General features: G+C 39.9%; 6 protein-coding genes and 1 long non-coding RNA gene across 17 annotated transcripts; 3 read left to right on the top strand and 4 right to left on the bottom strand.

Annotated features, from left to right (window-relative positions):
- Positions 1-13,049: 13,049 nt before the first annotated feature.
- On the bottom strand, positions 13,050-42,541 carry FGF9 (fibroblast growth factor 9). 3 transcript variants are annotated; one of them, XM_059838735.1, is made up of 4 exons: positions 41,443-42,541; positions 34,828-34,931; positions 26,821-26,937; positions 13,050-16,519 (listed from the first exon to the last, which is right to left on the bottom strand). In XM_059838735.1, exons 1-4 carry the CDS (start codon positions 41,717-41,719, stop codon positions 16,274-16,276), a joined length of 744 nt encoding a protein of 247 aa, XP_059694718.1. In that variant the 5' UTR covers positions 41,720-42,541; the 3' UTR covers positions 13,050-16,273. The 3 variants fall into 3 exon arrangements, with proteins under 3 accessions (XP_059694718.1, XP_059694720.1, XP_059694719.1); XM_059838737.1 differs by lacking the exon at positions 41,443-42,541 and adding an exon at positions 39,177-39,731; XM_059838736.1 differs by lacking the exon at positions 26,821-26,937 and having other exon boundaries at positions 41,443-42,529.
- A 13,061-nt stretch (positions 42,542-55,602) lies between these two features.
- Positions 55,603-66,681, bottom strand: LOC132323482 (uncharacterized). Its single transcript, XR_009485354.1, has 3 exons — positions 66,560-66,681; positions 64,066-64,322; positions 55,603-58,443 (listed from the first exon to the last, which is right to left on the bottom strand). It is a non-coding gene; the product is annotated as an uncharacterized LOC132323482 (long non-coding RNA).
- A 4-nt stretch (positions 66,682-66,685) lies between these two features.
- Positions 66,686-200,227, top strand: MICU2 (mitochondrial calcium uptake 2). Its single transcript, XM_059838727.1, has 12 exons — positions 66,686-66,927; positions 137,068-137,215; positions 161,912-161,943; positions 162,056-162,131; positions 166,771-166,818; positions 170,684-170,766; positions 176,836-176,898; positions 185,395-185,492; positions 193,425-193,596; positions 193,871-193,979; positions 196,696-196,853; positions 197,135-200,227. Exons 1-12 carry the CDS (start codon positions 66,691-66,693, stop codon positions 197,237-197,239), a joined length of 1,329 nt encoding a protein of 442 aa, XP_059694710.1. The 5' UTR covers positions 66,686-66,690; the 3' UTR covers positions 197,240-200,227.
- A 5,913-nt stretch (positions 200,228-206,140) lies between these two features.
- ZDHHC20 (zinc finger DHHC-type palmitoyltransferase 20) lies at positions 206,141-255,360 on the top strand. Its single transcript, XM_059838729.1, has 13 exons — positions 206,141-206,329; positions 224,020-224,046; positions 228,908-229,002; positions 233,009-233,129; positions 234,467-234,536; positions 235,651-235,683; positions 236,466-236,586; positions 242,821-242,953; positions 244,550-244,676; positions 245,920-246,009; positions 247,112-247,212; positions 247,606-247,683; positions 249,824-255,360. The coding sequence occupies exons 1-12, from the start codon at positions 206,212-206,214 to the stop codon at positions 247,641-247,643; spliced, it is 1,074 nt and encodes a 357-aa protein (XP_059694712.1). The 5' UTR covers positions 206,141-206,211; the 3' UTR covers positions 247,644-247,683; positions 249,824-255,360.
- Positions 255,361-256,117: 757 nt separating this feature from the next.
- Positions 256,118-257,709, bottom strand: MRPL57 (mitochondrial ribosomal protein L57). Of its 4 annotated transcripts, none has more exons than XM_059838731.1 (2): positions 257,605-257,709; positions 256,118-256,583 (listed from the first exon to the last, which is right to left on the bottom strand). In XM_059838731.1, the coding sequence occupies exon 2, from the start codon at positions 256,576-256,578 to the stop codon at positions 256,267-256,269; it is 312 nt and encodes a 103-aa protein (XP_059694714.1). In that variant the 5' UTR covers positions 256,579-256,583; positions 257,605-257,709; the 3' UTR covers positions 256,118-256,266. The 4 variants fall into 4 exon arrangements, with proteins under 4 accessions (XP_059694714.1, XP_059694715.1, XP_059694716.1 ...); XM_059838732.1 differs by lacking the exon at positions 257,605-257,709 and adding an exon at positions 257,493-257,517; XM_059838733.1 differs by lacking the exon at positions 257,605-257,709 and adding an exon at positions 257,046-257,069.
- An 8-nt stretch (positions 257,710-257,717) lies between these two features.
- Positions 257,718-268,495, top strand: SKA3 (spindle and kinetochore associated complex subunit 3). 6 transcript variants are annotated; one of them, XM_059838724.1, is made up of 9 exons: positions 257,718-257,938; positions 259,494-259,558; positions 260,413-260,578; positions 262,486-262,906; positions 264,502-264,605; positions 265,320-265,510; positions 265,710-265,925; positions 266,062-266,180; positions 266,982-268,495. In XM_059838724.1, the coding sequence occupies exons 1-9, from the start codon at positions 257,836-257,838 to the stop codon at positions 267,013-267,015; spliced, it is 1,419 nt and encodes a 472-aa protein (XP_059694707.1). In that variant the 5' UTR covers positions 257,718-257,835; the 3' UTR covers positions 267,016-268,495. The 6 variants fall into 6 exon arrangements, with proteins under 6 accessions (XP_059694707.1, XP_059694709.1, XP_059694705.1 ...); XM_059838726.1 differs by having other exon boundaries at positions 262,483-262,906; positions 264,502-264,587; XM_059838722.1 differs by having other exon boundaries at positions 262,483-262,906; positions 265,323-265,510.
- A 7,349-nt stretch (positions 268,496-275,844) lies between these two features.
- Positions 275,845-279,000, bottom strand: SAP18 (Sin3A associated protein 18). The gene is made up of 4 exons (XM_059838730.1): positions 278,846-279,000; positions 278,493-278,602; positions 276,952-277,074; positions 275,845-276,323 (listed from the first exon to the last, which is right to left on the bottom strand). Exons 1-4 carry the CDS (start codon positions 278,957-278,959, stop codon positions 276,167-276,169), a joined length of 504 nt encoding a protein of 167 aa, XP_059694713.1. The 5' UTR covers positions 278,960-279,000; the 3' UTR covers positions 275,845-276,166.
- Between the last annotated feature and the right edge of the window lie 9,358 nt (positions 279,001-288,358).

The raw sequence follows: 288,358 nt of genomic DNA, 5'->3' as shown, positions 1-288,358 counted from the left end.
ATGAATATCCCCTTTCCCTCCACTGTTCCTTAATACCCACACTTTTTGCAACTTGAGTAAGTAACCAAATTTCAGTGTCCTACATGTTCTCTCAATTGGGAAGAAAATGACGCAAACAAGAATTTCTTTTCTTTTTTGCTGCAGTCCTATTTATTTAGAGACTTTACATAAGGTCTTTCTGCCCTGAACCCAGCAGAATTCAAACCTCAGGAGATGGTTTCTTTGCTCACTGACACAGTGATTATCCAATCCCCCAAGGCCCCCTAAAGTGAGCCCCCCCCCCAAAGTGTGCCTTGCCCCACTCCCTTAAAGGCTTCTCCACTCACCCACAGACTGATCCCTTCCCCACTAACTCCCCTCCCGTTTCCATTCTTTGTCCCATACAGGCAGCTGCCACCACAAAGGTTTTCCCACACAGTCTTCCTGGAAGGCCCCTTCCCACCAGTCCAACTGGGATGTCAAGCTTCTTTAAAGGCCCCAGTGTTTTGAAAATCTGTAAAGCAAAAGCTACTTCAATCTCACATTAAGCTTGAATTATATCAACCAGGAGCAATTAGGTATCTCCCAGGTTATCAATTTAAAAAAATATTCTCTGTATTTTACCGCTCACCTCTGTGTCTTCATTGGATCTGTGGTGAAGATCTCAGCACCTCAGTACTGATGGCAAAGGGGACAGCGTTACCATGGCTGGGTACAGCCCAACCTGCTGGATGCTGTGTCAGCTCCCCTGGAGTCAATCTGACATTTTTAAGGCAATGAAAGAAGCTTGTACTAGGCAAGCTGTGCACAATGAGCAGGAACCTTTTCTTCAATAATCACCTCTAACAAATGGGAATTGAAAAAACCATTGCCAAGATGTTCTTTTGAAGGTGGAAAATGCTGCCTCCTAAAATTTAATTGCACAAAGCTGGACAAAGAAAGATAGCAAACTGCGTGCCAGACAAACTGCCACTCAGCTAATACCTTACTTTCTAAATATAAAAACAACCTACTGCTTACACTGACAGTTCAGCACATAAGCAAGAAGGCAATGATGTATAACACCATACTGAGCTGAGCCTGCAGAAGAACACACTCAAATTAGTTACCCCTCTGTAATTATTTATGAAAGGGTGCTGGGGAGATAGGGGAAAATATGTCCAAAGAAGAGCACCAGCAGCACAGAGGTTGCTCAGCTGAGCCACTTTTGTCCACAGGGGTCGTCTAAACTCACAGCTGTGAGTGGCCACCGCCAGCAGCCAAGAGACTCCTACCCCTTGCCTTCTCAAGACAATTTGTTGCTCTGTTCCTTTATGCAGCTGCTTAGAAACACTGCTTTAAAAATGTCTGCAAGACAATGCAATAGCTTCTGATATGATTGGCCACAAAGGCTCTCCCAAAATTTTTCCTGAAACCCGTTTCTGGAAAGAAGCAAGATAGAAAATGTTCATCTTTTCTTACCCTTACCATCCCCCTCAGTTCATTCAGCACTGCACAGAGCCTTCTTCAGTCTTAACCAATGTTTGGTATTAGGACACCCTGCAGATTTACAGGTTTCTTATTTTATTCCATGTCTCATGCAGGCAAAGAGACAGCAAGAAAAAGGAAGAAGCAGATAGTCTTCTTACTCCTAGTTCTGTACCCTTTAGTTTCTCAATTGGCCAGCACCACCAGCTCACCACTGCTGCACTGGACTTCCCTTTCCTTTTTAAATTACAACAAAATCAATTCACTTGTGTATGAAGTTTTTTAGATCTAGTTTTAAAAAAATGCATTTGTAGAAGTTCTTTGTAGCTACATTTTGTAAAAAAACATCTTTCACAAACACTGTGATTCATAATATCTTAGCTCACACACAAAATTCTATTGATTACCTAGAAGTTTACAGAATTTCATGCACTATTACTTGAATTTTAAAGCAAAAACTCAAATCTTGGGAAACTCTAAGATCTCAGTTTTATGCTAATACAAAATCCTTTTCGTTAAAGGGGTGAAATGGATTCTCTTTAGCCAGCAGTTAATGAACTGATTGATTTTACCCTCATGCCACTCCAGCATCATCGTACTTTCTCATCCTTCAGGTCTTAATAAATCCTGAAAGCTACACCCTGAAACTCTGAGCACTAGAGGCATCATGATCAATCATCAGCTCCAGTATCTGCTGTGGCAGCTAAAATTGGGTTAAACTGGGAATTGGAGCTGAGAGCATGAAGTGAGCTGAGACTAGTACTACTTTTAAGTGTATGCCCTTAACAAAGGAAGGTAATACATGAGAGTATATTTCACTTGGTGCTGAAGTTTAACCTTACAAAAACTGACAGTTTCCAAAACTGTAATTACAAACGTTCCTAATTGTCCTGTTTTGTGTCCCTATGCCAGCTGAACCCAAAAACACAGGTTACCATGAACATGAAGGAAGCCAAACATGAAAGCTCTGACCATACCTGCGCTTCAGTGACCATTTGCACAGACAGGTTCTGCCAGCAGCAGGGTCACAGTGAGGCCACATGGGTTTGGAGGGGGAAGAAACACAGCAGTTTTCTGAATATTCATCTCTAAATTCCAGGGAATTGTTGACGTTTGACACAATGTAACATGGCAAATATGTTGAGAAGTTATTTTGATTAATTAGGTTTCTCCTGCATTTTGTGTCTTGGCATTTCATGACCCCTTTCTGGGCTAGAAATATTTTAGTATATCAAGGCAGGTAATTTCAGGATCAGTTCTGTCAGAGCAGAAAAGGAAAACCTGCAGCACTGACTTTCTAGAATCTTTTCTAGTGAACTAACCTGAAAAACCCAAGTCTGGTTTCACAGTTCCTTTCAGCTGGATCCCCTGCCAGTATGAATTTCAAAAGCCTGCATCATGATTTGAGCATGTTCCTATGCCAAGTGGTTTCCACTAAGTTAACAAACAGAGGTACTCAGCCCAGTGCTGCAAATCTTTTCACATTCCAGAGGACTTGAGTAAATGGGCACCGGGTGGTCATTCGCATACTCTGTCTAGCAAAACAATGTTCCCAACTTACTTACACAGAGCAGAAGTGTTCTAGGAATTTGCAAGTGTGGTGTTCTTAGAAACAGTGACCTGCAGCCACTTCTCCTGAAACCATAAGCCTTGCTGGTGGTTTGGGGACAGATACGCATTTGCACTGGAAAGGTCAAACAAGTTTGGGGTGAACGGATTCAGGAGATTAATTGTGCTGCTCTTCCCCTAGGGGATGGTTCAGTGTTGTTGACATGGCTCACATTCTGGATGCAGGGTTGTCTATATGAGGATATCCCCAGATGTCCATCTTTTTGTCCGTCTAGGTGGAGGCTGTAGGTGAACAGGGGTAAAACCTAAAGATCCCATGAATAAATACCTTTAGTATCTATAAAGATACCTCTAGTATCTATAGGAACACTAAGAAGATACTGTCAAATGGAAAATACGAGAAACCAGACTCCATATGGAGCTGGCAGGAATGAACTGTTTGTGGCACTGAGCCCTTAGTGTAACTCACACTACAGATATGTGAGTATCAGCTCCCTGCACTCCCATTTTTGCAAATCACATCATAGTAGGACACATCAGATACACTGCAGCCTCATTCCAGATATTTCCACCTTTACCTTTACCACCATTTCCTCCACCTGTTCAGTCTGTGAGGAGGAAATGCCACGTCCTGTTTCCTTCAGTTTTAAAGTAACGTCACATCAGACAATACTCACAGATTTGCTCTTTCTGGTCTGTCATAACAAGAATAACAAAGCAATTCAACGTTGTGTGACTCAGTCCCTTAGACCTCCTTGTGGCTTGCAGGAACTTCCAAAATCCCCTTTTGGGTTTCCCCATCTTATAATTCCCTCATAGAAGAAAAAGGTATGAAAAACAAAACTTGCATGCATGACCTTCCATGAGCTCAGTCTTCTCTTACTGAAAATGTCTAACTTAAATATTGTCTAAATTTTACATATCAAAAATATATTTTTCAGATAAGACTTTCCTCTTGAAATGTGTAGCTGAGCTGAAGTTTTCTCACTGAAGATTTTGATTACTATTGTTCTTCCACTGACAGCAAGTGAGGACTCCTGTGCTTCTGAGATGGCATTTTTTCATTTCAGAGGGTTTAAAATATTAAAAAATCCAGCAAGAAGTAATCCTAGTTGTTACACAGTGTCCTTAGAAGTATTTCATTGGGAATTTTTTATATCTGCAGTTGATGATTTTGGATATAGAGTGTCTAGTTAAAAAAAAGTTCACATCACTTTGAGATAACCACCTTTGTATATATTTATAATTAAACTAGCTTGTAGAGTGACTTCTATAGCTTCCCCAGCCTCTCTTTAGATACAAAAGAAGAGAAACTCAGACCTTGCTGAAGCCAACAAGAAGACTCTGATTGGCACAAATGGCACCAGGTGCTCACCCGTAATCTATATCATAAAACCATAATTGGCCATCTCCTTCAGGACTAAACTAAGAGGAATGTTGAAGGTCGGACGAAGGTGTATTTGCAGCCTGCATAGTTTCTGTACACATTAATAGTCCTTCATGGGTATTATGTTCACATTTTTCAGAATGTATTTGTGGTATTTTATTTGCTAAAGCCTGGTCGGGTGGTCGCTGCTGTCTGAGACAGACCATTATGGCAGTCCCAGCTGTACCTAATCAACAAAACTAAACAGAGTCTGAGCTTGCCCAGGAAAGCTGTACCTGGTCAGGTGCACTGCTGCTCATTGTGTATCCTTCTCTGTCTTAATAAGGACACCAGGAAAGAGAGAAAAGAAAAATCTCTTCAGGCAGGGTGACAAATGCTGAAAGAACATGGTATCTACAGCAGCAGAACTGTACAGTTTCCTTAACTTGCCTTCTTTTCTGTCCCAGCAGAAGAGGAAGATGAGTTTACAGAATGGCAACTACCCTAGCCACAGGGAATTTGCTGAGCTGAATCCTGACTCATGCTGCTCATCTTTCCTGGAGTTAGGAGCTCTGTTTTTGCTTATTCACTGCAGCAACAAAGAAAATCAAAGCTGCCACATTAGACAAGACCCGGTGTTATGCCTGGCAGCTGTTGTAATGTTTGACTTTTGGGATCAAACCTTCAGCCTAGGTAGGTATTTTTTGGTGGCTAAAAGAAAGGCAAGCAATGGGTGCCCTAAGCAGAAGTTGAGCTAAAGTCTATGTCCAAGCCCACAGGACCCTCTCCGGTGTCCCTGAGGTGCCCCAGCTCCTGGGGCACTGCTGAAGCTACTGGCTCTGCCTCTGACTCTGAGAGCAGCAGCCTTGACCTTGTTGGGCTGCAGCACTGCTCACCTCAGTGCCACAGGCCAAGGCTCACAGCTACTGCCTCCCCACTGCCTGCAAAGTGAAGTGAGCAAGTTTCTGTAGCACTAAAGCAGTAAAAGTCACATGAAGGGAAATTATATTTTGGCCTATTTCTCTGTACTTTGCCTTTTAGGCACATTTTCATGCAATGCACACAGGTCAGTTCAAACTCTGGCAGCTCAGAAGCTCCAGTAAAGCCAAGGCATGTGAAACAAAATAGGAACATTTCCCCTAAAATTTCCCTGGTCCAGTTTCCACAGTAAGAATGGACCCTTTTTCAACTGCTTCTTCTCAAATACGTGTTGTCATGAACACAAATTAAAATGAAGCCTGCTGGCTGCAGAATAATTAGCATACTAAATGGGTTTTTGCTTTCAGAGAGAGGATTTTGTTTCTGAAGGTCACTTTCTTCTGAAGGAGCCAACACACTCTGCTGCAACACATTCTGCTGCAACACACTCTGCAGCAAATGCAGAGATTTAGTCCTGTCAACTAAGCACTTCTAGCAGATCTTCTCTTCCTTTAGATGTGCTTAAATAATTGGACACGATCCTCTGATACTTTAAAGCAGGGACAAGGAAGAGGATGAGGGTTCAATAATTGCATCTCATAGTATGAAAGGAACTTTGCTCATTGGAACCCCCCCTTATTTTTATAAAGGAGATGGGGCAAGTCTGCAGTGTGTAAAAAATGGGAAATGCTGTGCCCAGTTTTGCACCACACACCATTCAAGAGGGAAGCATGAAATTGAGAAGGTTTAACCTAGAGAATTACCAAGATATTCACAACAAATGACCTGCAAGGGCATATGAAGATCCTACTGCTGACTATAAGACAGGGATGATGAGACCTGAGTCAAAACAGGAGCAGAAAATAAATCAAGGGGAAGCCAATGGAATTCCAAGACTATGTAAATAAATAACTAGTTAGTGAGCTGAAGTGGGAGGGTCCAATGGACAGAGCCACCACCATTCTGCTTCTGCTCACTACCAAGTAGCTGTTCATTTTATTGGTTGTTGTTGAAGTCATTTTCCCAATTATTTAGAGACTTCAGAAGCAAAAGAGTTGGGGCTTTTGTGTCCAAAAATTACAACATGAATTCAAGTATTGGCTCATCTACTACTGTTCTAGTTCCCTTGCAATGATAAGCTTTGTGCAGCTTAATTTCCTAAATTGCTCTGTAACACCCTCCTATCCATATCTTCCCAGAACCAATGACCTCCTCAAGGAGGGAAAAAGTGGGTAATTGCCTTTGGTTTTTACTTGGAAGTATAAAATACAAAGAAAAGAGAAAAAATCTCATTGATCTGTGGACTTGCCTGATAGCTTGCCTGAAAAAATAACAGTAAGATATAAATTTTCCCATTTATCTTGATCAAATAATACCTCTAGGAGAAAGCCTCCTATTTAAACCAGATGTTCATTCTGAAATTCAGGGAGCTTTGTGAGAGAGAGAGGTCAGGGATGGATGCCAGCATTGGAATGGCTTTGGTCCTGCCCACCAGTGCCACTGTTTGAGTGCATGGAGGCTGGGAGGGCTGGTCTTTCCTTGCTCCTCTGAGCCAGTGGGCCACCACATCCCTCCTGTACCAGCTCTTACCCCCAAAATCCTAGGAGGGGCAAGTCAAGGGCAGGGAGATTCCCCCATCAGGTACTGGGCACCCTGCCTGCAGCTGCCCACTGGTCCCAGCAACAACAACAGCAGTGGTGGAAGAAGCCCCAGGTTATGAAGTCATCCTACTTGAGATGTTTGACTTTTGGTTCAGGCCAATCTAGAAGTAAACATATCTTATTTTCTTGTTATTTTCATTCTTTATGGTGTTCACAATGTTTTTTTCATCCTACTTATTTCTTCAGAAGGCTATAGCTCCAATAATACATCCTAACTGTCTATTGGAGACAAAGCAGTGAAAAAGCATGACCTTAGCAAGAGGAGCACCTCGACAAAAATTATTGATTCATGTCTGTGACAAGGAGAACTGTGGAAGAGAGGAAAACTTCAAGGCTATCCTACCTCCTCTCACTGTTAAGCCTGCATCAGTTGTACTGATCATGCAGATATTGATTTTCTCCAAGCCAGGGCTTAGCCTTAAACTCTCTTACAGAAAGACCAGTTAGGAACAAATTGCCTGTATCTGAAGTAGCTGCCTGTGGTCAACTGGGAATTTTGCAAAGAAGAAGCACAGACACCTCCTGGTGCCAGACATGGCCCTTGCTCAGCAGACACCTTTGTTGTGAGCACCACAACCCAGCACACACCTCGGCAGACCAGGCTCTGCAGCACCCACTCATCTCAACAGTGAGGCTGTTCAGCCCTCAGGGTATGGAGAAGGAGTTTCCCAGCCCCAAAACAGACCTTCTTCTCTAGTCTGAGCCTTTTTAGCCCCACTTACATTATGGAACTGACCCTTCAGATGGATCACTCATTACAGGTCTGCAACACATGATCTTCTAAAGCTGCTAAGAAGCATCAGTTAGCTGGAAAGGGGAGAGAGTGTGCTTGGGGGAAAAGGGGTAGCACACAGGCAAAGCAGGGAGAAGAAACAGAAACACTTGTGTTTCTGTTTTATTACATTTCAGGCTGTTCTAACTTCCCCTGGCAAGCCCAGGAACTTCCTTGCTCCCCTGCTTAGATGAGCCCTGTTTTTGACACATCTCTTTGCTGCCTCTCCCTCCTCTCCACAGGGACATGGCTTCCCTGTTTCAGAGAGACTCCCGGCAGTGCAGACAAGTTCCTCAGCCTGTCTGAGTGAGCACTTTGCCTTGATGGAAGTTAACCCTGGAGCTGGGTGGCAGCAGCTGAGGGGAGGTTTGAGAGGCATCTGCAGCAGGTGGGGAGGTAAGCACTTCTGCTGGGCATCAGAGGCCTGGCATACCCGTGTAAAAGCTGAATGTGGTCTCCAAGACTACATCTCTGTGAAAAAAATCACATTTTCCATTAAGAAAGAAATGAATGCTCAGCTGCACACAACTTCATGAGCCGTGGAACACTTACCTACTATCACAACTGAAAAAATGGCTACAAGTAACACGGCTTTGACTCCAAAATTTCAACTCAGGAATATCTTGGCTAATTTTTAATTGTTTATTTAAGCACTACAAGAGAGGAAGTGGCAATAAACAGGTTCACATGTACTGTCAAGCCTGTTGTTCATCTTGTTCCTGGTGGGGGGGGGGGGTGGTTAAGATGTCACAGCCACCAAATTTATATAGCAAAGATAGTTATTGACAACTGAGATCAGAACTTTTCTTGTTTTCCATGATGCTGCTACAGAAGAGTAGAGATACACCCAGGACCCCACCTTAATCTAATCAAGCAGGCCTGTTTGTTCTAAAGAGAAGGAAGGCTATGAGATATTTCTAGCAGAGTACCTGTGTGTATGTAACAACTCACAGGGAGTACAGAAGGAAAACACCAGTCTACTCAGAGCAGCCTTCAGGCATACACCAACAGTGCATTTTTCAGATAGATAAGGCCATAAAAATAGAAACATTAATTAGGTGCATGGAATATGGGCTGAGGTGGGAAAGATAAGAGGTGCAAATTCTACTGAAGCCAAGCATGACCTCCTTCATGTGGTCCTGGAACAAGGAAGGTAGTCTCTTGCTGAGGCAACTGCTTGTGCAGTACAATAAACCAGAGGACAGCAGCTTCCTTTCTACACCAAGCAGCAGCCTGGCAGGCACATTGTTACTGAGGCTGGAACAAGCAGGGACATTCCACTTGGAAGAGAGCAGGCTGATCTCAAGCAACAGGAAATGTCAGTGACTATGGCAGTGTGTAACAGCATCCCCTTTGCAGAGCATTTGTGGAGTTCACTGTACATCAACTTCACAGACATTGACAAAAGCTTTTGCTAAGATGACGGATAATATCAATTGGAAAGTAACGGGATATTACAGAATCCCAGAAAGACAGTTAAGAGTATGGAACTCTGTTGAGAGGGATCATAGCATGAGCAAGTTCACATTTGCCTCCTTCAAACCACTAGAGATAAGGGGTAACATGCAGTTTTCTTTTTCTTTACTGTTCCTTCCAAATTTTTTTACTGGGTAAAGACTGACTTGATTGGTAATGAGATTACACTGGACTCAATCACAACTACAAAATACAGGTTTCATTGATAGCATCAGCCTAAATACCCAAATACCACAAAACTATATTAGGAAGGTTGAGGTTGATAGGAAGAAGCGCCTTAAAAAATACTGGAAGGGAGTGGGTTTGATTAGAAGGAGGAGAGCTAATACAGGAGAGCACATAATACAGCAGGCTATTTGGGAGTGATTCCCATGCACTTTGAAGAGGACAAAAGAACTGCTTTCCTCCAAAGGACAGTGGGGTGGACTGGAGCCAGTGAGGAAAACATCCTTAATGGAACTGGGGATGTGAACCTGATTTAATTCTTCAGAGAACAGTTCAGGTCTTACAACAAAAGGGATTCACAACCAAATTGTGCATCTTTAAGATGTATGTCAAGTACTTATAATTCAATGAGTTGCCAACATGAGTAATTCAACGTGGCTGATCAAGAGATTTCAAGTTAATAAGGTGAGGTATGCAATGTAGCTTAGGTGTTAAATTATCTTAATGGACAATAAACAAAGGCTTGCACAGAACACTTCGTGAAAGGAGAAATGGAATGGATACACCATATCCAAATAAACTGACATTATATATTGAACACCTTTCTAATGGTCACACTAGGGACACAGCATGATGAAGACCCAAACCATCCTGAACAGGAAGATGTAAGCACTGATTTCTTCTGGAGCCAAACCACACAACATATCAAAGATGAAAATGCGCAGAGAACTGTTTACCAGCAAGTCTTCTGCTTTCTGGGAATGAAGATAACATGGACCTACCATGCAGGTTCTTTGTAAAGGTTTGTGAAATTAACTATAGTCCAAGAGTAAAAAGGATGGATTGCAGCAGAAAGAAGAGAAAAGGAAAAATGAGAGTCCTGCCTGAGAATTTACAGCCTTGCCAGCCAAAACATCAGAGATTTAGAAAACTGGCTTAACCAAAGAAGTCAGAGATAGATAATTTGACTGCAACTGCTTCTGTGTGTGGACATTCATAACAAGCATCAAGGTTTCTAAAAAGCAATAGAAATTATACTACATAAGAAATACAAAAGAAAGAAGTATGCATTCAAGAGCACAGCTGTGAGGGAGTATTTCAAGACACTGTTTCAATGTTTACATCTACTCTCTCAACAAGGGTAGAAATAACAATAATAATTTTAACTAAAGCTACTCTCTGCGGGGGCAGGGGGAGCTTGTCAATAAAATGAATGAGTTCCAACATTACAGAAATGCTCTTTTCACCTAGACTGACTGCCTCCAACTGTAAGATATACATAAATCCAGACCCTCTGGACATGGAAAAAAATATCTACAGGGCATATTTTGCATATCACCATAATTTGATGGCCTGTGATTTCTCAAGAAAACAGAAATGTGAGAAGCATTTTGACAGTTCAGTCTAATTCCAGAATTCTTTTGACTATGTAGTTGCTATTTATGACTGGTGTACATAAAAATAATTTCCCTCAACCTAAAGAAAAAGGGGGTTGGGTTTTTGTGGGGTTTGGAGGGTTTGGGGAGGGGGGGGAGGGGGCAGTGTTTTTATTTTTTTATTGTTGCTGGGTTTTGGTGGGATTTTTTGGGTTTTTTTGTCTGTTTGGGTTTTTTATTTTTTTTGCAATTAAGTGAAATCCCTTTTGCATCACTAAACAATATAGACCTAAAATTTATTTTACACACAGCTCTCTGCAACAGGATATTTGTGAGAGCTTGTTCAAGCAACAGATGTGGGTTTAATAAAGCTGGCATGACTTGAGGATCATTTGGAAAGATTTCTCCCATGATAACAACAATATACAAAGTATTAAAGTACCATTACTGTTGTTGCCCTCCATGTAATAGATATGGTAAGAAAAGGTCATCCTATGGACTGTTAACAACCAGTCTGAGCACAAGAGCAGCATCTTTCCAAGGCATGTGATCCTCTGTCCTAACCCAAAATCACATGGCAATTTTCCTGCCCCAGTGTTCAGACCAGAATAACTCTGAAAAATTATAAAAAAGCAGCTGGACTTCAGAAATCATGAATGAAAAAATAAAAGAATCATTTTTACTACCATTGGGTAGAAAAAAACACACACACACAAGATATTAAAGGTAGAAAATCAATAGGGGAAAAAAGCAAAAAGACTGGTTTTATAAATTACTTTGCAGGTGGAACTTGGTTGTTATTCTCACTTAAAATTTCCAGAACACCATTAAATATTTTCTGCTTTCAAACTTCTGGCATCTGACCTGGCCAGACACCTTCACAACAGCATTTTTTGTTTCTAATCACTAATTGTCTTTTGAGACCTAGGTTTAAGGTGCCAATTATCCATGACCTGCATACTTCAATGCCAAAGAGTTCAGCAACAAACTCTAGGTCAGGCTGTTCCAGCTTCTTGACAAGAGGAGTTGAGTTTTTACTACTGGAACTTACTTGGGGGCCAGCTGGGAAAACCCCCTTGTAGTGTTATGAAAAGGTGAAAGATAACAAAAAGGCAGGACAGAACTGACTTGTGAACAACCCATGGAGAGTTCTAACAGTTTAAAAACAGAGATAAAATTCTGGAAAACAGGAGCCTTCTGGTTTTATTCTCAGATCAGTAAACAATGGGCCATGTGGAATAAAATAGTGAGGATTACATGGTTGTCTACTTCTTTCCCCAGTTTGCCTACAAATACAGCTGCCTGCACAAACACTGCTGAATGAGTAGAGGTCTGAGTTTCCAAGATTTTCAACAAAATTCCAAAGAATCTGGAACCTCTCAATTTCTGCAAAGCAAACTGCAGTTTCAAGGAGCCTGGTCACATCTCAAGGTTTCCCCGTGTACCTCATGGGGACCTTGTGAGAATTCCCTGGGTGGGACAGGAGTTCATACAGAAAGGTTTTCAGCGTGGCTCACAGCCCATGCACTTCTACTCCTATAACCATGAGTAACAGAGCTGAGCCTTAGAGACACTTCCTTACTTGGTACAAGAGGCAGAGCAGAGCATAAGCTAGGACTGTGAAAGGCATGCTGCAGAAACATCTTCTCTTACCTCTTGCAATATTCTGTATACAAAGAAACTGCCTCAGAAGCATCTTTTAACTCTCTCCTATTTGCATATTTATTAAACTCACATTTATCTTATTTCCAAGGGGACAACAGAAGAGCTTCATTTTTTAGGCCAGAGTCTCATCTCCAGCCTTCACATCTTATACCTTGTCATTTTTAAAGACACCCTTTTTTTTCCCCCATCCAGCTGGCAGGCAGTTTGCTCCTGCACTGATTGGTAGAAACTTAAAGCAAATTTCCTAGGATTTTTCTCTTTCCACTCTGCACTGCCAGCTCTGCCAGGATTCACCCCACCAACATTTGGGAGTGCTGCCTTACACATTGCCAAATGCAGCTCTATACCAGCACATACTATAACACTGGTCTGGATCTCCATCATCTTTTGGGCCATACTGCTTGCCCAGACAGATCTGCTTCAGGTGAAATGCTAACACAATTCTTGCCAAAAAGACATCTCCCTGCTTTTTTCCAAATTAGCAAAAAGGCATAGAAAATATTGATGATTTTTGTCTTCCTGGAATATTCACTCTTTCTAGGAATAAGCAAAGGCATCTCTTTGCCATCCCACTATTACACATGTGCACAGTTATAAGAAAATGCTCTGGAGGGACATCAAGCAAATAATACCAATTTTCAAAATTCTATAGCAATATATTTATACAAATTACAGAACTCTGTATGTATTTACACACCATTACAGAATACCAAGTAAAAATAACACCAATCGTTCTTTTCTTTTTCCCTCAGATTTTTCTTCAAGTCAATTTTAGAGCTCGAGAAAGGTGCCAGATGGGCAGCACTAGAAGGTGGAGACTTCTGTTGGTCCACAGCACAGGAGGAGAGGCACTGCAAGCCTCCCTGCTTTGCCGTGTCAGCTCTGTGCAGCCCTGTTTTAGCAGGATCACAGCAGGAGCAGGAGGGCGTCCGTACCCCTTCACACCTTCCTGGCAAAGGAGCTGAGCATCACCCAGGTGACCAAGGGTTTGCCCATCCCCCACCCAAAACCAAACAGAAATAGCTCATTTTACACAAGGGACTGAACAGAATCTGTTGTTCGCTACCCGAAACAGGCCAAATTTGACCCAGTGAACCTGCAGGGAGTGGCAAACTGCCAGCTCCTGGGCCTTCCAGTCTTGCGATAATGCCTAAGTTAAATTACACGTTTCTATATTTACATAAAGTCAGTATTTACACACCATTACGGGTTATTCGAGTAAATCGGTTACAGTTTATTTAGAAGGACTGCCATAAACTCATAACATTTTTCTCGAGTTTAATCCTTTCTGTAGAAAAATACAAAAAAAAAATAAATTAAATAAAACATGTTAACTAGTAGTAATGATTAGCCTATGACTAAAAAAATCCAAGTCAATTTAACATTAAGACTTTAACTGTGGCCTAGTATTGCGGCCTCGACTCAGAGTCATTTTAACCTTTGCAAATAATTTCCTGGTGTATGTTAGATTTACTGAAACAGCAGAGAGTCGCAACCTCCCTTCCTCATGGTGGGCTTGGTGCATTTAGCACAGAGCAGTGAGCCCTGGTCCTGCCCAGGAGTGCCTTTTCTTCTCCTAGGTTCTCTGCATCGCCCACACCAATGATCTGGCACCCAACCAACGCACAGCAGCCGAACCATCCCAGCCCCAAAGGCTGGGACACAAACGCCTGGGCTGCAGCTGAAGGCTGTAAATTCCCAGGCAATAACAGTCCCTAGACAGGTACCCTACAAATCAACTAATGTAATTTACGTCTCTTTATCATCCGTGAGCAATCACAACAAAACGCCACGTTGCGTTTGCCATCACTGATATCGCCGGTTGAGACGTGGCTCCTCCCACCTGCTTCTGCACGGAAAGGGAACGTTTGTTCAGCACACCCAGCCAGAGGTCATTCCAGAACAGAAATAAGTTTCAAATCATATAAATCAGATGGACAAGGGTGCTGTAGAGCAAAAATTTCTAAATTACAAGTAGGCTACAACCTTTTACATCACTCCTCCAAAGGAGCCCCCGTGCGTATGCAGACAGCCAGGGCGTCAGGACCAGCCCTGCTCCCAACATATCCAATGGTGAAGGCTACACTCAACTTAATGGCACTGGATTGAAATCCTAAGGGGTAGAACAACTACAAAATGCATTTGTCATATAGATCTTAACAAGGTGTTTTTCTCTTTTTTTTTTTTTTTCCCCTTTTCTTCAGCATATTAGGGAAAAAAATGCCTCTTTGTGAAAGTTGATTTCCAAATGGTAACTGCTAATCAATGTGTTTGTGTGCTTATCTTAAAATGCTACATACCCTTAAATATTATATACTGTTTCCTCACCTAGGGTTCATGAATATTTGAGCATACTTTAGGAAAAACAATAAAAATAAGTCTAATACTGTCCCCCTCATTGTCATTATTGATAGAGATTTATTAGTTTCATTTTGCAAGTTTTACTTTAGGAAGGGTGCTAATATCATGTATTATGACAGTTCACACTGAAAGCAATTTTCCATAAAAGGTATTACAATGACCCCTATGGAACTTGTATAATTTCATAGTAGATAGTCAAGTGCACAAATAAACATGTTTACAAGAGTGATCCTGTTAACCTGGTTCTTGCCCTCTGAAATATTTATGTGTTCTTTGTGGAATCTTAAAATTAGTATAATTGTTGTTGGTATTACTTATGCTGTTTCTGGCATTCTCTTTAGGAAAAAAAAAATAGCATATTTATCATTTAGCTTTGGTATAATCTGCAATAGGTTTTAACATGTAGAATATATTCCAACCCCTATATTTTCCACAGCTGTGAAATTTACAATGATGTAAGAAGTCACTTTATCAGAGAGGAAATATTACAGACACATAAAAAAAAGTTGCAGACCCAGTTTTCTCTTTAATCCTCTGGGGTAAGCTATGAAACAAGCAGTCAGAAGAGTGAGGACTCAGTGTCATGAGTGGTGTGCATACTTGTACAATAATACGGGCACAAAAGAGATTGTCGCCTTTAGTACATGAGGGTCACTAGAATTTATTATTATTACCTTTTTATTGTTGGCTTTTTTTTTTTTATCCATGCACCTTTATATTTACTTGCATGAATTTACCACAGGTTCATAGTGGCCTTTGCCATTTCAATGCTTACAGAGCCTAAAGCTTCCAAAATGCCTATCTGGCCTGTACATATTTCATTAAAAATAAACTCTATATAATAAATAAATATATAAAATAAATAAAATGTTGCCTTTGGAATTTCTATAAATAAATTTAACTTTTTATTTTTCTTTTTTTTACTAAGAGGTCTTTGCTTTAAACTCAGTGGGGTGAGACCCAGAGAGCGATTAACTGAAAAGTCTCTTGTTTAAGTAAGACTGCACCCTCCATGCCTTTGTAAATGCAGCGTACACTTGAGCAGGCCACCAGCCAAAAATCCTGATGAATCGAAGTATGGCAGCTATGCTGATATATGACGAAGTACAACTGATCAAAAATTTAAAAGCGTGTCTATTCCCCAGCATGCATCAGGCCTTCCTCCTCCTCCTCACCCTCCTCCTCCCCTCGGGTCCTCTCTCTCGCGCTCTCACTCCCATTCATCCTCTCCCTTTCTCTCTCTCTCGCACTCACTCTCTCGCGCTCCCTCTCGTACTAAATCAAGCGAGTGGGCATAGGCTCTCCTCCAGGAGGACAAACCTTTAAGTGCAGAACAAAATCAGCATGTTCCATCCAAGCCTCCATCATACATTATGCATGCGACAAAGTTTGGCAACAGTGGAGCTGATGTGATGACACAGCTAATCAATAAGAACCCACCGCATGAAACCTTTATAGTGGTTACTTTTTAAGGGCTCAAGTGAAGGAATTGTCTTTGTCAACTTTGGCTTAAAATATCCTTATATAGTTCTGGTACTTTCTCAGGGTCCACTGGTCTAGGTAAAAAATGTGTAAATTTTTGATGCCGTTTAGTCCTAGTCCCTTCTCTTGGAGTCCCATCTTTATTTAACGCAACGTAGTATCGTCTTCCAGTGTCCACATGTTTATATAGATTTGATGAATATGTGTTATACCAGTTTTCTTCAAATTGCTCTCTGAATACACACTCCTGGGTTAATTTTTCCTGCGGAAAGAAAAGAAAGAGCGGTAAGGAGACAGCCACTAAAATAAGCTACTTGTTAAAGAATCACTGTTTTAATGGCTTGAAACTGGTATCTCCTCAGTAAATTGCAGAATAAACTATTTCAATTCTCCCAGTTTTAGCTATGAAGATCTGTATTGCTGGGTGTTTCAGGAGGAGGTCAGAAGGGTGGATAACTCTATGTGAAGCAAAAATTACTCTCAAAGCCTCATTGCCCAAATCAATAACGTAACAACAAGGATGAAAACAGGTATTTTTATCTCTGATAGTTCCCAAGCAGCTCACAAGACCATACTGGACTTCCGTAACAAATTGTTTCAACGGTGAGTGCAGGCACTCAAACAAACAGATATAAATAAAGGAAACTAGAACCAGTTTGCAGGGCTGTTATAAAATTTACAGTCTTAAAATCTCTATGTCATTTCAACTCGATGTATTTCATTAATTTAAAGACATGCAATTTGCTATCTATCATTTGATTTATTATTTGTATCACAAAGCCACAACCCAACAGAGCTTCAAACAGGAACGTGGACCCTGTGTGCTGAGATGCAGCAGGCAAGGAAAAACCCTCCAGGTTTGCATTGTCAGGGTTGTCCTTGTGTCCCATCCTACTGAGGACATCAACCATTCATCAGATCCCCCTGCCACCACAGAATCCCAGTCCTTCCAATTGACCCACTTCTTTAGTCTGTGTGTTGCCTTCTACATCCTTAAGATTGCTTGAATTTGCTTTTAAAAAAATTGCTTAATAGAGTGTTTAAAATGCAGCCACCTGATAACCAGATTCATTTTAGGAAGGACTCACACAAATTACTGGGAAAAAAGGTGGTGAGCATGGGAGAGCTGATGGAAAGCTGGGAAAAATAAGCCTGAAAATAGTCTTTTCACCAGGCACAAGAAAAAAAATGGTGATAATTCAATGTATTTTTTGCAACAAGTTCTCATTTCAATACCACTCACATCAACCACCCCCAGCTTCCAGCTGAGGATCAATTTCTAATTATTACAAAGCTCTATACAAAGCATTTGTTTCACACACATTAAATCTTAAAACAATCCTTTTAGATGGGAGCACAGAGATGGGAAAACAGAGACCAAGTCCCAGATGCAGCAAGGCATGTGTGGCACCTAAGCCATAAACTTGTGCCTGCACACAACTAAGGAGCCACAGCTCAAGCCCCCTAAGAAACCACCTCCCATGATTTTACCAAGGAGCTTCCCAAGGTGTACCATCACCAAAGCCTGCAGCTTCCCTGAAGCTGCAGGTGCCTTTGGGGCCACCTCTGCTGCTTGAGACTCAGCTCACAAGCCTTGGCCAAACCAATGTGCTTCGGCCCCGATGTTTCACTGCTGCTTTGTGTGGCAAGCACTCTGCTCCCAGGGCAGCCCACCTGGGCTGGGGACAAGAGAGGTCCAAGGGGCCCTATACACCTTACAGAAGCCACCCAGGAACTATCCCATGTGGGGGAACAACCCTATGCAAATGGGGAAAGGAAACTAACACACCTCTGCACCTGTACAAACTAGGTATCGAGCTGCAAAGACAGAGTCCTCCTCAGGCCTTCCCAAACACCTACAGGTTTGGGATCTGGAGGGTTCTTCTAAATTAAATTTGTGGCAACTCCAGCAGGCAAGAAAGGCAGCAAGTCAGCTGCTCCTGACTTCCCCTTTAATGGGTACCTCATTACCACTCAGGAAGTAGAAATCCCAGACAGGACCGAGTTTCACATGTTCAAGACCTGAAAATCCACTGTGGCAGTGACCATATCCCTTTGTGGATGTGACATTTTTTAGAGTAATTTCTTACTATGACATTTTTAGTTCAAAGTTCTTCAAACAGAGCAGTAGTCTACACTGGTTGTAGGCAAAAGAAGCCCAAATCTGTTCACATCAAACCCTGATCTGTAGGCCATACCCTGCACCCTCCTATTGATAATTGCCTCTATGTCCTTTGCCAGCTTGAAACCGCAGCCGCATTGAGCATCACCAGACCAGCAGCAGCTGCCAGTTACACCCATTGCAGTATACCCCTCGCACAGCCTCAAAAGTACAATTATAAAAGGTGATCTGCTGCAGAGAAGATTATCTTTAAGTATAGATTTCATTCGTGTTTTATTTTGCATGAGGTTTAAAATCATCTGTGTTTGTCCTAAGGCAGATTCAGATGCTAAGGGGTATTATATACTGGACTTATATAAGTCCATGGGGAAAGAAAAACTAATTCAAATTGTTTTCCTGCTCTCAGAAGGCAATAGGATCACATGACAAGCACTGCAGAAGAACTCCCTGCTAAAAATAGCAGCATTTTAGAAAGATATTTCAGTCCTGTCGTGAATTCATTAATTATTCACTTCATCTGCGGTTTTTTTTAGCATCATCATAAATTTCTATCTTTGCAAGAACTATTTCCCCATGCCCTGAAGGAGAAATTTTAAAATAGACTCTCTTTATCTGGCAGGTTTGATGGATCAAGACAGTGCTGTGGTACACGTAACTATCAGACCCTGAATCAGGGGGTTTGCATTGTACTACTGCACTCTGGATGAGTTAAATGGATTTCAAGCTCACAGATTCAATCTTCATTTTACAAGCTTATCCAATTTTAACTTTCTATTCACTTACAAGAGAGCTACATCTCTTTTGTCCTCCTTCAAAATTCTCAGAAATTCAGGTACAAACATGAGGCAAATACTTCAACATGAGCATGACAGAGCAATCAGGATGTGGGATCAGATAGGTAGGGACATTAACAATTACCCTTTAAAAGAAATTACATAACTTCTTTATACAGTCAAGCCTTTTCCTTCTAGGACACTTAGAAATTCTGGTTGTGGTCAGACACCATTGGAGTAAATCAGTGTTGACGACTTAGGATCAGATCCTGTAAATAATGTGGGACACTAAAATCCCATAATATACTTCTTCCCATGCCCTGGGAGAGTCTTACAATGATGTCTCATCTAGTAACAAGAGAGACAGAAATCAACATCCATCAGAACAGTCATTTGTGCAGAATCACAGAATCCTTTGGGCTGGAAAAGACCTTTAAGATCCCGGAGTCCAAGCATTAAGCTAACCCTGACAAGCCCACCCCTAAACCATGTACCACCACAGCCCTACATAACATTAATACTTTATGCTCACATTTTAAGTGTGCATGTTTTTATTCCAGCCAGAAATGAGCATAACACAGAGGTGAGGCTGGTCCATCCTGCCAACACCACCCTCTTGTCTCACCATCTTAGGAAGGGAAAGTCTTGCTGAAAACCGACTCTCCCAGTAGGAAAGGATATGGTGTTTCCTGATCACATTTCTCCTTCTGGCTATAACTTTTAGAAAGTCTCTCTATGCACATTTGAAGAGCAAGATTTAGCCCTACAATACAGCAATTTTTGCATACTTTTATTCCAGCAACTGACATCTCTATCAATTTTCCAGAGCAAATATTTCCTTGCACCATACTTAAAGTTGCTGGACATCTTTGTCGAAAGCTGACACAAATACCAAACATACCCAAGTGGAACAGCTATGGAAAGTAACCTGCATTCCTGTGAAAGGGTAGGCTGCCTGCCTTGCTCAAATCATTTAATTCAGGGCCAAATAAGGAGGTGACCTCAAAATTATATAAATCAGATGTTGCACCACATTCCACATGTTTTCTGTGAGAGCTGTTCATAGAATATTCAACTACAAAGTGATTGATTTTCATTTTGCTACATTTCCACGCTTCACCTGTTTGGTTTTTTAACCTGTTACTTAACTCAGAATGTGCAAATAATTGCATTGTACAAAGGTGCACATATCACACAGACAAAACCCCAAGAGAGATTTAATTCAGAAAACTGCTAATGGCTGGTCAGTGTTAGCAAGCTCAGGACCCCTTTCCCTTTCCACATTCTCCACCACCTAACAAGGGAAGAAAATAATTATGTTATCCTATTTCCAGGCAGATTGATTAAAAGTCAGATACTAAAGTGATAAAGTACATGGTTACAGGCATCAAAATGAAAGTTCTGCCAGCTTGTTTTAAAATAGATATCCATGTGAAGTAGTTAATTGCAAATAAGTAGAAACACGTAAAACACATGTACACTGCTCAGAGAATGGTTTCATTACTCTAAAGAATGTAAGACATTCAGGCTGCTTGGTACTTGAAAGAACAGTACAGGGTCCTGTATAAAACACATCAATTTTCCTTTTCTTTCTTTCTTTCTTGCTTTCTCTCTCTCTTTCTTTCTTTCTCTCTTTCTTTTTCTTTCTTATAACCCAATGGAGCTAAAACTTCAATTTATTTTGCAACCTGACAAAAGAAAGCCTCTTCAGACCATCATCCCTAAAATCACAGCAAGTACCCTTCATGCCAAGCAAACTACTCTGTTCTATGCCATGTGTAGTTTTCCCTTTAGCAAACTGCTACACTGATTCAGTAGAGACAAGAAAACACCTAATCCAGAAGTTCAAACAACTGTTAACAAGAAATACATCTGATGTAGTCAACACTTCCTGTATACCTGCTGCACACTAACCCCTTGTTAATCCACCCTGTCTTAATAAAAGTGATGTTTATATGTATAATCTCCTGAGTACTTTCATACAAATCCCTCATTATGGCTACATGGCATGAAAACTGCACATGTATTGAAGGAAAACACAGAATAGCCCTATTCTCCTCTGAAGCAGTTTGCTTTGCTGTTCTGCCTACCAACACACACATTTTACATGCCATTGGCCCTTCCCATGCTGTAATGCAAACAGCCTCTAGAACACACTGTGTTCAGCTAATAATTAACACTCATCCAGAGCTGTCATAAATAAAGGTCTGGCTTAGCATTTGCTGTGGCATTTTCTGTACTCTCATGCTCAGCCTGTTCGTTTCTGGCTGGGTGAACCACCTCCAGCCACAATGAGAAGCCAAATGCCAGTGTCCAAGCAGCACCACTTTCTTTTCCAAATTAGACCACAGTGTGAGTCAAGCCCTGCACACTGTGTGTCTGACTTGGTGAGCGTCACAGAGCTTTCTTTGATGAGTTTCTCCAAGCAGCCTCTTTTCAGAATGCTTTGTTTGATAATTTGACACAACATGAAAAAAATGGGGAAAAAAATAGTCTGCCAAGAGGACTAGCTGACTGATTTCTGTGTTTGTGTCAGTAGCTCTCCAAAAGCCTTTTAGACAGACAGCAGGAAAGCCTTCAGGGCCAGAGGAGAGACAAGCAGTCAGGCATCAATGCTGCCACTGCTATACATTTCATATTCCATGGCATGTTAAATAAGATGAGGGAAATCAGGCAAGGTGTCCCTGGCAAAACCACAGTTAGGCAACTGCATTCTCCCTACCTGAGGTCACCTTGTACTCTCAGAGTACATCCAGTATCCATCTTACTTTCTTCTCCTAAACCTCTTAGTTAATTTATATAGTTTTTACTATACATCAATCCCCACTTAAAAAATAAAAATCAGGTGTGACTGTTCTGTGCTGCTGCCATGCAGAAGTAATGACGGTGCTTAAAGATTAGCATCTTTCATACAAAAATCTTGTAAAGATCCCAAGATCCAGCAGAAATTGAACCCCTTGGGGTCATGATTGCCAAAAGCCACAACACCTACACAAATGCAGACACTGTGGTACTTCCACACCCTGATGTAGACAACAGAAAAGCAGCGCTTCCTGAACACAGTAAGCAGGCTCCAGTGCCAACAGTAAAATCCCAGGACACTGTCAGTGCAGGAGGGATTTCAGTGCTTCACCCCTTTGTCCTGTTGCTGCTCTTCTCCCGCTCCATTGCTCTCCACTCTATCAAGACCCTTCTCTGGAGAGACCAGGCTGGCACAGAGCACTGTGCTCCCCCAGGGCTGTTTACAGAGCTCTTCTGACGTGAGCTGCAGGAAGATGAGATGCCAATTAGGCCTCCATCCATTTTTGCCACTGCCAGCTCCTCAGCTCTTGGTTTTACTGATATCCTCTCCTTTGAGATTTCAAGCTTGCAGCATCTGTCAAGCTTTAAGCACGCCCTCTCAGGACATGAAATCATTATGGGACGAGCAGCCCCACTGTGCCTGAGGACAGGCAGCCCATGCCAGCCATGCTTCAAGTTCACAAAGGCTGGGTTTATATCTGCTCAGCCAAGCGCACGAGATGGAAACTCATTTTCACCTAAACACCCAAGATCTGCTCAGGACGCTGTTGGAAGTCTTGACAAAACTCCAGGGGCATATCTCAGGCTACATAAGCTGTCACAGTGTCTTTTCTCTGGAAGCTGACCAGCTTCCTTCTCCACACCACAACGGAACAGGACCAGGACAAAGTCGACTCTTAGAAAACAAATAAACCAGCAGGTCTATTCCCCTCCCTTCCACAGCAGCAGGACTGGGCCCACACTGTGTCATTTACTAGTCACACTTTTCTAACCTCTATTTTATTTTTGATTCCCTTGGCACAATAAAGAACTGCAGTCATCAATGTTATCTAAGCATCTAATTCATAATGCTTGGCTGAACCCTTCCAAGAATCAGGAAGCAAGGTGGTATGCAATCTGATACAGGGGCCAGAGCCAATTTTTAAAGAAGATGGGAGAAGGGTTCCCGTCAGCTTAAATGGAACATGGATCAGCCTTGCAATGATAAAAAGGCAACAAATATTTTAAGACATTAAAAGAACCATTTCAGGCATGCTCAGATTTACTGAAAGCTGTAACTTGACCTTCCCCAGCTCCCCACTCCACAAATTCTCTTCTATCAAAAGACAACCTGTATGTCAAAGCAGGGTTGCCACCCTACAGCTCCACACAGTCTTTAGCCTGAATACCAGTTAAGGTTTTACCCAGACAGAGATCTGTAAATAAAACATGCTTTCCTTAAATCCAACTGAGATGGAACAAAGTGTTTTGTCAGTATTTTTTGCCTTGTTCTGCAGTTCTCTAAGCACAGAACACAGCCTTAAAGGACAGACAGACCTTATTCAGCAGAAAGTGCTGCTTAAGTGAGCTAAACTCACATGCTGAAAAACATTGTAAAGTGAGGGATAAAAAGTACTTAATCTCATGAGCCTCTATATTCAGTGAGTACCCCACAACATGGATTTATCCACCATTAAAGAAGCATTCCATCTCTCAGCTACCAGGTACCACCATAAAAAGAGCAGAATGCTCAGGACCCTTCAGGAAACACTTTGCCACAGGGACAAAATAATTATTATAGTGATATAAATGTACATTATAAAAGAAATTCATGTTTTATTCCTTCAGCAAGTTGATTTGGTGAGGGACTGATGAACAAAAGCCTGTCTCTATATTTTGCTACTAATTCTATGCAAAGCTACCAGCTAGGTGCTAGCTCAGAGGACAAGGACATTACTGATCACATTGTCATTCTGGATGGGGGTCATCAAACAAACACAGCATCACAAGCTATCACATTTTGGAAAGATCCTCACTGAAATGCCACATATCCACTGGGGTCTTCAAAACCAACAAGCTTCACAGAGAAATTTTAAAAACTGGGCACTTTGGTAGGCACAACAGCAAAGGACTGGCACACTGTGATCTTTACCTAGCAGGGCTCAATTGCTTATTCAGTTTAAATTGTTTAAAAATGAGGCCTTTTGATTTCCCACCTTGTTTGGACAGGAAGGAAGGCCAGCATTTCAAATAGTTGCTGCTGAAGAAAAGATGTCACACTTCCCTTTTCAGACAGCAGTGCCCCCTCCTTTGGCAAACACTTCTCATAAACAGTCTCTCCAGGGGTGACTTTTTGGACACTTCCCCCCATTCCTTTTCCCAGGGACAATCTCGCCACAAAGACTTCTATTTAGTTAGACAATTTTAGTATCTTGCTTTCTGAGTAGAATAAAGAGTATTTCCTTCAAAATCTCTCAGGAAATCCATACATCTTTCGTGCTGCTATGCCATGGCTTATGTTGTCAGTGATACAGGTGACCAAGCCTTTGGGAAACACTGCTCTGCTCCTTCACGAGACCCCTACTCCTCACATGCACACCAGAGGCCTGTCTTTCAATGGGTAAAACCTCAGTCACACAGTTAATTTCAGCTTTGATGAAAGAAGTTGTCATTCTGTCTGAAAAAACTCAAATGATACATAGTAACAGCTTCAACAGAACTAGTGACTGAAGAGCTCAAAGACCAGGTTGTTGGTCTTCCACATACCTGCAAACATGGATCTTCCAAAGAAATCAGGTTTTTAAAGTAAAAAAGGGGAAAAAACTGCTACTTTGTTTAAACTTTACAATATTTGTATATTCTAAAATAAATTAAAATATTTTGCTGGAGCCTTCTCCAATAACTTTCCTCCTCTGAGTTCATATTATACACTATAGGATGTCTTAACAAAGGCATCAGTGGGACAAAATCCCCCTTGTCATGAAAAAGTAAGATTATATGTTAAAAGATTGCAGACTCTCATAGGCAGGAACCCTGCCTAGATTTAGGTTTTTAAAATGATGAATACAATACAGCTCTTATCTTGATTGGGATCTGCTGACACAACCATAAAACTAATTGGTGGTTTTACAGGAGCAGGTCCAATCCTGATTCCATTGAAGGCAATGGTAGTTCAGCCATAATAGAATCAAGTCAAAATTTCTCTTGAGTCACAATTGCCTCTATAATTGTGTTAAATTTGAAGAGCAAAGTTTAGCAGATTAAAGATGCACAGCCTGGGCCAGACCTCAAAAGTATGCAGCATCCACACTAGAACACAAGTTTTACCTTAGCAGCAGCAGTCTGTGGAACACAAATATAAAATCTTATCCTCAAATCAGATATCTGCCAGTATAAAAGGAATGAAAAAGAAACAAAAGGTCCTTATAGAAGGGGAAAATATGGATTTACACTATAACAAGCTTTATTTCTCAAGCTTTTCAAAAGTGACACAAATGAACCACATTGCTGCACATCACCAAATCAGCCTAAGCACATTCAAACTGCAAAGCAAATCTCAACCTAGTCAAAATCCCTCATGAAGTCCCCACAGGGCAGACTTTTTCTACTCTCTCTTTGAAAATTATGAATGGCAAAGTGGGAGAGAGTACCACATTCACATACCACTGGCTCCTGAATCAGAAACAGAGCACATCAGATCTTTATCTGATGCAGTGAATAATCCCCAAGCACATCTCAGTGTGTCACTGCTGCTGATGCTTTTAGCATGTCACTTCAACACAGTATTCTCAGATCAACCAAAGGCTGAACCTTTTCACACCCCTGTATCATTACACAGCCAGCTCCAGAAAGGCTCAGGGCTGCAGTGACAGGGAACTACACAACCGCAAAGAAAATAATCTGAAGACGTCCCACTCTTGCTTGCTGGGTATGATCTGGGTTTGCAACGCAGTTATGGCACTTTAACAACTCCCTGCTGTTGAAAGCATGGTGCTCAACCCATCAACCATCCCACACTGCACCTGATTCTCCCACTGAGCCCTAGTGCTCGCCCGAACAGGCAGCAAGCCAGTTCAGGAAGCTGAACATTTTCCTGTGGCTTTATATCCCTCAACTGATCTCCTGACAGGACAGATGAGTGCCAGTGTTGGAGCAGGGAAGAAAGCAGAAGCATGCAGCACTAGCAGGGAATCAGAACTGCCCTTTCTGGAAGGGGCTTCCTGCAAGGTCACATTAACACCTCTAGCCTCCTGTTTTCATGAGAACACAAAATTTCAGACACCTTTAGTTAAGGGAAAGCAAATCATTAAAGTAGGGTTTGAGTAGGATCTTACTTTACCAAAGCTTAGCTTTTATATTTACACACACACATAAACATATGCACATATATATATATAAAAATACATATATATATATATATATATATATATATATATATACATACATATATATACATACACACACATAATTTATATAGAAGTTACTCATACTGTCCTGTCCCAGGCATGTAGTGAGAATCCAAGATCAACATAGAATTGCAGACCAAGGCAAGGAGATCACTGAGGGTTTTCTCCCAGAAAAAATTATTTTCAGACCTAGTTAGCATTTGAAGTTAAGTCCTCTGCAGAAGACCATGGACTTGGGGAAAATTGTAGTATCTGTCTCACAGAACACTACTAGTAAGTGTCCCTCTTTGGTGACAGTGTTACAGTCTATGAAACTCTGATTTTAAAAAGACTGAAGCTGTAGTTTAAAAACAACCACAAAAGTTGCAGTTTCTCACAAAGCTTTCTCCTTTCTCAGTGTCAAGTGTACTGACCTATTATTTGTTCCTACACCAGCAGGCACATCCCCAAAGACCTTTTTGTTCTAGAGAGACCTTCATACCTTGCTGAGGGGGTTGCAGTTCCAGCCCCATTCCCCATGCTGGTGCTTGTGGGAAACACCATCTAACAGCACCCAGCTTTCAGCAAAACTGCCCATCCAAATCCTAAGATGGGTTACCTGCAAGGGTGAAGTAGATGAGGTAACTCAAGTATATGGACTTTTCTCAGATCTATAGCCTCCACAAAGGAAATTTCCACAGTCACAAAGATGTTCCTACTGGACAGTGCAGAGAAAGCATTTATGTCTCATCTACACCTCCCTGCAAAAATCCCTCTGGACAGCTCAAAAACCCATTTCCTCACAGCCCAAATCTTCCTCACTATGCAGCCTAAGCTTTCTTGTGGCCCATTCAAACCAATTCATTCTTGTACTCTATTTCAAGGACTTTTTATTCCTCCCTAGTGTTACACCTCAAAGTACTTACAGAGAGCAAGAGCATATCCTCTCAGTTTTCATTCTGCAGGCTAAATAAGTCAAGATCTTTAGAGTATATCATTTGATAATCTTTTCATCCCTCTGATCATCCCAGCATGCCCTTTCTGTACCTGTTTTGGTTTCAATTTATCTTCTTTAACACAGTGACCAACTGCATTTTGCATTTAGACTGGATCCTCCCAGTGTTGTACGGAGTGGCATTGATAGAGCTCTCCTCACATGTAAATATTTTAGGCACTTTAGGTTACCAAGGCCCTTCTGTGAGGTTGCCTCCTGTGCTGAAAATACTTCCCAGCTTTGCAAAAATTTCTATAACACACCACTAGCTTTTTATGACAAGATGTTTAATGTCCCTAATAAAACCAGGGTATAAAATCAGTCCAGGGACCAATCCATAAAAACTCCACTAATAGCTTCACTCCAGTCTAATGCTTTTCAGCACTCCCCATTGCTGTCTTCTCCTCAGAGTTTTCACCATCTATCATACAATTCTTCTAATAACATTCATTCTACCCACTGTAACAAACACTCTCTTCTGTAGGTTCATACCTAACCCAGCCCTGAAGATGAGCATGATTTTCCAGTTCTAGAAAAAGATATTCCTACCAAAATTAAAATACTATGCATGCCCGAAACTATTCATCCTGCTTCGGTAAACTCATCACGGATGTACTTCCTCTACTCTTCCATTTAAAAAGATGTTCCTAATGTCCCAAGCACATCCCAAACCAGAGTGGTAGCCCTGCAGCCAAACACAAACCACACAGCCCCAGGCACACACACGCTGGAGGCTGGAAATTGCCTCAGAGGGAAGCAGATACTCCCTCACCCAGGACTTGCTCCCACCTTTGTGCTGCACCTTCCAGTGACCTGGGAGGGAACCACTGTGGCTGAAGCCCTTTTGCTTGGCCAGATTTGTTTTCCAGTTTCGTGCTTCAATTCCCCAGGCAGCAAAGAAACACTTGTGCCAGCAAAAGAGAGGGAATGGATGGCTGGAGGGAAAATAGCCACTTCTTTCAGTAGCAGTATTGGCTGCCCCTGCTGCCTTTGTTCATCCCACAGCAGGGAACTCCCCAGACACGTTACCACCCAAAGGATTCTATCAGAAACAGGGCTAGCCCAGTTAGCATCCACATTCAAACTGTATTGCATTTACACTCCCTCCTGAATGCACCATGTTGGTAAAGACTTCTGTTCCCTTTCCAGGTATATAGCTTAAAAACTTTTCACCTTATAAAAGTTTAAGTACACATTTCAGGGCCCAAATCACCTTTATTGCACCAATTTCCATTTCATGCCCATGCTTCTACATCTCTAAGACACAATCTTTTCTTCAACCTGCGATTCTCCCATTCTCTGCAGAACCTCTGCCAAACACTCACAATCTTCAAATCCTTACATGCAGTTTCACCTTTGCTGGAATACCACTTCCACAGGATTTCTGCATGTCTGAAAAAGTGTCAGGTTTCCTTAACATTCAGAGCTATAATCACCTTTTTGAACTGGGCCTCTTCAGAGTTTGCTCATCAAATTAACTACAGGCCAGCTTCTTGCAGTCTCCTGCTTAAAGCAGATTTACCCGGGGAGACACGAGTGGCTGTCGTCAGTAAAAGACACCATCGGGTTTTTGATCATGGGAGTGACAGGTTTTCCTGAGCAAAGCTGCTCCTGCAGAAAGCCTGACCACTCCTTACAAGCCAGGTGCCATAGGAATCACCTTCTGTCTCTCCATTTATACCATTTACCAGAAGCCACTTTATTATTGTAAATGATAATACTAACTCAAGCAGAAGTTAAACCAGGTGCTGCAGCCATTATCCCTCCTGGGATTTGACCACTTTCAGCCTAGAAGCCTCTGCCTTCACTCAAGGAAATTGCTTTTAATTCTCCTTCCAAAAATTGTGCACTGAGACTCTTCTGTTTCCAGGCTCACCTCAACCGTGGTACCTGGACACTGAGAACAGATAATCCAGATTATTATTAAAAAATATCAATCTGAAACATATGGAATCATTTTTAGATCAGAGGTATTTAAAAGTGTGATGGTGCTGGAGGGTAATTTATTTATTTATCCAGTTCTTAAATACCTGTAGTAATTATATACTTGGTACAAATGCTGTTACCAACATGCACTTTCAACCTGCTTTTTTCTTCATGTAGTTTCCGTGCACCTTGACCTACCATTTGAAGGGCTGAACAATTCCCTTCCTTTATTCACACAGGAACATACAAGATATTTTTAGAATGCAGCCAAAGAAATCCTTGCCTACACCAAGCAATTTTCAGTAAACTATTACAAATTGTCCCTTTTTTGTCAGAAAAATTTCTGTTCACCAGTCTTTGTAGCTTCATAGCCCTTCCAGGACTGTGGGGACCCAAACAAAAGCATAAAACACTGCAGGTGCAGCCCTGCTGGGACAATAAAGAGGCATATCGTCACCTCCCTGCACACTTACTGGGAAAACATGTTTCTTCAAGGACAGTACTCTCTCTCTCCTCCTCCACCCTCTCCCCAGTGTTTCAGGAGCAAAAGGCAAGTTTAGTCTCCCAGATCAAGCTTTCAGTTCACTTTTTGAAGGACAGCAATTTATGACCCTGTTAAAAGCGTTCCTACATCTCACCTTGCAGCACACACCCTGCAAGTCTGCAGCCCAGAGGTGTGGAGCTTCCCTCCCTGGCTCCTGATCTGAGCTCTTCAGCTCTGTCCCAGCTGCCCTGTGAGTAAAGGAAGCTTCTCTCTCTATGCTTCCCTGAGCTCTCCTTCCAAGCACTCTTTTCCCCCTTCCTCAACAACTCCTCCATCTCCACTCCTGTCCTCCTCTCCCCACCTGCACAGCTTTCCTGGTAGCTGCTCCAGATCTTGCAACCATCAATATTCCTCCTGAACACCCAAGCTTAGCTGTCTTTTGCCACCTGCCAAGGGCACAAGGAGCAGTGGAGGCACCAGCATTTCACAGACTGGTTTTAGTTGAAAAGGACTTTTAAATCTCATTTAGTCCAACCCCCCTGCAATGCACATCTTCAACTACATCAGGTTGCTCAGAGCCTGGTCGAACCTGACTTTGAATGTTTTCAGCAATGGGACATCTACAGGGTCTCTTGGCAACCTGTTCCTCACTACACCTACCACCAAAAAATTTTTCTTTATATCCAGTCTGAGGAGAGGAATGGGGCAGGTGCATGTCTATGGGAAATCAGTGAGGTGGGCATGCCAGCAGTCAGAAGCAGCACAGCTCGCTGCTGCAGAAAAGCCCAGGACAGCCAGGGCAGCTGAGGCAAGGGTGTCCCATGTTCCTGCTTGGTCTGTGCTTGAGGTAGCACAGAATTCCCTCAGAGGACAGTGGGAATGATGGGCACCCCATGGTGTGGGGACACATCACAGCCTGCCACATGGGTGGCTATTCCCAAGGGCAGCATGGCTACAAAAGCATGAAGGTTGTGGGACTGATCAGAAAGACCTCCCTCCCTTCATGGCACGGCCCTGAGGAACACAGCTAAGACACATTTACTAATGTCCTTGCCAGACATGTTGGCAAAAGCTGTTTGGCACTTGGGAAGGAAAAGGTATTCATGTCTTGTCTTAACCCCCTTTGGGTCCTATCTGTAGTTTGCATTTTTCCTCCTTCCCAGTGACAAGCACAGTAGCTGCTGTGAAACATGATGAGTCATAGCTGCAGGCTGCCAGGGAAAGGCAAGGTAAAGGGAAAGCAGGGACAGATGAGGCAGGAGGGAAAGCTGCTGTCACTAACCAGGCTCTGAGTCATTGTTAGGTATCTACCAATGCTTTCTCTGCAGCACCATGTGCACGTATTTTCAGCTTCCCCTGGCTAAATCCATGGCATGAGGAGGAATTTGAGAGCAGCCACCTTATGTTACACACCTGCCTGAAAGCAGCGTGAGAGGCACTGTGCTCTTCTGACCAGAAAATGCAGCAGGAATTGCCCCCTGTGAGAATGGGGAGATGGGAAGAGCTTGTCAGGCAGCTAATCTATGAGGAAAGCAGAACTTTGAGAAGGCCAAGAGGGATGTGACTGGATCAAGATATGCTGAAACTGCCTTTACTGATGTCTTTCATGAAAACTGGCAGCAATCACCCATCCTGGCTGCTCTGCTTTGCCATATGTCCCATCTCCAGTGGCACCACAATTATGCTGGGGAAAAAATCTTCCTGTGTCAAATGTTTCAAATACAAATATAGAAGGATAGAGGTCTTGTAGGTCACTGATTTGGTTCATGCCTAATGTATTTTTCATGCAGTAACTAGAATATAAATATGAGAGTGTCAGACACAGGGCATGTATTCCAATAGTGTCAAGTACTGAATGCCTCATAAGCTGTGAATCTAAGCACCTACTTAGATCCCCAGTGCTGATGTAGAGCAAGACCAAGCATTTTTGAGGCTGCTACACAGTTGTGTGTGGGTTTCCCATCTTAGGAAACACAGCCACAGTGTCCTAAGCATACCTGCTCCATGACAAAGCTGATGCTGTTCACAGCCCTTAGAGAATAAACCAAGACAGAGGGATACACCTCACAGCACAGCAGCACAAGGGCAACTTACTGGTGCTACAGAACAGTTCAGCTGAAGAGATTGGTCTGCTTAATGCAGGTGAAAAACTGATTTAAGTTTTTCACAGTCTACCACACATAAGTCTCAAAACTAATCTCTTTTAACTTCTACTTTGTCAGAGAGATAATTCTGTACTGGATTGTGCCTTGCTTCTGATTCAAGCAGGAAATTCATTCCCATCAAAGAACTTCATTTTCAATTAATTGCATTTTTTTACCAAAAGCAAAACACTGTCACTTAAAAATGTCCATCCAATTCTACACAAAAATCTGCTCTGAGGACTGCTTATCTCAGTGTTTCTAAGGGAGCTGACAGTTGCTGAAATATAGGCACTAGGATTGGTAGTGTTGACAAGGCTTTAAAGCATCATCACACTGAGTAGCCATTAGAGGTTATATTTCATTGGAAGTAATGTAATTCAATTACCATCACTCTTTAGTATGTCCCATCTCTGGAGGCTGACAATAAGCCCTATCATCCATCAGATTTTAACCTGAACTTTGCATTCTAGCCTCAGAGATTGCCAGCTCTCCATTATGAATGGCTTCATATTTTTAGTGTCATTTCTTAGGAAAAAGAGGTTATCCAATTATACTGTACATCCATTTGCCTGCTTGTCTCTCCTTAGCTTGTCATCTAGTTTCAATTAGGAGGCAAAGGTCTTCAAGAAAATTAAGTTCCTATCAGTTTTGCAACTAATCAGAGCCAGGGTAAAGAAGAGAAATTATTTGCATATCCCACTTGGGAGTGGTGAGCTATGTAATCCCTGCAAACTGACAGTCTGGTGAGCATGGACAGCTAACACGGTCCCTTTTTCCACACAAGAAACACAAAAAGCTAGGGAATTTGTGCTACTGCAGGGACAGAATGTCAGAGAGACCCATGCCTGGTACTGTGAGACACAACTCCTTAGGAAAGCAGACTCCTTTAGAACTGTTGTTCATGGAACAACTATTTTATAAATGCAGTAAGCTTACTAATTTACAAAGAATTTCTTGTGCATATTTCTACAGCAAAGATTGTCTTGACTAATTCACTCAGACAGCCAAACATATTGCAAATACAAAACATAAATTGCACAGGAAAGTGATGTAACATTTGCTTTCCCAAGCCTATGCATTTAAGCTCTATCAATAACCACATTTCCTGCCTCAGAATATCTGAAATGCAGAGTAACTGATTCACTATGTTTATATGTTGAAACGATTGCTCTTTCTGATGATTATCAACGTTACTGATTCACATTACTGTTGTTGTTCTGCCTTTCTGCTGCCTAACTGAACCTGAGGTACTCATGTACTTTGCCAGTTCTTTATCACATTCATCGGCTGCACAAGGATTATGACTTATAACAACTTGCTCCTCACAGGCAACTGGTTTACATCTGTAATTGCATCAATTCCTTTTCTCACTCCCTCTCCATCCTGCCAAACTTTACCTGCTCCATATTGACATTTATGATAAATTCAGTTTCTTTGGCCTCTCCTGCTCACTGGCTCTCACCACCTCTGCATCTTCCCTTCTCCCATGGCCACTCATCCTCCATCCCAGCCTTGCCCCTCATTTTACCATGTCTCCCACATACACTGTCACTGTCTGCATCTTTGGACTTCCTCACCTAGCTTGCTCTTTGTTCAGAAGATAATCTTCTTCATCTCTCTCACACAAAATTTTGCTAGAAAGAGATCAGTGAACCTGGACACCCTTATGGAAATACTTCTGCTGGACTTTCCTAGTTTCACTTGTTCACACTTCTACATGGATAATATACATGGAAGCTGGACTTCCCTCTTATCCCTCTGTTTTCACCTGCACACCCACAACCATCATCTCATGTTTTCTCCTATTCTCACTGCCATCCCCACCCTTTTCCCTGCTACTGCTACTCTCCTGTGACACAGGTGTCTCCAATTACATTCAAAGCCCTTCTCTATCACTTTAAGTTCTTTTTGAGTGTTTCTCTTCAACATTTACACTACCAATGGATCATTGCAGCCTTCTCCTCTGCTTCTAATAAACCCCTGTGAATGCACAGCTTCACTTTGCTTCAGATATTCGCTTTCGCTTCAGATATTGGCTTACCCTTCAATCCTGCCATCCTTTTCCTCAAATACAACTGTTTCTCTTGTCCTTGTAAACTTTGGAGGTTGATATTTTACTGCTAGAAGAGCTTGCTTTCTACCATCTGGAGAATGGTAGATGAACCTGCCAAATTTCAGATGAACCTGCTCACAATCTACCCAGGCTATGAAGCCAGTTGTACATCAGATGCCTCCAATAATCCCAGGTAAGAGCCACGTCATACAGACACATGCACACATACACACACTCTCTCTCTCTGCTCTGCTGGAAGACAGCCCATGTTGTCAAGAACAGTCACCCATCAACTGCAGGTAGGCTGGCAAACTCCCACATCCGAAATACAAGTTTTACTCCTCCTCACACCCGTTACTCACTCCTGCTGCCATCCCTCAGGGAGCACCAGCGAAACTTTCAGGACAAGACCACCAAGCCTCTTGCCTTCATTCCTATACTTTTTATAACTTCTGTCATACTCTTGTTTCTCATTCTCTCATCCACATATGCCACCCTTTCCCTCCCCCTCTACCTTATTTTGTCAATTCCTAGAAAGCTCTCTGCCTACACACAAAAGGAATCACTTTGTCTGGATTTAGGTTTGCACTGACAGGAGACATTTACAAATCTTATAGTACATCCTTTAGTCTTCAGCGACCAGCTCTGGCCATCAGTCTCTATTGTTTGTATCTAAATTGCCATTCATCTGCATTATTACTCATTCCTGATTTTGTCACCTTTTCCCTCTCCCACATTCATTATGTCACCCACAGGGTCTTGTTCTGAATAAGACTGCAAGATATTCAGAGCAGAAAGAGTGCTCATACAGCACACACACACAGTGCAATGGGAGCTTGTAGGAGCCAGCAAGTGTTTCCCCCACAGGATGTAAGGACCATAACTGCCCAAGGCCAGCAGGGACTCACCGAGCCATACAGTTCTCCTTTCTCATTCATTCCAAGGTAAAGTCCACTGTCGACTCCTCGGATGCTGACCAAGCCCACTGCTATACTGATAAATTCCAGTATACCTAGGAAATGAAGGAAAAAACAAACAATGTACGTATTGTTTCTACTGAAAGATATTTTTTTTTCCCCAGATATGACTTATCCCTGAGTGTCAAGCAGCTATTTTCAAGGCTTTTTCCCATTTTCTGAGTTGTTTGAAGAAGGTGAGGACAAAATTAATATACAATACTTCAGGTACTTTGGGTCTTTGTTAGAATGATGCAGTGCAGACAGCATTCATATATCAAATTAAGAGATTGCTCCCAATCTTTCTCATCATTCCTAAACACATATCTTAAGCTCAGTTATTCCGATTTGCACAACAGATAATACATTCAGAGAATAAAAAAGTTTTTAGATTGCCAAAATTAGCAGGAATGAGGAACCTATGAACTTGTCTTGCAAAATAAATTCTGAAAAAATACATTTTAATTGGAATTGTGAAATAAAGCAATGTTACACATGGAACCAAAAGATCACCTTTCAGACATCAATGGATCAAAAATACAGGGAAAGATTTACTCACAGTATGATCTTCCAGAGGCTTGAGAAATGAAAATCCTTAGTATAGTCCAGTGTCATGCATTTCTGTTTAGATAGTAACCATTCTCTCTGGTGTGTTATTATTTACTCATCTCAAATTCAAATATTAAAACATCTTACACCTAAGTGTAATAGTGTGTACATGATTAAGTTTTCCCATGCAAATAACAGCAAGCTTACACAGATATTTGTTCACTCAGAAATAAGAATACTTTGCAGAGAAGCACTGCTTTTGCAAATCTCCAAGGTTCAGCACCCATGTGCACAGTACAAGGATCTGTATCAAGTATTGGCTCATCTGGTTCTGAGGGTTTGGGGATTTTCTGGCAGCCTTCCCTGCAAATTGCTTACCTCTTCAATGGGGATGCTACTGGTGAAATCTGGCACAAGACTAGGAATCTTGTGTTAAAAAATGGAAATTTCTTCCTATTTGGGAGTGCTCATCTAAGACTGTAATGATCTCACAGGAAGTTATCCAGCAACATTCAGAAGCATGCTGCTGTGTTATGCCACTTTCTGAGTCACAAAATAAGGTGTGTCCTGCACAGAGTAGCATTTTCAATATATTATATGAATTTTCATGTCTAAGTACACTGTATCACTATTTCTTAAAGCTTATTGGAAATTATATGTATATGAAATAATGAAATAACAGTATAGTGTGTGTTGAGCCTCATGTGGCCAATAAAAAAGCACTTTCATGGCTTTTTTTAACAATTAATTTGGCATCTCTCTCAAAATAGTTTTGTACTAATCAATAGCAGGCATGAATTGCAGAAATCTAACATAGCACAAGTTGAAGCCAATAGGGAAAATTTATAGCCAAGCTAATGTAAAGATGAAAAGTATTCCCTGTAAGGGAGTATTGATCATTACCTTATATATTATTCAGCACTACAAACACCACAGTAATATTGTTTTGATAACCCTTTTTTAAGGCCTGGTCATTTTAAATTATTCTCTACATATGCACAAATAAAAAATACTGGGAGGAAATATTTTGCCACTATGTAATTATTTAAGAAATATAAAGTGGCAGCACGCCTTTTGTCTGGTATATGTAGAGTCTCAGATACAATTGATCCATTGAAACAATTTTAAAATTCCCATTATATCTGGACATGCAATACTTTCAGATTTCTTACTAAGGCTTTTTCTCTAAAGCTTTTACCAAAATATCATATTACTTGATACGTGTTACCAAGCAATTTTAACTGAGTTTAAATCTTACATTAAGTGTGTATTAGACACTACTATAGCTAAGTTAGTGAGTCTGGCATTTTTCATATCAGTCCAAATGTAGTCTTTAATTGCTGTCATCATTTCAAATATTTGGATGCATGCTGCTTACTGAATCAAAAGAACAAAAAAGGCACTGTCACGTCCTATCGTAAGTGCAGAAAATTAATTTAAGGTACTTGGCAAAGAGCATGCACATATTTGAGATCAGAATAGAGACTTCTTCATTTGAAATACTCAAAAGCCTACTCACAGCAAGTTTTATGTGCCATATTAAGTCCTTCAAGAGATTATCTGGGGCCAAGCATCCAGTCTTACAGAAGTCTTGTCAGCTAAAGCATTGCATTTGTCCCACAGTTCTGTGCATATTTTCACTGTATAGCGTCTATAATATACAGATAATACTTAGGAACTGAACTAGATATTTAAATAGACAACCCTCTTCAAAATGAGGCTGTATCAAATGAAAATCAGGACAGCTCCAAACTTTGAAAGCTAGGGCCCTATTTATAGCTAAAAAATGTGGAAGGGAAGAGAAGTAGAGAGGAAATAACTCAGTACATGGGGCACTGAATTTCTTCTCACTGCACTGAACTGGTTTTATTAAGGAAATGCTCAAAGGCTTCCTTCACAAGGATAGGAAGAAAGTTTCAGGGAAGCTGTTCATTTCCTATATGCCCACATCAGCCCTTGACACACCTTCTTCTACATGATCCAGCTCAGACCATGCTGAATGGTGCAGGACACCAGCCTGACATAAATGCTGGTCCTGCTCTCCTGACACTCTCACAGGTGAGACGAGGTGTGTTGTTCACTAAAGTAAAATTTTAATTTTCATCTGTCTTAGCTCTAGTGAAAAGCAGGCCTACAGAAGCATTTTCCTTAGCTTTTAGGCAATGAACACCTCTGTAACCACACAGTTTTATGTTGTTGCCGGTTTGCCCTTTTCCCATTTTTGTCTCTGTCTACACGTTGTCTTTCTTTGTATCAATGGAGTGGAGCAGTTTAGCTTTCCCTTAGCCCTGCAACAGACCATCTATGACAAGGAAGACGGTGAGCAAGTATCTCTGCCAGCCACTCTTTGCAGGGCTTCCAGGGGAAGGGGAGCGCAGGGGGAGCGCTGGGGGACCCTCCGGACTGTCCTCTCCCCGGGCTGCCGCGGAGAGCAGCGGGGCGAGGGAAGCGAAACCCTTCGCGTCTCAGAAGCCCCGGGAGGTCAGCACAGTGACGGGGCGAGGGAAGGAGCTTCCCCTGCGCCCCCTGCCCCCGGCGCCTCCCTCTCAACCTCCCGCCCGCCGGCCGAGGCTGCTGTGCGGGGCTGCGCGGAGACACGCGGGGCTGAGCGCTCCGCCGGGATGCGTCCCGCCTGTCGCAGCTGTCACCACCCCGCCCGCTCCCCCACATGATGCCAATTAAAAGACGGGAGCGCAGACAGACACGGCACCCCCAGGCAGAAGGGCCCTGCTTCAATTTCACAATTTCAGGCTCTCGCAGCGCCCTTGCCCGCCACCCCCCCCCCCCCCACCCTATCCCCTCCCCTCTGCAACGCTCAATAGCGGAGGAGACTGTCGGGCCTGCTCGGCGCCTTTCCCTCCGCCTAAAACCTGGCCCACGATTGCCAGTCCCGGGGGCCAGCGCCTTCCCCGCATGCATCACCTTCCCCCCGCCCCGCCCCGGCCTGCTGGCTCTCCCCAGAGACAGCGCGGGGCGGGGAGCAGGCCCGCCCACCCGCATCCAGCAGCAGAGGGGCGGGCAGCCGCAGGGACCCCCGTCCGGAGCCGCCCCCGCGCCCTCCCGGCGCTGAGCCCGCCCCGCCAGCCCAGCGCCGGAGCTGGCAGGGCGGGCCGGGGAGGCGGAGGGCGGGCGGCTGCGCGGCTCCCGCAGATGATGAACGCAGCGGTTCCTTGTAGCAGCAGGTCCCGGGGAGCGGAGGTCACCTGCTGACAAGCTTTTTTTTTTTTCCTTTTCCTGCATGCTCCTATTTTTTTAATGCTGTGCACGCAGTACTTGTGCTGACGCACAGAGACACGCCTCTCCGCTGTTAAAGAGTTCCTGAATTTACAATGACTCTACTGTCTAGCCAATGCCCTACACTAAAGGAGACTGCATCAAAAAAATTTCTTTTGTGACCCGGGAGAGATAAGGCTTTGATCACCTGAGATCATATTACGGGGGGGACCCAGTCGGGTTCTCCCGGGGAGCTTTTCTTTTAGAGATGGACATCTTGCTGCAGGAATTGCGAAATGCCAGGGCTCCCAGAACCGGGCGAGTATAGACACACAATATGGCTCGGTTCATTGTACGCAATAGGCACACATCCAACATAGCATCACAAAAGAATTACTCTTATCTGATGTCTCTCCAGAGGTGTGTGCGGGGAGGGGGATTCCCACAGGGCAGAGCCCAGAGAGGAGTTTACGCGCAGCCCCCGGGGTTTTCTCTTTGTCCTCCTTATTCCTGGAGAAAAACTTCCTTCTGACGCGTACCTCCGCATCCACACACGCGCACGCAGGTTTCCCGCACACGCTCGCAGGAGACCATGTGAGTCCGCTCTCCCCAGGGCAGCTCCCGAGATGGGATGCAGATCTCCCCAGGATCATCAGAAGACTTCAAAATCACCAAAACTCAAATAGCACCAGCTATTCGGTGACCTTCCGGCAAACACAACAGCAATGTCACGGCACTGTTACAAAAGTACCTTCCCGCAAAGAAGCCGGGAGCCCCTAGGCATCCCACGGGTTTGCCGTGCCCGGTCTTCCCAATCCCGGAGCGAGGAGGGGCATCACCAGCGCGCTGCACGGGAAAAAGAGTTACCACCGAGGCGCGTCCCGGTGCGGGAAAGAGGGAGATCAAACCGACAAGGACAAAAAAAAATATATCTATTTAAAGCCAAGGCGCTGCAAGGGGTGGAAGAACTGCCCCTCGGAATTGTCAGCTTTCTACAACTGCGGCTGGAAAGCCATTTTTAAAAATAGACGCCACGAATAATGTGGTCACCGCCGCCTTGCGAAGGGAACAGCTGGCGGCCCTCCTCCGGGGGCGGCGGGGCCCCGCGGGCGGCCGGCCCCCCGCCGCCCCGGCTGCCGGTGCGCGCAGCGCCCTACACCTGCTGCGGCCCCGTTCCGCGCCTGCCCCGCCGGCCCCGCCAGCGCCGCGCCCGCCGCCCTGCGCCCGCACCGCAGCGGGCAAGGGGAACCTGCGGCGGCGGCTCGGCAGCTACGCGCGGCGCCTGCCCGTGCCAAGGAAAACGCCTAGCTGCAACACACCCCCACCCCCCCCCGCCCCCGCCCCATTCCCCTCACTACGCCTCTGCCTTAAACACTTTCCGCACTTTTTCTCGCCAGGAAGCGTGGATGTTGCGCCCCCGGGAGAGCCGCGACGCTGCCCCCACCCCGCACACAGCCCCGGAGACCGCGGGTGGGCGGCGTGGGAGGGAGGAAGAGCCTGTAGGCAGCGTGAGAGTGTCAGGGAGCAGCGGATGGAGGGGGATGGAGGATGAACCTGCGACCATGCGAGAGCCTCAGTCCTCTCCTCCCCCGTCCCTCCCTCTCCGCTTCCCTTATGAGCCCTTTGGAGATCATCTCCTACAACACCGGCATTATCTAAATAGCTTCACAAAGCAATAAAATGCAGCTTAGATATCGTTCAACATCTGGCATTAAAATACAAAGAGAGAAAAAAAAATCAACACAGGACTTTGTTTTTACGACCGAATTTAAGTGTTGTCAGGTTGGTTCACTCGCAAGTTAACTCCTTCCAACAGCTGGGAGCGTGGCGAGCTAACCTGGCATATTTTCCGCACCCCTCCTTAAAAAAAACCCCAAAGTATCAGCTCAGCCAGGTTGTTTTAGTCACTTTCATACATTCAATCTGCCGGGCCTTTCACAGACTCCCTGTTAGGCAGCCGAAAAGCTCCAGGCCCACTGGACTCGCGTGTGCATGTGCATGTGTGCGTGCACAGGCTCTCCGGAGTGGCCGGGGCCAGCAGCCCTCCAGCCCTCGCTGCTGAGTCACAAACAGTGTTCCCTGGAAAGGAAACCCAGGGAATGCTATTTTCAAATTCGCTGTGACACGCCATACAGCTCGAGAAAGGCAGGTTTTGGCGCAGGATTCCCGGCTGGCTCCGGACCCCACCTGCGCTCCCTCTTTCCCGGGGCGCCTGTCACCGGCACTGCCGCACGGCTGCGGGTGCGGGCTCGGGCGGGCGGAGAGCCTGGCTGCGGGTCGGCGTGCGCTGCCGCTAAATCCTCGCCGAGCAGCGAACCAGACAGGGTGTGCAATTCGGGCAGTTACTAGGGCAGGTAATCGGCAGAGAAAACGAAAGAAAAGCCCTCGTCAATTTGCGTATAGGACGAGAGCCACTCCCTCCAGGAAACTCGGTGAATTTTAAATTGTGGTGGTTAATGATTAAAAACCCTTTAAACTCGCGAAATCAAATCATTCGGCAGAAACGTCCCGAGCAAAAATTCCACCACCGCCACCGCCACCTCCCAGTACGCGTCTGCTCTTAAGCAGAACTTGGAGCTACACAAACATCGCTACCGAACACCCGGCAAGGGCTCCTGCTCCGCCGCCGTGGTGCCGCTGGTGTACATCTGCACCCCCGGACACATTAATTTCTCCCCTCGGCGGATCGACCATCAATACAAACCCCCCTTCCCGCCCGCCTCGCACCCCCCACCGTCCCCCCGCCCGCAGTTCTGCCCCATTATTTCATCACATGACCACTAAAGGGTTAAGGAAAATACCTACCAAATCTGCTGTGGTCTTGCCTTGTTCCCTGGATAGTACCATTGGGGAAGATTTCTAAATGAAATCCAGTCCTGCAGTATAGCTGCCTCCGCCTGAGGATCCCCTTTAAATGGTCCAAGTCCGTGACCGCAGGCCCCCTGGGTAGCCCACCTGCCTCAGACTGACCCAGGTGGTCACTTAACAAAACCGGACTATCCACCGGCAAAACGGGCACATTCCCAAAGGGTACTGCATCCTGCACACCGAAATAGTTCCCAACTTCACCTAAGGGAGCCATCAGAAGATTCTGCTTTTAGAGAATGAGAATAAACAATAATGATGGTGCCAAACCCAGGAGATATAAGATTAGGTATATTCCACTCCTCTCCCCTCCCTAGCGCAGTTACAGAGAAAATGTTCTTTCTTCAATCCATTAAATGCATAAATAAAAGTAATATTCTGTTTTGACTGGTACAGGTTCAAGGTCAAACCAGTTAGTCTAAGAAACCACCACTTTATACTCACACACTGACATATTTATAAACATATAGATGTGTATATCTATATAAATGCATATATCCCCAGCTCTTAGCAAGCAATACGGTCTTCAGCCCATCCAACTGTAATAAAGAAAAAAATCCGTAGTTTCTCCATTTGGTTTAAGATAAGAATGACCATAGCAACTTAAATACCTAGGCGTTATAGGGATTTTTTTTTTTTTAAGATGCACAGGCTACGTCAGGATTTATGGATTCTGACTCCAGAAAGGCATGCGCTGTTTTTACTCTATAACAGACTGCATACATCAGCATGAATCCTGCAAAGGGGGAGGGGGGAAATCTCACGTTGTTGGCTGAGATAAATCCAAAAAAAAAAAAGGAAAAAAGAAAAAGGAAAAAAAAAACTTTTGACGTCCAAATCTATTATCCAGAATTCTCAGGAGGCTCAGCAGATGTCCACTGGTTTAGGATTATTGACGATCCACAAGCAAAGCAGCAACATACAAGTGCTTGTGTCTTTCTTGGCTGGCTCGAAACAGGTGTTGCTTCTGCAGGGCTCCCTGTGAAATGTTGTACTCCAGCACTGAGCTGCAGCTCTTGACTGTGGATCTCCATCCAGCACGCAGAGTGGCGCAGGAAGAGGCATTGGGCTGGGTTTAAGGTAGTCCTGATTGCTGCTGGAAGGATTCTCCGAGGTCCTAGCGCTCAGCCCTACCTGCTGCAATACCGAGCCGCTTCCAGCGCTCGGCACGGCGCGGAGCGGCTCTTGCTGCTCTGCGGCAGCGCGGCGCTCGCCGGCAAATAAATAAATAAGTGGGCGAAACTTTGGGGGAGGAATAAAGCGACGCGATGCTAAATATACCGCGCCCGCCCGCTGCGGGAAGCGGGCTCCTCGGGAGATGCCCGCATAGCCCGAGTCCCCGCTGACATTGGCGGGGGGAGCGGGGCGGGCAGCGCCCTGCCCGCCCAGCCCGAGCTCGGCCCGGGGCCCGGCCCCGCCGCAGGGGAGGCGGAGGCGAGCCCGCCCCGCACCGCTCCGCAGCCCGGCCCCGGCCCGCTCTGCCGCAGGTAACCGGGCTGCCGCTGTCCCAAGCAGGGTTCAAACTCAGCTCCGGCGGGCAAACCGGCGGGGCGCGGGAAGTTCGGGAGCTGGGGCGGGTGGTGGGGGTCGGTATTGCCCACGCCGCAGTTTTTGCGTTCTCCCGTCTGGCCCCCCTCCCCAGCAGTCCGCAGCCTTCCCGCTCTGCCCCTGCGCTGCCGGGGGCAGTTTCGGGGATGCCGCTGCCGCTGCGGGGAGCGCCGGGGCCCTGCCGCCGCCCGGGACGCCCCGCGAGCCACCCGTGGCTCCTAGCTCGGCCCCAGTTTGTAAGAACGCGGTGGAGGGAAGGGAGAAGAGAGTAGGAGGTGGTATGGGGGGAGATAGGGGTGCAGTGTGAAATACGTGTTCTCTTTGCCCCAACACCCCTCCCCCCCGCCCCCCAAAATGAAGTTATTTAAAACTGTCGGGAGAGACTCGGCGAGTGGAGAGAGGGTTTCTGTTTCTTCTTACGATGCCCAGAATTGGTGTTACTGTGGTTTTGCCCTTCCAAAAGAGCTGTGTGAATCAGCAAAGGGCCAGAAGGTCTCCTACATTTGCAACAGCGTTCTTGAGCAGAGCTCAAGGACTGGGCATGATGCGGAGCCTTGCACGAGGGAGATGACACTCTGGCAAACCCTTGAATTGAGCACAAAACCTAAAGACAGGCTCATTTGGTAATGGTGGGGGGAGAGAGAGGCAGGGAGAAAAGGAGGAGAAATATAATATCTTGGGGGCTGGGGGAAGAGATTGCATGGTGTGAATGATGATGTGCACTGCTGAGGTAGCGGGGTCCGGGAAGGTCATTGGTGGAGCCTGGAAAGAGAACTCTAGAGAAGGAGAATTTTGCAAGGAGGTTAATTAAAAATAATCGACTCTGCATGTCCTCCTGCTCGATGGACATGCGGTAGAGGGGGTGGCTCTCCTTGCCTTCCCGACCACAAAAGCCAGCAGTCCAGCTCTGCTAGTGCAGCTTTCCTGCATCCCCCCGCTTGCCAATGTGACTAAACACAAGAGGAGGGAGAAAGATTAGTTTCCATGTCTAGCGGGGAAACTGCAGCAGGGAAAAGCTGTGTCCTGAATCCACACGGACCTTTAGGGAACTGACTCACACCAGCGGTGCAGGAGCCACCCCCCCTTTTATTTGACTTTAACAGTCTTTATTGCAATTTGAAGGACAGGATGCAGAGGCTTCAGAGCAGGGTCACATCATTCTAGTTCTGTACAAACCTACAAAAAGAAAGAGTTGCTGCATGTCAGCCCATGCATTTCAATACGCAGGAACAGAAAAAAAAACCCAACACCAAAGCAGTAAAGTCCTTGCTCTCTAACAAATAGTTCTGAAGCATTTATCCTTTTATTTTTATTTTTTTTAAGGATTTAAAGACACTGCTCTCACACACTGGTTATATCAGCGTGAACAACTGCAGAATGACTTGGGAAAAACTGCTGAACTCACCATGTCAAAAATCATCATTCTTTATCAAGTGGATCGTGGCAGTACCCAGAGGCCCCATTCAGGGTTCACAGTTCCATTGTGTCGGATACTGTAGACACATGTAATAAGAGAGATGGTCCATGCCCAAAGAGCTTATGATCTTAACCCATGATGAAAGACAACAGGTGTATAGTACAAACCCATGGGGGAAGGATAAGGGAAAAACAGCCTTGAGAATAAAAAGCAACAGGCCCAGCCGGTGACAAGTGTTTGGTGTCAGAAGGAAGTTTTAAGGAGATTTGAAGGAGAACAATAAAGGAGCTTTACGGTTATTAATGGGGAGATTTTTCCATGCATAATGGCTAACTTGGAAGAGAACATAAAATTGCTTGTTAAAAAATTTGCACTGCAGAAAAGCGAAGGTTTGTGCCACTGGCAAAGCAGAGGGCAATATTGTCGAGTGACCATAAGGGCCTGGTATCTGGTGTGCTCTCAGGAAAGAGGTTCCCAGCTCCTTTCCAGTGCTTTAAATTTACATTTCTAGTCCCAGTGAAGAGTATTATAAGGATTTTTTTTCTTTACTTCAGGCTTCAGTATTTTCTATCTTGTACTTCACACCAGCTTACCTTACGAAAAATATTTTAAGGTAAAGAAGAAAGTATTGGAATAGATGCCTTTTTTTTTTTTTAAGGGACTTAAATGAAAGCCTACAGGTTATTTGCTATAGGAAGTTTAGTGTTATAAAAGTGTTATCTAAGTTGAGGCTTTGATGTCTGAATTACTCATAAGTATCAAAGCCACACATGAATTATGCAGGACATCCCCAAAATTATACCCATCTGTGAGTAGGTGGTATTCCAACCTTGCTTCACATAAAATCTATGTGTGATGTGTAATGTCAAACTTACCCCTTACAGAAGTTTGGCACTGCTGATAGCTGGGGCTGTATTAAAAACCTACACTTTTATCCCCAATACACTGAGGCAGGAACATCCCTAGCTCCCCTCTACTCGAGATTCACACCCACTTCCCTTATACCCTCCTGGAATTAAAGACTGCATCTGCCACAGTGAGTCATCAAGAGCTTACTCATCAGCTTTATGCAGGATTTTAACTCCTGAGAGCAGAACTGGTCAGAAGGATCCTGCATTTCTTGAGGAGTTCCTGGCACACGTTCTCCTCACATGTACCACACTCATGTGACACTTCAGGTTTTAGATATTATGACACTTTTAAAAGAAAACTATTTCACCTGTACTCAGCCACCTAGTTTAGTTTTAAAAGATCTTTTCACATATCATTTTTTGAGTGTCATATAAAAAATAATTCAGCCTGCCAAAACAGCTTTTTCTTGGTTTTTGGCTTTTTTTTTAACTCCCCCCATATTGTATAATTTCACCAAGTGCAGGTTCTTATTCTGGACCTTTAATGTATCTAACTCATTTATTTTCCATCCTTGCAGACAGAGAACTGAAAGATTTAGTTATTAAAAAGAGAGGTGTTATGACTTTCCCATGAAACACATGGCATTTGCCATTTTTACTAAAATGTCTTGAGGCAGAAAACTTTTAAAAGCTTTTTTATATATATAAATTGAGAATAATATAAAAAGTAATGCTATTTTCAGCTTTCTTGACAAATAAGAATTTTTAGGGTATTTCAAAGCATGACATAAACCTGGATATAAGACTATTAATTAATCATCTCACTTGAGGCTGCTAGAATTGAAACATCAAGATATAAATGACTTGTTCTTTAACACAGAGAAATAGGAGCAATTTTAGGGCACAAATCATCTGACCTATTCTAGGCATCTACTTTAGGATAACATGACTCATGTGTTAAAGATGCTTAATTCTTCCTCGTGTATGGAGGGAGCCTATATTAGATGTAGACTTCTACATGACAGAGGTCTAGATAGGACTGCATGGATCCCACCTGCTGCCTCATACATTGAGCACTTCCCCAGAATGGCTGGTGAGGGCACTAAACTATTAATACAGCTACAGAAATTAACACTCCAAAGAAAACTTATGTGATCTCAGCAATGAAAAATGACTGAAAGTCGTGATTATCAAACATTAGATTGACTCGAAATAAAGAAAACATTTGTGAAAACAAAACAAAACAAAAAGCCATAGGATTCAGGTTAATTGGATTAATAAAAGAAATGTCTACAGATTCAGAAAATTTAAACTGGAGGAATGTATTTGCCTTCTCATTTTAGAGACTGTAGAAAAAAATAGCAGTATTTATGACCAAAAAGATTCCTATAAAAATTCCAGAATTGAGCAGGAAAAGACCAATTCATCAAAATTTCACACTAGAGTACTGTAAAACGTGCAGTTTAGATGGAAAACCCCAAGAAAACACACCAGTGTCGGTGTCACCATGGGATACACAGCAACAGTGGCATATCTGACATGGACGTTTCATGGTGTTATGTGGTGGCACTTTGCAGTGTACAGGAATCAATGAATCACATAAATAAATAGTGACAGAATATGATCTTTGTGATCATCCTAGGGAGGGAGTTATTAGGATAAAGTCACCTGCATTGACACAGGTGTCAACACAGTCTTTTTGAATGGACGTCCTTGTTGGTGATACTTGAAGATAAAACAGGGTGATGTAAGTATGAAAGCTGCCAAATATGTTTGAAATTTCTGTGATGTGTTTATTTGTACACAGCTTGTATCTGCTTATTTTAGTAATGAATTGATTGTCCACTGTGTTGCAAGTCCCTCCAGCTCAAGAGCCAAAGTGCCACTGATTGAAAGGAGAAAAAGGGAGGAAATCAGGGTTGCCATGTGTGCAGGTCACCGCAGAAGCCTCCACATGGCAAGCAATTTGTGTGGCAAGGCTCACAGAACTGCTCATTGTAGAACTTCTTTGCCATCTCCAGTGCTTTACTTTGTGCACCTTCTCTGCCCAAGCAAGTGCCTCGTCAGAGGCTTCTGCCTTCTTCAGGCTCCCACACTGTCGGTGCTCAGTTATAGCTGCAGTCTCGGTAGGGTTCGCTAGCAGGCTGCAGGGCATCCCAGAGGCTCCTTCTTTGGCTGATATTCTTTCCCTGTAGATAGTTCACTGCCTGAAAGATGAGGCGGCCTTCGTACACCAACCAAGACACATAGCTTGACCATCAGCTGGATGCTACTTACCAGTGCTACACTGGAGCTTCAGACAGCAGCCAGGCCCTCGCCACCTTGCCGGGCAGGGAGAAGGTGCCCCTCGGCACCTGCCCAGCTCGGCAGGAGCTGGGTGCGTGCCCCACTTACCGCTCCATGTGCGCTGCGGCAGGCGCGGCAGCAGCCCGCTGTGCCGTCCCCCGACGGAATTGGTCCATGCCAGCTCCATGATGGCTCTGTGCCCGCTTTCTGGAACGGCCAAGGGCCTTGAGAGCTTTCCCGATGGAAGGGATTACCTCTCCCTCCACGGCACCGTGGCCAGCCAGCACATTTCATGCCGAATGGCCCCGAGCCCAGGCCTGCAGCGGCCACCCGGGGCTGCTCCCTACGGGGCCGCGCCGCCGACCCCGCCGGGGCAGGGGGGGCCGGGCGCGGCGGGCCGGGGGCTGCGGGGCAGGGGCAGCCGCGCTTGTGCGGGGCTCTCTTGCCCTCTAGCGGGCGAAGCCAGCGGGGCGGCCCCGCCGTGCCCCCGGCCAGCGCTGCCATGCCAGGCCGGAGCCCCGCAGGGACAGCCCCGCCACTCGGCTCCGGCGGCGCGGGCGGACGGGCCGGGACCGTGCCCTGGGGCCGGGCTGTGCTGCGGGAGCCGGGCTGGGCAGCGCGGCGGGAGCAGCGCTCCGAGCAGAGCGCCTGTCCAGCATGCCGCCAGCACCGCTCAGCCAGCTGCGGGGAGAGCGACCCGGCAACACGGCCTCAGTCAGCAGCACGAAGAGCTGACGAACAAGACCGTAATGGGGCAGTCAGAGACACCATTCGTCTTTGCGATTCCGGTGGCTGACCATGACCCCGTAGCTGCGACCACAGCTACGGATGGGGAGCCAAAAGGGAGCATGGGGCCGTGCATCCCAGCTGCTGGGCAAGCATCGTGTGCCCGCTGCTGCTGAAGAAGGGAGCAGTCACTGCGGACAAGGGAGTGCTGGGCACGGGCCACGCAGAGACCTGGAAGCCTCTCTGAATCACCCCACAGCTGAGTGGGGTGGAAGTGGAGGCCGTGTTTGGGAAAGGGAGGACATATGCGCTCATGTGGGGTGTTCTGACACACCATAATTTCAGTTCTTTAAAGTTGAATAGCCTGTGTTTACTAAGAATTCTCTTTTTCTGCTAATGGTTTAGAAAATATTTCAGTATCGCCATTTCCATCATCTTCTTCCTTCCTGGTTCCAAATCAATTAAAACATAGTCCTTTCCTACATTATTTTAAGCATATTATCTCCATCTAACAGAAGTTCACACATTATCACTAGGAATGCTTGCTTTACAAATGTAAAAAAACCTGACAGTTCAACTTTAAAAAACTGGCACTGACTGACTTTCTTCTTGTAGACTTCAGCTTGACTTTATCACTTATCCCATTTTGCAAATAAATTTTATACTTTTTCTCCCTCCTCAATTTAAAAATTATTCTCAGTATTATATATTGCATTTTTACTCTGACTGTTTTTGTAACCACTGAACCACAACAGGCCTAAAAGTTATCCTTTTCATGAAATATACCTTGTTAGCCATCTAACAGAATTTTTCTTCCTCTCTAAAGCTTTCCTACTCTCACTTATAATTTCCCATTTTTGGGTAATCACTGATACCTCTGGGGTCACCATCCCCTCTCATGAGTCCTTGAGAGTAGGGCAGTGATGAGAAAGTCCTCTGTTTGCTGGTAGTAAATATAGTTGGGTCACTTGGAATGCAGTCACTTGGAAACCTCCACTCTCAGCTACAGTTATTATAATCCTTTGCATGCCTGTGTCTGCTTCATTTGCTTAAATGCTATCCAATTACTTTGTTGATAACTAACATATTTTGCATGGTTTTGCCTGGTGATTTTCTTAATCATTCTGTTGCTATTTCACCAATAACTCAACAGTATGTAACTGCACTCTGATTCAGTAATGTGAAGGAACAGAATATAACAATTTGCTTTAATAACTATCCTGGATATATACTAATGCTTTCCTTTTGGTTGGGCAAGACAAAAGTATCTCTGATTAGAATCTTGCTTGTTTCTCCTGAACTTAGTGCTTTGACAGCAAGACTGGAGACCCTTCCCCCTTGTACAGGGAGGAGAGGGGGAGAAGCTCTGAAGAAGTCAACAGCTGTGGGAAGCCGAGCTGCAAGATTCCTAAGCCATTCCCCACAGAGGACTGCCATCTTCTGTTTAAGCCATTTCTGTTTGCCCAGCCTAAGTTTATAAAAAAACTGGGCAAAAGGTGAAGGGGGAAGAGAAGGGATGACACTCTACAAAGTGCTATCAGCGTAATCTTTTCATATGCTGTTGTGAGCTACCAAAAATATTCTATATAGTGTCCTATTTGCTGGTGAAGAACTGGAAATGTCTGTGATGTGTATCTAAGGTATTTCAGATAAGGAGTTTTTGTACTCCAGATCTTTGCCATGAACAGCTACAATTCATGTTTGCTGTTACACAGGGAGTTAATAGTAATAGCTGCCTCTTCTAGGCACTTAAAATAAGTGAATTCAGGCTTATCAGAGAAGGATAAAGAAATTAACAGTAGTTCTCGGCTACTACACAGCCCTCAATGTGACTCTCTCTGCCTCTCTCTGGATGTCAAGGCACTGCTTTTATGAGGGTCACCAAAACACTTCTGAGTACCAGGCTGTATCTTTATCCATTGCCGGAATATCTCCTCCCTGCGGAGGAGCAGAACAGAAAAGAGTCTTCATTCCTTTGCCCCCACTCCTCAAAATTCATACTGATTTCCACATCCTACCCTACTTTTCTCAGAAAAAAATTTGCCAAGGAGATGAAAAGCTCTCTGCTAACAAGAATTTGCCTCTCTGCCTTCATGGCTGCTCTTGACAAAAAACAGCTTTCCCACCCTTTTTCCACCCTTAGATTTCATCAAAGTTTGCAAACCTGAAATCTACCATAGGAATTTTAGTCCCCTCCCAGAAGCTGTTATTCCAAGAGAGCTTAGAAATTCATCAGAGGATCTGAAAAACACATCAGCACTGGGAATCCACAACTAGGATTTCATGCCAGAAATAGGTGCCGCCTGAACTACTTTGCTTTTTCTAGGCATTGCAGTGAAATCACTGACAGGGAATGGGGAAATAAACTGTTCAGGAGGTTCCTGTGATTCCTCTGCTTTAAATATTGCTCTAGGTTTGAGGAGGAGAATGATAATTACTGTCAGGCATTCTCAGAGACTGACTTTATCACACAACTAAGCATTGAGAACTCACTTCTGCAGATACGAACAAATTGGCTGTGACTACTTTGCTGTTACTGCAGTAGCACTGCAGCCAACAGAACTAAGCATGCAAATGTTGAGACATCAGACAGACATCTAGTATTAAGCATCCTGCTTTTTTTAATGGGGCATAGGCTTGTGAAGAAACACATGGCAAAACTGAAGGAAAATTATCTTGCCAAGCATCATGTTATGCTGTTTGTATAAATCTTGATATGAACAAGCAGAAGGAATTTGCTTGAACTTTCTGAAATTCATACCTTGTGTTCTTGTCATCATTTGAGTGTTCCAGCTCTGCATGTGGGAACCTGGTTCTGCTGCCCTGCTAGGGGCTGCTAAAGAGAGCTCTGATATACCAAGCTTGTAAGCTTGCTCCCCTCTCTAGACTAGATGTTCTCTGGTTGTGTCTTCCAGTGGAGGAGTGATGGTGATGACACTGTAAACCCTACTTTAAAAAAAAAAAAAAAAAAAAAAAAAGGAGCAAACTCCCACCTTAGGTAAGCTACCATGGCACCACTCTATTGCTGGAGCGTTAACAATTGATACAAATGCAAAACAAGCAAATCTGAGTATTTTATTCCCTCAGGTAAAAAATCCTTTTCTAGTTCATCACTGCAAACACTCAGAATTTGTGGGCCATTCTCAGTCATAGCTTACATAATTAGGAAACTGTGGAAGTCATCATAGGACAGATGAAAGCAAAATCCAGGTACACCAAGAACAGGGAGATGAGTCAAAGATCCAAGAACTGCTTAAACATTTGCAGAGTCACGCAGTGAATTTCTGGAAAGACTGTTTGCAGTCCAGGTGCTCAAAATACGTGACTCTCAACTGTAAAAGTGTGAGGACTGAGGGCTTAGTAAAGGTTCTTGAATAGTCCTCTCTGTAGATTTGATTGCCACTATATTTTTCCTGCATGCAGATTTTGGTCCAGTAGTCCTCATATTTTATTTATAATTTAGGTCATATGCTGCTTTCATAATTTTTTGTCTAGTCATTTAAAGCATCTTTGCACAGTATTCAAACAAGAGAAAATGTTGGGGGTTATTATTATTATTGTATTTTCCATTTTTCTTGGGTTGAAGCAAAGTCTTTATAGTGCAGAGTCTATGAAACACTTCAAATTCACTTTGAAACTTTACTTCAATGCTACTCAAAAGTTTGAGGCATTAGAGTTGTCTATGAACAGTGAGAATGAAGCTCATTTGTTAACATTTCTGAAAGGTAAAAACAAATCTGTAAGCCTTTTAAGCAATTTTAAAGCAAATTTTTAAGTGATCTCAAACACTTGTTCATAACACACACAAATGTCATACTCAAAAAAGAACTGTACTGGTAACAAGCTTTAAAAAAGTCAGCATTTTAATAAGGATGTTTTACAAGTGGGGTCTCTCTTCAAGAACAGAGAATCAAAAAACTTCCATTAATCAAAAAACTTTAAATGATGCATTTATAAGAGCAAATATTCAAAAATTAGAGCCTCAATTAAGACTGAAAGGCTGAGATTCTCAGAACTGTTCATTGGTGTCTCTTTTTGGCCAATTACATTCAAAACCTCTGAAGATACCTTACATGAGTGCTCAGTAAGTGAAGTGCAGGACACACTTGGAGAAAATTAGGTTCATTAAGATCTCTTCATTAAATGAATACAATTGTTTAGATTGGAAAAGAACCCTAAGATGATTGAATCCAACCATTAACCCAGCACTGTCTGCCGCCACTAAACCATGTCCCTAAGCGCCACATATACAATACTTTGAAATACCTCCAGGGATGATGACTCCACAACTTCTTGGGCAACCCTTTCCAAGAAGAAATTTTTTCTGATATCCAGTCTAAACCTACTCTGGAACAACTTGAGGCCACTCTCTTTCACCCTCTGACTTGTTACCTGGGAGGAGAGACTGACCTCCACCTGGCTACAGCCTCCTTTCAGGCAGTTGTAGAGATGGATAAGGTTGCCCCTGAGCCTCATTTTCTCCAGGTGAAAAAACCCCAGTTACTCCTCACAGGACTTGTGCTCCAGACCCTTCCCCAGCTCCGTTGCCCTTCCCTGGACACGCTCCAGCCCCTCAATGTCTCTCTTGCAGTGAGGGGCCCAGAACTGAGCACAGGATTGGAGCTGTGGCCTCAGCAGTGCTGAGCACAGGGGGACGGTCACTGCCCTGCTCCTGCTGGCCACACCCTGGCTGATCCAGGCCAGGATGCCATCGGCCTTCTGGGCCACCTGAGCACACGCTGGATGTTCAGCTGCTGCTGACCAGCACCCTCAGGTCCTTTTCCACCAGGCAGCTTTTCACGCACTCTGCCCCAAGTCTATAGTGTTGCATGAGGTTATTGTGACTCCTCAATGTCTTTAACTATTTAATTACTTATGTCCTAAGTAAGAATAAGGATTTCAGTGCCTGAGGATAAGCTCCCATTCCTTAAAATTCCTGGCCTCATCTTTTTTAGTGAGATCACACTTCCATTAATATATGGCACCTTTTTCATATGAAAATTTACTCTATACCACTTCATACTTCCTCAGCCTGTCTGAAAATTATGTCAACCCAGACTAACCACTACAGGTTTCCTATTTCATAGGATACACAGACATCACTAAAGATTTCCTGTTTCATACAGCTGTGATCTTTGCTCTAGAGTATTTGGGAAATCCTACCACATTATGGAGAACGGACATGAGCTGCCAAGAAGGCCAATCAGCATACTACTTTCTAATTCATGGTACCTTTTTATTCACATGATTCTTAAGCAAACTGAGAAGAAAAGCTGGCACAAGCAACATGACAGCACGCAATATACACCATGAGACAAAGCTCAATACTAAATTCTGCCTGTAACTGGCCTTCCCAGCAATTCCTTTCAAGAGTAGTCCTTATATAAGCTATTCCCGAGTAGAACGTAAAATTAGATAATTTTTACATCTTTAAACAGCATTTAAGAATGGAGATCACAGTCTTTACTTCTTTTCCCATTAAACACAGAGTGGTCTGACTCCTCCCCTACACTTTTTAGGTGGGCAGCACAGGCATACAGCTCACAGTTATTGTGTGTTCAGGGACTTAGGGGTAACAGTGGCTGCTTTGACCCTCAAGACTTCAGCCACCCTTGAGACGCTGCTATGCCAATCCTACCTCTGTCCACAGGGCAAAAATTTTCAGCACCAACCTCAAAGCTCCTGAGGCAAGATTCACACAAGTGGCTCAAGTTTCAGTTTCTTGATGGTATAGAACTGCATGAACTTAAGCAGAGTTTCTCCAAGGGGGAAGATAAACAGCTCAACTCGAGGTCAGTTATGCCGAGAACATTACAAAGCATTAATTCACACTGAGCTGGAGAGGAAAAGCTCCCAACATTGTACTCCTTCTTGAATATATTCACGAACGCAGGCACCCTTGCTCCTCCTAAAGCTGATATTAAAAATACATGTAACTGCTAAAAATGAATATCCATTAGGCTGAATTTACAAAAAAAAAAAAAGACTGTTCCATCTTCACTGAGAACCAAACTGGGTGTCTACAGACACTAATGAAGAAAAAGGCAAAATTCCTATCTCATGAAAGATACAGGTCCACCAAACAAACCAGCAGTTTAGACTGACAGACAAGGATTTCTCACACTGCAGAATGCTGTCTCATGCTCTTTGGAGGACGTCTGTTCCCAGTCACGACAGCCTAGCTGGTTCCCATCAGTTTCAGCATTTCAATAGTACTGACTGCCTCTGCATGGCAAGTACTGTTGAGTCTGCAGAAACTCATCCAATCTCTTTTTGCTGACAGCATAAGCTATGAGATTACGGTGTCATGTGAGCTGTTTTTACATCTTGTCTTCTAGGGTTTGTTTTCTCCCTCTGATTGCTTATAACTATTGAAAGGTTCTTACCCTTCCCTGCTTCTTTTCTTTTTAAGCAAGGTGCAATCACCTCAATTCAACCATCTTTGATCTCATCTCCAGTTCTGCTTTCAGTATGGAGCTATCTCATCATCTCCGCATTTCACTGCTGCCTTGCCTTTCTTCTTAGTCATGCTTTAATGTGGCTGTTTGATGACTAAGGCAAGAAATACTTACTCATGCACTTTGTCCTCAAGCTCTGAATCACTGAGCATTTAGCACAAAATTCTAGCATTTTGCTCTTAAGAATAATACTCAGAGACTTTGCAGTGGGTTCATGACATTTCATCATGTTCCTACCTTTCTACTAAAAGTTCATTTAGTAGTTCTTCTGTAACAGTAAGATCTTCTTCAACTTTTTTTACTAAATTTGCCATCTTCAAACCATGAGACTCCTCAAAGAACTATGTCTGTAAAACAGAGACTAAAAGAATATGGAATTCTAGAGCAAGACCTTGTATCTTCATACCAGCTATGGCCCTTGTGCCATAACCTCTTGGTCAAACCTACCTTGAGCAACAAGGACTCTGCATCATAGTACAGAAATCTTCTGAATTAGCCAAGGGCTAATCTCCTCCTCGCACTTGCAACATGAGCCTTCTCAGCTGTGGAGGGTTAGAACTACAGCAGAGCCAGATGAACAGCTGACTTACTGTGTCCTGCCAATGGTGTACCACATCCACACAGAGAAAATCCCCTTTGCACAAAGTGGTCACTCGAAATGCTGAACCCTCAAGCTCTTCTTTAATTAAGCTTTTCAATATTAAGCAAAATTTCAGTCATTTTTTTAAACTGTCTTTCTTTGTATTTGTGTGACCATTATTCCCAGTGATTTCTAAGTGGCAATGTACCTCCAGGAGAGGAATACTCCATGATATATTGGTTCTCTGGAACACTTCTTTTTTATTCTTGTTTAACTCTTTTGCCCATTTTAGCACAGCCAGCAGTCTTTAACAGATAACAAACCATAAAGAAACATAATTCAGATTTTAAATATCTAAGAGTCTGTAGAAGTCCTTGGGAAAAACAAAAACTCTGCTTCAGTTTAAATTGCATAGACAAAGACAAAAGGCAGCACCTTTGGGAATCAGAAATCTCCACAATACAAATGCAACTAATATAATCCCAAAATAAGAGGCTGTCTTAACATATATCAATAAATAAAACACAATCTGTGCCATAAACTTGGTTAAGAGGACTGGGGGACCAAGACTCAGAGGAGAATAACACGAGCTACAAGAAAAGACCTCATTTTTCGTGTTTCTGTTGGATTGGTTTTGAACAGGCCTTTCACTCAGCACTTCCTGACATGAAACCTTGATCCAGAAGCCTTCCAAGCACAAATCTCATCCAGAATTCAGCAGAAATGTGATGGATGCAGAATTCACAGGATTACATCTGGTACGTCATGTACAGTGGCAAGTGCTCATACAAGCACACAAACAGCATGTCCTTTCTAACAGAAATTTAGAGATTTGTAGGCAGAGTTGCAGGACCATGTTTTAAAGGCACACCCTAAGTCACTGGAAAATCTAAAAAGAAAACACTCTTTCCCCTAAATTGAAGCTTTGGCCTGGGGTTCTGACCTTCATTCCAGTTTGCAACATGTAAAAGCTACAGATAAACAGAACTCCTCTTCCTCCTCTCATCATCATAACACCCTGGATCACAATATTTTTAGATATTTTTCAGGCTGCTAATTCAATGCCCACCGGCAATTCTGTTCTTTCCTCTACAAGCACATTTTTAATGTTATCCCATCTGAAATTCAAGTCTGGTAAATATAATAAATTTGATTATAACTTAGATTCCCTAGTGATTAAATTAGCTTATTTTCAGAAACCATGCTGAATCTAAAGGAGAAAAAGCAGCAAATTATACCTGACAGCTTTAATGCATTTATAACTATATGAATAAAAGATGTGATTCATCATAGATAATAAGTCTTGCAGAAACTTTGGGTGAGCTGAGAAAATAATGCTAACAGCTTTGCAAAACTACTTATAATTTAAAATCATTTGAGTGGTGAGGAAAATGTGGCAGATTCTAAGGACTACAAAGTGGTCGAAATGCCATTAAATTTGCTCTTGCAGAATTTCTCTTTTTGTGTAAAACCACAGCAGTAATTTTTACTTTCATAACTGCAGATGTAAGATCAAGTATGGAGAAACGAGATGAGACATCTTTTGTGATTAAAAATTTTAGCATTCTCTGATTTGCTAGAGGACAGCATAAACCCTCACTTTGTACCCACAAGTCTAACACACAGTATTATTTATTACCTCTATGACAATAGAGTTGTGTTTTGTACGGTATCAGTACTGCAACTCCAGGATGCACAGGAAAAGCCAGGACAGATGACTTTAATGTCTAAACCTATTTTTGTAGAACATTCACTATTTGTTCTGGCTAAGCTGTTTCTAAGGATAGGGGATGAAGATGATGAATAAGGCAGATTAAGTTTTAGGCCATCAAGTGTAAGTAGAAGTACAAAAGATAAGTTCTGGACTGAAGACTGGAATAGTTTTGCTAGTTTCTTCAAGCATCTTAAAATCTTAGTGATTGTCTCAGTCTTAGGAAATGTATGGGATTTTCAACTTGTATCACTATATACAAAGGAATTAGAATGAGGTGCACTAAATAAGGTATAAATTTAATGGTAATGGTTCCCACCATGCTTTAGACATTTTTCTTACATCTTCTTGTTACTTGCTTTTATTGGACCTATTTCTTCAGAATGTGAGTTACAACAATTTAGAATCAGTAGAGTTATAGCTAGGAAAATTTAAAAACTACATGTAAGGTGGATGTAAGAAAGTGATGAGTAGTAGCATCAGACTGACAGACATCCTTGCATTTAAAATCAAATGTGGACACCAAAAGTTTGGTAATGAGAAATTCTTATTTTATTTTTTGAAATTTGCAAAATTTGGACCAAACCATGTCCAAATAAAGTAATATTTGCAGAAAATATGTTACAAATAGCACCTGCCTCTGGGGATTATTTCCAGCTCTGTTACTGCCATGTTTTAAGATTTTAGACAAGTCATTCCAGCCTAATGTGTTCCATGGTACAAAAAAAGAAGGATAATCAACCTCTAGTGACCCTACACAGATGCTGTAAGACCTAGGTCTTGATAAGGTACCCTGACCTTTCAGAGCAGCAGAGTCCCCTGCTGCTCTCCCTGCAGAGATTCTGGTATGATCCCAACTACCAGTGGCAGTTGAGTTTCTGGCAATCAGCAAGTAAATCTAGCTGCTGAATTTACCAGTATTACATATAATAAAAGAGAGATTATATAAAAAAAGATTGAGGAGGAGAGTACACTAAAAGGAGAAGAAAAAAGAGATTCCATGGGTGTTAAGTAATTTAGATCCTACTTAATCTGCAAGAAAAACGGCTGCCTACTATTTATTCAATATAATAATGCAATACTTATTCCTCAAACTTGCCTTCCACTTCATCCATCCAGGTCTGACAAGAGCAGTGGGCTCTCTGGGTGCTGAGATGTTACTAGCACTGACAGACCACTGTTATGGGTAGATTTGGGGTACGACACCACAGATAGTTCCTGGCTTCCAGCAGGTTACCCACAGACTCTTCTGGTCCTCAGTGCTTCACTGGTGTCAGCTTCCTGGAGCTTCTCAGGGCTTTTGGAGTGGGAGGCTCCTGACTGACCTTAGGTCCTCTGAGAGAAAATGGCAGTTTCCCTTGCTGCTGTGAAGAACAATAAATAACTTGCTGTCATCAGTCACCTTCCCCCTTCCAACAGAACCCCACCCACCTCAACTCATGGGCAATCCAGCATGGTATGCTAAACACTCCTAAATGCCTTCAACTACCACAGGGAGGTAGGCCGGCATCCTTTGGAACACTGGATAATCTACCTTTGTGAGCTCTCTACAAATTCTCTCTGAAGCAAATGATAGCAGTAATGCTTGAACTGTCAGAGGATATATATATTTTTTTCAAGTAAGTCATGACACAAAAAAGACATAAATTCCAGTGCTCCCAAATACAGATGTTCATAAGCATAATAGCAAGTTAGTACACAGGGAGGGAATGAGGATATCACAACTTCTCCCATGCAACATTCTCAGTTACACCTTGAAGTAACACATCCCTGCTTTCATCTGTCATCAGGGTGGCACCCCATAATCAAACTCTGTCTGACTATCTCATTTGTTGCCAACTCTGACAGCATATGTGCCCAGCAAGTTTGATATCCAGATCTGCAAGAGTTCCTCTCCAAAAATCTCTGCAGCAACAAGACACAGTAAAGAAAAGCAGTTTAAAGTGTAGACATTTACAGCTGCACAAAAATAATCCCTGCTCCCCTTACAGTCAGAGAGACTGATAAAGATATTTCTTTGCTTGAGATTCAATGAGCCACTTCAGTAATTATCTTGGGATGAGACAACTCATGCCAAAGAAGGATACTTACCCCATTAACAAGAGCATGAGGTGATAAATTCAGATACAGACACCTATATGTAGACATTTCTTTTTAGTGGGATGAACCTTATCCATGTCTTATATACCTCTGCCCTTTTACACAAACCTCTTGTGCATGCTTTAGTCCCACCAGTCTCTTCTGTTCCTCAGAAATTAGGTTATGGCTGATTTGCTGTGGATCCTCTGGACTACTTCAACTAAATCTCTCCATTATAGACCAGCCACAGAGAGTCTACACCTAAGCAGCAGGAACATGAGACCCATAAGCAATATAAATGCCATGTGAGCAGGAGATTCCCTAAGCCTTGTGAACACGAGACAGTCTGTGTATCTCAACTTTTTGCTCTTGGTATAGCTTATGCCTTCTTGGACATACGCAATTCAGATATTCCAGAATACCAACTCCTTCAAGTTCCCTCAAGACCTTTCTAGAAAAAGACTTCTAGAAAACTAGAAGTCTTTTTAAAGTCTTCTTAAACTAGTCTAGACTCCTAAACTTCTCTAGAAAAAAGTTATGCAATGGCTTGGAAATCCTCTCTGGTTGTACTCAGCAAAACAGCTCCTGCCTGACTACTGCCAAATGGGGACTGTCAACTTTATCCATAGCTTTGTCAGGGATTTTTATTAGCGCCATTATTACTGTGCTTTTGTGAGTGGATCCAACAGCAGCTTTGATGCAGCTACAGACTGAGGATCCCTCACCAGCAAATGTATCAAGACTGCCCTCAATATTCACACAAATAGTAAAGCTGTTTTTCAGCTCTGTGAGTGCCAAATGCAGACACCTATGAAAAAAGATTCTGCTGACTACAATGAACTTCACAGTAGGACTTCCAACTTTTTAATGAAAGGATCACAGAATCTTCCATAGTGAAGCTATGTGTTTGCCACACACTCGTTCTATTAGGTTAGATAATACTAAACTAAACATGTACATGGAAAATAATCATGCCTCCCCCCTGCTTATATATAAATAGGTGCTATTACAAAAATAGGTGCAATCACGGCTCATAAATAGTATGGTGAGCAAAAGAAGAAAACACCATTTGAAATAATGGAATACATTACAGAAAACAGTAATTTAGAGTTTTATTATTCCTTTCTTTTTCACAGAAATAATTATATATACTTCACCATCTTCAGTAGTATTAAGGATGTGATAATTAAAGTAACTTTCTTTAATAAATCACAGTAGCAGTGCAACATGTTATTAATAGTTGCTTTAGACTGCAGTCTGGAAAAGAAACAAGAAATAAATATACGATGCTGCTTCTACTTCAACGTTTCCAGAAAACACATATTTTAAAAATATTTTACAGGTTACAATCCTGATAATTCTATAATTGTTTCTTTGGTAATACTGTGAAGTAATGCCTTGCCATCTTTATAGTATTTTTGAACTACATAATAATAGTTATTTTAAATTATATCAGTCTCAGTCACATTGCATTTAAAAATATAAAGTCAGAGTCCCTAATAAATCCTTCTGGTTTTTCAGGTAACACAGATAAAATTAACTTTGCTAATCTTGACATGTTTTATTGTATCCTTATGTACAATTTCTATCCCTCTCTCTTTTTAAGTACAGAATCTATACGACAGAAAGTGTTAGGCAATCTTAACTAATAGTTATTACTGCCAACTCTTCCTATAAAACTCAGGGTGAAATACTGGTATAATTAAAATTGATTGCAATGCTCACAATGATTTCAGAGAATGAAAGAAAAGAGAAGAAACACCCCCTGAAATAGAGCAAGGTCCCAGCAACACCATTCTATATTTACATAGGAAGCACTGGTAATAAGATTTTGGGAAATCTTGTGATTAATATATTATAGTCAAAATACATATATAAATGTGCATATATTTGTATGTATATAAAAATACAGGTTAAAGGTCAAAATGACAGGATCTCAGATACAGGTCTCTCTTTTTAATCAGGCCTAGCAGCACTTCAGAAGAATGTTTGCAGGGGAAGAAAAATGAAGGATAACTTATTCAGGTGAAAACATGAGGAAAATATAACTGCTAAAACACATAATGTAATTCCATAACTTAAAACGTTTTCAGAGGACCTCTATTATTGTTGTAAAAGTGCTATGGGACCTTATAATTAAAAGATAAAACAATAGTTGAACTACAGTTCTCATCTAATAGCAAGAAAGTCTCCAATCTTCAGAGATTTATGTATACAGTTAATTTTATTCAGTCGAAGTAGTCTTGCTTCAGACCACAGAATTTTTCAAAGTGCTTAAAATTAGGTATAATATATGAAACTTGTCACACAACTGAGACCTATAGCCTTACATGGAAAGTAATAGCAAATAAACATTTCAAATTTAAAAATGGATATTCCTTCATAAAAGACTATCAGTTTTGATCTGCCTTTTGTATTCGCATTAGTGTTTAAACAGTCTGTGTACCATTTCTTTAATAAATCAAATATTTATCACAAAAAGGTCACTGCCAAATTAGAAATTACATTTTAAAATCTTTCCAATTCCATTACTGTTATCTTCCATTCTCAAATTAACTTTTTAAAGTAAGAATTTAGCTTTTAACTTTTTTCCTCTGATTTTCAACTTCACTTAAAAAAAGTAATTCTGAAGCTTGACAGAACTTGTTACATACACCAGCAACGTTTTTCAGCTAACTACATACAAAGAGTGTGGGAAGACAGTGTGTTAGAAAGGTCAGTATAAATGAATGCTATGAGAGGTATTTGGGGACACATATCTTAGATAAATTTAATTCTTTTCCTTTTAAATGGACTCTATCACGATAAGCTTTCAAGTAACTTTAGCAAGTTGAAAATATTTAAAGATAAGCTATATTTATAGTGTAGCTCCTAACTGAAAAGATTGCTGTGAACTCTTATTTATGAGCTGAATAGTGTTATCTAGCCACAAAATGCTCACATTTCTTTCCAGATCTACTAGTGGATGAATGTTGACTGTCTAGTAATTAGTTCCATTTCCATCATATCCAAAGCATACAAAACAACTGGATTTTTTGTAGACTAACAGCTTAAAAGATTTTTCATTGGAGAAAGGTAATTCACATTCCTTGAAAGTAATCTTTATTTGTTGTTTGTTTTTTTTTCTTTTTTTCTTGTGGAAGAGGGATGGATAGAAATTATGAAAATGGTCAAAGTTGAACAGGGCTCTGAGCAACCTGACCTAGCTGAAGATGTTTCTGCTCATTGGAGGGAGGTGGACTAGATGACCTTGAAAGGCTCTAACTATTCTATGAATAACAGTCATACAAAGCAGCTTTGGAGTTCCCTGAAGTCAATGTCCAGCCTTCACCATAAAGACCTTGGTACAGGACTTTTGAACCTCTGGATAGAGACCAAGGTATATCATCTTTAATGACTGACAGTTCTGTCAGTTCTTTAATGACTGTCCTGTTCTGTCAATTACCCTGTACTTTTCTAAGTGTGCTAAGAACATTTTGTTATCACTTTTCGGAAACTTGTCTTCCCTGTGCTTACATCCTTACCTGCTTCAGAGTGTTTGCCTTGTACTCATAGGCAAACAGACTGTTCTCATATTTGCTAAAGTAAAACAGAAGTGATATTCTTAAGAGACCATATAAGTTTCAATAGGCTAAAGAAGGTCTGGCTTTGTGAGACCTTCCATTTCAATCTTCTGTCTGACATTGGACAAAATATAATCTTACAATCCAGTTCTTGACTTATAAAACCAAGCAGTGATATTTGTTGTCTTTTGATTAGCTTGTCTGTTCAGCTCTGCCAGGAAAGTATCAAAATACTGTTAGCACACTGTACAGCCTACTAAAATCTCACATTTGGTTGGAGCTTACTGTCATATGTATTTATGTTAAATAAGTCAGACCAACCCCCACGCTATTTCTTGTGATATGGGGACATGTATACAAAAGATGGCTTGCCAGCTTCCCTCCTCAACTCAGAAACAGCTGATCACTGCCATCCCCAATCCAGTTTATGCAGCATTTTAAGTCCAGGAAGACAGACAAGCATCATGGGTGGCCTCCAGACTAACCCACTGAATCCAGCTCTCCACTCTTACTCTGTAAGAAAGGGTTTAGATAGAATGTAACAGGAGGTTCCAAGAGTAAATGAATGCTGGCACTAAGCCTAATGCTCTTGACGAGATTGGAGCTCTAGTAGAGAGTGAATCCCTCTTGGAACTTGGCCTAACGCTCTTAAAAGTCACTGAGATGTGGAAGTGGACCTTCAGGCATGAGGAGATGTATGTTTACTTGGCTTTTCTTTTTTTTTTTTTAAACTTTGTAATAAAACTTAAAAGGAATAAGTTTCTGCCAAACATGATTTCCTAAGAATGACAGGACTCACAAGGGTTTTGTTTCACAGTGGTATGTTCTTTGTCTTTTGATGTGACTTTATATTATATTCATTGTGCCTAATGAAAGACTAAGAAAAGACTGCATTTAAGCATTGTTACATAACTATTCAGTGGGACATTGGATCTTAAAGAAAAATTACATTTTAAATGTTTCAGAAAACTTTTTATTAGTATTTTCATTTGCTTTTTCAAATTTTTTAGCAATGCAAATATCTCTAGTACAAAGTGTGATGTCACCACACAGAAAGCATTTTTTAAAAAAGCAGGTATGACATCTTGCTAAATGTAATGATTTCTGCTCACAAGAGCATGGAAGAGCAAACTGAGCAGGACAGCAAAGGGAGGTAACATTTTAGTGCTGCAGCATATAGTAGCTGATGACATTTGTCACCACGTAACTCATTTTGTCTGGTGAAACTTTTACGATATTTACCAGACTATCAGCATCATTTCTACAGACCACAGAGATCTTTGCTTTCTGTCATAAACCACCCTGCAGTGATACTGCATGGAGTGCAACAGGACTCTGACTCACCAGGAGTTTTCTAGCTGTTTAAGGCACGTGTTCTAGCACTCACAACTGTAGCAGCACAGTGACAGCAGCACAGCTGTGAGAAACAGGAGCAGCAGCTTCGTATTCCTGGAGCCTGCACCCACGAGGTGAATTTACTGCAGGAGACAAGGGGTGGCTGAGGACACTTAACTCGCCCATCAGCATTGCGTGCTCTCAGCCATGTGAGGATAGCTCTCCATTCACACTGCAGCTGTATCTGTTCCAGGCAGGAATGTCATCTGAGGAAAGACAAATGACCTACTTATTTGTTTTTACTTAAAGAAAAACTGAAAATGCCTGTCACAACAACGAGTTATACCTCCTTGCCTGTATTGTGGTCGTGTATTCAACATCAAGGGATCTGGCATTCAGAAATCAAATCTCTCACCCATCCTTTACAAGATGTTTCTAAGATGTTGCCAGCACTCACGAAGTGCTTGCTATTGGCTTACACAGAAAGTAAAGTCCTTTTAAGGTGTTTGTAAAAATACTATGTGTCAAACTGTAAGATTGGGATGGAAAATATTTTGTCTGTCTAGAGGGAAACAGAAATAGGCAACAGGAATTTCCTGCAAGTTTTACAAAAGAAGTGGGATTTTCCAGTGTGTTTATCAATTGACAGATTTTGCTCTGATGTTTTATATTGAGATTAAAAAGGCTTTTCCCATACAAGTTAGTTTCTAGGTCTCCGGGAATAGGAAAAAGCTTTTGCAATGTACATTAGCATGTAGAGATGGAAACCATTCATCCTGGATGTTGCACTCCTGGGTGATTTTGCAAAGAGCAGTCATTTGTGTTCCCCAGAAGAAGGTGTTTTTGAAGGTTTGTATCCTGCTAAGGACTTGAGTCCTGAATTTCTTGAAGACGTCTCAAACACTTCACAGAATGACACTCAGTGAACAACATATGCTAAAAGAAAACTGGATAAATTCTGAAATGCCATTAGTTAAATGACTGAAACAATGCTCTGTGAAACTGAATTCATGACTCTGAATTCAGGTCAGGGAAGGAGAGTGAACTAAAATTACCGTGATGGCAGTGATGGATGATCACCTTTTGTCAGTGGATAGAGGGCAAAAAAGCATTTCCATGTTTCAGAGCCCATAAGAGAACATTTGTAATGTGGACAACACAGCATTGGCTGTCTTATCAGAAAGAGGTGGAAGATAAAGTTTGCTAAAACAGACTGAGTACCTTCTGAAGGCCCTCAACCAAAGACCAAAGTAATAGCAAATTGCACGCAGCTGTTCTCCCAGCAGTCTTTCTCCACATTCACATGGATTCACTAGGTGAACTACTCTCATAACACGGATACTGCCAACATACAAATGACATTTAACTTACTCTCTGCTTTACTTCATATGACCTTATCATTAATTCTCAGATGGCCCACTTTTTGAATGTGATCAACTAACTAATATTTGAATGTAACCAACCAAGACCTACAGAGCTTTGTTAAAACTATGGCAGAGATAAAAAAAAAAAGCACTCTGAAGCATTCATGGTGAGTAGTAGTCTTTTGGCACAAGTGTTACTGTCAACCAAGTCATTCTGTAACGCTTCTCAAGTAACACTTCTGCCACGACAATTTCTGTAAACTCAACTTCTGTCATCTGTATTTGATGAGAAACTCTACTCTGCCCTTGAGAAGGATATTCTAAACTTGCTTATGCTTTTGTTGTTTCTTATCTGGATCACACACTGAGCAACACATCCATATGGGCCATCAACGCCTAGGAAATCATCAGCACCGGGTCAGCCCTGCTTGTGGAAGCTCACCTAACCTACCTTGCTCAGTACCCCGGGATTCCCGCAGTATCTCCAACCCCGCTCTTGACCCATTGCTCCTCATGCTCTCAGCAGTGGGAATCTGCTCTGGCAGAAGAGTCACATCAGGGAACGAGGCGAAGCTGAGCTCCGTGACAGACACATGGGGTGGCCGGGGCACCCCTGGGGCCGCAGGACCGCTGCAAAAGCGTCTCCACATTTCACTCCCTACCGCAGCACAGGCCAGGCCTCCCCTGCCTTCTCTCCTGACACAACTAAGCACCTGGTCCCTGCCCTGCCCGCCTCCCCTCCCCACCAGGAACCCGCCTGGAAGCGGGCCCTGCCGCCTGCCCTCACCTGGGGGGCTCCCCGGCCCGGGACAGAGCGCACTCCGCCTGCGTTACGGAAACAGGGAATGAATTAGGTTGGAGAAGACTTCTGGGATCATCGAATCCAACCTGTGGCCCAACACTGCCATGTCAACCAGCCCATGGCACTAAGTGCCACGTCTAGTCTTTTCTTAAACACCACCACCACATCCCTGGGCAGCCCATTCCAACACCTAACCACCCGTGCTGTGAAGAAATTCCTCCTAATGCCCAACCTAAACCTCCTCTGGCGCAGCCTGAGACCATATCCTCTCGTGCTCTCCTTTGTTGCCTGGGAGAAGAGCCAACCCCCGCCTGGCTACACCCTCCTTTCAGGTTACCTCTCTGCCAGCTCCGTCCCCTCCGGTTGTGCGGGTGGCGTCGCTCCCGCTGGCGGAGCGGGGCCCGCGCTCTCCCGGCGGGACCGGGCCGGAGCTGCCCCCGCCCCGCGGCCTCGGGCCCGGCACTGGGCATGCGCGGCGCGGCCGCCGCGGCGCTTTCCGGGAAGATGTCGGCGGCGTGGAGAGCGGCGGTGGTGGCGGCCGCCCGAGCCCCGCTGCGGGGGCGGCTCGCAGGGATGCGGTCCCCGCGCAGCCAGCGCCGCCCGTCCGCATGGGGGGCCGCCGCCGCCGCTGCTCTGGTCGGGGGAGGCTGCCTGGCGGCGTGTTACAGCGGGCGGCCGCGCGTGTTCCCGACGGTGCTGGCTCAGGTAAGGCAGCAGCATCCCCGCTCCCGGCGGCGGGCAGGGCTGGGCGGGCGCGCCGGGAGCCGGGGCGCGGGGGCGGCTGTCGGCGGCCCGCGGACGGGACGGGGTCCGCGGTGGTCAGACCCCGTCGTGAGGCGGGACTGAGGGCTCCCGCAGCCCTCCTGGCCCCGGTGGTGTGGCAGGCAGTGCGCGTCCCCGGCCCCCTTGGCATCACAGCGTGTCACTTAACGCGGAGCTGCCTCCCTCCGCGGCGGGGACTCCGCCGTTCTGCGCAGCGGGAGAAGGCAGGGTTTGCCTTAGCATGGGGCGTTTCTCCTCTCCCCTTGACAGCCCTGGTCGTGCTGAACGATGGACCTGTGTGCTTTGCACAGACCCACGGCCTGTAGTGAGCTCCGAGTTTTGCTGCTAACTTTCAGGGAAAACTTCCACGATGCCCGGTCTGTATGTCAGGTGCTGTTAGACAGTCATGCACGTTTTTGTCTCTTAAAGAAATATACATATTGTTTCACGGAAGTAGTACTTTTGTAGTTGATACTTTGTCTGAAATGCATTACGCAGACTTATTTCCTCTTACTGTGTCCAAAATGTGTGCCCTGGATGCTAAAATGTGGTTTGCCTTGGAGCATCAGGACACTCTCAGAAGGGTGCTGAAGGACAGATCATTACTGTTTATAAAATAATCATTGTACACGATTTCCCAACTTTATCCTTTTTATGGAGGCAGTGAGCTTTTTCCTGTTCTTCCTTCAGATAAGTTACTGTCAATTAGAGTTGGTTTGTTATTTCAAAGCTGGAAGACCTAAATGCTTTGTAGGCCAGAGGGTTTAGGTGCGATGGGTGAAGAGGTCAGTCTATGCTTGCAGTGCCATTCATCTACTTATATCTAAGAATTTTTGGAAGTATTCAACACTTTGTATGCTTTGATGTCTTATCTCTTAAGAGTGATTAAACAGGCTGAACTACAAACAGATAAATAGCAACCTTTATTCTTGAGGATGATGTTTATTTCTGAGTCAAGAACAAATGATTACTTTTTAAATTCTTTTTTTTAATATTGTATCCCTAATTGTGGAAAATACTTAAGCTATATATTCTTAGAAAACTCAATTTTTATTAGATAAGAATTTTTCTAAATAGATTATCTAGTAGTCCTAGTCCTTGGACCAGGACATGTTAAAACTTTGGACAGCAAATGTTAAAGCTTTAATTTTCTATATCCATCTCCTAGCAAGGAAAGCATCCATTAGTCACCAGATAGTCTACTGAAAATGTATTTCCTTGTTGTTCTTACATTTAGTTATGTGAGGCATTTAAGCATCCTTGCATTATTTTTTAAAAGTCCTGTCATTGAGACCAATTTAATTAATGCATGGAACTCTTGCTTAAGTAGATGTGTATGTAGGTATATATAAAAAGTGTTAGATGCGGGAAGTAATCACTTTTAAAGGGTGTTGAGTGAAGGGGTCTCAGTCTGGTTTTGATGTGTTCTTGGGGAGTAGCTTTCATGTGATGCATGGACAGTCCTATGAGTACACTTAATAATTCTCAAGAGGCAGTCCAAAAGTCTAGGTCTTACTTAACTGATTTGGTTTTGGAGATGGTAAATTGGTGGATTCTTCAAATGCTTATTAGATTCAAACTTTTCAGTTTTCTCGTAAAATGATTATTGGAGAAGCTAATTCTCCATATGTGTTGTACTCCATATTGCTGCAGGTAGTGTACTGAGCTTTTTAAAACTATCTAAGAAATTACTCTGCAGAGCATAATGCTGCAAGTGGATTGTGAAAGCTATGAGCAACAGTGATAGAGCCACACTGCAAGTCTTTTAAGCAGTTTAGATGCTACTTGTGACTTCTGATTGATAGCAAATAGCCCAAAGTGAAACAGTTTTGAAACAAGTAGTCACCTTTATTACATATTTTGAAGCCGTCTTTTTCTCAGTTCAGAGATTGTGGAATCATGAGATAGGAAAATTCTTTACACATTCTCATAGTGGATAACCTTATTTTCTGTTATTATTCCTTTTCATTGTAACTAATCTTAACCAGCCTTGCTTGAGCTTGTGCTGACAAATAATATGTCTTCCTGTTTGCTGACAAAAATATTTGTTCCTGTTGTAGTATGCTATCTAGTGGGAATGTTGGCAGCATGGTGTGCGAAATATTATGGGTTAAGGCAAGTATTTGAAGTTAAACAGCATAATTTTCATTATCTTTGTTATAAAGGAATATGTCATGGAAATGTTTATACTTCTGTATCATCAACAAGGCTTACTGGTTGCTCTTGAGAGTGCAGTGGGATTATGGTACAGTGCTTCCCAGTTTTCCTTGGTAATATAGTCTTGTCTGTTTAATTGCTGCAAAATAGATCATAATTATTTGACAAAATAAAGCTGACAAAGTGACAAGGTATCTCCCTGCGGTAAAGAACCAATACAATAAGATTTTATGCTTTTCAGCAGCATTACATTATGTTTAAAAAGTTCTGTCATTAAGACCAATGTCAGGTCTGTGTGTGACTGGTCTAAGCATAATTGAGGCACTGAATAATTTTCATTCTTGTCCTGTTACCATTAGTAACTTCTTTACACAAAGACTTCATTGGAAATACTTCCTGTCTGTTTAGGTTAAATAGTTGAAGTTGATAACTCTATTTAGATTTTCAGGTTTTCTCACTAAAACTAATCTCTGTCAAAGTAGTCAGACGTTTTTCAGTTTTTCTTTGTTCCAGGCAATTTCAGACATACAATTTCTAGTGAAGCTGGCAAACAGCATGCCAAAGGTACAAAATCTATAAATTAGTACTTAATCTTTTTTTTTTATTTCTTTTTTCTAAAGCTTTTGAATATCCTAAAATCAAAGACTGATACGTTTGGTACCTAGTTTCTTAAATCTATTTTTAATTCCTGTCCTTTCTTCCTGCTGGAATGGGTTTACTCCTGCTCATATTGATTAGGGGCACTTCTGACTTCTGCTCAGATTAAATGAAATCCAGCCTGACACGGCATAATACTGTATTAGTCTTTGCAGAATCAAAGGTCTTTCAGGGTCAGATAATCCATTTTCTTTTTTTTTGAGTTGTATGGATAGTTTCTGTTTTATTTTGTAGTGGCATGTCTCTGGTTACTATATTTTAATAGAATTGTTTATTCTGACAATGACTTTTTAGTTTAGGGCTTTTTTTTTAAATTTTGGCCCAGGTTTTTTGTCAACATTTTCACTAACACTTACCTCTTCTTACAATGTACTTTAAGTGGTTAACATCCCAGTAATAAAATGTTCTATATTTAATGTAATAATACCTCAGATATAATCTTTCATCATTTATGAAGTTGTTTTCATTCTCTATATTCATTTGCTGACCTACTGTTTAGAAACATATAACTAATAATATGTTGGAGTAAGTCCTTAGTTTTGATTGTAAAACTCTACAAAGATTATTATAGCAAAATGGACACAATATTTTTGAAACTTTTTTTTTATAGATACCAAGTTTTGGTTCCATCTACACTTGTTATTTACCTGTGAAGCTACACTGACAATACCCAAACCAGATAATAGCCTTTATTGCAAAAAAACTAGATCAATTTTCATTTTTTAATATAATGAGCTAATTAGCTGGTATCAAGAGAAGAAAAAAAGAAGGGAGGTTGGGGGGGTAAGGGCCTTTTTTCTGCCAGTGTAACTTGGAATGGAGATTTCTGTTGAATTCACTAAAAGTGTTCCTTCTATTATCCTAACCAACACAGCCAGGTCAAAAATGTTCACACTGCTCTGCACACTGCATTGATATTATACAGGCTGCTTTTCTTTTTTAGTAGTGGAATTCAAATGGCACAATGGTGTATGGTTTATAAACACGATCAGACTTGGAGTTTTGTCTCCTGTGCCTTTTTTCTCTCCGAGCATGCAGTTTGCAATACTAACATGGCCCACTCCAACTAAATTTGGAACCTTCCAATGGACTGCAGGTTCGATCTTGGGTGTGCACAAACTGCAAATGATAAGAAAATTCTGAGAAGCAGCAGGCTGCCAGAGGCAGTATATCCTGCCCCTTCTGAGTTTTTTATGGCCATGTTTAGCTCACTAGCTTCAGAAAGAATATGATTTGATTTGCCCTAGAAAAGTTGTGATTCCTGCAGCGTGTCACAATTTGCACTGAGTCCAAGTCGCTGTTTTCCAAACGAGACTAACTAGAGTTGTACTAGCGCATAAATGAAGCTTTATGTGTGCAAAGTCTTGTCTGCTGATAAACATTACCATGTTTCAGCACTCTGGTTTGTAGGGCTGTGGGAGCATTAGCTGGTACTTAAATATTTCATACTGCTTACCTGAGGTAAAATCATAACTTACTAACAGAAATTTTTGGGGTCTGTTCTTGTTTATATGCTCTGTTACATGGTCATAGTCTAATTGGTTTTCTTTTTCTTAACTTTTCTGCTACTGCTGTCTTGCATCAGCAATCCTCTTCAATTATTCCAGATCAGAGGAGACTCAGTTTGTGTCTTGGAGGTCTTAAATATGTATGTTGTATTTGATCATACTGAAAATATTAAGATAGTGCTTATAGCAATTAACAAACAATTTGTGATAATTTGTAAAATAGTTGAAGTGTCCAAAAATCTAATTTTATTTAAAATGCATTTATTGAAGCAATTCTATTTTGGACTGCAATAATTTTAATATCTCAGTTTAAACTGCATTGAATGTTTCGTAATTTTTTGAGTGTCAATGATTCTTAAGAGAAGCAAAGATGGGCATGGTAACTTTGTATGTTACACTGTCTGCACACTACATGGGAGTGGTGACTCCCATGGCACACACATGGGAGTGACAACTTTTTATGTCACAATATGAAAACTATTATTCTGAGCAACCAAGAGTAGAAAACTTTGAGTGATTAAAACTGGAGATTAGATTTGTTTACCAGGTCTATATGTGTACCCACCATGAAAATATATTTTGCAGCTATTGCCTTACACTTTTTAAAGAAATCAGAATACTGTAAAAGAGTCTCCAAATACTAGCTCATTCAGGGGACACTCCCTTGGTTCTGCCGCTGTGGAAAGGTAAAATAGTATATAAACAAATCCTAGGGCTATGCAGAACAAAGTTCCACAGCTCATAGGATAATCTAGGGAGAGTGCATATATTAAATATAACTTATCTTTCTCAGGGGTTTAGTAGAAATCTCTGGACTCTCTGACTTGGAAGTTGTTAAAAAAAGAATTTAAAAGTTTTATAATCCTACCTGTGTTTTTTGGTGACACTTTGAGATGTGCGCTGTGTCTCCAAAGAGATTGAGTGCTGAAACATAGTTGGTTTAGGCAAATTCCAGTATTTTGTGCATGGTTTTTTTCTCAGGCAAAATTTCCAACCCAGATCAATAGAAAATTTTCAAAATAATGTCTGCTATAAGCATGTTACCTTTCTGGTGTATATTTACTTGATTGGTAACTTCTGGCAAAAACGTTTAAACTAAATGTGCTTCCAAAACAATTGTAATCAGTTGCATGCAGGTCAAAACAGCATTTTATTTAAATCGTCTAAATTATTTTCTACAGAGCAGTGGAAGGAAGAAGTGCATAGCTCTGGGTTTTTGATTGGTTTTTCACATATCCTTAGTAACCAGGATCACTTATTGACTTAAGTTATGCTTACACTGCTTGTAGGCCACACTTTCTCACTTGCTATATTTAAGATTTTTAGTTTGGTTGGTTCAGGGTTTTTTTTTTTGTTTGTTTTATTTTGTAATACATGGTGTTATTTAGGAAGGTGTGCATGATAAGTGCATGTGAAGGATTATTGGCCAGATAAAAGTATACATGTGGTGTTTAAATTCAGTCACCAAATAGCAAAAAAGAGTGTATTTCTTATACATTAATAATGCTTCCTACAAAGTAACGCAGCAGTGCTTTGAACTGTGAGACACTGATGCATCATGTTAGAATGGGAGTTTTTGTGAGGGTATCTTTGCCTGGTTCATGCTGGGGAAAGAACATTGCTGTTAAGATGAGGTGTCTTGATAAATATAGAACCTGGGATAAAATTGCATAAGGATTTGTAATGATGTATAGAATCGCCTGGAGGGAGGAATGTGGTTCTAAAATAAAACCAGAAGGGATATGTACAGTCTAATCTAAGAAACATACAAGAAGATTCCTGTGTTTACTCTGTCATCAAAAGAAAAAGGTTGCCTGCTTCTGTTGGAGCAAAAATCCCTGGACAGATTCTTTTCTCCTAAGTAATATTTTGAAATGTTTATCTTCAAGTCTTTATTCTATTAGAATTTAATTGAGAATGCAGAGGCACATAGATGATTACTGGGGTGCTCACTAAGCAAAATTAAGCATGTATAAATGAGTCTGCATCATAATTTTAACATGCTTTTGAAACTTAATGTCAATGTTTGTAATCCACATCAAACAAGCTGCTCAGTGATGGCTCGCAGGCCTCAGAGAAGCCTCACAGTGGAATTCAGTTTGTGTGAACCTGATCACATGGTTGCATTAGTAATCCTTAAAATCTATGTAGTAAAACAATGCCATGTAAAAATAATGAAAATTACCATTACTTTTGTGGGTTGGAGCATCTTTAAGCAAAGATTATTTGGTTATTTATTTGGGTTTTTAAATCTCCTTCTTCACAGCTTCCTTAAAGGAAGGGACAGCTTCCTCAAAATGTTGTCCTTCTGTCTTTTTGCATCTTACGTTGCTGCTGGTTATTGTTGTCCTTGCTGTCTTGCACTGTTCTGAGTGGCAGTACGCAGCACACAGCCTGGCAGTGGTTCTCTGCACAGCCTCACATTTCTGTTCTGCTTCTAGCATGGTTGGAAAGGTCTTCTTACTGCATCTTCAGGTTGTGTTCTTGAACCATCTACAAGATGGTGCCTTTAAATCTTCCTGATGAAGGTTATGCAAGACTTGCAGCCTGTGGAGGAGGCTCCAGTTGGATTCAAGGTGCTTTGAACCCCTGGTGTTCCTTTCCAGCAGTGCCTGCCCAGCCCTGGAAGGACTCCTTATTCAGCTGTGGCAAGCTGCAGGCAGTGCTCTTGCTGGCATGTGGTAGCATCCATCCCTCTGCCAGCTTTATGGTTTATTTTCCACTGTATCTTTACTGCTATATTTACTATCTCAATAAATAGTACTAAAGAAAAAGTTGTCATAGATCATGACAAGGCAGTCAACTCAGTAGGTAAATGCATTCAATACTGCCTGTTGCTGAACAGGAGATGGGTAGTAATTTTTTTATTAAATTATTCACATACCTGTAGTCTGTGGCTATGAAAGAGATAGTTTAACATAATTTATGCATGTGCCTCCTAACTCAGGTATTTAATGCGAATATATTCCTATTAATTTTTTCCCTCCGCTGTGCTTCTTGAAGAAGGTGAAGTACTACAATTGGTTTGGTTCTGAGTTTAAATGACTTGTAACATTCTTGACTCCAAATTCATCTTCAATGAATGAGTTTTGGGTACTGGTCTCAAAATATTCTGAAAATAGTGTGTGCTCAAAAACTTTTTTGAGCATTGATAAATATGCAATTAAATTGCTAGCTCAGCCTATCCCAATCTTTTTTCTTTTCCTTAAATATGCTTCGGGGTTTCTGAAACTGTTCCTTTGTGCAGTCAGTGAGGGTAACCTTAGCTACCTCTTGTTTTATTCTGTATTTCACTGTGTTATGGAAATACTGTATGTATCAGGTATCCATCAAGTAGTCTAAATCAATAACTGGGATATTAAATATATCACAAGCATCATTCTCAGCATTAGTGACATAACATTGTCATGTTATGTGCCTAAAATAGAATGTGGTATAGAGAGTGTGGAATCTCTAGGACCATGATGTTATAATTAATTATACCCTTAAATATTACTTATGTATGGGCATTTGTTTTACAATTTTAAATATACTGTATTCTTTTCATCTTTTTGAATGTGAAATATTTCTATACTTAAGTTTCTGGCTTTCAAAATATTTACATTTATTCCCTTTGTGCACAGACTCTTTGTGCAGATGTCTTCATTGACACCAAAGCAACATGATGTAAAATGTAATCTTAGAGGTCAAGGTTAAAATTTAACTATCTTTCATCTGATCTGTCACCTTTTCCTTGAATTCACTCTTGCTGTATGACTTCAGTGATTAAATAAAATCTAACATTCCTTCTAGGCACTTTGATACATGTGGACAGGTGGGGTGAGTTAAGCTGCATGGTTTTGTGCTTTTAGCTGATGTAGTAAAAGGTTAGTGCTTGAGAATTTTTGGCTGTTTATGTTAATGGACAAACATAAACAGATAAGAAAATAGCTTGCCTGAAAACAAAAAAATAGATTGATTAAAAAGAATTGCACAAAATAATATTCTGATTTTTAACAAAGAACACCAAGAACAAACTAGCATTTATTTACTGGTGACACAAGGCTTTTTCTCCAGTAAATACAGTAGATGGTTTCAACATAGATACTACAAAGTTTCTTTTTTATTTCTTAGATGGAAGCTCTGTTTGCCTTTTTTTTTGCGAGAAACTTTGAGCTTATTGATAATTGCCCTTTTTTTTTCCTTTTCTTTTAGTAAAAAGTGCTCTGATCTATGCAAGCAGTAGCGACTGTTTTCCCATTGCTGCTGTTTTGTACTGTTTTCCTAATGTATTTGCTGGGTTTGCATTAGAGCTCTGTATTGCACTTACTTGTAGACTTTTGTGTAACATTGTGGCTGACTGAATATGGTTATTCCTAGCAAATGGCTCAGCGTTTTGGAAACATAATCTAGCCAGAAAGAACAAATAACTCAGAATCTAGTTTAAATAATCATCCAAAATAAATGACAGATGGAACTATGTGAAATGCTCATTCAGAATGTGTAGTAGGCTACAGCTTCTTACTGCTACTCACTGAGCTTTTCATTACACGTACAGCTGAAAGACAAGAGAAGGGAGTCTCATCAGCTTCAAACACCAGACATCATTTCAAGTAATTCCTCAAGGTTTGTGTCCCCTTCAGGGTAGGAGAAATTTCAAGGATGACTGTCTCGCACTCATGTAGTCTATGAAAAGCATTTACAGCAGATGTACCTAATAAATATTATAGGTACTGGAGCCCTGCTCCTTTGCCACATCATCAGAGAAACTCCTTCATCCCTCTCCAAAAACTGCACAAACTCTAACACAGATAGAAAAGTTACATGAAATGAAGAAAATTGGTGCTTCCAAATACTTGTTTTTAAATCGTTCTTTTTTTTTAAAGTAGGCATTTTCTTTGATAATGCCTTTTATTGGCAATACTGCCATATTACAATAATCTATTAAGAAATAATGCTGTAATGTTAAATCAACATATACCGAGCTGTGTATAAAGCTATGTGCATATCTATATGTAATGTAAATTTATACTTTGTATATATTAGTAAGGCTATGTATGCATATGTATAAAATATACTTAAAATACACACTGTGTGACTACAATAACAAAAAATAAACATAAGAATGTGCTAATGGAGAAATGATGGGATTTATTTTGAAAGTTTCTAGTCTAAATGGCCATATTTGCTCAGCATTTAAAGGACAAAATCTGCCTGAAGTTTTACCAAAAGCTTCTTTAGGTGACCCTGTAAGAGGCAGAGGTCTGTGTGCTGCCAGATCAGGCTGGGCTTTGAACTTGACTGCATGGGCTTGATGATGTGAGATCTTGCCAAGGAGAAAAGCACGAAGTTCTGTCATGTTGTATTGCACACTGTGGTGAAATGGACTTTGTAATTACATTTTATGATCTCACAAATTTGCCAAAATGAACTTTATTTTTCAGTAGAGAAAAGTCTTAATGGTTACGTATTGACCACATTATCTGACAATCTGCTTCTCCTTTTATAAAACTTTGAAAATTAGAAGATAACAAACCTTAATAGCATAGCTGACAGAATAATTGGTTTGGAAATATAGTACAGCTTCTGTACCAGTCCTCTCTAGGCTTCTTTTTGAAGCAACTGTGGACTTGTCTAGTAATTTGGTGTTTTTTAATGGCAATGCAAAATCAAAATTATACTTGGCATGGAGACTAAGAAAGTCCTCTTTACTTTATAGCCTTATATTGTTTAAATGGATAGAGACAGTGGCCTAAGTACCCCGGGATTGTCACAATGAAATGTTTTCCTTTGCTCATTGCACTCTAATGACTTTTCCTCGGGTTATAGTTAAAGCTGATGGATAAAACATCTGGCACCTTTTTTACTGAAAAATACGCTTGATGGTCTTAGGCATCAGGGAATATAGTGGTATCACTGCTGTCTTTGGGAATAAGCAAACAATTATAGGCTTCTGCTGAAGATGGGAAACAGCAGGAATAAACATTGTAATCTCCAAAAGATGAAAAGCACAATACGCAATATGCATCAATTTAAAACCAGCATTTCCCAGATCAATTTAGATTATTTTATCCACTGTTAAGTATTAGTATTAAATCTGTACTGTTTAATACAGAACAAATGAGGAGATTTGATGCTTGACTTAGTTGTTCATCTTATAGAATAAGCTCACTTGAAAGGGACTCTGAAGGATCATCAAATCCAACTCCTGGGCCTGCACAGGACCATCCCCAAGAGTCACACCATGTGCATGAAAGTACAGTCCAAACACTTCTTGAACTCATTCAGGCTTGGTAGTGTGGTTCTTGGATGTTCTTCATGAGACCCATCTCCGCTTAAGAGAAGCTTTTCTGCTTTTTGTTGTCATGGTTTATCCCCGTTGGCAATTACGCATGTCGGAGCCTCTCATTCCCTCTTTCCTTGAGGGAGAGAGTCAGAAGAGTAAAGAGGAGAGAACCTTTAGGTTAGAATACAGACAGTGCAATGTGTAGATGCTGTTTCTGCACTTTGACTTGTTTTGTCTACTGTTACCTTCTTCTAACCCTCCACCAGACTATCTGCAGTGCATGCTGCTATTTTTTCTTTACTTAAGTGAGAACTGTTTGAGCTCTGTGAACTCTTTTTTATTTGAAGTGGATGTAGCCAGACATTCCCATATGGAAACTTCTCAGCAAAATCTTAAAATATGTTTGGATTAATTTATAATAGTGAAACATGCTCTATTTTGACATACACAGTTAAAATGTGTATTGTAATTTGCCATTGCAATTAAATCAACTTCTGTATTATATCAGAGCTGGAGTTTGTTTTTATAGCTTGGTTGTTATTGTATGTGTGTGTTACTGTTGCACTATTTCTCCTTCTGGGAAAAAAAACAATTGTTAATTTTTTCACATAGAGCTGTAGTTAGCACTTCTGTAAAAAAATTTGTGCTTGTCTTTTTGAGCTCTTGCCAGGAAATTTCTTGAATAAGAGTGCTAAAGTTCTAAAAAGTCATAAGCAGCAGCATTTAGGCTGTGACCTATGGAAAGGACTCATTGTGGACAACAAAAATGGCAAAAGCTAAAGAAAGTCTTCTGTTTCTGGATTTAAAGAAAAATCCATCAAAACTTTAGATTTTAATTTAGCTGCAGAACCATCATGAATGATAGACAGTGTAAAGGGTATAAAATTACTTTTCCTAGAACACAGTATTTTTTCTGAATTTACCAATTGTATGTAATGTTCTTACTCAGTCTTTCAGAAAACTACATTGGGAAATTGCTGACATACTTTTTTCCTAACTGCTGTTAAATTTGGAAAACTAGCAGTGTCATATTACCAAATGGTGTTGCATTGTTATTCTTTAAGATTTGTGTTGTTGTTTCTCTTCAGCCTCAAAAATAAAAAAATAAAGAAAAATCTAAGTATTTAGGTACACCAGAAGTGTTGGATGTGTTAATTGAGCAGACATGGTGTAGCCATAAATACTGTATCATTTATACTAACAGCCCTATCAAAAGTAACACACTTGCACTGATAATACACTGTTTGTTTACCGAATGTTTTTCATGGGTGCCTCACTTTATTATCTGCAGTGCTGAGACCCTCAACAGTACTGCTGGTTGAAATGACAGCAGTGCAATCAAGATGCATTGTCAGAAATCATGGAATCATAGCCAGATTTCTTGGTGTAAAACTTTTAAAGGACTATATGGTGTTCCAGTACAGATGGATTTTTCCTTGCAGTGTACACTTATTCTCTCTGGCAGTGGTAGGAGGTACCACTTCCAGTATCGAAGGGTTCTGGTACTGACAGCAAACAAGGAGTGATTATTCTCGGAGTCATCACATGGCTGAGTCCTTTGTGGGTAGGATTTGTGAGACTGTAGCTGTGGGAGTAATGGGCATCTTTATTCCTTCTTCATCCCCTGTAACCTGTGGGTTAGGTCACCCTCCCTCCATAACTTCCAGGAGCAGCAGACTCCATGTGAGAGGCTGCTCTGCCAGCAGGAAGCAAGACTGCTTCCATTGCTGAAGCAAATGGGCTCATCTGGGCTCGGCTTTGAATGCAGAGTTAGAAGGTGATGAGTAATGGAAAGCAAACACAGTGGCTCTGGGCCAGGCTGCATGGGGATTAAATTCTGGATGTGGTATTAATAGGATGGAATGAGACTCTTCCATACGGTTTAGTAGTGTGTGTGTGTGTGTGTGTGTGTGTGTGTGTGTGTGTGTGTGTCTGCGTATCACCTTGATGAATTCATGTTACATACATCTGGTTCTGGCCATTGGAAATGTCCAGCTGATCTGACTAGACCACTGTAAGTTGCTTGCAGTTCTTCAAAGTGTATAAAACTTCATGCATACAGTGTTCCCTGCCATTCTGGAGGTCACAACCGAGCTGTTACCCTGCTGTGTCAGACCTGGAGATTGTAAGTTTAATCACTGCGTGCTCGTGGGGTGTTTGTGGCCCATTGAGTGTCCCTGTTCGTGTTTGGTGAAACAAAGTTGGACCCAACATCCTTTATTTGAGCAGCTTCTGTAACTGGGAAGATTGCACAAGCTTTTGATCACCACACCAAGCAGTAGAACGTGTATTTTCTGTTGGTAAACTTTGAATAGGTAGATAATGAGTTGCTGATGGGGATCAGGTTATGTTGACATAGCCATGAGACAATAAATGATGCACTTTTTATTGTGGATTGGGTTTTGGTCCTTCAGGCCATAATTTGCAAAGAGCAGAAACCATTAATGGTTTTCATAAGAATTTGAAGGTAACACAGCAACACTATGCATAGCATGCCTATGCATCAGTTGAATATTTTATATTGAGATATTTTGCTGAAATATTTTCCTGTTTGAAACTTCTCCTATGGGCAATTCATAAAAGCAGTTGTTCTGCTTTTGCAGCAAAAATTTATTTTATTCCTTTATAGTACTGGTCCTGCAATATTCCTATTTAATATAATACTTTTATAGTAGAGGAAGCAGGGAATGAGAAAATTCATCTTTTGTCCAGGGGCTTCTCTACTGTATTTTTGGAACCTATGTATCCATAAGGCACTGAGGAAAGCACCCTGTGTTGTTGCAGTTGTCTCAAAAAATATTATTTTATGCAATAAATGCATAAAATAATATTTTTATTGCCATGGGCAGGGACACCTCTTGCTTGACCAGGTTGCTCAAGGCCTTGTCCAACCTGGCCTTGAACACTACCAGGGATGGGGCATCCACAACTTCTCTGGGCAACCGATTCCAGTATCTCACCACCCTCACATTAAAGAATTTCTTCCTAATATCCAGGCTAAATTTCCTCTCACTCTGTGCCCATTACTCCTTGTGCTATCACAGCAGTTCCTGAGAGGGAATCCCTCTCCAGCTTCCCTGTGTGCCCCCTTCAGACCCTAGAAAGTTGCTACAAGATCTCCACACAACCTTCTCTTCTGTGGGCTCAGCAGCCCCAACTTTCTCAGCCTGTCTCCATAGGACAGGTGCTCCAGTCTCCTGTCAACTGCCTGGCCTCCTCTGGACTTACTCCATCAATTCCTTGTCCTTCCTATGCTGGGGACACCAGAACTGTGCTGGTCTCACCAGAACAGAGCAGAGCAGAGGGGCAGACTCCCCTCCCTTGTCCTTCTGGCCATACTGCTTTGGATGCCGGATGCAGTTGGCTTCTTGGGATGCTCAATGGCAACTCATGTTGAGTTTTTCATCAACTGTACCTCAAGTCCTTCTCCACAGGGCTGTTTTTAATTATGCCCTTTAACACTCCATTGATACTTTGCTGGTATTCATGATGAAACTAAATGGAAGTATTGGTGTATAAATACACTTTACATCAGTGTTTAGACTTTAGAGCCAAGTGTAGGAAGAGCCTTGATGAGTTCTTTGGTGGCATTTGTTGCATTAAAAGGGGAGAAACTTCACTGAAGTGCCAAGGTGCACTTCTTAAATGTGAAAAAAAAGTCTGTAGTAATGGAAGAAAGTGTGTAAAAATTTACAACTGCTGTAATCCTGTAGAATTCTTAGCTGGCTATCCATTTAATATCCTGCTCCTTTTCTAATAGTATGGGTTTGCTCCATGTGACTTATTTTCTTGATTTGCTGAGGGCTTGTGACCTTCAGAGAGAACAGGGAAGAGGATCACTTCCCGCACAGAAGCAGCTTGAGAAGATCTTTAGTTTGAAAAAAAAAAAGTGAGAGGGAATTTTTGTTACATGGAAATAGTTTAGATATATAAACTTAGTTTGTCTTTATGTCAGTTGGTTTTGTAGTGTCTTGTATGTTGAAGTAATTGTTAATAATGGGGTTCTCATGTTCCTCAGCAAAACATATGATACCTGACCTGTGAATCTATGAATTGAGATTTTGCTCTCGGAGTAAAAGCTCCCCCTTGTTTGTTTTTTTTTTTTTTGTGGTGGTATGGGAGTGTAGTGTTGCAATTCGTTTTTTTCCTAATTCTTCTCCTTATTAGCATTGGAATGAACAGCTGTGTTCATAATGCCAGGCTTGGCATGGAGTTTTAGTGGCCTTGTTAAAAGCAACAAGGCTGCACCTCAGCATAATGATAACTGTGCTAGTAAGTCCTGGGCATCTGCATTTCTGTACAGAAAGCCTCAGATTCTTCTGTAGTAGTAAGTTTACTGCAGAATGGGCAGGAGTTTTTTTTCAGCTAGTTTTTTTCCCATTGAAAAAAAAACAGGTAGTTGTAGTTTACAAAGTAGGAATACGGTTGTTTTGACAATATTAACAAGATTTCCACTGCATACAACAGGAATTGAGAGGAGAAGTAATTTTTCAGAATATAGAGTCTGAAAGTTGGGATATTAACTATTTAGTCTCAAATCCATGATCTAGTACAACAAAATATAAGATTCAGTCTGCATCTTTCAGATCAGAAAAGCATGTTATCAACCAACTTACTGTGTACTTATTTATTTTTAAAAAGAAAAAAAAACACTTTCTGGAGAGTTGTCTATTTTTTCCCCAAGTAAAAATATTTAGGTTCTTGTGGTACTGTTATTCTGGGATAGAAATATGATTCTTTGGGGGCCAGAGTAAAAGAGAGACACGGAATTTCAAAGGTACACTATTTCTCCAGATTTGGGTACAACTGGGTACAGCAATACCCACAACTGAAGAAAAAGCAAATCAGTTTTGAAAGGAAATGTATCATTATCTTTTCTCTGTCCCCTGTTTACTAAGAACTTCTTGAGAAGGACTATTTTTTTCCTGAGATGGTCAAAATAAGTATTTTTTGGGTCAGAAAGAATTGTTTTAGGGATATTTAGAGGATTCTTGTGCAGATAACTTGATATTCAAAGTACAGGTAATTCACTGTAACTCATGTAAGCATCTGTGTGAACTGTATTGTTAGTTTAATTTGCTATTTTTAAAACAGTATTACATTAGCATTGGGAGGATAGCACAATAATTTACCAAGTGCTAAATGGGCTTAAAATCCTCCCTAATGGTATAGCCTAAAGTATGCATCTCAGTTGTGTTTAAGATACTAAAGTAAAAATAAAGAGGAGGAGGAAAGGCATATCTCTGGTGTCAGAGAGGCATGTGGTAAGCTGTTGTATAAAGGGAGGGTAAAGGATCTGCTTGGATTCCAGCCAGTGATGCTGGACACCAGCATTCTGCTGAGGCACATTCCAGGGCATTGAGAGCAGTCCCTGAGTGTGCTTTCCCCATGGTCCGCTCTGCCAGGGGCCAGGCACTCAGTGGAGGTAACTTCAGTACCAGTGCAGCTTGTTGGTAGTCACTTCTTCAGTTCAGGGCAGTGTTTGTCTTCCGAACGCTTGGACATGGCTGGAGAGCTCCATTTGAGACTCCTGTGCAGGCACCATTTTTCATGTTGCTGTTGCTTTGAATGGGGTGTTGGATGTTGTCTCTGCTCCCAGTTTCTGGCTCTAAGCAAGGCATGTTAAGAAGATGGCTTTTCAGTTAATGTTTTGAAAGCGCTATTAGGGTTAGGTGCAAAATTAAGTGGTGATGGGATTATCTTTTAACCTTTCTGTCATGTTACCAACTTACTCTGATACATGTATGATGCCTTTTTCTGAACACAAAGAGGAAGAACAGAAGGAAAAAGGCATTATCCATCTGTGCAAGGCACCTGTATATTTTAACAAGTAATGAAGCACTACAGTAAAACTCACACCCTAAAGGTGTCCACAATGGGAGTTTGCATCCTCCAACCTTTGAGACATACCATTCCCATTTTCTCCACCAACCTAGTTTTCCACCTTTTCCCATTTTCTTGGCCAGTTAAAAGCAAGATGAATTGGCCAAAAAACTTTGTGTTATGTCTCCTAAAGTATAAACTTTAAAAACACTGAGAAAGTTTTGCAGAGCTGGCCTCTGTCTCCTTCCTATGCTCATATCTCCCAATTACAAGCATACATCATTTTGTGAAGTTAATTCTTCCAAGGTTGTCTTTCACTATGGGGATTATTTGGCCATTTGTTTTATGGAATGATCAGAGAGAGCCTGAAAGTATAGACTTTGTATGTTTGATTGTATGCAACCTCTTTATAAAAAAGGTATGTTATGAAAGCATCTTACAAAATGTAAATATTTATGTTACTGGTTTTCATTTCAACTTTTCATGCTCACAGCTATGATTACTTTTCATTGTTATCGAAAAGTTCTTTTGTAACAAGACCTTTCAGATAAATATTTTATGTCAAGCTGGGTTGAGATTATCAAAATATATCATTATGCCCAAGGTAACTGTGACCTACACTTTGTTGAGGTGACATGCCTTGAAAATATAAAATGACCTGCATTTCCAGCATGAGTATTTATATTCAGTTTTTAAAAGCTTAGTGACCAAAATCTATTTTAAAAATAACTTGTTTTTCTGATGTGTTGATAGCAATTAATCCTTATTCAAAGATGCACTCTAATAAGTTAAGCTTCTTAAGTTAAACTGATCTGCCTTTCACCTCTCCTGCCTTCTTAGAAAATCTTCCTACTTTGAGTGCTACACAATATTGTTTATAATTGTGGATGCAAAGAGCTAGAAATACTGGACAGTGGAAAGTATAAAGGAAGGGATGGCACTTTCCTTCTCTAGCACTGGGAGCATAGTACACTGATGTCTGGCCTCTTCCACTCCCACAGCCTTTCTTAAAAAGAAGCCAAGGTTCAAAAAACTTGTGTTTAATTTGATGCTGTCATTTAAATTCTCTGTGGTTCTGGAACAAAGCTATTTGTGCTGGGACCTAAATAGTCATTCACAGCTGCTGCCAGCTTATACCCTGGTGATCTTTATAGCTCCTCATCCTCACACTGGAAAGACTTCTTTTAGATAGAATATTTGAAGAGCACTGTGTTTCTTGGTTAGAGCCCTTGTCCAACCCTGTTCATGTTTCACACATTTAGGAGAATTGGCATTAAGACCATCTGTGTTAAATATAGGGAGCCATAAGCACTTAAGAAGACTTAAAGAGTCTTTAGGAACAACTAGATGTAATTGAGCAATAGTGTGACATGCTATCAAATAGGCCTTAGAATAGATAGTCTGTTGTGCCAACAGGACAGTTGTGCTTCATTTTTGGCAAATTTCTCTGATTTTAAAAAGAAGCATTTCTTAAAATTGTGATTGAACTGTTTTGTCTAAGCTGTGTCTTTTTTAGTAAATTTTACTGAGCTTTCCCAAGCATTAAGTGTGTTAGGTGTCTAAAGAGAAATTAATATGAAGCTCAACCAAAGGCAGTAGCGTTTACATTGAAACAAAAAAAAATTGTAACACTGAGAAATAGCTTATCATCTCTTTCTCAACTCTGTTATCTGTTCGTTCAAAATCCTATCAAGCTGAAGATAAGAAAATTAATATCCACATCTTATGTTGATGCTGTTGTGTAGAGTAGCATGGGAAACTGGCCCACTGGTACTTCTGACCCACTGTTGGACAACCTTCTCAGGCACATGGTGCGACTCCTGGGGATGGTGCTGTGCAGGGCCACGAGCTGGAGGTGGTGAGTCTTGAGGGTCCCTTCCAACTGAGCTTATTCTGGGATTATGTCTTCCCAGGTAAGAATTTTCTGATTCTTTCTTCAGTTTGCTTTTATGTCGCCTTCCTCTTGCTTCTAAAGGGTAATCTCAGCCACCTTGTTCCCACTTTGAACTTCCAGTTTCTCTTGGTGCATTTTGAATTACACAAGCATCTGTTTGAGGAAGAATAGAGATCTGTATCCTGTTTTGAAACTAAAAAATATCTGTGAAAAATGAGTTAGAGACAATGGAATAATTTTCTTTCTGCAGTAAGTAGTATAGCTTAAAGAGCCAAAATATATGCTTCAAGGTGTCCATACGTAACTAATTAAAGCAATCAACTTTTTAAAAATTCTTCCACCTAGTTTGTACAGATACCAACCAGAATGTAGTATTATGTGATTTACATAGTAAAATATACAGATCCCTAAGCTTCAAATTTCTTTTATGTTACAATGAATAGTGAGCACATATGTCTTAGCAGATAGGTGCAAAATGTTAAATGTAAGTAATGAAAAGACACACAAAATATCATTTGGAAAGGAATGTTATTTTTTAACACTGTAAGTAGTTACATACATTCTATTTAGTTGCCTTCTGTAATTCATTAGGGTTTTTAAGCTACTGAACTTGGACTTCCCTCAGTAGAAGTTTTAATAACTAGCTGGAAGCCATTTTCTTTCAAGGAATTAATATTTTGACACAACATTAGCTATGGGGGTAATTAACAGGTTTAGAATAATTAATAAAATTTCAAGGACTGTAAGTTGCGTTCCCTAATATCAACTGTTAAGGCTTCTTTAAAGGTTTTCTCTGATTAAAATGCTAAATTGATTTTATTTTATGAACAGGATATGGAAAAAAATTGCTGTAATTTCTTTGTAGGCTCCATTAGACTTGACTCTTCATTGAAATCAATCCTGGATTAACTAAGCAGACACACTAGACACTCAAAAATCTCATTTGCTATTGCTTATTTTAAAACCTCAGAAATTTCATTTTATTATTAGATTTGCCTGGTTTTATAAGAAATAAATACTTTATAATGTGTACTGGTGGAGAGAAGAGGAAGGAGAGAGAGATGGACTTTTGAGTTCAGTTTTGTGCCAAAACCAGTTCCTCAAATGTGGAAAAAGGCTCTTTAACTGAGACACAACATATTTCATGATTGCCTCTTTGTTGGCACACTTCATTGATGTTCCAGTTGATCTAAGTTGATAACATTGATATCTGAGAAAAACTAGAAGCACAACACATATTATAACAATGCTAGTTGTACTGAACTTGTTGTTTGGTATTCCTCCTAAATTCATTATTGTTTTTAGGAAGTTCCCTTCAGGTCTTCCAAATCATTATTAGAAATGGACATTGCTAGCTGATGTGGGAGTGGCATCCCAAAGCTTCTGATCTTTGAAGTGAAAAAAATAATAGCTTAGAAAAACTTGATTGAAGGTTACTTGAAGAAAAATTGATTTAATATGTGGTTGCTAAATTGACATGTGACCTATGAAATTAAGAGATGTCAGACAGCAGCACTACAGTGAAAGAACTAGGCAATGCTTTATTTAAATAATGCTTTCAGATGCTATCATACATACAGATTGTAATCAAAATGACTATTTTACCTAAAGCCCAGGTAGAAACCATAGGAATCTGTATTTTTTCAGTAAATTGCTGTGGTTATTGCTCAGCCCAGCTAATTACCTTCCTTTCTGTACTTTCTTCTAATCAGAGAGGAAACAAAACTATGACCCAGTGATGGCCAACATTGTGTAGTTGTAGGAGCTGTCACACACTGGTGTTTCACCAGAGAAGTAAATTTTGTGCTACATGTCTGAACGATGGCCTTTGGTTGTGAGGTGTGAATAATATTGGGGAATAAAGAGGGGTCCCTTTGTTTGGGTCCCCTCTTTCCCAGCCCTAAAGATGTATTGATCATTTGGAGTTGCTTCATTTGCAGAATATTTTTAATTTCTATGTATAAATGTAATAAATTACAAGGGTTTTTTTAAAATCTTTTAAGGATTGTCTTGCTTCTAAAAAAAGGGTGAGCTTTTACTATATCATGTGTGGTTTTACTTCAGGAATAAAATGAAACTTCTTGCTTTTCTTGAATTACTGCATCCATATGTGTCCATACTTGATGCCTGCATCTTAAATAGGATAAGGCTTGATGATGACTCACATTTTATTAGCATTGTTATGTGATGTGATGGCATGTAGCAGTTGTGAGAGAAGATACTGTTCTCTGACATGCTAATCCTGTGTTATGCTGGGCCATTCACAGACCATTCACATAGTCTTCCTTACTTATCATTAATCTTCTGTGTCAGATCTTCTGCCTGTGATCATTCTTTACTTTAAATCCATATTTAAATATACAGAATGTGGAATTTGTGAGTAATGTGATGCCCAGGAAGGATTAACACAGCAGTTTTGGTTCTTCTTGATCTGGGTTTTCATCTTAGTAATTGATTCACTTTTTAGACCTGACTGTCAAATTCTGTTTCCTAGTTTTTCACATGAATTCACTAACAATTTCAGATTTCCCTGACATCACCTCTAAAATTATGCACCAAAGTGTAGTGGTTCTTACCAGGTTTGTGTGTATTTAAAAATTCTCAAACCTATGTTGTTTTCACAATCATTTGTTCTGCTTCACTCTCCTAGCAACAGTCAGTGAATTTAACTAGAATTTGTATAGTGCTTTGTAATAAATATCTGTCCTCTTACTGTGTTAGAAGACAAGAAACTATTTTCTTTGTAATAATTCATTTATGAAAAGATGAGTTTTCATTGTAGCACATGGCTCTTTCAGTACCTTTCAATAACTGTGTAGATTGTTTTCTTAAGCAGTTAGCAACTTACGTAATTTAAATAAAAGATTAACGTGTAGGTGCTTTTATTTTAACTGTGAGTAAAATTACAGTGCTTTTAACTGGTCCGTCAGAAAGATGGCCAAAATTGGTGTGGCATGTCATTCCAGAAAACAAGCAGAAACATTGATCTGTCATGTTGTGCTGTGTGTGCTTGGGGAACAAAGATCTTGGGCAAGATCTTTCTTATGATGAGCATAGAAAATTAAAGGGGGGTTGTACTTGTGTTCTGGAATTTGAGTGGAGGATGTGTTAGTGTTTGTGTGGTGTGTCAGTTGGGTTTCTTCTACTTTGTTTTTTTTAATGTAGTGCCTTTTGGTTTTTTTTCCTCTTAGGAAGCAGTTCTAGTCATTCATATCTTTTCTTATTGACAAGAAAGTCCTACATTTGATACGTAAATGTAAAAGTTAGATGTGGAGATTTCAGATTGCTTGTTACCAAAGGCATATTTAAGTAAACTAGCAATATTGTTAGGTATTTATAAATTTAGCAGATGTAATATTATACATAGATAATTAAAATACAAATATTTCCTGTTGTATAAATGTAGAAACTGTTATTGATAAGGTACCAATGGTAAGTATTGTTGATTAGTAAGTTTAAATAAAGCTGTGAAGCAGACCGAAAAGTAAGTGGTATAGATAGTAAAATAATAGCAGACTTAAGGTCTGTAATTCTTTCATGGATTAGATACATGATATTTTGCTGGCATTAAGTTCAAAAACCCGTTCCTTTACTATTTGTAATTTGACTTCAGTCACGCATAGACTTGCTGACAGCTATTTACTAAAGTCTGCCTTTGCAAGAGACTGGTACCTTGCAGTGTAGCAATAAAGATATCGACATACCAGCTGCAAGAACTATTTTTCAGATGTATTAATATATAAGCAGTAGAAAATGTGAAAGACTTGCACTTTGAGCTGAAGTGTGCAAATGTACTTAATTTCTTGTAGTTACTTGGCTGCCTGCTGATGCTGTTTTCATTAGAATTGTAATTTTTCCTTGTATATCGTTATTACATATCAGTATTCAAATGACTTTTTTCAGGTTATCTGTATTAGAAAATAGTCCTGCTTAACAGTCACCTGTTGTGTGTTAAACTTTCTTGTCAATAACTTGAAAAGAAACATTCTACAGTTTTGTCGTTCTTGGAGGTCTTCTTCCACATAACAAACGATAGATAGAACAAGGGGAAATGGCCTCAAGTTGCAGCAAGAGAAGTTCAGGTGTTATATCAGGACAAATTTATTCACTGAAAGATTGGTTAAGCACTGGAGAGGCTGTCCAGGAAAGTAGTGATGTCACTGTCTCTGGAAGTGTTCAAAGAACAAGTAGAGGTGGCACTTCATTAAATGGTTGGTTTAGTGGGCATAGTGGTATTGGTAAAAGATTGGACTTGATGGTCTTGGAGGTCTTGACCAACCAATGATTCTATGATTCTATTTTGTGATCATGTGTAATTTGTTTTTCTATGTGCTTTCTTTTTCACTTACATCAAATTTTATCCTGCAGTCATTTATACCTTTTGATCAGATTTGATTTTGGCCATGCCAAATAATTTTGACATGAGCCTTTTGACTTTTTTTTTTTAAACTGGCTTTCTAGACTTCAGATATGCTGAATCACACTAGTTCTAGGAGCTCTGCTGGCAAAATCTCTAATATGAAAAATGCTTTATTTTCACTCTTGCTTGCAATTGTTTTAACTAGTTATTTAGTTCTGTTAGGATCATCCCTTTCATCTTGTGTTAGCACAGTTTGTTTGGGAGGTTTCTTACCTTATGTTAAATAGCTTGTCCAAACTTCTTGAAAATTGAAATATGTCCTGATACTGAAATCACACTTAGCTGCTTATCAGTTCTTCAGCTGCCACTAGTAGCAATGACTTCCCACTGCAAAAGCTGCTGGGTGTTCCCATTTATTTATCCATGTCCTTAGTCTTGCTGGTTTAAATTGTTTCCTTTGGTGTAGGCCTGGCTTACCTATACCAAACTAACCTTGCTGCTCTCAGGAAGCTAATTTTTTTATCTAAATGGTAGGCTGTTTGAGTATCATTGCAGTCTTACAGAGCACTTTTAGGAAATAAATTTCACACCAGTCATTAGATCAACTGTTCAATGTTTTACTTAGTCTGGAAATTATGGGTGAATACGGTCTGATCTTGATAACTTGTTAATGGTTTTGTCTAGATTAACTTATGCTGATTGCATAAAAAGCTGTCTCTTTTAGCCCTCTGGAGAAAGATTGTTGTGGCAAATTCCATCTGCTCTTCTATGGTGAGCATCAGGGAGAAAAAAAATCAACTTTGTTTTTTTTTAGGGTTTTTGTTTGAGTTCTCCTTTCATGTTTCGATTTCATATTTGTCTTACTGATTCTTTCTTATCTTTGTGCTTGTTCTTGAAACAGTTGGTTTTGATGTGAATTGAGAAAGTTATTAGAAAGTTGGTTTTAAAGCTTATTTTGCTTTCCTTTTTTACAATTTCTAGTTAACGTTTATGTTTAGGGGAAATCCTGTTCTCATTGTTAAGGAGCAAAATCTGTTTTAAAAAGACACTTTTCTACCTAAAATAACATTCTGCAATGTTGGTTTTAATCAAGCTGGTTTTTCCAGGGCTTTTTTTGTTATTCTTGCTTGCTTGTTTTTAATAAGTGGTGTATGTTTAACCATATTGGTGGTTTTGATGGATGATCCCTCTCATGTGCTCGCATTTACACTTTGAGGCACTTCTTTTAAACTGCCTCTTCATTTTTATGTAGCTTTCTTTGGTGAAATTTAACTTTATAACAAATTTTATTCCAAAGAGGTATAATATGAGTGTATTACAGTTATGATTAGTGGCTCTTTGATTCAGGATGTAACTGACATTGTGAACTGTGTGTTCCTGCATCAAAAGAGGTTTCTAATTTTTATAACACCTTACAGAAGGAATAATTTTGCTGTCTAAAATGGGTTGTATCAGTAGTATATTGAAGGAAGAAATAGGCATTTGGCCTTGGCATTGCTTAGACATATGTAGTCTAAGATAGTTCCAGTCTTAAGACTCCCAAGTACAAGAAAAGTATTGACAAACTGGTCTGAGTTCAGTAGAAAGCCACCAAGGTGGTTGGGGGCTGAAACACTTGCTGAGTAAAGAAAGATTGAGGTGTCTGCACTTGTTAAGCCTGGAGAAGTTTCAAGAGGACCGAATAGCATCCTTCCAGTGTGAAGAAGAAGGTCATCAAGAAGATGACCAGATCCTTCACAGTGGTGAATGGTGGAGATGATAAGACACAATGGGTATGAATTGAAATAAAAAGGATCTAAATGGATTTAAAAAGAAGTTTGGTGGAGGTGCACAGTAGGGTTTTCATGGCCCTTGAATTAATGTTGAATTTTTGGCCTCTTTAACTTTGAACTCATTGACATGGTAATTCTAACATTCTTTTAACACTGTGTTTCCTAAATAAAAGGAACGGGTACTGGGGAAAGTTAGGAGTGTTTTGGGCTGTTGCTATTCCAGTTAGATGGTATTTGCATTCCACGGAAGTTGAGTGAGAATGTTGTTCATGATGTACATTCTAATAGTGTTGTTGGACTGTATCTGGCTCTGTGGTTTTTGGGTTTGGTTTTTGCAACTTACCTGTCTTGATTGAAAAGAATAGCCTTTAGGATTATGGAATCCACAGGTAGTCATTATTTCAGTCTTAATGGTCCAGCTATTCATGAAGCAGATTTATAAAGAGCGCTATGAATACAGACATGAAAACAATTTAACAGAAAATATGTATACGTAAAAATAGTTCCTTTCAGGCACTTCCAGACTTGCAAAAGTGTAAGCACAGCTGGAGAGGTGGAAAATATCATTAAATCTCAGTAAGTAGCTTGGAGACGTCAAATACATAGAGGCCCTACCTTTGTTTATTGTGGAAAATCACATAATATTTAGTCCTTTATTTAATATAGAAACTTTATTCAGACTGTTAGTGAAACTTGCTGTTGTCTGAAATGTCTTGACTTGTACAAGTCATATTATTTCCTCTGTTGTCCTCACACATATTTTTTTCAGTTGGATTTCAGTACTGTATGATTGAGCCTCGTGAGGAAGCTTTCTTAACCTGTGATGATAGTTGTACGAGATTATAGCTCATGTTTACTGAACTTGGAATTAAAAAGCTGGGTTTCACTCTTACTCTTGCTTGCCTTACGAAAAGTATATCACCTGATATTCTCTGTAAGACATTTTTAAAATTAATTTTAAGAAAGTGACTCATGTAGCTCAAGGTTTTGTAGTTTGTGCTCGGCTAACTCTGCTGACTGCTCCCTCGTATTTCTCATTTCATGGTTGAGAAGTGATTTTTTTTCTCAGAAAAACATAAGAACAGCCATCCAGGTTCAGCCAAGGAAGAGTTGAGAAACTGGGCAAGTGTATATGGCAATTTTGTAGTGTGCTGGCCATTTGAGGTTGGACAGTCTAAGGAGGAGCTGTCTTTTACTCAGGATTTACTGGCTTTCAGGGTTTTGGGGTTTTTTTTTTTCCTTTTCAGTGAACATTTCCAGATTTCACTTGAACGCAAAAGGTTTTAGTGCCTGGAGCATAGAATGCCAGCATCTAACAGCTGATCATGCCATGAATCATCTCGTTTTGGTTTTGAGTATTTGGTGTCCAACACAGCTGTCTCTTTTTTATGTTTCACATAGCTAGAAATGAACTGTAATGTTTTATCAAAGTCTCTAATGTGCAGTTGAATACAGTGCAAAATATCTCAACTGTATAATTAACAGGTATAAAGTTAAATTAAAAGCTTCTTTTTAGCAAGAATGTTCTCGTTCATAATGAATCCTATTTGTAAGAAATAATAAAATTGTTAATACAGAAATGTTCCAGAAGTCTAGCACATCTGATTCTAGAAATATGCAGCAGGAGACACTTATGCAGCATTCCTTTCTGCTTGTGAATATACTTGTTCCATCCAGGTTAGATGAACATAATGATGTGCTTAGTCATTTCTTCATCCTGTCTCAGAAGTTCTCCTAGAGCAAGAAATAACACAAATTGCCTTCACGAGATAAGGACAATATGTTCTTTAAACATCATAGAGAAAATTAGGGATTTCCTGAGGTTGGTCTACATTGTGATCCCAAAGGTGTAAACTAATCAAGAGATGCAGGAGTGGTACTTTATCTGGCCTGCTGGTGGCCCAGAACCAGTAGCTTGTTTATCACCACAGCTTGACTGCTTTGTCCTGCTGAAAACTTCCAGCAGAAGATAAACTTGGGGAAAGTCTGAATTGTCTTTAATTGCATTTATCAAATGAAGAAACATCTGCACTGGAGTTAGGGAGTACTGTATGCTGTGCTGAAACCTTTTTTTCCTCTTTCTTTTTATGGTTTAGAACTTCCTTTGTTCATCTGTAAGCTTCAGGCAGCAGTTGCCAATTCTGGATCCAGCCATAAATATCAAAAGTGCAATAGCCAACATGTTACCTTTTTAAAAGCAGGCAATAGTTTAAGTTTGGCTTTACCTAATCAGCACTGTAGTAGGTTCTATGAGCATAAGTATTGTGCTTAATTTCTGTTGCAATTTCAACAGAAATCCTCAATTAATTGTTAAATTTGCTAGAGATTTCAAAGCCAGGAAGGATTGCAGTTACCTTCAGAACAGCTCATTTTGCATAGTCCTTTGTTAAAGTCAGCTGAACCAAACCTGACCAGTAAACTTTCTCAGCTAAAGAGAAAGTTTCTAAGCTAAAGCCTTGCTAATACATCTGCATCTATAAGGGAAGCAAAAAATATCATTCCTCTGTTGTCAGATGAACAAGGATATATTATAAATTCTAATCCTATTTAGAAAGCGTATGTGGCGCAGGATTTGGTGCCTTACTGCCTCTAGGGGATCCTTAGGAAAAGGAGCAGCAGTGAGCATGCTGCAGTGAGTGTTGTGATTCAGTCTGCCAAACTGTGCTGCGCTTTAGGTTATATGTTCTTAAGAATGTCTTAGAATTTGAGCTTTCTCTGTTGGATATAATATTCTTAAGTTGGTAATGTCTGCCAGTTCTTATGTCAGTAATGGATTTATGTTGTTGAATAAATGGCCTTTCTCTGTAAGTTCTTGTGAGCAATATTCTCTATTAAAAAATCAATGTTCTTTAAAGTTAAAAGTGATATTCTGCTGGTAGGAGTTCCCCTTGTTCCTATTTTGTAACCATCTACATTTAAAAACCCAGTGTCATAGGGGCTAGGGTCACCGGTATGCTAGAAAACTCTGATACTAATGAAAAAATGTCCCTAGCTTTAAACAGTTTTTCTGCTTAAATAAGTTATTTGTCATTGTTTATAGACTCATGTATAAATTTACCTGCCCTTACTTCAATACCCAGCATTAGTACTTCTGCAGAATACTTTTATTTTTAGCCCATGCATAATTTCTTTCATTTTGTAAAGTATCTATTTTGTGTTCAGAGGGATGTTTTGTACACTGCTCGGTTTCCCCTTTGAATGGCATTCCTTGGTCTGGCATTTGCTGATTATCAGTTACTTTCCAAGGCATTACTTGTGAAGTGAAGGAAATATGCTCAAACTTACCACTCTAGGACTATGCATGATTCTGTACAATTTCTTCTTCCCTTTAATTTGACTGGATTTTTTTCTATTGTCAGTGGTATTTAAAGGCAGGCCATTGCTTGCACTGTTTTGTTGAATATCAAAGTCATGTGGCTGCTGCTATGCTACAGATTGTTGGCGAATAAAACTTGAAACTCTTCAATACCAGATATGTCTTGGAATGAGATTGTTTTGTTGCAACCAGGAGATGTTTTGTCAGCTCTTGAAGTCTGCTTGGCTGGGCTGCAGTAGTCGTAGTTAGTTTGAGAATTGTGTGCCTTGTGGATCCTGATTCATTGGCAGTGTACAACTTAAATAATGTATCACTTTTTATTCTTTATTATTTTTATTCTTTAGTAAAAGAATTGCATTTTCTACCTGTCCTTGGGTACATTGTTTAGTAATTTGTATTATTTGTAATGTTTAGTGCATATTCTCTTTCTTCTTTCACATCAATTAGCAATTCCTTTCCTTTGCTAATTTTTATGTATTTCTGTCTGGTTTTATGCATTATGTCCCTCTATGCTTCTTCATTAATTTACATTCAGCTTATGTACATTGAATTTCAGCTATTACAAACAAGTTTTTTTGCACAATGTTCAATTAGCTCTGCCTTGTAGGAGCATTAAAAAAACTGTTTCTCAAATTCCCTTGTCCTTACTGCTGTCTACTGTGGAGCGCATTTTTTTGCCAAAACTATCTGAGTTGAACAGCCTGGCTGAACTTTAACATTGCTGTTAAGTGTTATGACCTGGGAAATGTCAGCCACTTATATCTCAGGTCACATTTTTTAACCATGACTGTCACCCACTTTATTCTCATATTCTGATATCCTTCTTGTGCCATAAAATGTTTTGTTGTAGTTGTGGTTTCTATTTATCATATTGAATTTCTGTTTAACATTTTTATGGGAAAAAATGTATATTCATGTTCACACATTTCTCTGCTAGTTTTCTACCTGTATAGAATCTTACTATTCACTTATTCCTATTACTTGCATTACTTTAGATGTCTAATGAATTAATTTCCTCCTTTAATTTCCCTCTGAAACTGTCCTAACATTTCAGAAGATCTGTTCTCATATTTTGTTTCTGAATTACTTATATTTTTTCCAGTTGTCTTCCCTTTTTAATATTGTCTGATTTACTGCCTTTCTTTATAGTTTTTGGAACAGAAACTGCTGCTGTTAATTCTGTGTTTCAGCAGTTCTCTCTCAACAATGACAACGGTTTAATTAAATGAGAATGGGTAAGTTTAATGGGAGGTGCACACCCATTGTTAGAAATCAAAGGATGTAGAACATCTTCGTGTCTTCATTTAATATTTTATTCTTAACTACATTTAGTTTGTCATTCTACCTGTGGTTGTTTCCCAGACCCTCATCAGCTGAGAGCAAATGACTCAACGAAAGTAATGTCTTTTCTTGTGCATTTACTCTTTTTAGTGTATATATCTTTGGAGAAAACGACATGTAAATCTCTTTAGGATGCAAGGTTATAGCAGTTTTGTAGCAGTTGAAATCACAAGAGTTTTGTTCTTGTGGCCCAGCCTGCTTAGTGGCTTTAGGGGAAGGTTGTTTGATTTACTCCAGGCAGTGTGAGGGACAAACAGCAGAATTCTCAGGAGGTTCAATAACAAATGTTTACCTGCAAGATTTAGGGCATTAAGGTAGAATAAGGTACTTGACAAAATTTAAAATATAGCTGTTTGGGTTACTGTTATCTGTAGAAATGCAACAATACAGCCTCCAGTGGTGGGTGTGCACCCCTTCTGCACCTGGGCTGCTACTTTGGGTGTTGTCAGCAAAGCACCCTCCGCTTTTGGAAGTGCTTGATTGTCTGAGCCATTAGCTTGCAGTCTCTCACCGTTGCCTGGTCCTACAGTGAAGTGGAGAACACAGTACAGATAAATTCTATAAGCAGATCCCCAGGTTAGTGGCTTCTGTGGGTTTGTGTGTTTGATGCTGCTTGTAGATACGTTGCTGCTCTAAGTTTGAAGTATTCTGAAACACAGATTGTCTGAGAGTAAGAAATTGCTGGCTTGCTTGAAAAAATTTATGCAATTCACCTGTCTATGTATGTCAAAGCAATATATGTAGAACCCACTTTAAAGTCTAATACTGTTTTGCCAAATGTTATAAAGACATAGTATCAATATGACCTCTAAAGTTTCTGAACTTTATTCTAGAGTTTTTATTTCTAATAAAATTTTACTGCTCTGTTTCAAGGATAATTAAAAAGCAGGTATATATTTTTTAAGATCAGGATTTTAAATTTTCAATAATATTGAGAAAAAAAGCATGCACAAAAATATTTAATACTGTGTATTTCATAAGTTGTTTATACCAGTGCCATTATTTTCTAGTTAATAGGATGCTGAGAACAGCTGTTAATATATAGCTGTTTGGGGTTTTGTGCATGTACACACAAAGACACAGAGTGTCTGACTGTATTTAAGTCCTCAAAAATAAGATAACTGTGATTTTTATCACAAAAAAAGCATCTCTTGTGCACTGTATGTGAGAGGGAGAGAGGCATGCTTCCAGGTAAGGTAGTTCATGGCTTAAGGCAGCTGCCTGGTGTGGTTCCAGCTGTGTGTGGACATGTGTGGCAGGGGGCTCATGTGCATGAAACTAGATGCTCCCAGCCCTGGGCAGATAGTGTACATTAGCCTTTAGATTTATAGGAATTTTAGTACTTCAACCAGTTGCAGTGATAGTCTTTTCTAGTGCTACCTGTCTTAAATTATTTTTACAAGGCATGAAAGAGCAAGGTATATATTTCCATCTTAAACACTCTAGTTGTTTTTTCACTGGCTTGTTGTATGGCTTAAGAAAGCCATCTTCATTGCTATTCTGATATTATCAGTTCACCACTTTACTGTTGTTGTTTATGCTCCCTTCCCGATCTGAAACATGCATCTTCTTGTTGTTTAATCGTGTTAGGACTGTAGATTATATACATCAAAACAAAGAAACTTTAATATTTTTTCTAGGTAAGAACAGCACTAAAAGGAATTGCTCTCAGCTCTAGTTGTGTTTTACAAGATTGAATCATTATTGTGTCTCATCTTTGAACCTTATCTACTGCCTTGTCTGTTTTGTCTTAATGAGTTCTAAAATTAGGCTTAAGTATTTGTGGTGTCATGAGCTCATGTGGGAAGGCAACATGATACCCATACTGTAGGATTTTTCTTGTTTAATTCCCAATGACAGAACTATTAAATTTATAATATTTAGCAAAATGCCTATAATAATCCCTGAATCAAAATGTCAGCTCCTGGCCAATAAATTTTCAAAGTGCAACATGAAGAAGTTAATGGATCTAAAACTTCAAATCATAAAGGGATAGGATTTTTGCAGAATGAGAATCATACATGTGGATGGAAGCTGAAAGAAAAGCATTGTGCTGTGTAAGTCTCTGAGTTGCCTTTTGTGGCAACACATGACATTGCCAATTTTCTGCTGAAGTGTTGAAGCAACTTAGTGCAAGTTGTGGACAATGGTTAGAGCCAGGTGTTGATGTTCTGGTGACTTTCCATCCTACATCTTGGAGAAGGAAGGTCAAGATGCAGCATAATCAGGAAGTCAATGGTGATAGTGATGGACATTTGGGCTCTTCAGTTACTGGAAAGCAGCTGAAAAAAGATGGCAGTGATGTATCCCAGCTAAATGTCTGAGACAAACTGCTTCTGGATTCTGGGACAGAAAATCCAATATAAAGTATATAAACTAAGAGCAAGGAAGAAGAGAAAATTTTGGAATTATGACATAGAAGTTTCTTTGTCTGGTATTTTTACCATGGAGCAAAAAGTTAATCAGATGAGAATATATCTGTAAAGGAGGAGATGGCAGAAAGCAGTAAGTAGGTGAGATTTACTTTATGGACAGAGTTTCTCTCCTGTACTAAGTTTGCCACCTCTGTTATTTTTTTCACCATCGTGACGAGCTGCTGCTTGCCCTGCAGCCGAGTTGTGTGAGCATTCCCCATCCAGCTTCATGCAAAATTGACTAATCCTGGAATCATTTCCCCAATTATTAACCAGCAAACAAATGCTAATAATAGTGGCAAAGCTTGTGTATTCCTGGGTGTGGCAGCAGCCATGTTTTTTCACAGTGTAGCTGTGTGCGTTCAAAAGAATATCCTGCTTGTAGACTAAATTTTCTTTAGTGAGGATGTTGTAAAAGCTTGGCTAATGGTATTTATATGTAAAAATAAATTTGAATGTAAAACAATAATAAAATTTAAAAATGCATAGGAGTTTTGGTTTGATTTAGTTTCAGATTCAAGCACAAACTTTGAAAAATTAAATAATGCAGTGATTTAAGAGCATGGGATCTCAGTTATTAAGCATAGAAAATAATTGGAGTTTCAAACTAAAAAGAGAAACTGCCCAGGAAGGCTGATAGAGCCTTTTACAGGCTTATAAGAGTACTGGGAGCAAACATTTTTAGCAGGGCCTGTAGCAACAGGCTTATGGTTTTAAACATGACAAGGGTTGAATTATTTTATATATAAGAAGTTATTTACAATGAGAGTGTTTAAACACTGGAACAGGTTGCCCAGAGAGGTCTGAAGATGGCCCATCTCTGGAAACATTAAATCAAGGTGAGTTTGGGTGGGGCTCTGAGCAACCTGATGTAGTTAAAGATGTCCCTGCTCATGGCAGGGGAGGTGGACTTGGAGGTGACCTGTAAAAGATCCCTTCCAGCTCAAACTATTCTGACTCTAAACATAAAGGAAAAATAAGCACCTCAAAATGGAAGTGAAATTTTTTGTCTCAATTTTAGATTAGGAAAGTACAATAAGACAGAATATAAAAGGTAGAAAGTTTCTGTATGTGTGAATATCTTCAAAGTCGAAGCCAAGTTCAGCTATTGATATGCTCCCACCAGACTTGTGTGTATCCCAATGCCCTTAGTATGTGACTTCAGTCTGCTGGTGCTGGAACTGAAGTGGGAAAAGTGGTGCAGGTGGTTGTAATCCCATTGGATTTACCTTACCAGTTTATGATTTCCAGAAGATACTTAAGTGAAAAAAAAAATTGCTCATAATATAGGTGCAGGTGAGATGCATGACAAAAAATAAGGAGATTACCCAATTTAGATGACTTCAAATTATGCAGTATTTTTGCAGTGGTTTTCTTGAGGGTGTGGAGGCAAATAGACTGCTTCTTGGAAAAGTTCTGGCTTCCAAGTTGCCTTTCTTGAGATTTTTTTTTTTCCAGTTGGTGTCTATATAGGAAATATGAGAAGGAAGGGTAAACCTGTATCCTCTAACTCATCTGGGGACAGTGCTGCCAACATTTGCTATTTGCATTAACAGATCACCTCCTAAGCTATCTTATAGCAGCCTTATCTCTGAAATATGGTGCAGGGTGGATTAAATACTGGAGGACTGGGAAGGATAAATGTAACAGTTGTCAAAGTGGGGAGAGGAGTCAAGGAGGGAGGGTTCAGCTATCCTAATACTGATGTTCTAAAAAAAACCATTTGTTAAACCATTTTTATTTATGTGCAAGATAATGAAGAGATGAACAATTGCTAGCATGGGTTTACAAAGAATAAATAATCTTAAATTAGTTTAATCTTTCTGTATGATCAAACAGTTGAACTTGTCAATAGAAACAAAGCAGTAGCTTTGTTTCTATTTTTTATCATTTATTTTAACTTCATTTAAAGCCCTAAGTTTAAAGACATAAATCTGTCTTTTGTAACATTTTTATAACTAATGCAGAAATATGTGATATAGGAGAAATTAGTGTACAGTAAGTGCAAAATTTATTGGACTCATATTTCTGTTAATTATTGTCAATGGATTGCTCTCAAAATGAAAAGGTGTATTGAGCAGTTTTCCACAGACCTGCCTGGCTGGTCTGTGGAAGGCTGATTCCCTTTCAGATTTTTTGCCTGATGTACTTAATGCTAGCTGGAATCACTCTTCAGATGACACAAAACTTGAGAAAGACTGGAGAACAAGACCGTATTTCAGAAAGATCTTGCAAAACTGAAAAAATAATCTGCACATGAGTAGGTGAAATCCAGTGAAGATGAGAAGATGTGACACTTACCCATGAATAAAATCATAGCAGTCCTTCAGAAAAGGATTTGATAAGACTTTCCATTTGATAGCACTATACTACAGGGGATAATCCTGTCACTGGGATGTATGGGTAGAAGTTCAGCCAATTAAGCAAAGTTAAACCTTTATTGAAGTCTCTGCTGGAACACTGTTTTCTTCTTCGGGATAGATGTTGCAAAGCAAACTTGAACCACTTTGAGGCTGAACAGAGGCATCACAGGTGAACAGAAGATAGGAGGAATCCCTTAGAGGATGCTTCATTTGTTTAGCCTGTGGAAGCAAAAAACAGTGGAGAAAAGTGTGGTTTTCTAGTGGGTAAGAGACTGTTGCAGAAGAAAAAAAGAAATAGTTGCTTGTGTTGATGGTAGCCTTTGATAAGTAACAGCAGTTGAAACTATCAAGAAGAACTCAAAGGAGACGTTAGGGAAACCTTTCGGAATTAATGAAATAATTAAGTAGATTGCATTAGAAGGATTTGAATTTTTGTCCTTGCTAGGCTTTGAAGAGCTGTTTAAAGATACATAACTATAGATTTCTCCACTTATGAGAGTAAGGTGGATTTTTTTTTTAACATTGTTTCTGTAACCTGTATTTTTCGAGAAATTTCTGACTGAATGACTGCCCCGAACAGAAGTATACAAGTTGAAGTGAGATAACATCAGCAGTTACATTTGCACTATACCCTACTTGAATTCACCTTTGAGAAGGAAAGTGAGGAAACCTTTTCTAAATTGTAATGGGGAGAAGGGGGAAGGAATAAAAATAACATTAAAAGATTGCTCTAGACTAGCGATCTTATTCATATTGGACAGTTAAAGTGATAAACTCTTCTCTTGATTCAAATATAATATATTTGATTCAAGAGATATTTATTTTGAAATATCCCTTTAATCCTTGAGCAGGAATTTGAATCCTAGCAGTCATTCTCTTCAGATGAGTTTTAAACAATATATTTATGTTTGTATAATCATAGCTTTCATCTGTCCTTCATATTTCTCTGACTTTAATTTGAGAGGTATCTCTTCAGCATGACTGTCGAAACTATTTTTTGCAGTGGAGCTGTGTAAAAAATTAAAAACATGTAAAAACATATAGCCTTTTAGACAAACTTAACTTTCTCCTTTTCTTCAAGGATGGTCATCTGTGTGGGGTTTTTTGCTGTAATCTCTATAGAGAAGAAGACCTATATAGCTTAATTAAAAATTCATTGCCATTTTATGTTTGACAAAAAGCTAAACAATGCATTAGACTAAATTGTCCATTACACTTTTATGCAAGACAGTGTAATTACATGAAAAAAAACCTTAACAGTAAGAATAAAATTTATCATAGGATAGTGCTAATGCATTTATTTGCAATGAGAGTCAGTTTAATTATAGTACATTTAAGATTGGTATGCCAAGGGCAATAAACTTTATAACATACAAAAGTTTAATAAGCATGAAACATCATAAGAACAATGTAGACTAAACCTTCCTTGCATCCGAAAAGCTGAAATGCAAAGAAGTTTTTATTTATTGCCTCAGGTAAAAAAGTCTGTAGAAACAGATAAGTGATGACAAAGCTTTGATGTTAATAAACCCAAATGGAAGTAAAAATCAAAGTGTGTAAATGGCTAGGTTATAAAAAGAAAGATGACAGAGTTATACCCTGTAATTAGGCGTAATTTGTGCTTTTGGCACACTATTTGTCCTGCATGAATGAGAGGTTGTCTTATGTTTTCTTGTCCCTGTATAATAGAATTGCAGTATGGGCACATCCCACTTAAAACCTCCCTGGGGTTTTTTTTCAGTAAGTATTTGATTGCGCTGTACATACTGATCCCCTTCTGGAAGCACTGTAGCCAGTTTGCCTTTCCTAGTACTTGAAAATAATCATAAACTGAGTATTTATTAAACACTTCCAGCTAGAAACAAAGTAATAATTTTAGAAAAAATGGAAGCAAACAACAAAATTAATTTCTACCTTGAGTATAAATCATAGACTTATGTGTCATACAAGTAAATGACACCAAAAGTAGAAGATAATTAATCCAGTTAAATTATTTAATGAGTTGTTCTGTTTAGCAGCTGGTTGTCTCATCCATAATTTAAATGGTTGTAGAACAAATTGCTTTTAATTAAATAATTTAATTTAATTGATTCCTGTCTTTGTTTTATGGTGTCTCTACACAAGACATCAAATTTTCAGTGCTGAAACCTCTTTTACAATCATCTCTTGCTGCCATGTACTGTGAATATTTATAACAAATCCTTCTTTCGACTTTCTAGGTTGCAAAGAAACAGAAAAAGTCTTGTTTCAGGGAGAGAACAACAGATTTTACCAAAGACTATATTTCTGTACAGGTATCAGGTTTTAAACTTTCCAGTTTAGAAATAATTACTGTATTTTTAGACCTACTGCATTCTCTGTGTCTTTATGAAATTACTGCAAGGTTTGATAGTGATGTGTAATTTTGATCTCTGATGTGAAGTTCACAGCTCTGATTTGATGGGATGTGAAATACCCTCACAGAGTACCTTTCACTGAGCTGCATTACATGTCTAATGTTGAGAGTCCATGAAATACAGTGCAAGAATTGGCTGTTCCTGCACTGTAAAGCCACCTGGTGAAGCTTGTTGTTCTCTTATACATAAAGATGCATGAAACAAAATGAAAAAAATTAGTATGATTCCTTTTTATCTTGACCTAAATAAATATTTTCTTTTGTTTTTCATCTTCTTTTTCATCTGAAAGTTGAGTCTGACATTCAGAAGTTCTCAAATGATTTCTGTAAATGCTGCAGCATGGTTCCATGGCAGTGTTTGCTGGTGGCATGAGGTGGCCCTCTGCCTCTTGTGGGTATCCTTCTGAATTCTGAAGGGACATTTGCTTGTCCTGCAGTGCAGAAATCTACCACTTTTTTAAAAATTGTCTTCCAGTTCATGAAGTCTTTTTCATTAATTCTGCCCTCAAGGACAAACTCCCTTGTGGGAGGACTCTCTGATGATTCAGACATTTCCTTTCTGTTTGGGCTGGAGGGGCTGCAAATTCTCTTTCTAGGGGTCTGTGCTAATTCAAGGCTGAGGGATTCCCTTCTCCCACACCAGTGTCACTCCTGACCTCTTATATGCCCTTCTTCACACTGATGTCATGCCTTGCTCTAGAACTGCTCTAGCTATATTGGGGATTTGGCAAGTCTGTAGTTTCTTCTGCTATTAAAGGAATAATCTCATTGTTATAAAACCAGTTATGTAAGTGTTTCATTTCAGAGGTCACATTTTGGTAAGCTAAAAAGGTTGGCTAAAATTTCTGAACGCCTACATGGAATATTATTTAAATAAAATTTTAAAACTGCAAATCCTCAAAGAGTGTTTCAAGTTCTGCCCATGCTGCCAAATACTTTAAAATATCTTCAGAAGAGTTAAGTGAAAAGTCGTAGTATAGAAACAAGATGCTACTGAAGTAACTCCATCTTTTCTGTCAAGAAGTGCAATTCAGTAGAATTTCAAACCCCTGTGGGCTGTGATGAGAGTAAAACTTATGACAGAAATTGAATAACAGTCCTGTGATTTAGTAGTTATAAAAGTAGATGCCTGTAGGTTTTAAACTAATTTTTCCCAGCACCGTAGGATTGCTGCAGCCTTAAAACTTCAGGAAAAGATTAGAAGACCTTGCATACTGTGTATGTTCGACAAGTGCCTAAGGCGCACATTTTTCTACCTGGAAAACCAGTCTTTCTCTTGAATATGTACTGATCATTACTTGGTTTTTATTTTCAAGTAAATGTGATGTTATTCGTGACACATGAATGAATATTTCTCTTACAGTCTCAGAAGTGAGGAAATGCTGATCTCTGGAAGGGCTCTCTTAAGTATGGTTCATGCTGATCATTTACTTAAAGACTTTTTGTTTCCCTCCTTTCCACACCTATGAGATCCACCTTTGAATTTTATGTGTAGCTTTTAAGTGGCATTTTCCAACTGCAGTGGAATGAAAAGATGTGGCCTGTTCTTCTCTCATAAGTGGTAGAGCCATGCTTCAAATGGCTCAATGCATTGTCTTTTCTCCAGCTAACATTGTGAGTTAAGCTCTCTTGGACAGACTGATTTTAATCTGTTTCTTGGGCCCAGATATCTGCTCAAAATCACTGCCATCCTTAAGTGCTGGTGCTTGCTGAAAATTATCACCATTTCAGTCCCACTGGCAGTTTTCACTCCTAACCAGATGACAATTGATGTTTTCTTAAGCCCACAGTCTGTAGCCATAAAATTATACCCTTGCTTAAGCTCAGTATTTCCGTTTCTGTTTCTGATGTTTATTTGCATTCCTCTTTTGCTTACCATTTTCCCCAGTTAATTCTAAACTTTTCATGACTCTCATGTGAGAATGGAGGTTCTTGCTCTCTCTGACATTCTAAGCCAGGTTCAGTTTTCACCTGAAGCATCTCCCTCACCACCCAACAGAGGTGGGAATATGAGGCACAGTTCCTGGACCTCCTCTGGGGCTGAGCAAAGCCATGACCCTTCCAACTGTGGCAGTTGCCACCTTTTTGCTGAGATGGTGTGATTTGCAGGAGAGAAGTGCACAGAGTGTGGCTTCCTAGCCAGACACCATACTGCTGCAATTCTTCAACTCAGACTCAGCAAGGAGTGCTTTGGATAAATGGTTAATAATTGATTTGGGTCTTCCAAGTAGTCTTGCTGTAGAGAATTTGATTTGAAATCACTATGTTGTGGGAAAAAAATCTGAAAATTCTTTTTTCTGAGTTTTTAGTCTGAGGTGAATGAGCTTGTGGGATTTCTTTTTAATTCCAGTATGTAAACCAGAGCTTTTTTCTTGGTTTTGAGCGGAGCCATTTCAAATTAAAGCATAGTTAATTCTTGATAGAGACTGTGGAGTAGAAATTGAGAAGTATACTTTAATAAGATTTCCGGTGTTTGGAAGAAATGCTATCCTGTAAATCTGAAGTGTTTGACAGCCATGAAATTTTTGTATGGTTTCTTCCTAAATTGGTTTATATGGTATGGTATTAATGTTCTCTCTTAAAACTGATTATTTCCATTGTCCTTTGACTCTGTTGAGGTGCTGCTATTTGTTAATAACTGGGAAGCTGCCTTGAGGTGAAGGAAGAATTGGAATTCCTGTGTGCAGAATTGTCACTTTGCTTAAAGACTTAATTTTTAATAATTGTAACACTAATCTAGATGTGTTTACAAAGATTTTTTAATAATAATTGGAAGAAGTGTATGTAGGCTAGAACTAGAATAGTGCAATAAGTTACATTTTTTTCAAATATTTAACTGCAGATATGTCAGATTTATAGATGGGAGAAGTTTTCCTTCTACTTACTCTCTCTCTCTTGGAGCCTATACTAGTTCTGGAGTTCTTTGCCTCTTTTTGTTAGTGTGGTTTTTGAGTCATTAATTTGATGGATGTCAAAGCCCTGTGTTTGTTTAAAGTGTAATAACATCTTTATTTGAGATGGGGATGTTTTCATCTGGAAATGACAGAATATTTGTGTTCTCTAAAGCACTTTTGCTTCAATTAATGACTTTTGTTCTAACTGGTACTTTGAGAGTATGGTTAGGCCAGTGGCTGCAGTTGTAGTAAATCAGTTCCCTCCAAAAGATAATGATTGCTCTAAATCAGACTAGCTTATAACATCATATCAGCTGGATGAAGACTGCTGCAGTCCTTGGACCAGTGGAAGGAATGAAGTTATTCTTTGCCAGGGAAACCTTAATTGTTTTAAGCCCAAGAACAGAAAGTGTGTACTTATGGGACTAGCAGGAGCTGAAGTGTGGCTTACTTACCAATTGTGACTTAGTAGTAATCCATTTCTATTGCTTCAGAGAGCTGTGGATTTGATGAGTAAAATTACATGTATACTAATTCAAATCTTGTGCTTTTTCTTTTTACTGTATTTTCTGTAATGATGCATGTGTATTTGCATTACAGATGCAGATGAATAGTAGAGAAAGTGCAATAAAAGTTGATTTGAGTTAGGATTTGTTTGATCCTCTTAAAGTTCTAGGTATGAAGTTTTACAGTTGATCTATAGTTTGGTTTCTCTTGAGTGTACTGATTTTTAAAAAGGTCAAAATACTTGTTCTAGAGCAGATAAACACGTAAGTTGAAACTATCTAGAATATACAATGGAGAATTTTGGGTTATGTGAAGAATTCCTCTAAAATGTGTCACAGTTTTAAATTTTTTTAATTCCCTTAAAGATTTGAAATGAAATTGTGCAAAACCACAATGTGATTTATTTCAAAACATTCATATGGTGAAGTGTTAGAGTACTATATAGATAATCCAGCAAAATTTAAAAAGTTGAATATATGTACAATCTATTGTTGGCACTTTCACACTGGAATATGCTGAGAAAAAAGACAGGAAATTTCCCATGGCTCTTGTGCATTGTTCCAGTAATATGCATGCCATGGAGGAGACACCTAACTAATTATGGGTGAGTTGGTGTGGTTGTCTCACCTGCTCTCTCTGCCTTTCCTGTTGAGATCATTAAGAAAAGGGTTAGGTTTTCTTTGTTTAAATTAAAATCCTGTCCTGTTCTAGAAGCATAAGCTTTTGTAAGAAAATTGCTCTGTGATTTTTCCAGTAGGCTCTAGCTTGGCTTTCTCATGCTTTGATGTCAGTGTTTTGTTTTCAGACTGTGGTTCTAGATACTGTAAAAATGTACTGATAATAGTCTTCTCAGAGTATCTTTTACTTGTTTTGGTTATGAGAAGATGTTTTTCATTGTTCCAGAAAGAAAGCACCAATATTCAACTCTGTAATTTCAACTCTTCTGTAATTCCCTTATTTACATTTGATAGTGTCTTTGGATAGAATCCTGGTGAATTCTTACGACTTTTTTACATCTGGACTTAAATATTTAGGTCTTTTAAAAATCAGCTTTCAGAATTCTCATTTTACTCAGTTACTTGTACCTGCAAGTTTTAAATCAGGTGTAAGTATTCTATTTTGCTTTTTGAAACAATAACAAATTTGTCCCATTAAATGGAAGCGGGAACAGCATTATATAATTGCTGGTTTTAACTCAAATTCTCAGACTGTACCACAAATAAAATCCTAGCTTTTCTGTGCCCTTTGAAAGCATCAAGCAAAACTTAACAACCTTGATGATTTATGACAAACAAATGAGGGTTACTTATGGCAAGCCAGCATTGTTGAATTAGAAGCTATATTCCAAGGCTGCTTGTAAGTCTTCACAAATCCTATCACGATGGAATCCATGGAGTAACAAAAATATTGTGAAACAGATGCCTCCTGGGTGGCTAATTATTGGCATTCTTTGCTTTTTTCCTCAAAGAGAAGCTCTGTATCTTCCCTGTAAAATGCTGTCTGACTCAACAGCAGGAGTGTTTTGGGGTGGGAAGCTGAAATCTCTTCAGTGGTTTATTTGTGAGGGTTTCTTGTTTATGCTTTTATTTTATTTTAAAAAATAGTTCTTAAAAGGAAATTAATGAAATCTTTGCTGTCATAAAAGACTTAATACCTTGGCTTCCTCTATTACAAATATCATGTAAACAATTATTGCATTGTTTGTGCCATTTCATGGATGTTGTTCCATTTTGAAGTAAATGTTGAATTGGAAAGAACAGTTAATACACATTCTTAATTTCACATATTTTGTTTAGATGAACTGATGGAGTAAGAGGGCTTTTGATTTATTCTGCTTTCCCGTTAAGTGAATGCCAAAGCTTTTCTTCTGATTTGAAGTAGAACTTATGATCATATTGCTGTTTCTCATGTGCTGTTTATTTCCCTTCTGTGAGCATTCCTGTATCAGCTTGATTATTAAAAGTTTTAGACACCATAATGCTAATTAGAAAATAATAATAATAATAATAATAATAATAATAATAATAATAATAATAATAATAATAATAATAATAATAATAATAATAATAATAATGTAATTGTATTCTCCTCATCATGGAAAAGTGGCAGTTCTAAGTGAAGGAAGGAATAAAAGTCCAATATATGCTTTCTGATGTCTGTCTTTAGGTGGTTCAAATTATAGAAGCGTTTCAAAAAAGGGTATAAAAAATTACAGCCCTTAAGTTGAGAAGAAATTAGAAATATAGAAGATAAGCTCTTTCTAGGAAATGTAAATATGAAAGAAATAAAATAAATTTCCCTAAATTATGCTTTTACATTGGTCTTGCAAGTCACTAGATCCTTTCTCACTCAGATATTTCTAATAGGCCATTGCTAGTGTTCCATTAGCTTATGGTCTTTACAGAATCTGGGGAAAGATCACTGTAAGTGTGAACAGTCACCATCTCTGGTGATACCTTGATGGCTTGACTTTCTATTTTTGGCTTTCTTCAGTTGTGTTGTACTTCCTTAGGAGATTAGAAATTCATTATTGTATATCTGTTCTTCCTTCCTTGTGGAAGCTGTCTGTCCAATATTTGGATTAAGGTTATGATTTGGAGGAAGACATTATTTATTGTTAGGGGGGAGGGAATCTATTCTCTTCTGACCATGCTGCCAGCATCTTTTGTTACAGCATTTTCCTATCACGATTTTTTCAACCCCCCTGGAGATCTAAAACAAAAAGACAGTGATCTGGCATTTCTGAGATTAGAGATATGAAGTCTTTCTGTGTTACACATGGCTTTGGTACATGTCTGGGCATTCAGGGAGTTTTTCATTGTGTTACTTTTCTTAGTCCTAGGATAGTGAAGGATTGAAGTGTTTTACTGCATGGTAACAAGTGTTTTTCTTGTTCCAGGAATGTGCAATACTTGTCCTAAATCTGTTTCAAAGAACAACAACAAAAAACAAAACAAAACAAAAAAATAGAAGAAAACCCTCATGTATTTTATAGGAAAAGCTTAGTGACACAAGTGTGATCACATCACTGGCTTGTTCAAAACTGCACCAGAGGAAGAGGATTTAGTTGTAATTTCACAGAGTAAAATAGCTGCCTCAGCAGAAAGCTGTCATAGAGTGACAAAAAACTATGTCTTGCAGCTATGAAAAATCTTTAAATTCTTACTTACATATTTTTGACATTAATGAGAAACAGGTTTGTAATTCAGAATGGTAATTCATTAATGTAATTGTAGAATATGTAAGTCAAAACCCTTTCTTTGAATCAGATAGTGGTTTACAGTATTTCTTTTAAAATTCTCAATCCGTTTACCATGTGTTCAGTTTTTAAGAATATTAGGACTAGTTTTCTGTTTTCTGTACCTATGTGTGTATGTATATATATTTAAAAATTAAAGCATTGCTGCTTGTCCAAATGTGTATGTTGTAGCTAAGACTGGTGCTTAGTAGTCTCAGAGCACTACTTCAAAATCATCCAGGCTTGTAGTTTTTTAATACATTAATAAAAATTAAATATGTTCTATGATCTATAACCAGGATAAATCCACTGACTTTATCTGAGTTTTCAGAATTATACTAGCTTCACCTGGTTTACAGAAGAGAAAAAATTAGCAGAGACTAGCTAGCAGTGGGACAAAATTTACATGTTCTACAGCTGCTTTGAAGATCAAATATAAAAAAAGCAGAAAGCCCAATCAGGAAGCCATGCTCCCTGACCTAACTTAGGAATTCAGAATATGAGAAAAATGCAAAATTGGCCTAGGAATTTCTTCTGTGCTATGTCATTGAGAGAGACCGGTCTGTGTGCATATGCAGCACATAATTATTATACTTAATTTTCAAATGCGTTGAAACAACTCAGCTAAGAAAGCATGCAAAAGACTTTTTTGAAAAAGAGATCCTCAAATTATGCTTAATCCCAGTCAGCTTAAACTCTGGTTAAACTAAATGAGCATAAGTGTGTCTGTAGGGCTGAGCACAGACTTAAGTGTTTTGTCAAATAGAAAGAGACTTAAACAAGTCTTACATGTGTTTAAATGTTCTGATCTGCATGATCTACTGAGTACCTGTATACTGAGTCTAGTAAAAACCCGTCTGTTAGGTTGGAGATGCAGGGTCAAAGGTGTTTGGCTTTAAGTTCTTGTGTTCTCTGCACATTCTGTAGGAATAGGTTGCCTTTGCAGTATTAAAAAGCAGAAATGGAATCCTGGCAAAGTGTGTGGTATTCCTATAAACTGCTGCCCTCAAGACTTCTCAACTGAAATGTCATCAAACATCAATATTTACAAAGATAAGTACAAAATAAGTTAATGAGTGAAAATAGAAGAATTTAAAATACATTTTCAGCCTCTTTGACATTTAAATACTTTTCTTAAATTTAGGGAGCTGTGATTGCACACAAGCATTAGAATAGTTGGTGAAGCTCAATGTAAACAAACAGTCCTGCTGAATTGCTTGGAAAAATGGGGTGAAGGGTTGCCATGGAGTTGAGACCACATTCACAAGAAACATGAAAAATTATAATAATTTGATAAGTAATTGTACTATTCCTTTAAATATTAAAGGGGTAAAATGATACCCTGTATTGAATGTTCCTGCTGTGTGTTTGTGTGTATGTACATACATAAAATGCAGCTCACACGGAGTCGAGGGTGAGTGTGTGTATGTGTTTGTGTACACACACACATATATATGAAAATCCCCAACTGGGTGTTTGAGGTGTTTTCTTCCAAGTTAAAATTCACCCATCTGAGCACATTTCTTCTCCTCCTTGTCCTCCCACAGTCCTCCCCCGATATTTTCTTGCTTCCATGTTGCCAAATGAAATGTATCTATTCCAAGAAAGGAGCAGTATCAAACCCAATGATGATCGCTTTGCAGAAGTAACATACCTTCAATGACTATTAATAGTTTAATGAATACATGACTATTCATTTACTCTGAAAGTAAGAAATTGTGGTTACTCTGAAGAAAGATTTCCTATTATTTTTGATGGTAACAATTTCCAGACTAAATAGGCACAAAAGTTGAGTTAGGAGCAAGACATTTTATTTAGAAGGATATTTTATTTAGAAGTAACTGGTTCAAGTGCCTAGCTATTGTGAAGTGTAGTCATTTTACTTCCCCCAGACCTGCTTGTAGCTGCTGTTGGTCATTAAAATTTATAACAAATTTCCCAGCTGCTGATGCTGTTAACCAAAGTAATAGCCTCTGTTAAGCTGTAATTGGACTCTCCCTGCATCCTCCCTTACAACATTTTGAATTCTGTTAAACTTTATTAAACTTGTGACACCCTGTGGCAGTGGTGAGCCATTGCGTATTGTGTACACGGCAAAAGAGGTATTTTGGACACCCTTTTGTGGTGTAGCCTTCACTTAAAAGTGACTTTTGGTCTCCCAGAAGAGACACTCCCCTCAGAGGCAGGAGTAGAAGTCATGCTTATATTCAGCATACTGCATTTTACAAGTAAATGTATTTGCTGGACCAAGCTGACACACTGTGTTTTGACAGTTTCAGTTTGAAACTGCCTCTTTATCACTGATGTTTCTGAAACAGCCATATGTCTGTCTGTGTGCACAGCAGCAGTCCCAAGAAGCACCAAGGGGAACAGCAAGGACACGAAAATATTTCTGAAAAGCGTGATCTTCACTGAGCTTTGTTTTGTCATGAACCCTTAAACTGTTAGCAATACTTTTACTGTCAACTAATTGAGTAAGGTAGCTAAGACAGGCATGGACAGGTATGGACTTTCAGATCATTGTATTTACAGTGCTCTTCAGGGATTTGTGAAGGAGATGGTTACAACCACTTGGTTGTGTATTGACAGGGTCCTTGTGAGCAACTCTTAACACATCCTGAAATATTCACCATAATGTTTGAACCTCTCCACTATAAAGAAAAGTTTGCCTCCCTAAACTATGTTTAGCTGAAGCACGTTGGTTTGTGCAAGCACTGTATTATCATCTACCAATAACTATTTACTGGCGTTTTAATGATTTTGTGAACACTGTTAACTGGTATCTTACTTTTTTCATCTGTCAAATTGGATTTGTGCTTATGGTTTTAGATTAAGTACTGATTTTTTTGTTGAAATAATTTTTTAAATAGCTGATAGAGTTGAGTTTTTCTGCAGCTTTATGTGAGTGTCTAAAGATTATTAATCACAGAATTTTTTTAAATGGTTAGCTGTCTTATTTCTAGCATGGTTTCTTTTGCAGATGGCTTTTGAAAGCTCTCTGTATTTAAAACCCTAGCATGGATTTACAGTGGCTTTGAAAAATTTTTTAAGGTGGCAGGATAGAAAGAGTGTGACTTGACTACTTAATCTCTAGCTGGGGCCAAGGGTTCCTTTTACATAATCCCATCATTCTTACACTATGTTAATGCAGTGGAGGGAGTAAGTGACCAATGGTTGCAAAAAAAAAATTATGATTAACCAATTCCTCATAAATTGGACTGTAGTATACAAGAAGTTGTTTTTGAAGAGCTTTGTTATTGGCAAATTTAAATGCACTTCTCCTTTTTTTTTCAATTATTGTCTACTTTTTTTGGTTACAGATGACAATTAGCTGAACATTATTGTAAAGGTGAAATAAATAAATAGTGTTCATTTTCCTTCCACTAATTTTTGCAACCTGGTAGCAGAAACTGAACCATCCACATACTGTAAAATCACAATAAATAGTACTTTAAATAGTATGTTGCTTTTACTCTTCCACCATAAACAAAAAAAGAGGACTTTTTTCTAGTGTAATTGTAACTGGAAGCTGAAATGTAAAATTTATTAAAGTTAGTTCTGCTAGATCATTACTGTGAATCTCTCATGATCAATACGTTGAAAATTGTCTAAAGAAAAGAAATCCACATGAACCTGGAAAATCAGTTCTACAAAGATGATTGAGTATTTGCTTTTTCTTTAAAGGTCAAACTTCCTCTAATAATTCCCATATAATCCCTGTGTAGTTAAATAGCACAGTAGTCATAACATGCTTGAAATGTATGCAAGGCACCAGCCCAAAAGTTTTAACTCTTAATAACAGAAGGATCAAGGGACTTCACTGACACAATTTTATTTTAAAATAAAACATGATACAGACATAAATGTTAGTATAAGTAAAAGGCTTTTTTACCATACATTTTAGATATTTAATGTTGTAGATTAAAATCAATTCTCCTTGTTTTAGCCAGAGAAAGAAGTCTTGCACACCTTCATAGTCCCAAAAACAAATGTTGTGGTTTCAGTTTGTCCTCTAGTTGATGTCTGTACTGAAGAACAGTGCCTTGAGGAAAGAGAGGTAGGTGATCTGTCACCTGCAGCTTCATTCCCTCTGTGCAGAAATAAAGTGTCTATGGTTAAAAATGTGCTTTGATTCATTAAAAATTACTGTTAGCTGAGGGGTCTTTACATGAGTTACTTGCCATGTAACTCATGTAAGTGTTTTGCTTTAGGTTGCTGAAAATTAAGAAAGCTGTAATATCCCAATAGCAATTTGAGTGAGTTATAAAGACAGATCTGTGTCCTTTTCCTGAAATTTCTTTTGAGAACAAGTTGTGTGGGCTTGCACAATTGCCTGCTGGTCTTTAGATGACTCCTGCTAAGATGAGCTAACTCACAAATCTACTTCTGGATGTATACTTTAATCGGTGTCCCATTTTGGTTCATTTTAAATGACATGCTATGTCTGTAGAAAGTTTCCATCCACTTTTTGCAGGCTGCTGTTCTGAAATGTCAAATTACAAAATAGCTTCTGCTGTGGTGAGGTGTATTCCATCCCAATTCTTAGAGAATTTAAATTTCTTGAATTGCACCATATCATTAATGTTGACATACTCTCTTTTTCAACTTAAGGCAGTGCCAAGTTTACACTTAATATTTAAATTAAATACCTCCTATCAGACATTCAGAAAGTCAGCTTTCAATATTGAAGGTCGGAAGTGATTCATCAGTGTGGAAATTCACTTTACTGTTGATGACCAGCAAAATATTTTCTCTGCTTTACTGAAGAATACATTACGTATGCAGTTGATTAATTGCCAGGTTTTGTGGTTTGGTTAGGTTTTTTTCATGCTAAAGCATAATGTTCACATTGTTCTTTTAAATAATAGTAGTAGTGAAAACAGTGCTAACAATTCCCAGGTAGAAAATTATTTGCCAGGAAGAGAGGAAAGGATATTAATTACTTGGAGCACAGTGCTGTCTATCAGGCACATAGGTCTGACTTTTAAATATTTTTTTTCATTTTTCAAGCTAGATCTTCATCTGCCTATCAATTTTCCTTTTGTAATAGGTATTGTTCTTCACTCATGTTTAGCTTCCTATATTCTTCAGGCAGAATATTATGCTAGTTTGGAAAGGGTTTTCTTAAATGGCTCAAATTTTAATTAGCCAAACTATACAGTCATTTGGACAGTAATTCATGATTGGTGACTGGGCTCTTAGAAGCTGGTAAAACATGCTGGCTCTTTTATAATATAACTGCTAGTAATGAAAACTCAATTAATCTGGAAAATAATGGATTTTCATTTTTTATTATATTTAACATATAAGACATATAAAATATATATTCAATATAGTAGATGTTTATAACATTGTTTTCTTTTCTCTTGAGTAAAGGGGACTGATTTTATTATTCAAAGACAGTACATTCCTGTTTTTATAGCAGTTCAAAAAAAGGGTACAGCACCTTTTCCATAATTAATGTAAATTACAGATCATTCAGGACAAACAGCACTGAACCGACCTTGCCTGGGTTCACCTTGAGCTTTCCCTTGAAGTTGAATGAAGCAATGCTTCACAAGGAAGCCACAAATCTTGAATCTTTTTAGCAACATATTTCTATGTTCAAAAAAGATTTTCCCAAATGATTTTGTGATAAATGGAAGATAAATAAATTGATAAGCTGAATATCATTTCGATTTGATGTCATCAGTTCATCTAGTTGTATTTGTAAAATCCATGCAATATGCTTTTCTAGTGCTGATCAAGCTATGCTGTTGTGTTAAGCATCCAATTTCTTCTTCTCATCTTGCTATTTTTCCAGGATTTTGCCCCCTCCCTCCCTCCCTTCCAAATTTTCTTCTCTTTAGCTATTTTCTACTCATCTATAAAACACCTGTTCCACTTTGAACATAGTTTTGAACATACCTATAAGATTATTGTTATGAAACGGAATACATTCTTGTTTAGATGTTAAAAAAATAAGATCAACTATTAAGTAGAAGTTCAGCTCTTTACACTTCAGCTTGTTCACTTGGCCAATCCAGAAAATAACTATAGACTTTCTCTTAGCTTGAATGTTTGCAACTGAAAAGGAAAAATGAGGCATTTTGGCTGTATGTGCTCTGCTTAAAAAAACGGCAGCTTGTGTTTCATTCTGATATTTCAAAATACTACACAGATAAGGTTTTCTCTAATAGGAAAGTTGTGGTAAAGCTTTAGAAAACATCACAGGGAAACCCTACTTCAAGAAGTCATATGACAGGATAGTTCCTAGGCAGGGAGATGGATTGAGAAAAAAATCAGCATAGTGCAGACTGGGCATTGTAAAGGTTTGTGCAGATAATGTGTAACATGAAGCTCTTTCATTTGTATTCTCAGAGAAGTCCAGAGGTAATCAAAACTAGCTAACACAATGAATTTTGTTAAATTTATTTGGGGGGGGTGAGGGGGAATGGTAAAAGCCCTTAAGACTGCTTTGAAGTTTTGCTTGCACACAGTATAGCATGAGAGCCATCAGGTGTAATTGGGACAAAAGGGGCTTTGATCTTCTTGGCATTCCAGAGTGGACCACCTTTTGAGGCAGGATCTCAGCTCCTCTAGCTAACAGATGCTCAGGGAAGGGATTAGCTTCAAATTTACTTCCAGATTGTGCTTATTTGAGACTTCCTGCATTGTTACTGCATTGTCAGTTTGTATTTGAAGACTTAACTCTTTGCTAGCATAAAATTTATGGGGTTTTCTTTGGTTGCATAACAATTTAATAAAGTAACTGTTCTTTGATAATCATAATATATAACTGGGATTGTAGCAGAATCTCTCCAGTGTCTGTCATATTTTATGTCTGTTCTCAAACTACAAGTGGTAAAACTCAGCAAAATTGGTTTTCACATTCTCAGCACTCATTCCTGGAGTTGTATCTCTCACAAACAAGTCTGCTATTACTTTTCCTATCACAAAGTAAAATTCTTTGTTGCAATGTATGAGAAATGTTTTCCTTTTTGCTGCATGAAAATATTCAAGTAGTGACCTGCCAGCATCCTGCAAGATACATACTTCACTACATGGAAGGTTCCCAAAATTCATGTCAATGAAATCACAGGTGTCAGTGTTTTTAGGAGTCATCTCTGTCTTTGCACTGCTCTGTGGACATCTGCAGGAGGGGCTTGTTTCTCCATCCCATCAGCATCCTATGCTTCAAATTCAGAACTACAAGCTCACACACCTGTACTTACCCTGACTTGTTGGTGGGTTCTAGCTGCCAGTGTGAAAAAAGCTTTGGCATCACCCTTCAAATGGTCTACATGTGTCAGTTTGGGCCCTGAATTAAATTAATTCAGCATTTAAATGTTGTGCCTTGATCCAACAAATCGAGAGTATACAGCTTATTGTTTTGTGTTAAAACATCTCACTCCCTAGCATTGCTGTAAGCTGTGTGTTGAGGCCAAGAGGCCTTCAGCACACCTCTTTCTGAAAATGTCCTGATACCACTTCTGGTAGCTGATCTTTCTTTCTTCCTCAGCATGTTTCCTTTACTCTAGTCACTTCTTACATCACCTCTTGTGAAGGTTATCTGGGATTTATTTTCAAGTTCCAGTACTGTTAGAGTTTATAAAGTATTGTTTATTCCTCCAGATAACGTTCTTTTAAATGAAGTTTGAAAGCTACCGTGTCATGGCTTGTTAATGTGTTCAAATAGTGAAATGTGTATTGCATTTTTTGTAGTAATTTATTGCAAAAGATGTGGTATAACACCATCTCTGTCTTTTCATCTGAAGAGTCAGCATTCTTTCCGCAGGTAATGCAGAAACATTGTGCAATTCATTTGAGTCTTCTATGACTGTGAAGGAAGTATCCAAATATAAACATAAGCAGTGCTGTGCTTATCTTTCATTTTTCTAGATTTTCTGAAAGCATATACCTCCAAGAATGGTTGGTCTCTTTTAGTCGTTTAAATGAAGTGCTGAATGCTGAGCATGTAAGTGTGGGTGATAAGTATGTGCTTGCTGATCAAAGGAGCTAGGGAGAGTGCAAGTCCAATGATTTTTCGTTATGAAGTCCCCATGAGCCCTAGGCTTGATCAGACAAGATAATTGTGCTTTGAACACATGTAAACTCACACCGTTGTCCGTGTTTTCTTCAGATGCACCTAGTAGCTCATGAAAAAGATAAGTGAAGGTCTTCGAGGTCCTTTCCGATCCTGCTAGTTAATGTTTCTAATTTTTCTATTGCTATCCACTGTTTAATTTTTCTTCTTTTTCTCTTTTTGCTAAAAACACTTCAGAAGGTGGAATGGAGATATATGGAGATATCTCCTCTCCCCCCCTTCCCTCACTGCCTCCATGATCTACTATAACTGTTCTCATTTGGTTCTGTGTGAAGTTTTCTGTACTGTGTGGAAGTTTTTAAGACAGAGATGTGCTTGCAATGTATTATGGTAGATGCAGAAGGAGTTCCTATTCAGTTTTCACCAATTTCTGGCTACAGAAAGAAAATTAAATAACCTGTAAGTGCATCTTTTTTGATATTGACATAGGTATAATAGAAAAATATTGTCACTGCATTTGCAGGTATCATTGGAGTACTCTTGCCCAACAGCAAAAAAAATCCCTGAAGTCAGTCATACATGGAGCTTGAAGTCTGTACAGCTCCTTTGCTCCTAGCTACAAAATGACTGTGGGCTGGTGCAACCCAGTGTCTTGCAGTGTGCATGGATTCTCCCACAGGGTGCAGTGCTTTTGTGAGCAATAGCAAGCTGCAGTTGTGTTAGTCCACTGACATCTCTGTGTTTGGAAGGACAATCATCATCTCTGTGTTCTGCTGAGGTGTGTTTTTGCAGTGGTGTGATGGGTCATATTCACTCTTCTAGCAATGCAGTCAAAAATGGAACATTTAGTCATCCAGCACATTGCTTGGAGTCACATCTGATTGCCATGATAGGGCTGTATTTATGCTGAGTTCCAGAATAATTGTGTCAAATAATGAAAATGAAGGCAGCCTTCTAGTCAGAGACAAAGGTTATATCTATGATCAAGCGTCTGATTTACAAAAGAAAGAATGACCTACTATTTGATTTTAACCACAGTGGTCAACATATGGGGTTTATATATTCAGACTTTTGGAAAATATAGCATGTATATGTCCTTAAAAATAAGTAAAAATAAAAATTCAGAAGCATCAAAAATCTTTTTCTCTGGAATAGTGAAAGTAGGAGTTAATGCAGGATTTTCTGGTGTTTCTTATAACTTTGGGATTAGAAGGGTAGAGAACAATATTAGTTCTTGACAGAATTCCTTTGGGTTTTGACCAAACATATCTAAAACTGAGTAGTGCTTGCTTTTAGGATGTATTCTCACACTTCCATAAAGAGTAACAAAACTAGTTTTTAATGCAGGAGCAAGTTGGAATAGGCATTCCCATTTTCTTCTCTATCTGCAGAGCTACAACTGCTGTGGTTGCTGTGGTTTGGGTATTAGCTGTTGTCTATTCTTTTTCCTGGGTTATGGCAAGAAAGTGATAGTGCTTGCTATTTTCATCAACAAAGGTTGCCTGCCTTTCCCAGGCAGTTAGAGTTATTAATGTGAGCCATAGCTTATGTGTTACTATTATTGCCAACTGCCATGCTGTGGCCCATTTCTTACAACACTTGGTTAGGAAGGAGTTAAGGCAGACACGGATTTCTCACAGGAGAAATCAAATTTCAGGTGTCCAAATACTGTGAGGAGTGAGATACCCATCATTCTCTATTGCAGCCAGGAGGAGTCAGGGGTAACTGAGTTCTTACTTTTTATTCTGGATCTGGGAATTTGTCACAAGCACATAGACAGTGAGTGGTGAGCAATACTCCGTGGGCTTTGAGCTAATGACTTGTCTGTCATCTGAGGTGACCTTGCTTAACTGTTGTTTGACATGCAAAGAGAAATTTAAGCTAACTTCAGATAAACTCATTTCTTGTTTGCTGCAGTGGCCAGAAGTTAGTGACTCTATCTCCTTTCGTTATACTTCATCTTCTGAGAAATGAATTTTTATTTATCTTTCACTAGTGGGACTTTTGCCTCAGTATGGCTTTCAACTCCTTTTAGGAAATTCTTGAACTTTATTTAATACCCTAAATACTTTAAAAAGTGGCACAAATGACACACTTCAGTGCCCCTACCATAGGAAATGGTCTTTGCAGTTTGTAAACAAAGAGTGTAAAGGGGAAGTCAATGAGTCAATGAACAGCTCTGTTCATTGGTTGGACTTCTTCTGTTTGAAGATAACTTACACTTAACTGGTTTCTAATAAGACATTGAAGTGTTGGTTCATGTTTTCCATGTTTAAAAAAAAATTGAGAAAACAACTAACCAAAATCTACCTGAAATTAATAAAAATGCAGCAGAGAACTGCTTAATCAAATATCAGACAAATTGACAAGAATTAGAGTAAAATTCTGTAGCCTTAATGGATTTCTGGCAGAAGCTAGAAGTAATAATTAAACTAAAACCTGGAAGTCATTTTATTTTGGTCTGTTTAAGCAGAGCCTGCCATTTCAAATTGTTATTGTCCTTGATTTGCTGTTGGCATGAGATGAGCAGAGACTCCTTTAATATTGCATCAATAATTAGAAGGGAAAATTAAAATATTTGAAAAATTACTAAAAATTGTCTTGCAAAACACAGTGCTATTATTTGAAGTTCTGATAGTTTTCTTGCAAATAGAATCTGGAAACATCTCTTGGCTGCATGCTTAGATAGGTAGAGTTTGTGCATGTTTGGTGAACCTGGCTCCCAACTCCATCTTCAGGGACTCACAGAAAGAAGCCATCAACCTGTCCCAGATCCTAGACAGAATATTGCTGGTTATTCAGGGTTGAATATTGAACTTCAGGTAAGTATGGTTTGAAGTGGCAGGATTACATTTGGGAAAGTAAAGGGGGGTTTTGTGGTAGGGGCTTTTTTTTATGGCAGCTGTATGAAGCTGCTCAGAAGTGTGGAGTGATCGAAGTAGTCCCAGCAGAGATGGATTATTGGAAAAATGCAAGTGAGGTGGGCAAAGCTGCCTGATAGATTGCAAAACCATATGATTAATTATACTGATCACATGCATATGGCCCCCATATAACTAATGTATATTTGTGTGCAGAGATTTATCCTCCCCGCCACCCTTTTTGTAGTAAAATTCAGAGCAGTGAATTAGGAACGATACAATCAGATATAAAAGGATTTAGAACTGTTTAGGTGACTGGGCCAGCAGCTGGCAAACGTAGTTCACTGTGGAAAAATGTAAAATAATTAGTCTGGGAGCAAGAAACCAAAGGAAACACAGTGTGTGCTGCAATGGAACAATCATTCAGCACACTGACTAGGAAAAGGATTTGAAGGTTATTGTGGAAAAATTGTTGAAACCATGGGGCTTATGCACAGCTGCAAGAAAGTAAGTTACTAGGTAGTATCAGAGGAATAAAATACAAAATAAGAGGTGATATGGTTACAGGAGTGTTAGACTCCATCTGGAATACTGTATAGAGTATTGGTCAACGTGCCACACAAGAAATACAATGTCTGGGAAAGAGTGAAAAAGCAGTTAGAGAGATAAATGTTTTATGTGTTATGTAAAGATTAGGGAAGATGATCTAGGAAAACAGATATAGATATAGATATAGATATAGATAATAGATATAGATATCCTTCTCTTTGTCCAAGATTGAAAATTGGGAGTAATCTTAAAAATGAGGAAATAGAGCTGCATATAAAAAGTGGTAAGGATCTGGAATAAATTATTATTTCAGAAACTCTGAAATAATTTGGAATACAAAATCAATTCTATAGACTTCATAAAAAGAATTAAGGGAAATGACAAATGAGATAAATTTGTGATTGAGGTTTTTAAATTTGAAGGCAGGCAGATTAAGCTGTTTCCCTTTCCACCGCTCTTAAAGGTTTGCAACTTGAATGATCATAGTTTTCAGACTTGTAGTGAGGAAGGCACATGGTTTTTATCTATGAATTATGCTTTTTTGTCTGCTAAGGCTAGTTTTAGGTACATTGGGAAGCAACCAGACTCTTCATGTTGTGTATTAGGAGTAATAGCGTGTTCATTCTGCTAGCACTTTTCTGAATTTCAGAGACCTGCAACTAGAATATTAGGCTGCCTGTCTCGTGCTTCTGCAGTGCCATGTCAGGGTAATGATGCACATACAGAGTTTGCCACAGGTTTGGAAATGTTTTAGAGATTTGCTGTTTGTCAGTCCTGTTCTTCTGTGGCAGTTTAGAGTTTGTGTAAGTGGCAAAATTATAGTTAAGATGAAAAATTTGCTAAAGCAATTAAATTATTTTAAGTAATAAAACTCCCTTTTTTTCAGGATTTTGCACTTGGCTTGGTGGGATGCTTAGCTCTTACTGTCTAGCTAGCTGCTGAAGGAGCAGTAAGACAGCATGTGATTAAATGAGAGATAACTCTGTGGACTTCAGTTCAGAATTCAGAAAATTAGCTGTCTGCATTTTTGGATCTAAACCAAATGCAATGTGTCACTGGACTGAAGTTTGAGACAGCAATTTATCAAACTTGGTGTAAATTGCTAACTTCTCCAGGAAACCTTTTCCATTTTGATACCTGCTTTGAAAATTTTGGAGTTACTTAGTCCCTACTACTTCTTCTCTGTTGTCACATAGTTGTGACAGTGAGGACAGTTCTCCTGTAGACTTTGTATTTAATGTGCTTGGGCCGTGTGTCTCTCAGGACTTCTGAGGAGGTAGGCAAAAGAGACCAGTCATGATTTTACTTTTTTAGGTAGATAGTCATGAGACTGCAACAGACTGCCTCTGAGGCAGGCACCCAAATTCCTTGTACATTACATGTACATTACCAAGGGAGTGGAGGAGCTGTGAAGGTGAGTTATGAAGCCTGCAAGCTTTGTAGACAGCAAATTAAACCAGTGTGAGTGGCAGCACTGCTTCTGCTGTTAACTCTGAGTGGCAATTTAGTGCAATTCAGTGCAGGTTGGAAAGTAGCCTCTCAATAACTTAGGTGGCTCCTGACAGTATTCAGAAGCAGAACTTGAAGGACTTCAGAATTGAGTATCAGCCTTGATATCTGCATCTCTCTTTAGTTTTTCCTCATAGATCATGGCTTCTTGACATACCTGTTACTTTCAGTTTTACTTTTCCTTTTTGTTTCCATCATCAAAGTCACCTCACTGAAGAACCTGATCTTTCTGGAGTCAGTGGGATCTCTGCAGTTTAGACACCAGAAATGTATTCTGTTATTAACACCCCTCCCAATTAGTGCTTGAATTCTGGAAAAAAATATATCCCAAAGATGTATTATAAAATGTTAATCTGTACTAATTAAACAGAATCTGATTTTCAACCATATTGCTTTTGACCTGCTTTTGATACCATCATTTCATATTGTTTCCAAGATCTAAAGAGTGACATGCATAATCATTAGACCTAGGTCTGAAGACCTTCAGATGTTACCTTAAAGACAGTTTGGCAATAAGAAAACTGTTCTTAGCTGGATTGATGAGATCACTGAAGTGTGAGAAACTAGATCAGTTTTGAGTAAAACTATGTATAGTTTAATTTGAAATGTGCAGCTGCAGTTTTGCAGAAAACAAAATATATAGCAAGCACAATGCTTATATTCACCCTGAAGTTAAAGCATTTTTTCCAGCTATCAATTTACAGCTTAAGATAATGGATTTTGGCAGTGTGCAGAGCTATTAAGTAATGTTTATTAAAATGGATAAGAAAGGACTTAAGAGGTGGCCTGTAAAAGAATTTTTGAAGGGTTGGTTAGTGAAATAAAGAATAGCATTTTCTCCTAGAAGTAAAGTTTTGTATCTCTGGAAAAGTCATTAATGAAAAAGATTGTGGTGATATCATCTTATTATTTAATGCAATTTTTGAACTGATATGGAAACTGTACTTAGGATTTTTTTTTTTCACTTCTACTGTGAGACTGAAGTGTGTTAAACATCTCTACTAGAGAGAGAAATAATCAATTATATTTAAGTTTGCCTCAGTCACAAAACTAGCATACAATTTGACATGACCTTAATATTCCCAGGGTCTAATATGCATTGTGCAGTTCTTCAGAATAGGCAATAGATGTGTGAAACTCCATGCCAAAAGTCATTGAAGACTAGAAGTTTGCATGGACTCAAGGAGATGTTGGGTAAATGCCAAGGGCACTTACATAGCCAAGGATTGTTAAATACATAGAAACCACATCCAGCCCAGGATGTCCCCGAGCTCAAAATAAATTAATACTGAGAGAATATTTTTATTCCTTTCTAAGCATTTGCTTCTGACCAATGCTTGAATTGATACATACACACTGCAATTGGATTTTTAGTACTTTGTCCAACTCACTGAGATGCTTTGACCTTGCAGTCACACACAAGGAAAGAGAAATCATGCTGGATGAGGTGGACCTTTGGTCTGACCCAGCACAGTCATTCCTTCTGTATTCTGAGATCATTTGTGACCTAATTCAACCTTAAATGTTTTCCAAATACTTTCAGGATAGGACTAGACACTTGCATGAGTTCAGTTCTAAACATGAGCATAAGTCTTGCAGTGTATGTGTGCATTTTCTTGCTTTTCTAAATAGAAGTGTTTTTGAAATCTGTAGGTTTGCTAACAGGTCACAGAATTGACTGCCAAGTCAAGGCTATGGAGCCTTGGGCAAAGGGATGCTAAGGCACTTTTTCTGCAGGTAGAAGCAGGGTATCAGTGTAATTGCCTTAAATGAATATGTCTCTTGGCAGTAAGGGGTGCCCTGGGGCCGTGTTTTTCACTGCAGGGGCTCCCCAAAGGCTGCATGCCTCAATGGACATAATGGCATGGAGAATTTGAGCTTGACAGAGCCCATGCCCTAGATGCAGTGGGGACCTAAGAAATATGCATTTCTCTTTCATTGTCTTTCAAAATGAACAAGGTTTTTCCTAAGCACCGTGAGAACCACCCTGTAACTGGTTTCTGCCCATCTCTCCAGTGCCTTCAGTGTTGCCCCCAGAATGAACCTGTGGTCTCTGCTTGGTGGTTAGTATCAGCTAGAAATCAAGTCATCCATTTCTGCTTTCAAACCTTAAATTATTCTGGTGGCTAGTGAAACTTCTCCAGCAGAGCAGGAGAAAACTAACATGCATTACTTTTAGTTAGTGTTGTAAAGATTTACAAATGGACAGACTCTCTTGAAAAAATGTACACATACCTGAGGTCTTAGGATGTCTTAGAAGTCATTTTTTGACGAGAGAAAAGAGTTTGAACAAAGCATTTATTTGGCTCAGTCTGGGTTTTACATAATTTCATCTTTCTTGAATTAAATGTCACAGTCAAACTATTTCACTAGAGAAGTCTGAGATAAAGATAATCTTAAAAATTTTGAAGAGGAGAAGAGAAAATTGCATCAGGTAGAGTTTTGGACCTCCCAAAGAAATGTAAGGTTTGTGCTAATAGCACAGTCTGCTTCCAAGAACATGGCAGATTTGATAAATGAAGCAACACTGATAACTACAGAGGTCTTGAAAAAGAAAATGAGCACATGCTTGCTGACCTGTTTAAATGGTACTACAACCTCTGCAAAAGCTGTTTAAGGTGCAGCCAGGATGGCTGAAAACAACTTTATCTCTGGTACAGAGGAATGTAGCACAGAGAAGTGGATGACCTACTAGGTATGGGGTTTTCCTAGATTCAGATGCTGCAGAGAAGAAAATTTTGATTCTGGTTGTGACCTTGCAGTCTCACTGAGGGTGCAGCAGTGATGGACTTTGAAGGGAGGATTGAGAAAACATACTTGAACTTCCATTATAGAAGAAAAGTACAAAATTAGAGAATGGAATTTATAAACACTGGTAAAAAATGAAGGGTCAATACAACTCTGCTGTTATCAGGAATACACTGGTTTTACACTAATAGCTCCAATTAAAATAAATATTTGTCGGTGTTACTCTATTCACAGAGTCTGATACTGAATTTGACTTTTAGGATAGCTCTTGATAATTCTAAATGGAAAAGTGACCTTTTGAATTTCTCTGACGTAAATCTAGTATTCTAAACAATCATCTCCTTGATGTCCAGTTTAAAGGTAGTAAGACCTCTTTGCAAATACAGTGTGTGTGTAAATTTAATTTATTTAATGAATTCAAACTTCTGTTACCTTCCTCTGGTGCCCTTAACTCTATCTCATCTGTTCAGCTCTCTGTGGATATTCTGTTAGGGGCTGTCAAAAACTGATTTTAAATATTCTGATCTGCAGTGCAATGTGCTAGAACTTTGAAGATTATCCTTGCCAGTTTTGTGTGTGATGCATTTTTCAATCTATTGAAAACTTCAACTATTACACAAATTCTTTGATTAAATAAAGAATGCTTAGATCAAAATAAATATGTTCTTTTGAATGGGGGAAATTCTAAATTTCTGAGTTATTTTTTCATATATTTTGAATTTATTGTGAATTTTTTACAAACTAATGTTGATGAAAATATTTCATTAGTAAATGGGAATACCAGAATTTAGATAAAACTTTTACTGTGGCTTCTGTTTTTCTGAACAAGTGGTGCAGTAGAACTGTTTTTGCTGTCTCTTTTCATCCAGTCTTTCTGTATGTAATTTCTGTGTCAAATGGAAATGTTGTAGAGGGAAAATTCTGCATAGGTAGAAAGTTTAAAAAAATAAGCAAGTCTATGAAAAATATGCCTAGCCATAGGAAAATATAGTGTGTTTTAAGACATTCAGGTTTTACACGTGACATTGTCACAAGATCAGTGACTCCTACAGAAAACAAATCATTTGTTTAGAAGGGAAGTCAGCAGCTTTATGGAGAAATAAATATAATTTTACAACTTAATTACAGTATAAACATTTCTTGTGGTTGCAATGACTTTGTTGTTATTGTTGTATTAATCTTACAGGACATATGGATATTTGTTTTGGTACCTCCTGGGACCTGCTAAATCCTCTGAGCATAGCTCTGACCACTCTTCTAAAGAGCTTAACTTGTTAACCATTTTTCATTTGTGTGACTAAATGTTTAATAAATAAAGGGGGAAAAAAGACAGAAAGAAAAGCTTTAAAGATATTCTATTTTCTTTTCTTTACAAGTTGTTATTCTTTGATTAATTTGCTACTCTGGAAGTTTTATCTAACAGTGTTAGTTCACTGAAATAAAGTGAAGAATTTCACACTTCCCAGCTGCTGTTGAATGCTTTAGGAGGGTTGGTGGTGGTAGTCTTTTCTATGGCAACCTAATCAGTTAACTCCCCTTCACTTACGGCACCTTTTTAAGTACCAGACTCTCTGAGAACTGAGAAAAAATCTTGGTATAACATAGCTAATAATGGGGGTAAAATCAGATGGAATTCTTGAAGAGTAAAAAGTATATTGTGACTTTCAGTTAGGGATTCCTTTTGTTTTCAATTTGGTTCTTTATGCAGAAGAGCCTGGAGCATATAGATCTGTCCTTCTTTCATTTTGGTGGGGTTTTTTTCCCCTTGAATTTCTGTGTGTCTTTATCTTGAAAGATGTTTTTATAAAAGGGCTGGAGAAAAGCTTAGAAAACTTAACTTCCCCCTCACACGCTTCCAGAGAGTTTTCAAGCTTCTGGGGGAAGGAGTAATGTGATTAGCTGTGTAATGTTCACATTATCACAGAAGGGAATTCTGACACTTTCTGAACACAGTTTTCCTGTCTTTCCAGCAATCTACCACATCTAGGATTCTTAGATATTTTTTCTTCAGGGCATTGGATGTTTTGAGTATTGCCTACTATTTGGGGTCTTCTTCATTTTAGACAGTGATTTTTTTTTTCTAAATTTCAGAATATTTATAAGAAATGCTTGTGTAGTTACAATGGCCTCTTCTGTTTTGTTGTGTTTTAATTTTACTGGGGGGGCTGGGTGGTTTTTATTCTAAAAAACCCCACAAACCACAAACAGTAAAACTTATAATTCCTCTACCAGTATTTACTGAGTTTTATGTGGTTTTGCTGTAGAAAGCCATCCTAAGAGTGTGTACAACTGGTATGTTCACTGGTATAATGTACAGTGACTTGTAACGCTGTTAAATACATGTGTGGATTAAAACAAGAGCCTTAAAGCACTTGCATGAAGAATAAACTAATGGCTCCTGTCTCAGTTGAGCCAGCAGAACTTTCTTCCAAGAATCAGCACATTTTTAAACTGAGTTGTCTTTATGTCAGACCCTTCCAAAAGGGAAGCACTGAAATTTGGATAAATTCAAGCCAGCTACAAATTTCTTTTAAAGTCTTTGCAGATTGACTAAGTAGAAGCACTCATTTTCAGAATCTGATGGCAGCTAGCATATATTATAGTTGGATATTTTTAAGATTCTAATTTTTTTTCCATTTTTCAATAGTGTCGTATAAGCGTTTTTAGGCCTTATGTACATCTTCTGTTTGGTTTGGTTTGAGTTCTGTTTACTCTTCTATACAGAAACATAGTTCTTAGTCCAGGAAGATGAAGTCACAGGGTATTTCCACTTGGGGGGTGCTTGTCTTTGGTAGAGAAGTCGTTTTAAATCCATATGTTCTGCTGCTTCAGGGTTGGTTTTGATCAGTGCCGCGGTAGCCTGGTTGGCAACTGCAGCACTAGCTGCATTTCTTGTAATGCTGTCTCAGTGTCATGATGAAAATTCCCTGGCAGAGCAAGTACAAAGTACCTAGGTTAAAAATTAACGGGATTTGCGTAATTATATTGGCACACAACGTGTTTTAGGGTGTGATACAGCAATCCAAGGCTCTTCTGCATCTACTCTTGTTGGAGGCACTGTGCCATCAGCCACTGTTTAAAACATTTTGGATGTGCAAACATGTTAAGAATAGTGCTTAAACAAGATGGATATTCTGAAATGTGTTTCAAAAAACACACAAGTGATAGTGTTCTCTCAGGAGAGAGAAGCAGTTTCTTTCACCGTGTTTCCCTTGAAGCCCATACTTTGTGTGTAAAACATCATGTTCGTGGGACGACTTTGAAGGAATACTTTTGGCACATTGTTGCAAACCCTGGGTATACAGAACTCTTGAAAGTGTATGTAACCATTGACAGAGGCACTTTGGAGTTGTTTTAAAAACTTTGTGACAAATTCTGGTATATTTCTGTTCTTTTTTTTTTCTCCAATTATCGCTAAACTTCCTACTATCTTAGTTTCCCTTCCATTGTATTTACCACTTCTTGCTCAGCCATTACACAGATTAGAATAGCTGCCTTGTTTCTAGTCCCTTTTATTCATACATGAACACAGATATATTTAAATATTCACAACCATTACAGGCTAATGGAATACATTTGTTTAATTACCAAAAAAAACCTACTTGAAAATGTAACCACTTTGCTTTTTGCTATGTAACTCGACTGTCTGCTGCATCAAATCTAGCTCCCTTATCCTCAGAGTTTCATCTCTTTAAACTTGAGTCTGTACTGCTTTGTTTACCTATTGGAAAGTTGCCTCCTCTTTTTGTCATCTTCTCCCAGTCTAGGTTTTAAACATGCCTTCCCTTAGGTTCTTCTGCCTAGGTCACTACATCCAGCATTAAATATTTACTCCTTTAAATTCTTCTGTAAGAGCACTGAGTCCAAAATTTGTCTTGTTCAGAACAAAAGTTGTCTAGCATTCAACCACCTACTATTAAAGCAGGTAATTTTTTTTTCCTGTCTGTACAGTTGTTGCAGGACCAAGCACTATGACAGTAAAAATCTTTTAAAGGTATAAATTATCAGGTAAATATATGGCACCATGCAGCTAGCATGAGTTGGACTGCAAAACTTCCAACAGTTTGAAGTTGCACTTCTCAAACTCAGGCATATATAGTCCCATTCTCAAGGGTGTGCAGTTAAAACTCAATCTCATGTAATAAATGGATTATCTCTTGATGTAGTTCAGAATAGATGAAGTACAGGCTCTGTCTGAGTTACCCAATCAAAGCGAGCAATTATTTGAAAGAGCATATGGTTTCCTTCTGCAGCAAAAGTACACTTAAGAGGTAAAGTCCTATCAGCTCGAAAATCCCAAAGATCTGCAAGCTCAGGGTAAGCAAAATCAGATGGCTTAGAAGCTTTCCTAGCTCCTTCTGAGAAGGTGTGCAGAGAGACACTCCATACATCATTTGAATTGCAAAGGAGGAGATAAAATAAAGATATTATGGCATTTCAAAACAAGTTTGATCAGCAGGTCAAGGATTTCTGCCCCTCCACTCTCTCATGAGACCCCATGTGAAGAGTTGCATCCAGCTCTTGAGGCCTCCAATGTCAGAAGGATGTGGACCTGCTGGAGTGACTCCAATGGAGGGGCACAAAGATGATCCAAGTGCTGGAGCACTTCTCCTATGAAGCAGTGGTAGAGGGACTTTTTACAAGGGCATGTGACAAGGGGTGATGGTTCTAAGATGAAAGAGGGCAGGTTTAGATTAGATATTAAGAGAAAATTCTTTGCTATGAGGGTGCTGAAGCAGCGGCACAGGTTGTCCAGAGAAATTGTGGATGCTCCTTCCCTGGAAATGTTCATGGGTGGGCTGGATGAGGCTTAGAGCAAGCTGATCTAGTGGGAGGTGTTCCTGCCCATTGCTGGGGATTGGAACTAGATGATTATGAGGTCCCTTCCCACTCAATCTGTTCTATGATTCTCTGATTTAAAGGCACACAATAAAGCATCACACATAGTATCTTTCAAACAATACACAATGTGTATTGTTTACACATCCACACATAGTATCTTTCAAAAATATCTAGCTCTTCTTACTTTTAAGAATAAATGTATGTGTGTCTTCACATTTTAACTGCTCTTTAATCTGAAGTGATTGACTGAGAAAGATCAGTGAGAAGTAGATGTGACACATTTTTCACCCAGTCTATTGACTGTCAAATACAATGTAATGAGCTCTCCCAGAAAGTTGTAGGGACGTGTTTCTTGGGTGTGTTGTCTATGAGGCATCGATGTGGTCCCCCTGCCACTCTGTATGTATTTAGTACTTCTTTACCAGTGTGTTTGAGTGGTGTGTTAGCCTCATTAGGGGAATGTGTAAGTAGGCTGGTGTGATAACTTGCAAGTAGAGGTGAAAATGTATGGTTTGTTAAGTTAATTAACTGGTTCCCCGGCTTGTTAGAGCTTGGGTACCTTATCTGCCTTTCTTATATTCTGTTAGGGGAAATGTGTTAGTTTCCTACTTTGTTTTAAGCTTATGTTTAAAAATGAGCTCTGGTAAGGTAGAAATTCTAGAATTAAATGCTGAAATTAAAAACCCTTATAAACTGAGACTGTTTTCTGTATTATCCTCATGTTTGAGTTAATTCTCCATTTGGTATGGGTGCTGGTAACAGTAGATCTGCTCTGTGTGCACAATTTAGTCTGAACTCAGTGAAATGCAAGGGGAGGGAGTGAAAAATTAAAACCAGAAATGGCAGGGGTTTAGATGCAAATAAACTCCTCAGCTGCTGCTTCAAACATAACCGTCACTAATTAGTACCAGCACAGCCAAACTGACCGAGCAGCTATTTGAAAGAAAGGAGGGGAGTGGCACCTGTTAGTGCATAGAAAGGGCTTCTTCTAATTTTCAAGTTTTTTTATTCAGCCGTTAAGAGCAGCCAGACACGAGACTTTTGCATTCTCATTCTTCTCTTGTCCTTACTTTAGAAGTCTGTTCTCTGTCTCAGAAGTAGCTCCTGAGGAGGTATTTTTAATCTCTCGCCCTTTTCATATTTAGGGATTTCAAGACTGTTAAAACTTTTAGAAATGTAGTTGCTTGTTCAGTTTCAGTCACTCAAATACTTGGAATTGATTTCCAGAGAAATATGTTCTCTGTATGAGTTCTGTGCTTTCCCCCTGTCGTGTCCCCCTGCCCCCCCCCCCCCCATCTTACTTTGTGTCCAGGCTAAGTTTGATTTGCAAGCTCAGAAAACATAATGTTTAAAAGAGTAATAGAGATCAATTCACATCATCAGAACATTTTGATTCTGATCTTATTTCTTTAACTAGCTGTTGGTGCATTTAATCGAGACATGGCTCACTTTCTTTATTGTAAAAGTACCAACTACTTTTGCACATACTTATACAAGCTTTCTTAAATATTATGATTTTGAGCTTTCTGTAAGTCACATATTTCTGTCAAATGGATTTCTTGTCAAAACTCTTTTTCATCTGTCAATTATTGCATCATATGAAACTTTGAAACATTCAGCTCTGAGCATTATTCCTCTGTGCATTCAGCATGCATGCTAGGTATGTTAACATGTGCAGCAGAGTTGGAGGTCGAGTTACATTTTGTGTTATTCTGATCATTGCAAAATGGATTGGGTTGAAATTGAGATACAATAATGACACTAGTTAACTGCAACGTTTTCATTGGTCATACAGAAATTTGATACAGAGTTGCTAAATCCTTCTGTAGATCTAGTGTGAATTAATGGCTCCAAACCTGAGGCTCCCTGAGATCTGGCTGGCACCAACTCGATTTTATTTACATGCACATATTGGTTTAGTTATTCTTGTAGCAGGTAAAATGAGTGTAACAAGTTAATTCTTTCAGATTAGGAGAAAAAAAAAATTTATCCTCTTTTCAGATGAGGGGGGAAAAAATGACATCTTAATTTTATTTTTTCCAAAGGAAAAAGGAAGGAAGGTATGTAGATAATAGAAGAAAGAAAGGCAATGAAAGGATACAAAGAAACAAAATAAGTAGATTGTATGGAAAGGAGTAAAGAAAGAAAAATTATCTTGGAAAAAATTAACTGGAAAATGTATTCTATTTTATAAGCAGAGAACATTAAGATAGAAAACTTGAAAGGCACAGGTGCATTAAAACACCAAATGCTGTGCAAAGGGACAAAAAGTAAAATTAATTAAAGGGGAAGACATAATTTTAAATTGAAGGGAGAGATAAGTGCATATGGTATTTTAAAAGAATTTCTCTCAAATAATCAGCAGCCTATATTTGAGTTTGTACTTAAAAATTACTTAGATTTTTAAAAGATAGAGAATTAGTGTTACCAAAAATCACATCATAGTTATCAGCATTGTCAATAAAAACACAGGTAAGGTTTATCAAAGTTTTATTTATGTAACAGTTCATTTTTGCTTAATTTATTTTAAAAAAAGCCAACAAAACAAAACTACAAGCCAAAGATTGAACACCATGAAATCTTTAATAGCATCTTAAGTTTAGGAGACTGACTGATAAACAGATTAATTATATCAACGTGAAAATTTATTGTTTGAAGTAATGTTGTTGCCCTTAGGCATTTCTCTGTGCAGGAAGCCGGGAAGGAAACCACAGTCTTTAGAAATTCTTGTAGATTCCAGTGGCTGGTCAGCCCCTGATCCATTGCAATGTCACCTGCACAGCATCCTCCTGGAGCCCTTTTCATGTCATTCAGTTCTAATTTACCATCAGCTATCATAGCTTTACCACGCACATTCTGAAATTGGCACTGGAGGCTTGACATAAAACCTCAGAGGCGACTAAATTCCAAGTTAAAGCTAAAATTTCATTCTCAATTCTCTTGGTTGTGGGGCTGCTGTGGAGCACATGGGAACACCCAGTGTTTGAAGCCCCAGCTGGACCAACACACAGAAGAACAAGCTGAGAGTGGAATTTCAGCCCAAGCCCTACCATTAATGCCACGTAGCTCTTTGTGGTTGGATTTCTCCTGTATGGCACTGTTAGAGGCAGAAATAAGCCCAAGTCAATCCCAGAGTTATTTTAAACTATTTTTATGTAAGCATATTTTAAACTATGCTTACAAGAATCTGGTGGCAGTAGTAATAGATTCTTCTCACCCATTGTGCCTCAGAAATTTAAATTTTTGTATCCAGCTTGCCTTGAGCTTGCACTGTTGCAAACTGCTTAGGTGTTAGATTACCGATACCTTAATATCTGAGGTTCAGCCTTAAATATGTAATTATTTCTTATGTAATTGTTTTTTACAGTATACCTGTCTTTGCTTGAAACTCATTTTGTGGAATAAAAGAGTAAAACTCTGCTTTTTGCCCAATGCATGCATTTTTATGAGCAAATTGAGCTTTCACAGTATTTTTTAAAATGTCAGGAATGTCAAGTCTTTTTTATCTGAAGGACTCATTGGATGACTCAGGAAAAACTACTTAGAAATTAGTCAGGATTTAATTGAAGTGGGAAGGATACTGAATTGTGAAGACAGAGCTTACTCCCCTCTGCACTCATTAGATTGGTACTTCAAAAGAAGATCAATCTTAAGTGATTGAATCAGCCTTTTCTTCAAAACATAATTTTTATTTAATCTTTGGTTAAGCACTTGGAATAATGATTAGAATAGTTATTCAAACATTTATCTCTTCTAAGAGCAAATGGGAGTTACGCTTATAAGTTTTTTTGTTGGGTTTTTTTTTTGGTTTTTTTTTTGGTTTTTTTCAAAAAACATGATCTTCCTACTTCTTGCCATGTATTTCTATCCCTTACCAGCTATCTTTGGTGGGTCTGGCACCCCTGCTTATTGAAGACTTGGAGAGATATGTATTGGTGAAGAAATAATAGTGAATGAGAGGGAGGGTTACAGCTTTTAAATGAGGTGGTAGCTGCTCTAGCTGAGCTCATGCTCATGTCCTGAAGGGTGTTCTTTGCAGATGACAAATTTCTTTAATAGTGACAGGATGTCAGGAATTTTGCAAAAGCTTAGAAAAAAAAGTAGGAGATGGCACATCTGATTTATTTCATCCTGTTTCGTTCTCATTTGTGCTAGTTTTGAAGCTGATGTTCATAAGAAGCTAGCCAAGGCTGTTTTGCAAATCAGGGATGCCAGTTTCACAAAAAGAAAGGGGTTTGATGAGTCCATAATCACATGTTATTGTAATTCTGATAGGAATAGGTTCCTTTCCATATACAAGGCACCCTTCAGAGGTAATATGTGAACATGTGAACACAGAATCACAGAACATGCTGAGTTTGAAGGGATCCATTAGGATCATTGAGTCCAACTCCTGGCCCTCCACAAGACACCTCAAGAGTCACACCATGTGCCTGAGCACCCTGTCCAAATGCTCCTTGAGCTCTGTGAGGCTGGTGCTGTGACCACTCCCTGGGGAGCCTGTTCCAGTGCCCAAACACCCTCTGGGTGAAGAACCTTTTACTAATGTCCAACCTAAACCTCCCCTGGCACAGCTTCAGGCCATTCCCTCAGGTCCTGTCACTGCTCACCAGAGAAGAGATCAGTGCCTGCCCCTCCTCTTCCCCTCACAAGGAAGCTGCAGGCTGCAATGAGGTTTCTCCTCAGTCTTCTCTTCTCCAGACTGAACAGAGCAAGAGACCTAAGCCACTCCACACAGAACTTTTCCTCAAGGCCCTTCTCCATCTTTGTTGCCCTCCTTTGGACACTCTCTTAACAGTTTAGTACCTTTCTTATATGGTGGTGACCAAAACTGGTACCTGTGTATTTCAGTTAAAGTTGTTGACTTTCTTGCTGAAAATAGTTGCTGAAATTCAGTGTTCTGTTATCAGTAACAAATTTAGCTGTAGACAGAATTCAGATAAATACTGCAAAATTAAGAAACTTGAAAATCCAGTTGGTTTGACCGTGTAGAAATTGCTTTTTACTTCTTGTCTAAACTTTTTCTTTGTATTTATGCAGAAAGATTGATTTTCATTACATAATTTTGCTTAAAGGACAACTGTAAAACCCTTTTGCACTTTTTTAAAAAATTTGCCATTGGGGAAAAATTGCTTTTGTTACTGTGAGAAGGATGTGATTTTAATAAGAATCTTAACGTTAATGACATTAACAGCATGTTAATACCCAGCAACCATGAAATATTCATTTGAGATTTGCAGTATTTGTTGAGTCTTGTTAGCTAAGCAATTATGGAGTCACTTATCCCCTAAAGTTTTAAAAAGAATAAAGCTACATTTGTTGCTACATTTGATTTGTTTTTAAGCAGTATTTTCCAGAACATGCAGGTCTGAACAGCAGCAGTGCTCGTGGGTTGTAGGCAGTGATAGAGCTCTATACTGTAAGAAGCTTAAAGCAGTTCTGTCTAAACCAAAGCAAGTCTTGGTTTCAGATACTTAGAGTTAGCCCATATTTTCCTTACATATCAGAATATGACTGTTTTAAATCCAAATTATGAGTCTTGTTTTTTTCTTGTTGTTGGCTCCCTCCCACCCTTCATTGAAACCTGAGGTTGGAGGAAAACAAACATGCTACAAGGGAAAACTCAGATTGATCGTAACAGGTGCTTGTAGCCTGTCATTCAGTGAAATACTTTAACAAGTCCTTAATGCTAACCCAGAGCTGCAAGGCATGGGATTAAATGGCAAGTTGAAGCCTTCTATTTAGAAATACAATAATGTATAATATAATATGTGATGGTAATCATTCCATGATTAATGTTCAAATGCACACAGTGTGTGTGTTCTGAGTCTCTCGTTTTCCTGCTGTCACCATCTCTGAAATCCTAAAGTATAAATACCTCTGTTTCACTGGGTCTGTGTCATCATTTGCTGCCAGTGAGTGCTGGGCTACTCATCAGAGTATTGTCTGGTTTTCATCCTGAGTCTCTCGATATTAATGAGGAGAGGGTGAAGTTGGAGATATTTTGTTTGCTTGACTAGTTGAATCTTTGGCTTTGGTGGTATGATCTCTGACTCTTTTGTTGATGTTTTCATTGTTTTTCCCATTTTTTGAATTCTCCAAAAGACAGGCCCATATTTAAACTAGAACATCATTATTCTCCCATCTTAGGAGTTGCTTCACAGTTCAAAAATTAACTTCAGGAATGGCTCATTTGCATGGATATGCAGTGCATTTCAGCCTTTGCTGAGCCAGCCACTAACCCGGCAAAATACTATTTACTGTTTGGTGGGTTTGGGTTTTTGTTGAGTTAGCAAGCTGAATTTGCCTCAGCAAGAGTCCAAGTAGCAGAGCTGGCAAACAAGGAGGTGCAGGAAGACATGGCTGAGAGCAGGGGAGTGGGAAGCAGGATCAGCCTTTGGTGACATCCAGCCATTAATTTGGCTCACGTGTGTTGTTAAAGCATGCTCTCAGTGAAGCCAAAAAATACTTAGACTATCATATAAGCATGTCTTTCTTTAAGACTGTGCCATAAAAGCTTTTATTGCCGGTAGCTTTTTGTTGTGGCTACCCGCAAAATACTGTGGTTGATCAAGACTGGATGTAAGGTTTTTTCTAGTTACATCTTTGGTCTACAAATGCAGTGGACTTTTTTTCTTTTTCAGAAGGAAGATGTCATTCATGCAGACGTGGATGAAAGACTGTCTCTTCGAAAGCACCGCTTCATGCATTTTGCATCGTTGGAATATGAAGGAGAATATTACATGACACCAAGAGATTTCTTGTTCTCAGTAATGTTTGATCAAGTTGAACGTAAGTTGTTTTCTTGTCATTGTATTTGTGAAGGAAAAGAATCTTGCTGGTCCCCTTAGAGATGTCATTTGCAAATCACTGGGATAAGATCCTTTATGTTACATAAATCAGCAGAATCCAGATTTTAAATGTTGCCCATATGGATTCTCACAGACACCGCTACCCTTTACACAAGTGAAGTGAGGCTGATGATTTAGAAATTTGGTGACTTGCTGATGACATCTCTGCATAATTTACATGACTGATCAGTATGTAGTTCCTCAATTGCTTACATGCCACAGAAAATAGAATGAGTGTATTATAATAGTGTTCATACCATTCCTGGTCCTGTTATCTTCTATCCACTTCACCAGCAAGTAATTCTGTGACCTTTTTTCTTAGAGGAGGCAGTGATGGGAATGAGTTGAATGAGAATAATAGAGCCCAGAGTTCAGTTCTGCATTTTTATGTTTTCTACATTTTAGGTTTTAAGTCTCCTTTGATTTTTACATAACCTAGTTAAGAACAAATCAAAATCACAAGTGTCTTTTCAAGAAGAACTTTTAAAAGTGTACTTTCTGGGTAGAAGATAGGAACAGAACACAAATGAAAATTCTGTCCCATTCCTTAAGTTTCCTTAATCTTTGTATCTTCTTCTGTTATTTCCATGATACAGTTATGTTTTTAATTCTATATGCTTTTTTCCTCAAAAAAAAAAAAAAAAAGGGCTTTACAGTTTTCCTAAGATTTTTTTTTTTTTTTTTGCTTTTGAAAGGTTAAGTTTTTCAGTTTCCAGAGAGGATTGTCACTTAGAGGACAAATACTCTGTTAGTTCATCTGAGGAGGGAAAGAGGGAGAAATCCCAGCTTTAGTAGTTGTTTGATGCAATCTGCACATGCTGACCAGGAGAGCATGTTGTCTAGCAAAAGCCATTCAAAGCCTAGGATGCTCTGCCCACCTACCAGCAAATGCTGTAGAGACTTGGGAGTATTGAACTGGAAATCCAGAAAGGAATTCAAGGCCCTGTGTAAGGGTGTGAGAGACAAGGAGGAAGAAAGAGACCAGAATGCACTTTGATTGAAGCCTGTCGAAAATCTAGGGCAGAAAGCAGTTTCAAAGAGCTGCAAGTAGTCAAATAGGACAATTATTATTAGATAGAATTATTGGTAATAAAAGAAGGTTTCCAGTATCTGCCAAAAATCTGTAGGTGATAAGGATACGTGAATTCACTGCTGACACACAGCTTCTAATATTACACAAAGCTGAATATAAATCCTTAGAAGAACTTTACGACCTTGAAAGTCATGGAGATTTTTAAAATGCTGGTTTTTAATTGTATGGGTGTTAGACTTCATTCCCCCTCAAAACTGAAGTCCTTAAGTTAAAAACCTGAAAGGGAGTTTTCCAGCCTGAAAGACAGTGAGTACAGAAAATTTTCGTTTTTAAGGTGTGGTTTTCAGACAGTTGTGTCTGAAGACAAGGTTAGAGAGATAAATGTTTTCCAGTTCTAGCCATGCATCCATATTAATTGGTTACTCCAATTATAATAGTACACATGCAGATTTTTAATGAAGTGGTATGTGGTGATATTTATTTGTAATGCAGCCAAGTTAATTTCAGTTGCTTTGCTAATTTGAGTAGGAAATAGCATTAAACAGAAGCGAATAAATAATGACAAGAAAAAAACCTTTGCTCTAATGCATATTTAGCATTTCAAATTGAGGTCAGGCTTGCAGCAGTAGCATCATAGATGCTTAATAGAAAAATGTTGACATTTGAATCTAATGTTCCTAAACTTTTTTTTAACTGTCATTGGTATGGATTTTTTGGCCAGTAGCATAAACACAGTGGTAAGCAATTCTCTTGATTTCTCTTGCTTGGAATTTTACATTTTTGTGTGACTGCAAACAGACACAGACTTTGATAGCAGAGAAATATGGCACTTGAAGTATTTTAAAGGAAGTGGTTTTATTCATTGTGTTTCAAAGAATTTCATATGAGGAAAATAAACAGATCTATCTCAAGTATCTCTCATGGTATATTCAGAGTAGGTCAAGATAGGGAACTTAATAGCAAAGCAGCAGTAAATTTGGAAGCTTTCTGCTTATATAATAAAATAATTCTCTTTCACCCTGAACAATGCCTTTAGAAAGGAGAAAGGTATGACACCACTTATCCTAGAAAGCTCTTCACTTACTGCATACTTAGATGTAATTTTAACATGTGATCCTGCATACATATGGTGAGTCTTACAAGGCTGAACTTCAAGCTGTAATGATTTGGTTATTCTCTACCTATTTTTCATTAATAGCTAATAAGTAAAAAAACCCAAACCTCTCAGCAAAATCTGAAGCACCCTGGCAGTAACCATTCATCTTCATAAATATTTGCTTGGAGTTTTCCAACTGGAAGCTGTTTATGGTAATATGGAAGACTTAGGGCTGTTCTAAAGTTTTGTTTCTGCTGTACTTTTTATAGACAATATGCAGAAACATATGGCCAGCCTCATGAGCAGTTTAGTTATGTACATCATGAAATACTGCTGAGGTTGATCTGTCCCTATTCAGAGATAAACACTCCCACAAGGGAAAAAGGCAAGCAAAAGGAGGCATGAGAAACACATATGAATTGAGAATAGGAGACATTGGCCAGCCAGCCTTAGGGTTTTTTGTTCATGGGTGGTTGTCACCGGAGAATTACTTTGAAATCTCCTGTTAGTTTTTAAACATAGTCAAATTTAGTAGAAAGTAAATGTGGTGTTGTGTAAACCAGAAGAATTGTTGGTGCTAGCATTAAAAAATACCAAAATATTTTAGCTATGTGCAGATTGTCAAGTGAATTCCTGTACACAGTTGGGTGGAATTTATTGCTAAAGCAAAAATCTTAGGTGTGGCCTTTGACAAGGTTGCAAAAGATGCAATAAATTATAATTTATTATGGAACACTTTACCAGATAAGAAAACGGATGAACTGTACTGCAAATATATCAGCTGTCATCCAGCCTAAGTGATCTTGAACCCTGCCTGGTAGACCTTAGTTCACTACCTCTGGTCATTTATTTCCTGGTGCATGGGTTTCTCTATTACTTATTTTCTTTAAAATAGGCAAAAGTTGTGAAATATTGGCATTCCTGTTAATTAAATCACACCTTCAAAGTTATTTACTGTGAGGGTGAAAATGAAGAAAAATATTTACAGTACTGCCATGTGAGGAGGATGAGCTGATAACAAATGCGGAGTCTCCTGACAGACCTTTTGACAAAGCAGAGAATTCTATAAAGGAATAAAGACACTATCCAAAAAAAAATTGCTTGCTTTTAGAGTCAGTGCTTCTAACACCAAGTTACTCTGTAAACATGTGCCTTGTTCTATTACTGTTAGTTATTTTATGAAAGGAAGCAGCCACCTCTTTATAAACAGTGACAAACAGTAAATGAGATGTGGTAGTGTGGCACAGCATTTGTGCCAGTGCAAAACTAATATGACAGCATTTTTTTCTACCAGTTAGTTCAGTGCATACTAATTGCACCAATGGGGATTTTGGATTCATGGCTATATGCCATGTAATCTTATGTTAAAACTGTTACCACAGGGATGTGTGGCAAACCATTGCAAAACCAGCCAAGTTCTTCTGGGTAATCTGTGGGATGTTCATGTAAATCATCATACCTGATGCAATGATAGTTTGGTGAAAAAGTGTTTCCTGTTACTGTTCTTACTGTGATGTAAAAATACTTCACAATGCCTAGTAGTGTGATGTAAAATACTTCACAGTATCTAATATAAATTATATAAACTTGATGTGTTGCATCAGAAATTCTAGCACTTCTAAGATCACAGGTACAGGAAGGATAAATTATTTGTGATCTTAGAAGTGCTAGAGTTTCTGCTGATTTACACAGAATTTACATTGCAGTGCAGGAGCATTTCTGAGAGACCCTTCATGTAAAATTTGTGTCTTAGACAGTTGTGCATACTTAAGCTCATATTCCAGATTAGACAACTAATACTGTGTTAGAGCTCCCTGGAAATACTATCTCTGTTGTGCTGTTGAAGAACACATAAGAAAATCTATATTAATTGTTGAAAAGGAATGCAAGAGTCCATCAGGAAATGAAGATGTTGCAATGCACTGAATCTGAACTGTTCTTAGTTCTTTTTTTTCTGAAGAAGATTATTCCTCTTCCAGGTAGAAGACAAACCTTCAGGTTACCTTGTCTAATAACAATTGACACTTGCTAAACAAAGATCTTGATCCTTCTGTATCTGTTCAGATTTATTGTGTTGTAGCATCTTCATTCATTCAGCTGTGGTAAAAGAGATCTTCCCACATTCCACAGTACCAGGGTACCAGAGGCAGTATTTCCATGGAAGAGTCCTGTCTGTCAGTGAGGATAAGTGTGTTGGAAGTTCCCTTGGAGAAGTTGTTCATGTTGGTTAAGCTTTGTGTGGGTACACAATTGGTGAAAAGTTTTGTGTTTGCAGCCTGATATGATGTGTGGCTTCCTGTCACATCATCAGCGTGGTCATGGCTGTGAGGGAACCTGAGGAAAGGACACAGTGCAAGGCTGTGGTGGCTAAAAAAATGAGTTCTCCATTGTCCTTAGTTGAGGTCAGTGCTGGTGCAGTCAGTGATGTTAGGAGGGCCAAGAGGGACCAGGCAGTAGATGAGCGCTTCGGAATGAGCTGAGTCAGTCTTTTTATTTTTGGGTCTTGAGTTTTTTGCCTTTGGCAGGGGTTCAGATGCCTGTACTTCAGTGTCTTCATTTTGACCTGAATTTCATACACGATTGCTAATCAGACTGATGTGAGTCATGCGTCAGTGTCAGATCTAAAATCTGGGGTTCAGAGTCAAAGAATAAGATTGAAGCTTGTCTAAATGGAGAAGCTTTTTATGGGAAGTAGGGATTGAAGTGTTGTATGGGGAGCCATTGAAACAGCTGGGAGCTGAATTCAATTCTCTCCAATTTCTAATGTGTTAACAAAGAAATTATTTTCTCTCTATCTCTGCATTTAGTGGTTTTTTTAGTACAGATAAGTCCTTGTTGCTCAAATTCCCCAAACACAGTAGAGAACTCTGAGTATGCACGACAATGACCCCTTGCACAGTGGTAGATGGAAGCTAAAGTGAAGATAAATCCAAAGAAAAAACATGATGGTTTAAGGTCATTAGATTAATCTCCTCTGAATTTTAGAAAATGAAACAAAATCAGCCATTTCTAGCCAAAGCTTCTTAGTCATCATTGTTTACTCATTGCTTAAAGTGGGATTGTGAGTAAAGGAAAACACTATTCCTGTTAAGGAACTGAACAAAAAAGCAAAGATAGACATCGATTGCTGAAAATGTCTTCCATGCTGTGGATTTTTCATCTTCAGCTATTCTTCATCACCCAAAAAGCATTAGGAAATCCTGCCACCACCCTGTCAAAGTCTTCAAAGTAACTTTGTTTCACTTTCCCTTAAGTGTCCAAGTAGAACATTAAAATAAGCGTTGTGCATAAAATACTATATTGTTTTAGATCTAATGTTGTGCCTCAGCCACTTGTTGGTAATTAATTGAACTAAATAAGGGAGTTTTTTGGTTTTTCTTTTGTCCTCATTAATTAGATGTTAACTCTGATAACTAACATACATAGGCTGTATGTTTATCTCTAAACTAATTTCATGGTAAATAGTTCTTTGTTTAGAAATATGGCAGAAATTCCTATGATCTTGATAATGTGTATTTATGTCTCTTATGTCTATATGTTTTGCTGTGAAATCAATAAACACTAATCCACTTTCATAATGATTGCATCACAAGGTACTACACAACAGAATCAAGGATGGGATTCTTGAGGAGAAATGCAGCGTTCCCTCCTGCAGCATTCAAATCTGCTCTGCTGGCTAGGCTTCTTTTTAGTGTATTAACCACTGGCCTCTGTGCCAACTTCTTTGTTATCTCCCATACTTCAGAAGTGTGTACTTGATGGAGAGTCCGAAAAACAGCTGAAGGGGAGCAGCGCTGAGAGCAGAGGTGTTAGGTGAGTGCTGACTTCCAGCACTGGAGCCCTGTGGTTGCAGCAGCAAGGAAGTGTGTGCATGGTCAGATAGGAGAGCAGGAGAAAAGGGAACCATGGAGCAAAATCACTTAAAAAGGAGCATGTTTTAGCATATCATTGCAGAGGGAAAATATGTCTTTTTTTTTTCCCTTCAGTTCTATTTTCCTGCCTTCAATCATGTTGAAGGTACCTGAGATACATTCCTTGTACAGTTAAATAGGAAAATATATTTTTGATCCTTAACTTTATACTGAAATTGTATTAATTACATTTGCATGTTTGCAGGTATGTCTGTGTGAGACAACAGTAAGGTTATATTGAACTCATGTCTCTGTTATGATTGATTCCTATTTTTCCCTTTGTGGCATTGATGACTGGCAGAAGAGAGATGCAGATTGAGAGTTCTTACCTCAATTGACTGCGATGCTTACTGACTAGGTCAAAACTTGGGCAAGATGATTTGAAAATACATAAACAGCTATTTACCTTTCAGAAAAACAGTTCAATGAGAAAATAAATTACAGCTTCTCAGTGAATGAAGGCAATTTATAAAAACTCAGCACAAAAATAGTACTGATAATAAAAGCGATCAGGCTTCAGCAGAGTTGTGAGCAAGAGGCAAGTGGTCTCAATGCACATCTTGAAGGATTTGGTTATTTAAAGTGTGAAAGTTATAGGTTATGTAATGGCATCTGAAAGGAAAACAGATTCCCTGAAACAAATGAAAATATATTGTGTGGGTACAGAATACTTGTAGTGCAAGTAATGGAAAGATCTGGTTATTAATAACAGGAGTCTGCTTGTTGTATAAACATCATCTGCCTTAGAATTTCAGAAGTCTTGCAACAGTTTCTGCTTTAGTCGAGTATTCCAGTTTTGTGACATGCTAATGTGATATTTGAAATACCTAACAGAGAAGTCACTTTTTTTATACATATGGGCACATTTCAAGAGCTCATACAATCATTCTTCATCTCTGAATATTTTTCCTATCTTTAAAGATTTTTTTTTTTTTTTAAGAACACCACACACTGTTTCAACTACTTTTATAACATACTGTCAACATACCACAGAAAATATCTTTGGGATTTGTTCTCCCACAGGTTCCAAATACTTTTTGACAGATTACTTCAATTTTTTTTTTAATATCATTCAGTGGAACTTAATCAGTTCTGAAACATGCTGCTTAACTGACAATTAAGTCTTAACAGATGTAGCGTGAAAACAGATTCAGTGAATTTTTTCACTCTTAAGTGTATTTTAATTTCTTGCAACATATGTCCTCAACACAGACAGGTATTGGTTTATACCTAAGAAAATTCCTTGGCTTGCATTCAGTTATTTAAGAACTGATGAGGATCTGCAGACCACTGACGGATGATAGCAGGTGCCAGGAGTGCAGGTCAGACTCCTGCCAAAATCTAGCATGCATTCAAGCCTCATATTTTCAGTTGTTTGTAACTCTTTTGGTAGTGATGGTTCTGTGCTTTTCATTCGGCCAATGCTGAATTTTTATTGAATTAGTCATATGATTTATTCTTTTTTGACTAACCTTGATACAGACTACTATTTTTCTCCTGCTTGTTCTCATAAAAAATGTTACATTATGAGTTTTTTTAAAATGCCTAGGGTAGAAGCACAGAGTATCAATCACTTTGCTTCTAAGCAGTAGCAGCAGGCAAGGTGTGCAGCCTGCTTTGGTAGGTGAGAGGAGCTGTCCTTACTTGCCAAACAGCTGGCGTCTCCAGGGGCACTGTTGAGAAGTTCCATTGCTCCCTGTGTGGAAAACACTGGCATGATTCCCTAAGTGAGAAACTGGCCAGGTTATGCTCTGTTTTTCACTCCCCAGCCTTGCACCTGCAGTGGGTTATAGCACCAGTTGTGCTCAGTAGCCTTCCTCATCTGCTGTGAAACAAAAGCAAATACTGAGTTCAAAGGCGTTTTTCCATGTGTAAAACACACAGGTTCCTCTTGTTAGAGCCACCTGCTTGTATGGCAGTGCCTCCCTTGGGTTACCAGCTTTGTTACTGCAGAGGAGAATGCAGACTAGAGACAATTCTTAGTAATCAAATCAGTCATCCAGTGTTGTCCAGTCCCTCAGAGAGCTTAGGTCCTCACACACCATCATCCATTCTGCTGGCAAGCATCTGGTCATTCTGCTGGCTACATTTTTTTTAAAAATATCTTTCCTCTCAGACCTGGAAAAGCCTGAAAGTGAAAGGATTTTACAGACGCAGCTAACAAAAAATACTAAAATTTTCTAACAAATCCTGCCTTGGTTGTTACCAGACAAAAAGTAGTTCAGCATTGCTGATAGGTACAAATCCATCCTACCTGGCTATTCTTGGTTTTTCTAGCTGCTTTTTTCCAGCTGATTAGTATACATAAAATGCCAGTGTCCAGCGACTTTGTTTACCAAGAGCTGCAATCATACTTGGCTTAATAAAAATTCTAAAATGGACTCCTTGCATGGAATTTAAATAGAAGACATGGCCAAGACAGCTACCTTTTGATGTTTTTCAGTTTATTCCAGTTGTCTTTCAGGACTGATGTTTGAAGTCTTCAGAATGATGCAGCTCGTTTTCCCAGGCGCCAGCCTTCTTTTCAAGTCTTGAATGCATGTCCTTTGTGCCAATACTTCTGGAACAACTGAGACAGTGAAATTTTGCTGCTGCATTTGCATTGGTATTGGCAAGCTCATAGTCAGTCACGTATCCCACTAGGGAAACTGCCAGTTGCAGAACACAGAGGACTTTTCTCCTTTTCTGCTCCTCTCCAAATGTTGGGTTTTTTTGTTTTTGTTTTTGGATGTTTTTTTTTTAATTTTTTTTTGTTTGTTTCTTCTGGGGAAGGGGTGTAGTTGTGTTTGTGTGTCACTCACCCCCTGACTATAGCATTTATTTCTTTTCTGTGAATTTGTTGGTGACATAGAATGTGAGAGCTTCCTTCTGCTTCACTGTCAGTTTCTTGGGAAAAACTATAAAATCTAATGCTCAAAAGTTTCATCTGCTTCTCTGGCTTTCCTTGAATTGCTAAGGAGAAACATTTTTTGTCAGCTGTATGGTGGTAAAGGCAGTCTCTACTGCTGAAAAAGTGAGAGGGTCTTTTAAACCAGTATGGTCATTTTAAAAGTACACTGGGCAACATAAATTACTCTGCACTTTTCACTAGAAGAAAGCTGTCCATTGTTTGCTTTTCATTTGTACCAACTGTGAGAATTATAAAAAGCCCATTTAAAATTTGATTCATTTGTTATTTCATTCTCTCTCCTCTGCAGCTAAAATAAATGTTCATTTCAAGAGGACAGTTGCTATTCTTTATGTCCAGTATTTCTGTAGAGAGGAGAAAGGATATCTGCTTAGTCAAACCATTGTAAGAGCAACCATATTTATGTGCCACTGCTAATCTAAGTTAACATCTAATATCTCATAATGTATTTTTATGGATTTGCATCCTCTATTAATGAAATACTTAATGGCTTAGTACTTGTCTTTAACATTTCATAGCTAAGTGTTACAAAATTTATCATATATGTTCTGTAAGTCAGCTCCTATTTCAGCAGTTTAAAATAAAACAAACTTAAAATATAGACTTCATACATTTTTTCATCCTCAATTTAACATAATTTTTAACCACTGGTTATATTGGAAAACAGTGACACAATATCTCTGTTGCTTAAAAACTCTGCTGATATCCCTACTCTAAAAGTAGTCACTGTCTGTATAAACCCTCTTTCTCTTATGCTCACATTTCCCATTTCCTAAAATAGCGAATTTTCTTCTTTTGAATCTTAGCTCTGCGATACATTATGGCTAATTAAGCTACCTCTCAGCCCTGATCTTGTTAGATCAGCAAACCTGAGTTTATTTTTATCTCCTCTGTCTGGGTGAGGCCATCCATTCCACAGCTTCATGTAGGCATCTTCATTCCGTGCTTTTCTGAGTCTGATTTATCCGTGTAAAGCCAGCATCGTTCCCTGGCTCACAGCACAGTCTGCTATCAATCACTGTGGTCTGAGGGATGGAACAAGGATGAAAGTCAGGAACTTCCTAAATTAAGGCTGTTGCTGAAATTTCTGAATCAGACTGCAGCTTTAGTTAAGGAGAAAAATGGTTCAAAGCAATGCTCGCTTGAGCAAAATGCTGAAATGCGTGTAGCCTGTGCTCCACTCGCAGTCACTACGTGCAGAGCAGCTTCCAGCAGCAAAGGTGCTCTGGTCCTCTTTTGTACCTCCATGTGTCTGCCAAGCTGAGGATACTGGGGTAGAGCAAATTATTTTCTGCATCCTTAGGTGAGGAAATTTTTGACATAATCATATTATCATGGTTAAAACAGAAAAAGAGAGATCTGGCAAAGGACAGCCTCTTAGGAGGTCATGTACAGTCAAGGGCTTGATGCCCCCAGGTAAGGTACACTTCTGCTCAGGGAAAGGAAAGAATTGTTCATTTTCTCAGTCCAAAATTGCTCTTGGAGGAGAAATTAGTATTGTCAAAGAAGCTGAGAATGGCAGGAAAGAGACAACACAAAAATAATTGGAAGTGGTGGACACAGAAGCAAAGTGTACTGAAGGCTGCTGAAAGTTAAATGAGACACTAGTGGGAATTTTAATGTAAAGTGTACTTCTGCATTTGGATTTGCCTTCTTAATTATATGTACTGAATAAATATTTCTGTTCTATTTCTGTCTTGACCTATTACAAGGTTTCCTCTGGTGCTTAATGTGGTCAGAATTCTTCAGAACATCTGACTGTAAAATAAAAACCAGAGTAAAGCCAAATGTGTTTCAGAGGTTTGCTTCATCAGATTATTTGAATTCAGGGAGAGAAAAGGTTTTTTTCTGAGGAAATAAAGACAGTTCTAGAAAATAACAACTTGTCTTTTGAAAGAAACTCATGATCTTGTTTGTCTAGATGTTTTTTTATTTTGGAAAGATTTTTTTTCTTTATTGTGTGAGGAGTTTGAAGTCAAAGGGTCAAGTGGTGGCTTATCTTTCTTCTCTTATTCAGTCTGCAAGGTTCATTCTTTAGTGTAGAGGAGGTACTCTAGTTGGTGCACAAGACTTTTTGTTTCTACTGCTATAGAAGGCTGATGAACATCGTCAATAATTTTTAAACATACCATTAGCAGTATTAATTTTTTCCTGAGTTGCACATTTACCAAACTGTTTTGACCAGTGTAATAAGGTATTATTAACATCTGGTTTTAAGCTCTTCTATGATTTCTCTTAACTTTAGTTCTTTCCAGTCTTAGGGGAGTTCTCAGACTTTTCATGATCCTGCTCCTCTTTCCATTACCACCTTGTCTACTGGATAAAGGCAATGTTTCAAATTAGTTTTATGTAACTGTCTTCACTCTGCTATTCTGATAAACTTCTAAAACCTAACAAAATCTCTTCACTGAGCTTTTTGCACGGCAAAAATAGCTTAAAGCTTCCATAGCTTAAAAACCAGGAGCATTCTGTTATCATTTACATACCCTTGGAGCCCCTGCTGTAGGAAAGCTTTCCAAACATCTGTTAATTGCTATGTGGCAGATGTTAATGGTGTATAAACAAGTCAGACTCAGCAGGGGCTGTTACTGGTTTGCTTGGAGATTTTCTGTGTGCTAATAACAGAATGAGCTAATCTTAGAAGTGGAAAGAAACTCCAGGCTAATTTAAAGATAAAGGTGAGAATGATGTGGACCATCAACTGAAGGAGAGCAAGTCAGCCACTGAAAGGAACTCCAATTAAACAACAGAAGAAAGAAGGAGAGAAAAAGAAGGAGAGATTGCAATAATGCTTGAACCTGGAGAGCTATGGAAATAGTGAAGTAGGTCTGTGGAGGATCAGTAAATGCTCAAAGCAGTAGACAGTGTCTTCTGTATGAAAATTCCTGAACATGGTTATTAGAATGTCCTTACCTTTCCACAATGGCAGTTGGAAAAAGTAATGTCATCACTGGGATGTCATCTGCACTAAAATGGCCTTCCTAAAATTTTCATGTAAGGTTGCACTTCAGAGCCTTATAAAAGAAAAGGTTCCTTCTGGAAATTCTGCAATGGCAGTATTATCTTAATTCAGCTCTGAATAGCAATTCCCTTTATCATTATCATCCTTGTCATCCCCAGGAATCTAAAACATCTGAAGTGCTACAATACTGCACCTATGCCAGAAGTCTCTTCCCTTAAAATAGCAGTTTTATTATTTTCTTTTTTTTTCCTCTTCTTTCTTAAGCTGATTCACTAACATTAATGGGTATTAGTTGCAATTATTCAGCTTCTGTTGAAAAAGAAGGTGATGCATTAGGTTCTTCTAGAGTAGGCCAATATCCAGTAATTCAGTATATCCTTTTAATGAAACTAATTGCAAAATTGATATGTTTGTTTGGTGAGTGTTTATGAACCCTTGTCTTTCAATAGATGATGTCAGCAGAATTTGGGAAGGTGGAGAACAAACAGATAATATCATCAGTTGCAAAAAGACAAGGTTTTTGATATAAAACTGTTGACTAGTAGCAAGTGGACCCAAAACAACCTTGTGTGCTTTCTTTTGCTTATATTTGTCATATCTTTTAGAAATTCCTCTTACTGACATTCAACACAGATGGTGAATAATTTACTAAAGCCTTTCCACATTTCCAGTTAAGAGAATTATTTCATCCCCTTTTTATCCTCTAATACAAATGTATTTGTTGTTTCTTCAAGAAAAGTCTGCTGCAAAGGTGAATAGGAGGTGTAACTAGCCCAGTCACCCCATGCAGTAATTGAACACCATCTAGTGGGTGTTCACTTAATCCTTTCATTCCTAAATAGAATCTGTATTGGTTATAATTTACAAAGTAATTGTTCTCTGAACTCAAAAACAACGCCCTCGGACAGCTAGTCACTGTAAATCGCATGTTCATGAATGGGGCTTTTGTTCTGGAAGAGAAGCATAATAAGGGTTTGGATTTTAGGTGTTTATTGTGCTCTGGACAGTAAGACTAAATGTCCTGGGCCTTGAGCTTAAACACACATTTCACATTAATGAAATTACCAATATAGAATTGTTTCCTTTCAGTAAAATGCCCCAATTCACTGGTAAATCCAGTGCTTTCTACTCTCATGCCTCAACTAATAAGGCAAAAATGCTATATTGTAGGTTGTCAGTGGGAATTGAAGCCAGGCTACAGCCTTCACTGCATGAGAATGTTGTTGCCCTTAGCATAGGCAAGGGGGCCAAAGCCAAAAACTGTCTATGAAACCTACCAACTATTGCATGTTTTTGGTGTTAATGTATGTTACAAAAGCACATAAATTGATATTTTCTTTTTGGAAGGATTGGTCAGGTGACTGTATTAAATTAGAGAGATGTCTTGTATTCATAACCCTTTTAGAAACAAATGTCTGCAAGCATATGTTAGACCAAATTGAACATGGTCTTGGGCAACAGATCCTGACTGACCTTGCTTTGAGCTTTTTCCTCTTGTCATTGTGAGAAGATAAGGACATTCCAGTTACTGCAAGAACCTCCAGAGCTCCCTTCCAACTTCAGCAATTCTGTGAGTGAGGTAATTTCCCTTAACTGTGAGGGAACTCCACTTCATGGGGTTTCCCACAAGCTTCTCAGAAACTCCTGAGACCATCTTTCACAGTCACCAAAAAGGTGCTATGTGTAATAAATTCCCTAGAATGCTACCACTGGGAAGGAAATAAGAACAATAAGATGTTCAAAAGGATGTGTTTGCGCTGTGGAGGGGATGTAAGGCAGCCCTGAAGGCCTGAATTTCTAGAGATTTGATGGAAGGACAAGGCATTAGGAGAATGAATTATGATAACCACCATCATTAGAATAGTGCAGCAATAGAAATCAGACATCCTGCTGTTGAGATTTCCAGATTTTGCAATAGCAGTATAGAAAAACATCAGCTACCTCTTTCTCTCTGGTTTTTTGGTTTTTTTCTTCTAAAGGTCTGACTAGGGAGTGATATAATATGATGAATGACAGTTTCCCAAACTGAAATTCCTAGGAAAATTCCATTATACTTTTCTAATCAGCTGTCACCCCTTTGAGTATTTTTGGCAATATTTCTAAGACCTTTTACTGCATGTTGCTGTAGTAGAAGTAAATCTTTTTTTAAAAATACAAAACATAACAAAAGAGAAAGCATTAATGATGGTGTAAATAATTTTGATATGTGATAGGGTGAAACAGGAAAACCAGTAAAAAAAAAAGTAAGCTTCTACATAAACTGGATCTAAGTACTATTTATATTTACAGCACTCTTGAGAACCCATGCAATTTATGTGAAATGTCAATGCTCCTGGTTGCTTACCCACTGCAGTAATTTAAATTGCCTAGATGTACTGATATGTCAGCTATTTACTGCTTGGACACAAGCACGATAAATGTCCTATATCTGAAGAGAATTACAGTAACCATTGCATTTTTCATGCTGAAACCATTAATAAATACAATTTTTTTCACCTAATATTTCCAGTTTTAATTTTAAAATTTAAAATTACTTCATTAGTAAATAATTAGATTCTTTCCTTTCTGTTCCACTAGGAATAAGCAATATCAACAGCATCCTAAAGTTTGTGCTTGGATGAATAAGTTTAAGAAGCAAACTATTTCACAAACAAAGGAGTTGAATTCATTTCACCAATTTTTGATCTGCCCAGTGAATGTGGGAAAGGCTATGGATGTTGTCTACCTAGATTTTGAAAAAGCCTTTGACACTGTTTCCCTCAGCATTCTCCTTCAGAAGCTGGTTGCTCATAGCTTGGGTATGTGCTCTATTCACTGGGTAAAAAACTGTCTGGATGGCCAAGGCCAGAGAACGGTGCTGAATGGAGTTACATCCAGCTGGGGGCTGGTCACAAAGTGGTGTTCCCCAGGGATCAGTATTTGGGCCAGCCCTGTTTAATATCTTTATTGGTGATCTGGATGAGGGGATCAAGTGCACTCTCAGTCAGTTTGCTGAGGACACCAAGTTGGGCAGGAGTGTTGATTTGCTAGAGGGCAGGAAGGCTCTGCAGAGGGCTCTGGACAGGCTGGATCAAAGGGCCAGGGCCAATTTCATGATGTTGAACAAGGCCAAGTGCCAGGTCCTGCACTGGGGTCACAACAACCCCGGGCAGTGCTGCAGGCTGGGGGCAGTGGCTGGAAAAGGACCTGGGGGTGCTGGTCAGCAGCAGCTGAACATGATCCAGGGTGTGCCCAGGTGGCCCAGCAGGCCGATGGCATCCTGGCCTGGATCAGCCAGGGTGTGGCCAGCAGGAGCAGGGCAGTGACCGTCCCCCTGTGCTCAGCACTGCTGAGGCCACAGCTCCAATCCTGTGCTCAGTTCTGGGCCCCTCACTGCAAGAGAGACATTGAGGGGCTGGAGCGTGTCCAGGGAAGGGCAACGGAGCTGGGGAAGGGTCTGGAGCACAAGTCCTGTGAGGAGCAGCTGAGGGAGCTGGGGGTGTTCAGCCTGGAGACAAGGAGGCTCAGGGGGACCTCATCACTCTCTGCACCTGCCTGAAAGGAGCGTGCAGCCAGGTGGGGGTCAGCCTCTTCTGCCAGGCAAAAAGTGACAGGACAAGAGGAAATGGCCTCAAGTTGCACCAAGGAAGGTTTAGGCTGGGTACTAGGGAAAAATTCTTCAGCTAATGGGTGGTCAGACATTGGAACAGGCTGCCCAGAAAAGCAGTAAAATCACCATCCCCAAAAGTGACCAGAAGACTTGTGGATGTGGCACTTGGGGACACAGTTTACTGGTGGACCTGGCAGTGCTGCATTAATGGCCAGACTCAATGATCTTAGAGGTCTTTACCAACCTTAGTGATTCCATTGTCTTTTCAAGCCAAATCATGGAATCATTGTTAGAGGTTAAAAAGGATTTTTAAAATCATCAGATCCAACCATTAACCTAACCCTGCGGAGTCCACCACTAAACCATAATGTGTCCCTAAGCAACACATTCACATATCTTTTAAGTGCCTCCAGGTATGGTGCCTCCACAACTTCCCTGGCCAGCCTGTTCCAATCCCTTTCATTAAAAAGCGTTTTCAGTCTAAACCTCCCCTTGTGCAACTTGAGGCCATTTTCCAAACTAATTTTTAGTTATTTTATAGTATTTATAATTTTATAGTATTTGTACTAACTTTCAAATGTGTGAACATGCATTTGTGTGCACCTAAACTGGTGAGATAATGCATGAGCCCAAGTCTGTTGGGAGCAACAGGACAAAGTGGCTGACCCACATGGTTATTTCTGGCATTGTTGTCTGTAATTCTTTCATGTTGGAGTATTCAGTACATGTCAAAGAGTAATAAACCATACAGTTACTTCATATAATTTGACACAGTTTGAAATGATTTGCAGTTCGTGCTTAGGGGATAAATTGCATCAGAGCAAAAAAAGTGGAGAAGATGGTCCTCTCTGACATGTCCTCTTTTTTCTTATTCCAGGGTTAGTAAGGTAGCTTTATCCTAATGATACATTCTCACACAACAGATGAATTTTCCACGTGGCACCTCAGTTGTTTGCCAGCAAGAGAACCCAATTTGTAATAAGCAATCTTTAATATTCTTGTGCTTAGTCTTTAACTGGTTGTGGGGTGGAGGAGTTTGCATTTTGTAAGGTGCATGTGAAAAGTAACAGTTCCTCAGGACAGGGAAGATGTTCAGAATACATATTGAAAAGGAAGTAGCTGAATGGAACAAAAGGAGTGGTTGCTACTGTGCTAATGGGGCCTTTATATTGAGCACAAAACCTTAAATCAAGTTTTGCATAGTGAGATAAGAATCAGTTTCTGGATTTGTTAAGATGTTGACCTTTCCTTCCTTCATTTTGATTTTGGGATGATTTGCACACATTTTCATTCTGAATCCAAATTAATCTCTGCTTATAATTAAGATGCAATTTGCTCAGGTTGTGTATGCAGTCAGATTTTTAACTGTGTCATTTCACTGTTGTTGTCCCTACCTCTCTTTATTTGTTCTTCTATAATAATCTTCTCTAGCCATAAAGTGGATTGTGGAACCCTTAGGCCAGGGGTCATGACTTCTAACACTCCCTAGGAGAGGAACAGAACAAGACCCCTGGTGCTAGGAGGCTGTCATAATAGTTTACCTTCGTCTGATGTTAGTACCCTAATCTAGAATGTGCTCTGACACTGTAGTATTTAAAAGTAGGTGTTGTTAGCAATAAGAGATGATGACTTAAGGAGAGTGGTGATTCACAAATTATACCTTCTTTATTTCAGAGTTGGATCAAAGTTCCTTAATTGAGTCTTCTTGAAGGTGTAGTCTAGCTTATACTGTTCTCTTTGCTAGATAAGACTGACTGCAATCTTAAACTTTGTAACAGGAATTTTTGGGGGTTGTGGCTCTGCTTCTCTTTGTGGGAAGGACTATGATTTTGTGCAGAGTCAGGAAATGCCATCAATCCCAAAAGTCTGAAATGCGTTGGGTTCTCTGTAAGTTGCAGGAATTGTTCTCCACCCTTCTGGTCTCAGAAATATGTATTATGGATACAGCTCCTTCCAGTTAATCTTAGTTGTCCTTTATAAGACTTTATTGCTGCAATTATGCAGCCATTCCATCTCTTGAACTGTAGTAAACTTTGTCCTTGCATCTGATTAAGTTCTTATTAAAACAGAGAATACATGCCCTTAGCACTGCTAACACTGGGCTGCTAGATAGGATGTTGGAAAAAACAGATTACAGATGTAACAAATACAGAAAGCAGTCACAGTGTGAATAATCTGGTTGCATGCAGAAGGACTCACCTGCTCAACTCACATATTTAAAAGCTGAATGTCAGGTCAGAGGAAGTAATGGTAGCGTTTCTTTAAAAGAAGGAAACAGATTAGTGCAAGACCTGGATTGGACACCTGTCTCAACCTGGAATAAATTGTCCTTTCTCTGTCTGTTTCTCTCCCTTGACTATAAAGGCAGCCTAAGGTCATTAGTCAGGATAAGTTTGCAGAAAGAGATAATATCTTTTATTAGACCAGTTGCTCTAAGTTGGAAAAATTCTACAAGCTTTTGGCCATATGAGCTCTTCCTCAGATCTGAAATAGGAGCAGCAGATTTCAGAGTTAATTATAAATCTTTTTCTGGGTATGTCCTCACACCATCATAGTTAGAGCAAAGCACCACAGTGATCACTAACTCAGATTTAGGCACTTAATTTTTAGACATCTAAATGAAGCCAGAGGAACCAAGCATGAGGTGCTTATTTGGGAGTTTGAGAACTTGGATTTCACATGACAGATTTTTTTTCCAGATGCCCTCTCCAGTGCTGAGCTCTGCCTGCCCAGAGGACTGGCAGCCTCTCCTGCTGGGGAAATGCTCAGCTGCAGTTGTGCTCCCTGCTTGGCTTCTTGCTGCTTGTGTGTTTCACTGAAGTCTTAGCTCGCTTCACGTGCTCCCTTTGCAGAGCTGCCCTTACAGGCCAGCGAGACTGCTCCAGTTGTTTGGGAGAAGTGACTTTCTGTATCCTGCATGTCCTTGTGGTAAGCTTGGAAGTTTGAACATATTTTCATCTTTTCCTTACCTGCAGCTCAGATACATTATTAGAAAGAGAGTGGATCTGGGAGTATGTCACTTTCCCTGGATAATATCTAAGGAGAACGTGTTCCTCTGCTCTCCTTGCCATTCCCACAGGCTCCTGCTACAGTTCCAGTGAGGATTGAGCTGTTTGCAAGCTCTGTAGTAGGCACCACAGCATCTGCTTTTACCCTGGTGTCTCTGGTTATTTTGGAGCTCCTGGTGACTTGGTGCCTTTGGTCTCTTGGTGCCATTGGTCTCTTGGTGCCATTGGTCTCTTAAAGAGACTTGGTCTCTTTAAGAGGTTTTGAAAACTTGCTTATCTTAATTCTTTTGTCTGTTTCAGTTTCCTAAAAGACTGTGTCATCCTTTGATGTTTCCTCCCTTCATCAGCATCCCACCCTTTTTACCCCGGGCTGCCTGACTCACTGAGAAACCTCCTGGTATTGACTTGCTCTGATGCAACTGCTCTTCTGAAATGGAGATTTGCCAGTGCTGGCCCCATCCCAGCGCTCTGTATTTCTTGTTTCCTCAGAGGAACAATTGCTTTAAATAAAGAAGGACAGATGCAAAGCTTGTTTTGTAAAGCATAGCAGAAGCTTCTATTATTGCAAATTGCCTTTTCCACTGGGCATACTTGAATTCAATTCAGGTGGTTCAATTTACTAATTCATGTGATTGAAATGACTTTTATCAATTATCTTTCAATGGAGCAATGCAGTAGTTCAGTAAAAGCTTTCTAGCTGAAGTAGATTCTTAATTCATTTAAATTGCAGGCTCATTTATTATTCAGATATTGGTTTGCCAGGAGCTAGCATAGCAATCTGACCACTTGGTTTGTCATGCTCTCAAAAAGCCTAAAGTTTTTTTTGCTATCCTTCATTTATCTCCAATATCACCAATATTTCAAAAGGAAGCCCCAAAGGAATAATTACTAGCTTGAATTTTTGTACTTTATTGGTTTCATTAGCAGTAAGTACTTTTTAAATGTATAGAAGAGCTTTAAAGAATGAGAATAAAAATAAGGTAGGTTAAAAAAGGCATACTTTGTTAATATAACATACTTGTCCAATATCATTAAAATTATCTAAGAGAGCTGAGAATGAAATACAAGCTATTGAATGTCAAAGATCTTCTATTTCGGGCTAATTTAAACAGAAATTTTAACATCATCTCCCCAAGGAAATCAACATACACAACTCTTATCTAACCCAGCTCTCTGGTGCAGGATTCTCAGAGTTCAGCTTGCGTGAAAGGTGGCAGCCAGTTAAAAGGAAAAAATGCAAATCCTCATTCCCATGGCGGGCAAGGCTGCAGGGTGGGCTCTGCTGTAAAGGCCACAGCATAAGCTGCATACAGTGGCTGTGGTTTTTTAAATGCCAAATTAGGACTGTGCTGAAAACCCATCCCGTTTAAAAGGTTTGTTTCATTCATCATTTTGGAGAATGAGAGTTTGTTTCAAATGTGAATGTGCTTAATGCTATTCTCATCCTAATTTTTCATAAAAAAGCAAATGCTTTTATAGTAGCTCAGTATGACCTTGAACCTGTAAGGCCAATATTCAGCAAAGATAGCAATGAATACTTTCCAAAATTAAAAAGCTGGAAGGTCAGTTTTTCTTTTATTTTTGTAATTTTGTCTCTTTGAAGTGGAGCTAAAAAGAGATTTGGGTCAAACCATCTTAGTGACTTTACTGATGAAAAGGACAGGTGTTTGTTCTTCTAGGAAAGGATACCTATTTTATACTGTTCACATTTGAATTTCAGGCTGTGGAGAAAGATTGATTCAAAATTTAAATTAAATTTCCATATTACAAAAATAAGGCAATGTTACAGGCATGTAAAATCATGTTTTCTTGCAAACAGTAGTAACTAGTTGTACTTTGTCCTTTGATTATTGTTGTTAGAGTTGTTGATATTTGTGATTTTGCTCATTCTTTGAATCTAAACATCTTTTGTCAGATCTAAGCCGGTCCTTAGCTCTACAGGTCTAAAAAGGTGTTACTGTGTGTGCAAGTCCAGCCTTGTTTAATTCAGCCCTTTCCTGACAGTAATCCTAACACTGATGTCAGGTCCATTCTACATCTTAGTGTAAAATACCGATAGATGATGGAAATACTTCTGTTGTAAGAAATGTAAGTGACAAAATACCCAGGTTTGCTGAGGGCAAATGAAGACTGGTGGAGCTGCTCTTGGCAGTGTTTTCTTAATTAGAGTTGTCAACTAACTTTCTTGGCTAACAGCACAGAATTTGTGTATTTATAAGCAGACTTGGTATTCATACAACTAAAAAAGCTAAAATCCCTTTTTGTCCATGAAAAATGCCTCTGTACCTCGTTGTTTCATGACTATGCTGTAGGTGGCAAAAATTAGATGATTGCATCTGTAAAATATGTAGAGACCCTTGAAAATACTCACTGTCCTTTAAACCAGCATTCCAGCATACTTTTGGCAGCTCTGTAGGGAAAAAAAAGTTGTTCTCATTTAATCAAGTTCAAAACAATAAAAAATTCCAAGTTTCTTTTTTTCATATCGAAGTAAGACTCTAACTGCTACAAACAAGTTTGGTACTATGTCATTAATTTTTAAATTAGTAAGAATCTATCAAAGTAAAAGAATAAAACTAAAGAAAATTGAATCATGCGGATCTTTTACTTTTTAGATTAAATAGTCCCTAATAATTATATCTATTGCCTGTGGTCCTCAGAGAGATACTTAGATCCTGATGTATTTGTAGTCATGTGTGAGGTATGATAGCACCAATATTTAATTCATAGGAAGAAGGAGGCACTTTATTTCTTCAATGTACAAGCTGTGTAAGAAAACTGTTCAAACCTTTGCAGTGCATCTTCTGCAGCAAGAGTTAACATTCTCCTAATTATTTTAGACAATGTCTTAAAAGACCTTATTCCTCAGAGCTGTACATTTGATATTAATAGAGCTTTCCTTGTTGATATTTGGAGGGTTCTCACTGTTAAGAAGTAAATAAATTGAGAAAATAAGCACCAAGAGCTAAATTAACATTCAAGAAGTATGTTTCCTAGTGAAAACAGAGATTTGAGTCGTCACACATTATGTTATATGGTGGCAGTACCAATAAAATATAACTGGATGTAATTCTTAGAAAACAGTAAAATACTTATTGGAGGAAACTCATTCTACAGTTTAAATTATTATATTTTTGTAAGATTGTATTCTAATATCTTACACAAATCCCAGTATGAAAGATAACACTACTGTCCCTAGTGTCAGGGTGTTTTTTCCAAAAGATTCCTACCCTCCAGTACACATGCTTGCTGACATCTGCCCATGTGAGAAGAGCACCATTAAAAGACTCCATATTTATTACTTTGCTGTGTTTACTGCTTTGAAAAGTAGAAATCTCTTTGTTTCTCTCTCAATCTGTCCCTTTCCCTCCTGCCTTCTCTCCTGTCTTACTGTAGCAGCTGCCTCTCATCCAGTTGCTGTAAGGACTGATTCTCACCCACCTGGTGCTGCCTCTCACCACGTCCTGGGGTGATTATGGCTCTTCTCTCCCTCTTCTGCCATTCAGCAAAGACTTCTTTTGCTCTACCAGTCCTTTCTCCCATACAAGGGTAGCATCTCTGTATCATTGCTGTTATTGTCTTTTCACCTCTGAAAGAGCTCAGTCAACATGTCAGCATCTTAAATGTCCTCCAGAGGGTGGCTGTTGCTGGATGCAGGAGGGCAGATGTTGATGGCTGCCCCAGCCATTTCTGTGAGCTCTAGGCAGTTGCCTAGAGCTCGTAAGTGCTGGCTGGTGAAGAGTCTGTACGTCTGAACAGGCTTCCCTTCCCTTTCTTAATTTTTATCAAGATCTGGTGAGGATATGTTGTTCCCCAAAACAATGTAGCTGAGGAGTTTCATTGTTGTTGTACTGAATGCAACACAAAGAAGAGAAACACAGAAACACTCAATCAAGCGTACAGCCTCACAAACTATTGTCTCAGCTGTAGCTCCAGCGCTTTCTCCTACCTTGCATCACTAATCCATGCCTTTGCTGTTACAGCTCACAGAGTTCTTCCTTCATCATCCTCCTGGATGCTGGCAAAAGGCTACTCCCCAGTGCAGTGCTGTGCTAGCAGGTGCTGATCCAGATGTGGTGTTCTTGGGATCACCAGGAGAATTAAAGGAATGGAGTTGCTGTTAAACAAATAAGGGTATATGGCTGGCTTTAGTGCAGACAGCGAATACAAGGAGCATGTACAGTGAAAAACATTGCAGGGTGATTTTCCCTTTTTTCTTTCAGATACTCCTTTTTGCAGACCTACAGCCTGACTCATTCCCTTCCATAAGGCTACTCTCTAGGTGGGTCTGCCAGGGCCAAAGAAACAGCTTAAGTTCAGTTTCACATTGAAACGTGCTGTACTGAAGCAGTGACATTTCAAAGCTGAGATCTAAATCACTTAATGTGCTTAACAGCCATTCATGAAAATGCTCTGCAGCAGGACTGGTGTTAGATGTAACTGTGGTGTTACACCACCCTGCTCAGCCTTACTGGATGTAGCTATTGTTGCTGCTTCTCCCAGTGTGTTATTAGTCTGACTTCTTTTGTCTCAAATGAAGCAAAGTAGAGGATTTCATGCGTTGTTTTACTTAAAAGGTAAGCTCTACTGATGGAGCTTTATATATGTGTGTGTATATGAGTGAAAATGTATGTATAGGCATTGCACAAAAATGTATTCATCCACAGTAACAGGTGGTACTGGCAACACCTGCTGCTGGGGTCACTCAACACTCCAGTATTAAAACCCTAATTTTAGTTGCTTATAACTTTTGTCAAACTTAAACATTTGTGTTGAAATGTTATGTGCCAGGTGTCTGCCTTAGGCTGATTTGGGGGAGGGGATGGGAGGAGAGGAATTTATCAGCAAAACTGTTACTGCTAGTTGAGGGAGCAGAGGCCAGGGTACTGGTTTGCTTGTGCTCAAAAATGAGCTATTGCTGGTTGAGATGTTCCAAGCCAAAAGTTGCCGGTGGAGACCCCTTGCAGCTGGGTGTGCCATTTGCCAGTGCTGTGGAAATTCACTATTTTACTGACAAAGAACCTCCATCTGGCCAAATTATGGGCCTGTGAAAATGTTTGGTAGATGTTTGTTGACAGCTGCCCACCAGGCTGCCTCCATCATGCCCATTTCCAGATAGTGGTGCTGCACTGGTGAGCCTTTGGATGCAAAATGCCTGTGAAGCAGCAAAGTAGCCTTGGAGACTGAGCGTGGAGCAAAGCAGGCTGCTGCACACTGGGGCCCCAGACCACAGAGCACATCCAAGTGGCTCAGTTTGTGCTTACTCAGTGTGAATAAATAGGAGGGAATGCTGGCTGGAATCCAGAGGAAATGGTGATGAAGGAAGAGCGTGATGGGCTGAGAGAGGTAAGAGTGAAGGACAACAGGATTTGGAGAATTGTATGAGAGGTGCTGCAGAGATAGACTGAGAAGGGACATGCAGAGCTCCTGCTGGTCCCTGGCCATAGTGTTTCTGTGATACCTGCCTCACCAGCTGGAGTGTTCTGCTCTCGATACATTGCAGCTACATACATACCTACAGATACATTGCAGCTCTTCAAACGTGATTTACGCGAGAGCATAGCTTATACTGCCAGTGGCTCCCCTATTTGAGTGTATACACTTGAACCTGCTAAGAAACATGTAGCAGTTTGCATGATTTTTGTCTAATGCTCTTTCAAAAAGCAGAATTGTTCAATTTACTTCTGCTTGATAGAAGCATCAACATTTTAAATTTTTTTGAGTATTTCTTAGCTTTCACATACTAAACCTGCACTTTAAGGACTATCATATGTTCATGGAAATCCCTTTGTAAATACTACAGCTGTTGCTTGCTGTCTTGCTTTGGAATCTCTGCGACATTTGTAGCTCACAGTATGCGAAGTCATACTAGTAAGTTGGTCATCAACATGAAAGTGGGCTGTGCTTTAATCTAGGCTGAGAGAACATTTGAACAGACTGCTCATATTATTTTTAAATCTTGTCCTTTCATGATCATTATGGGAATTAGAAACAAACTGTCTGTTACAAAATATTCTGTTTCATATTACTTAGCATTTTCCCATAAAAATCTGAAGAAATGCCACAGAACCTGATCAAAGTTCAAAGTCAGTTTGTTATTGAATGATGATGATTTTTTTTTTTATTATAGGCAAAGCCTCAGCCAAGAAACTGACAAAAAAGGTAAGCAAAATGTTCCTTTCCTTCTTCAAAAGAACTTGCATTCTTTCTGTTACTGAAGTGATTAACTCTCTTTCAAAACTGGCTTTATATTTTCTTGTTTGTGTCTTTAAAGGAGGTAGATGCTGCACTGCTGTATGTTGCCAAAGCTAAACCAGGACCAACCTTTTTTAGAGAGCTTGGTGATAAAGGTAATGAGCACTTTTGATACTGAAAAATATATCTTGCTTTTTATCTCACTATATGGTATGAGTTGAATGTATTTTTAAAGAGGTGTTCATGGATTTTGTTTCATCCTCATCTAGCCAGTAGCTGCCTCCTTGGAAAATCTCTCAGTTATACAAGAGTAAAGAGGCTGGGAATTGAAAGCCCTCTTAGGTGCAGGAGGAGCCATGAAAGAAACTGAAAAGCCTGCTTGGAAGAGGAAAGGGTTAAAGGGATGACTTGAACACAAAAAGGACTTTTAAGACTTTTTGTTAATAACCTGACTGTTCCTCTATATAACTTAAATGCATGGAAACTACAAATAAAAATAAAACTTGTACCTAGTTGCATTAAGTTGGTATCCCTGATTCCAAGAGCAGTTGAACTTATTTCTCCCTCTTAGGGAACTCTGTGACCCTTCACAGTGTTGATGTGCTTTGTTTTCTTTTCACCCAGCATTTCCACTTTATATTGGACTACATAAAGAGAAAACTAAGAGTGGGGATATTGTTAGTGTAACAACAGGGGATTAAAGAACACCAAATAAACATCTCATTAACATAAATTAATTGAAGAGAGAAAACAAACAAAAGGATCAAGAAAACCAAATAGATGAGCAATTAGCCATTTCACAGTAACAAAAGACCAAAATTCCCAAACTAATGAGAAAGACTGACAGCGCCTATTCACAAACTTTCTGTATCATACAGTTCAGCCTGTATCCCTTATCCTGTGGATGTTTCTGGAAAATAAAGCTGCTGTTGCACTGCTGCAGTTCCTTGGCAGGCATGAGCCATGCTCTCTCCATGCACAGCAGATCCTCAGACAGGGCTGGAAGCTTGTGCCAAGAGAGCAGCCCTCGATCTCAGCCTGCAGCATTTCAGCTACCCTTCAGTCTCACAGCCTCTTCTGCCTGCAGTTCATTTCTTGCATCCTTGTGCAGACCTGCAAAGGTCTCCAGCTGGGTGCCTTGCTTGTCAGTCTGCTCCTGAAAGCATACCCCAAAAGCTCTGAAACATCTCTGAACAAATTAACTTTTTTTTTCCTGTCCTAGGAGAGGCTGGATTTTGTACAGTCATTCGCTGCCTTTTCCAATCATCACATGCTTTCCCATGATTTGGCTTAAAGTGTTCTCAGTCTTGAATTTTTGGATATTCTCTCTCTTTACCTGCTTTTTTAGAGCCTTTCTTTTTCTAGTGATGGACACTGCAAATCCCCAGAGCGTGCTGCCTGGGAAAACCAGGAAGCCACAAAGAGAAACTGAAAACAGCAGATCAATGCAGCCTCCTCTTATTGCACCTCTCCCAGCTGGGTGCTTGGCACAAAGTGGGCTCAGTGATACAATCAGAGTTGGTGTCTTCTGCATTCTGGCAAAAATCTGCCCTTCCTTAGCACTGTGTTTTTGAATCTCTGTCCTTCAAAGGCCAGGTAGGAGTTTGAGATGGTGTAAAAATATTCAGTGCAGTCATCCATATGTCCCCACAACACTCAAGAGTTTTTACAATTTTTGGTCATGATGCCTGTTTAGTGACTTTGATGCTTTTGCTTTGAGATGCATTATTATCACAGTTTAAAAATGAAAATATTTATGTTTTTACAAGTACCAGAATAATGAATCTACCCCTGTCCAACTGTTTAGCTGAGGTTATTTTAACTACCTTCAAATTGTTATTTAAATATCAAGGAGACAGAAAGCTGCCATCAGTCTGGTTTGTAAAATGTAATGCTGGGGGATTCTGCCTTCTAGTGGGCAGTTTTAAAATTTGTGTTATATTTTGTAGGTATACTTATGATTTATTCAGCAATAAGAATATTGTACTGTCAGCATTTGTTAGTAAGTTTGAGGACAGATATTTCTAGGGAGGGTTGGGGAAGGTTCCTTTAGCTTTAGAAAATGACAGTATTTTGCCAATGCAAACTTCACATTCTTGGCCTCAGGTATGCTGAGTCATTCAACAGTGTGTGAAGCTTTTCTCTTTTAAATTTTGCTTGGATATGAATTTAATTTTCAGTGGGTTGTTTTATTTTGGGCTTTTTACATTTACTGAGTTACATCTTTTAATTTGAGTACCTTTGTAATGATTACTGTAGAATAAAAATGAAAATTACCAAAATATTTCATTTACTTTATGAATGAGATAAGTTGGCCACTCACTGCATCTAGGACAATAAAATTAAAGTAAACTTTTAATGGAAATTAGTCCACAAATTAAAAAAACTTATGATAAATTATTTTAATGCAATCAGTCTTCCAGAAAATATCAGGCAGGCTGTGAATTTTCTTTAGAGCATCGAGTCAGGTTTTAAAGAATAGTCCAGAATATTTCTATTTATTTTTATTATATTTACCTTTTTACCAATTTCACTATAGCAACTTTTCAGTTAGATTACAGTAAGATGATGAAAACTCCTGCCATTTCTCGCAAAGCTTCGCTTTCCAGCCCTTTTCAATTCAGATGCTTCTCCCTTGAGCCAATCAGCAGGGTGTTTTCTTCAAATAGATCTTTTCTTCACATCTTACCATCTCCATAAAAATTTTGCAGTTTCTTTCTGCAAAATTTTATAAGGTATAATGATCACTGTCTATCTATAAAGCTAAAACTCTCCAGGGGCTCAGTATTTTGTAACTCAATTATTATGACTTTATTTTTTTCTCAAACTTTTACAACCATAATCTGCCATGTTAATATCATTTCAAAAGTTTTGATAAACACTTTTTTTCCACAACTTCTTTGAATGTCTCATCTCTTATTTTGTATCCCCACACTGGGCTCTCCTTGTTCTGTTTTACCTAGCATAAACCACTTGTCTTCAGCTTCCAGATTTTCCTTAGACTGTCCCATGCAGAAAATCTCAAGACAGCTGAGGGGCAGAGTGCCACTTCTCCCTGCCCGGTAATGCCATCATCCTTCATTGCTTGGTGGTTACATTTTCAGTCAGGGGTCTTTGTGCTGACACCACTGCAGTCCTTGACTGGGAGGTGTTTTCTCTACAGACCTGAGAAGTTATCTCCTTGTCTTCCTTCAAATTCTTCCTTTAAACATTCTTTTGCTGTGTCACACACAAAACAAAATTAGGAATCTTGAGCACTACTCATCACGCTATTTGCTTGATTCTTTTCTCCATCTATTTAACCTTCTTTCCTTTTTTAATCTTGTTTTAGGCATATAAGCTAAAAAAAAAATGGGACAGGAGTGCTTTCTCTGTTTATTTGATTTCAAACTTGTAGAAAACCTAGATGCTTCATCTAAGAATACAACTCGAAGTTTTACAGCAATGAAGATAATAATTTGCATTCTTGCAATGACAGAAATGCTAAAACTTGTAAGCAAGACTATGTCTTTGAGATTAAAGTATTATTTTATTTTCACAGTGTATTGTATGGTTGTAGTACTGTGCTGATTTACACGATTCATGTAGCATAATAGGGTAAATAGTCCTATTTTGATGGAGAGGAAAGCTGAGATATGGAACCAGAGTGTGTTGGCAACAGGATCAGATTTAGACATCCCTTTAGCTAAGACTTGTTCTCGTATTTTCAGACTCTTGCATTTAGCAATTTAATATTTCTGAGCTCTGGTACTTAGGAGTGTTAAGTCACTATCTGAGGTCAAATTCAAATGCTGTTGCTTCTGCATAGTAGTTTATCAGAAGCTAATTGTTTATCACTGAAGCTTAAGTGGGTTCCTTATCTATCAATTAACTAAATATAAATTACAAAAATTGTTTATCTTTGCACAGATAGGCATGTTTGAACTTCATTATTTTAAGCAGCTTCGGCATTATACAATGTTTAGCTCACAAGTTAAAAGTAGCTCAGTTATTTTGAAAAGTGATTTATAAAAAAGCCCTTTACATTTTTTTCCCCAAACATGATTGCAGGGCAGATGGTTCAGATTCTGTTGTTTAGCCACCCTCATTCTGCACTCTCTATCTTTAGCTTGCACACTCTATTTTGACGCTATCACATCTTTGTGTTTGTTCAGGCTTTTCACTTAAGGCGGTATTTCAAAAGAAAACACTGGAATTTTCCTTCAAAAGGGGGGAAAATACTTTCACCTTGTAGAAAGGACATGTTCCTATTTTTAAAAAAAACTAAGAAGCCTCCTCTTGGCACAGGGCCCAGCAGTACTATCAGCACAATCTAGCAGCTTGGCAGCTTTGCGTGTTGCCATGTTCCCTTGAGAATTAGAGGGAAGCTATTCTCCGCCTTTTGCGAGCCTGCCAAAGGATGGAGGACTTTGATCCTTCAGGGTAATGTTAGAGTAGTTCTCCTCCCAGGTACTAAATGTGACAAAGCACATTTAATTTATTTGCCTTTTATATAAACATTGAATGTTTTCAGTGAGAATCCAAAGATTTAGTGTAGGCCTTTTGTTAATACCAAATAAACCTTACTTTCTTGGTTAGACATGAACATTGATAAGTCTGGGGTTAGGGAATTTTACCTTCACAGTACTAAAAACAGAAGTGAAAAATTTATTAAATAGTAACTTGGCTTAATTTAATACAGGTATTTAATAAAATGTCAAACTAATTTTTTTTATATTTCTAATATTTAATCTCTCAAATTTTGCTGTAAGTTTTTGGGTTTTTCCACAAGTAATTTTTAAATTTTTTTTTCAGGGTTGATCTCTTATGCAGAGTATCTGTTTTTGCTGACAATTCTTACGAGTAAGTATTATATATTTAAAATATATAGGCACAAATACTCAGCTACTAACAGTTTACCAGGAACTTTTCTTCTGATATTTTTTAGCTTCTAAATTTCTGCATTATAGCAAAACATAAAAAATTATGGTATATAGAGTGACAATGCATTAATATAAATGGAAATCAATGTCATCATTGGCCCATAGCAATACTTCAAAAATCATGGTACCTCCTGCACTATGGGATCAGAAAAGTCTTTTTGAATCCTTTGAGAGGGGGGAGATTTTGATTACAGAAGGACATAATAAGGGGAGGAAGAACTTGATGGGAAGATGAATAATTTTTCTTCTGGTTAGTAGTTTTAGTCATTTTGGACAATGAGCTATATTAGCAATATAGCTCATTCAGGGGTGTGAAAAACTGCTGTAGTGTCTCAGAGGTCATTGCCTGTTTTTGTTGTGTTCAGATTTGCAATGGATGCAAAACATAAACAGCAGAATTCTTCAGTGTCTTTTTGTCTGACTTTAAAGTCCCTTTTCTTTATCCTCTGTTCCTTTTGGCTTTATTTCCTCCAAGTATTGTACATGTATTTCAGCCCCCCTCCTTTGCTTCCTTCCTTTTTCTCTCAGCTACTTTCTTTTAAAACAACTTTTGTTTGGTACTTGCTTTATCTACAAGCAACAGGCGTTTTTTGGTTTTGTGCATGGAAGTGACCTGGGATTGTCTGGTACTTTCTCTGTGCCATGCTTGCCACCCCCTGTTTTGTTCTGATGTGTAGGTGATGCTTAAAAACACTGAGATTTGAGGTGTGTCAATGAGCATTACATGGCGAGACCCCGAGAGCAGTAGTGAAGTCCATATGCATGTCCATGGAATAGTTCACAGAATAGTCCACAGGCAGTCTTGTTTGACTGACTTATACAGTCTAACATTTTCAGCAAGGGACAAAGCCAAGCATAATAGATTTATTGTATCAGTGCATGGGGAAAGGAGAGAAGGAAGCAGTCACTTCTTTCCTGACAGACTGCAGAGGCATCACTCTCGTGTGACCCTCATCACTTCCGTGGTTGCAAGGCCCACAGCTCAGCCTTAAATAATTGACACATTTTCTTTGCTCTGGAAATCCCCCCTCTCATGGTGTAGTATGAACATGTAATGTTGGTGTCTACAGAGTGGAGAGAGTATGTCCAGCTTTTCATTATTTTGCACCTCTTGCACAATTCAAGTGGCCCTTCTGAAGCTTACCTAATTTCTTAGCAGAACTGCATTAGTTCCTGTTGCACAGCATGAAAGGTAGATAATCTTTTTGGCTACTTCAGCCAGTACACAATATTGAATTATATATATGTATAGATAGGCATTAAACTTTAACATACAAATACACTGCTCCAGCAGTGGTGACTGTCCCGTGCTACACACTGCTTGGCTTTTAAAATCAGAGACAGGAGTTTAGCCCAGGTAGGATACTCATTTTAAAATCTTTATTGCAACTCATAAAAGATGAATTTATATTAAAAAAGGACAACCATGACAGCCAAATTATTACTTCAGAAGAATACCTTAAAGTTGCAGGAATAGGTGCCAAAGATTCTATTTCTTTAGAAATTTATGGTGGCTGAAAGTGTATTCATGCTGAATTATTGGCTGAAACAATTAGAAAATTGAACAGTATCAGAGAATGTTGTTCCACTTCTCCAGAAAATCAAGAACATTGTTTTTCACAGAATTTATATAGGAATGTATTGAACTGCAAAAACAAAGGCACCTTTGCAGGATAAAAATGCTGTCGTAATGTTGCTGCTTTGGTTACACAGAGGGTTATCATACTGATCAGTTTGAAAGCAAATGTCAACAAGTGTTAGTGCCTCTATCTTTGCCTAACAAGTATCCCCTGTCACTCAGCCCCGAGTTACACAACCTGTCTCTCTCGCTAGTAAGAATGTGAGATTTCTTAAAGCAGGCATCAATATTTAAATTACTTCCAAGTCACCAACTGAGCAATAGGGAAATGGTAAAAGAGTCATCAGACTCCTGGTTCCACGCTGCTGACGAGACCATGCTGCCTGTCATACAAAATCAGAGGCTGTAATAACACTGAACTTGAAAATGCAATTTTGTGACAGACAAAGGTTTTATTTTTTTCCCCCATGACCTTCTTTTCTCTTTTCTGTGTGCCTTGTGTCATCACTATCTTTTTTCCTCCAGTGCTGTATTGAATTTCATTTCTAGCAACATTTAATGGAGCCCTCCCTGCCTGGTGAAGAAGCCCAGGAACTGAAGTTGTCACCTTTACTTAGAGCTTTGTTTCAATTACCCAGTCACACAAGCTGACAGCTTGGTCAATGCAGGAGTATTAGGAGAGGAAGCACCTAGGTCTAACCTGCACTCACAGCCAGGATGAAGCACTTCTGTTCAGATTTTGGAATTTTGCCTGATTCTAATTAAATACAAATATATCTGTGGTAGTCTTTGAACTATGCTTATTTTACAAACACATACCTTTGGGGTTACATCATATCAGATAAGTATGTCATCTCTAAACAGTATAAGCAGCTTTAGGTCTATATTTTCACTAACAGCTCTCTTATCTGAAAATTGGAACACAGATGGTATGAATTGCTATTAAATACATCAATTACTTTTATTCTCTAAATATGTTATTGGATAGCCTTTTCTTGCTTTTGTACTAGTAACACAAATTTAGCATGTGGCATTCCCATGGAAAGGAAGCCAGTTTTGAGTATTAAATCAACCCAGTTGCTGGGGACAGCACTGCTGTGCAGATTGCAATGGTATTTATAAAATACCCCTGCAACACAAGATTGTTTCACACAGAATATTAGTTGACTGCTGAAAATATAGTAATTTCTGAAATGAAAAAATAGTACTTTCTTTAACCATCTTGTTATGACTTGAAAGGAATGGGATATCTCTTTAACTTGTTCCCTCTGCAGAAAAAGTCTCTTTTAAAAAAGCAAGGTTTAAAACTTTACAGAATGCAACTAGAAGAATATATTTCCAGAAGCAAAACTCTGAAGGCATTGGAGTTTTTTAGAGATACTACTTTGCTGCCCTCATGAGTCCAGCATTGTTCTTGGAAGCATCAGTATATTCCAGAGACAGTAAGTCCATGCCTGACGTGATTGGGTTGTGGCATTAATTCACCTGCTCCAGAGAATACTGGGATAAGGGCTTGCTACCACAGTGAACTGTAGCTACATTTCAGCAGCATGCTGCTCCTGTGTGGGCTTGCCAACGTTCAAGGCCACCTCCTGTAAGCAAATTAAGATCAGGAAATTGTGGGAAGGAGCTCGAAGCACACCATGCTTTTATAGAGTCTTCAAGATTCAGAACTTGTTACATTTTTGTGTTGAAAAGAAATATCCACTCAGGGAAGGAAATACAGGGTAAAATTGTGTAGAATTCCTGAAAAAATTCATCTTGATGGGAGTCACAGAAAACATGCTTTTGTCAAAAACAGCCAGAAGGAGTTTTTCATTCTTCTCACCGGAAAAAGAGCTCTTATAAATAAGGCAAAGCTAGACTGCAGAAGTGACATGGGATTTTAGAGACATCGTTTGGGAACATCTTAAGTAAGAGATACAGTATTTTTGTTGGAGTCAGATGGACATTCATGGCTTGTACTTAGGCCCTGCTGGCATTTCTTTCTTTGCCATTGCATCAATTATCCCTTGAAATGATAGTGAAAAGGTGTTTAGACAGTTTGCTTGTATTGGAAGAGGTGTGTATGGTTCACTGGAAATACCATTTGTGTACATAGCAATGGAGAACTGAACCAGAGTCAATACTCATTTTCCATTTGGTATTTGAGTTCTAGTATAAGTGTGTGATATTTTCAATAAAGTTCTTTTGCAATTTGTTGCAGAACCCCAGACTGGACTTCAGATTGCCTTTAAAATGTTGGATGCAGATGGCAATGAACAAGTTGAAATGAAAGAATTCTTTAAGGTAGGTATATTTACATACATTTTAATTTAAAATAGATCGATGTGTATTTTAATAGATCCAAATATAACCATATTTGCTCAGTGAAGATTCATTAAAATCATCAAGCCTGTTTTTCAGTCCAGTCTATGATCACATGCTTACTAAAATATTTCATATGAAAGGAGCACGTATTGAAGTATTGTGATAGAGGTACTTATCATAATTGAATCCGCTTGTATAAATGTTACCTGAGAGTTGTAAGTAAATAACTGCTACTGGGAAGGTAGGAATTAGTGTATATCCCTTAATCCCATGAGCTAATTTAAATAATCATCTGGAAGAGTCTTTTGTTTTCTTAATATGTTGAATAATTTCTTTAATTCCCCATCCTCCTTTGGTCTTTATTAATTTTGCTTGCTGTTGCAGAAAGGTTTTTATCAATTCACACTTTGAAGAGAAACAGCAGTTTTTTTCCCATATTATATCTAAACTTGGGGGAGAAAGGTAGATACTTTAAAAACTAAGAAAACCTTGCTCTGCTGTTTTTAAGAAGAATAGGCTTTAATTATACAGCCTATTCAACTTTTATGTATTTAACAGGAGACTAACTAAGTACTTCTTGTCAGAAGTTGAATGCAGAATTAACAATCTTAATTGTTCATAGAATCCCTCAACTTATTTCAGATCCTTAATTCATATTTGGGGTAAGTGGAGAGACAATTTTATAAGAAGCTGACATGGCTACTTGATTCAAAATATTTTCAGTCACTAGGGTGATGTTTAAGTTGATTGTGAACTCACATCTCTAGAGAATCTTAAAATCTGAAATTTTGAAAGATGGACCTGTTGATAGAGAAATTAGCAAAAATTTATTTAGGTGACTTGCATAGCCTTAAACTCTAAATTAATAATAGAATAGCTGTCCACGTGTTTTGCACTTATCACCTTTATTTCAGTGAATTGTCTCTTAGCAAGGTTATGATTGATGAGTCATACTTTAAATCTATTCTAAAATGTTGCAAAAATACTTCTAGACTTAGTAGTACTATTTGAAAATAATACTTCAAATTAAGTAATTTTCCGAGACAGTATTCCCAGAAGCCCCTAACTGAACCTGCAGATACCTTTGGCATGGTGTAACCCCAGCCAGCTACCCAGCCCCAGGCAGCTGCTTGGTCTTTCCCCCACCAGCTGGATCAGGAAGAGAATCAGAAGAGTAAGAGAATGGATTGAGATAAAGACATTTTAATAGGCAAAGCAAAAGCCATGCACACAAGCAAAGCAAAACAAGGGATTCGCTGCTTCCCATGGGCAGGCAGTGTTCAGCCATCCCCAGGAGAGCAGGGACCCACCACGTGTAATGGCGACTTGGGACGACAAAAGCCATCACTGCAAATGTCCTCCTCTTCCTCTTTTCCCCTGCTTTAAGCACAGAGCATGATGTCAGATGGTCTGTAATGTCCCTTTGGTCAGTTGGGGTCACCTGTCCTGGCTGTGTCCTCTCCCAACCTCCCAAGCACCCTCAGCCCCTCCCCAGCCTGGCAGTACAAAAGCAGAAAAGGCCCTGGCTCTGTGTGAGCCCTGCTCAGCAATAACAAAAACATCTCTGTGTTATCAGCTCTCTGCTCAGCACAAATTTAAAACACTCTCCCACACCAGCCACTGTGAAGGAAGCTAACTCTACCCCAGCCAAAAGCAGCACAGCCCCACACCCATTTGTTGCTACACAAGATCTTTTAATTTTGAAGAATTTGTTCTGTTAGTGTTAATTATTTTGCTGATTAAAAAGAAATCAAATTCTAGTAAAGCCTGTATTTTTAAACTACTAAACCAGGTGCAATCATAGTGAATTGTTATCAGACTAGCAGTTCCCTGATTACCAAAATAAGTATGTTATGGCTGTATTATGCAGCTGCAAAACAGTATGTTACAAGCAAAAAAAAACTCCATGAACACTAGTGAACATGTTTAGCTTATAGTGCCTCTGCACCAAAATCCCAAATTATCAGTGCTTTCTTTAAAAAAACACTGTCAGTTAAGCAAATAAGGAGATTCTTACACCACTCTTTTGGGAGATGTGCAATATGTTATATATTTATTATCATTACCCATTTCAGGTAAATCTAATTGAATCAGCCAGTATAAACAACAGAAAATCATCAAATGTAGGGGTGAACACATTCTATAAATCATTAAAAATAATTTGATTTCTTTAGAGTCAATCAAGTTAAATGAAAATTATTCTACTTAGATAGATTGTTACTTTCCATTTCCTTTTTGGGCTGTATTGATAAAATAATATAGAGTGGTAAAAAGACCCCCATATAAATCACTCTGTCAACTCGCAGGAATCATTTAAATTCAAAGAAGTCCCACAGGATGCAAGTATGTCAGAGGATGTTTTCTCTCGTGACTGTTTTATTAATATTTACAGAGGAGACTGTTTTCAAGGAAAACGTTATAGATTAGGTTTAAAAATAAAATTTTTGGAATGTAAGTATGTGGAAATAAGTGTGTGTGTGTGTTAATCTCTATACTTTAGTTCTGTATGCATCAGAGAAAGTTTCTAGATAGCTAATAAATCAGTAAATTGTGTGGCTAATCGGTCATTTGTCTTGTCCCACTTGACATCCTAGCAAAATATATATGAACTATTCTATAGTGATTTCTACACTATATTTGACAATAACATCAGGAAATGTATGCAAGGAAAATGCAGTGGAAAAGAATAGTGAAGAAGCAGTAAGCAGGAGGCAGTGTCTGTAGGCAGGGCACAGTGGGAAAAGAAATTTCATTGCTGGTTCCTTCTCTCGCTTTGTCACCTCTTGTGCTCCCCATTTCCCACCATTATCTACTGATGAGACATCTATATATGTCTGTGATGTCTGACTGTAGAGTCTGACTGCTGGTCTAGACTGTAGAGTCTTTGAGGCAAGAACTTCCCTTTTGGTTTGCAAAATGTCCATCCTCCTTTGGATTGGGCATGTCTCAATTCTCGCATGTTCCTGGATGAACAGGCACAAGGTGTGTCAAGCAGGTCATTCAGGAAGGGGAAATGAGTGACAAGCAGAAACTCCAACCCCAGTCCTCAGTGCCTGCATTATGTGATGGGATATAGGCTGTTCAAACCTATATGGATCAGGCACTTCAGGAGTGTGAGGTACAAAATTTCCCAGTGTTCTCTGCTGACAAAAATGTGTGTTCGGGAAAGGAGATCTTGAATGCAGTTTCATGTTTTTAACAAGGGAGTCTGTCTTGTCCTCTGTAGCCTTTCCATTTCAGTGCCCATTTTCCTCATTTCCAGTAAAAGTCTCTCCCTTCACAGGGATACTCTTGTTCTCTCTCCTCCCTATTTCTTTGTGTTGAAGCCAGTGTAATTCTGCTTCGTCCACATCTCAGTGGTAAACAGTCACAGTATTCAGTATTAGGGCCAAGAGGGTTTTGTTGCTTTGCCCTGCAACTCCAGGGTGAAGAAGACAAGGTAGAAATGGCATGTTCACTGATGTTAGTTGCCACCCTTTAATCAGCCCCTGCCAGAGAGCAGAATCATTTCTCAGAGCCATGTTATCTGCATCTCTGTGAGGACAGTAAGAGACTTGTGTGAACTCTGCGCTTCCAAGACATTCACTTGAGACTTTGGTGAGGGGGATTTCCAGACACATAATAACCCATGCACATTAATCTGAGACCTCCCACCAAGAATAAGGCTACCAAAGTTCCCAAAATCCCCAGCAAGTAAGGAATTTCCCTAACTCTCTAAATCTGTCGTGATTAAAGATGTCAGAGTAAAACTAATGACAGTTCAAAACTGTTGGGAATAAAGGCAGAGTAGGTCTGATGGCACATAGACTGTCTTACACACTTCTGCTGGAGAGCAGATACCACAAAATACTTGTAGAGCTTCCTCTAGGGCTGAATGAGCCAGCACCCAACACTCAGCAGCTGTGGCACAGAGCACTTGTGTAGTCTTAGAGCATCCACAAGCACTCATCTCTCTCAAGCAACTGGAAGATGCCAAAACACCTTTTTTTTTTTTTTTTTTCCTTTTTTTTTTTAAGACTGACATAGTCTTTCTGCCAGAAAGGCTGTTCAGAACAGATTACTTCTGTCTTTAATAGAGGCCTTACTTGTGCGTAATAGGTGTCATTATCTTTGAATCAGCCATTATTATAGTGAGTGGTGAGCAGATATAAATATTAAATACAAATAAATATTACATGGAGGAATCCATTTCTTGAGTGCAGAATTCTTCACCCTCTGTGAGTACTTGCTGCACTATGCTGAAAAAAAATCAACAGACTTCTGGAAATAGTTTCAAGCACTCTAAGAATTTGCATACAGTGTAAGAAAACAACAAGTGAAATCTTTCAGAATACGTGTGAAAATAATTATGCTGTGTGTCTGTGCTCTTCAGTAGCCTCTGCTACTGCAAGCTACTCTGCAGATTTTTTTAAGAGTCCTTAAGAAATAAAATCTGGATGAGAAAAATGCTATTTACTCCTGTTTGGAAAGGTTTTGCTGTTTTATTCCTTATTTATGATCAAGTGATTGATTTTTCAGGTAAGAAAAAATGTGATTTCTCAGTGAGAATATGGACAAGAAGTTGTGGTTTTACCCACAGCTGTATAATGCTATTTTGCTATGAAGAAATTCACAATGCTTTTACTATACTAGTAATTTGTTTTGTAAATGATCAAAAATTAAGATAATTTGGAGGAACAAGTGGTGTTTAATTGCCTTGTTTTATAGCATTTCTTTTGGTAAGTACTATCAAGACGTGCATTTTAAAACTAATAATAGAAAGTAAGCATCCTGAGAAACTAAAAAATTGAGTATTAAAAAAACCTAAACAAACCCAGAACAGGTTAATTACACAAAATTTGAAGGTCAAGGGATGACCTTTGTTAACACAAATTGATAGCGTGTTTTTCTTATTGTTTACAAGCTCATACTGTTTCCCTAAGAACAAAACAAACAAACAAAACCAAACCAACAACAAAAACTACAAAAACAAAAATAACAACAAAGGAGAGATTTAAAAACTCCCCAGAATAATTACTGTGGAAATTTGGTAATGAACTTTTTCCAGGTTTTAATGAGCAGGTTGAGGAATTACTCAGAAATGCTTGAGAAGCAAACCAGCAGTTTTGAAATCCCTGAGCTTTAAAAGGATCTTTCAAAGTCTCCAAATCCAGAGTGATCGGTGTAATTCCATATCTCTACCTGAAATGTATTAAGTCCCTTGTTCTTTCATTTCTGCTGTCCTTTTGAGGATTCATGCAAACATCTGAAAGGTAGGTGTACTTTGGGCTACAGTAAATCACTCGTTCTTGTGGCAGTGTTCATCTCTGAAGCTGAAATAAAAGTCAAAGAAACCTTGCAGCTCCGATATACTTGAGGTACTGCAAATTAATGCACTGTTTATATTACCTTAAAACTTTATTTGGGACAGTGGAAGTTATGTTTTTAAATGTGAGTCATTTCAGTAATTCTAAAAATCTTCTTAGCTAATACATTCAAGATTAATTTTTTCCAAGGGTGGAGGGGAAAACTCAAACCACATTCTGCCTAATGCCAGTTTTGAAAAGCATGTTTTCTTATTTAATTAAATTATTCTTTATTGTTAGTTGTATAGTACCTCATTTGAACAGGTATGTTTTTCATGTCCAGAAGATCATGTTTGTAACAGAACTATGTAAAGCTATCTTGAAGGACAGCATGAAAATCAAGATAATTTTTATTTCTGGAATGATCCTTGATGTTATAACCCAGACTTTCAAAATCTTCTGAACTGAAAACTAAGCTTCTGGCGCTAGGAAATCTCCTCTAAAAATAGAGTAAGCACTGAGCTGCAAGAGATAGATTCACGTTTGGTTATATTAACCACAGTAGATAAGACATTCCTAGGGAAAAGTGTGTCTGAATAGCAAAATATTCTCAAGTATGCAAATATTTTGTCATGACTAGAGAAACTTGCAGAAATGTATAATTAAGAAAAGGTGCAATTAAATCAAGGTTCAGAAAAAGTAGGCTCTTATAAGATCAAATTTGTAATTTTCCTGTTCTTTTCTCATGTTTCAACCACTACAGCTACAGAGAATCATTGGGAAGGAAGATGACTTGAAAGCAGCTGGAGATGACACTGTACTTCGGGTATGAAATAGAGATACATTTTCTCTACAAAAACATTGTAGTGTTTCCCATGAACTTTGTTATTTTTTCAGTTTCTAGATAAGTATATAAGCCTAAGTATTTCTGAGTCTTCTGATGAAATGGATGCAATCAGTGTGTTTCATGACTGTGTATTCACTTGGTTGGTTTCTGTGAGCCTCTCTTTTAAAGTAACTCTCTTCTATTTATGAAAATCTCAGGAAGAGCTTCATATTGTCATATGAGAATAGAAGGTTTTCCAAATGGAATTCTGTAGCTTAAGCTTACCTAAGTGCTGCTGTTGCAGTGATATCAGCTCATCTGAGTTGGTTTGAAATGTGGTTATTGTCATTGAGGTGACAAAGGCAAGGATTATTTTGCTTAAGTCCACTTCCAGAAAGAGGCAGTATAGATGCAGACCAGAAGAAACAAAGAAGAGTTTGATAGTCCAGCTGGAAAAGAAATTTCACTGTTTTTGCAAACCACTAGCAAATGGTAAATATATCTCATCAATGAAAGGGACAATGAAATAAATTCCTCCTCTTTTCTGTTTTCCCCTGAATCCAGCCACCTACAATCTCCCTTCTTCTCAGGTAGAGTCTCTTCTTGAGTCTGTAGTCAGCATAGAGACAAGATATTCTGTAGCCTGGGTGACATTGAGTAAGACTGACAACAGAGAGGGGGAATCCTGAGCATACTGAAACATCTCAGAAGAAGCTGATGAACCATGTTACATCTGATGGGACAAGTGAAAATGGCCTCAAGTTACACCAGGGGAGGTATAGATTCTATATTAGGAAAAAATTTTCACTGACATTGGTCAAGTACTGTAATAGGCTGCCCAGGGAAATGGTGAAATCACCATCCCTGAAAGTGTTCAAAACACATGTGAATGTGGTGCATAGAGACATGGTTTAGTGATGGACTTGGTAGTACTGGGTTAATGGTTGACTCAATAATCTTAGAGATCTTCTCCAATCTAAATTGTTCTGTGATTCTAAAGAAGGGGAGAGTACAGCTGGATTGTCTCCATCTATTAGTGAAAGATGCTGCTTACAGCAGCAACTTGCTGTCAGCTGTAAACTTTCAGTTTACACTGGACATGAGGCAGTGGCTTCTCACATTGGAAGCATTCAATAAGGAATTCATAGAGGCCTCTGCTTTGTAAATCACACATCAGCAGTTTCTACAAAGAGTTGCTCATGTTCTTTACTTTTTTACATGCCTGAGGAAAAAGTGGAAGTGGCTATTGCTGATACCCTTAAAATTTATTAGGCATAAACTGTCTTCTGATTCACTAAAGTTTTCCTCCCTCAGTGTATATTCAAAGTTGAGTTAAAAAATGTTTGATCGACAAACAACCATCTTCTTTCTTGAATCTTTTCATCAATCACCAGATTAAAATAGCTGGGATTAATAGGGTTGTCTGCTCCTCAAAACCTATTTCAATTGAGACTTAAATGCCATGACAGTGAAAGAAAAAGGATCTTTATTCTGCATGAATGCACAGCTATAGTATAAAATTTCCAGAGAAACTTTGATACAGTTGGACAGATTAGTTATAAACACATAAGCTTATTGTAGCTAATTAAATACCTGAGCCGGAATGTCTCTACTTTGTTTTTGTCTTGCTTCAAAGTTTGTCTTCAGAGTTCTCCATTGAGAAAAATCTGAAGTTACTGTAGCCAGAAAATGTTATTTAATACAGTTTTGTAGAAGATTATAAATGGAATTCTTGTATGAAAGAAGAATTAAATAGCTTTGGGGAATACAGCTAACTTGAAATTATTATAGTCTCTACATTTCTACGTGGCAAAATCCAAATTATCACATTTCTCTTAATTTTTATTTTCTTCCTGTCTCAGTTTCTCACCAAAGAAATTGATTATCATTGTCAGCAGTGAATCTGACTATGCAGTGTAGTAGTTGGATATGTTTTTACCCTTTATTTTTTATAATTATGCTAAGTCATAGTATTGCCTTTAAGCAAAATAGATGAAGCATAAAAATACAGGGTTTGAGTTGACTGTGTTTTTTGAAAGTTGAGATACTGCAACAGAATTTTGGTGTTTGGAATGGTTCTTTATTTCCACAACACTTTCTCAATTTGCAAATGAGTTTGCTGTTTTTTCAAAGTAAACCCAGTCTCTGATACCAGATGGCAAATATCACCAGCCTAGGAAAATACAGTTTAAATGGTGGTCTGCAGCTTTGTTTAACCAGCAGGTATATGCAGGTGTGTCCCTGTACAGCGTGTAGACAAAGGTCCCAGTCATTCATTTACTTTTTGGTGATACCATTTAATACTCATCAAGTTACTATATAAGGAGAAGAAAAATCAGTTTGCTGTTCTTCTGGGCTGCTTGTACCTCTGCCTTTTTACAGACACTTTAACTTCCACGCCTAAAATTCAAATTTTCACCACTTAGTATTGGCCCTTGAGTGGGATTACAGTGGAATTGGTTATCCAGCTACATGTATTTCAATTGAGGACTTTTCTTATTCCAATATTATAATTAATGCTGGAAGAAAAGCAAAAAAAAAAAAAAAAGAAATCTGCCCAGCCTTATCTGGCTCCATCTTTTGGTAAGTTCCATGCTGAATTTTGCAGAGCAGTCTCCTAGCAGAGGTGCACATGGTGAAGGAGAGTTGCAGGCATACCTAAAACACTGGAATCTGGTTCTTTCTAATCAAACTGGAGAAAACAGTGCAGAAGTCAGCAGAGGCAGTGACTGCCTCAGCTCAAACACCCTCCCCATAGGCTAGAGGAAATTCTCCATCTGATTTCCTGGCAGAACTCTTCTTCATATGGAACATCCAGCTGAACACATGACCATGGTTCATGGAAGAGGAGAGGCAAACTCCCTGCCTGGAAGTGATCTAGATTACAGTAGGAAAGTGCACCAACTAGAAGATTTGGTTTCTTTTGAAAAAGTATTGCCTGGTGAGCAGCACCTATTGCTTTTGTGTTCCTGCCCTGAGTTCCTTGAAAGGACACTCTAACAGTCTAAGGTGCTTTAGTGTCCTGGCTGTGAAAACAATGCTAATGGTGGCAAATATCTACTGGACAGACCAGTTGTCTAGATCAGGGCTTTGCTCTCAGGCCCTTCAATTTAGATTAATGAGTTATCAAGTACTTTCAATACCTCTCATTTAATATGCTTTATGTAATGGGTAAACTTATAAATTACTTTCAGCTACTGTTAGAAAAGGAATGACAATACAGAGTGTTCTGTATTTGTTCTTGAAATGAAATTCGTGTTGTGAAATATGTGAATTATCTCATTTCCAAATGATTAAAGATATGCTTCTGGATTCCCTAGTGAATACATTTTCATACAAAGTGTGAAAGGAATGATTGGGGATTTTTTTTTTTAAATTATTTAACTAGTAGTTGGGGACACAGCTACTCAACTCTTTTAAACAGAAAACTTATGAACTGAAATTGTCTGACCATATGCAGTGTACTTCTAGACTCACACATGAACAATTTCATATTATTTGAGTATAAGTTGTTTTAGACTGTCTACTTCCCTCTTTTTTTTTTTTTTTCCCCTGTGGTTCTAAAAGAAGTAAATTACGTTAGTAATTACATTTCTCTCTGCTTACCTGGTCAAGACAAGGTTTTACACTTGGACCTTCAGACACTGCAGAATTGTGATGCATCTTCTCAACCACAGGAACTGTGCAAGTCATCATAACTTGCCTATCTGCTCCCTAGAATCTCTACCTGCTTTAAAGTTTTCTACTCAGTGCTTCTGTCTGCTTAGCTCAGTATAACTAAGGACTACTTAAAACTGAAGGAAGATGGTGGCTGAGAGCTGTGCTCTTCTACTGCAGCAGTACTCTGTAACAGGAGTGCAACACATCAGATTTTACAAGAGTCTAGTCCAAGACTAAAATTAATATCCCTCCTTGAAGAGTCTGTCATTAATCTTGTAACCTCTCAGTTCAGATGGAATGCACATTTTTTCTTGACCTATCTCATCCAGCATAAATATGTATGTTTTGTGTCAGCAATTTAACATTGAATACTGTTGAAAAGCTTTTAGATACTTTAAACCAAGGAGCAGTGTGATTTGCTTTAAAAAAAGTTCTCCAGGCAGGTAAACCCCCTAAAGAACCAAACGGTCTGACACCAAAATGTTAGATTATTGAAAAAGTGCTGGGTCATTTTTTACCTCATGGACAAGGAAATTATTTTATTTTTCCATATGATGATGACATTGTAACCTGAAGAGAGAGAAGGAAATATATTTGAGCAGGGACTGGCTGGGTAGCTGGTGACAGCCATTTTCAGCACCCAAGAGCAAGAGGGTTTGCATGTGCTGAGGATGGATGTGCTTGGCCTTCGAGGCCAAGTCTGCCTTGATCAAAAGAGTGGGTTTCATAGCACTTCACACCTCCTGAATGGGGTCCTCGTGATGGAATCTCTTTTTTTGGTGCAAAGTTACATTTTTTAAGTATGCCACAACAGAGAGGCAGGGCCTGGGTTCCTGTGGGGAGCACACAGTCCCCAGCTGTGTGTAGGAGCTGCTTTCCCAGGCTGCCAGCAGGGCATGGGTCATGCAGCCTCAGGTTTTGCAGTGCAGCAGTGCCATTCCCCAACTCTTGGCACAGTCAGCCTGCTGTTTCTGTTTGGGGCTTAAAGTATCTCCTGCAGCATCTGCTCTCAGATTAGTTTTAGCTCCATAAGCTAGAAACTATTTTTATTCTGTACCTCCTTATGTGAATGGATGCAGTGCTGTGGGTGATGCACTGAAACCTGGGGATGTCCTTGAAGTTCCATGTTCTTCATTACAAAAGGCCCTAAGTGTACAGCAGAGTGATTCCATGGCATAGGTTGCCATTAAGAAAAGAACTGATCCTCCCAGTGATAGGAATTATGGGTGTTAGTGGATGCTGTTTATTGTTTAGAAGATGTTCTGGCAGACTTCTCAAATATTGTCTGTTATATCCTCTGTAGAATCATCTGTGCACATTTCAGCCCTTCTGCATCAGACCTGAGGTATTCTTGAATCCTACCTAGTAAGAATGTGTATTGCAAAACATGAAAAACTTCAGTATTTATTTACATTAGGATGAAAGTTGATTTATCATAAAAGACACAGTTTCGTTTTGGGGCCCACTAGAGACTGTCTGGGGTTTGCCAAAAAGAACTGCTTTTGGAGTTCTGTATCTCCTGGTCCCACTAGCTGGCCTGCTTACAGTTCTTTTGAGTGACTGTAACTGTTAGGATTAATTTCATAATGGACACATCTTTCTAGCCTTCTTACCAGAACTGAGTCCTAGGATATATTCCAGCATCTGGGAGACTCTCAAAATGACAGAAAGCTTGAATTCTCTTTAGCAGTGTGTGAAGCTGGGCTGGGATAGAAGCCTGGCATGGTGAATTGACTGAGCTAGCAGCTTAAAAACAAAGAGGATTGCAGAGAAGTGGACTCAGAAAAATTTGCAAAGATTTAGTCTTACCTTTGGAAAGATTTGGGGACATCACTAGCAGACAGAAACTAAGGTATTGTCCTCCTTTCCCAGCCTCACTTCTCTGCCCATTCTTCCATCTACTCACTCTCCTTCTGTCTTAACTAAAAAAAAACTATTCAATCCAAAATACATATTATTTTTATGATTTCTAGTGAAGTAACACATCACACAGCAAATACCTCAGGAAGCAAGCAAGAGAACAAGAAACGATTTGCAGATTTTAATCATGATGAATGCTTTCCAGTCATGCCTCAGGCAAATTCTGCAAGGAAAGGTGGTAAGAATTTAGAGACAGTAAGTCTATTAACATTTCAGATGAGTTTTGAAAATCAGTTAGGTACATTATTCTGAAAATCCCATCTCACTGTGCGATAAGTTTCTTCTCAGTGACACTTGTTGGTACTTGCTGCAGTATCAGGTCCTAAATGTCAAAAGCTCAGTAGGGAGCTACAGGATTAGGTAGGTCTTTGCCCATGACTCAGTGTTTGTAGCATCAGGCCTCTTATGTTAACAGCCTATGTAATGTAATAAGGAAATAACTTGTGTTATCTGATCTTGCTTAAAAAGGAATAATTGCATAATTCAGCAGTTCATGATACTTTTGAAAAGTGTAGGAGGCGTTAACATTACTCTGGGAAAATTAGCCTGTGTTTGTAATAGGTACACACATGTTCATTAGTTTATAGACTTGTGTGGCATCAGATTGTGTGGTCTTTGGGATTCTGGAACATGTCTGAGTTCCCCACTTGTGATACATGTCTCTGCCCCATCCTGTGCTTGTGTCAAGACCACTGGGATCCTTTTTCCACTCTGTACCTCAGCTTTCTGTAAAATGCACAGATCAGAAGGGTTCTATGGTGCACCGTCCCAGGGCCTGAAGCAGCCAGATACACCAGAATACAAACTTTCACTCAGTTTAGATAGTGACTTAAATCTACCAGTCTGGTCTGCTTTACAGCCTGGGATTGGGTTACCATTTCATTCTTATTGCCAAGAGAGACACTCCAAGTGTGAGTTATTCTTTTACCCAAGCTCACAAGGGCAAGGTGTTGGAAATATTAATAGAATTCTCATTATCTTCTAACAAGGATTTGTCATGTCGGTACTAATTTATACAGATCAGCTGCAAAAGCTCCTAATGATTCTGTGGACAAAAAGGAATTATGTACTAACATGTACTTTAATTTAATAGCATTTACTCGGGGAAAAGCAATTTTTTAAATTTCACCCTTAAGGTGTAGTCTCTGTGGTCTCCTGTTGCATTTTATTCTTTAAAGAAATGTACTGTTTTGTAGTTTTAAAATATATTTAATTCTCACTAACATTGTGTTTGGACATCTGCCAGTTTCACTGTGGAATTTCAACTGATAAAGAAGGTAGCCAGCAAGTAGGTGCATATTTGTTATAAATCCTGGGATAGGCTTTGTCATCTTAGATAAGATGAGGTAAGTATTGTTTGTATGCCTTCTTCTAGCTTGTAACTAGAGAAGCATTAATAGAAGAAAAAAACTTCTGCTGTCACAGACTTAGTTTTGAAAATGTTATTTTAAACCTCATTTTTCAATTTGTTTTCATACAGCACTTATTAATTAAATTAGAAGTATTAATTTGTGTAATCATGAGTTCAGTTTTTAAAATTACATTAGCAAATTTATTCCTTGCATTTTTCAAGTCTCTTTTAAACATGTAAGCAAAACCCACAAAAAGCAGATTACAATCTAGCTGCAGTGAGGGATATGTGGATTCTTCTCTGTTTCTTTTTAGAAAACTTTGCATTCTGATATAAATAGTTTGGGTTTGAATTTCAAATAAGCATACATGAATGTTTGACTTTTGGCTTTCAAAAAAGCATATACCAATGTTTATGCATCAGTCTTCACAGTAATCTGAAGTGTTTAGACTTCAGAAGGATGGATCTTTTGGGTATTTAAATATTCTTTGCCTGCAATTAAATGATAAAAGTTCAGTAAGTGCAGTTTGCATATGGCTTGAAAAGTGGTTTTTTTCTAGGTGCACCCATACATAACTCATATCACTGGCATTTGGTGAACTGTAGCTTGTAGTAGAAATGAGGAATGTTTCTGCTTTAACTATAAAATAACTGTGTCATGTATGCAGTAAGTATGAAACATGGGGGACTAATGGGACTTATTACTGATGAAGCTGAAAGCTAAATAACCATTAGTATTAAATCTAATGAATAGACTCTTGTCTTTCATCTTACCTCTTCCACCAGATAAAAGACACAGAGGCTATTTAGATGTCATAAGAATAGTATGCTGAAATCCCTCCAGACTTAAAAAAAAATTCTCTCTTCATGTTGCTTAGCGTTTTGTTGTGTTCAAAGAAATGCCAGTATGCTGGTGCTGAAAGAAGCATAGAGCAGAAATCCAGCATTATGTGTGGGTTTAGGCTTGTAAAAGATTGAGTTGAAATACTGTGTATGCCTTCTCTGCAGAAATTTCCTCTTCAGATTTTAAAAATATTTATAGAAAAGTCACTAACCCTGAAAATTTCCCAGAAGCCTTGTAAGACCATAATATAATAGAGCATTATCAGTGTTGGTATTTTCCTAGCTTCATTTATTAGACTATCATGAATGTTTTTAAATGGCTGTAACATGTTTCAAATACCTAACTAAAAACTTACTTACAGATGCTAACTTTATATAAGCCTTCCATTCACCTAAGAATAAAGTTTCTTAAAGATTTAACTTGCAACCTTCTCCATTTTAATAATAAAAATCATAAAATATCATAATAAAATGCACTGATGATGATTGGAAGTTGTTCTTATCTTTCATACAGAGTACTTAGAAGCAGAACTTATAACACACTGTTAGCAGTTAATGTGGAAGAGTTGTTCAACTCAGATCCTGTGTGATAGCTTTGGGAACAATAATTCAATTTCAAGTATCTTTTGGGAAATTCTAGTTCAAATAAATATTTTTAGATTAATGGTGAATATCAATGATCAAGGAAAGCATAACAATCATATAGTTTTTTTGTTTTGTAGGAAACAGAACTGGACAGCTGTGGTGTTAACACCGTGTTGCTGGTACATTTCTTTGGAAAACAGGGAAAGGAGAAACTTCGCTTTTCCGAGTTTTTCAGGTATTTTTTCAGCTAGGCAAGCCTTACAGGAGCCAGGCTTCTTCCTACCCCCTGTGCTTGACCCCAACTCAGTCATTTATCTGACATCACACTGAGTTGATTCAGAAAATTAAGCAATGAAGTGGAGATTATTCATGATGTTGCATGATTGAATTCCCCGTTTAGCTCCTAGAGTCTGCTGACTGCAGGAGCTGAGCACTGTGATAACTCCTAGCAGCAGTGGGCCAGGAGGGTTGAGACTCCCATTCTTGGCAGCTCTGTGGTGGCATACCTTAAAACAGTGTGATTCATGAGTATTTTTTGTGACCAAATCAAAGTGACTTCTTATCAATTAAAAAATATTTTCTGAGTTGAGATACTTCCTTTCCCATTACAGCTGTCATGGTAAGCTACAGGCAACTTCTCCACTTGCTTCAAATTCCAGCTTCTGTTGAAACTTTCCCAGTGCCTTTTCCTCTACCATTGGAACTACTTTTGCAATTAGACTGTGCAGATACCTGTTTGAGTCTTGATACACATTTTGTAGCATGGCATCAAGAGAAGATTATCTATCAGTATTACCTTTTTTGCAGAAATAATCAGTAATTTGCAGATTGCAAAAATAAAGTAGAATAATGTGTTTTGCTTCAGTTTGCATTCAGAAGTGGAGAATGTGTGGCAGCCCTCTTAAAAATGAATGTTTTTGCAATCAGTAGACTAAAAAGTGTTTGGCTTCAGTGGCTCTGGTACGTACCAGTCTTCAAATAAACAACCTTTCCCTTTTGAAGACCTCAGCTCAATAGGAATCTAAGTGAGTAAAATAAGTTTAAGATGTCTCCAGCTCCCTTTTCTATAAATACCATAGATCCTCTCAATGAAACAAAAGGCAGAGAGCTCCAGTAAAAGGTTGTGTTTGCATATACAGTGTAAACTGAAAAGCCTCAGGTTTTAGATAAAATCCTGCATTGACCCAATGAGGCATGACATTGATGAAACTATGTACCTTGTACATTCAGAACACATAGGTTAAAGACCTTTGCCTGCCACACAGATAGAGGCCTGTAATCAAAATCAAACTCCCACATCTTGCTCTTAAAATTTGTGGGATAAGTGTAAGGTTTAATGCAGGTAATTTTTCAACAGTGGCAGTTATGTTTCGTGGGGCTGGAATGTGCCTCTTTATCACTGCGTAGACACTCCATCTCAGCTGCAGCGTGACAGTGGAGTTTGTTTAACACACAGAAAGGTGAATAAAAGGATCGCTGTCTTCTTAACCTCTGCGAGGATATCGCCTTTCACATGATTTTATTTGCAAGTAAATCAAGCACATCATTTCTGGGTTCCTATTGTTCAGAGAAAATGTGATTTCTATCTGATGGCCTCTCATAACACTTTACCTTCTGCGGGAAGCTATTGTTGGCTGTTTGATCAAAGTGCCACATTGTTTTTACAAGAGATGACTGATGAGCTGTAGAGACATAGATCATTCTCAAAAGCAAAAAATAATGATGGTAAATGCTTTTATCATTTTCCAAGTTCTTGCCTAGAAAGCTTTTCCATTGATCAGTGTAGTACCTAGTAGAAAATAGAGGTGATTATGTTTGATTAGGACACACTAAAGCTTGTCACATTAGTTAAATACACAGATATTGCTGTGTTTCAGAGTCCTTAAAACTAAAAAAAAAAAAAAAACCCACTCAAAAGGAAAAAAAAAAAAAGGAAAGACCACAAAAAATATAAAATTAATTCACCCCAAAAAACAGGAATGCTTTCATTCTGAAATTTCACTGTACTTATATGGGAATTCTGAAAGCTGAGACTGTTCTTATCTCATTACCTACTTATATTTTCCTCATGCTCCCTCTTTTCAGTTTGTCTGGCATTAAAAAATCCTTTTGTAAGTGTGCAACCAGCTGTATCTACATGCACACCAGCATTATCCAAGCCTTTTAGCCCACAGTCCAAACATTTAAAAAATGTCAGACAGCCACAGTCAATATACCAGGGCAATTAATTTGCCAAACTGTTCTCCTTTCTTTGCATTCAGATGCCACAAAGAAAATGGAAACTCTCTACATCTCTTGGGGCAGTGTGAGGCTGATGTAAACCAGTTGTTGTGCCTCTTTTCCTACTGCCCTGAACACAGGAGGCATGCTGAGAATAGGAAGGGAATATGGTCAGTCATCTTTCTCCATCTGGTGTTTGCTTCTTGGGCAATCCCAGGTATTGATACACACACAGACAATCCTCAGGCAGTGTTTTCATCAAATGTAAAGGTACTTTCAGAGATCTTCAGGTTTCTTAAGGTAGTACTCAGGGAACACATGTTCAGCTCCAGGCTACTAGATGAGTTCTTATTAGTTGTATTGTCCTTAACTTAAGGACATTATAGTAGTTACTAATAAGAATTTACAATTTCAAAAGCAAATGTTTGGAAATATAAATTTCGGGAGTGTGTTTTTGTATATCACTACTAAAGGTGTGGCCTCTTAGTCAAATACAGCTAGAACAGTATTCTCCTGTAACCTTTTTTAGGGAAATATAGAAGAATGTGCAGTAAGCCTAAAATCATGTAACAAAAAGGGTAGATTTAATACATGAAGCCATCTTTCTTCTCAGAAGATCTGAACAAGTTTCTGTTTCAGATGACACCACTCAGTTTTACACCTCTACAATAATGTCATCTCCTAATACCAGGCCCTGTCTTAGAGAATGTCCCCAGAATTCAAGGCTTTTTTATTCTTTTGTATGGATTTCTCCTGGTTTTTAATACGGAAATAATGTTTGGTCCTTTCTTTCCAAAAAAAATCTAACTTGTGCTTTAATTTCCAACTATATCAAATATACTATCTTTTATTCTTAGTAGAAAACTACTTTGTTTTCTAGGTATAGGAAACATTTCTTCCTGACAGACACTGGGGGTTGTTTTCCCCTGAAAAAAGTCCCTTACTGATCTTGTTTAAGTATGTCTCATCCCAAATAAAAGAGGAGACAGTATTTCACTCCCTAAACAGTTTACGACTGCTGTGGTTTTTTTCTGTAATCTGTCCCCAAGCAAGCTTAAATCTCTTACATTCTCTGTGAAGGAAGAAAGGAAAGTGCAGAGAGTATGGAAAGGATATTCAAAAAACTCTCTGATTGTTGTGGTTTTTTCTGGGATGTCTTACAAAAAAAAGTACTTCCCAGTATGGTTAAACAATGGGCATCTTTTAATAGTATGAGGAAAGTTAGCGTTTCAATCCAGTTTATGTCATTCTCTTACCTGATTTCTTGCTTCTTGTTTCATCAGTTAATAGTATTTTTTACCAGAAATATTCTTTAATTATGGTTCTTTTTTAATTTCTGCTTTAGACTGAAGGTGACAAATTGTATAACCATATAGAAATCATGCCTTTTCCCTACTTATCCTGTTTCTTTCCTTCAGTATTTTGAATTCCTTTATACTTTTTATTTGGAACCTTTCATTTAAGAAGCCAAAATGATCCAGGCTGGACTGCACTGCTGCATTTTTGGGGGGGCTGTGGTGTGTGTGTGCCAGTGCATGGATGCAGGGTCTCTTCAGGTGTCATCATCAGCCAGCATACTGTGCTTGTGCTGTGATGACAGCTTATATATTTTCAGTGATTTTCATCTGAGGATTTGGAATTGCTTTGCAGAAATAGAGTATGATTGCTTGTCTCTGTTCCTACACTTTTATCTATGTATGTGCATATAGAGAGAGTCTTAATACATAGAGATTGCATCAGTTACAGCCAAGATCAGGCAGTGAGGAAGGGGAGAACAGCAACAAAATCTGGCTTCATGATATTCCTGTCATAACTCAATCTGAATATTTCCCAAATACTTAGTAAAGAGCTTGAAGAAACCATTTTTCTTCCTTTTGTGTGAGCTTAGCAAAAGAGTACCTTGGTTAGTTTCTACAGAGCACTTAAAAATGAAAGTGAATTTTTTGGTTTGGAAATGCTAAGGACAATAAATCAAAGAGGATTTTGCTTGCAATTCTGAAAATTGTGAGATTGATTAACTGTCTTAATGCTTGCAAGCCTGAAGTTACAAGCATAGATCTAAATGTTTTCTAAAGGTTAATTGGTCAAGCCTTTATTAGATTTTCTATATTCTGGTTTGAAAGTCAGATTGCAAAAAGGCAAGCTGCAGCTGGTTTACCACAGTTTTTGGTTATCAGAGAGGGTTATCAATTCTTCAGAAGGACTTTGCTGTCCAAAGAGGAGCCGAAGCATGGTGCTAATGCTGTGGTGGTATATCCACCACTATCTTTGTTGTTAGATTCCTTCCTATAAATCAGTGTGACAGGAACTGGTCAGTTCTGTATTAAGAGTGTTGAAGCTCTGCACAGACAGTTCAGGTCAAGAGGTGGAAAAAAACTTGCCCCAATATTTCCTTTAGTGTTTCAATCTACTTCTTTGTATGCCATAAAGAATACAATGGTAGCACTTCTCCACTTGGAGGAGGGGAATAGCTGCATTCCTGAGATCTCGCCTCTTTTATTACATTTTCACTTCTATTTGTGGTGGATTCGCACTATTAAAGCTGAGTTGCCAAAAGCCTTGGGAGACTCCCTCTTTCTATACTAGAGCCCATTACAAAATGAGGAATAAATCCTGATAAGGTTTCTGGATGCTGTTGTAACACGATAAAAAATTTGGCCATTGGCCTTCAACGTGGGTGTTTTAGAGAGTGTGGATAAAGTGGGCTGTCTTAAAGAAAGTGCTCTGTGTTCCTGGCCTTTTCCCCATCTTATAAATTTATGGTTTACCTCTCCTTTTCGTTACTTGAAAACTTGGAGCTTTCTTTCATTTTCAACCTACTTTAGCATAAGAGTATTCCCAGTGTAATCATTTTTTAATTGTAGAGCATATCTTCAATCAGAATCCTGTTCCTGTACTTGAATTCTGACTCCCTACCAAGTCTCCAGCCAAGATCCCACTGACTTTGGGAGAACAGGAATTTCATTCCTGTGCTTGTTTTTCCTAATATCTGGATACATTTTGAGGACTTCACAGCTGAAACATATTGCACAATGATCCAGAAGATACAAAAGCAAGTATCCCTAGTGGTGTCTTGACATTTATGTATCAAGTTTTACTTCCTAACCAGAAAGTTATTTTTAATAACTTTTAATAACTTAAAAAAAAACCTCATTAGGATTTTTAACTCTCACATCTGGGAATAAGAGTGACCTAGAATGCTGATGCGATGATTCACAGTATTTTAATTTTTGTAATATGGGAAACCATCACATAAATTTTAAATTGCACATTTCAGCTACTGCTCCAAGTAGGATTTGATATGGCGGGAAATCTTCCCACTCTGGCTTGCCAGGAGCGAGCCTACAAGTTGAAATGAACTTCAATTAGAAGAGGGTGCAGAAGCAAGAACACACTGAAAATGCTGCAGCCAAACCCTTCACTGTCTGCTCGGGCTTTGCTGCCCCTTTCAGCAGGCTGATGTGTGCAGCTTGGTGGGCTCCTTCCTCATCGTGTAGGAATGATTGATCTGCCTTATTGGGTGTGGCTAGAGGGCAGGTCACCAAGGCTTGTCTGCTTAAGGAAATGCAATATTCAGAAAAGGTGGAAGAATCTGTTTCTATGTCGTTGCCTGTGGCTAGAAACCAGTAAAGCAAATGACTGAGAGCTTTCTCCCCAAGATAAATAGCTCAATTTTCAAGACCTTAAGTCTGTTGAAAAATTTGTCCACCTTTCAGAGATAAAAATCCAAGAAAATAAAACACATGTTGTCTCATTTCTCTGCATCCAAGTTTTAGGCATATTTCTGTGAGTGACCTCATTTTCAGCAACTTCTCCTCCTCCAGACCAGACGTTACATGAGTTAGAAACTACAGTCAAAGAAATTGTTCTGTACAGTCTTGGCTGTGCCTTCCAGCCAACCACAAACCACACATCCCAAATACCATCTCCTCCTTGCCTGTGATGGCCACTCTCAAAATGCAGCCAAGTGGCCCTACTCAGTCTCTGCTGGGCTGACTCCAAGCCTGGTCTACATGCCAGATCCATGCTGTTCTCTCCCTCTGCACTTCGATCTCCCTTCCCAAGGCCTGGGGAGACTGTTGGGGGCCGTGGGTGTGGCAGGGCTGCTTGTGCCAGCCCATGGAGCTGGTCTCCCTGGCACATGCTGGCTGTGGTGCTGGCCAGAGGCAGCAGTCTCCTTTTGAGTTGCAAAGACAGCAGTTGGGCCTGAAAACAGAGGAGTGCTTTGCAAGCTGAGCAGGCAGCTCGGGCCACTCTGCAAGACAAAGGGCTGCCCAGTCACACTGGTTGCACTACCTGGTCCTTTGGTGTTTCATGCACTTCTGAGAGGGAGAGCTGGGGAAGTTGAAAGTATGTCAGGTCTTAAGGTGGACTGTGGAGGAACATCTTAGTGTTTGGCTATACTGTAGAATCCCCTTTAGTAGACCAGAAAAAGGCATATATAAAATGTGACAGCATTTTGTACCCCTCCTCCATATTACCCTAATTCAGTCCTGGCCTGAAACTTAAATTCACTTCACTATCAGGCTTTCATTTACCTACATGTCCTGAGCTGTGAAGCATTTGTTGGCCCTTTATTTGCATGTGCAGCTCTACTTGTTAGGGGGAAAAATACAAGAGAGAGCTTATGCTTCAAGAGCAGTCTTAGCTAACTCCTTATAGACTTCACAGAGTTTCAAGCTACTAATTGTCCAAGTGATCTCATTAAAGAGCTAAAGATAGCTGTGTGGACTCAAATGCTGTAATTTCAAGGGGAAGAATTCAAACCCAGCGAGGCCAGGCAAACATGGATGAGCAAATCAGCCAATGCTGATATTGGCTACACAGACCCTTAGCTGTCCTCTTCTCCACTTAATTGCTTTGTCCTAATATAGGAGTATTTCATTCCCTCCTGTCAATAATTTCTGCAACTCAATAAAGAAGGGTTCTTTAGCAATATGGAGGGGATTCTGGCAAGCACCACTGGTTTTAGCCTTTATTTAAAAGTTACCTTTTGTTTTTGGATTGCCCTATTTCTGAAGTGGAAAGTATCAAATGGATCACACCGTATTGTCTGTGTTAACTTTTTCAAAATTAATACTAGCCATATAGACCAAACTGAAAAAACTTGAAGATACAATTCGCAATTACAGCTCTGTACCTTCAGGTTATTATTTGCTTCTTGTAATACTTTTTTCTTTCTTTCCCAAAAGAATGGGTGCCTCCTAAAAACCTTGATGTTGACTCTTTCCTTTTTCAGACAGCTCTCTTACCTTCCCAAAGCCCTGCAACATTTTCTGTGCTCTTCTAACTCCATACAAGTCAATTGTAATCCTCTCTAATCTATCCTTCTTGTGAGCACAGAACTGATTCACCAAAGCTCTGTATGTAGTTATAATCTCTGGTACTTTCAGTCATCTTCTCCTACAGCAATTTTAAGTTTCCTCTTTCACCTTTGTGATTATTATGGCCTCATCTTTTTAGGCGCTTTGCAATCTTGTCAGTCCTCTCTTTTTAATATGAAACCTCATAAATCATGTGTCAGGCCTTCAGTTACCAGGTCCTTTTTCTTTCATTCATTCATTCATTCATTCATTCATTCATTCATTCATTCATTCATTCATTCATTCATTCATTCATTCTGCTGCTGCCTTACCGATTTTTTTATCTCTTTATCTGCGCATTTTTAAACACGACTAATACCGAGATGTCCAGTGCGTCCCTAAGTTCTGCTGGCAGCAGCCGCCTGTGCAGTCCGGGAGCGCGTCCTGCTGGTGTCCTTGTGGAAATGCAGCCCTGGAAACATCCGCCAGCGCGGGGACAATTAAACCTGGGGGGCTGTTTTAAACAACAATGTCGAAAGTGTGTGTGGCTCAGAGCTGGTGTCAGCGGCACTTGGTAGCTAAGGCAGTAGTGGTGATACAGGGATGGAAGTAACAAGTGGTGGATAATATCTGTTTACACTTAGATTCATGGAAAATCTGCAAACAGAAGTCCAAGAAATGGAATTCATCAAGTTTTCAAAGGGTTTGAGCGTCATGAGAAAAGAAGACTTTGCGGCATGGCTGCTGTACTTCACTGATGAGGAAAACAATGAAATTTACTGGCAGAATGTGAAAGACAGAATTGAAGCAGGAGAGGTTGGTATACTTTGTTTTCCTTCCTCCTTTGTATGCACAGGGTTTTATTTGAATGTGGTATCTACTGAGATAGCCAGTTGCCGAATGAAGTATTGTAGCCCTTGAATTTTATACAAGTAAAAGCGATGATAATTGTCCAGCTGAGAAATACCAATGTCAACAATGAGTAGGCAGTCACATCTAAACTCTAAGTCCCACCAGGTTTAATGACATAGAATAATTGGGATTTGAATGTATATTCATTATATATAATCTGGATTCTGTGATACTCTAGAACATCAGTTTGGAAGAATTCAAGACTTTTTGCAAGTTTACGAATAATCTGGAAGACTTTTCTATCGCCATGCAGATGTTTACTGTAGCCAATCGTCCTGTTAAGCGGGGTAAGTGCTGTACACCTTTCAGGTGGGTTTTTTTAAAGGCAAAAAAAATCATTTTAATTATGGGATTAATGTAAATTAGTTGTCCCAAAGTACCATGGTGAAGTCCAAAAATATTATACTGCTCTGTATTTGGGCTTAGTTCTATTTCATTAAAAAATAATAATATAAAATTTCCAAAGTGTTTTCATTTCAAAGTTCTAATGTGCTGTAATATGTGGATTAATGACAGCAGACTAATAAATCATAAAATGGTTTGGGTTGGAAGGGACCTTTAAAGGTCATTTTTCCAAACCTTCTGCCATAAGCAGGGAACTCTGTCACTGGATTAGGTTGCTCAAATACCCACCCAACCAGACCTTGAAAACTTTCAATGATGAGACAGCCACAACTTTGTACGTTTCTTCCTTATGTCCAGTCTAAATCTACCCTTTTTCACTTTGAAAGCATTTTGCTTTTCCTGTCACTACAGGCCTTGGTAAAAACTCTCTTATAAGCCCCCTTGATATAGTGAAAGTCCACAATAAAGTCTGCCATGAGGTATCTCTTCTCCAGGCTGAACAATCCCAACTCTCTTGGCCTTTCTTCACTGAAGAGGTGCTTCATCCCAAAAATTACCACATTATTTTTGTGGCCCTCCTCTGGACTCACTTCATGTCCTCCCTGTGCTGAGGAGGATGTGTTATGCAATTATGTCTATCAAAAAGAAACAATGTCATAAAGTGAGGTTTAAAATAAAGATTTCAAGGAAGGGAGCTGCTTCCTTCCCATATAGGAGAAAGAGGAGCAGTGCATCAAAAGTTTTATGGACATACAAATGCTTTTTGTTTTAATTCTGAGGTTGCTACTTAGTTGGTACACTTGAAGGACAAGTCTCATAAGTTATTTCAAAATAGCAACATTATTTAAAAGTTCCTAAAGAACTGTAAGGAGATATTAACATTCATTGAAATTAATATTTGATGTGCTCACGTGAAAAAGATGAGAGATGTGAGAAGATGGAAAAAAAAATACATATTCTTGAAAGATCAATGTTTGGATGGGATTTGAACCAAAGAAAACTGGGGGATTTGCAACTTGTGACTTTCATTACTAGTCTGTTTATGCACTGAGCCCCACTGTAATCAAAATCAGCCAGCTGCTGAGGTAACTCTCAGATGCTACATGCTTGTATGTCTCATTCTCTCCCGAATCTGGCTGAGTTCTTTGTCTTGGTGTTTGCATGATAATGTCCACATTATCATGTGTATTCACACACATGTGAACATTCATATAAATATAAGACAGTCTTTTAGTCCTTCCTTTTGTTCTAGATTTCTTTTTCTTCTAAGGTCACAACTCATCTTCTCTCTGGTAAGGTGGCCCTTCTTTGCTTGAAGATTGTTGTGCCCCACTGTTGTAGGAGATCTTCTTTTATTTGTGTTACATTCAAAGAAAGGACAGTGCCATGTCTGGATTTAAATTCAGCTTCAAAAGTTGAAACAGTTAACATCTTTTCAAAGACAAAATTAAGACTACTATAAGCATCCCATGTTATATGTCTTTTTCAAGTTGTGATATATCTTTTTACAGAAGGATTTTTTACTTAATTCTATTTAAACCAACTGTGAAATAATAACTACATTTATACAGGAATTGTTGAAAGATGAGAGCTATGTCGGGAATGCTATTCCCTCTAGTAAGCTTCACAACTAATCATATTTATAGCACTGTTTATAAACAGCGCTTGTTTATGAGAGCAGAACCACGTTAATATTGCATTGATTATTTCATTGGACAACTTGCTGTAAAAATCTACAATACTGCTACACTTCAATAACCTCCAGCTCCTTTTTGAAATTCACACTTCCATGATGCCTTCAAAAATGCATCCAATTCATGTGTTGTGATTGTGCTTGCGATAATAAATAATCCTTCCACTCTTACAAGTTGCTGTTTTGTGGCAGCCCCACACACTTTCTCATCTTCCTTGAGCCAAAAGTCCAAATTCTGTGCAACACAGGACAAAAAGAGGGGCTAGTGGATGTTTCTATACTGCACATGGTGGTGTAAAGAGAAGAAAAAAGAGCTGAAGATGAAAGTACATCTCTGGAGAGGTATGGCAGCTTTTTCTGCCACAAATCCTCAGTAACTCTTCAACATCATTTAGGAGGCTGTAGCCAGCTTCTCTCAAAACCAGAACTACAGATATATGAAGCCATATGCTGGGAGCAGTGCCTTGACCATTTGATGGTCTGTGTTTCTGCAGAGTTGCTGAGGAGATTGTTGAGGTGGAGCATGTCATAACCTACTGTTCTCTTGAGGAGAAGAGTTTTCTTGTAGAATGAATTGTATTGAAGCTGGCTTGATATAAAATGGTAAGGTTTTTTGTGAGAGGATAGTGAGGCAAACATTTACCATTTGTATGAACAGGAAAGAGCCAAAAGTATGTACATTTTCATCTATTTCTAGCAAAAATTATCACTTGTAGTGTTGCTTGAGAAGCAGTGCATTGCTAAAGCTTATGATAAAAGTAATAAAGATAGTGTTACAAATGAAGAAGCAAGCTCAAGAACACATGAACTGAGGCCTCCTAATAGTCTACTAGTTTACACATCCCAAATTCTCCAGTTAGGATACCCACAAGCCATTGTAAATTTTACAGAATCCTGCTATTTATAAGCTTTCCATTTTCTTTGCAAGTTCAGTCACCTGTGATGTAATATTATGTCTTTATTAGCTGAGTTCAAGAGAGCAGTGAAGGTGGCAACAGGCCAGGATCTGTCAGATAATGTTTTGGATACCATCTTCAAGATTTTTGATCTAGATGGAGATGACTGCCTCAGCCACAGCGAGTTTCTTGGAGTCCTGAGGAACCGAATTCATCGAGGCTTGAGGGTAACAAGCTGACATAATTGTTTGTGTATACCACAGATGATTGCTCTTGTAAATGCTTGTAGAAACACGGGTAGAGTTAAGGAATAGAAAAAGATATATATTTTAAACTGGGTATTCCTTACTGCATATGAATCTGGGATGAGTGCTGCCACTGAGAATTTGTTATTACACATGTGAACTACAGAAGCAGCAGCACATTATATATTGTATTTACACAGTCTGGGAATAGGAGTCTTTTTTTTTTTGTGTAAACACTAAACACACTTTAACTTTGTTAACAGGTACCACAGCAACAAGGCATTCAAGGTTTCTGGAAGTGTGTGAAAAAAGAAAGCATTAAAGAAGTCAAAGAACTTTGGAAGCAAACTGGGAAAAGTCCTTTTTAAAGCAGTCTGTTTTTCTTTTGCTTAAGTGGCTTTTCTTTAGGGGAGTTTGTCTGTCCTGTTTACATAATAACTAAATCAAAAATGCTCTTTTTTTAGCTATAGTTAAAGTTTAATTAACCCAGACTCTAATGCAATAATTTTATAATCGTTCCAGTGCAATCAGTTTGGTTTACAGAACTGGTGTCGCTTTTGGCCTCCATACCAAAGTACTCTTGTTCTGGGGAATAGTGTTGCTTACTGCTCTGTGGAGTCTGACCCTGCACTGTAATAGGATACAGGATGCACAGGACTGAATAATGGTCCCAGGCAGGAACATCCCAGCAGTATCATCTCCTGTTGAAGGAGTGAACATCATCTCAGCCACCAACACAGCAGCTCTCCTTCTCCAGCAAGGGCAGAGGTCCACAAGGCAAAATCACTTGCACAACACATTTTAAACCAAGTTATCCTAAATCAAAAAGGAAAATTCACATCTTGTTATGGGGATCTGCTCATGTGCTGGTTCCTGATGCTGGATTCCACCAGTTCCTGTGTGGGTGTCTGGTTTGTCTGCCTTCATGGTGTTATTATTAAACTGGAAATACAAAACTGAAAGGCTTGATGTAGGGTTTAAGAGTTGTACATTGATCAGTGAGTGTGTATTGAGTGTCTCAGACCTCTTCCACATAGCATAAATGGGAAGACAAAAATCCTCATTCTATCAAACACAGTGGTAGCTACAGTTTGACTCATTACTGTTTTGCTTTAGTTGTATTGCAGAAGATGAATGCGTAACAAATAGTTGTTTTGTCTCACTAAAAGTTGTGACAGGAAAAGCTGAAGTATCTCAGGAAATCAAGGTTATAATAAGCCATTGTTGAGGTAACATGTCCAATAAAAAACCAAATGCAAATGTTTATTACTCCAAATGCAAAGTTAGACCTAAGATCTTGAACACTAAAAGGAGAAACAAATCAAGACTAACACTTAGAAATTACAGATGAACATTTTTTTGCAATAACAGAAGGTGCTTCTCTGTGTACACAGGTGTGCACATTACATGTTTTGTCTTTCTTACAATCCCAGGAGCCAAAAGCCAGGTCCAGATCACTCTTCCTGGTTGGCCACAATATATAGGAGATAGACTTATTTGTAAAGCTGTCAAGGTTTTTCTTCTTTCCCACTCTCAGTTGTCTGACTTGTCTTGGCTGGGGTGAAAGCTTAACCTTTCAGGACAGGTTTGTGATAATAAAGATAATAGACTCGAAATGTGGACTAGGGAAATGTCTGAAAAAAATAGCCAAGAAACCACTCAGTGAGGTACTATGCATCCGTTTGTTGCATTACATCAGCCATGTTTGCCTCAAAGCTCAACATGTGGTGCTTGGTTGTCATTTCTTTGGGTTTTGTGAGAAGAGGGGCAATTTCCGTGATAGATAACACATCAGGGCAGCTCCCACTTGGTGCAGGGACAGGAGAGAATGCATTGGGAAACCCTAAAGGTCCTGCCTAAGGAATACTGAGATTACTGAGAATGTGTTTGATGTGTCGATGGCTGTCATGTTTGTGCTGAAGACAAGTCCTTGTGCCTGGGCCTTGGCATAGTGACTCCTAGGGAAGACAGTGAGAGGCCAGCAAAGCAAATCTTCCTTCATGGCCTCAGCTTGGAGCTTTAATCCAAAGTGTTAGAGAAAATGCTGGTAGTCCTGTCCTGGACATGCACCCAGAACAAGACCATGACGTGTGGGGATGTCCTGAGACTGTCTGGAAGATCAGGCACCAGTGACCATCAAGGATCCCTTTTCCCCCAGGGAAAAATCCAAATGTACTAAATGCCTCAGCCTCCTCCCCTCAAACTGAGCTCATGCAGTGCTATGTGGGCAGCAGGATAGCAGGTGCTGGTTTACTTTGTGTGTATGGAAATTGTTTGTTGCTTCTCGTGGTGGGAGCAAAGGTGGGCAGTGGGACTCGCACCACAGTACCGCAGCCAGCCGCACTTCACCGAATTATCCAAAAAATGACTCTATTGAAGAAGAGCTTCCGTGGCACAGAAGCATGTATGTGTTCACCCAAAGTGTGCTTTGTGCCAACTCTGGCTTTAATGCAAGGCTGCCTTTTATTTGTTGCTGTTAATATTTTGGCAAATAATTTTTACTTTGGAGTGGAAATTATTCCCTAGCATTTTATTCAGTGTGAAGTTAATAGGTTTATGATGGTTTTTATTGCTTTTGTGGTTTCTTTTGTTTACTAATTACTTCATTCTTACAAGCTGTTTGGGTTTTTTTTGGAAAAATCAACTCATTTAGCTTTAGTGTATCTAGAAGTTTAATTCGTCAGTGCTCATTTCTCTCTGGGTTTGTGCAATCAGCAGTGTCTGCTTTCAGGGATTTCAAGTTTTATTTTTAAGCAAAAACTTTGATTTCAAGTTCAGAGGAAAAGCAAAGGGATATGCTTGGGTTTGATACGAATTTTGTGTCTATAGTTAAAAGAAAAAAAAAGATTGATTGGAAATTAAAACAGAGTTATAAATAATTTTCAGAAGTTATCCTGAAAGTGTAGCAGGAAGGAACTCCTTTAAAGGCCAGGGATGACTTGTCCACCAGGCTTAAAGACTCAGACTCTGTGTTTAATGTGTAAATTTATTGTCATTTGCCAACTAAAATGGTTTGTAAAACAGTCTTTAAATAATTTCTCATTTTTAATATCCCAGATTAAAAGATATATTTATGTATTTAGATAAACTCTGTTTTTTAAGAAATTCATTTTAGTTTAAGTGTTTGATGTTTTAGAAGAAATTCATTTTATTTTAAGTGTTTGATGTTTTAGTTCCTTTTAGTCACTGTATGATATTTGCAGCCTGTTGTGAGCATTACTCAACACTATTTAGTTAAGGCTTATGCCAGCTACCAGTCTAAATATATCAGTTGTGACTTGTTTTAACATAAGGAACTCTTCCTCTGAACAGAAATGTATAGGAAAGCTAAATAAAATTGATTTTTTTTTAATCTACCACATTGCATCTGAATTTTACATGGAATAAAGATGAATACATTGCACACTGCAAAAGTCTCAAAAATTGATGTAACAAATCAGAAGGATACACAAAAGCAAGTGCAGTCACCTACAGCATATAACTGCTTTACAGAATTTTAGTTGTTGTATCCCCATAACACTTCTTACATTTCTTTGTTTGTTTACTTTAAGATCCTGTCTAAGAACCATTTATTCTTCATTTCCAAGTGAAGCAAAGGCAAAAATGCAGTGTGATATACTAGAAGTAACCAAAACTCATTGATTGTTGCTAGAAATTAATTATGGTGTCTCAGTTTGTACAAGCCTCTTTCTAAAAGCAGAAGTCCCTTTGGATTCAAACCAAGCTGGCAGGTTTTAACAAAACAGGCAACAATGAGGAGTACATGTTCTGCACAGCAGACAAACAACCAGGCCATGGACTGTGGTTTCATGGCACTTCACATGTTCAGTGCATATAACATAAAAAGGATCACTGCCCATAAAGGACAAAAATGGGAACAACCCCGTTGTTAGAGGAAGTATAAAATTCAGGTATATTGACCATACTTGGACTAAAACATAGAAATGGATTGATAACTGTACATCAGAATTTAAACATAGTTTTCTTCTCGTGCTGGAGTTCTCACAGGAGAGGGCAAGCATGCCTCATACCTTCAGTTTTAATTTTTCCTGTAAAATCGTCACGGCTGGGTCAGGAAACTACTCCAATGCAGAAAAAAGCCTTCAGTCATTCTAAACAGAAAATATGTGCCCAAATGATGTTGTGGTCATTATTAGTGAGATCCACGTGTCCCCAACAAATAGCTCCTGTAATGCATTTGGTCACAAGGGAAGCATGAAGATGAGCATGGCAGATGTAGACACACTCTTCTAGTGCCCAGCTGGCCACAGAAACTCCTGCTACAGAAGCTGAAGATGTCATCCAACAAGAAGCCAAAAGCCCTTTGCAGAACAGAAAAACTGAGAGACTTGAGCACGCACAAAATTAATCAGTGAACAAATGTGTGTCTCTTCAGTCATTTATTTGAACGCTTCCCGTTGGCTTTGTTTATTAAACAATTCCTAGCTGACTCAATAATAAAAAAAATTGTACAACATATGTGGAGACAGATTTCCCATTAGGCTGATGTTGGCTTAGTTAATAACGTTTCCAGTTCATTAACTGGAGTGCCCTAGTGCAGAGCTCTACTTGCTGTCCTGGGCTGCTGCTCCTGCACACCGACATCGCAGGGAGCCTGCTCAGCACTGCTCACACCTGCAGGGGCTTAGCCACAGCACCTCGTGCCCTGAGGAGTAAAAGGCCATGGTTTTTCCTCACCTGTGTGCCCGTTGTGAGTTTAGATCGGATGATAGGGGAAAAAAACTTCAGATAAAGGTTTGTCAAGCACTGGAATAGGCTGCCTAGGGAGGCAATTGTGTCACCATCCCTGGAGGTGAAAAGATGTGTAGATGTGGTACTTGGGGACATGGTTTAGTGGTGGTAGACATGGCAATGCTGGATCAATGGCTGGACTTGGTGATCTTGGAAGTCTTTTAAAAATGATTCTGTGATTCTCTTCTGTCTCTGGCAGAAGCCTGGCCTGCCTTTCCAGGCTGAGCGAGTGGTGGAAGTAACATGGGATGGCATCAGGCCATGGGAGAATGGACACAACACCTTGCAGAGCACTGTTTATGGCTGGGTTTGTGTTGGCCAGATTTCAGACACACAGATCTGAAAAGCTGGAAGGAGGAATATTCCATAGGTAATTCAGAGGAATGTGTGGGAGTTTTTCTCATGGGATTTCAGATGCAAGCTCACTGCTCTGAAACAGCCTTGGAGGGCCTGGCCTTTCTCCGTGGGCTGCAAGAGGAGCACAGATGAGCCTCGCTGGACTCTGTGAATGCCACAAAAACTTCCCTGGAGGAGGGATGTTCTACACAGGCATTCTACCACAACACTATGCCTCAGGTCCACTGCTCTAGGGGAAATTTCTCAGCTTTAATGTCAGCCCATGGAGCAACTGGTAGCTCTAAATCACCCCAAAGAAAACCAGTTGTTTTAATTTAAGACTTCCCAATAAAGTGTTTTAAATTTTTCTTCTTTTTTCAGGATACAGATTATTTGTTTTAAATTATGGCCTCTTAATGTGTTTTAATCTACTTTGAAACTGATATTATTGGAATGAGCAAACATTACTGAAAACATGGTGTACATCACTTAAATAATGCACAGAAGGTAATTCCTAGAGCAGTGGCAGGTGAGTCACAGGGTAGATGACATTCACTATTGAAAAGAAAGGATACCAAAATACAATGCTGAGCCACTAATCTTTAGAAAAGGACACTAATTAAATAAGTCCTAAAGTCCTAAAATAAGAAACAGAAGAGCTATTAGAATAAATTAAAATTTAGCAAACATGAATATCATTGAACAGAAGGAGGCTAGGTAAGCAAGAACTGAATAAATATTGCTGAAATTAGGTTTTTTAAAATGCTGTTTGACCAAAAATTCATCCTCACAATTTATAAATTTGATCCAATGCAAAAAATGGTAATTGGTGTGTACATAATTACATGATCTGTACTGGAATGTGAAGAGCAAATACTTTACATAATCTCTGTTGGTTTTCTGTGTACATCATGAATTCAAATCCTCCAAAAATTTTATTAGTCTCATATTACAAGGAATAAATGAGAGAAATTATTATTTTGCATCAATCTTCATCTAAGAGGTTTGGTTGCTTCTGCCTTGGGATTGCATGCTCCTGGAGTTTAGGATGAGCTACTTTGAGAGGGAAAAATTACAGAAGCAAAACAGAGATGAAATTGTTGTAGACTCTAACCTCTAAATAGTAAAAAGAGAAATTCTGAGTAACAGGAGTGTTTGCAGTGCCTTGCTCTGGGACCAACAAACATCTGGAAGACTGCAAAAGACCCTAACTGGTGCTGAGGCTGTGAGGGGAAATGTTTAACTTCTCTTACACATTTTTCCATGTGACTAAAGCAGGTGGGCAGCCAGAAGTGAAGGTGTGATGTGAAAATGGACAGGAGATGCCTTTTGGTTTTCAATATTTGACAGTCATGGGATCCAGTGAGAATGTGGTGAGCAGGTATATCCCCCAACATGGCATTCTGAGTTGCTCTTCAGTTTCCCAGAGTCTGTTCCAAGTGTCATTTCTTGTCCCTCCCTACAAATGAGGCAGCAAAGTTTGTACAAAGCTGCACTGCAGCCATTTGAATCCAAACAGGTGTTCAGCAATTCCTAGCAGAGCTTCCTTCCATCCCGCGTGACTTCTCTTCAAGGAGCTGATTTCTTCTCAAGAGGTCCTTGTAGAGATATCCCAGGTGGCTTTCAGGAGTGGAAGATGATAGATCCTGCCAGCTCTGCCAAGGGGCTTCTTGTGCAGCAAAACTCCTCAGTGGGGGGCACTGTCTGGGGATAAATAATCCCTCTCTGCCACCTCACAACCTTGGTGTTGTCCTTGTTTAATTCAGTCACTTCAGTTTCTGTCATTCTGAAAACGCTGCACAGAAATGCTGCTGGACTGTAGCTGATATAGTTTGTCCTGTCCAAAGTTTATACTGCAGCCACTGGCCTTCCATCCTGCCCAAGGCATCTGTCTGACCCAGAACTGAAATGCCAGCCGTGTCACAGCTTCCAGCTTTGCCAGCCTCAGACTCCATCCAAACGACATGCAGTGGCTGTTCCTGCAGCTCAGTATGGACCTGCTAAAAGGGGGGGAATGTCAACACACGCATGGCTCCACTGATACCTCTGTGGATGAAACTGCAGTCAGCATCAGCAGGGAAGACGGATAGGGAGGATCATGTTTCATCTCCTCACATCTTCCCTAGCATAGTGAACTATTTGCTGGCTAAACCATTTTATTCATGGCCGTGCTCCTTAGTCTTCATGTTAGGAATTGTGCTTATTGTGAATGGGATTTTGTCAGAAAAGTTGGTGGAAGCGCAGCCAAGAGGATGGTCAATGCACAGTAACACCCAGGAGTCAGTTACAGCCACAGTAACATGCAGGACATTCTTGGTAAAAGTTGTTTATAGTTCAGGTCCAGGTCCCTTCTCCTTAGGTTCCTTAGGGGTGATTATGGTTGTGCTGGTTTGACAGTTATTAAGTTGAAGGTCTCTTCCAACCTTGATGATTCTTTGATTCTGTTAACAGGCAAGGCCATAGCAACTGCCTCTGTCCTGCCAAGGCAATCTCACTGCTGCTGCCCAGCACACCAACTCCAGGGGCTCACAGGGACTACAGGGCACCAGCCCTGTTGTGTCCAAGCCTTCTTTCAGGGCACTCTTGTGAGCAGGTCCAGCCTCACCCCTCACCTCAGCATCATGGATGCTGTCTGCACCCTATGGATGGAATACCGTCTGTACCCTATGGAGGGGAGGGATACTGTCTGTACCCTATGGATGGGATGCTGCCTGTTCCCTAGGAATGAGATGCTGTCTGTTCCCTATGGGCGCTGTCTGTTCCCGATGGGATGCTGTCTGTTCCCTATGGGTGCTGTCTGTACCCTATGGATGGGATGCTGTCTGTTCCCTATGGGCGCTGTCTGTTCCCTATGGGTGCTGTCTGTACCCTATGGATGGGATGCTGTCTGTTCCCTATGGGTGCTGTCTGTTCAGTTTCCCTCGGCTCGGAAGGCCCCTCTTGCTGCCGCCAGGTGGCGCCAGAGCGCCGCGGGAGCCGCCTGGGGCCAGGGACGCGCTCCTGGCTCGACCACCCTGCGGCTCGGCAGGGAGATGGGGAATTTTGCCATGACGCGGGCCGCTCCGTCCCGGCATCCCACCCACAGCAATGCCAGAGTAAGGCTAAAGATTTCAGGCGCTCCGCAGTCTGAGCCCCGCAAGGCAGCGCCGGCGGCGGTGCCCGCCCGAGGCCGCGGTGTGGCCGCAGCTGCCAGGCGCTCGGCGCCGTTCAGGAGAAGCCGGTGAAACAAAGAGCAGTAAGTGGTTCATAAGTTCCCTTTGCGGCACCCAACAGGCTCATTGAGCGGTGTAAGTGCCCGGCGCGCAGGGGCAGGCAGCAGCCCGGCAGCGCCCGGAGCTGTCCCACCGCCTTCCCGCCCGGTACCGACCCGTCCGGCCAGGACCGGAAAAAGACAAAACCTGGAGGTTTAAGAGCAGGTTTTATGGCTGGAGGAGGATCTCGCCGGTGCGAACAGGGGGAGGCGGAGGGCGGCTGTCCCCCGAGGTGCAATGGCGAAGGATGCATCTGGAAGAATGTGGCCAGCAGGTCGAAGGAGGGGATCCTCCCCACGACTCAGCCCCATTGAGGCCACATCTGGAGTGCTGTGTCTCCTTCTGGGCTCCTCAGTACAAGAAAGACAAGCTGCTTCTGGAGAGGGTCCGGTGGAGGACCGCAAGGATAATTAAGGATCTTGAGCATCTCTCTTATGAGGAGAGACTCCAGGAGCTGGGCCTGTTTAGTCTAGAGAGGAGAAGACTGAGTGGAAATCTCGTCAATGCATATAAATATCTCCAAGGCAGGTGCCAAGGGGATGGGGCCAGTCACTTCTCAGTGGTGCTCAGTGACAGGACGAGGAGCAATAGCCATAAACTAAAACACAAGTTTCACCTCAAGACGAGGAAGAACTTTCCTTGGAGAGTGGGCAGAGCACAGGAACAGGCTGCCCTGGCAGGTCATAGAGTCTTCCTCTCTGGAGAGATTCCAAACCCACCTGGACGCGTTCCTGTGTCACCTTCTCTGGGTGACCGTGCCTTGCCAAGGGGGGTTGGACCGGATGATCTCCAAAGGTGCCTTCCATCCCTTACCGTTCTGCGGTCCAGAGGCGTTCCGGCACCCCAAGAAGGGGGCGGTGGCGGGCGCTGGGGCCGCCCCTGTCCCGCCCACTGCGGCCCGCCCAGGGCCCGCCCGGGGCCGGCTCCGCAGCGGCGGCCGGAGCTGCAGCCGCCGCCCGCCCGTCGCAGCGCCGGCGCTGCCGCGGTGCCCGGCAGGGAAGATGGCGCCGTCCCACGTCCTCAAGTGCTGCCAGAAGGTGCTGGCCTGGGTGCCCGTGGCCTTCATCGCCCTGGTCGTGGCCTGGTCCTACTACGCCTACGTGGTGGAGCTCTGTGTGTGTGAGTGGACCGGGAGGGTCGCGGGCGCCGGGAGCTGCCGGCCGGGCGGGCAGGACCCTCCGCCGGCCGCCTCCTCCTCCCCTGCGCCCCGGCGGGCTCGCTTCTCCCCGCGCCCGCCTCAGGCTTTGGCTCAGGCGGCGGAAGGAGACCCTGCCTCGGGCGCTCCCTTCGGGCCGGGCTTACCTGTTGTCCTCCCTCCCTCAGGTGCCTCATGGTGGCGGGGTCCCGGCCCGGGGCCGCCTGTGGAGGTCCAGGGGAGAGGAGGAGGCCCAGGGTGCTTCGTCTGGGGACAGGGACTTCTCGAGAGCTCAGCCCCTCGTGTCTCCTCGTGAGGAGTTTCCCCTCTATTTTACTGTTGTTCATCCATCTGATCTATCAAATGACTCCTTAAGGAGGTATAGGGGATTCCCCTCCCTCCTTTTCATTCAGAAGCCCGGTGCCGTTGAAGTATTATGAGGCTGGAAACATCCAATTTAAGCGGGCTGGGGAAAGGATTTAGGTCTTACGGGGTTTTGTCAGGCCATATCCAGGCTTTCTGGACGAGTGCTCGTCTTTATATGACTTGCAGCCGGTGTCGGTCAGGGCGATATTTACCCTTTACCGTCTTCAGGAGGAAAGTCCCGTTCCGGAGGATGTTGGCTTTCCCTGGGCAGGGTAAATGGAGGGGAACTGTGATGTGCAGTATTCATCAGAATTGCTGAAACTTGGAAGCAGCATAGGAAAAAATAAGGAACGGATTATTGAGCATTTAGCGTGCTTAAGTGAGGAAGCTGAAATGAGGAAGAACCTCGAAAGTACTAAGAACTATTTTAAGCTGCACATAGGTCTGTCTAGTGTCTGCAAGTCCTGGTACTACTTCTTACTTGTGTAAACTACATGCTTTGATATCCCTAGCTAGAAAAAAAAATGTTTGCATGTACTTTGTATCTGAGTAAACTGGTATAGACAGCCTTCCATTGACAATAATCAGTTTGGTTTTTTCTGCAATGACTTAGTATTTTGGATAACTTTTCTGTACGCTGATGTTATTTCACAGCTCTTTGTATATGGAGATCTAGACCAGAACATGAACCACTGGCACAAATGTTATTTAAACTTTAAATAGTAGAGACATAGCTGTAAAATAATGCTTGTTGAGGTACGATGTGATATGTTGACATGAGATACACTTGCATATTTGCAGCCTATCCAAACTTGCCAAGTAACCATTTTTCAGTTGTCTATGTGAATAAATAGATTTTCTGGGAAATCATGCTTAAAACTGTAAACATTTGAAAACAAATTTGAAAACAAATTTGAGTCAGTCTACTGGAGGTCTGGGGCATGGGTGGCTGTAACAGTAGTCCTGAAAGGGGCTGTGTGAGGTTATAGATTCACATTTTACAAGTTTTCTGTGCCCTCTACAGTCTAATTAGTATGACAAAAGGCAGATTAGGGCTGTTTTTAAACAAAGAACCAAAACTCTGGGATTAAGAGGCTTGGCTAGGGTCGAACAGGTGGTCTCTGCTTGAATTGGGAACAGAGCCTCAAGCTCTGAGTCCCAGCTTTGTGTCTTGATCACAGAATGGGTCAGGACTAGATGCTGGTGAATGATTTGTCCATCGTGAACATAGAGAAGCTGAAAAGAGCTCTTCTGAGTTCATTGCGGTGTCATTTGTGTGAAAATTATTGAGAAGATTGGCTCCTGTTGATGCAAGAGCTTCTGTCAAGTCTGGCTTCTAGAAGACTGGCACTTTCTGCTCTCGAATCAGCTCTATTAATGTCTGTGCATACAGGCTTTTAAGAAAAAGTGTCATTTAATAAGCAAAATATTTACTGACTTCTGTTGCTGCCACTGAATTTTTCAGTTGTTACTTGTCTAAATCATGCTCAAGGACCAAGGATTTCATTTGTCTTGTGAGTTTTTCCTGTTGTGAGTTTGGAGGGTTTTGTTTTTTGTTGTTTATTTTTAATCTGTTGAATTTTGTTTACACTCCTGAGAAAAAGTCATCTCACCAAGTGAGAGGAAAGGGATTTTGTGTTTGGGTCTTTTTGGCATTGTGGGCTTTTTCCTTTGCATGTTTTTACTCTGCGGTTGAGTTCAAACCATGGTTGAGAGGATTTAGAGCAAAATACAAGATTTTCTGTTTGTCTTGGCAGGTAGGTTTTCTTCCTGCTGGTGCTCCCTATGTTCTGTTTGTTTTGGGAAGGACAGGACTGTGTGCTATGAGGAAGAGCAAGGATGTGCCTCCAGCACACAGTTAATGAATGAGGCAACGCTGGCCTTTGCCGGTGTTAGCATGGGGCGGGTGCAGAAGCAGGGATATGGCTTTGGTAAGAGGCTGCTCTGTGCCTACTAAAGGAAAGAGAGATGGAGGAAGGGAAGCTTTAGAAATGAGGAGACACAATAGAAAATTTCGAGTAAATACTGGGTAAAAGAGAAATTGAAACCCCACAGACATCAGTGTTTTTTCGAAGTTTATTCTTAAAACTAGCAATAATTGTTCAGATGTGATGCTAACAAGGAAACAGGAAGAAGGAAAGCCTGTATTTTCCCAATTATTACTTCTTCCTGGTTTGTTGGGTTTTTTTCCCTTGTAGTCTTTGGTCATTTATCAAAGGTTGAACATATATTCAGTTAGTAGATCAAGTGGGGAGCCAGAATTAGTGTAGTATCATGATGGTGAAGTTGGGGCTGCTTCTTTTGTCACCTCACCCTTTTCCTTTCAGTTTTGCTTCTCTGTGCTGCTTGCCCCACCCTCCTCTGATGGGGTACTCACATATTGCTCAATTCTTTTGGTGTCTGATGGACTCAGGCTTCTCTGTAATTCACTCCTAGTATGTATTTACTGGATTATGCCTCTTCTATAACCCTAAATTATATTACTTACACACTGGCTGTGAACACCGAGGAGGACTGGTGTGGATAAGATGAAAGGAGACTCATGAGCTTGTCTATTGTTTTCCTCCCATGGGAACTGCCAGCATCATTCTGTCTCTCCGAAGATATTGAACAGGGGCTTGTTTAGACCACTACTGCTGTGTAGTTGTGATCCATCAAGTAAATTAGCTATTAAGCTAATTGGAAAGGTGAAAACAGCCAAATGTGTGTAAGTTGAGGGAATGTCAGCATAGTGTAAAAATTCAGTGAATATGTGTAATTAAAGGAACTACAAAAGACTCAAGGCAGGTCTCCAGAGGGCTTTTTAAGTGTTTTGAAGTAGAAAAATCTGACTGAACACTTTCTTAGTAGATTATTTCTTCTTTTCACATATAACTTGCCCAGACCTCTGTTTGCCAGTAAACACACCTAGCAATACATAAAGGATGTTGTAAAATAGCTTTTTGTTAGTTTGAAACCATTTAATGTGTTCCTTTGTGTAATCAAAACATGTTTTGCTTTAACATTGCTTTTGTAAACAATGGCTATATTATGCTGCTGCTGAATTGGACTGATTGTGTTTGCTTACCACATCCCTCAGATGCTCAGAAAGAGTGAAGCACTTCTCTCGTGGTTCGCTTTCATTTATGGCTGGCTTGGATCTTATTATCTATCCCAAATGTTTTTGTAGGTGGTGGGCTGTAGTGCAGACTGGTTAGAGGGTGGTCACAAGACACTGTTTTGCCACATGTAGTTGGTTGGGTGAAGGCAGCTTATTTCTTACAGGCAACCCTTTTGCTGAAACACTTGCAGACTTTGGTAGTGCAGTCTTGCACTGAGAAAAAGAGGAGTGAGTTAACTTTGAGTTGTCTGCAACCCCTAACTAAAGTGTTACGACTGGTGTTATTAAAAAGAAAAAAAAAAAACAACTAAAAATCCTGATCAGGTTAGCTTTTTACTTCTATACTGAAGACTGCATTTTCTGAAAATCACAGTCCTGACTCTTCTCTTGAGCCAGGAGTTTTCAGGATAATGACTTTTTTACATATTTAGTAGGCTTGTGAATGAATGAGTGTTTTCATGCCTCAGGGTCTGCAAAGTATGGAGAACTCTGATTTTGAAAGCTATGGGAGAAACTAGTTGTGTATTCTTTTCATAGCATCTAGTTACAGAAGGTATCTTTTTTTTTTGATACAGTGTAATGTCTGGGGTGTCTAAAATCCTGGCAAATAAAGCAGTTTGTAATTTAGAATGCATAACTTCGTGTTAGTACAAATTATATTCCTTGCTGTTCCAGGAGACTGCAATGTCTCTTGTCAGTAGGGAGCTAGATCCGATTTCCCCAAAGCATGGCCCTTCTGAGAAGCACACAGTGATCCCTTGTAACACTCCCCATCTGAAGAGTCAGTTGCCTAAACAGAGAGAAGGTAATTCCATCTGCCTCCTCCGAAAGAAATCTCTACTGAAAATGCTAATGCAATATCTCTCAAGCAATGGCAAGGTGATACCAACAGCAGTTCTGATTTCAAACTACAGAAAAAGCTGAAGTATCAGCACTGAGGTACAACATTTGCATGTTAAACATGTAAAAGGCATTCCCGTAGGAAAAGAGGGTCACCTGTCAATAAAAGGAAAGCAAATTAAACAGGTGAGATCATTAATTAGTTAACTATGTTTATGTGCCTCTCATGAATTTAAAAATACAGAAATTGAACCACTCTGCATACACTTAATTTTGTTGTAATCTCTTAGCATAAGCATGCATATTATCATCTTAAATGAGAACCTTTTCTGTTATTATAAATAATTAGAATTCCTGTTGAGGGGGTCAGACTGGATACAGATTATTAGAAAACTAAGTGCTCAGCTGAGGAGAAAGATTATCCTCTATGGTGCCTTGCACTGTATTGGTCATACTAGTTTATAGGGACAGGTGGACATGTGCCTTTTATATTACAATGCAATCTGCTCTCTTGGCAGTCCTCTAATGAAAAAAATTGTTCCAAGTGCAACAGACTGGTTTCTTGAGGAGTTATCTTGTATCTGCTCTTTCTTCCGTCATCGGAAGGACTCCATCCCTCTTTTCTCTCCCAGCCCTCTATCTGCAGTGCCTGCCCCAGCCCCTGCATCTGCTAAACCATTCCTGACAGCTCTGCAGCAGTTGGCATCTTTCCTTGATTCCTAATTAGTATCTGGTCAAAAAGAAGTGTGGTGCAGTGACCAGTTCGGTGTTGCCTAGCTTGCTCAGGGGACTAGGCAGAAAATGAGCAGCTGAGCTCAGAGCAGCTCTCTGCCAACAGGGAGTTTGGGCTTGTCTCTTCTGCTGTCCAGCAGCTTTGATGTGACTTTGTGGTGCATACTTTGTATGGGACTACCCTGAGCCTCAGCACTTGTCTGAAACTGGTCCGTGGGCAGGATGAGTTTGGAGTAGGGTAGAAAAGGGGCTTACTTAGGGAAGGCAAGGAGCTGAGTAAGTGTCTGAGCTAAAGTAGGAGCTCTTCCTGTGGTTTTACTTTCTTGTAGCCATGATCACTCATTGCTGCAATGCTTCCTGATTGCCTTCTAGATGTGGACTATAAAACTTTTCTTCTTGCTTTGAAAGGGCTTGGATACCATGAGTACTTAATATTATGGAAAATAACTTCTCTCAGTTTTTCTCTGGTAATAGCAGTAGGAGATTTCTGTATGCCTCTAGAGTTAGAAGAGTGATCTAAATGTCACTTTCATTTTTAATCAGGAGTTTTATGTTCCTCGTCACTTATGAGTCTCTGTTTTCCTACAAGACGCTGTGGATAAAAGGACCAGAATTTCAAGCATGTATTTTCAGTAGACATTACTTTGAGATCATTGACCCTCTACATACAGTGAACTTCAGGTTCTTCTGTCTGTTGAAATTTCAATAATTAAAACTTTGTTCTCTACTGACTCATATTTTTATGAGTTAATGTAATATGCTTTTCAGAATCAAAGAATTTGCAGGGTTTAAAGATGGATTTCAGAGCTGAGTTCTCATATACCTATGATAGTTGAAATGCTTGGATGGCACTGGACCTGCTTTTACTCTTGGAACTTGAGACTGTGATGGAAAATGAGAGTAAGATAGATTCTAATTGTCTGCCTAAAGTTGTGCCTGTAAATGCTGAGGGTTCATGCTGTTCATTTTTCACTCATTCAGAGCATCACTTTGTTAAACAGTTTCCTGCAACTGTGAGATTTTATGCTGGTTTAACATGTACTTTTCTTACAAGTGTTACAAACTGTAGGTTCCTGAAAAGGCTTTTATGGAGTTTTGATCTCAGTCATTAACTTCTTCCAGCTGGTGCATAATCTTCCAGTAATAGGACAAGTATCCATTTTTTTCTCATTAGAATGTATAAAATGTAACAGAAACATTTGGAAAGTAAGCACAGACCACTTGTTTTGTGTAAGCTGAATCTCCACCAAGGTGTGATTCAGTTATAAAAGAGATAATGAGATTGCAACAAATTCATTTGTTCTTTTAGCCGCTTCACCAATAATACCTTCTTCTGCTGTCGCTAAACTGTTTTCTCTGGGATGTGCTTAACTCCTTCTATCCTGCATCAAGAAACAAAAAAGCCGGTTTTTTCCCACTTTCTGCTTTCCTTCACCCCCACAATCTTCAGTGGAATACCTAATCTTTGACCCTCTTCCCTTATCTGTGCTAGAAGTCAAGTTCCCCCTCTGCAGCATTTCAAGCCTCTGCTTTTCCTTTTTTCTCAAACAACCAAGTGGCTCATCCATTCCTTTTTCATCTTTTCTTCTGACTCTTAAAATTTTCTTGTGAGATTGTCAAAGGCAAGAGGATCACGAGCAGCATGCTTTGCCTGTGCAGTTTCTGCAGCAGTCTCTCTGGTGTGTACATGGTGCAGCATTATCTTAAATGTGAAGCATGGAACCATTTCAATCATATGATCTACAGAGAGAGGGTTTCAAAGCAGCAGTCTTTTGTTTGTGGGATTTTGCTTGTGCATCTCGATGTGTGTTTGTTTCCAGTGTGGGCAATTTTTATGCATCTCTTGTGAAGTGCTAAGCACAGAGATAGCTGTTTGGGCTTTGGTTTTTTTTTTTTTTTTTCCCCTTTTTTAAACCTTTTTGTGACAAAAAAAATTTAGAGCTTGAAGAAATTCCTCTAGAATTAGGCAAGCTGCCAGTGCAGAGAGAATGAAACAAAGTTTAGATTAAATTTAAATAACCTTGAAAGAAACAGACATTATTTGTTTGAGGAGACCTAAATACATAGTTATTGTATAAGCTGGTTTGCAGTTGTGTGTGGGGGACTTAAAACTTATGTCAAGTGCCTCATCTACTGCCTTGTCATGGGTGTGAATGCAGAGAACCTGTTACTGTATCATTCTTCCTTACAAGTAGTCATTGCTTTTAGCTTTGTCAAGTTTGGATTAAAAAAATGAGACAGGAAGTGTATTTCCACAGATTGCTTTGTGATTGAAGGATTTCACATCTGTTGGTTTGTGACCTGCAGATTTACCCTGAACATTGCAAAGGAGACCAAAACTTGGAGCAGAGCTGTTGGAACAGTCTGGTTTCTGTTCTGTTTTGAAAAATCCTATGTGACTAACACTCAAGTAGGTTTTTTTACAGTATCTGAAAGAGGATGCAATGTACGCATAGGATTTTTGTGGGGATGTTTTGTGTGCATATATTTTATCTATTTAATCTGCTGCTCCTAAAGTTTCATGTTGGGGGGTTTAAATAATTGTATTTTTAAAAAGTTTGGCTTTGTAATTGCCTGCAGAGATATTATGGCTGTGTTCCATGGTAGATACCTGCTGAGATAAAGCTAAAGCAGCAAGTGGTGCAGAGAATAGGCTTGAACTTCTGTAATAATTAATAATTTAGACAAATCATAAGCTTTGGCAATGGAAAGCTTAAAGACCATTGAGTACTAGATTCAATTATTTTTTTCTCTTTTGTATGGCTATTTTCTGTTAACATCCTCAAAGCTGTAAATATCCTACGTTTCTCACTACTTCCCACACTTGCAGAACCCTATTGCCAAGTTAAGAGTGGAAGTGGGAATCTGTTTGTGAGCAGAAACAATGATCTTGGAGAGCTTTTAGGCATATGCAGGGCCTCAGGAGCTGCACTTCCATGCCTCAGGATTTGTGGTAGTCTCCCACCACGTGATAGTGCTCTCTGGAGTCTTTAGTCAAGAGATGTACAACCTGCCCCCATCCCAAATGATGTTTCTGTGTATCCTCTCAGGAGACAAATCCTCCCAGATTTAAGGATCTGGGCCAACTCACACCTGGTTGTAGGTCTTTAGAAGCAATCACTCTCCTGATCTAACTTCCTCCAACTCACTGTGGTTGCTGACTTTTTTGTTAAACCAGCAGCAGTCGTTTCTTGGACATCACAAACATTGGTTCCCACCAGAGTGCCCCACTCCAGTACTTCATCTACAACCATGTATGTTCTTGCAACTGTGTTACTACAGTGGGGGATAGCCTAGGAAGATGACAGAAGTTATTTCTCTCTGTAGGAGCCATGCACACTTTAAGCCCAGCTTGTTTCTTGTTAGGCAGTGTGCCAGCCCTGCTATGTTACCTCCAGTGCTTTTCCCTGGGAGCCCTAATGCATCTCTGAGGAGCAGTAGACAGAACTGTTCTCCCCTTGGCACACATTTCAGTAGGATTTACAGTATTTCAGTTAATGTTCTTTCTTAGAGTCCTGACTTTATGCTTTCCAAGAAGATGTGGTGAACTGTCAGCAGGCAGGTGAGCTCTGAGGATTTTTTTGGTTTATTTGTTTGCTGGAAGCAATAGTTACTGAATTAGAGCTCTTGGATGATAGGCTGTGCTCCTTTGTATGCTTGCCTCTCTGTTAGCTCTGGACTACTATGAAAGATTTAGTCTAGATGTTCTGGAGTATCCAAAAATCCCTTTGCCGTGGCTCGTACTGTCTTTGTGCTTTCACTTTTTCATATTCCTAGGTAATCTGGTACTTAAATGACACCTGGTGCAACAAAATGGTGTCCTTCTGACCTTGTCCTCTATCCAAAACTTTCTGTCCTTCTATTACCAGTGGTTTTTTTCTCTGCTATTATTTCTTCCTTTTTGCAAAGAAGCTAGAGGGTGTAGATTTAGCTAGTCAAGCTTTGTCTCAGTCTAAGTAAGGTTTAATGTATAACATTTGATTTTATGAAAAGAACAAGCAGCAAAGCCTCCAGCATCAAAACATGGCAGCGTTTATTACCAATCAACTGGATAAGCCATATATGAACAGATTCCCTAAATCACCATGAGAAGTCTTTAAACCTTTGTTTATTCCAGAAATATTTTTATAATTTTAAAAATACTAAATATTTATTAATATTTACTAGTCCAGTTTGTTGAAGACAGGAGTTCCCCATCACTACTCTCCCACAACCGATATACTTGTTTTTAAATGACATGTTTTTCAATACAAAAGTTCTTTAAAGGGCTGAATCCAGGAGCTTGGCTTATTAATATCTTGATGGGAATCCATGTAGCTTACATTACTGGTTTCTCTGTTGTCAATGTACTGCTGGCTGAAAATCAACTCTTAACATAGGCAGTTCCATGTTTAACCTCAGGTGGCAAATACCAGTCAAACCTGACCAACATTGCGAACTTGAAACTTCACTTAGGGAATCCAGTGACATAATGCACAAGGGGAGGTCAGCTTGATGAGATTTCATTTCTTCCATTACTCAGGGAACTTGGTGACAGCAAAATCCTCCTCTCAGAAAACAGAGTGCCTAATACTTTGTAAGGAGATTTACTAGGAGGTCTTTGTCCGCAGAGTTTTGCAAGGAGATTTTATCCTCACATTTCAGGAAACACTTGTTGTAAGCTGGGCCAGTAAATAAGCAAGGAAACTGATTTTGGAAGAGTCTGAAGCCAAACATGAAGAAGGAGCCTGATTAGCAAAGCAGCAACCCTCCCAGCTGCTGACCATTCTCACTGCTGGCTGAGGGTTCAGGTCTGCAGGTCACAGCAGCTGTGTCAGGAATTTTCATTCTCCATGAACTGACACCTCTGCTCTCCCGCCAGCTTTGTGGAATGGATAAATGAAGACTTGCTTATTTTCATCTGTCTGGTGTAGAAGTAAATGGATTTACTAGTAATGTCCTCAGCCAAAAGACAGTCAGCTTTAAGTGACCTTTGTATTCAAGGCAGGTATTGACTGGCAGTCACAAACTGCAAATTGGTGTTCTTTTCATCAAAAAGAGTTGGCAAATTGTTGATGACTTGAAAAATACTGTTATGAAAATGTATGTTGGTTGCGTGGGATTTTTGCTTGCTTTGGTTTTTACTTTATGTGTACTGACAGGTTTTGGTATTACCTGCGGAGCACCCGATCTTGTGCAGGGTGTGTAAGACAGCTCTGTACAGCACAGTGTTTGTCAACACCAGCTGATTATCCTGTTTGTCACTCCTGTCTCTTCCAAGTGTCCTAGTAGTGTCAGCTGCAGAACTACTGGAGTTATTCCTAACACAACAAGCATTTTCACATGTATAGATACTTGAGTGTAGTGTTACTATGAGCTTGATCTGGCCAGCCCGAGGATAAATACCTTTCCTTCAAATGCAAATGTAATTAATTAGTGGTGTGGACATTAGCTAGCTCCATTCAGATGCTTCTGAGTTTCCATGCCTTTCTGTCAATTTGCTTTTTCCTGTTTGCTGATGCATCAGAGAGAGCTCAGTGATGCAAGTAAGAGCTCTCTTTGTCTTTAGAGAAGAAACCAGGCTTTCTTTTGGCTCTGTCTGATAGCTTAAAGACAATATTGGAAGCAATTTATGCACAGCACTTCCATGCTGCTGAGCAATAAAGCTGTTACTGTTATGATAAAGCAGAATTTTTGGTAAAAAATTGAATGAAGTCCAGTAATATGTGTAACCAGCTGAAGAAAGTGTGTTGAAGAAATTCTAGGGTTTATAACCCATCAAAATGCAAATAGAATGAGAAATGTCAATAGTAATTAAATAGCCAAAGAAAATCAAGTTACATTGGGGGGGTTTGAGCAATTATGGTAAACTGAAGGTGAGTAGTGCTTCTTGGGGAATGGGGCTTTTCAGGGACAGCAGACCGGGTGTATTGCTGGAGCTGAATGCTAACTTCATATTTAGAAAAATCCTTTAGTAATTTGGGCTGATACATCTCTTAATACACAGTAGTTGGTGCGGATGCAAGTGTGGGATTGAGGTTAAGACCTGGCCACACTTTCTTCTGCATGCTGACCAAGTGTAACTCTTGGTTTTGAAATAATTTTAAAAGTGCTCCCTTGTTGAGAAGACCATTAGGAGACCTTTGGTATGACTTCCAAGAATATTTTATAGATGCAGCGGTAAGGAGCCATCTGTAGGATTTTGTGGGTTCCAGCTGCCTTTGTAGCTATGTTTTTGAACTGTGTAAGTGGTAGCACAGAATTTACTGTTCCCACAATACATGGCAGAAATCTTCCCAGTTGTCATAGCTAAATTCATTGCTAAATGTAACTCAGTATCTTGCATTGCTTATGCTAATTTCTGCTGTAGACTTGTTGTATTTATGCATGTACTCTCTGTATTGAGACTGAAAAGACCTTGGTTAAATAAAAAGTTGCTTTGTTATTGTGATAAGAGAGTATTTTCTGGGCAGCCAGCCTCCAGCTGCTCTCAATTACTTGTTCTAGTGAAAGAATCATGTTCATATTGTTTAAACCATAAAACAAATCATAATGATAGCTGGTAACAAGTAACAGAAACATTCTGCAGTGCAAATTGAACTGCCTTGTTTGAAATATGAATTCATTTTTCCTGTCCCTGTGATAATGCCTCTCTGAATCCTGTACCGATGGGCATGGCGATCATGAGTGTAGGAAATGTGGTCATAAAACAGAGCATCCCCCTTTGTACCAGTGTTTCTTCCCTGGCTGCATTTTCTTCCTCCTATTTCCTCCCACCCCAGATTTCTCACACATACGCACTACCTGCAGTGCCTTTGGAGGCATCATCTTGTGATCATTTGAAATCACAAGGCAACTCTCAAGTGCTCCTGCTGAGCACAGGATGTGTGAGGAGTTTGGGCTCTGGCTTGTGCTTTAAGGCATTAGTGGCCCTGACAGCGTTTCTTTCCCCTCTTGTGACTGTGTATGACCCAGGACAGTGAGAGGCCACTCGCTGCCATTCCCCCTTCACCCCTGCAATATCCCGCTGTTTGTGGTCACACAAATTGTAGTGTGGTAGCTACTGACTTCATTGGTGGCTCAAACATGACCCCAAGTGCGAGCTCTCACTTTTTCTCTGTTTGTCTGCCATAGAGGAGTGGATAGATGGTTAAGAGGGGTAACTTTATACACCCTTGCAGCAAGAGTTGTCCACCACAGGTCACACCTCCGAAACAAGCATCGTGTCAGACCTGGCTGATGGTGCAGCTGTGCTGCAGATCGGCCCCAGGCAGTGCTGCTGCTGAGGCACGTGGTGTGGCAATGTGACTCTTGGTGCTGGCTCAGCACACAGGAGCCACATCTCCTGCAGCACCATTCTATAAAATGTTGCTTTATGAATCCCCTGGCATTGTGCTGGGAGTAGAGAAACCTGTGTCCTATTCCTGGATATCTGAAGTTGAAATACAGCTGTCTAGTAGTCATATAAAGACAATACAATTCTAAGCTCATATGGCTCAAAATTCTGCAAAGAGCATTCATGGTGGCAATTGACTGTGTGATTCCTGGACCCCCATAGCCTTTTAGCAGGGACCTGGCAACATCTTCCTGCTTTGGCTTTTGGCTACATGATGCTGTCAACTTAGTCATCTTGAGTCATTTCTCTAAAACAACTCCCGGCTGTTAAGGGAGGAGAGCACCTAGTGTGTGCCTGCCAGTTGGGAAATAAGAAATATCTCAGTGTGGGAAGGTCACAAAATTAAGGCTTTTAGAGAACAGTGTAGAAGTGCTAAGGTCTTCTTGTTCTGTTGCTGCCCTGTAACAGAAGCCAAATGAGTATTTGCTCATGGAAATTTACTCGTTGTCCTGCTTGTATCAGTAAATAGTGTTTCTATCAGCTTCTTGTGACTGATTAAGGTCTGCTTTTGCAAATGGAAATTATGTAACCATAAATCTAAGTTACACTTTCAATAAAATGCCAGTTTTTGAACAAATTAATCAGTGAGATGATGTCAGTTGTGCTTGCCTTTGCAGACAGAGCAGTGCCTGTAGGGCTTTCTGTCGAATTTCATACTGGTAACTTTTGGAAATATATGAGTGTGTATTTATTTATTTATTTATTTATTTATTTATTTATTTATTTATTTGTACCCCTTTTCATGAAAGGCGAGAAAAGTTCAGGTTGTACACCTGCCTTAACTTTTGGTGAAGGGATGCAATTGCACTTTTATCTCTCCTTCTTCCCACCCTTAAGGAATGTCAGCCAAAATGTGAATGTTACTTTGAAATTTGTGGAATGGCTGGGATAACCAAAGTGTGACTCCTGCTAAGAGCCGTTGTGAGTGTGGATGGGGAAATAAGCATAGCACTTCAGTAACAAGATCAGTTCTTGTCCTTTGCTATACTTCTATATTAGTTGGAGTTTAATTTTTTCCTCTGCCAAGAAGCCTATCTAGCTATGGAACATGCCTTTTAGAGGAGTAGGAAGATGTGATTGGGGAGGGGGGATTTTATTCCAAGCTTGAAGACAAATGTCTTTTAGCACGCCTCTTGGAAGGTCTTGGGAGATCATAGCACCTCTTTGCCTCAGAATAGCGATTTGGTTTTTTCCTATTACGCAGTAAGTTGGAAGATGCTTGAATACGTCATGGCAACCCTGAAAATAAGCCTGAAATTAAAAGCAAACCAGCTTCCTAACATATTTTTCTTTTAGAGATGAGATATTCTGAGATGTTTCCTTCTGAGATGTTTCCAGCTTAAAATGTGCTCCAAAGCTTTCTGAAGTTGACATTTCTATCACTTCACACTCCAAGAGGAATGCTTCCAACAAGTGACATTTTCCCCCAGTTTCATTTGTTACACAGCTAATGATGTCCCTGTGTCTGAAGGATTGTTTCCTGTGATAAAGCTGTAGGCTCCTGCCTCTCTCATTCTTGTGACATAGGTGAGATGAAAGATAACAGACAACAATGTGAGGAAGAGTATCTAGGAAAGTGTAACCCAACAACTGGGATCATAAAGGAAAGAGTGTCTTTGTTGCCAGGAGTGATGCTAGGTGTCTAAATCAAAATTAAGACAACTTTTTCCTCTGTGAAAGTCAAAATTGCAATTTGTCCTAAGCGGACAGAGTTATAAAGTACATTTGAATCCAGCCTAATGTAGGCTGTGTGGTGTATTTTAAAGGTAGTGTTCTGTAGAAAGGGATTCCACATAGTTCAAATTGTGTGCTTCATCTTGGAGGGACCCCAGAATGCTGGGGGGTCCAGTGTGTAAGCTGCTCCATGGACCAGCTGGCAGCGTGTTGCAGCTATGCATTTCTGGGCAAGCTGCAGCAGCATGAAGTTCAGTGTAGGCCTGTCTACCTCTCTTTACAAGCAGGTTTGCTGCACTCCTTCCTTAGACTGATTTTGGAAACCCTGAGGTAGCCAAGATAAAGCTCTGCACTGCAGACAGACAGACAAGACTTGTTCACTCCCCTGGTGCTGTAGCACTGAGAAGTTGAATCCTTTGAAATTCTGAGGCCATAGTGAAAACTCCATGTGCCTGAGCATGCAAGTGCCTGCTTCTGAGCTCTTTGCATTAGAGTAAACTGCAGCTTTCACTGTCTGGTCATGTTTTATCCTTCCCTGGCAATATCTTTCTAGAACTTCATAAATCTTCTCACAAAACCAGGAACTTAATACTGAGAAAAAAAATCCAAAGAATATTTTTCCTTTTGTAGCTGAGCAATAGACTGATATGGCAATACATTTTAAAATCCTCAAAAGAGCAGCTGTTTTACACCACTTATGTTTCTGAATCATGGGCAGTTTGTGTTGGTTGCAGTGCTTAAGGCACTAACTTTTGCTGATGCATCTATCTAGTGTATAGTGCTGTTGCATCATGAGGTTAACATATAAATCATAAGCAGTGTTTATTTTGTTTCTAAAACAAATCAATAAGCAAAAAGGCAGTGCTGCCTTGGGATTTTTCCCCCATCCCATGTCCCAAACAAGAAACCATATTTCAAAAATCTTTGAAGTGAAAATGGCACTAATTTAGCAGAAGCTGACAGCCATCTAAACATCACAAGCAGTAGAGGAGAAAAGTGATAGGGAGCAAACTTGAAACTGCAGGCCAGGGATGGTGCCCTCAATGGCAATGTCATGTTCTGTGAGGTTTTTTCCCCTGATGTAGAGTTCAAAAGCAAGAATTGATTTCTTGATGGTACCAATCCTCTTGTTAGATGGCTGGCCTAGCAAATACTTAAAAGTCTTTTTTACATGAAAATTGACTCTTAGCTTATGTGAAGAAAGGCTTTGCTTTGTAGTATAATGATCCCAGAAGACTGTTCATGTCCATCTGCTGAGTGGATTTGGACTAGTAGGGTTGCTGTTCATTTAATCTATGTGACAATGGGTATTAGAACTGTGAAAAGGATAGAAACAGTAACATTAACTTGCATGAGCCTCTGAGACAGAAGAGAACAGGACATCTTTTCATCTTTTTTTTCATCTGAGGATATTAAGGCAGGATGAAAATCACAAGCGTTTCCATGTTGGCTTTTACCTCAAACTGCAGGAGTTTCTCAAATGAAAATTGTTCTACACAGTCTAATAACTGCATTCTAACCTAAGGGACCTATGTATGAAAGAGAAATTATCTCTCTGGTGCTGTGAAGCTTAATTAATTTTTTGAAGGTTATTTAGGGATCTTTTTGATGAAGTCCCACATGTGATAAAATACTATCTTCTTTTTTCCCCCTTGTTTTTGCATGCAAAACCTGTTCATTATTTTGAGTCTTCAAACATCAGATTTGGCTCACAACTTTGTTTTGTACTGAGAGCAGAAATTAGGCTACAAATTAAGGAGTACTTTAATGACAATTATATCCAGATATCCTGAAGTTTTATAGATAACTATGTTCTCCTGCCCCCCCATAGAGGATAATTAAAAACTTTTTATATTTCTAGTTCAAGGAGATACATGTTTAGGAATGAATGTGTGCAAAGGTGTTTACTTAAGATATGAGGAGCCAAAGATAAAGCTAAATCTAAAGTACTTTTGTATTTTTTTAAGTTAAACAAACGTACTTTGCAAGCTTATTTTACCTCTGACTTTTAAAATAATTTTTATCTTCTCCTTGCATTGTTGAAAATATTTTAACTTCTCCTTGCATTGTTGAAAATATTTTAACTGGAGAAATAACACATTGGTAAAATTTTAAGCAAAAACACTCGCAGGATTTGCTTTAAAAATAATTTGGCTTCTGAAGCATGCAATGGAGTTTCAGGCAGAAACATGGGAGCGGGCTGTGCAAGTATGCATAACTGATGTGAAATGAAGCTGTTCTTTAGGATTGACCTCCTTGAGTTTGAAGGCAAGATTGTTCTATCCCAAATGGTAATTTCTTCCTCCTTTAGATGGAAGGAATCGGAACCTTTTCCATTAACTTTGCAGAGGCTTCTGTGTACAGACAGAGGGTGGATATTTAATGGAAAGGGGTGGGGGCAAGAGAGAAGGAAAAAACCCTCAAACATGTCTGAACAAAAAGATGTCATCTATACATTGAGGTATCATCTCATTATGCCTCTTGTTGCCCATGAAAAGAGGCACAGGTGCATAATGCAGTTGTAGACCCTTTCCCTGTAGGTATCTACAGGTAAGTGACAAATGCCACCTCTGTAACAAAGCTGCCCTTTCAGAAGGAATTCTGCAATGCACACTCAAGCCCTGCAGATTTAACAGTCTAGTGTGCATCTGGAAAATCTTTTGAATTGTTGCACAGGTTAATGACAGTAGAAATGTCAGAGCTGGGAGAGGGGAAGAAATGTGTAGTGAGCTGAACTGCAGGAGGCAGGGTGTGCCCTTTTAAGATTTTGCTCATGCTGGTGACCAGAAGCTTAAATTTACTGTGTAAGATGGAGGTCAGGAAGGATCCTTTCCTCACTGAGTTTCACTAATTCAGTGTCCAAGGAAGAAATCCAGCAAGGGAAGTGATATGAGCACAGCAACCAGCAAGTACAGCAGCTCTCTGTTCAGCATCATCCGTGAACTGATAAACTGAGTGTGAAGGTTTTGGAGAAGCCTGAGGGCAGGAAGATGTACTAGTCAGGCAGTGTACAAGGTAGATTTGAACAATGGAATTTGCTGTTGGCATAAAAGGAGATGAGGCTATAGGAGATAAGGAGGTGAAGAGATTTTAACTATGTATGAAGAATTAGGTCAGGGGGGGGAAAAAGCAAAAAATAGTATATGGCAGGAAGAGAGAAGTGGGGGGTAGGGAGGAAAACTTAAGGAAGAAAGTTACATGTAACAGTTTCACAGGGAAAGTAAGAACTTTTGTTTTCTGCTTTCCGGTGGTACGCCTGTTGGCCTAGCTGTTTACTCAGAAAAATGAGTTAGGTGCATATAGGAAGGGGAATATGCATAAATTCTGTCTAATTATTGTCTGTGGAGTGTGCTTGCTTCATTGGCTCGGGGAACTGCATCCCTTCAGCTCTTCCAGTAACTCCCCAAGCATCAAGGGCTGGCTGGAGGAATACTGACTCCTGTCTTACCCCACTGTTGGGTGGGGAGGCTCTGCTAACACCTGAAATGTTCTTTGGAACATGTCAACAACCTTGTACATCTCACTTTTAGCTAATTATTTAATTCTGTACAAATTTACCTAACTTTTTTTTTCTTTTTCTCTTCCAGTTACTATTTCTTCAACTGCTGAAAAAGGTAATTTTTTTAAAGTTTTTATGAAGATGTGAATAGCTGCTTTGCATGCAAATCCTAAGGGACATAGAGTTTAAATGTACTCCTTTATGTGTGAGCTCTGTGTAGAGAGTAGATTAGTGCTAAGAAACAAGGTAAATATTGTACAGTTGAGTCTGTTTTGTTTCTCATACCACAAACTTGGGATGATGACAAGATCTGTGACTAATGCAAGTAATGCAACTATGATTTGAGTTTGCTTTTATTTTTAAATGGGTGCCTACTAAGAACAGAAAAAGGAGGAGAGAGAAGAAACTTCAGCACATCAACAATTCCATTTTCTGTTTAGGCCTGTGACCTGAAAGACTTCTGGAAGAGGATGAATTGTTGGTACTGCTTATTATTTTCCAAACAGCCCACCAAATTCCTCAGAACTCCATTCTTAAGGAGTAGTTAGAATTGTGCAAAACACAACTATTTCAAAAGTGGCTACACATTATAATTTTAAATTTCCAGGTCAAGTGTTTGAGGCCTTGTTTTGAGAAATTTTAATCTTCTTATTGGATTTAGCAACTATATACCACAATGGGTAGTAGTACACAGTGACAGAAATAAAAACTAAAAAAAAAAATTCTAGCATATTGTTGCTGGAATATTTGTTTGGGAGTTCATTCCAGTTTATGGGGGAATGTGAGTGGTAGATTAAGCACAGATTTGCACTTTAACTATCCATCCACATAGGGATTTTTCAGAGTGGTAAAAGCTCTCATCTCTTAAATGTTTTGCAAAAGAGCACAGAACAGGAAGCTAATCTAGCAGTTTTCTTCCTGGTGAATGTCTGCCAGAACACTGTAAAAAGAAGTGTTGGAATTTGTTGGTTTTTAATTTCTCTCTAATGGAGAGCTGAAAGAATAGGAAAATCTTCAAAATAAACTGTAAGCCATTCAAGATGTGAGCCTGTGTTACACTGGATTTTTTCATCCCATTTTACAGGTGGGCTTTACCTTGACTTCACAAAATTCTGCAAGCTGCTGCTGTACTTGCTGTTGATCTGTAGATGAATAAGTTTTACTTTCTAATTTCTTCTGGAAAGGCAAGATTCATGTATCAGTTAAGGAAGTCTGGCAGAGCAATGTTTGTGTTGCATAGTCAGATCTCTGTTTCAAATGCAGTGCCTATCTGACTGGAACAGGTTCTTCTAAACCTACCAGAGAAGGAAAATGCAAGATTAATTAATGAGTGACACTATCACTGGAACCTGTTAGGCTTTTAATAGCTGTCACCTGCATGCCGCTTGCAACTCCCATTCTGAATCATGTCATAGGCATCCTGTATGCATGAATTTATCAACCATCAAAGTTGATTTGAAAATCACATGTGAAGTCTTCTTTCATTTGAAAAGAAAGCTGGCTTAAATTTTCTAAAGTTCTTGTAAGCCAGCTCATGATAACCAGGAGTCACCATCTGAAGAGCTGAAAGACCAAAATACCAGAAACATTGCTATGTAAATCAAGAATGTGCATCTTAGCAAGTGTATTTTGCTCCATGTTTCAGTGTAATAAGTACTGCAGTGAAATGATTTGAATATAATGGCAACTTTTGATTACATTAGTGGTGATTCTTTCACCCCTTTAAGGCTCATTTTTGCTTTGTAGTTTTAAATTCTTGTCTAGTTTTATATCCATTAGGATAGAGGAATAAAGTCAACTCTGAATCTCTGTTAACAGTATAATATACTACTGTTACATATTATTGCCTCTCTGTAATCTGACTCTGTCTTGAAAGTACTATTAAGAATGATTCAGAAAAGAATGTTAAGGGCAAATCTTAGGAGAGCTTAGCATATTTTAGGAGGATTCAGAGAGCATGTCTTAAGACATTGTCTTCTTGAGGCCATAAATTTGGTATAGTATGCATCAGTGCCTTTAAAGAGAACTGACTTCACTAGGTCACAGCATGGCACTGAGAATCCTGGATTGCCTTAGTTTAGCCAGGACTTCCTTGTGACTCTGAGTCTGGATAAACTGGCAGATACTGGGGTTTGGGGTTTTTGTTGTATTTTCCATCTGGCTTTTAATTACAAGAAAATGAGCTGACTAGGAATAAACCTGGTTTACGTTTGTTCTGGAAACAGATGCAAGATGCTTCAGGGAGTAGTCTGTAGAGGAGCTACTGATACCCAAAGTGGTGGGTAGATGGACTGCTAAAGTAAAGCTGTTAAAAATGGTATCTTCCCTCCCTCTCATTTCCTGGGGAGCACTGACAGGACAGTTATGTGTAATCACAGTAGGAAAGGCAGCATGGGAGTAGGAAAAGAAGCAAGAATTTGTTCAGAGTGAAGCCACTATGGACTGCCAACTGCAGGGTCTTTCCCTAGGTGCTGACCATCACTGGCTACTGACTAGTGGCCCTTGGCTTTTAGTGATGGTGACAGATTGCAAGAGCTCAGTTACATGAAGAGCACTTTAATAGCTGCCTCTATCTAATAAATACTGGTAGCACTGGCACAGATCTGTACCCTTGACACCATGGTCCCTGTTATTCTATGGGTTTTAGGGACATTTACAGCCTGTGACAAAGCGCTGAGGTTCTACTGTTTGACGCATTGTGTGTGCACTAAAAACAATCCTTCAAAAGAATCTGAATTCTGGTGTGATTTTTATGGACAGAGTAGAACTGTGCAAGTTAGTTTTGCTGTACCTTGCCCTTCCCTGTATCTCATTTCCTCTTTCCTTCTATTCAATTTCTCTTGCTCTCTTCTCCACCAAAGTTCTGATCTGTGCCACTGATTCCACTCCAGTTTTATGTCCTTTTCTCCTCTCTTCCAAACCATTTTCTCATTCTTTTATTGCTTAACCACATTGTGTTTGAATGTAGAGTATGTTTTTCATAACAGACAACTTCTAATAATACAGTGCCTACTACAGTAATACACAAGTTCTTTCCTATCAGGTGACAGATTTAGGATGGCTTTAGAAAAGGGTTTTGTTTCTGGCATTTTCAGTCAGCTCCGCAACTGAAAATTTGCTGAGTCAGCCTCTCCGAGGTTGGAGGAATCAGAGGCAAAGGTAAAAAGAATAATTCTCTGTCAAAAGCTCAAATGCAACTTGTTTGTTTTCATTGCAATAAACAGTGAAAATCCTGAAAGATGATAAATTTAAGCCATGTCTTCTGTCACTGTACACAAGCATTTTCTGAGCTGTTGGAGGTTCCAAAAGTTTTGAGCCTTTTTTGCCATCCATTAAGTATATCATACACCTTCTTAAAGAACTCCATCTGTACAGAAAAGTCGGTCAAATTTGCTACTTTACTGCAACTGAAGATAATATAAATATTTAATGTGACTTCTCTAAGACTTGCTGTTCTGGCACAACTGATCTGTTTCCTCTTGAAAGTGATAAAAGAAACCAATAGAGGATACAAGATTGGAAGGAGCTTCCTGGGTCATAAGGTCTGCATTTCTGGTCTTTAAGAATAGCAATATCATGCATACTCCTTAGAAAATTTATTGAGCTCCCTCCTAAACCCAGCTACATTTTGTTGCCACTGTGTGTGGTAGGACTTTTCCAGCTTGTATTTCACAGATGATTTGAAAGAGGATAGTAAGAAAATCTTTAACTCACATCTGGCATGACTGGAGTGCAGTAGCGTCCAAACCCCTGTTTGGGGATTTTAACTGTCATTCATGACCAGTGCCTTCTGCAATGGCACAGTACTGTGCTGTTTCTGTTAGAAGTAGAAATTGAATTACATAGGTCAGTACGTAATCAATTACTTTCTGATAATCTAGAACAAAATTACAGCATCATCTTTATCCAGGAAGGTTAGTCACTTACGTGCCAGAAGTGAGGCTGTGAAGCTGTGTTCAGTTCTGGGGTTTGGGGATTTTTTTGTTTATTTTTCTGTTTGCAGTGGGGGAGTGTGGTTTTGTGGGGGCTTTTTTTGGCGGTGTATCTTGTTTGGTTGGTTTTTGGGGGGTGGGTTTTGTCTATTTGTTTTCTCCTTCGAAATCTGCTTTGGAAAGTTCAGCAAGGTGAAGTGCAAGGTCCTGCACCTGAGTCAGGACAATCCTGAGCACAAGTATAGGCTGGGCAGAGAATGGATTGAGAAGCAATCCAATCTGGGGAGAAAGACATGGAGCTGTTGGTTGATGAGAAGCCCCACGTGGCTCAGTAGAATGTGCTCACAGCCCAGAAAGCCAGTGGTGTCCTGGGCTGCATCCAGTGGTGGACAGCAGGGCCAGGGAGGGGGTTCTAGTCCTCTGCTCTGCTCAGACCCCACCTGCAGGAGTGCATCAGCTCGGGGGTCCCAGCACAGGAAGAGCATGGACCTGTTGGAGCGAGTCCAGAGGAGGTTACAAAGATGATCAGAGGAATGGAGCACCTCTCCAGCTGAAGACAGCCTAAGGGAGCTGGGGCATTTTATCCTGGAGAAGTCTCCAGGGAGACTTAATAGCACCTTCCAGTACCTGTAGGGGGGACTACAGGAGTCCTGGGGAAAGATGTGTTACAAGGGCATGGAATGATAGGACAAGGGGAGAATAACTTCAAACTGAAAGAGGGCAGATATAAATCAGGTATTAGAAAGAAATTCTTTATTGTGGGAGTGGTAAGGCAGCAGCAAAGGTTGCCTGGAGAAGTTGTGGATGCTCCATCCCTGGAAGCGTTCAAGGTCACTTTGTAATCTACAGCAAAAACGATATTTCCTTGAGGAAGAGCAGCTATAACATTTGGGGATTGAGGGTGGGTTGTTTATTTAATTTTTTTTAAGTGAACAGTCCTAGAGTGCTAAATGTAGTTGTTTAGCCCTCCTCAAAGATCAGGGAGGCTTTTGTGTTGTTCTTTTCAGCTATATTCACCAAATTCTGATTTGTATTTTATTGCAGTTGTCTACCTTGTAGTTTTTCATCTGTCATTTGTCATGTTTGTATGGTCCTATGGGAAGACAATTTTCACAGCTCCTGCAACCCCCTCTAATGAGGTAAGTATAATGTTATGAAAATGTCAATGCCTTTTTTATAAATAGCTGAACTGTTTTTACTGATGAAATTTGTTTGCAGTACTGCATGATTCACCTTTCCCTTCTCATTATCTAAAATAGAACGGCATGACAGTGTATCGTGAATGAAAATGATCAAGTTAATCTTAAAATACCATATGCTTTGTGTAATGACATTTCCTTATACGAAATGTGTGTTTAAATCATCACAAGTTTGGCAGTCTTCCACAGTGCTATGCTACGAAGTGGCTTGCTTGAAACCTGGAATTTTTAAAACTGATAAATGAAATACAGTGACAACATTTTTATGTTTCCTTTTAAGGCAGTTTTAGCTGTTGTTTGAATAAGAAAGGGTAGTAATGCAATGTATACTTATGACCTGGAGGACTGAACCTACTTATTAGTCAAGGGTTAAGGTTTAGGAACACTGAGATGTGACTACATAAAGAAGCCTTATATAATAGTGAAAGAATGTATGATGAAGTTTTGTTTTGAAAAAGAACCATATTAATTCCAATAAGCCTGAAATGGATTACCTTGTTTTCCATTTTCTCTAATGTGTGTGTATGTAAGGATAAATACTGGCACTGAATTTAAAATATTGCCCTTCTCTTCCTTGTTTTTACAAAGCTTTTAAACTGCTTAAACTGTTTGAGGTGTTGGTTGCTCTGTGGGGGTTGAATTTTTATTCTGTTTTCAGCAAGACTGACATTCAGTGCTAATGTCAACCTTAAACATTCTTGAGACAAGTTATTCCCATGTTTTGAAGAAAAAGCAAACTCTGCTCTGTAGTGCTTAATTATAGCTTAGAGATTTATGTATGTTAAAGCTATAGAATATGAAGTGTAAAAAGCTAAACACTATTCTGCTGTTTAGCTAAGCAAAAAGTCTAAATGCAGCTGTTGAAGATGGAGCACAAGCTGTTGGTCTGGAGCACAAGTCCTGTGAGGAGCAGCTGAGAGACCTGGGGTTGTTTAGCCTGGAGAAAATGAGGTTTGGGGGGACCTTGCTGCTCTCTGTAACTGCCTGAAAGCGTGTAGCCAGGTGGGGGTCAGGCTTTTCTCCCAGGTAACAAGCGATAGGACAAGAGGAAGTGGACTCAAATTGCACCAGGGGAGGTCTAGATTGGATATTGGGAAAAATTTCTTCACTGAAAGGCTTGTTGTCACAAGCACTGGAACAGGCTGCCCAGAGAAGAGGTTGTATCCCCATCCCTGGAGGTTTTAAAACATTTATAGATGTGGCATTTGGGGATGTGGTTTAGTGGTGGACTTGGCAGTGCTGGATTTATGGCTGGGCTTGATGACCTTAGGTATTTTCCAACCTAAATGATTGTATTAATTGCTAAACCTAAAAATTCAAAGGGACTTGTCTTCAGGGTCATTTGGATTTGCTTTTTCTGGGGTGGTTTTGCAGGAAAATGGTTAAACAGGTTAACTAGTTAAAATGTGGTTGAAATGGTGTTTTTCTAGGTTTTATAAAGCTATATGAACTAGAGCTGCTCTTAATGCTAATGCCTAGTAACTTTCACTGTCTTGTTAAATTCTTCATTAATAGCAAACTTATTCTGACAGTACTTTTCCTGTAGTTACAGTGATAATGTAGCCGGCTTTTTGTATTCAGCAAGAAAAAAGGGATGGCTTGGGCATATGGCATGTAATGAATTTTTTGTATATTAACTGTGGAGAGAGATCAGATTTAATAAAATTTTCTTCTACAGCTAGCTTTAAATGAAAAAGGACAAAAAACTCTCCCACCAGGAGAATAAAAAAGCACACTCAAAAAGTTTTTTAAAAGCAAAAAACCAAATAAATTTAAAACCCAGCACCGCCTTTTCTGTTTCTGGGCAAATCCCTTCTGTTCATATACTAGTGAGTAATTTATGCTGTTTATACTTAAAAACAAACATGACTTCAGTATCTCTTCATTGTGTGAGAGTGTAAATGTATATATTTTTAATCATTCAAGTTGGCCATTCTTGCAAAACAAATAGCATCCTGTGATCTTACTACTGAACTAAAAAAAGAGATGCTGCAGCTGCTGTTGTCTTAGTGTAATCCCTGTGCTTTTGTCCTAAGAAAGAACAATCAGCATTATACAAGATTCAGAAAGAGGAAGGAAACAAAGAGATTATTTCTGTTTTCAATAAGAACTGCTGGAACCTCATTGGGAATTCTGTTTGCTCTGTAGTAAAAGGCAACTTTTGATGCCTTTGAACGTATCCTGCTATTGTCCTGAGAGACTGTGGTCTCATAGCCCTATTAAGTTCTGAAATTAGAACAGAAATGCAGCTTTTCGGAAAACCAAAATCCTATCCAGGTTTTTTGGAGTAATACAATGATGTTACATGGACAAATTTAAAAAGCTTTAAATCTTTTTATTGGGTTCCTTTTCTGTGGACTAATGATTTGCCTTGAAATGTCATCTAGGAGGGGTACTCATGTTTCCTGCAACCTCTGCTTGATTGCAGGTCACAGAGACCTGGGTCACCTAGCAGACTCACAAGGGTAGTAGGGATTAAGGTGTATTGCACTACTGTTTGCTGGAATGATGCTTCACATCTGCCCTAAACTTTCGATGTGAGCATCTCCAGTTTTCATGCTTGAATAAATATCGATCTGAGTGGTTAAATTTAAATATTAGGTCAAACTCTTAGTGATGGCTAAAATGTTAAACTTTAATTTCACCCTTCACATAGATTAATTCTAGTGTCTGGTTATTTAAAAGGGTATAATTTAAACACATTTCATCCTCGAAGGGTGTGTAGGTGCAGTAACTGGGATGGTGCTACATGTGACAGGAGGCTTAACTAGATTCTGTGAGCTGTGAGGCATCTTGCTTGCATTTTGGGTTAGGAAATAGCACAGAGAAATTGCAGCAATGTCTTACTGCTTCCTGCTTGCTGTAAGTGGAGTCTTCATTGATGCTTGCCAACTGACTGTAATCCAAAAGAGGAAAAATGGATGAGAGGAGAATCCATGTGAACTAGTCATGCACATGTTTTTGGTAGGAAAATACGATCATACTAAACCACACTAAGCCAGTTTTTGTTCCAGCTGCACACATAGCATTTTCCAATGTCTACCATGAATGCTTTGTCTATGTGTGCTCATAAAGAAGGCTCTTGTAGTCCATGCAGGAAGCTCAGAGTTTAGAAGTGCTTTGGAACAGAAAAATACCAAAGAAAATCGTCATTTCAGCCGCCGCTGCACAGAGCCTTGTCAGCACACTGGGTTTTGTGGGGCTTACTGGGAAATACTGTTTCAGCGGATACCAAACTAAGTGTTTCACAAATGAGTAAATGCTCTCCAGGATTTTCTGGTAAAGGCTTACATTTCAGTGAGGTTTCAACAGGAATGTTTGTCAGGCTTTACTCAGAATTGTAGCACACTCCCAAACTGTACAGGCTTTGCTAAAGATGCTTTCAGTACAACTTAAGAATTTTGAGACTAGTGTTGACTACTCCTGAGTTAAAAATCCAGTTAAACTCTTCCAGCTTCTGTGCTGCGGCTGAGAAGCTCACCACACCCCCTGCCTACCTTTTCCCCCCCCCCATCTGGCTTTTACTCCTCTCTATGTTAGAGAGGAAGTGGGATAAGAGAACTTCAGTGCTTTGTAGCAGCAAAGGACTGTTGCACCTTCCTCTTGTTCACAGTTCACTTAAATTATGCTTATCATGAATTAAAGTTTGTACCTTAAAACTCACTCTGAGTCTCTGTGTTCCCTTGTGTTGGAGAGAAAATACTGTAGATAATGGAATAGAGATAAAGATTATTTTCTTGAAAATACATCCAGAAATTAAATACATCCAGAAAACATCCAGAAACTTAGGAGTTCTAGGGATCTCCTGTAATTCCTGTAGCATTCTTTTTTTTGTTTGCATGGTGCTTTTGGGTCAGTGGATGGGAACATCCGAAGGGTCTTTTCCTTTGAAAACAAAGTAATAATTAATCTTTCCCATCCTATCCATTTTCTATATCCCTCATAGTTCTGCTTGTCAAAAGTTGATAAAGAACAATATGAAAAAGAAGAGAGACCAGAATCCCAGCAGGAGATTTTAAGAAGAGCTGCCAAAGACTTGCCTATCTATACGACAACAGCATCGAGAGGTGAGATATAAAGATAATTCTATGCTCCTGAAGTTGCTGTTTATTCATTTGTTGCCATTGAATCAACAATTTATTAAGTATGTCTTGCAAATGCCATGATGATTTGTTCTTTGTTTGTCCTGGTGTTTAATCCCCCAGAGAGAAAGAGCAGTCCTTTTTCTGCAGTTCTCAACATAAAGTCACTACTTGAAATTAAAAAAGAAAAATGTCTTCTAAAAAGAAGAGAGATGACAGCAGTTATCTCCAGCTATGGCAATTCAAAATAAACACAGCAAACAAATATATCTAAGATAGCTTGGAAAAGGGAAGATCAAATGTGTTGCTCAATTTTATAATCACTTTTATCCCCGCTTAATTTTTTTTCTTTTTGAGCTGTTTTGGTTCAGCAAGAGGAGAAACGTACTAAAGATCTTAACATACTTTTGCAATTTAAAAACAAATAAGTGTTGTTTCATTCTCATCTGCAATTCAGTACAAATCTAGATATGGAGTGTTTCTGGATTTGCTCTTAATATATGTAGGCATTTTATTCCAATTTATAGATGAATGATCTGTGAAAGTGCTGTCTTATGTATATGTATATTTAAAAATCTGTAGCTTTTATATGTGCATATATATTTTTCTTTTTCTTGAAACTAGCAACCCTGTAGAGTTTCCAAAAATATAAACTTCTTGGAGTTATCATTGCCGAAGTTTACTGTGACTTTTCCGAAGAAAGTCTAAGGACACCTTGCTCTTTTAAATACAAGCCTCCATCTAAGAGAATCCCAGTCTTAAGTTCCTGGAGTGGTCTGGGAGGCTGTTGCTAGCTCTTATCAGTTCTGGCTTTCCTCCTGCTTTCAAACTGCCTGTGCTAGTATCTTATTTCCATTGAGAAAAACCTGAAGGTCTGTTTAAAAATATCCAGGAAAGATGAGGAAGATCTGACTTACTGAACAGTCTGCTAGATCATTGTTTGGTGAAGTGGATAGTGAAAGCCACTGCAGAAGGTTGACTTGCTGAAAGAATGTAGTTTACTAGATGAGATGCCTTAGTACCTGTGCAGAGGTGAAAAGGGGATCATTGCCAGAGGATGAAGGATAGGAAGACTTGGGAGTCAAAGAGTAAATGAAAATGGAATCAGTAGAGTAGTAACGGGTACATTTGAATACTTTAATATGTTACATTTCTTAAAAAATCAAAACTACATATCATATGAGATTAAGTGTGTGAGTCTGTGAGAACAGGTGTGGCAGGGGAGGGCAGGAAGCTCTTTTAAGATTCAGTTCATGTTAAAGGGGAAAGCTTTCATAAAACCAGATGAGTTCTACTAACCTGACCCTTGCACTTCAATACAGCAATCAGATACTGTGATCGATGCCAGCTGATCAAACCTGACCGCTGCCACCACTGTTCTGCCTGTGACGTGTAAGTGTCTGAATCTGGAATTACAGATTTTCTTTCCTGCAATCATCTCTTTAGTGTGTTCATGTCTTCAGTGGGTCAGTTCCTTCTGTTGGTGCAATATTATGGCATAGCCGTATTGTCTAAAGTGGCAGAACTTTTTAGGAAACCTGCTTGTAGCTTTGTAAAACAAAGCTTATATTAAAAATGAATTAATTAAAAAGTAAAAAATCATATAGATTGAAAGTAAAGAAAGGTAGGTCTGAGATATTAGCACCAACAAAAGCTTATTATTGAACTGTTTCATTATATCTTGTTTCTGTAGCTTTGAAACAGATGTGTTCTTCTGAAACTATTTATCTCAAAAATTGACAGTAGAATCACATGCCTTTAACATTTCAAAAACATCACTGCTATCCCCTGTTTTCATTATGAATCATCAGAGGAGTCTGCACAGGCACTGAAGGCTGAGGCTATGCATGAGACTTCAGTAGGCTGAGCTTGAGGAAATCTCATTAACTGAAGAACCTAATACACATCTTTTGGCTAAAATCAAATTTGTTAGCAAATACAATGAACGTCTCTATGTCTGAAATGTCCAGTATCTGTGTTTACTTTAAAACTGGATTAAAGTGGCATGTGAACTATTCAAATTGCCCTTTGTGCTGATCTTTTCCTCCATTAACTTTAAAAAAAAAAAAAAAGACAAGCAGCAAACAAAATGGTGGAAAAAATAGCCCTAAGGTAGAATTAGTTGAAGTGAATGCCGAGCTAACACACCTTATCCACACAACCCTGACAGATCCTTTGGATTTGTTTTCTCTGCACACACATAAAACTAGTGTGGCTTAATGAACTGGTACATGGTGTTGCTCAGTAATGCTCCCTGTGCTAATTTAAGAAACTCTCCTCATAACTCTTCTGAATTTCAATTGATTCTTTTGGGTGAAAGAACAGCTGCTCTAATATAGAGAATTGGTATGATTGAGAAGGGCTTGAAAAAAAACCAGTAGGGCAAAATACTTGAAAAAATCAGTCAATAAAAAACAGCACTCAAAACTATAGAAGCTAAAGTTATGTGTCTTGGAAAGAAAACATATTTTTTTTGTCTTAACTTGCTGGAAATTCTCTCTTTCAGATGTGTATTAAAAATGGACCATCACTGTCCATGGTAAGTTTATGTTAAAAAAAATCAGTATAAGAATGATTAATTAGATGCTGCTTCAAAAATGAACTTCTGGAGTAAACCTTGATTTCCACAGAAGTTCTTTAATATGTGGGAATAAATGTGTGATGCAGTGTTAAAGTTGTAAGCCCAGTAGTCCAAATCGTGCTGTTCTCCTCATACAGAGAAACCTTGACATTAACATGGCCTGTGAGAATATCCATTTCTTTCTTTTGTTAACTCTCTTGGTGTTAGCAGGAGAGGAGATACCACTGCAATGGGAAAGTAATTTTTGGATTCTAGATTATATGTACGACCCACTCAGACTCTTCTGCACTTTGTGTTCACTGGTAGTCAGTAAAAATATTATCTGCTATCACTGTGAAAAACATTGCTACCAGTAGTTGAATTAGGGATGGTTTTGTAACCAAAGCAACATGCACTGAAATTGCATGGTGAGGTTCCTGTTACTTTTTGTGGTGACTGCAGTTAGTTTGTAGTGGGAATTGCTTCCTGTATGGACTGTCTGTATTGTAATGCTTTGCCAGCTCATGTCCTGTCCTACAGAATCATGTGGGGGCAAAATTCATGTAAGAGGCCCAGATCATTCAGCCTCAGAAATTTCCTTCAAAATAGTGGCTTAAATTGCTTCTGAAACACTGGTTCCAGAATGTTTTGGACATACCGCTGACGTCATACACATTTTGCTCTGCAATGTATTGTGGTTTTTTTGTTTGTTTTATTTTTTTGTAAACCTTAGTAACCTTTTCTCTTTCCCCTCCTTCTAGGGTGAATAATTGTGTGGGATTTTCTAACTACAAATTCTTCCTCCTGTTTTTAATGTATTCCTTACTGTACTGTTTGTTTGTTGCTGCTACAGTCTTGCAGTACTTCATAAAGTTTTGGACAGTAAGTTCTAAGGCTTTTTTTGGTTGTTGTTCATTTGTTTAATCCTGCATGTGTTATTGAAGGCTGCATCAGCATGTTGTCACTCACCATTTACTCTGTTCTGTGGTTCACTATCATTAATGACATCAATCAAAGTGACTGAAGCAGGAGAACCTTATGAATTTTGATGAGGTAAATGTATTACACTGCCTGGGATGAATAACTGGGGGAAGGAGTTTTGATGAGGACACTGCAATTTCTCTGCTCCATCAAAACTGAGTTGCGCAGCTCAGATTTTTATGAGACTATGGGAGATAGATATGTAGATAAAGAAGGAACAGACCCTATCAAACAATTACATATATGTATGATTTTATATATATATATGTGTATATAATAAATACTGAAAAAATGTGAAATATAAATAACAATTTTGTATCTTCCCAGACTTATCTGTGGATAATCTGCTGCCAGATAAGGCAGATTAATTTGTTGGGAACTGTCTGAGCTCTGTTTTGGAGTTCCTACATAGGCATGTTTGAACTTCGTATTAGTGGCTTTTATGATCTGATATGAGTAGAATGCTAAGATATGTACAGTATGAATGCTTTGTATCTTCCTTGCAACTGTTATGGGTTGTCAAATGGGTAATACACATACATGCATCTTAGTATGTTTAATAACATTTATGTGAAGGCAACCATTCTTGTATGTCAGTGTTATATTGCAACCATCAGTTTTGTTCCAGTCACATTCCAAGCTGAGCACAGTGCCTTCTGTAGTTGTTCCGTTTCATCTATAGAAATTTGTAGAGTGCCTTCCTATCTCTAGGCTGAAGCGTTAGTGGCAGAATTCCCTTAATCCGTTTCCTTTGATGAGCATGTGATAAGTTTCCACGAGTGGAAGTGTCTCAATCACATCTTTGGGTAAATAATGCCACATATTTCTTAAATGCTGGCTGCTGTCAGAGTAACTGGGAAAAGTAGTAATTATCTGCAGCGGTAGATATTGATATTTGCTTCATTGGAGCAAAAAGTTGCTGCCATGTCAGGGTAAGAGAAGCCTGATCATGTATTCAAAATAGCTGTACTTTGAGACAGTTGGCATTAGGTAAGATAAACTGTGCAAAGAAGTTTGTGTTCATCTAAACTTGTGGGTCTGATCTGCCAAAGTACTGCGTTTCTTTTAACCTGTGAATTCTGTACAGCAGCCTGTCACTGGAGAGCAAGGAGCCAAGTGGGAATTGAGCTGTCAGTAGTGTGAGATGAAAGCCAAAAATGTGTTTATCAATCATAGCTGGGTCTTAAAAGATATTTCAAATTAAATGGTCTGATTCTGCTGTTCAGTCTTGCTTGGCTGTAAAATAGTTAAGTTTTCAATCTGTGAATGTGCCATTTCCAAACATCTGCCTGGCTGCTTTCCAGTGCTTTGTACGCAATTTCTAAGGAAACTGTAGATACGCTCTTACATATTCAGTGCTTGAGCAAAAAAAAAGAAAAAAGAATTTGCTTTGCTGCATTACTTTATAGTTGTTAGTGCAACAAAAAAGGCCACAGGACAACTGCCTACAATGAACAAATGTTTAATACCAACATTTGCAGCAGGACTCTTCCAAAGCTCATCGGACACAATGTTGAAGTGGACTCTCGAGCAGAGGAAGTAAACTTAAGAGGGATTATTTTTTTATTATTGATTCAGTTGTTAAAAATGCTTCCTGCAAGAATGGACTACTTCTGAAATGTAACAATAGACAATGTAGTTGTGTACTTGCTTTCAATTCCGGATACTTCCAAGACAGAATCTGGCAATGCCCTTATCTTATCAGCAGAATAGGTCTCTGACTCACTTTACTCATATTAAGTCACTCTATTCACAAAGCTAAGACACTTCTGAGCTTATAACTGACTAATTAAAGTACATTTCCAGAAAGAGGTGGCAGCTCCATAATCATGTAGGCTTGCAAATTTTTGTATGTCTCTTGTACATAAGCTTTTAGGCAAGTGCTCTCTTGGAAGGTTCTCTGTACATCTGTATGCAAAGCAAAGCAGAATGCTGCTGACACATGCTGTCTGTAGACTGCTTCAGTATATTGCTAATCCTCAGCTTTGTCTGCTACAGCATCAGACAGATTGCTGTTTGGACATTTTCTGTCAAGGCTGTCTAGATGCACAGAACCACTGAATATTTTGAGTTGGAAGGGACCCTCAAGGATCATTGAATCCAACTCTTCAATAAATGGCCCATATGGGAATTAAAAATCCACAGGCTTGGCGTTATTAGCACCATGCTCTAAAACTGAGCAAATCAAGGTTGTTTTTTCCTCCCAAAGCTTGACTACAGGAAATGTTACAGTATACCTTCAGAAGGTAGTGCTTATTTTTTGCTTCCTCATAGATGTTTTTCAGAGACTGTGCAACAAAGTGCTGGATACATCCAGTGTTGGAAAGAAATATGGACTGCTTCTTGAGGAATGTAGCCTGGGGGAAGAACTTGTTATGAGGCTGTGGAGGTGTATGTGCTAACTACACAAATGTAGCAATCCATTGTTTTGCACTGTTGATAATACTTGCATAGAGACATGATGCTCCTACGCAGATACTTGGAAACATTGTGAGACATGCACACCTACCAAATTCTTCTTTTGAAGAAAACCATTGTAATTCTCACTTGCACGTGCAAGACTTTTACACAGCACATTTCATGCTCTATGCAGAAGTGCTGAAGGAAGGTCTTGATTCTGTACATACAATAGTGGAACAGTTACACTGGCTGGAAATGTTTACCACAGGCTTGCACCCTGATGATGAGGAGGTTTCGTAGATCAAGGGAATGTTACTGATTTCTTTATTTATACCCATAACTGCTTTTTCTATATTCATGACATTTTTATTTCTACCTCAGAGGTTGTTAAAATGCCAGTTTAACCAAATGTCTTTGACACAAACACCAGCACTGGCGGGACGCCCAGTGCTTGATGCCTTGTTTGCACAGTGCACAGTGATGCTTCCCAGCTTATATTTGTGTCTACTCTTATTCTTGCTGCACTGCCACCTCCTTGAAATCATTATGTTTTCCAGTCGTTTTCAGTGTCTTTCACTGTCCTCCAGATTAATTTTCAATCCTGAGTATAGCTAAATGAAGGATGTGATACATGTCCTGGGTGGATTGCACATGCTTCTGCAAAACTTTGGTTGTATTAATAATTGGGGGGGTAAAAAAAAGGAGCAGTTCCTCATCTTTAGTTAGATCTCATTCCTCCTGCCTGTACTAAGGATGTGTAGACCAGATGTGAGTTTTTTTCAAAGATTAGGCTAGACCTATCTACTGAAAGTGAGGAACAAATCGAGCTCAGACAGCACTTTTTTGTTCGAGGGTTTTTGTGACCTGATACCAGTCAAATGACCGTTTGTGAAAGAGTTTGTAGGGGACTCTCAAATAGCGACTGGCTTCAGCCTATTGTGTGCTAAGTAGTCCAGATTGTGTTGTGCAAATTGCTTCCTTTTGTAAACTCTGCAGCTCTCTCACCTGCAAGTCTCTGCTTCCCTGCTGCTGCTGAGCATAACGAACTTAAATAACCAATGTCTGAAGTTTCACTCTCTTTTCACATGCGGGGGACATGTGGACTGCTGCTAGAACACCACTGTGAATAAGCTTGTTATACACACTCAAAGACTGCATGCTTCTCTCCAGTAAAGAATTGCCCTTTTTTGAAAGATGCTTCAGTTCTGCAACTGTCATTCAGGAAGTTACAACCAGTGGCTGAAGCTGGGTAGTCAGTAGAGGTAAATGCTTCCTGGGAATCATGCAGGTTATTCATGCATAATTCAAAAAATCCTCCAGGTTTTAGAGCTGCTGCAAGTGAAATAAACATAGATTTTCTGACCCACAGAACACACAAAGACTAAGCTGCTGCTGCTCTTTTAGCATCAGAATAAGCTCCTGAGAATTCCTTGTAGAGAATGATTTTGTTTAAATATGTAATTTCAAAAAAAGTCGTAGGAATTCAAGTTACAAAAATCAGTTGGGCTGCTGGGGAGCACTGCAGTGTGCTCTGAGGTTGAAAGAGTTACTATTGCTTCAACATGAAACTTAAGAATAAGCAGCATCTGGAGTATTTCACTAGGCTGGATTTCAGCAGATTGCAAAACACAACATATCCCTACTGCAGGTGGAAGAGGGACTGTTGCACGAATTGTCAGTAAATAAGTAACAAAATGGCCAGTAAAAAGGAAGCTGAACTTAAATAGCAGTTTAGAGAGCTGGACTCTGTTTTCATTTGCTTACTGCAGAATTATCTGATGGCAGCTAGCACTTTTGAAAATGCTGTGTAAATCTGCCTGACTCTAATGTAAATGCTTGGGCTCTCCCTAAGCTTTTTGTACATATTAATGAAATTTAAAAGCCATGCATCTTGCCTCCAACAGATCAGTTAAGTGTTAGCATCTTAGCCAAGATACCACTCTTTAGGTGTAAAGTTTGGAATTTAAAAGCTAATTTGAACCAAGATTTCCTGTTTCTTCCTTTGTTTTCTCAAGCACTGGTTCAATTTCAGGTGTTATACTAAAGATACATCCTACAAAACTACTCTCTATTGAAGGAAATTAGGAAGAAGAAGAAAATTGTGCAAAGAATGGCAATTTATTTTTTTATGGTTTTGGCTGAAACTACATCTAATGGTAAATGGACATGTTCTGAAGTCAGAAAGATTTTTAATTAATAAACCATTACTTGATACCTCAGACGTATTCTGAGCTTTTCAGACCTTTGTGAATGGTTTTGTCATACACAGTATTCACATAACTCTTATTCGTGATGGAAGCAACTAACAAGGAAGGAGATTGGTATAGTCATGCTGACCAAGCTGAGCAACCACTTGAAAGTGATCCAGTCACATTCTGAATTCCAATACATCTATGCTTCAGTAGGAGATTTCATGCCTTGGAAGTTAATAGTCAGCTCTTGCATACTTCTTCATTTTCTTGGAGAACAGGGGCTAAAGCTGCTGATGTGCTTTGGAAATTGGCACATCCAAGAGCACATTTGCACACCAACCATTTTGTTCTTAACAAAGCCTGTGCTGTTTTCAAACACCCTGTCTTAACATAATACTAGTGTTTAATAAATTGTCTTTCTTTGCGCAAAGCTTTGCCGCAGGAAAGCTGCAGAGAATTGTCCAAAGGTAAAATACAATATTGCTGTCAATGTTTAAATGTGGTTCCTACTACAATTTTCTAGTCCAGTCATTCATGGCAGGTATTTACACCATCACAGAAGGAAGGAGACTAGTGATCTGTTGCCTATAAATATATAAGCCATGTACAGGGAAATGGATATACCTATGTGCACTTGATCTTAATTGAAATGTGTTTTAGCTTAAAAAAGAAAGTCAACTGTAGATAAATGGGTGTACTGAATGCACTAATGGAAAAAGTAATGGCAGTAATGCTAAGTAAATAGCTGAGTAAAAATAGCCTCTCTGCTTTCATAATGTTGTTAAAGGTCAACTGCTTGAAAGTGCTGTGATTTTGAGGATATAGAGCTGGAATAGTATTATTACAAATCCCATTGGCCTTTTGAAAGTCTGAAAATAGTTTGGGGTGGAATTGACAATCTGATATGGGTGGGAATTGCTTTCTTTATGGTGGTTATACTGAAATTGTTGTTTTCCACATAGATTTCTGGTGATTCACTTCTACCTGGTCAGACGTGGCAAATTTGTTTTGCTAGGTACATGCTTGTTGTTGCTTAAACATTAGAGGTGATCAAAAATTGAAGATCTATCCCATGTCTTGTTTAGGACTTGTTCATGACAGCCATTTGCCTTTTATGTTCATTATACCAGCTGAGAATTAGGTACAGTATTACTACCTTGTGGCAGGAATTGCACTTTTTTCCCTCTTCAGAGGAAGTGACTTTGGACATATTTTCCTCATGTCTCTTTGTCTGTGGCTGCACAGTTAACATTTTCTGGTATAGAAAATGTTTTGCCTTGCCTCCTGTTATGCATTTGAAATCCACAGACGAACAAGTGCACTCACAGTACTAAACTGGGGGAAGGGGTACCCATGGGATTTAAATGCTGTCCTTTTCCACTTTAACATGACATGAGAGGAAAAGCTGCTGCTTTTCTTTCTTGGTGAAAACTGAGGTGAAAGACCTATAGCAGTCTGGGTGTGGCAGGAAATGTTCAGCAACAATAGTGCCTTAGTTGCTGGGAGTGTTAACATATTAATCTCTTTCTCTCTTTCTCCCCAGAATGAATTGCCAGATACCCATGCAAAATTCCACGTACTATTCCTTTTCTTTGTGGCAGCCATGTTCTTCATCAGCATACTGTCACTCTTCAGCTACCACTGCTGGCTAGTTGGCAAAAACAGATCAACTATAGGTCAGTTCATTGGGATATGAAACTTTTCCTGGTCCAGAAAAATGACAATTCAATGAGAATGTGAGGCCTATATGATATGTCATCACATGTATCAGTATTGATTTTTTCAATACTGTGTAATAAAAAGCATATTTGGTGGAAGTAATTAAAGGTGAAACAAAAAGGAAGATGAAGCCTGTGGGGGGTCCTCTGCTGGAGCCAAGCATTCAGATTCATGACAACTGTTCATTTCTTTTGTTTCTATTTTTGAGACCTCTGTGGCACCATGAATTTTTCTTGTGATATTTAAGTGTGATGTAACCCAGTTGCTACTCATTACTCTGCTCAAATACTTTGAGTAGCTGGGTATCCCCTACCAAGTCGGAGGCTGTACATAAGCATGTGCTACATTTTGAACTAGATGCAAACAAGTATTCTTAAATCCTGTGAAACAAAACTAATATTATTATTAGGAAGTAGCTTGTAAGAGTGTGATGAAAATGAAAACATTGATGCACATTTCCTAGATAATGAGAGATTCCCATATTTTTATGCCTAAACATTTTAAATGGCATTGATCAGCATAAACAAGCTATGTGCATTTAATTAAAATATTTGAAGTTCTTGCTAGGAAACACTTCAGAGTGGTTTTTGCAGTGTGTGGGGGGACAGAGACTGATGAGTATTTCTACAACTGAGTAAGTCAAAATCTTATATCTTTCATTGGAATTTAAATTTCTCTCCTCAAAAATAAGTGGGTTGATTAAAAGTAAAATAATTTTCGGCTAGAAATTTTTTTGCTAGAATTTTTTTATTGGTTGATAGGAGAGTTATTTGGATTATTTTTCTTTTGACATATCTACAGGTAAGGAATGTTCACAGTTTCTTTTTAGCTTTGAAGAAAACTTCAGCATATTCCTTACCCAAAAGTCAGTGGTCATAATTGGCAACACAGTTCTTTATCTGCTTTCTGGATCATGATCTTTAAAGACAAGATATTGGTATGGAGGGAGAGCAATGAGTCCTCTCAGTTCTTGGCCAAGAGTGTAACTGGACTGAGTAGAAAAATGATGGTGGTTTGCTATAGTTCATGGTGTGTCTCTTTCTAATGTAATAGATTCCATCTTCCTCTGATAGCACGGAATGCTCTTAATTCAGCTTCCTAATTTGGCAGATGTGGAAAAACCTCTTCTATAGGGGCTTAGGTCCAGCAGTGCTTATGGTAAATTACTCCTAAAAGAGAAAGTCCTCTGCTCAAAGAGAGCTGAAGAGAGAGCAAGTCACCCAGGAATAAGGGATATATGTGGTTTTCTTTGGCATGCTGATGGTACTTAGCTTTATCTCAGACTTTGTTAAATGTAAAGAGAGAAAGTTGACAAGGTGACTGTTCTCCTTACCAGATTTTCTTATTTTTCACTAACCCTGTGATTTTTTTCCCCTGATTACTTGAGATTTTTAAATTCCTCCCCCCCCCCCCCCCCCCCCCCCCAATAACATATACATCAAGATCACCTCACCTTGCCCAAAACTGGCTCCACAGCAGAGAAGTTTGGGGTTGTTTCTTCATGCTCCCTGACTCCTTAGTGGTTTAAGGAATTGCATGTTTTTATTTTACAGAAACATTCCGTGCACCCACATTTCGAAACGGTCCTGATAAAAATGGCTTTTCTCTTGGATGCAGCAAAAATCTAAGGGAGGTTTTTGGAGATGAAAAGAAGTATTGGTTACTTCCTATCTTTACCAGGTATTCAGTCTGAACAGTAATGAATTAGGGAATTAATTGATTCCATGACTTCCACGACTTCCACCTTGCTTCCTCTTTTACTATAAAATAAAGCACAGCTGAAAAGCCAACTTGTATATCCAGTACAATAAATATTGGTGCAGGGAAAATGTGCTAGAGAAAACAATCCAACTCCACACAGGGTTTTCATTCAAAGACAGACCTTGTTGACAAGAGCCTTTTAAATGCAGAAGTCTGAAAAGCTTTGAGAAGTGTATTGCAAACATTGTACACCTTTTGGTAGTAGTCTGAGTGATTACAGAGCAGAAATCAGCAACTCAGAGGAGATCAAACAGCTGCATCCTAACAACATCAGCTTAAAAACACCTTCTCTTGGCCCTGGAAAAACGACAGCTTTCCTTTTGCTGCAGATGACACTTTAGGAATCAAAAGCCATCTAAAAAATTGCATGTAAATACGAAACGGGGGAGGGGGGGAATCTGATATGATTAAAAATGCTGGAATTAAAATGTCAGCTGAGCCAGCATTAGGGAGTTGCAGGCAAGCCTTATGAAGCAAGACTGACGCGCTGCACACTCCAACCACTACCAGATTTCAGCAGAATGAAGTAGGAACTGTCTTTCAACTCTGCTCTTGGAGGGCTGTGTATCAGGTAAAAATGTTGCTGAACCTGTTTGTGAAGCTGAGGTCTTGGTATCAAACTGCAGAGGTAATACCAGCAGCTTAAGTTGACTCAGCTGTTTGCTCAACTACCATGTGATTAAAGACGGAAGCTCCACTGTAGATGGCTTGATCTGTTTTGCTACCACATTTTATCCTGATAAATTTTAAAAGAAGGCTTAGCTAATTTTAAAATTATGGGTGGAGGGGAAAGATGGCCACCAGAATGGTATTTATTATACAGCTTCTGAGGTTGTAAATACCAGAGAGTCTTACCATGTGTGCGTGCTGGTTTGGGGGAATATTAGGGCTACAATCTACTTAAATACATCTGTGTTTCTGAAATCGACTGGCTTGTGCACAGCAATACATACTCAGTGATAGAGTGGGAATCATTTGAGCTCTAAGATTTAATTAACTGATCATCTGATTTAGTGGTTGAACTACCTTGCTAAAGTCTGGAGTTCAGCGCTGTTCTCAGCTAATTGATTCGACCCTGTTGCCTTTGCCTCTTCCATGAGTCCTTGTTCAGTTCACTTAAGTCAGCTACCAGCAGTGATTTGACTCTTTGTTTCTCATTTAGTTTGGGAGATGGATGTAATTTCCCAACTCGTTTGGTGATTATGGATCCAGAACAGCTTGCAGTCTCAAGCCAAAATGAACCTGCCAAAAGGTAACTATAGCACTTAAATACTGATTTTATACTGTTTCATACTTACCTAGAGAAAAAAATTGTTTCAAAGTTAGTTTTTGAATTCTTTATGCTTCTTGTCACTTCAGAGTAAGTTTGTAAGTCTTTAGTGAAGGACAGAATGGATTAAGACTAAAAACTTGATTGCGTCTTGGTTTTGTTGTAACATAAGGCTCTAAGGAAGCAGTAATAAGGAAAGTAAGGGAGCTTACTGGCTCTTAACAACAATCAAAAAAGTTCTCGGGAAGACTGAGTAATTGTCCATGGAAAAAAAATGTTTTGTTTATTTTCTTGGTTTGGGTTTTTTTGTGAAAGACAAGGTATTATTTGTATTTCATCTCCTTGAGCATGCTTAAGCAAGTAATGCTGAGACAGTTTGCAAGAGAAGTAGATCTCTCATGCTGGGGTTTTTAGCTCATTACTTTTTATCCCTCCCAAATTTGCATGTTTTGTATCTTCGATGTATTTTCAAAGCGACAAGAGTCTCTGTGTGCAGTTTCTGGGGGTGTTTACATTTGCCACTGTAGAGATCTTCTGCATAGTTTAATGAATTTGTAAGCTGAAGGTTGTGGCCACCAGCAGTTACCTGAGTTATCAGACATTAGAGGATTCAAAGGCAATACAGAGAAGTTGCTTCCATTGCAACATAACCAGTGGAATTTACACAAGAACATGACCCTTGTGCAAACAGCAAAATATCCTTTACATTCAGAAGGCTGTTCAGAAGAAGGCCCTGGCATTTGCATGGGATGAGATGGCATTTGGCTCCTCTTCCAGATGGAACTGCGTAGGTTTTCTTTTTAGCTGTGTGGCAGTGTTATTCTCAGGGTGCCACTTCTTGTGTTTCAATCCGTGGGTTTTTTCCATTAGAAGTGAGTGGCCTGTGTCAGGTAGGGGTTTATTTTAGACTGATGACTGGAACAAGCCTGTAGAGGAATTAGGGCTGGGGGCCAGCAGCCATTTCCAGTTGGCACTGGAGGGTTTTTTGTTATTAGCTTTCCTTTTAAATAACTTCACTATTCTAGAAATGTCTGAAGCAGCTACTGATATTACAGAATTCCTGTTGACTTTGCTTACTTTTCAGCTCTGTAACCGCTCGACCACTCAGTGAATCACAAAATCGGTTGCTATCCGGTGATTGTCAGTGGGTGGAAACGGGCCCTGAAGAGGAAAATGTGAAATCAGGTAGTGGTTTTGTTTGTGGTTCTGTTTTCTTTTTTTTTTTTTTTTTTTTAATTTTTGGTGCCTAGAAAGTCTTTAGGAATTGGCTGGAGTGATATAAAGGAAAATGTGTTCCATGGAATCAAGTCAGGATATTTAGAACTTAAGGCTAACTTGCATCCCATGTTCTGCTCCAAAATTAATTGTTGTGTTACAGTAGTGGGTGGTATATGGATAAATAATTCCACTTTTGCACTTCAGTTCTGAGATTTGGGATCTTTTATGTTTGGTAAGGGGGAGGAAAATATTTTTGTAAAAGTAGGCACAACATGGTGAATGTGCTTTCTGGTTTGAAATCTTTGCTATTTGTTATGCAGATCTGCAAAAACACATAATTGAGATTCTCTCACATTCTAGGTGCAAAAAAGCATATTATAGTTTCTTTGGAAAGTTGATCTCAGCTAATTACTAACCAACCATCTCAATGAGAAACAGGTAAGACTAACATAATTGATTGCTATTTCTGTACATGTATGAATAAAATTGACATCTCAAAATCAAAAATCAACTAGTCACGGAATGCAGAGGAGTCCTCTGATGTTGGATGAGTAATAACAAAGTCTAAACAAAATTCAGAATGGCTGTTGAGAAGACAAGAATAGGAGTAATGCTGTCGTGCAGGAAACATGGGTTGGCTAGGCCTGGGATGAGTCAGATTAATCCTGTAATTTAGATTAAAGTGGGTAGTGCTGAATTCATTACCTGACCAGGGAAAAGAATCTGATGCTAAATGCAATTCTGAGATGGAACGCTGTCTTGAGGAGGAGCTCCTTAAATGTCTTTTTCTTAGACATATATTGGTGGGCCATGTTCTGCTCTTTAGGAAGCTGCATGTGCCTGAGGAAGGAAGGTCAGTAAGTGAATACAGGTCTCTGCATACAGACTGCTCTGTCACACTTGGAATTGACAGTGATCTTCTGGAATGTTTCTTGCATTCAATTGCCCTGTGTGCACTTGCATTTAGGAAATAAAGTGCCTTCTGGTGCATATATGAAAGTTCTTTTGGTGTATTTCCAATTTCTAAATTAGACTTCTTTTATGTTGACTGTGGTGAGCTTATAAGTTACCATTAAGTTTGTCTGTCTGGAAGAGAAACAAATCTTATTTGGTCAACTAACAGCTTTAGAAGCTATAGCTGAGTCATTACCCCCTGCCTCTTTTTTTTTCCTTTTGGTTGTTGTGGGTTTTTTTGTGAGGGCGATGTTTTTGCAAGTAATTCACATTTTTATCAGAAATAAAACACTACATTTGAATTTGGTAAGCTCAGTAATTTTAGGATTATTTTTGTTTCCTTTCCTTTTATTTTTTTAAGTAGCCTTCTGACCTAAAATATTGGTTTTGGGAGGGAGTTGGTTTGTTTTCAAGGAAAAAAAAAATCTTTCTAAAAGGTCTTTGTGGGTGATGGTGTGATGCTTGGGCTAATGTTGGTCAGACTGCTCAGTGTAAACTCATACAAAACCAAGATTAGACTAGTTAGTTACGGCTTCTGAAAAACCTACTCAGCCATGAGAACTCACCAATAGTAAGTTTCTCCTTTCCAACTTTTCGTAATGCTATATAAATGTGCTAAATAATGTCCCAAGCAAGAGGTTCCTCTCAGCCTCCAGCTATATAAAACCCCATCTGATCTCAATAGGTGACGAAGGCTTTTCTGTTCTTCATGGAGCAGAATAGAAGTTTCTGAGAGCAGCTCATCCCAGCAGCCTTTGATAGGGTATTACAGAAAGGTCTTAATCTTTCTTTCCACTGACCTAGAAAGGGAGCATAGATGACTGCTTTAAGCTAGACAATTAATTGGTAATAGTTTGAGATCAATTTCTTTTCTATCCTCCCTCTCTTCCTAAAATAAGGCCAGATTTAATGAAGGAAGAATTTGTACTTTGTGTTACATTTGCCCAAACTACGCTAGTTTTAAAAGTTGTATAAATAAAAGTGTGTAATTGCACCCAATGCAAAAGCGTTTGGGTATGTGTTACCTTAAATTAACTCAGTAACACAATGTTTGAACCATTCTGAGTTCAGTGGGATTTGATCACAGTTTAGGCCAAGATGGTTCATTCCAGTCCAGCATTTCAAAGGAACTATACAGTAGCTGTGAGATTCAGGATCTGTTCAATGCACTTCCATAAAACCCTGTAATAAGCCAATAGTTGTATTTTTGAATTTTGGGCCCATAACACACAGCAGAAGGAAAGTCATGGCTGATTCTGGTGTACAGGGCTTGATTTGCAGAAGGCCAGTCCCCCAGCTTCACCTAGGCAAGTACCATTTGTGTCCTCACATCTATCAATTTAATTCAAAAATGGAATTGCCAGTCAGGGATTCAGGATACTTTAGCTGCAGATCAGTGGTGATGGATTGATGTTCTTAGCATTGATAAGCTTCTACAACATAAGAAGTATGAAATAAAAACCCACACACTCCCAGAAGGCTATTTCTGAAGTTGCCTTAACTACTTACCTTAATCAGAAGTCTGTAAATCATATTATCCAGGTGCATTTGTGTGATGCGCTTGGATTTGATTGTTCAAAGCTAATTGGATAATTCCATTAATTACCCGTTTTTGTTTCACCAGGTTTCTGCAACACATTTTGAGCTTGAATATTACTTAATTTTGTTTGGAAGAAGTTGAGCAGGATAATATGGAACATGAACATTTTAGGAAGAGACAAGAAATTCAAGTTTCTGCACAGTACAATGGATTCTTGTAAGCACTATTGCAGAGCAGGGAAGTTAAGACAGATGCCTTAAGATTCTTAATGTGCATTTATGCAACACTGAATTATATACTGCTACCAAAGGGCCAGATCCAGAAGTGCCCTGCTTGGATGCACAAGGTCCAGAGTGGGAACTATGCATTTCTTTAATGCTGCAGTGGTGGGGGTAGATTGCAGAGACTCTTACCTCCTCACGGGCAAACTTCATACCTTAGGCACTGCAGAAGTCACTTCCATAGCAGGTCTCCAGAGTACAGAAGGAAAGAAAAAAGGAAAAGGAAGAAAAAAAAGAGTCAGCCTAGAGTATGCTCAGCAAGTCTGAAGTGGGAGTATACATAGTTCATATGCCAGGTGATGGGAAAGGGACTGGATGATGTCTTCTCCTCTCTTCCTATTAACCAGTCTATCCCATGATCACAGCTCTCCCAAGTCTTTCGGGACTGAGGTTTCCTTCTACTAGCTGTGCTTTGGAGCTAGGCAATGCCAAGAACATAAAAGCCTTTAACTTGGGTGTTGCTTTTTTGCTATTGGATTGAGTTTCACTGAGCTTCCTCATCATTTTAACTTGATTTATTTAACCATACCAAGGACAGAGCTCAAAGAAGAAAACTTGGGTTTTAGTTGAAAAAGAGATGGATTATTACTTTCCAACAATTGTCAGTAAGCATACAAGGAAAAGACGGTCCAAAAAGGAATTAACAGTTCTTACATTTTCTGTTACTGTTTGCTGTGTTCTGTGTAAGGCAGCAACAAAATGGTAAAGTACCCCTGAGAAAAATCATATTGCAGTTGTGTGTTTCTAGAAAACAGAACCAGCAGAGTTCTGCTTTTTCCATGGAACTCTTGATGGTTTATGAATACTGTTTTATACTTGTGTTTTATCTTTTTAATAAAGGCACAAGGTTTTATTGGTTCTAAAGTACAAATATCAGGTACTTATGAGAAGATTAGTGTTAGATCATAGATCTGTGTTAGCACACTGAAAAATTGCATCCTTTAGTCTCCCACTTTCAAGTCCAGTTTAAGTGATGCTGAAATTGCTAAAGACTGATGGCTTTGTGCAGCAATGTACCTGCTTACAAAAGACGAAATGTGTTTCCTGTGTGAGGAATCAAGTCCATCCCATTCTTAGCTCAAGACCTACAGCAACCAACATGGGTTTTTTTTTTCCCTCACTTCTCTGCAGAGAAGACTGCTAACTCATCCTTGGGTGGTATTGGAATTTTGCACCCGGAAAAAGTGACAAATACTATCTTTCTGTCTGTAAGATTTCTGATGTTCAGCTGCTGCTGATTACAAATAGACATGAGTGCTTTTGATACAGACTGAAGGTAGTAGTCAAATTGATGACCTAGTCCAAAAGAACCTGTTTGGTTTGTCTCCCAGACTGATTGCTACTTGAGTTAAATACGTTTTTGATGGAAATACTAAGGTATCAAGTACACTGTAAGGTTTAAAATAAGTATTTTTTGTCTTTGGATATAATAAATTTTTCTTAAATGTTAATCTTCTGGAACAAGTACCCTTTGAGAACTTATGATTTCACTGTTGGATATTCTTGAGACAGAAACAATGGTCCAAACTTGCATGTTTTATAAAAGTTGCAGAATGGTTCTTCAAACTTTGTACAAGAAATTTTGCATTTGCTAATTCCAAAACTTACAAAGGCATTTGCTACACATTGATCTGAAAGGTTTAGCTTTTTCTTCTCAATTGTTAAGTGAGAGGTGCCCACCTTAACATAAGCTCTCAGCAGTATTGCACCAGCAAAATTTCTTGGGGAAGATAACAGAGAAGGAAGACTGCATGTTCAAATGGCTTGTTCTGAATACCAAAATTTGCAGCCCCAAACAGTGGTGGAACTGTCATGGAGGGCCTGGGATATCATCTGGCTTTTACTGCATCCATGTATTACAGCTGAAATAACACGTCCATGCACAGACATCATCTAGCAGAAGTATAAGCAAAATGTATGTCAGAATCCTAAGTATCACTGAACTCAGCAATATGGTCTTTGCTCCCCCCACCTGCTCCCCAAAGCGCTTCATATGCCCCCCCCCCCCCCCCATGATGTATCTATCCTGTAGGCCAGCATCAGGAGAACTTGTTTGATTTCTTTAGTCAATATAGTGAATCTACAGGAAAAACTGCAAGTAAACAGACTGTGCTATCTCCATGCGCACTAACAAGTGCTGCTCTTCTGAAACCACTTCTTTGTATATCTGATGGACATCTTTGTGGCTTTTCATGAAGAACTGACATTTATGACATGTTTATGCAGATCACAGGATTATTTCTCCTAGATTTTTCTTCATGTTTCAGGTGAGAAAAGGAGAGCACTGGTTTTAGGATAATCCTGAGGCCAGAGTTAGCAATGGGTTTAGGATAATCCTAAACCTACATTGATAACTCTGAGGCCAGAGTTACTGTTGATGTAAAAGCAGGCATTACTGAAAGTCACTTTGACAAATATGAAACATAGCAAAATGATTGAAAGATGATTCTCCCACATTAACCAACCCCAACCTCTTTTGGTTTTTTTCCCCTGGGGAACTAGGGACTGACTGATTTAAAGGAATTAAATTCTCTAAGGGAATTGTACTGCTGAACTCTAAGGGCATGCCAGTGAGCAGGATGGAGGCGTTTGGTTTCCCTGGCAGGCCTGGGCTTTGGGGGAGGTATCATGGCTAAGGCAGCCAGGATGACAGCCTCTGCCTTTGGATTCTGTCCTGAGTGCTCCCTAGGCTGTGCTGTGCCAGGAAGTCCATGAGGGAGCAGGATGGCTCTTTGGCTGTTGGGCTGCAAGCAGCCATACATGTCCCTGCTAGCAGAGGCAGGGGCTGTAGGAAGGGGGTACTTCTGGCCCATGGTCAGATCAGAAGAGGGATGGATCCTGAGAAAACAACTCTTTAGGGTGTTGGGTTGTATTGTAAATGTTGGTTTTGTGGTTTAGCCTACTCTGTATCAGGGAGTCTTGAAAATACCTAGGTCGTCATTAAAAATAAGCAGCCCTTGAGCTTTTAGATCCATTAAAGTAAAGACTACTACAAGCAATATGTAGTAGTTATTGCAGAATAGTTGGTACTGGCTGCAATTAGAAGCTGCATTCTTGTTTGTTTCTGCTTTTCTCTTAAAAAAAAAAAAATCAACATACACACAAAAAAAATTTTAAATGGCTTTAAATTCCCAGTGTCAGAACAGAAGCCTGATGTAGGGGAGGATTTCATTTTTCTGAAATGTCTTGAAACAAACCTGTCCCTGTGAATATGAGGCAGGAAAATCCACAAATAGAAATTACTTAAAACTACACAATGCTGTTTTTTTTTTCCTTACTGTTATTTACTCACAGAGTGTACAACACACACATCATTGCTGTGCCTACCAAAGGCATATTATGGGAGGAGGGCAGGAAGAAGAGTAGCTTTCTGTCATTAATTGAATTCCTACAGTATTATTTTAAGACTGTATTGATAAAAGTCAGATGTGATTAAAAACCTCCATTTTAAATAATCTGAGGGTTACTTTAGAGGAAGTTTGGACACTTCTATTTTAGTGATTTGAGTAGAAATCACGGTAATATTTTTGTTAAAGCTGCCTCTTGAGTGTGAAATTTGCAAGTACCAAGCTGCTTTTGGTACGCTGTTCTTACAAACTGGTCCTGTTCTCCAGAGTGCTGAATACTCACAGTTTTCAGGTACTGTTTCTTTCCTTTGGTCTTGTGTGGTTCTTCTTTATTAATTATAAATTATCTTCTGGGTTGGGACGAATTTCAATACCACTGAGTATGCACACAAAGACTTCATGATCTAACTGGAGTATGGTCCAGCTGCAGCTAAGCAGAGCTCCAAGAGGAGGAAAACTGCAGCGTTTGCAGCAGTATTAATGTCTGGCAGATTTACCAAGATGCGCTGGCTCCAACACAGGTTGACCAAATCTGCCTGGATCTGGAGCACCAACTGACCAGATTTTTATTTAAAAGTTAAATAACAACAAAACCATGACAGCTTTGAGTTTCATAGTGTATGTTCTCCAAGGACACCCTCTAAAATTGTGTCTGTCTGGGGGATTTAGGTGTGCATTTAGAGAGGCTCCAAAGAGCAGTTACTTTTAGCTCACAAACACGTCTTTTCCCAGTACCTAAAAAACAGCAATGTGTGCAGCTTCAGAGGCTCTTCTATCCCTAAATGGCACCAAAGAGAGCAGCTGCACATGAAGTAATTTAGTACTGAACATATTTGTTACAGTCATTTCTATCAATTTATTTTGTATATAGAGCTTTTTATACACATTTTTCTTAATTATGTAACTGTCGTGAAATGTCATGAAGTAGTTTGTTTTAATGCAGATTAAAACTGGTGTTTGGCCATTTGTTTTCTGAAGCCATTACTTGAATTTGTTTCCATTAGGTAGTGAAGTCTGATCATGTTTACAGGATCACTTTCTTTGGTTTTGGGAGCTTTCCCCATCATTCTTCCTACCCCCTGTCCTAAGAAACAGAGAGCTTATGCTCAGCAGTCAAGCAGATGTATCAGAGATGAAGAATTTGTATTACTTTGTCACCAAAGCATTGGGAGTGACATGCTGATTCCCTTCCGTTTACACTGCTTAGCTGACAACTTAAAGATGCTTAGCATGGTCCTCTGTTGATTCCTCCTGTCCCTTATCCTGTTATCAGCTTTATTGTGGGAAACTTAATCTTCCTGAATGATGATTTACAATCATGAAACTATCCCAGAGAGAGGCAGCATTCCTGCTGTTAAGTCTGTTCCGTTTCTAACTTAGATCAATGAAACATCCCTGGGTTATCTCTGCAGTTCCTTTTGTATTTGCTGGCAAGGGTCATCAACATTTGCACTAATCACAATGTCCCAGCTGTTCTACTTCCACAAAGTTTTTTTAATTGTGCTGCCTAAACTTGGAATGAGCTGTATTTAAGTTTGGGACGATGTGTAAAAGATACCTGTAATAATGATGCACTTACTGTATTTTTTTGTATGTTACAGATAGGACTCATCCTATGCACAGAGAAAACGTTGCCATTTATAGTTTAATACTTGAAGTAACTTTTTGAAACGGGCTTTTATAAATGAATTAAATACAAAATCACATTGCTTTGCCTGGAAGTTCCTTCATGTTATAATTGTATTTGCAATTTCCCCGTATGTATACTTTTCCATAAAGTTCTCTTTAAGCCATTTATAACCAATGGAAGTGCATTCAAGGTTTTGTACATCAGTGTTCAGACCTGTTCATACTTCTCTGAAGTATAATTCATGTTTAATAAAAAAGTATCATTTTAAGCCTCTTTTCCAAAGTGATATGAATGGACTTGGCACTTGAATTCATCAGTGAATGCAACATCAACTTAATAAAAGAATGTGAAAGAATCTGAAAAGTGCTCAGCTGTAGCATCTGTGTTATTAGATCACCGAGAAAAACTGCCTACCTGGGAAACACTGCTCCATTGCTCTGGATTTTACACTCCAGCTGCAACAAACCTAAGATTACACTCACTCTTGACACATCTTCCAGGTCACTGGGTCTTGTGGGGAAATAAAAAGCCTGACTTGTGGCTAAATCTTATTCCTCCAGGACACTAAGCCTGACCTAGAAGTCAACTGCTCAAACAGGCATCAACCATGTTCCTTTTAGATCAGGAACAATTTGTGTAAGAGCTGTAACACCCAAGTTGACACTGACATGACAATGACACTGGCAGTTAAGATCTACAATTCTTTCCAGAAAGTTTTTTTAAAAATGGAACATTTTATAACATTCCATGAATTCCAGCCTCATTATCCTGTCTCTGCAGTTCTAGTTCCCCTTGATCCTTGTAAGTGTCATAGTCATGTCTCAAGTACTTGGTATGCAGAGAACAATCCCTGAGGAAGGGAGACTGACCAGCCCAAGCTAGGTGGCCAGTACCAGCAGATGAGCCCTTTCAACACAGGAGTGTTCTCCAGGCTTTCAGAAGGCAATCACTGAAGCTATCTAGGTTATAGGTAACCTAGTTTAGCTTCAGCTATCTATAAATCACCACCACTGCACCTGGTAACTTGCTGTTTAAGCCCTGAAGAAAAAAGGGTGGGCAGATGGTAGAGAGGCATGCAAAGAACTTCTCTAACAAAGCAAGAATAATAAAACATACACTGTTCCAGAAGACTGCTTTTAATGTAGTATTTTGTACACCACAGCATCTTATTTGTCACCCACCCTAATTACAGTGAAATACCATAACAGGTATGAGAGCAGATCGCAGCGTAGTGCACAACATGTGCCAAATATAAATATGCTGTATTACTCAACATGTCCACTTCTTTGTCACATTTAAGTGGTTTAAATGATCGCTGATGTATCTGTGCTCAGGAAACTTGGCTTGTTTCAGGCTTTTGAAAGCTTCCCACTTGGCACGTCTCTCTTCCGTGTTGTGTTTGTATTCCTGTTCCTGTGTCAGGTAAGGCTGGCTGAGCCAATATTCGTTCTCTGCTTCAATTTCCAACCTTCGGACCATTGCTTGCTTCATCGAAATGGTAACCAGTCTTGGTCGCCTGTACTTCCCAATCCATTGTTTTCCAGGAATTCTCTTCCGCAGTAATACTGTTGTTAAAAACATTTTGCCTTAAAACATAAACAGAAATATAAAATGCTCATTACTTTAGGGACAAAAATAAAACTTTGACAAGACAGATAAAAAGCTCGACACTCACTCTATTGCCTTTTAGCTGGCTGGTTTGAAGGTTCAGGCTCAGAGCCTGGTAACCATCACACAGCAGGCAGCACAAGGCCAGATACACTGGAAGCTTCAGAATCAGAAAAGGGGAATCTAAATCTACGTAACTTAAGAATTTATTCAGTAATCCTTACACTGCAATTAAAGCATACCCTCCATAAATTATTTTAGAAAAATCTAGTCATGGATACTCAAGAATGAAGGGTTCACTTCACTCATGCCGTCTTCAAACAGCTGTGTTGTCAAAACAGAGCATTTCCAGCTCTGTCTTCTCAATCCAAATCTGGCCTTTCCTCAGCATTAGGTTTTGGACTACAGTCTCTCCCGTAAGCTTATTAGAATGTAATTACCTAGTCTTGTATCCTGACCGAGGGAAATCTGGTTGGTAGAGAGAAGCAATATCCTGAATTAGACCAAGTGGCGTAAGCGGAAAGCACCAACAGACCCTGACACAACGCGCTGGGTGGGTGTAAGAGGCAGGAAAGGCCGAATGACGTTTAAACTTTACACAAATGCTCTCTGCTAAGCTGTTCATTAGTCCCACACCCGCTATACCCAGGTTTCACGCTACACGGGATTTCATCAGCTTTACAGAATCACAAAATACGCGGAGTTAGAAGGGACCCACAAGGATCATCGAGTCCAACTGGCCCTACACACGACATCCCCAGGAACCACACCATGTACCTGAGAGTTGTCCAAACCCTTCCTGAACTCCGTCAGCCGTGACCAAGAAGTGACCCCAGCACTTCTAGCACGGCACAAACTAACACTGCCGCTAACAGAAGAAAACCCACCCCGTTCCCACGATGCAGCTGTACGCCGGAGACCCACTCTCTAGCCCGATTTAAAGCGAAGCCGCGGGGCACGGCGGCCCCAGTCCCCAGTTCCCCTCCCGGCCTCACTCACCGGGAAGCTCCGGCGGCGGCGGCCCCCGCGGAGGAGCCAAGATGGCGGCGGGCGGGCGGGGAGCGCGGCTCTCGCGAGAGGCGGCGGCGGCGGACGGGGCCGGGCGGCGCCAATGGGGCTGGCGCTGGCGGCAGTTTGAAGCCCTTCAGCGGCGCGCGCGGCCCGGCCCGGTTTCACTGAGGGCCGCCCCGGTCCCGCTGCCCCTGCGCTCCGCTTCCCCCGCCCGGAGCCATGGACGTGACTGGGAGCTTCTTCGGCAAGCTGCGGGAGCTGGCCCTCACGGTGGAGAACGAGGTGAAGCAGCTGGAGCGGGCCATGCGCCGGGAGGACGAGGGTAAGAGCAGCCCGCAGCCGTGGGCCGCACGCCTGGGCCTGGGGGCTTCGCAGTTGTTCCTCGGGGCGCCTTGCGGGATTTACGTTCCTGCCTGCCACTGTCCCCCTGTGCTCCTCTGGGGGCGCCTTTGGTGGGCCCGGAGATCAGCCTGGGAATTGCTCAGCTGGGAATTGTTTGGGGTCCGCCTCGTCTCGTTGTCTCTCTGAGCTCCTTTGTGGGTGGGTGGCTGAGTTTTTTATCACGGAGAAAACAGGATGACTGGGATGAAATGGGAATCAAGTTCTTGCTTCTCCTTGTTTTCGTGGATCGATACAGGAAAACGTTTGCAGGGCATGTTCTCTATCTGGATAGATAGCTCAGGCTTCTATTTGTGTTTATCTCTGTGCTATGTCTTGTCACGTAGCAGGTGCCCACTTTTACACTATTTGCATTGGTTTCCAGTGAAAAAAGTAATGCCTGCTGCCTTGTGTAAGTGAGCAATGCATCTGTGCAAATACTATGGAAAAATTCAATTTTCTGCTGAGATTTGCTTTTCACTGGTTTCCATATCACTTTTTTTCTGATTTCTTCCAACTGCTTTAGGGATAAAATTTTAACACAAGTAATTTTTGACAGCCCGGGGACCTACTTGTTTTATCAGTATCTGTCATATACAATATTAGCTGCAACATTGGGGTAAAAGCCTGGGCAGTTTCTCCGTGGAGTTTAACACACTGTACAAAGAGCAGTTTTTTGCTGTGTGAAGTTCCTGACAGGAACTAGTTCTCTTTGGTTTTGTCTATATTGACTCTCTCTGGGTTATGAATCCAACATCTCTAATATTATAAAAACACAGAATGGTTTGAGTTGGAATGGACCTTGAAGATCACCTGGTTCCAACTCCCTGCTATGGGCAGGAACACCTTCCACTAGACCAAGTTGCTCAGAGCCCCATCCAACCTGAGCTTGGACACTTACAGAGGTGGGGCATCCACAGCTTCTCTGGGCAACCTGTTCACAGCCTTATCATTCTCAAAGCAAAGAACTTCCTCCTAATATCTGATCTAAATCTTCTCTCTCTTAGTTTGAATCCATTCCCCCTAGTCCTGTCACTACATGCCTTTGTAAAAAAAGTCCATCTCTGTTTTTCTTGTGAGCTCCCTTCAGGTACTGTAAGGCTGCAGTTAGTTCATCCTGAAGAAGCCTCTCTTCCAGGCTGAGCAATCCCAGTTCTCTCAGCCTTTCCTTGCAGGAGAGGAAAGGCTGAGAGATCCATGCCTCTGATCATGCCAGTGTCTCTTCTCTGTACTCCCTCTAACTCCTGTCCTCCCTGTGCTGGGACCCCAGAGCTGATGCAGCCCTGCAGGTGGGGTCTGAGCAGAGCAGAGGGGCAGAATCCCCCCCTGGCCCTGCTGCCCACCACTGGATGCAGCCCAGGACAGCTTTGGCTTTCTGGGCACGTTGACAGTTCATCTGTTAATGCAGGAAATTGCCATGTAGAATGTTACTTTCATGCTAAAACTCTAAGACACCTTTTTATTTTCTAAACTCTTTTATGTGAACATTCATCTTGAAGACTATGAATATGAATCTCCACTTACAGTCTTGCATGACCTCCATGGCGAAATCAAGACTCAGAAGGTAACATCTTAACTTGCTTCCTTCTTGAAAAATTACATGTGTGTGTATGTTCCATAAACTTAGGGTTCTGTTTTGGTCATTAAGCCACAATTCAACTTTGTTAGTCAGTAGTTATAACCCTTATTTTTACTCACATCTAAGTCCTCATAATAGCCATGGATATTGGGGTAATGCCCAAAAACTTGGTGACCCAAAGTAGGTTTAGAAATGTTTCTTAGTTTGCAGTCACTGCTGTCACTCAGGTAAGCAGGGAACAAAGGTTACAAGGAAGTTGGAGTGGTGCCAAGGTGTGAGTAGAATGATTCAGGAACAGCAGTTCCCAACAAAAGAGATAAGCTTGCTTGTTTTCCACGACCAGCTTTTAGAATAAAATCAATCTTCACAGAAGTTTCAGTACCTTCAGCCGGTCAGTTAAACTTGTGAAAAATGTTGTCTATTTCTTGGGTGATAGAAATGAGCAATATAGAAATAATTAAGTGTATAAAAGTGAGATTTACCTTCTGCTCTGCACTAATTCTTTGTACATATGGAGTAAGAGTACAAACTAAACTGTTACCTCATATTTTTCTGCAGTAAAAGCATAGCATTTCCTTGGTAAGGTTACCAGTAAGCAGTTATACTGTGAACTGTCATTACAGTTACTTTTACAAGTTTCCATACACTTGGGCTTTATATATTCCTGGTATTCCATAGGTATTTATACTGATGGTTTTCAGGCATAGAAAAGACCTCAATTCGCTGCTTATCTTCATCTGAATGGCAGTTGAATTGGGAGTAATCCCAAAATGCTTCATGTGTAAACTACCATGTGATGATTTGAACGTATTTCTATGTTCCCCTCTCTGTCCCAAAAGGAAGATGTTAATGCCAGTCTTGGTAAGATTTGCTCGGAAAAAAAAGCAGTTCATGAGTTTATGAAGGCAAGTGAAATCTTGATGCAAAGAAATGCAGCAGATCTTGGAAAAGTAGGAGAGCTGTTCCAGAAATATGGCTACAAACCACAAATCAAAGACTCTACAGGTAATGCTTCTTGTCAATACAGTATGTAAAGAAAAGTATCGTTTTTATAACATGTTTCTCTTTAGCTATGTATATATTTCTATTAATTAGGAGATCAAGTACACCCATGTTATTTGCTTTATAATAATATCCAGAGGGTAAATTTTGTTGTGATTGATGCTGTAAGAATAAACCAAAGCACAAACACTTGGAATTAGATCTTCTGGCATGCCTTTAGGTTACTGTGTGTTGGATTTTGGGTTTTTTTCAGTAATAATTATATTCAGAAAACATGTTAGCAAGTATGTTTTGATAACCCAGAGACTTATGTTGATTCAGCTTCTTCATGCATGAGGAACTATTGTAGATGCACCTCAGCTGGTTTGTATTGACATGTGATGGTTTCATTAACTTAAATCACCTAGAGAAAATCTTAAAATGTCTGTTTCACAGCACAAATGGGACAAGAATGCTTAGGAATTAGGTGACATGTGACAAGCAGTAGCACTTGATCATTGGAGGGGAAGGAGGTCCTTAATGCAGTCAGAAAATGCGCATAGAACCATCTGAAAAATCCAGATGTGCCAAATGAGTTAAAGTACTACACATACTCCTTTTGGTATCTAGGGCCCAATTAGGCTTCAAAAAGCTTTTGACATGGTCTTAACTTTCTCTGAGCATTATCCAGTCATTACACAAAACAGAATTATGGTTGTGAACCATATTGATATCCAAGTTAAACTCCTACAGCTGTTTTACACGGATTGGGCAGGAGACTCTGATTTTTTTATAGTACCTTTCTTCCTATACTCTTTGCCTTTAAAGAAGTCTCCAAATAGAGCTACAAGGTTAATTATTTTTTAAGTTGTATTTTTAAGCTAAGTGTATCTGAAGACATACTATCACTGCACACCAGTAGGTATACTACTTTAAATAGCCTCCCTCCCCCTACCCACCTCACAGAATCAATTAAATTGGAAAAGACCTCTGAATCATCAAGTTCAACCTGTGGCTCAATGTCACCAAGTCAACCAGACCGCAGCACTGAGTGCCATGTCCAGTCTTTCCTTAAACACCTCCAGGGACAGTGATTCTACCCTGGGAAGTCATTCCAATGTCTAATTACCCTTTCTGAGAAAAAATTCTTGCTAATGTCCAACCTGAATCTTCCTTGGTACAGCTTAAGACTGTGTCTTCTGGTCCTATCACTTGTTACCTGGGAGAAGAGACTGACCCCCACCTGGCTGCACCCTCCTCTCAGGCAGGTGCAGAGAGTGATGAGGTCCCCCTGAGCCTCCTTTTCTCCAGGCTGAACACCCCCAGCTCTCTCAGCTGCTGCTCACAGGACTTGTGCTCCAGACCCTTCACCATATTCATTGTCCTTTACTTACTACATCATGCAGAAATTAACAAACATTTTGGGGTGTTTTGGTTTATCTAACTCCTAAAATGTACAAATTACACATTTACATATTTTTGCAGTGAACTCTTGTTACCAAAAAAGCTGTCTCCTTTCACAAGTTTTTAGTAACCCTTCGTAACCCTTCCTCAATACTGTTTTTTCTGAAGAATGAGAATTTTAGTACTGTATGCAGCCTTTACTCTTTCCCGAAAACCTTTTCATCTCCATGCAGGGAGAAAAATACACTTATGTAAAAAGCTTTGAATTTCATTTTCCCTAGAAATAATATTTACCAATAAAGTGAAACTCAGTAAATGTGTGACTTATAAATATAGCTTAGCCATGTGAGCTTTTGATACCTGTTGTAGCTTCAGGTTCAGTACTTTATAGTGAAAGAAGGAATCTATTTTTTACAACAACAAGTAAAAGAAATTAAATACTGGGGAAGTGTCACAATTTATTTTATAAAATCTTAAAGCAGGAACTTCTGACATAATTTTTTTTCATTTATTTTCTTAAAAAGAAGAGAAGGATGAAGCTAACAGTAAATCAGCGATGTCTGTCCAGAATAAATCTGATGAAGAAAAAGCAAATGATGTACCTCACCTATCTGCTTCTACAGAGAAGCCAGCGTTGCCCAAAGACCCGCTGCGTAACCCGCAGCTCTCTGACTTTGGTCTCTCGCAGTACGCCTTCTCCCGGCCTTGGAGCGCGCTGAAAGCGCAGCGCACGACGAGCGCGCGCCAGCTAAAGGCCAAGAATGAGACTCCGCTAAGGCTGCGAACACCGCAGGCTTTGCCCAAAACACCGAAATGTAAGCTGAAGATGGATGACTATGAGTGTGCGACACCAAAACTTGAGCACTTTGGCATTAGTGAACATACCATGTGTATGAATGAAGATTATACGATGTCACTTATTCAGAAAACTTCTCAAGCAATCAAAAAGTAAGTTGCTGGAATTCAGATTGTTTCTCCACTGAACTTTCTGTGTTTTCTTCTTGCTGTACTAATTTCTTGCTACTATTGCCCTTCTCTTTGTCTTGAGGTGGGTGATTGTTATCCCTCTTGTGCTGGGTCCTGTGTCATTTAATTCCCTAAGCATCTTTTCACGTACCCATTGCAGTGGCAGATGCTGACATGAAATACATCTGCTGTGCTTCTTGCCTTGAGTGCACCATAAGAATCTTCATGTATTACAAAGAGAAAATTTCAATGTGACCAAAGGTTTGAACCTAGGCTTGTCTGCCATAGATATTACACAGCCAGTGTAAAGGTTGCAGAAGCTTTATTAGTATAAAAAGAAAATGGTTTGTAAAGCATTCAGTAAATTTTTTGAAGCACTGTATTGTCTCTGTTTATTCCTTTTGCTCCAGTCTTCTGTTGAAAGGACTTACCTAGATTTTCACTGTTCTAATTATAAAGGAAAATAATTGTAGCAGTGAGGTCATGCACATAGTTAATAGGTCATGTTTTTATAGTTAGTATTAGCAATATGTTCCTTTTTAAATTTACCTAAATATTTGATATTTAGAGAAATTGTTTAGAAAACAAGGATCATATGCATGAAAACCACTTTAAATATTCTACTGGTTCTGCTCATTTTAAAAACTCAAAGTCATATGATTTCAACTACCTGCAAGACTTCAAAGACAAAACTGACTTGAAAAGTTACTTTTTTGTTTAACTCAAAGTTTGAGACGTGTTCTTCTAAGTAAAATATACCGCCTATGCTGTTTATTGGGGATTTTTTTCAGCTTAGACATTTTGTAGAGAAGATCTAAGTCTGGTTATGATAGTTAAGATTACTTTTTAAACATTTAAAATAACTTACTTAAAGACATAGATTTGTGTGTAGGTTAGGTAAGTTTCCACTTTTTTGCCTAGTATTCTCTTAACTGTATATGCCATTTTTTCACTAGAAAATCTTGGATATGAAAAAATAATTTTTAAAGTTTCTGTTTCCAGTGTTATGGAATCAATATTAAATAGCTTGTCACTTTGAAATCACTAAATTTTCTTTTAAAATAATTTTGGGATCTCTCCTTTTAAATAGTTATGTAATTACTGAAATTACTTGAAAGCTCAATAATATTTGATTAAGATAAACAATTTTATTTAAACTTAAAAATTCAATTAAAAATCTTTTCCTGTTCACAAGACCCTTATTAGTTTAAAAGCAGAAAAGATTTCCTCTTGTTCTGTATAATTTCATATAGTCAACAGGCAGTTCAAAATAAAATCCATAACACAGAATTTATCATCTCTGGCATCTGTTGCACCCTGGACATTTGTTTTTTTCTTAATGCCTTAGACTGAAATCTCAGTATATTTGATCATTTGTGGCTGGACTGAACATTTGCATACCACAAACTGCAGTAGAATCACACATGAAAAAATCTATAAAAAATGCATTTGAGAAAACTAATTTTTTTACTTGCATATTCATAAATGGATCCTAGAAAAGTGACTAGGTTGGCAATATTGCTTTAATTGTGACTTCTTCATAATACTTGAGAGCTAACCTGGGATTTGGTTTTCAGGTTGGTTAAAAGAGGAGACGATAATGGAGGGAATTTGCCAGAAATGACCATCAAGGAAATCATGGTTACTCCTGCATCAAAATCAAGTAAGAGAGCTGAGAATGGTAAGTTAAAAATCTGTGAAATTAATATACATATGCATTTTTACAGAATGCATGTGCAAGAGCATTGTAAACACATTGGTTAACTTAAATTGTGTTTCTGGTTAAATATGTTTAATTTAAGGCAGGTCATTGTATGATTAGTGATGTCTAAAAATGTTGGTGGCTTCTATGGGAAAGTTTCTTACTTCCTATAAATTTTTTCTCACTCCTGTACTCATATCCAATTGGAATTAGGCACAGAAATTAATAATTTTGTAACTGCAGCTTATCCATGTTTGAAATAAAAAAACTGTTTTGCCAACTTAGCTTTTTTTTTTTCCTGAGAATACCTATTGGATCTGTTTAAAGACAGGAAAGAAAGGGGCTAGCAAGACAGTAATTTAAAACTGCCAAGATTAATGCTAAAACTTCTTAGAGAGGAGAAATAGATTATTTTAAAAATCTTGAGACAAACATAGTGACAATTAGGTAAATGAGAAGGTAAAAGAATGCTGATTTAAGTTGGGCTTCTTCAATTATATTGGGTAGTGGGACTAGAATGACTACTTTGCATTACTTGCCTTTAAGGAATACTGTAATAGGGATGGATCAAGCAAAATATCAACTAAAAGGATACACATGCTTTAGAAAATGAAACTGGAACTGGTAGTAGTTATATGTGTGTGTGTGTGTTTACATATATATTTTTAATTTTATTTCACTCACCCTTGATAGCAGCAGCTGACTGGATGGCTTCTCCTATGGTATTTGTGTTCTGTACTCCTGATGTGAAGGACTCTTCCAAAACAAATAATACAGGATTATCAAGGTCACCAGAGACAAAGGAACTGCCTCTTCCCAGTCATGCAGCAACACCACAGTGTCCAGATTTTCAAACAAGATGGCTAAAAGCAGAAGCTAAGGTAGTAAGTTGCAATTATGTACATTTTCACACACTTTGCCATAAGCAGATTTTAAAATGTCAGTTTGGGGTTGTTTTCCAATACTATTTTTTATTATGTCACTATAAAAGTACTTTCTAATAGTAATTATGTAAGAACATTTACTAAATACTTTACCTAGCATAAGTAAATTAACTGAAGGCATTTAATACTTCTTTTGCAGCAGCAGGTAACACCAGGGGGGAAGCTTGAGTCAGTGACAAAGAATGATGCAAAAGATACCCCATACAAAGAAGAAAGAATTCCTTTTGCTGCAAGCTCTGATGACTATCTTAAACATACTGGGGACCCTTCCCCTCCCAAACTGGAACACTATGACCATTTACTCAATACTCCTCCACCTCCAGAAATAACAAGGATACCAGATAATGTTCTAAAGGTTAGCTAATATGCTTTTTTCCCCAACTAATTTTAATATAAAAATACTAGAATTAAAAGGGCCTAGTTCTATCTGTAATCCATCTGGTTTGAGTTCTTAGGTAATTTTTTTTAATCCTGTTTAATGTTTCCTATAGATGCTTTCCCAATATAATAATAAGGCAGACTCTTCTAAAGCCTTGGAAATGGAGACCAAGGCAGGAAATACTACAAGATATGAAAGTGGTTCCACTAATTACCGCAACAAAGAGAACAGGTATGATTGCCCTTCACAAATTTGTTAAAGTAATTTAATTTGTAGGAGGTACAAAGAAGCTTTAATGCACTTAGAAATTCATGTAGTTGCTTGCTATTCAACTATCAAAACAGCTCTTGTTTCTGTGACTAAATAACTGGGATTTTGGCATGGTATATAACTGCCTGTTTGTAAATATTATAGCTGATGGTGTGTTTGGATCCTCCCAAGTTAGAAAAAAAAAAAAAAAAGGCAAATTTTTACTGTAGGTTTATCTGTTGGTGTACTTTGCTTTGTGGCAATGAAAGCACCAGTGAATGCTTTCTGGGTAAATTTAGGCAATGAAATAAAAGAATTTGGTGAGAAGTGATTTCAAATTTGTTTTGGTAAAGACAAAATACTTTAAATTAAAAGCTACAATACATATGAATAATCTTAGAACAATTGAGTTATAGTTTTATAAAGAACACCATCAGTTTGAATGTAAAGATGTTTTTATGACAACTTCATCAAAGCGTACATATTCCTGATTCAATGTAATATATATTATGCTTGTTGATTATCTGTTACACTTAGAGTCTGCAAAGATTATTTAAATAGGAGGTACAGGGAACATGTAAGGAAAACAACCCAGAGTGACACTGATGAAAGTTGGTATTTTACTATACTTGGGAGTTGGAATCCATTTGAGTAATCTCACTTTAGCTGACCCTTCATTTTTTGTTGTCAAGATAAAAAAGACAAGTTTTCAATATTTCTGTCTTCTGCTAATTCAAAATATGATTTAAATAAGCTCATGAATATGTCTGGGTATGTTTTTAGAGGATATCGTGGAGTTTTCAAGACAAACATCTGAAATGAAACTGAAGACCGTGTTGAAACTTTCATATTAATGGATCTTATCACCAAATCATAAGTTCAAAAAGCAAAAGGAAATACTGGTGGGAAGAAAGAGCCATACCAAGAAGAGGCTTTTTTAATGGAGAACAATTCTTTATCCTTCATCTGGATGAACTTGTTTGAACTAAGAGCTCGTGCTTAATTTTCTGACAATTTTTTTGACCTTATTGGCAAAATGTTTTGAGGGGTTTTAAATATATTCCACTTAAAAGAGGAATGGAAATCCATGTACAAGGTGGTGCTTCAGTTATTTGTTGTGTAGGATTGCATTTGCAGCAGGCTATAGAGAGTGCAGTTAGATTTTGATAAACGGAAAGTCCAGTTATATTGCTTTCAAAAGTGGACATCTCTGGCTGTTTCAGGGACTCTACATCCTTTCAGGGCTGAGGCTGAAGTCTGGTACTTCAACAGTATTTGGTATCTTCAACAGAAACAAGTAAATTTTTTTTTTATTGGAAGAGTAACCCCTGCTTTACTATTTAAAGCTGTTCTGTGCTTTTAGTCCTTTCTGCAGTGCTAAGATGTATCTGACACATCCCTGCATCGGACTGACTGTTACCTCTGGCAGACAGGCATTTCCCATGCAGCTTCTTTCTTTATACATCAACATAGTATCAGGTGCTATGCATCTGGTTTCTTTGTAGCTCTGGAAGACTCCCACTCTACTGTGAATCATTTCAAAATGTGCAATTGTTACTGGTTATGTGCATCTTCAGCTGCTTGGAAGAATTTTTTGGCAGGCCTGTAGGTGACTGCTTCTTCTCCTACTGCTGCCATGTGTATTCTCTTCAGTGCTGGTGTCACTTCTAAATGTGCACATCTAACCCTGTAGTAGCTGACCAAGCTGAAGTTCTCAGTGCTGTTTGGGACTCTTTTGGTAGTCATAGTAATTGGGATTTTTTTCTACCAGCACTTGTATTGTTTTCCACCAGAAAACCCAGCTCCATATCCTTGTTTGGAGCCAATTTGCTGTTTTCAGTGTCAGCTATTCCTCTAAGTGACTCCAGAACTGTTCTTACTTTACTATTTGTCTTCCATTTAATGATTGAAATTCTGTCATTTATATGAGGGCAAACATGCAACACATGGGAAGTGAGAGACTGTCACAGGAGATGGGGATAAGTGGATGTTGTTCTGAACTCAGCTCCACATTTTTTAAAGTTTTCAGGATATGCAAACATCTAGAGAAGCCCACAAGTATTTCTTCATTTGCTTAGACTTGCCCTGGTTAAAACTTAATAAGTAAAGGTGTCTTTTTTCTGCTATTACAGTCATTTTCCAGGATAAGCATACATCAAATTAATTGGTGAAGGTGATTTTCTACTAGTTCGGACCTGAGCACGCTGTCATGGAAAATGCTAGTTTGTGTTTTAAATTATGTACATATTAATGTGTCAGTCTATGGTCTTAATTAACACTTTGGGATACTAAATAAATCTGTCCAAATGCTTGGTGTCTGCTATAAGAACACTTACTTGTTCTACCCATCCTCCTCAGAGTGAAGGCCACACCTGCTTCCAGCTTTTTCATAGATTAAAACCTGGTGGGGTGAATGCTGGTTCTGGAATTTCATGACTTTGGAAAGGTACAGAGTATTCTTGCTGCAGAGCAAGAGGGTTTCAACCAGACAGATTTACCAGCACTAAACAGGAGGGATTTCACAGCCTGCAGTCCCTTTCTTGCCCTGCAGCGAGCCAGATACCCTTTTAACATGAAACGGAACAAGCAGTGCTACTACAGGCCTTGCTGTATTCTCCCTGCCTTCAACTAATGAAATTCACAAAAGGGCTTAGAGAAGTCTTTTCCCTAAACTTGAGAACAACTCAGCACTCCACTGTGCTTTCCTCCATTAGAGAAGTGTGGAGCTGTACCTTGCAGTGCTGAGTTTCTCACTGCAAGGCACTTGCATAATTTTACTGGCCTATTAAAATTTTTTAAGGTTGCAATTGTTATATCGAAGATATTAACTAATATCTTCGATATAACAATTGCAACCTTAAAATCTTCTGGTCTACTCAAGCTGTTGTGACATGATACAGGGATGAGACTTTTTGGAATCAAGAAATGAAGTTGTATGCATCACTTTTGTTTTTCTTGCCTTCAATATTACTCCAACACATGTAACATTGTTTGTATTTGTATTATTTTTTATAGGCAAAGTATTGCTCTGAGATAAAATCATGGCAGCAAAACAAAAACTAGTTTTAGTTTTTTGTACTTCACCTTTGAAATTCTTTTAGGTTTCAGGATGTCCTAAACAGTAGTTTGAGTAATGGGAGGCGGGGGGAGTTGGGGGGTGGAAAGGACAGCAGTGAAAGTGTAAGCACTGGAACAGGCTGCCCAGAGGGGCAGTGCAGTCTCCTTCTCTGGAAACAGTCAAAACCCTCCTGGTTGCAATCCTGTGCAATCTGCTGTAGCATGGGGGAGGGACAGGTGGGTGTGTGGCCATCTGATATACTGGAACAACCAAGGGTGCAGCCACGGGGCTGGAGGAGGGTAAACTCTTATGCCAGTGCTGCTGCTGGAGAAAGCTCATCCAGCTGCACTGTAAAGTTAATCACTTGTCAAAGTGGGAATGATGCAAAAGAGATTTTACAAGTTGGTTTGTTGTGGGGTGAATGTCTTTAACAGCATTGGCCTGTCAGTTTGGATAAACAGTAGCTATGTAAGTAGCAACAGAGTGGTTCTGTAAGAGACAGTCATCACCTGAAAACAAGCAAAATTGCCAGAGTATGGTTTTGTGTTGTGCTTTATTTAGTTTGACTGGGGGCTGTTTCCACTAGAAGCTGTTTCACCAATTCCCTTGCACAGAATTTAAGGGTTGTACAGTTTTACAATAGATTTCTTATTTGCCAAGGCACAGAAAGGCTAATTATTTTTGTTTTCTCATCTTGTTTGTCCTTCCCAACAGTATCCTCAAGCTCAGCTTTTGCCCACGTGAGTGCTGGATCAGATATAAGGGAAGGGTAAGAAAGGAGATCACATCTCCTAGCAAGCAGTGCCTGCTCTCAGAAAAGATTGAACCCAGTGCAAAATTGCTCTTCAGTATTCAAGAACATCTGGGAAGTAACCAAAAAAGCATAGCCTTTACTTTTCCTTCATTTGCTGTGGTTCTTAATATTTTTTCTGGTTTTTTTTTAAGTATATCAAATGTGTCCAGCTAACAGAAGCTTCTCCCCCTAACCCCATTTGTTGTCAAAGGAGCATCTCAACTGTTCTGCCTAGGAAGCCCCTTAATAAGGTGTTCAGTGCTTTCTTATCTGGGAAATACTTGGCCTGAGGTTGAACACAATTATAGGTCTCTCAGTAAAGTGAAACTTCCCAGATGGTTGTCAAAGGGATAATTGACAAGGATTACTTCTAGTGATTCCCATTGTGCTTTTATTGAAGATTTTATTAACCACTGGAACAATAATTGGAGTCCAGGCTTTCTTCTTATTTTTTAAAGCCCTGGGGCTGCTTTAAATTTCCTGTTAAATGTCACATTTGCTTTGTTCTCACTTGTCACTATTAAAATGTTCCAGCACTTGGGGTGGTTGCATGTGCTCCATCAACAGCTGTAGCTGGTATTGGATCTGCCTTCTGTTTTGGGAGCACCTTGTTGTTCCCCATGGGACAATAATACAGATATTGTGGTGTTTATGAGGGGCAAAGACAATATCCAGTGGCCACACTATGGAATCACATGTGTGTTAGTCCAAAGGAGCACAATTTTCTGCCAGGAAGACATTGGCTGATGCTGCCTATATCAACTTAAATGTAAAACCTTATGCTTTTCTTACACTAATACCTACTTTTACAAAGAGGCAGTTGACATCATAGTAGGAGCTGACCAGATCCAGAAATTTCTTCGAACTTGTCTTGCCTAACTCAAGTTGAAGAGTTTTTAAAAAAAGAAGCACAAATGTGTCTGCATGGGAAATAGTCCATGGAATAAGGTGCTCTATCACACAGGCATTTATCCTGGGGAGGGGCCAAGGACAGCATAGTTTGCAGAATAGTCAGCAGGAAGGTGTTCAGATGCTTCCATAATTTCTGGCATATTGTATTCCTGGCTTAAAGCCCAGGGGTTACATTCTCTAGATTGCTTATGAATTGTTGTAAGCCAGTCTAGGGCCTTCTGCATGTTCCCACCTTTCCTCCCCCAGCTGCAGGTCCCACGCCATAGGTTGTTGGTTACATCACAGCAGTTGTGACTGCAGGGAAATCATTCCTGCTTGCCCAACCACCAGGAGCTAATTACTGTTTTCCAGGATTGTTCAGGGACTGTGCACTGACCCAAATCACTGCCTGCCTGCAAAGGCATTGATGGTTGTTGAGGCATGAGAAGAGAAAGGACAGGCATGGGAGCCAGGATGTCCTCCTTCCCTGGCTGGGTGAATCCTATCCTGTCTGTCCGGCTGCTTTGGTAAGGTTGCCTAAGGCTGTTCCTCCCTAATCACTTCAGTGACAGCTGAAGACATTCCTCCTCCTCCTCACCACTGCACTCCTCACAAACTCCCCTTCCCCCTCCCTGGGACAACTGCTCAGGTGGTTGTGGATGAATCGGGCTGGAGAAAGCTGCGAGGACCAACCTGACACTTGGAAGAGGGCTCTGCATAGGTGCAGAGTGGTGTGGTTTGTTCCTGGCCATGTAGGCTGTCTGGCTGGTGGGACCTATTTCAAACCTTCAGTACTTCTACAAGCACATGCTTCCCTTCTCCTTTTCTAGCATAAGCCTCCTACTCTCCAGAGCAGTTGTTAAGGCAAAGGCAGCAGACCCTGACCTGGACTCTACACACAGGCCCAGCTGAGCAGGCATTTGGGGGTCAGGGAATGCTGTGTGCCTGGTGCTCTTCCTCAAATGCCCTCCCTGAAACCACTGTTGTGGTTTCCCTTCCAGTCCCCTAAAGCCTGGGCCAGGTGCAGTTTCAGGCCCCTGTTAAAGACTCCCAAGTCTTTTTAAGTCTGAAAACACTACCTTGTGTTTGCCTGAAGCACGGCTTGGGGAATTGACAGCTCAGCCAGCAATTGGAGGAGCTCACCCAGAGGAACCCTTGAAGCTGTCATTTTGCACTGGATTTTCTTGCTGAGTGTTGAGGAGGCCAATTGAGTTTTCGGACAAGGTTGTTCTATTTAAGCCTGTCTGTGAGACTGGAAATACCCCAGGGAGCGTCCCAAACACCCCAGCCCCTCTGAACCCAGCCCTTAGGCAGTTAGGACCTTGCCCCAGTGTGCCAGCCAGGCACCTCCTCACCACCAACAGATGTTTGTGGCCAGGTGCACAACACCACATGGGTGTTTTGCAAGGCACATTCCTCAAGGGGAACTGATACTCCTGTTTTTAACCCATCTGAGTTGCACAAAGTCCAGACAGGAGGGCTTAGACATCAGCAGATAATTGGCCACCTGCTCTGACACAACAGGATTTCAGAGACCTCCTCATTTTTCCTTCTTTCCATTGCAAAAGTGAGGATTTGCTGATAATGCTTAATATGTTCCTGCTGCATCACAGTGTTTCTGCTTTTGACCAGAGCTGTAAAGTATAATTTAATTCACCACAACTGCTCCAGCCAAATAGCAAACACGAGGGAGGTCTATGTCTGGTGCTGCCCAGGTTATGGGAAAAAGTGGGTGAGTTGTCCTCACTCTTTAAACTAAGGAGGGAATTAACCTCTACACCAGGCCCTCTCCCAAAATTGTTGCAGAACTTATATCAGGCTTGTGCAGCCACTACAGGAAAGGAGCTGGCTTTCTAATGCTGTAGTCCCTGGTCATGGACGTACATACATATGTGGGCCTGCACTTGTATGTGCCTGTACTGGAGGGGTGATGAAATCACAAGGTGACTGTGAAAACTTAATTAAGGCCTGAGCACGTGGAAAAGAATCTTTTTTCCTCCCCATGTTAACTGAAAGCCTGGCTAATGATCAACAGCGGCATCAATATTTATGTAAGGTGTGACAAGGTGATGGTGTGGGGATTCTTAGTGAGGAAAAAAAATAGTATTTTTGATATACCTTTTTTTCTGTCTATTAGATTGGAAAAAAATATTGGTTTAGGCTCACAAAATGAGGGGGGGAAATTAGAACTAAGAGGTAAGTTTGTTTGGGGAAGCACAGTAGAGAGTCCTTCATGACAAGCCAAACCTAGACAGGCAGGAAAGACACACCGGAAGGGACACAGGAAGAGGAAGAAGTCCCATCTATGGGAGCAGGGCAGCCTTCAGTAGGTGCTACTGAGGGTAAAAAAGAAATTAAGAGAAGTTACCCTGGTTCTGTAGCTGGGACTATTTGACTGTGCTGCACCCCAGAGGCAGGATGTGGAATGCTTCTGGTCCTGCCAGGGAGCACAGCTCACCAGGCCTGCTGCTGCAGCCAGAGGCCAGGGAGCACAGACTGGAGACCTGCAGGAGCGATCTGGATGTTTGTCACTGGTTAGAGGCAGAGAAAAATGGCCCTCTGAGAAAGGACAGGGAGAAGGGGAGGCCTGGAGAGACACCTGCAAGGGAGGTGGGGGTAGGTGTATACCTGGCAGGGCATGGGCAGGAGGCAAGAGTTGTCTGGGCTGCTAGGCAGGGAACGGATTCCCTCTGAGAAGTGTCAAAGTCAGGCAACCTTTTCTGGAGAGCTGTCATCCTAGCTCTTTGCCTTACTCAGCTGGGAGACAAAAGGCTTCGGAGGAGTGGCTGCTGTTGACACTGTAGATATATAATAAAGCTGTGTCTCTTAGGCCTTTAAGGATAAAAAAAAAAAAATAAAGTACCTTATCCAACTGCCCTGATGAGGGGCAAAAATTCCTCATCAAATTGCTGCCTACAAAGCAAATCCTGTGGATTGACAAATTTTGATGCAGTGCTGTCTACACCACTTCCTGAGACTACGGCTTGTTCACTCGTGATGACCATGTTTTAATTTCCCCAAACCACACTGCTCTACGTATTTTGCTCTCTTTAGGGACTGATATCCCTCTCCCACTTTTATAGCAACATTCAGAGACAAACACAACCACGTTACTGGGACTGAATTCCCTCCTGTGCGCAAGGAGCTCAGCTGGCGACAGCTTTCACTTCCCTTCCACCTCTTGCCATATCTGGATAGTTGTACCCTACTGCTGTCTGCTTCCACAGCTGCTGCCATCAGCTTAGATTGCCAGCTGATTTGTATTGATATAGGAAATCCCTAACCTGAAGTACATTCTTCTCTCAAGTGTCTTTTCCCATAATAAGCTCTGCACGTCCACATTACCTTTCTGTGTTTTATGAGCAAGAGATCCAAGAGATGTTTATCCTGAAACAGCTGGGAAAGAGATCAGGTGACATTTATACATTCATGGCAGTCAAGGGAAGGTAAACTCTAACCAAATAAGCGGAATGAAGTATTTGCTACCGAAGACAGTTCTGCACTTTCATTTCCCGGCGATTTTGCTACATGGGCCACCACATAGAAAGCCAGTAGATGTTCTTTTTCTCTGCCAGCTGGGCAGGCACCAGCATTCCCTGGCCACGTCTCCCATTCCAGCAACAAAGTCAAGTCGCTTCCCAGACCAGCTGAGTCACAGACACAGACTCCGTTGCTGCTGTTGCCTTTTATAGTGACTACATTTAGGAATTATCCAAAATGCAATTAAAGCAAAAACCAGGACACAAAACTGAGGAAATGCCCATATTCCTGTGTACCTCTAATGGCAGGTTTGTCCTTCCCGTTGATGGGAGCTGTGCAATTCCGTAATTATATGCTGGTTACTCACCACACTCCTTTTGCAGGACAAATTATGCCCTGGGGCAATCAGTGAGACCACTCAGCACTGGCCTTTGCTCTTCTCTCTGTCCAGGTCTGTCAAGTGTTCCCAACCTGAGCAAGCTTGTCCCTAGAAACACAAGTCCCTGAGCTGTTCCAACACTTGGGTTTCTCACAGCATCAGTATTTGGAGCACCACTGCCTCACACCAGAGGCAACTGCGCCACAAAAAATATCCCGCCCATGCCAACTCTGGCAACAATAAATCAGTTCCACTGCCACTTCAGGCTCGGTCCTTAATAGGCAGCATTTGTAAGCGTCTTGAGCTCGCTTTAAAAAACGGTTGGGAACACTTTTCAGTCTTAGGGGAGAAGTGACTCTGCAAATCAGACATTCATGAAGGCTGAAATTGCAACTCCCTAACTCAGAACCCAGAGAAGGGGGACAGAAGAGGGTTAAGCCAAGGACAGAACTCCCTCAGGCTATACTGAACCAAGGGACTCCTGAGAGGGAGAAAAACAAAGATCCCACTTCATGACACAAAGCACACCTTGTCCTCAGCAGACAGGAATATTTACTTCAGTCCTAGCCTCTGCTCAGGCCTTAGGCAAGGAAGGTGGAGCTTCTAATGAGTTACTGCTTCTACTCCTGCCCTTGCCTTGCTCTTAGCACACAGGAGCTCAAGGTGCAGAAAGCAAGCACTTGGTCCTGCCCAGACCAGCTGGCTGCTCCCAGTCAGCCAGGGACAGCTGGACCCTGCTGGAAGACCAAAGGTACCTGCACATCTCAGCCTCTCCCCCTGCAGTGACAGAGGGAGTCAAGCTGGCAAGCACCAAGCACCACTTTGCTGAGACACAAGTCACCCCTTCTTCATCCTGCTCTTTAAGGTACCAGGCAACACCTTAAAGTGTTAAAGACACACCAGTCTTCCAGTTGCCCCATGGACAACTGAGATCCCTGAGCCACCCCTTCCATTTCAGATACTAATGATGCTTAACACTCCCCAGCATCATTAGTAACTTCTAACACAGAGCAGCCTTGAGCATTGATACACCACTAAACAGTCAAAGGATTAACATCAATTTTTATTCCAAACAAGACAGAACTTCAGAACACCTGTAATCCTCCTGGTCATATTTCATGGAAGTCTTCAGAACATGGGACACACTAATTTACTAGTCAAACTATAACAGTCAGAGATAGGATGATGGCACTGCTGAAGGGGTTTCTTCTAAACAAACTAAAAGTTAATGTTTAAAAGTTAACTTTCTTCTACAATGCTCAGCTTTGTCTTCAGGTGCTTAGCAACAAAAGCAAAAAAATAAGCCTGCTTTAGAACAGCAAGTAGGAGTAAACAGAATACATAATCATACAAAGAGAAGCAAGACTTTAGTAAGGTCTCATGCGGCTTGACGGGGGTGGTGCACGATTCGGAGGAGTAATTGCTATATCCAAGTAGTCTCCTATCTGGAATTTCTGAGACTGCAATGTCATGGAATCATCTGTGCCCTTCCTGCCCGACATGGTGCTGCCGATCTCCTTCACCCTGTGAGTAGCAGAGGAAAGGCAAGTTAGTTATCAGTGGCCAATCTCTCCAGATGTCCAGAACAGGAACTGCACTGGCTTGTAACTCCCTTCCCATGCCACTCCCTGCACTGCACCAACATGGCTGTGTACTCAAAATGCTGGGGTTTTTCTCTGCAATCCTGGGTGCACCAAGAAAAGCCTACACCAAATGCTCTGACACTAGGGAGAACCCCTTACCCCCTGCCATACAGACAAAGCACAAGACCCCACCAGATTCCAAAGCAGAGTACATCCACTGGCTGCTGACAAAGATTAGCTCATGCCATTTTGGAAGAGAAACACCTGCTACAAGATCATTGCTGTAACTCAGGTGCAAGACCTACCAGGAACAAAGCATTAGCTCAAGTTGGAGGGCTGTGTTCCAGTTGCCAATACAAACCAAAGCCTTCAAGCACACAGGCTCATACTCTTGGGAACACATTAACAGGGATGGTCACCAAGCACAATTTAAAGGTGCAGCAGTCATCATACAGAACTTCAGAAGTTTGGTATGTGGGTTCTGAACTTTAAATCAGTGTTAATGAAGGATAATTTACTGTTCTGGTGCCTAAAGTATTCTATTAACTCAGAGAAGAAATGCCATTTACCTATAGCCAGGCCTCTTGAGATCTGTAAAAACAATTGCGAAGTTGAAATGTGTGCCCTTCTTCCGTGCTTCCGGGTAAACTTCTTTCACCAAGCTGGTCAGCTCTTTCAGAGTTGCATCCATCCTAGATTAAACAAAGAAACCAAAGCACTTGATACTCTCAAAGGAACAGTAAGGAACAGTAAAAAAAGCTTCCCAAAACATTTAAGATCGAATCAATATATTGCAACAACCTAACCAAATGTTTCTTTGCCTTGGCATATCCTCGGTCCACAGTTATTGACTGTAACACCTGGGAGAATTCACCTCTTACTGCACACTGGAGGCAACATGCTCTAGTGCAAACGCGTCTGATTCACTGTGATATTCAGATGAATCTCTGCATCTCTGTATACATTTCAACATCTGCATCTTCAGGTCTCTGAGAAGTTACCATTTAAACAGCAGGAGCCCTTTTTTTTTTTTGATACATTCATACAAGCCCCAGTGTAAGAGTTTCCTCACCTAAGCTGACATCTGTATTACAATAAGGTTATTAACTATTAGAGGAAATGTAAGAAAAGCAGAAAAATAAAACAGCTTTTCGTTTCCGCCCTAGCAAGCAGCACTCCTGTACCCAGCCTTCAACCAGAGCAGGGCTAAAGCTCATGTCTAGAATTTCAAGAACAAAAGTTCTCAGTCATTGCAAGAGAAGTGTCTCCAATTATACAGACTATGCACTCACTCTGAGCTCCAGGCAACCAAGGAGCAGTGTGTTGACAGACAATGCCCATTCTGACTTCTGCAGACGGGAAACAACTCAGACACCACCAACAGCCTGGACAGAGTCCATAAACCCCACTGAGAAGTAAATTAGAACTGCATGCTTTGGTAGCCACAAAAATGGATTTATTCAACTTCACAACGTATGACTTACAACTCTGCCAAACATCATGAAGGGTTTAAAAAGCAGCATAATTCCTTTTCAAAGGCATTGTTCAAAATATTACAAACAAAACCTAACATGTTTGCAATGGAGACTAAGGCAGTTCTCCAAAATAAATCTGACAGTGATAAAAGCAGGTCTCTGTTAAAGCATTGCTACCTGACCATGCAGAAAGAAAACTCATTACTCCACTCTCAGAAGGGTCTGACTTAAACCAACAAACCATCCACACAGCATTTCAAGCCTTCTGGGACAGCTGCTTCTACTGGAAAAACGGGGCTCTTGGAACAACATACACGCATTAAAGGAGAACCTCTACACTGAGTAGATGTGTTGCGATAACCACCGCCACAGCAGAAGCCACCAATTACATGCAGCAGTAATTGGGCACTTGAGGCGCACTAAGTTTCGGCGGCTGAGCGCTCACCGCGGCACAAAGCTGTGCTTCCGGAGATGCCCCGTCTCAGCTGCCAGGGCACAGCCAGAACCGCTCCACACCGGCGGCGGCGAAAGCCCCAGGCCTGTCCCGCTCCGACCGGAGCCCTGCTCCTCCCTCCGGCCCGGGGGCCCAGGCGAGGCCCCGCGGCACGGCCAGCCGTAGAGGTGCTGTCACTCACCAAGTGTAGATCTGCAGCTCGCTGGAGGGCACGTTGCCGCGGGAGAATTCGTCCATGCGGTGGTGCCGCCCATTGTTGGTGGTGAAGACGCGCAGCAGCAGCGGGCACGTCTGCGGGGCGAGGCGGGGGTGAGAATGAGCATGGGGATGGGAGCCAGGAGCCGGAGGGGAGGGGATTAGGATGAGGGGATTAGGATGAGGGGCCGCTCGCCACGCCACGCCCCCCCCCCCCCCCCCCCCCCTCCGCGGAGGCCTCATGTCGTCACTAGACACTCGCCACTCCCCCCATCCCCGCTGTCCGTGCTGGAGCGGCCGGAGAAGCGGCGCGGCACCAGCACCCCGCACTCTGGACACCTTCTCGCGGTCGATCGGCTTCTCCGGCTCCTTCTTGATCTCCTCCTGCGTCACCCGCGACTCCACCGCCATCTTGCTGCGCCGCTCCCGGATGTCGCGCCGCGCGCCGCCCATCTCGCGAGAGCAGGGGCGGGGGCGGCCCCGGCGGGGCCCCTCCCCAAGGCGTGAGGCACCGCCCTGCCCTCAGGGAGCGGCGGGTGAGCCGCAGGGAGAAACTGCCCCGTCCGCCGCTGGAAGTAGCAGCCCGGTGAAATAAACTAGCGGGAAATCTACTTAGAATATCGTTTCCCTTCATATTACATTCAGGGAAAGATCAAATGCATACGCTTCCCGTTTACCTTTTTTTTTTCCCACTAGTGAAATCTTTTACTAAGTTAAAATTGAGTCTGTGGTTTGTGTCTTACAAAACAAGGAGGAATGTATAATATCTATAAAAGAATACATAATATGTGGTTTTGTGATAGCTTTTTTAAAATGTCGAGAGTTGCTCGTTTCTCAAAGCGCTGGGGGTAGAGGGGCTCAGTTGTTTTCACAGAATTTACACTTGGGTTATTTCCTCTGAATTTATTTCTCATTTTGAGAGTAAAATAAAGTGTCTCTGTAAAATTAAGCAGAAGCGTGCTTGCAGGTGCAAAATAATCACATATCAGGGACTCAAGAGATTTGCTGAGGCTGGAAGGGAGCTCTGGGGGAGGCGCCCACTCCAAACCCCGGCTCGAGGCAGGATCAGCAGGGGCTGCGTGTGTTCTGAGTATGCCCAAGGATGGAGAGCTCTGGGCAACCAGTGCTCAGTCGCCTTTGCAGTTAAAAAAAAAAGAGAGAAAAAAAATCACTTCTTACGTCAATTTGTGCCTTTTGCCTCTGGTTCTGTGGCGGGGCATCGCTGAGAAGCCTTGCTGTCAGTCTTTGCTCCCGCCCGCCAGGTATTCCCGTCCCAGTGAGGGAACTGTCCCAGCTCCCTCAATCTGTCCGCATAGCGCACATGCTCCTATCCCTTAAGCGCCCCGTTCAGCCCTATGTGGTGCTGTATTACTGCGGTGTGCCTGCGCTCCTCACTCAGCTCTGCGTCGGTGCTTGCAGCAGAGCGCAGCCCGTGCGCCGCCGGAGCTGTGTCTCAGGGTCCCCGCTGTGCAGTGAACGCCTCTGAGTCAGGAGGCTCGGGCTGCGTTCGGGCTGCTGTCCCGAGGGTAAATCCAGCACCAGAAGGAAGTATTCTAAGGTCTGCGCCACGCAAAAAGCAGCTGCTTGCTAAGGTGTTGTAAGTGCTGAAGTACCTGTGCTCTAAGGGTGATGGCGTTTGATTTCATCCCTCCAAACACATGTTTCAACGGTATTATTTATTGAAAAAATATTTTGGGGAGAAAATATTATAAAAATATAAAGGAATATAAATATTAAAAATATATTCACATATTATGTTTATGTGTATATCGTAAAGAAGAAAAAGGATTATGAGTCCATACTATAAAAATAAAAGCTCTTGCATTTCACTCTAATATAATCAATAGTGCTTGGTTTAAAATGTTGATTTATGGCTCACCAAATACAAGATAAGAGAGCCAGCAGCCTTCTACAGTTCACCCTCAATTTTTACTAACTTCCTTTTGTAGTAGTCTGGATAGTGTTGTACAGTTTTTAACCTACATTAAGTTACAGCATATCATCATTCTGTTACCATAGGCAATGAGTCAGCCTGGCCACCATTTGTGGAATTTGATTTCCCAGACAGCAATTCAGTTTATTACTCTGCTAAAATTAATTATCTCTGCCATGATAATACACACTTTGGGCTCAGTGTGTGAACTACCATTTCTGAAACAAAGGAATTTATGTCAAGTATTGTAAGGGAACAGCTGTAACAAATAAAGCACAAATCTGAGTAGTTCCTCCTGCTAGAACTTCTGGAGTACTTTATTTGTGTGAAAAATGACACTAGTGGGCCTGAGTTTTAAGTAAATTAAAGCATTAATTTATTATGCATGGATACAATTTATTATCAGTCTAAAATCTTAGATTTTTATGTCACGTGTTTGGAAGCAAAGGTTGAAAATTATTTGGAAATTAAAATGCAGTGATGTGGCTGCAGGGTGTGGGTTTTACTCGGGATGGGGCTGTGTGGTTAAATAAGGCATAACACCATAAAGGGGGTTCCCAGATTTAGGCTGAGGTCTCACATGTACTGGAGTTGGTCCTTTGCTTGCTTTTGCCAGAGGAGAGGAATTTCACTCCCACTGCTTGTCCTTAGTCCCATAACAGGTTTTTCCCTCTGTTCTGCCAGGCATGAGTCTCACTAGATGCTTCCAAATACAAGTTAAGTTCCCCAGTTTAAGAGAAAACTGTCTAGTGTGGGCTGGTTCTCTGTCAGTTAATTTCACTTGACACTTTCTAAACTGATTCTATGATTGCTAGACCTGGTGCAAGGCGAGTGGTGGGAAGTGCATATCCAGGCACAGCTGCAGGACGGAGGGAGAGAATGGGACTGGAGTAGGGCATGTCCCTTCAGTGGTAGCGGGATGGTTGATTGCTTCACCTCCCTTCATATTTCCTTAGGTTTTGGGGACCAAGAGGTCTCCTCTGCTTGTTCACTGTGTGCCATGCAAAAAATGTCTGTACATGGAAACACACACACACACACACACACACACACACACACAAATATAAATATAAATATAAATATAAATATAAATATAAATATAAATATAAATATAAATATAAATATAAATATAAATATAAATATAAATGGTACAATGTAAGGAAAATGAATGAAAGATCCTCGCCCAGGTAGTGAGGCAGGGTAAGACTGTGCATAGGAGCAAGTCTCCAGCCTTTGTTGTGAAAAAACCCAAAATATGACTAGAACTTTTCCAGCTGTGAATGCCTGTAGATCAGGAGATGAGTGGTTTGGAAGCATGAATTGCCCCTTCATGTATTGCTAACACATGTTCTTGAGGAAGTGGTTATTTAATTAGCAAGCTGTGAGTTGTTTGTTGGGGCATCTGAGACAGGCATGAATGAGACGGGGACTTGGCGCCGTTAGGATATGGGACTGGGCAAAGCTGCTACAGCCTTTTAGAGAGGAGCACTGTGGGTCAAGGAGCCCGTTGGCCTACGAAACACTTACTGTGAGTAACTTGTGACTGAAAGGGAAGAACAAAAGGAGCACTTGGTATGGGGTAACTTAAAACTTTCTAGGCAGAATGGAAGGATGGTAGCAAATAACAAATGTCTTTGGGAAGATACAGGAAGTAATGGTGTAGCTGAGCCTGGGATATCAGCCATGGAGGCAAACCTCCCAGAAACTAAAAAAATTATAGCATGACCAGAATAAAGAATTCCACACATTTCAGACCCATGAGTGGATAAAATCTGAGTTCAAGGAAGCTGAGTTAGCCTCCACAGCATACTGCTTCCATGTTCCCAAGGCTCCCAGGTCTTCTGGCTTAATGGCTGTGTTTCTGAGCTCTTTCTAACCAGGACTACATACAGCCCCTTAATTTTTCTTGGTTGTATGTGTATCCCATAAAGCCTGTTTGATAGAGGACTTGGTCTTTATCTTGATTGTGGAAAGTTCAACTACCCTATTCTGGCAACAGCACAATCAACTTTCAAATATCTTTACAATCAACTGAGAGAGCAAAGTTTCAAATTTGATGGAGCTTCTACTGCAAACCAGCTTTAACTGGTGGAGGAAAAGCACAAGCACAACTCCTTTGCAAATGCAATCACTGGTATTTCCTACATTTTGTGTCATGGTGATATCATGGGTGTGTTTTTATGTTCAGAATGCTCCGTGTGCATTCTGAACATAAAGTAGATTTTACTCCAGTGTTTTAATTTCCTGTGTTTTGTACCAAAGTTAGGGTGAATTTCAAGAAGCCTAGTGCTTCTAGCAGCACTAGTGCTGCTAGACAATTATACTATTTCCATATAAGCTTCAGTTTCTGTTCCCTGTTTTGAATTTAGATGGTTTGGGCTCACAAAATGCACTGTAACTCTTGGGCTTCTGCAGTCCTCTTCAACTTGCCTGCAAGGCAGCAGGTGAATGAGTCAGTGCAGGACAGACTGGTGGGGCTGGGATGTAGAAAAGGACTCTGGCACTGGATGTATAAAGCCTACAGAGACCCCCGAGGCAGCACCCTGATTCAGGAGCACCAAGACTTAGCTAGCTGGGAGGAATCTGTATTTATATATAAATTACATATATGTTTTTCTCTTTTTAATTTTTTTCTACAAAGTCATCAGAAGGACCAAAAGTTAATAGAAATGCTTTGAAGGTGATTTACTGTTCTACAATATTGCAATTCACTGGTTTCACTGCTAATGTGACAGCAGCAGCAGTGAGGCTGTGCAGGTTTGTGCTCGCTCCAGGCACACAGGCGGCGTACGCGAGGCAGAGGCGCTGCCGTGCCTTGTAAACAAGCTGCCTCGTATAAAAGCTGGAAGTGGTTTGTGATGTTGCCAAATGTTATATTTCTGCCATTCTGCTATTCCACATCAGGTGTTTCCTAAAAGAGTATTCTCAGGATGCTTTTTTTTCAGTTTCAGAAAAAAATATTCAAGGAATAATGTATTAGGCAGATAAGCATTATCACTCACATTTCTGTTACTTCTGTTCATTTTAGATACCAACAACAGTTTGTCAGAAACCTGCAGCATCCACATACTTTTGAAAAAGAAATAAAATTTGTCAGATATGCTCACTCCTGTTAGAAATATTCTCATAAAACAAATATGCTGGATTGAACAGTAGTATTAAAAAAGCCCAAAAAAACTCTGCAATTTATCTGCAGTCAGCTGAAACTAATATTGGACACCTGGGCATGTGAGGGATTTAGAAGGATGTCCCCACTGCTCCTGAGCTCTGCCGCAGGCCTGAGCACAGGAGCTGGGAACAGTGGGGATCTATCTTGTTTTCCTTAGGGTACTGCTCCCCACAGCGGGCAGCGATGAAGGATGCATGGTGTGACCCTGCCTGCATCCCCTGAGCAGTGTGAGGAGGGAGCTGGAGAGGCACAGCACTTCAGGCTGATCCAGGGCAAAACTGCTCACAATCTAAGCCAGCTAGAGAATACAGCTTATGCAAGAGAGATCCAGCAAAAAATTGTAATGACTGCTTGAATTTCACATGGAGCAGATCAGAACAAACTGGAGCTTGTAGTTGTCAGCAGAGGAAAACAGACTTCAGTTTCAAGTAAAGAAAAAGTAATTCCTGGTTTGTCACATAGAGATATTTTCTTCTCTCTACAAAACCCATTAAGGTGAGATGGTGAGGTGTGCTAAATATTCTATTGATTTTTCCTGGTGGAATTGTAGACTTGGTTACAAAATATAAAATGAAGGAAGAAATGTTGCCAGAATCTAAACCTGGATTTCATTAAAACATGTTGTCATTTCTCTATAAAATACATCTGCTACAATATTCCAGAAATTTTAGACACACAATAGAGTAATAAACTGCTTTTATAAGTTGAGTAATACTCTACCATAGATTCCTGATTTCCCCCCTACTGTTTGTCTGAAATTACCTCAGTACAGAAACGTTCATGCACTGCGAGGGAGGAACAAATGGGTTGTCATTTCAATCAGTAGAAATTTTTTAAATTGTGTATGAGATGTGTTTTATAGAGAGAACAACTGACACTGGAAGTTGGTCAGCCTGTAATTCACTGCAGATAGTTAGGTCAGCAGCGTGGGTCCCTGCCTGTGCTCACTGGCTTGCCTTCACTGGGTCAGCTCCACTACTGGAAGCAGTGGTGAGAAACCAAGCCAGTGTGAAGGTCACTTTCATTGCTGGTTCTTTCCCCAGTTGCAGATGCTGATACTGCCCACTAAGTGAATCAAATTTCCCTAGGGACACAGAGGCTGCCTGACCCTCTGCCCTTGCACTGGCTGCTCTGAGGTAACAGCACTGTCTTCCAAGTGCCCTACATGGCAAAGCCAGTGTGTTCCCTCACAATATCAGCAGCTGGAAGAGATGTTCTTAATATTGTCTTCCACATTTCCTGTGCAGACAAATCCCTTCCCTGCCTGCTTCCTGGATTAATGTGATCCTATCCTTGAACGCGACAGAAAAGTCTGAGAAGGGAATGAGTGTCTCCATCAAATAGACACATTCCTGTTCATGGTTTGGTGGGAACATTTCCATGAGTAAGTGTTAACAGAATAGGTTGATGGTTATTTCAGTATCCTCTCCCAAATATTTGTTATTTTCCCTTCCCATGGAAGAGTCATATTAAAGTACTTAAGCTTTTTTTCCTGAAGAAGAAAACTCCAACTGAGTGTACCGACATACACATATTTTATATGCAGCTCCCTGGCTACGCTTCTCTTCACCTTGCCATAGACTCCTAGAAGTTTCCAGTCTGTGGCACACACTGTTCCTATTGAGAACAGTAAATGGATAAAGATGCATCCTGCATGCTGAGAACAGGTATTTCCCTCTCTGTTTTCTACCCCAGTATGACGGATCCTAACAGAAAGGACCTCCTGTGTCTGTGGCATTTCACACTGATTCTGCAATGATGAGGGAACTGTTGACAAGTAAATCTTCTCTGGGCAGCCCCACTAGAGAAGGCATGTTTTTTCTGGCTTCCTTCTGGGGCTCACGGAGCCCCATGGAAGGTTTATGAGAGCAGTGGGTATCCTTCCTAAGAAAGGATGGTGTTGTGCAGGCCGTTAAGTGTGTCCTGCCTCCAGATGCATTGTCATAAAGAGTCAAGCAAAACCTTTCTCCAAAATAAGTTGTTCCATGTGGCCGGGCTTGTCAAGCACAAAGCAAAGCCTCAACACCCTGAGACAGCTCAGCTGCCCTGCAGAAATATCTTTTGTGGCTCAACAAGAAGGTCAGAAAACACAATTCTCTTTCTCTTTTTCATTTATTTTGTTTTTTTCTGAATGGCCACTTATGACGAAAATGTTCTGGCTGCGATAAATTATCCACAGCATTTTGAATAATTCAATATAAAACCAAATCCTTACTGAATGCTGTGCAATATCAATTAACACTAACAATATTTTTAAAAGAAAGGAACTGGCCATCACTGGGAGTTTACAATATGTGATGATTAAGTCCAGAATGAATTCTGGTAGCCTGGTTACCATAAGGCCCTCAGAGACGCGGTGCTTAGTGGAAACACTGAAATAATCCTAATGGTAGTGGCAGAATAGTGCCAGTAAAACAGAATGTGCTGTAGGCACAATGCAAGGCAGAATTGCTTCAAAAGTTCCTAGAAAATTTGTGCATGTCTATTCCTTGGACCAAGAAAGAATAACCTCTCATAACAATGGTTATCAGCTGAATTATATGCCATTTTTCATGTGGCAGGAGGTACTGGGGAAATTGCAAATGTAGGAAGTTTTGCTGCAGAGCAATGAAGCTGGGGTTGTAGATGGGTTATCAGATCATAAGGGCATGGGAAGAAGTGCACACAGTGCCCAGGGTGCTGGCAGAAGCAATCACTGCTTTTACATTTCTTGCTGTTCCTTCCCTATCAGCTCTCTTGGCAGAGCTGCTCATGAAGAGCTCTCCATAGAGCTGTTGCAATGAAACAGCTTAGCAAAGACTAAGATATTTTTGTAAAGAGTGTACAAAAATCTTGCTGCTCTTGCCTGGATTGGGTGAGAAAGGGTTCACACAAGCAGCTGTGCTGGCACATCAGTGGGACAGAGGGGATGGTGATAAAAGGCATCCTTCTTGCCATGGTTCAGTTGGAGTCAGAAGATGACATCTGTCCATAACCTGGTGCTTTCAAATGACAGGCTGCACAATGTGACAAGTTATGTGACAGCATGACAGACTGTGACATTTCAGATTGCTGTGAGCAGCACTCTTTGTTTGTGTTCACAAGTTGTGTGAGAAGGCACAGCGCTCAAAAGAATAAATAAGTGCCTCACAGACTTGCTAAAGGGAAAATTCTTGCAAATTAAGAAAGGGGGAGGAAATAAACTATTTCAAAAGAAGTAGATAGGCAAAAAATCTTGGGTTAACTCTTCTTTACAATTAGCTTTATGTTTTGTTATGCCTATTACAAATCTAAGAATAATTCAGAATAATTTCTGTAAAACTTCAGGGCATAGAAGGGCAGGAGAAATGGCACTTCTACACCCCTTAGATTAGATTTCTTCAATGTGAAGCAAGATTTTATTTTATTTGGGCTTAAGGAATGTAAAGGCATAATAATTACCAGCTGATACACCAATTTAATATAGGTGTTCGGAGTTCTTAAAGAGTGATATTAACTCAGAATTACCTTCAAAAAGAGATCTTGGAATTTTCAAATTCACAAAACACAAATACTGGAAAAACAAAGCCCCATTATATGAAAGGAATTGAAACTCTTGAATACGAAAAGTACACTAATTCTGCTCCCAGAGACATGGATATATTCCCCTGCCTGTTAGAGCTGAGCAATTGCTAAGCATGCAGATTTGAAAATTTCAAAGTGAAATATTAAGACCACAGGGCACACTTATTGCTAAATTATTGCATACAGATTCTGCTGTATGGGCTAGATCTTAAAATGAAGTTCAGCAGTCTGGCTGCTTCTCTCAAACTTGGGTCTGGCTTCACCCAAAAAATATGGAGCTGCTGCTCAAACATGCTTCAAACAGTCACATGAATGAGATTCAGAAAGGATTTCGGCCATGGCCAAAGATGAAGTAATACACTGTCAAAGTTATTAATTGGTTTCTGATTAGAAACCATAAAGACCAGTCAGAATGAGAGATTCATGAGTCCACCTTGGGCAACAAATGAAGTGGGAAGATTTCTGAATTTGTGCTAACATAGCTGTAGTTGTTCTTTGAGCTCTGGCCAGCTGATGCAAATGATTTGGCCAGTGGAGGCATTACATGTTTTTCTTTTTGTGTTTAGATGGCAGATGACATTTTTGGTCAGTCATGGAGAAGTTCCTACTGAATTTACATTCAGGGATGCCTTGATTTTGGTGAATGCTTTTATATTCCACATTCTTTGGGCCTCTTGTCTCAAGCTGGTAATTTTTGGTGGTGTTAGTGATGGAAGGCAATCAAGAATGGACTGTGCACCTGCTCCTGGGAGCTCTGAAGTTCATCTTTCTCCTGCTCTCTTGTGGGCTGTGAGCTATACAGCTCCATTAGCTCTGTGCACATTCTGACAGCTGAACTGCAAGGGAGTTTACAGTTTCTTCAGGCTGCCTGAATGAGTCTTGGCTTCTTGCTGGGACAGCAATCCCATGATTCCAGCCACCAGTGAGTTGCTTCATCACTGGCTATCTGGCAGTGATAATAGATGGGGAAAGGTAGTTGAAAGCAGCTGGTCCTTGGCAAGATTGAAAAACATCAGGTGCAAGTGTTATTGGCCCTACCTGTGTGTCACTGCTGGAGCAAGGCTGCAGGGGCATTGCTGAAACGTGGGAATTATACTTTGTGCACACCATTTCCTGGCCCAGCCAGGAGCAAAGCCAAAACTGTGACAAATAGCAATGGAGTGTTTTCCTAATGTAATAGCTTTTAAAAGACTTCCAGAAAAGATGA

The sequence above is a fragment of the Haemorhous mexicanus genome, chromosome 2, assembly GCF_027477595.1.
Source record: "Haemorhous mexicanus isolate bHaeMex1 chromosome 2, bHaeMex1.pri, whole genome shotgun sequence".
NCBI classification, from domain to species: domain Eukaryota; kingdom Metazoa; phylum Chordata; class Aves; order Passeriformes; family Fringillidae; genus Haemorhous; species Haemorhous mexicanus.
This window is presented reverse-complemented; position numbering and strand designations above follow the sequence as displayed.

Excerpts from the sequence above, each read along its gene's own strand:
- SAP18 (XM_059838730.1), bottom strand. The coding sequence starts at position 278,959 with ATGGGCGGCGCGCGGCGCGACATCCGGGAGCGGCGCAGCAAGATGGCG. Across the intron at positions 278,603-278,845 it reads AGCCGATCGACCGCGAGAAG|ACGTGCCCGCTGCTGCTGCG; the intron begins GTGTCCAGAGTG and ends CTCGCCCCGCAG. Across the intron at positions 276,324-276,951 it reads CTCAAGAGGCCTGGCTATAG|GGTGAAGGAGATCGGCAGCA; the intron begins GTAAATGGCATT and ends TGCTACTCACAG.
- MRPL57 (XM_059838731.1), bottom strand. The coding sequence starts at position 256,578 with ATGTTTTTAACAACAGTATTACTGCGGAAGAGAATTCCTGGAAAACAA.
- SKA3 (XM_059838720.1), top strand. The coding sequence starts at position 257,836 with ATGGACGTGACTGGGAGCTTCTTCGGCAAGCTGCGGGAGCTGGCCCTC. Across the intron at positions 257,939-259,493 it reads CATGCGCCGGGAGGACGAGG|ACTATGAATATGAATCTCCA; the intron begins GTAAGAGCAGCC and ends TTCATCTTGAAG. Across the intron at positions 265,511-265,709 it reads TAAAAGCAGAAGCTAAGGTA|CAGCAGGTAACACCAGGGGG; the intron begins GTAAGTTGCAAT and ends CTTCTTTTGCAG.
- FGF9 (XM_059838735.1), bottom strand. The coding sequence starts at position 41,719 with ATGGCTCCCTTAGGTGAAGTTGGGAACTATTTCGGTGTGCAGGATGCA. Across the intron at positions 34,932-41,442 it reads GCAAGACCACAGCAGATTTG|GTATACTGGAATTTATCAGT; the intron begins GTAGGTATTTTC and ends TTCATTTCCTAG. Across the intron at positions 26,938-34,827 it reads AAGGAGAACTGTATGGCTCG|GTAACCCATCTTAGGATTTG; the intron begins GTGAGTCCCTGC and ends TCACCCTTGCAG.
- ZDHHC20 (XM_059838729.1), top strand. The coding sequence starts at position 206,212 with ATGGCGCCGTCCCACGTCCTCAAGTGCTGCCAGAAGGTGCTGGCCTGG. Across the intron at positions 206,330-224,019 it reads CGTGGTGGAGCTCTGTGTGT|TTACTATTTCTTCAACTGCT; the intron begins GTGAGTGGACCG and ends TTTCTCTTCCAG. Across the intron at positions 242,954-244,549 it reads CAAAAACAGATCAACTATAG|AAACATTCCGTGCACCCACA; the intron begins GTCAGTTCATTG and ends TTTATTTTACAG.
- MICU2 (XM_059838727.1), top strand. The coding sequence starts at position 66,691 with ATGCGCGGCGCGGCCGCCGCGGCGCTTTCCGGGAAGATGTCGGCGGCG. Across the intron at positions 161,944-162,055 it reads CCAAGAAACTGACAAAAAAG|GAGGTAGATGCTGCACTGCT; the intron begins GTAAGCAAAATG and ends GTGTCTTTAAAG. Across the intron at positions 193,980-196,695 it reads CAATCGTCCTGTTAAGCGGG|CTGAGTTCAAGAGAGCAGTG; the intron begins GTAAGTGCTGTA and ends TGTCTTTATTAG.